General features: G+C 38.8%; 1 protein-coding gene and 1 long non-coding RNA gene across 4 annotated transcripts; both read left to right on the top strand.

Annotated features, from left to right (window-relative positions):
• Nucleotides 1-2,549: 2,549 nt before the first annotated feature.
• On the top strand, nt 2,550-134,993 carry DNAJC13 (DnaJ heat shock protein family (Hsp40) member C13). 3 transcript variants are annotated; one of them, XR_012129496.1, is made up of 57 exons: nt 2,550-2,771; nt 19,656-19,736; nt 38,100-38,175; nt 38,956-39,105; nt 39,543-39,584; nt 42,601-42,801; nt 45,238-45,444; nt 45,538-45,633; nt 46,005-46,096; nt 49,056-49,222; nt 49,331-49,410; nt 49,500-49,669; nt 50,114-50,213; nt 51,854-51,961; nt 52,643-52,798; nt 53,521-53,577; nt 55,517-55,638; nt 57,740-57,815; nt 58,079-58,174; nt 58,960-59,103; nt 65,497-65,579; nt 66,933-67,086; nt 71,640-71,743; nt 71,829-71,988; nt 73,230-73,292; nt 74,356-74,457; nt 75,960-76,064; nt 76,876-77,078; nt 78,134-78,218; nt 80,875-81,029; nt 81,544-81,589; nt 83,422-83,576; nt 84,790-84,991; nt 86,386-86,501; nt 87,317-87,395; nt 89,439-89,574; nt 98,292-98,476; nt 98,921-98,995; nt 100,254-100,373; nt 101,643-101,822; nt 105,092-105,259; nt 107,086-107,199; nt 108,506-108,622; nt 109,756-109,933; nt 111,702-111,793; nt 113,403-113,502; nt 118,182-118,256; nt 118,466-118,578; nt 120,196-120,365; nt 120,534-120,576; nt 120,968-121,141; nt 123,352-123,531; nt 123,828-123,968; nt 125,673-125,816; nt 128,162-128,261; nt 133,145-133,253; nt 134,123-134,993. XR_012129496.1 is itself a non-coding variant. In XM_073232290.1 (56 exons), exons 2-56 carry the CDS (start codon nt 19,669-19,671, stop codon nt 134,227-134,229), a joined length of 6,732 nt encoding a protein of 2,243 aa, XP_073088391.1. In that variant the 5' UTR covers nt 2,552-2,771; nt 19,656-19,668; the 3' UTR covers nt 134,230-134,993. The 3 variants fall into 3 exon arrangements, 2 of the variants coding, with proteins under 2 accessions (XP_073088391.1, XP_073088392.1); XM_073232290.1 differs by lacking the exon at nt 133,145-133,253 and having other exon boundaries at nt 2,552-2,771; XM_073232291.1 differs by lacking the exons at nt 2,550-2,771; nt 133,145-133,253 and adding an exon at nt 17,715-17,735.
• Nucleotides 134,994-147,230: 12,237 nt separating this feature from the next.
• LOC118970028 (uncharacterized) lies at nt 147,231-167,027 on the top strand. The gene is made up of 3 exons (XR_012128787.1): nt 147,231-147,340; nt 166,321-166,502; nt 166,783-167,027. It is a non-coding gene; the product is annotated as an uncharacterized lncRNA (long non-coding RNA).
• The last annotated feature ends 63,399 nt before the right edge of the window (nt 167,028-230,426 follow it).

Below are 230,426 nucleotides of genomic sequence, written 5' to 3'. Positions count from 1 at the left end.
GCCAATTGTTTCTTGTGTGCATCACTACAGTGCCCACTGCTGGCCGCCGTGCCCCTTAATATTTCCAACTACTCCTTCCATGCAGAAAGACAACCCCTCTGCCCCCTGGCAGACATACCCCTATGGGAACCAGAATACGCAGATAATCTCACCATCCACCACTGTGTAGGCCCAACTCCACCCTCCTCCAGCGCACTTCACTGCCTCTCTATCTACACCCCTACCTCCGGCTCTAAGACTTTCACACAGTCGGGACACTTCTTTTAGTGTAATGGCAGTCTTTTCAACTCACTGCCTCTAAACTCTGATACACCCTGCATTCTCGTCACCCTAATCCCACAGCTTACACTTGACAGCATGGCAGAATTCCTTGAGCTCCAACCTCTCTTGCCCTCGCACACAAAAAGGGCTGCTTTCCTTCCCATCATGGTCAGTATCTCTTTGATCACCTCAGCCACTGGGGCAGGGTTTTCGGGAGAAGCCTTGGGTCACTCTCTATGGGCAGTTAGAGATCTCAACGCCAAACTTGAGGGAGCCCTGCCATCCACTGCCGATTCCCTAGCCTCTCTGCAAAGACAGGTCACTTCGCTAGCTAAGGTCACCCTTCAAAACCGGCGGACCGTAGATCTGCTTACAGCCGAGAAGGGCGGCACCTGCGTCTTCCTCTGAGAATAGTGCTGCTATTACATCAACAAATCCGGCATTGTAGAAACTGACATTACCAAACTCACCGACCTTGCCTCCAGCCTCCACTCTGCTTCCAATTCCAACCCATTCTCTTCAATACTAACAAACCCCCTCCTCACCTGGCTCTGGCCCATTGCAGGCCCCATAATAATCATTCTTCTCGCCTGTCTCTTCTTACCCTGTATAATAAAGTTCATCAAAACCCAAGTCAGAAAAATCTCTAATCAAGCTTTCAACCAGCTTTTACTCAGGAACTACCAGCTTCTGGCCACAGAAGATCCCTCACCCTCACGTGACCTCCTCACCACACGCTGAGAAGGACCCCTCTCCGCTGGAAACTGTTCCTGGAAACAATAGCCGCAGATGCCTGGCTCCGGACACCCAAATCCTCTTGGCCAACCTATGGTTACAGGGAACCTTCATTAATTTCCAAACCTGAAGAAGTCCACATCTACTCGTCCTTACTGCGGGGAGTCCTATCAACCCTTTCCTCCCAATCCTCAAGCCCTCACTCCCTTCTCCGCCCCTGTTCAGCAGGAAGCAGCCAGAGAGAAAGCAACGTCCACAACCCCATAGAGGAGAAAGGGGGGAATGAAGGGCCCCCACCAGTAAGATGGCAAACTTCCGGCTTCTCTTCGGGGGTCCTCAGTTCCCGCCGGCACCACCTGAAGCCCAATCACCTCTCGCCCCCCTCCCAATCCCAGCACCTAGCCAACAGCCACCAGCCCCGTAGAAGTGACACCTCAATCAATTCATGCCCCTTCCTATATAACCCAGCACCTTTCCCTAATAAAGCGGAACTCTCCGGTGAATTGCTGCTATGTGTCGCTCCTTTCCTTTCAATCACCATCTCTAAAAACGAGCCAAATGCTGAAATGGACTCCAGGAAATCACAATTTCATGATTGCACTGCAGAGTATTAAACCCTTATCAGAGAAAGTATCCATGCAAGTCACCCCATCCATTTTTTGAAGTTTGCAGCAGAATCACTTCTGAGCTGTGGTCTTTAGAGTTAAGGTCTAGGAGTGGAGATGGCACTTCCTTAATTAAAGCCTTTCCCACAGGTAACAAGTATTATCCCTTTTCCCTAACTTGACTCCCCTCCTCCAGCTCCTAGGTGTGCTCAGGGAGATGGTATGGAGGACACAGGCTCTGGAGTTAAGAGTGCTTGCCTTCAAAATCCAAGTCCATTACTGTGGATAGGAGCCTTAACTTACCTGTAAAACGAGGGTAATTACAATTTCAGAGCGTTACGGATTAATATAAATAAGCCCACTGACTCATGATCAGCAGACATTACCTGGGAGCTAACAGTATTATTTTACCGGTACTCCCACCAGCAAAAGGTCGTAGGCATCTCCAAAGCTTTGGACTTGGTGACCTCCCAGACCAACCGAAATTTAAACATTTCCAGCTGTGGGTCTTGTAGTCTGAATAGCAAGTGAACCTGCTGCCCGGCAATCCAGCCACGCGGAATAGCAGGCGGAGGCTTCAGAGTGCCCGCCTAGACTGGGGAGATGCTTTATGCCACAGCCTCCTGCAGAGCCACAGGGCGGGGGGGGGGGGGGGGGGGAGCGACCTTCTCAGAAAGCGCCGAGGACCTGGCCCACCGCACGTGCTGCGTGGGCTTCGGACCCCACGGCGGGACTTCCCGCTCTGCGTATGTGTAACTGTTAGGGGGCGGGCAGGAGGGCTGGCTGAACGCGGAATTTCAGGGCGAGGGGGGACGCACAGGGCGGGAACATGCAGGAGAGAAAGGGTTGCAGAAGGCTTACGAGCTGAAATCAGCTGACCGGGTCTCGTGACAGCCTGGGCGGTGGCCACGCAGGCGCATAGGAGCGCGGTAGCTCAGAGCCTGAGCGAAGATGGCGGCCTCCAGAGTGAACCTCTGAGAGGCAGAGGGAAGAGGCGGAGGGGGCGGGGAGGCCGCCGCGGCTCCAGGAACCCGCGGCCGCGGAGGTGCAGGGGCTTCGGCTGGGGAAAGGGGAAGTGGTGAGGGGGAGGAGGCCGAGGGCGCCTCATCCCGGTCTGGACACAGCCCACGGCGGTGGGAGCTCGGGCTGGAGTCTCCACCCCGCGCGAAGGTAAACCTCTCTGGGAGCGGACCGTGGGACTCCGCCTCATCCCCCCCGTGGCCGAGAGGACGTGGGGAGCTAAGGGCAGGGAAGAAGGGGTGTGCCTTGACCACCGCAGCCTTCCGCTGCTGAGAGCAAATGAACCCTCCCCCTAGAGCTGCTACCGCCGGTCGGACCTCGCTCTCCCGGCTCCTAGTGACCTCGGCCCAGGGAGCTGGATGGTTCACCCCAACCCCTCTGCCGAGTTTTCTGGTTTTGTACCCACCAAGGTCCCCAGGCCCCGCCTGCACATCCCTACCCCCACACCTTGTTCCCCTCGGGGCTCCGCCCTCGGGATTCCCTTCCTGCCTCCTCCTCTGAGCGCTTGCTGCTGGGTTCTGGCGGCCCCCCGTTCCCTCGGGTCGGAGGCCCTTCTCACCCCCACGCCCCGCGTAGACTTTGACTTTCTTTGCTCAGCTTTGTTTCGTTTTGTTAGGAAATGCGGAGTGCTCGCGTCGTTTCTTCTCCAGTACCTCTCTTTTCCAAAATCAGGTTTCCCCCAAGGTCTTTCCTTCCGGTAAGGCAGCTTATTCACTCTGGCTTTTTCTTCACTGCTGCTAATTTTGCCTCTGAATGCAGCCTGTGGAGTGGATGTTAAAGGCAGATTTGACTTAGTACCCTTATAAAGAATGTTATCCCGTAAATCGCCTCCTTTTTGTAGGGTGTTCAGCTAATCACTCATGTCTGAGATTGTTTCCTTTATTGGGGGAAAAAAGTAAAAATATCTCCCCTTTTTGTGGCAGTGCTCTCCCAAAGTAGTTTCTCACTTCCTGTCCCCTTTCCCTTTGACCCCATCGTGACTCTCCTCGATAAAGGAGGACCTGTGCAGATGCCGATGCCTCTTCTATGATGGGCTTTATATTGTAGCATTATTTTGAGTCTCTTGGAGTGTAGTGTCTTCGGAAAATAAAATTTCAGAATATTTATTTAGGACCTGCCCCAGTGATTGTCTTTCTTACTGTCTTTTCTTTCTCACTTTATGGATCTGATCGATTTCTAGGTTTGAAACTGTGCAAAATCTGAGGAAATAACTCAGAATGGTCAAGTTTTGTAGTGTATTACCGGTACTCTGTGAGTCTATGGGAATATGAAACACGATTTGCCTTAAAGAAAAATTTTCAAAAACTGTCCGAAATTCTGTGTCCTGTAAAGACTCGATTTCATAATTCTTTGGTTTCTGGAAATTGCTTTGTTGTTTGACTTCTTTTGGCATATAACATAAAACCTTGTTAACATGTTAAATATAATATGAAACAATGTTTAAGTGGTTTTATCTCAGACTCAGCTGTGCTATTAATACCACAATGGAACATGAGCTTCTTTAGAAAATATTAGTTTTACTCCCAATTTGAAAACAGGAAGTAGAACATATTAAGGGAAGAAAAGAGGAGTCAGGGTTATTGAGATGTAGGAATGTAAAGAACCTTAAGTCCAGTTCATGGAAAATGCCCTTTTGTCTTACACTGGGATACAATGGATATTCTTTTTTCTAAAAGTTGCAGTAGTAATAGGTTAAATTGTATGAACTTTATCAGTGCAAAGATGGAATCACAACATGAGTTATTTGTAAGAATTTAGCTTTATCCACAAATAAATAGAAACTGGTTGCCTAGGAGGTCTATATCAATACTGGCTTTATTAAATTTGTGAAAAGGTTAGCAGTGGAGCCTGCTCTATTACAGTTGAAATAAAAAGCATCTGTTAACTAATTTGGCTCCTTTCCTCAGTTAGTTCTCTTTACACAGGTGACTCTGAGGTATCTATTGCACATACCTTTCCCCTGCTTCTCTGAGGTACTTAAGATGAGTAAAATAGAAGCAAGGCCAAGCAGATAAACTTGAAAAATTTGGTTGCTACTAATAGTTTTAGGCCTAGATACTGACTGTAATGTTTAGCAGTGGGTTCAAGAGTTGTTGGAAAGACATTCCTTAAATCAGTGTTTCTCAACCTTATCTGAACCACCCCCCTTTTATTTCAAATAGTTTGTAACACCTCCTTTACTATTCTGAGATCGTTTATAAATAATATAATCACCTTTTGGCTTTTATTCTGGGGTTAAAAAGGAAGTTTTCTCCCATTGTTGCAACAAAAAACAACTGGACTAACTTTATATTCATGACTTTGGAAACCTATTGAAGAGCTGAGATCACAGCAAAGCACTGGCCCAAAATTTAAGGAGAGAGAGTGAACATGAATTCACATTCACCTTCAATAGCCACAGCTTGACATTGGTAAAAAGAGTTCACCTAAAATAGCTAACAAGTTGATTAAGGCTGAGTGCACCTTCTTCCAGTCTTTATCCACAAACCTCACTGGGTACTCCCAGAAAAGATTGGAAAGAGCCCTGGAAATTTCTGTTGTGCTGACCTAGAGTGGGGGAAACCAGCAGCAAAGCTTTCAGAAGGGGCAAAAAAAAACTGCTCTGATTTTTTTCCCATGTGTCTTTTCTGTGGAACAAAAGCCTTAAACTGTGAAGAGAATGCATCTCTGCTGGCCCTATTGCTGAGCATTCATTATGCTGGGGGAAGATAAGAGAAGGGGGAAAGAATTTTGTTCTGGGGGCAGGGCACTGAGCCCAGAACTGCAGCCAGGGTAAATGAGAAGATGACACCCCTGAGATCCAGGGGCATTGTGTATGCCTAAGACTGAACCTTTATCAGAATAGCAGACTGTCCCCAACCCACTGCCACTAAGTTAAGAAGCTTTGAATAACAAGTAATTGCAGAATACTACTAGGAGAGGAACAATATTATGCTAAGAGGCCCAGCACAGCAAATGAAATAGACATTGCTTTAGTAAGCCATCCTCACCCACAGGGACAAGCTATTTAGATGTTTGAAACCTGTGGTACGCTTGAGGTTACCCATAGCAACAGCAAATCATAAACCCAGCCCAACTTCTAAACAGATTTAGATAAACATTAGCTGATGCTATTAGCTGATAAGGAATTTAAAATGAATATAATATGTTAAAGGTATGAACAGAAAAGTGGACAACGTGCAAGTTTAGATGGGTAATTTCAGCCGAGAGACAGAAACTGTAAAAGAGAGGAAAAAGGAAATGCTAGGAATTTCATCGTGTAGTAAAGAGATGCAGATTGCTTTTGGGCTTACCCGTAGATTTGACATAGCCAAGGAAAGAATCAGTGAACTTGTATATGTCAGGAGAAATTACCCAACGGAAAGGCGAAAGCCCCCAGGCATCCAAGAGCTTGGGGATGATCAAACATTGTAATATATGCATAATTGGAATTCCAGAGGAAGAGAGAATAGAGCAGAAGAAATTATGAAATATTTGAAGAAATAATTTTCCAAAAATAATGTTAGACATCAAACCACACATCCAAGAAACTTAGAGAACACCGAGCAAGATAAATACCTGCCCCCCACAAGAAACCCAAAGCATACTTAGATCATATTCAAACTGATATAACAAAGGATAAAGAAAATCTTGATGGTAGCAAAAGGAGAGAAGCATGCAGGGGAACAAAGATGAGTTACAGCAGAGAAACCATGCGAGCAAGAAGACACTTGAGTGACACCTTGAAAGTACTGAAAGAAAAAGCATAGCAAAAATATCAAAGATGAAGGCAAAATATAGACATTCTCAAACTAAAGCTAAGAGTATAATATCTCAATTTATATGATAGGTACAGTCTTAGAAAATTATGTGCATATTAAGCTGCAAAACTGATTTATATTTAATACAGAATTCTGGGACTAGTTAATTATATAGATAGGTTTTTATCTGTGTGAATGACCTTGAATATTTGAAAGTCAAGGACAGTTCTTCAATCTGTGGTACTGTGTTGTACACTGAGGGGTATCCAGCCCCATCCACTAAATCCTAGTACAGTAGTCCCCCTTATCTGTGGTTTCACTTTCTGCAGTTTCAGATTCCCATAGTCTGGAAGCAGATGATCCTCCTGACAATGTCGTTAGAAGGGCATTGGTAGCCTAAAACTATGTCACGATGCCTCCTTCATTCATCTCACTTCATCTTATCATGTAGGCATTTTAGCATCTCACATCACAAGAACAAGGGTGAGTACAGCACAGTAGATACTTTTAGAGAACACATTCACACCTTTAGTACATTGTTATTGTTAATCTGTTACTGTGCCTAATTTATAAGTTTAACTTTATCACAGATACATATTTTATGGAAAGAGCATACGGGGTTTGGTACTATCTGGTTTCAGGCATTCACTGTGGATCTTAGATCAAGTCCCTCTCGAATAAGAGGTCTCATAGTGTCTCATATGAAGCAGCATTCTACCACAATCATTACTTTAATTCAAAATTTAGTTTTCAACACATTTTTCTCCTTCACATGCTCAGTACATGCTAATCATTAACATCTCTTGTGTGACCTGCTTCTTAATTGTGGCAACTCCTTTGACTGTCATTGGTTTAGGGGATATCTTTGGGGCAGAAGTACCTTAAGCCAAGATGGTTGTGATCATCTTTGCTAGCAGTGTTACCTGGGCAAAGGTGCATTTAAGTGTGGTTCAGTCAATAAAGGTAAACATGTAATTTGCTAGTGATTCTTAATTATTTTCAGATGCTCTTAAGTTTATTCAACAGCCTGCATATTTGAGTTTTACTTGTACTTTTATGAACTCTGTATGAAGAAAATTGATCTCTAAAACAACAAAATCCAGAATCAGTGGGATTTTATAGTTTCGGCACTCTTAAATTGCCCTTAGAATTAGACCACCCTACCTCAGCACTATTCACATATTTAACACAGGCCCGTTGTTAATCTCTTTGCAGTTGACCAGTAAAATTTGATCTTTGGATGAACTGACTAAAAACAAAAACCCTAAAGCAAACTAAAACAATTATTTTAATGTTTTGATTTTGTCAAGTATAGTTAGCAGAACACAATGGAAGGATTGATAAACTTAGGAATGTAGATTTTTCTCATGTTTCATAAGTTCTATACTAATTATATTAAAATCTAAATTCTGCATGGTTTTCAGACTTGTATTCTTTAGTCAGCTAGTGCTATGGAGTTTCTCCTTCTAGTCAAAATACAGAATGTATTTTAATGTTTATCAAATCTTTGAGTAGTTAGGCCATTTCTCACTCCAAACTTATAGCTGCTGAATTTAATTTTAAAACTGGAATTTTCCTTTTTTAAGTTAATGGATAGATTTGGGAGTGTTGCATAAACTGAAGCACTCTGCAGACTTAGGAATAATAGGTATATTTTGAAAAGAGCCAAACTAGGTACCCACGTGTTGTGATTTTGTACTGGGTGAAAGGGAAATTGTAGCAACTTAAATTCCTTGTCTTTTGATGGTGTAAAGAGAACAGTGTTTGGATATTAGGATGCTTACTGTAAAACTTCGAGTTGTATTTGTTATATGCTTAGAAAATTTAGTCCCCTATTATGCATTTACTCTAGTGATAGGAAAAACAGCAAGTTAAAACATGGCAATTGAAGTCTCTTTTACCTATTAAGGTCTTACAGTGTAATAGAGCAAGATTATAAGTGCCTGTTTGTGAGCTGAGGAGGAGCTTATTGAACCTGGTACATTTTGTTCTTGCATAATAAGCCAAATTAACTTCAAAGATAAAATAGAAATCAGGCCTAAAGTGTTTCAGGAATGTGTACATACTAAAAATAATGTAAATTATCGTAGTATTGATTTCACAGAATTGCTCAAGGGAGCACATAGTTTTTTTTCCCCCAGGTGATTAAGATACTTAAGTTTGGAAAGGGAAAAGTCATAATCACGCATTTTTCTTGGAAAAAAAAGTATATTTGCAACAGATAAAGTATTGTGAGAAATAACTCAGATGAAATCAGCACATGGGATTAAACTATGAAGAGACAGATACCATTTTCAGTATGTATTTATATTGAATAGAAAAGTCCAATAAAATTACCTGCGGTGGTATGTATACCGCCTATCTCCCCCATTAAGATAACATTAAAAGTGGTGTTCAGATTTAGGGGTTGCTTTTGAATTTCTCTTGCCCTTTTATTTCATGATTTACATACCCAGTTTCTAATTAAAGGAATGGAATTTTTAAAAAGAATGGGGGGTATCTTAGATTATTTTGCAAAATAGTGGTGTAAGTTGTTGAAAGTGCATTTTGATGTAGAAGACAGTACAAAGGTTTCAATGTTAGAACTCCCGGGTCGTTATTTGGAGATAGATTATTAGCCGAAATTTGACATTACCATTGGCTATCTTCTCTAACATTTCTCTTCTAGAGTTACCCGGTTCTTCAAGTTAAGAAAGTTAAGATGGGATGTACTAAAACCTTACTTTGTGATCTGTTTTACAGCTGTTTAAAGATCCCTGTACAGTAGGTATTGTACACAGTAGACACACTGATTTGTTGTTTGAGAAGGAAATGCTTTTGCCTGTACTTGTTATTTATTAAAACATGAAACAAAATTGAAAATTAAAAATTAAAAAGAGAGTTAAAGTTCTTACCTGTTTTCCCAACATACCCAGCACATTCTAAGTCTAATTGTAGCTTTTTCATCTGGGTAAAAATTAATGTAATGTTAGCCATTTATATTTTTAACCTTATATTTGGAACTGAACTAACCCGGTGATAAAATTCACTCAGATTTTGAGTCCATTTACAAATAAAACTTGGTCTTTAAAAAGTCAGTATTAAGGGATTCTCTCTTCAGTTATTATCCAGGGATTAGCCTTTGCTTTAGCAATGGTTGTCCTTGGACCCTGCATTTTCAGTAGGCTGTAGCTGTATGAGGAAGTACCAGATTTATAGATTGGTTGTTATCATGTGCATATACACCATATATCAGGTGTGGTTTTACAATAAAGCAGAAAAACAGCTTTTCTATTGTTGGAGAGTTTGGTCATAAAATAAAGGCAAATGCAATATTCACCCAAAATGAGAGTTCTAACCTACAGCTAGGTTGAAGCAGCTTTACGTTAGATGCCCATAAATTTATCTCCAAGATTTTCACTTTAACATTTCCCATATTTGTTTTATTATATATCTAATATCTTTCTGTCCATCTTATTTTTTGATGCATTTCAAGACAAACTCGTTTTTAATTCATCACTTGAGAGCGGAGTTAATGATGAAAGTTTATTTTTTCATTTGATGATTCAAAGTAGAAAAATTAGCTTTCTAGAAATTGTCATACTTGTTTAAAATTCACTTACATTTTGTATGACTACAAAAATAGCCTTGATTAAACCAATTTCTTCATTCATTTGCTGGTATACTACAGGTGGTCCATGACTTATGGCAATGATGGTTTGACTCACAATTTTTTGACTTTACAAGGGTGTGAAACCAATATGTATTCATTGGAAACTGTACTTTGAATTTTGATGTTGTCCTGGGCTAGCAATACAGTGTGATATAACACATATTTGTGATGCTCGGAGGCTGCAGCAGTGGGCTGTGGCTCCCAGTCAGTCACATGGGTCATAAGAGTAAATGGCAGTATGCTTACAACCATTCTGTTTTTACTTTCAGTACAGTATTCAATAAATTACATGAGATATTCGACACTTTACTATAAAGTAGGATTTGTGTTTAGTGATTTTGCCCAACTGTTGGCTAATGTAAGTGTTCTGAGAATGCTCAAAGTAGGCTAGGCAAAGCTATGATTATTAGGTTAGATTATTCATTTTCGACTTAGAGTGTTTTCAACTTAAGGTGGGTTTTTCGGGACATAACCCCATCACAGATTGAAGAAGATCTGTATTTTTCTTATATTCCTTTATCCCTGGCTAAATGAGTACTCTGAGTTTTTATGTAGCACAAGCCAAGCACTTAATCTCGCTATGTGTGCACATTCTTTTGTTTATAGCCTGGCTGTAAATCTATTTGGGTGCCTGTGGTGTTGAGTCCCTTCAACCTGCTTTTTGTTCTTAGTGTCGTTTTGATGTAGGCCTCTTCTCAGTGGACTCTCAAATCCTGTGGTTTTATCTCAAGATCATACCTTCTAAAAGATTATTCTCATTTTATCCATAAATGATCTTAAATGGATTATCAATTTTACTTCCAGTAATAAATTAGAGTATGTGATTAGTGTTGTTCTGAATTAAAAGTTTAAAAGCTTGAAGGAGTGAAATCACTGAAAAAGGTGAGTCTAGCTAAATGCCTTTGTTGCCCAGAATTTGACTTTCCAACCCTTAGAACTGTTTTCTTAAGTGTACAAACTGAACAGTTGCAGAAAAGCTCTGCTGATGGTGTAAAATTAGGATATGCAGTGAAAACAAGTGGAGTCAACTTGGAAAAACTGGAGAAGCTTTCAGATGTGATTTAGTTACAAAGGGCAAGAAAATTTGGCTTTTTCTCATTAAAAAGAAAGGTAGGTTTTTGAGAATTTGAAGCGAAGCACTGTTGCAGGAATGAAGGAGATGAAATTTAAGCAGTATTTAGTTTGAACAGATGGATTTTTGCTAATTTGAATGTGTCTCAACAACTGGCAGGTCGGCAAATGCTGATGGTACAGCTATTACCAAGATTTCATCCAATCATTTATACATTTTTTTAGTTGGGCAACTTTTTATTTATAGACTATGCCTATAAATGACTGTTATTGCCATTACCTGCTTGATGCTTCAGCTGCTTGACACTAGACATTCTACAGATTTTTCATCAGTGTTAATGGGAATTATGGTTGCTTAAGAGTTTTTGCTTGTGAGCAACAATTTTAGAACTACTTTTAGAGAAACATGCACATAGGAGGCATATAATGTAGATTAAGTTGTTTTTATGGAATGAAGTTCTTTTTTCCAAAAGCTTCTCAAACTGTAGTTAATTTGTAGGCATCAAACAATTTAAAATATTAGGTTGGTTTCATGTAAAGAAACATTTCTAATAATCAAAATTCTAAATGCATAAATGGGGGATATTTAAAATGTAGTAAATAAGATGGCCTTGGAAAATAGTATTTTTAGGAATAAAGTTGAAATAAAGAGAACCTTAAGTGTTATGGTATAATTGCCTTAAGATAATTTTTAAAAACTGCATCTGTCATAATTATCTTAGCCTATGTCATACAGTTTATCCTTAAACAGGGCGGGGTTTAGGAGCACCAACTCCCTGCAATCAAAAATCTATGTGTATCTTTTCACTTCCCTGGAACTTCACTACTAATAGTCTTACCAATAACATAAGTAGTTGATTACCATGTTTTCTGTTTATATGTATTATGTACTATATTCTTGCAGTAAAGTAAGCTAGAGAATAGAATATGTTATTAAAGTTGGAAGAAAAAATACATTTACAACACTACTGTACTGAAAAAAATCTGCATATAAGTGGATCTGTGCAGTTCAAACTCATGTTGTACAAGGGGCAACTGCATTTTTTTCTTTTGAAAAAGATAGATTGGAAAGACTAAAATAACAATAAAATAATGATGCCCTTGTGTACTCCACTCAATTTAAGAAATATATATTGGAACGGTTATTTTTGAACAGTTATTTTAATTTTTACCTGTTTTGAATAGATAAAAACTATGGATACTGATTAAGTCAATGAAACACTGTACTTTTGAAGGTAGAAATTCTATTTGCTATACATTGTTGATACACATTAAAGAGCATAAGAGTTGAAATTAATAGAAGACTTAGATCAAGTAATTTAATAATAACTTTCCCAAGAAAAATGCCTTAAGAGGTGTAGGATCCTGTAAGTAATCTTGAAAGTGAAAAAGATAATAGAAATGCTGTAAACAACTATTGCATATCTGGGGTAGTACATTTAAAGTACAGTACTAATTATGATTGCAGTTAATATTTTTGAATGTTTATTCTGAGCCAAGCATCACATTGATGCCTTTATTCAAGGTATCTTGTTTAGTCCTCACCCCTCAGCTACAGGTACTGTCATGCCTGTTTTGTAGATGAACTAATGTCTTGAGCTAGTCATTAGTTAATGTTTAGTATGTGAAATGGCAGCTTTGGTGCATACTCCAAGGAGATGTTCCAAGTTGGTGTTCCCAGATTGGATCATCACTCAACCACTGCACTTGGAAGACCCCCTTGACTTGCCTTTCACTCATTTTCCAGTGGTTCTCTTGAAGTTGTTCTTTCACTTTGAATGTTACATAGTTGGTACTGAATAGTCTTGTCCTATTTTTTCTGCGTTTTTCTGATATTTGTTCATTGCCATTATCCACTACTGAGTTACCTCTGTGTCTAAAAGTATCCTCATAGTCTGAAAGAGTTAATGCTTTTCAGACCAGTTGCCTTCATTAGATGAGGTGACTGTGTCATAAAATGGTTGAGGTTTTACTGGTAATAAAAAGTAGATTTACTTGAAAATTTGGAGAGGTTAATATTACACTGTTGAGAACTAGGTCCTGGCCTCATTAATCTGGTTATTTTAAAAGTTCAATGTTAAAATAGTATTTTTCTACTGTTGAACTGTCCTTAAAGATGATCCTGAAATCACATATTGGTAGCAAATTTCTGTCATTATGTTTGTTTTGAACACTTCAAGTTTTTTTTAAAGCTTATCTATAGATGGAACTATTTTAGTTTTGTTTTTAGTTGATAAGAGTATTTCAGCCATGGAGGCTTCCTTTTTCTTTCTTTTCCCTTGTGTTGAGTATGGTAATTTGTTTTACTGTTTGAAATTGTGGGCTTCAAAGTTGTTTCTCACACGTGCATAATCGTATTTCCAGGTGAGGATAGTGATTGGAAATAGTTGTAAATGAATGTAGGAATGTGCTGTCAAATGGTAAATCTGTAATTATATGGTCAGAATGAATTTATTTTTATGTCCTAAATTTGAAGGAAGGTATTATACTTTAAGTTGAAAACATGCAGTGTGGAGTTAAGCAGATTGAGTCCTAAGCCTGGCCCAGCCACTTACCAGTTGTGTGATCTTGGAGAAGTGATTTGATTTCTCTAACTCTCATTTTTCTTTTCAATAAAATGGGAGCCATCACACTGGTACCATGTTGTTGTTATGGGGACAAACGTGACAGGTAAAAGCGAGATAAATGCCTAGCTTAATCATTAACCATGATAAGTAAAGGTAGTTGTATAATTTCAGGACATGTCATCAGTCTTTTTATATTAGGGTCACCTTGCCACCCCAGTATTAGGATAATCTTTACTGAGGGTTCAAAATGGAAAAACATCCTGATTTGCATTTTGAGGCAATGCAGAAGGTGTAATAACATTGAATTATCCCATTATTTCTTGACTATGTACCTCCTCCTTTTCTTATGTTCAAATATACCCTTGTGAAAATTATAACATGGCTGAAGGCAAGCTTCTCAGATAGAGGAATAATTTTCTTCCATTAAGAGCATTTATCAGCCTTTCCTTGGTGGTGGTTATTCAGGACTGGATACAGAATAGCAGTATCATTTTCTGCTTCCTAAAATATTAGAGACAATTATCAGGTGTGCTGAATTTGGCCATAGGAACTTATAATGTCCAGAGAATTGAAGTACTTCTTTAATTCCTTATTGTATTTTTCTGTCGCCATTGTCATTTGCGTCAGAATACAATAATTCTTTTGGCAGGCCAGGTAGTCAATAGTTTAAATATTTTATTTTTGCTTTTTAAATTTTATTTTATTGTGGTAAGAACACAACATGAGATCTAACAGATTTTTAAGTGTACAGACAGCATTGTTATGTAGTCACAGTGCTGTACAGCAGATCTCTAGAACATAATCGTCTTGCGTAACTGAAAGTTTATCCTCATTCATTAGCAACTCCCTACTTCCCCCTCACCCCAATCCCTGCAACCAGCATTCTGCCCTCTGCTTCTATGAGTTTGACATGCAATTCAAACTCATGTAAGTGGAATCATGCAGTATGTGTTCTTCTATGGCTGGGTTATTTCTGTTAGCATAATGTCCCCAAGGTTCACCATATTGTTTGCATATCACAGGATTTCCTTCTTTTGCAAGGCTAAATAATATTCCATTGTGTTTGTATGTGTCCATTTTCTTTATACATTCATCTGTTGATGGATAATTTAGTTGTTTCCACATCTTGGCTATTATGCAATGAACATGGGTATGCTGTCTCTTTGAGATCCTAATTTCTGTTCTTTTGGATAAATACCCTGAAGTTTGATTGCTAGATCATGGAATAGTTTTATTTTTAATCTTTTGAGGAACTTCCATGCTGTTTATTTTCCATAGTGTCTGTACCATTTTACATTCCCACCAACATTTTACATTCCAGTTTCTCTGCATCCTCGCCAACACTTGTCTTTTATTATTATTATTTTTTTTATAAGATCCAGCCTAATAGGTGTGAGGTGTTATCTCTGGGTTTTGAGTTGCATTCCCTGGTACTGATACTGAACATCTTTTTGTATACCTGTTGGCCATTTGTATGTCTTCTGGTAGTTTAATTTTACATTAATGTGTTACATCTTCTCTCCCTTTTTCCTTTTATCTGTCCTAACCTAAGAACTCCCTGGAGTCTGGTGCTTTCATCACCCTTAAGTTCACAGGTCTCCAGAAGGTTGTAAAAAGCTTCCTTGATGTAAACTTGTTTTAATTCCCCTCCTAAAAGATCTGTTTGAGTTACGTACATAATTCCTCAACTCTGATAACTGTGAGGTAATTCTTTAGAATTTTTTTTCTTCTTAAATTTGCTTTGTTATTGTGGGATTATCCTCCATCCCTCCCCCCAGTGAATTTACTAGGGATTGTCTTTAATCCTTCTGGGTCATTCTCTAAGTCCTTTGTGGCTGTCATTTTAAAAAAATTATTATTCTTTCACTTTAATTTTTAAGTCCTTTAATGATATCAGCCAGTCTTCATTCAAACACATTTTCTTTATTGTCAGTTGTCCTAAGATAGGACCTTGTTACAGTGTCAGTCATTCTGTTATCTTAAGTTATTGACTAGAAAGAAATTCAAACTCTGCTCTTCGATATCAGGTCGTTCACTTTTTGTATCCTCCTTTTTCTTCCCCCCACCCCATTTTATTGAGATATAATTGACATGCCATACTGTATAAATTTTCAGGTATACAGCATAATGACATAGTTTACATGTATATATATATATTTATTAAGGTATCATTGATATACACTTTTATGAAAGTTTCACATAAGCAACATTGTGGTTACAACATTCACCCATATTATCAAGTCTGCTCCCACACCCACTGCAGTCATTGTCCATCAGTGTGGTAAGATGCTATAGAATTACTAGTTTTCTCTGCTATGCTGCCTTCCCTGTGACCCCCCCTATGTCATGTGTGCTAATCATAATGCCCATTAATCCCCTTCTTCCTCCCACTCTACCCACCCTTTTCCACCCCTTCCATTTGGTAACGGCTAGTCCCTTGGAGTCTGTGAGTCTGCTGCTGTTTTGTTCCTTCAGTTTTGCTTCATTGTTATACTCCACAAATGAGGGAAATCATTTGGTATTTGTCTTTCTCCGCATGGCTTATTTCACTGAGCATAATACCCTCTAGCTCCATCAATATCATTGTAAATGGTAGGATTTGTTTTCTTCTTACGGCTAAATATGTACCACATATGTATTCATTCATCTACTATGGACACTGAGGTTGCTTCCTTATCTTGACTATTGTAGATAGTGCTGTGATAAATGTACAGGTGCATGTGTCTTTTTGAATCTGGGATCTTGTTTTCTTTGGGTAAATTTCTAGGAGTGGAATTCCTGGGTCAAATGGTATTTCTATTTTTAGTTTTTTGGGAAACCTCTATATTGCTTTCCACAATGGTTGAACTAATTTACATTCCTACCAGCAGTGTAGGAGGGTTCCCCTTTCTCTGCATCCTTGCCAGCATTTGTTGTTGCTTGTCTTTTGGGTGTTGACCATCCTAAGTGGTGGGAGGTGATACCTCATTGTGGTTTTAATTTGCATTTCCCTGATGATTAGTGATGTGGAACATCTTTTCATGTGCTTGTTGGCCATCTGAATTTCTTCTTTTGAGAAGTGTCACCTCAGATCCTCTGCCCATTTTTGATTGGATTATTTGCTTTTTGTTTGTTGAGGTGCGTGAGCTCTTTGTATATTTTGGATGTCAACCCCTTATCGGAATGTCATTTATGAATATATTCTCCCATACTGTAGGATGCCTTTTTGTTCTGCTGATGGTATCCTTTGCTGTACAGAAGCTTTTTAGTTTGATATAGTCCCACCTGTTCATTCTTGCCTTTGTTTCCCTTGCCCAGGGAGATGTGTTCATGAAAAAGTTGCTCATGTCCATATTCAAGAGAGTTTTGCCTATGTTTTCTTCTAAGAGTTTTATGGTTTCATGACTTACATTCAGGTCTTTGATCCATTTCGAGTTTACTTTTGTGTATGGGGTTAGACAATAATCCAGTTTCATTCTCTTGCATGTAGCTGTCCTGTTTTATCAACACCAGCTGTTGAAGAGGCTGTCATTTCCCCATTGTATGTCCATGACTCCTTTATTGTATATAAACTGGCCATGTATTTGTCTCCTTTTTCTTCTGTTCCAATCTTCAGTTACAGAATGTAAGAGAAAGATGTCATCTGTAAACCTGTATTTTTCACTATTTTGACATGTTCTCAAGGATCCAAAGTTTGTTTTCAGCAGTATCATTAACTGTAAATGATTCAAAAGGCAGGGATGATGTTCAGAAGGGTTTAATAAGTCTGAGTTTGCTGCCTCTGTCATCCCAGATAGGCAATCCAGAAAAAAAAAAAACTGTCAAGAAGACTATATTTAGTTATTTCCATACATAGTAATAGGAAGATGTCAGTTGACTGTCAAGAGAAATTTCCTCTCTGGTAACAATTAAGGTGTTTCTAAACTTGTTCTTGTGGCTCTTTTATTCCTCAGAGAGTGAACTGATACTTTCCCAGAAGGATTGTGTCCTAACTTGGGACTACCTGTTAGAACATCACATTTGAAGTGGTCATTGGAATTTCCCATGGGATTGCTGTATTTCATTCATTCACTCAAATAGCACCTGTTCTGTGCCAGGCACTCGGGTAGGCTTGGGGATTTGTACATAAATGAGCTTAACAGTCAAAAGTACCTCCCTGTGGATATTCTAGTAGGATTAGATGAATAATACAATAAATTGGACATTACCCTATGGAAGGTACCATGGAGGGAAAATGAGTGAGAGTCAGAGGGAGTAAAGAATGAGGAGGGTGGTTATAATTTAAAACAAGACAAATACACATATTTGTCCAAAATAGGCAAATCCATAGTGACAGAAAGTAGGTTAGTGGTTGCCAGGTGCTGGGACTAAGTGGGAATGGGGAGTGACTTCTAACACTTTCTGGGGTAATTGGTAAAAATGTTTTAAAAATAGTGGTGTTGACCATGTAAGAACTTATTCACTATGTAAGAACTTGTTCACCATGTAAAAACTTGTTCGTTATGCTTCAGAAGATTGGAGACTGTTGAGAATTAGACTTGGGGTTGATTAATGATTGTGCATTGAGTCCCCTATACAGAATTTTATTGTTGTTAACAACCATATGATCAATAAATATGAGAGATGCCCTCTCAAATAAAATAAAATAATATAAATAAAATAAATAAAATAAAATAAATAGCTGAACTTACCTTTTCAAAGCTAAGAATAAAACAGTCAATGATTACTTGAAAAAAAAAATAGTGGTGTTGGTTGTAAAAATCCCTGAACTTTACACTTTAAAAGGGTGAGTTATGGCATGTGCGTTGTAGTTCAAAAAGCTGTTATAAAAATGTTTTTGAATGATAATGGTTTTATTCTAATTTTGAAAAGGATACTTATTGATTTAAAAGAATTTAGATGTATATAAAGATGTAAAGAAAGCTTGCGTGAACCATAATTCCAACAATTCAGTTTTCATTATTGACACTTTGTTGTATATCTTACAATATTTTTTAGAGTGCATTTCTATTTATTAAGGGGAGGGAAAAATAGTTAAGTCACAAAAGAAGTAAATGAACCATATTAATTTTTAACTTAGTGTGAAGTGAATGATTTAATATTTCAAAATTTATCATCAGTCTTTTTGCCAGTTGCAATAATTTGTCCTGTAAAATTAGCTTAATTTAAATTTTTTCATGAACCTGGGTCTAGATTTTATATATTTCTGGGTTTCAGTCAATAAACTAGTCAGTGAACTGTTGGAGATAACATGGTCCCTGTCCATGTGGCTCATAAGAATGTCATACCATGTGATTTATCATACAAGTTTGACAATACTGAACTGTTTTAGTATCATTTTCTCAAAGAATATTTAATTCCATGGGAAAGGTTAATATTCTGCAAAAACAATATTAATGACAAATGAAAATCTCAATTTTGTTTAAAAAACCTTTTTTTCTAAATAGAAGAAGGGAGTCTAGAATGATTATCATTGGATGCTGGAATGAAAATTTATTTACTTTATGAATATTTCAGATTTCTTCCTTTGGACATGTATTACTTTTGTAATGAGAATATTGTGATTTTTAAGTTAAATCTTATTTACAGTAGGTTCCCTTTAAAGTGACAGCAAAAGGCTGGGATTTGGCAGCTCAACAAACCTTTTGGAATTGGTTTGACACTAGGCAAATATTTTTAGGTGCCTATTGAGTGCCAAGGCATTGTTAGGCAATATGAGATTTAAAGATTCATTTAATTTAAATGTTGACATTATTAGATTCTCTACACACATGATTTGGATAGAGGGCAATTCTTATCCTCAAGAAACCCAGTGTAGTGGAGGAGAGCAAACAATAACAATACGGTGTGCTAAAGGCTGTGAGAGGTAGAACAGATGACTTCCTGTCCTTAAAAATCCTATGGTTTTGTAGAAATTGTGCCTTAAAATCTGTATTATATGGCAGGCTCTGAAAGTATGGTATAGGAGATTCAGGAAAATCTTTAAGATAATAGTATACTAAGTTGACTCATTTTTATCTTCCAGGTGTTAGCACAAAATGAACATAATTAGGGAAAATAAGGATTTGGCATGTTTCTACACAACAAAACATTCATGGAGGGGAAAGTAAGTATTTCTATTGGTTTTATTTTTTTGTGCTTCTGTAAAATATCATTTTAACATTACTCTTTTCAGTGTCTTGAGTGTACCACACAAGTCAATGCTATTCTGCCCTTCTTTTCTGAAAATCTTATGTGTTTATTTTAAAAGCAAATGCTCCATTTAGAATAAATTATTGTTTTTTTTTTCTTTTACTATTTTTGGTTTTCTAGGTCTGTCTTGGGAAGGAGTTGGGTAAGAACTAAAAGTAACAAAGGAAAATAAACCAGTTCCATCCGCTTGGATGCTATCAATTAATGAAGAGGTTATGTAGTACTAGGAGAGTGTTAACTCTGCAACTTTATCACCCAGAGACTAGCCTAGTGTGATCAATGCATTTTCATGTTCATTTGACTATCAGAGAGCATTTGCCAACAGTGCATTTTGTAATCTTTCTTTAGGCCTGTAAAGAAATTAAAAAATTGTATTTGATCTTTTCCTTGGGAGGGGGCAATGACATTTTTTAGAGAAGCTTGCATGGTCAGACCATAAATGCTTCTGTTTACTTTTTGTAAAATGGATGGTAATTCCTACTCCTCAGATTGCTATACGCATTAAATAAAGTGATATGGAGTGTGTGAAGGTTTTAAAAGTATGCCTTAAATACATTGAGTATTTAATGAATGCACCTGTTGATGTTAGAAAAAAGTTTACTCTCTGGTTCTTTTGTGTAGTAAAAGGTAAAACGAGGGTGCCACACTTTGGCAAATAGGTGACCACATTATTCCAAATGAGGCCTCAGATAAGACATTCCATGTGCACAAACCCAGTAACTTTAGTTCTTACTCTTCATTTTTTAGGTTTTAACTGCTTAGAATGATGCAACATTTGGACTCAGTAGTGTTTCTGGTTTGTATTAGCAAACTGACTAATTTTGAAAGATTTGAGGATTTAATTTTGTTCCCTTTTAGTAACTCAGTTATATGAGCTCCTAAATTAGAGACCATAATTGTCAGTCTTGTAAACCTGTCTTGAAATTTTTTCTTCAGTTAATTTCATTGAGCAAAGTTAAAGAGAAAATTAGCATATTCAGGGTAGTATGAGTGTCTTTAGTTTTTAATCACCCTTTAACAATTCTATATTTAAAAATATAGTATATTTAAAAATTTTTAAGTTGTATGTATAAAAAATTGTATACTTATTTTTTCAAGTGGTAGATTGCTCTGATCATAATGCAGTGTCTGTTTTTAATGTAATTATAGTGTACCGATACATTAATTCTAGGGAACAAACTTACTGTAATATTTTTTGCTTTGTGAGCTTGACAATAATTGTGACCATCTGGAAATTTTTTTTAATGTTCTTAGAGTGTTATGACTAAAATTTAAGACAATCCTTTTTTCTTCTTTTTTGTAATTATTTGGAGAACTTTCTGTGCTCTCAGCACAATTCCTTCATAATTCACACCTTGAAATGTTTTTGTTTTGTTTTTATAACAGCTTTAGTAAGATATCATTTATATAACATAAAACTCACCATTTTTAAGTGGACTCTTCACTGGTTTTTAGTATACTTTTAGAGTTGTGAATTACAGCCTAACCATTTTTAGAATACTTTCATTATTCCCCAAAAAACTCCACTGACAATATTAGCAGTTACTCCCTTCCTTCCCTTTTCCTAGCATCTGGTAGCTAAAAAGCCAAAAATTTTCTTTTTGCCTCTGGTTTTGCTTATTTAAGACTTCTCATGTAAGTGGAATCATACAATATGTGGTCTTTTGTGACTCTCTTCTTTGACTTAATGTCTTAAAGGCTCATCTATGTTGTGGCATGTGTCCATACTTCATTTTTTTTTCCAGTTTTTTTCTCTCCTTTTTTAAAATTTTTTTATTAAGGTATCATTGATACACAATCTTTTGCTCAGGTTTCACATGAGCAACATTGTGGTTACTACATTCCCATCTGTTAGGAAGTCCCCACTACAAACCCCATTACAGTGACTATCCATCAGCGTCTTTAGTTTTGTGATGCTATAGAGTCACTACTTGTCTTCTCTGTGCTATACTTTCTTCCCCATGTGTGCTAATCGTAATGCCCCTTAATCCCCTTATCCCTCCCTTCCCACGCACCCTCCCCAACCCCTTGCCCTTTGGTAACCACTAGTGGATTCTTGGGTTCTGTGAGTATCCTGCTGTTTTGTTCCTTCAGTTTTTGCTTTGTTGTTATACTCCACAGAAGAGTGAAATCATTTGGTACTTGTCTTTCTCCACCTGGCTTATTTCAACTGAGAATACCCTTTAGCTCCATCCATGTTGTTGAAAATGGTAGGATTTTTCTTATGGCTGAATAATATTTGATTGTATATATGTACCACATCTTCTTTATTCATTCATCTACTGATGGACACTTAGGTTGCTTCCATGATAGTGTTGCGATAAACAGGGGTACAGATGTCTTTTTGAATTTGGTATCTTGTTTTCTTTGGGTAAATTCCTAGGAGTGGAATTCCTGGTCAAATGGTATTCCTATTTTGAGTTTTTTGAGGAACCTCCATACTGCTATCCACAATGGTTGAACTAATTTACATTCCCACCAACAGTGTAAGAGGGTTCCCCTTTCTCTGCATCCTTGTCAGCATTTGTTGTTGCTTGGCTTTTGGATGTTGACCATCCTAAGTGGTGTGAGCTGATATCTCATTGTGGTTTTAATTTGCATTTCTCTGATGATTAACAACGTGGAGCATCTTTTCATGTGCCCGTTGGCCATCTGAATTTCTTCTTAGGAGAAGTGTCACTTCAGATCCTCTGCCCATTTTTGATTGGATTATTTGCTTTTTGTTTGTTGAGGTGCGTGAGCTCTTTGTATATTTTGGATGTCAACCCCTTATCGGAAATGTCATTTATGAATATATTCTCCCATACTGTAGGATGCCTTTTTGTTCTGCTGATGGTATCCTTTGCTGTATAGAAGCTTTTTAGTTTGATATAGTCCCACCTGTTCATTCTTGCCTTTGTTTCCCTTGCCCAGGGAGATGTGTTCATGAAAAAGTTGCTCATGTCCATATTCAAGAGAGTTTTGCCTATGTTTTCTTCTAAGAGTTTTATGGTTTCATGACTTATGTTCAGATCTTTGATCCATTTCGAGTTTACTTTTGTGTAAGACAGTAATCCAGTTTCATTCTCTTGCATATAGCTGTCCAGTTTTGCCAACACCTGTTGTTGAAGAGGCTGTATCTCTGCATTGTATGTCCATGGCTCCTTTATCATATTAATTGGCCACATATGTGTGGGTTTCTATCTGGGCTCTCTATTTGATTTCATTTATCTATGGCTATGTTCTTGTGCCAGTACCAAATTATCTTGATTACTGTGGCTTTGTAGAGCTTGAAGTTGAGGAGCGTAATTCCCCCCTGCTTTTTTCTTCCTTCTCAGGATTACCTTCACTATTCAGGGTCTTCCATATGAATTTTAGAACTATTTGTTCCAGTTCATTGAAGAATGCTGTCAGTATTTTGATAGGGATTGCATTGAATCTGTAGATTGCTTTAGGCAGGATGGCCATTTTGATAATATTAATTCTTCCTACCCAAGAGCATGGGGTTAATTTCCATTAATTAGCATCCTCTTTAATTTGTCTCAAGAGTGTCTTGTAGTTTTCAGAGTACAGGTCTTTCACTTCCTTGGTAGGTTTATTCCTAGGTATTTTATTCTTTTTGATGCAATTGTGAATGGAATTGTTTTCCTGATTTCTCTTTCTGCTAGTTCATCATTAGTGTGTAAGAATGCAACAGATTTCTGTGTATTAATTTTGTATCCTTTGCTGAATTCAGATATTCTAGTAGTTTTGGAGTGGAGTCTTTAGGGTTTTTTATGTAAAATATTATGTCATATGTAAGCAGTGACAGTTTAACTTGTTCCTTGCTAATCTGGATGCCTTTTATTTCTTTGTGTTATCTGATTGCTGTGTCTAGGACCTCTGGTACTGTATACTGAATAAAAGTGGGGAGAGTGAGCATCATTGTCTTGTTCCCAGTCTTAGAGGAAAAGCTTTCAGTTTTTTGCTGCTAAGGATGATGCTGGCTGTGGGTTTGTCATATATGACCTTTATTATGTTGAGGTACTTGCCCTCTATACCCATTTTGTTGAGTTTTTATCATGAATGGATGTTGAATTTTGTCAAATGCTTTTTCAGCATCTATTAAGATGATCATGTGATTTTTGCCCTTCTTTTTATTAATGTATTGGATGATGTTGATGGATTTTCTAATATTGTACCATCCTTGCATCTCTGGAATAAATCCCACTAGATTATAATGTATGATCTTTTTGATGTATTTTTGAATTCGGTTTGCTAAAATTTTGTTGAGTATTTTTGCATCTATGTTCATCAGGGATATTGGTCTGTAGTTTTCTTTTTTTGTGGTGGTTTTACCTGGTTTTGGTATTAGAGTGATGCTGGCTTCATAGAATGAGTTTGAAAGTATTCCCTCCTACTACTTTTTGAAAACTTTAAGGAGGGTGGGTATTAGGTCTTCACTAAATGTTTGATAAAATTCAGTGGTGAATGCATCTGGTGTGGGAGTCTTGTTCTTGGGTAGTTTTTTTGATTACCAATTCAATTTCATTGCTGGTAATTGGTTCAAATTTTCTGTTTCTTCCTGGGTCAGTCTTGGAAGGTTGTATTTTTCTAGAAAATTGTCCATTTCTTCTAGACTATTGAATTTGTTAGCTTATAATTTTTCATAGTATTTTCTAATAATTTGTATTTTGGTGGTGTCCACAGGGATTTTCCTTTCTCATTTCTGATTCTGTTTATGTATGTAGACCCTCTTTTTTTCCTTGATAAGTCTGGCTAGGGGTTTACCTATTTTGTTTATTTTCTCAAAGAACCAGCTCTTGATTTTGTTAATTTTTCTATTGTTTTATTCTTTTCCATTGTATTTATTTCAGCTCTAATCTTTATTATGTCCCTCCTTCTACTGACTTTGCACCTCATTTGTTCTTCTTTTTCCACTTTCATTAATTGTGAATTTAGACTGTTCATTTGAGATTGTTCTTCCATCTTTAAGTAGGCCTGAATTGCTATATACTTTTCTCTTAGAATTGCCTTTGCTGCATCTCACAGAAGGTTGGGGTGTTGAGCTGTTGTTTTCAGTTGTCTCCATATTGCTTGATCTCTGTTTTAATTTGGTCATTGATCCATTGTTTATTTAGGAGCAGGTTGTCAAGCCTCCATGTGTTTGTGAGGCTTTTTGTTTTCTTTGTACAATTTATTTCTAGTTTCATACCTTTGTGATCTGTGAAGTTGGTTGGTACTAATTTGGTCTTTCTGAATTTGCTGAGGCTCTTTTTGTGGCCTAGTACGTGGTCTATTCTTGAAAGTGTTCCATGTGCACTTAAGAAGAATGTGCATCCTGCTGCTTTTGGGTGGAGTGTTCTGTAGATGTCTGTTAGGTCTATGTGTTCTAATGTGTTGTTCAGTGCCTCTGTGTCCTTACTTATTTTCTGTCTGGTTGATCTGTCCTTTGGAGTGAGTGGAATGTTGAAGTCTCCTAAAATGAACGCATTGCATTCTATTTCCTCCTTTAATTCTTTTAGTATTTGTTTCACATATGTAGGTGATCCTGTGTTGGATGCATAGATATTCACAATGGTTATATTCTCTTGTTGAACCGACCCCTTCATCATTTTGTAATGTCTGTCCTTTGTCTATTGTTACTTTCTTTGTTTTTAAGTCTATTTTATCTGATACAAGTATTGCAACTCCTGTTTTTTTCTCCCTATTGTTCGCATGAAATATCTTTTTCCATCTTTTAGTCTGTGTATGTCCTTGGGTTTGAAGTGAGTCTCTTGTAGGCAGCATATAGATGAGTCTTGCTTTTTTATCCATTCTGTAACTCTATATCTTTTGATTGGTGCATTCAGTCCATTTACATGTAGGGTGATTATCAATAAATACGTACTTATTGCCATTGCAGGCTTTGGATTTGTGGTTACCAAAGGTTAAAGGGCAGCTTCTTTACTGTTTAAAGTCTAACTGAACTCACTTATTATGCTATTATAAACACAATCTGAAGGTTTTTTTTTTTCCTCCCCTCTTCTTTTTCTTTCTCCTTCCCTCTTTATATGTAGGGTGTCATATTCTGTACTCTTTGTGTTTCCCTTGACTGACTGTGGTGGCTGATTAATTTTGCATTTGGTTATTAATTAATTGGTCTACTTCCTTTACTGTGGTTTTATTTTCCCTGGTAACAGCTCTTTAGTCTTGACTGCTCTCCAGTCTAGAGGAATCCCTTTAAAATACACTGTAGAGATGGTTTGTGGGAGGTAAATTCCCTCAACTTTTGCTTATCTTGAAATTATTTAATCCCTGCTTCAAATTTGTATGATAATCTTGCTGAGTATAGTATTCTTGGTTGAGGCCCTTCTGTTTCATTGCATTGAATATAACATGCCACTCCCTTCTGTCTTGTAGAGTTTCTACGGAGTAGTCTGATGATAGCCTGATGGGTTTTCCTTTGTATGTGATGTTTTTTGTCTCTCTGGCTGCTTCTAATACTTTGTCCTTGTGCTTGATCTTTGCCATTTTAATTATTATATGTCTTTGTGTTGTCTTCCTTGGGTCCCTTGTGTTGGGAGATCTGTGCACTTCCTTGGCCAGAGAGACTATTTCCTTCCCCAGGTTGGGAAAATTTTCAGCAATTATTTCCTCAAAGAGACTTTCTATCCGCTTTTCTCTCTCTTCTCCTCTGGTACCCCTATAAAGTGCTTGCATTTGTATTTGTCACATATTCTTTCATTCTTAGAGATCCTTTTTTCCTCTCTCTGCCTCATTGTATTTGTATTCCTGTTCTCTAATTTCAATTCCATTTACTGTCTTCTCTACTTCCTCTAATTTGCTTTTAAATCCCTCCATTGGTTATTTCATTTCAGCTACTGTGTTTTTTAAGGTGTCTGTCTCCCTCCTGAATTCATCTCTTAGCTCTTGAATATTTTTCTGCAGCTTCATTAGCATGCTTAAGACTTTTATTTTGAATTCTCTTTCAGGAAATTCGTTGATTTCAGTTACACCGAGCCCTCTTTCTGGTGTTTGAGGGATTTTTGATTGAACAAGGTTCTTCTGCCTTTTCATAATCCCTTTTCTCCAAGATGTTCTCTTTTCCCAGATGTAGACTGGCTGGTGCAATCTCATTTCTGGTCACTCTTTTAGAATAGTTGTGTTTGTTGTATTTTCATATTATATGTGATTTTCGGAGGAGATACCTGCCTCATTTCTCATGCCACCATCTTTTTTTCTCTCCCCATACTTCTTTTTATTGCCAAATAATATTCTATTTAGTGGATATACCACAGTTTGTTCATCCATTCATCAGCTGATAAGCATTTGTATATTTTCCAGTTTTTTATTATTAGGAGTGATGCTGTTATAAATGTTCATGTAGTAGTTTATGAGTGATCTGTATTTCCAGTTCTCTTGGGTATATACTAGGAATTGAATTGATGTCTTGTGGAGTTACATAGAGTTATATGATAACCCTATGTTTAACTTTTTGAGGAGCAGCTCTTTTGTTTTCCAAAGTGGCTATAGCATTTAATTGTCCTCCCATCAGTATATGAAGATTCCAAGTTCTTTACCAATGTTTGTTATTGTCTGTCTTTTTTATTTAACCATCCCAGTGGATATGAAGTAGTATCTCATTGTGGTTTTGATTTTTATTTCCCTAAGGTCTAAGATGATTATCTCTTTATGTGCTTATTAGCCATATGTATATTTTTCATAAAATGTGCATTCAAATCATTTAACCATTTTTTAAATTGAGTTGTAGTGTCTTTTTATTGTTGAGTTCTTAGAGTTCTTTATATATTCGGAATACAAGTCCCTTACTTACACATATGATTTGAAGATATTTTCTCTATTCTGCGTGTTGTCTTTTTAGTTTTTTGATTTTATCTTCTGAACCACAAAGTGTTTAATTTTGATGAAATCCAATTTATAATTTTTTCTTCTGTCATTTGTACTTCTGGTGTCATATCTAACAAGTCATTACTTAATCCTAGTTCTCAGAGATTTACTCCTGTGTTGTAAGAGTTTTATAGCTTGTGTTATCGGTTATTTTTTGTATATAGTGTGAAGTAGGGATCCAACTTAATTCGGTTTGTATGTGAATATCCAGTTGTCCCAGCACAGTTTGTTGGAAAGACTATTCTTTCCCCATTGATTTGTTTTGACACCCTTGTCAAAAATCAGTTGGCCATAATGTAAGGTTTATTCCTGAGCTGTGAATTCTGTTCCATTGATTTATATGCCTGTCTTTATGCCAGTACTATATTATCATGATTACTGTAGCTTTGTACTGAGTTTTGAAAGTAGGAAGTTCAAGATTGCAGCTTTGTTCCTTTTCAAAATTGGGCAATTTTGGTCTATAGCATTTCCATATGAATTTTAGAGTCAGTCAGTTTTACAAAAAAGGCAGTTGGGATTTTGATAGGGATTGCATTGAATCTGTAGATCAATTAGGGGAGTATTGCCGCCTTAAGAGTATTAATCCTTCTGATTGATGAACATGGTGTGTCTTCCCATTTATTTAGATCTTTTAAAATTTCTTTCAACAGTGTATTGTTTTCAGTGTACAGAGCTTGAAGTTTTTAACTTCTCTTTGAAAGCTCTCCTCCATTTTCCAGGTAGTGATAGTTATTTTGTTAGGTCATGTACATTATTATGTGGCACTGAAACTTTTATTATACTTAACCTACTTTATGCGGCCAGTTATAATCTAAGTTTAATCACTCATCTGTCTTAATTTAAAAAATAAATGGCCAGCATTAAAAATTTTCTGTTCTCTCAGAGTTGCTAATTGAACATGCTCTCTAGAAACATGTCTGTATACAACAAATTTTGCATGTGATTTTGGGGACTCAGGGCCTCAGTTCTAAGAGGCTGTGTATACCTACTGCGAATCCAACCCCAGCATTTTAGAAGAATATTGAGAGGTCCTAGAAAGGAATATTTTTCTTTCTTTTAATATGTGTAAATTAAAGGTAATTTCTCCAGGTATTTCCCTTGAGGATATTCATGTGGCCCATTTTGTTTTATCTTTCTAATAGTTTTCATATGTATCACTTTGCAGCTGCTATTCATGCTCTCAGGTCTCTTCACCAGCAGCATAAACTTCTTCACTGGCAAAGTAGCCTTTCTTCTATGCTAGCTATTTTCCCACTTGTAAAAGTGAATAAAATTGTATGTCTGTTCTGGAAGGAACAGGAAGGGAGACTAGATTTCAGGGGTAAAGAACACTTTTTTTTTTTGGTGAAAGAGCAGATTTCCTTTTGGCCTAAACAAACCATTTCTGATATGAAAGAAGATGCCTATTATTTCAGTTAAAGCAGTAGTATAGATTCACTAAGGAAAACACATGAGTAATCTTCAAAATATAGGTTCTTAATTTTTTTCTGGATGGGAATTACAAGTAAAATCTCTACCTGTGGATCACTTTACTATTTGCGTCCCTCAGTAGTAGCAAATGCTCTGAATCTGAGTGGCATTTTAGTATCAGAACAGAATTTTAACTTCACTACATTTGAGATATTTGGTAATCAGTCTGTGGAATTCAGTGGCAGTTGCTCACTACACTCATAGATAGTCTGTCATGACTAGGTACAGAAAATTGAGAGATAAGTTAAAGGAAAACAAAACTGGTGAATTTCAGCTATCTTCCTTATATGAAGGAATAGACTGCAAGAAAACAGATAGTCTTGTTTTAGCTGCCTGGTAATTTATAAATCTTACAACTCTGATAACTCTAGTATTCCTGGGGTTTTTTACCTTGCTTTACTGACCCTAGCTCTTTACACTGCCAGCTTCTAAACCTCAGATGAGTCCATCCTGAATTCTCTTTGTGTTTTCTTTGTATAACCTTTTGTGGTTAGTATCAGGCAATCTGGGATTTCAACATCTTTTACCTAAAGTGCAAGTAGGATCACATGTGCTTTATAGGAATTTTATATTTTACACACAATGTTGTATTAAAAGCTATTTCCAAGAGCAGAGATAGTCTTTTCAAGAAATGATGGTGGAACACCTGGACATCCACATGCAAAAAAAAAAATGAACTTAGGCACAGACTTTACAACCTAAGCAAAAATTAACTCAAAATGGATCATAGACCTAAATATGAAATGCAAAACTATACAACTAGAAGACAATAGGGGTGAAAATCCAGGTGACCTTGGGTTTGGTATGACTTTTTACATACATCATCAAAGGCATGATCCATGAAGAAATGAATTGATAAGCTGGACTTCATTAAAATTAAAAACTTAGGCTTTGTGAAAAACTTAGGCTTTGTGAAAGACAACCTGGGAGAAAATATTTGCAGAAGACATATTTGAAAAAGGACCATTATCCAAAGTATACAAAGAACCTTTAAAACTCAATTATAAGAAAACAAACAATCCAGTTAAAAAATGAGCCAATGAGTGACCTTAACAGAGAGACCCCTCACTAAAGATATACAGATGGCAAGTAAGCATATAAAAAGATACTTCACATCATACGTCATCAAGGAAATGCAAATGTAGAGCTACCACTACACACCTGTTGTATGGCCAAAATCCAGAACATGGGTAATACCAAATGCTGGTGAGAATGTGGAGCAGCAGGAATTCTCATTCATTGCTAGTGGGAATGCAAAATGATATGGTTGCTTTGAAATACAGTTTGGTGGTTTCTTATAAGATTAAACATCCTCTTACCAGAAGATCCTATAATTACTACTCCTTAGTATTTACCCAAGAGGATTAGAAACTTATGTCCACACAAAACCTGTGCGTGGATGTTTATATCAGCTTTATTTGTAATTACCCAAAGGTGGAAGTAAGTAACCAAGATATCCTTCAGTAGGTGAATGAATAATAAATTGTGCTATATCCTGAGAATAGAATATTATTCAGCATAAAAAAGAAATGAACCATCAAGCCATAGAAAGACATGGAGGAAACTTAAATGCAAATTATTAAGTGAAAGAAACCAATCTGAAAAGGCTGCATATACTGTATGATTCCAATTATATGACATTGTGGATAAAGCAAAACTTGGAAGACAGCAAAAAAGACAAATGGCTGCCAAGGTTTAGGGGAAAGGAAAGGATGAATTGGTAGAACATAGAGGATTGTTAGGGTGGTGAAACTACTCTGTATGATACTGTAATTGTGGATACCTGTCATTAAACATTGTCCAAACCCATAGTCTGTTACAGCACCAATAGTGAATCCTAATGTAAACTGTGGACTTTGGTTCATAATGATGTGTCAGTGTAGGTTCATCATTTGTAACAAACGTGCCACTCTGGTGGAGCATGTTGGTAATAGGTGAGGACATGGATGGGTGAGGACAAGGAGTATACAAGAAATTTCTGTCTTCTGTTTAATATTGCAGTTAATTTAAAGCTGCTGTAAAAAAAAAATGTCCTAAAAAAAAGTTAGCACCATCTGAGCTGGAAAAAATATGGAATTTAAATGAAATATTAAAATATTACATTTATGGGATGCCCTTTATTTCCTCTGAGGGAAGTGGGACATTTCCTTGCTGAGGTATTGGGATAAAATATTTGCAGAGAATGTCCTATATTTTCTCTCTTTTTCTTTTATGAGGAGTACAACTTTTGTGATTGAGCCTCTCAGGTGAAAATGAATTTTCAAGTTTGACCAGAGTCAGAGTATCTTGGTAATATAGCCAGATGAATGATCAGTTTGCCCATTAACTTTGTTCTGTGTTTAAATATGAATTTAGCAGTTACAGCCACTTGACCCATAATGATACTAAAAATTATTAGTTCAGTGACTACTGGAGTTTTGAGTCCCTCCCTCCATTATTCAGTCAGCAGAATAATAGCAGTAAGAAAAGCTAACATTTATTGATTGTAAACAATAAATGACAAGCATTTTACATGGGTTATTTCTTTTAATTCTTACATTATGAGGTAGGTATATATATCATCTACATCTTTCAGATGGAGAAACTGAAGCTTAAAGAGCTTAAGCAAGTTACGACATAGAAAGTGTATAGTCCAGACAGTATTTGAACCCATGCAGTGTGACTGCAAAACTGGTGGGCTTAACCATGAAGCTGAGACGCCTCCCTTAGCTGTGTTTCCTTAAAAAATAACTCTTTGAGAAACCTTTTCGTTTTGTTTTCCTTAAAAAATAACTCTTTGAGAAACCTTGTAATTCAGTTATCTTTAGTTTCATTGTTTGATGGACTAAAAATTCTAGTAAATGGATCCTCAAAGCTTTTAATAATAGAAGGAAAAACATTAGATTCTGTGAGAATCTTATAGGCTTCTAGAAATTGGTGGCTAAAGCCTATTTTAATATGGTTGAATGAACTAGGGTGCTCAACCTAGGCAAGAGAATTCAAACTGAAAGTCTGATTGGCAGAAAAATTAGGGATGTTTTGTGTGAAGCTGCAAGACAGAACTTGGAGCAGAGGGTGAAATTTGTGGGAAAGTTTATATTGGTTTAGTTCTGATGAACAGTGGTCAGTATCTGCCAGTACTGGGAAATCAATACAATTAATTTTAGGGAAGGTTAGTTAGGTCCCTTGCACCAATAGTGAATAATTAAAACTGGCCAGTCTTGCTCTGGGTACCCTAAAGGTTCAAGCAATATGTCATAGAGACTAGACTAGGTAACATTAAAGCTGTCTTCCAACTCTGATTAGATCTGTTTGGCTTATTTGAGGCCCACTGCATAGATTATCTCCTGAAAAGGATTGAGGATCGTAACTTTGAAAGTAATACACAGAGGTTTTATGACCTCAAGAAGTTTGAGAAACATTATTTTATGGTAAATACAAGCTTTTTCTGTACTTTACATGAAGAAAATAATTTGAATTTTCTCTATTTTGGGAGAACTAAATGATAGGGATTTCTCTGCAGAAGAATATGACACTGTGATGGTGACCAGTATTCTCATAGTATTTTTTTCTCTTGACACTATTGTACATGCCTAATTGATACAAGCTAGTTAAGAGGATTCAAGTCTGAAATTACCTTTCAAACAATGATAAATATCTTAACTTCTACAACTCTGACATTTATGTCAGATGCTTGAATGAGTTAACCAAATAATAAGTAAAATGTTAAGGGGGACCTGAGACTTTAAGGGACTCACTCATTGCCCTATCACTGAATCCAGCACAGTGTCACGTGATCATTTAATATTGGGCCAATCCATGGTGATACTTAATACAGTTTCTTATATAACACATTCATTTTGTTTTCCTTAAAAAAAAAAAACAAAAGTTGCCATAGGGGAAAATATTGTGTTATAAAATGTTGTTTTAAAGAGGAAAGAAAATATTCACAAGGACTATGAAAGTTAAAAATGGCATAATATTTTTACCTACAGGACAGCATTTGTTTTAATGTAAGTTAATACAAGAGTTTAGCCTGTCTATTAAAAAACCTGAACATTACCTGTCAAATCTAAAAGTTGACTGTATTCCCAGCTTTTGCTTCAGTGGTTTTTCTTTGCTTTCAAATGCTCGCTCTTATTTCTATCACCAGTATTATTAACACATTTTCCACTTGTTCTTATCACCAATTCCTAAGGGAGCAAAATGACCCATAGATAAAGCTATCTTACTTATTTGAATACCATTAGTTTCCTAAATAACATAGTTAATGGGTAACATAAATCATATTTCTTAATAAGGTATAGTATTAGAATAAATCTGTGAGTTATCAAAATTTAAGGATTGGAAGAAATGTGTAATCCCTATAGGTATTAATGATGTGTGTAACTAGTTTCTGAGTAAAAAGGAAACAAGTGCAGTAAATAAAGTCAATAATGAATACTAATTTCTCAGTGGAAAGATGTTCCTTTTATATTCCTTCATATTATGTATATGGTATCATCATTTTTCATACATTTTATTTACTTCAGTTTTTATTCCTTTTATAACTTGACTTTATGTGTATATTTGTAATTTTTTTTAGTATGGTAATTAAGAACTAGCTAAAATTTATCTCAAACCCATACAATAGCAAATTAAATTATTATAGCTTATAAATTGTAATTTCTCTTTGCAGATAGTAAATAAAATGTATTTTCTTCCATAAACTTAGGAACTTAGTCTTTTCCAGATGTTACAATGGTTATGAATAAAAAATTGGTGTGAAATTAGTTGCTGTCTGATTTACATTCTGTTTTAAATGCGAGAGTAAATGAATGGTTCATAGATTTGAATGCATGTTGTCTTATTGGATAGATTGGTCTATTTAGCTATTTGACAAACATTTATTGAGCCTCTGCATTATGCAGTTCTGGGTCCTATGCTAGAAGTTAGAGTTTCAAAGATAGTGAATGTAAGATAAATTCTAGCCGAAATAAGCAGGTGAAGAGAGGCAACAAAGGGCCAGGTAGTTTATTTGAATGCAAATGCCCGGGTGATGTTCCCTGGTCTGGCTTTCACAGGCTGGGGAAGTCACACCGGGTCAGGGAGGTGGGGGCTTATAAGGGGTTAGGAGGGGGAGGAGTGGGCAAGCTACCCTAGGGGGCATGGAGAGGTATGATTGGCTAAAGGTGACATGATAGACAACTATAAACTTTTTTCCTTCCAAGAGGGAGGAGGCTGGCATCCGGGTCTTAGTTGGCACATCAGAAGGATGGAATTCAGGAAGAGCTGTTCCCTTTCCTTATAAGGCACGGACCTTGAGGTCTGGTCTGTTCTCCTTTTATGGTATCTCTGTTCTGTTTGCATGTTCTTGTTTTTCCTTCCTCCAGCCTAACAGTAAAGACATGTGCTTCCCTGAATTTGTGGCATTTTGTCTATTCTTTATGACTTAGGACAGTAGTGACTTATTAAAAGATAAGAAAAAAACCTTTTAAGTTTCAGGTGTGTGACTAAAATACCATACATATCAGTTCATTCGGATTTTAATCTCTGTATCTGATATCCAATGGGTTTCTTAAGGTAATCTTTGAAGCTTTAGGGCTGCTTATAAAAGTGTTTTAAATAACCTCCAAGTATTTGTCCTATGCTTAAAGTCCAGCAGCCATTCTGGAGGGGAGAGGTGTGAGGAGCTCTTATGGAGAAATGGAGGGAAATGGAAGGGAATCCTAAGAATTTTCTTACAGTTTTCTTGTTAGGAAGGCTTTCGAGCTCATTATTTATCTAAAAGATAGCTCTGAGTAAACTAGTCATGACAGTACTTTAGGCCTGATGGGTACCTAACTCCAGGATAATTTGGCTGAAGGCTCCGCAATGTGCTCAGTCTAATCTGGCAGCTGCCATCCAACCACCTGTGGCTGTTTAAATTAAAAAAAAAAAATTTGTATTAGCCACATTTCAAGTGCTCAGTTGCCACATGTGGCATATGGCTACTTTATTGGACAGTGTAGAAATAGAACGTTTCTATCATCTTGGAAAGTTCTTTTGCATAGCACTGATCTAGGTAACAAAGTTACATGAGAAAGATGTTAGAGGGGTTTTAGTTGTGTGGAGATTGTATAGAATTGAAAAGGATATTTTAACTGAGATCCTCTAAGACTTTGAATGTGATATTCATTGATGTTTGGAACATATCAGGTGTTTAATTCTTATACTTTGCTCCCAAAGTAAAATAAACAAAATTTAGTTTTACTTCAAAATTACAGATGTTGGTATGTTTGACTCTTAGGATGATTCTGAATTTCATTGTGCAGTCTTCTAAGGCAAATACTGATTTAACAAGGTTACTTCTTTTTTTTTTTCCATTAATTAATTAAGCCCCTGAAGTTTTCAGACTTTTTAGCTATTTCGGTAAATAAATCCTCATCTATTTCACCAATCCCTTAGCTCTTTCCAAGCAGCAAATAATGTTTTTATGTTAGAGGGAAGTGCTCCCATTCTTTAGTTTCCTACTCCACTTTAGTGAGGTGAAATTAGAGAAAAAAATATTTGTCATATAGCAGTACTTTTTGTATGAATATATGGTCAAGATTAATAAAATCTATCATTTTTCTTTTCCTCTAAATGGACGTAACTTTGTCATTTTAATACACTGCACTGATTAGAAAAAAATGGACGATAGAAAAGTTTAAAGATCTGAATGTGAAAAAGTGAAAGATCTCTCTTGGTCTTAATGGCAATAGTTCTAGTGTGTACCTTGCGTCTGATAATGGTTGTTGGTTTAAGGTAACGTACATGTCTTTTTACAGTATTAGTAGTTTAAAGCAGAAAAACATCTCTGTAGATACAAGAGATTTGATAGTATTTAACATCCATTTTTGATAATTTAAAAATTTCTTACTAAAATGAAAATATTTCAATAAATATATTTGGTTATATTAATAGATTTTTCTATTTTGGTCATGGTGTATTACTATTTTAATATACTACTTGATTCTTACTGCTAATATTTATTTAAAAAATAAGTTGGTATTTTTTCTTTTTTGTCACCAGATTCTATTTTTTTGATGGAGTATCATTGATAGACAATCTTATATTGGTTTCAAATGTACAACACAGTGGTTCAATTTTACCCATATTATTAAATCCTCACCCTCTCTAGTGCAGTTACTATCCATCAACATAGAAAAATGTTACAGAATCATTGACTATATTCTCCATGCCATACAACAGTCCCCATGACCAACTTATATTGTGATTGCAAATCATCGTGCTCCTTTATCCCCCTCACCCTCTCCACCTGCCCACCCCAACCCCTCTACCTTGGTAACCACTAGTCACTTCTCAGTGTATTCGAGTCTACTGCTATTTTGTTCCTTCTATTTTGCTTCGTTTCTATATTCCACAAATAAGTGAAATCATATAGTATTTATCTTTCTCTGCCTGGCCTATTTCACTGAGCATAATACCCTCTAGATCCATCCATGTTGTTGCAAATGGAAAGCTTTCTTTTCTTCTTATGACTGAATAATATTCCATTGTGTATGTAACACATCTTTATCCATTCATCTACTGATGGACACTTAGGTTGCTTCCATATCTTAGCTATTGTAAATAATGCAATGATAAACATAGGGGTGCATATATCTTTTTGGATCAGGGATTTTGTTTTCTTCAGGTAAATTCCTAGAAGTGGAATTACTGAATTGAATGGTATTCCTATATTTAGTGTTTTGAGAAACCTCAATACTGCTTTCCACAGTGGTTGCACCAATTTACATTCCCCCCTACAGTGTAGGAGAGTTCCCATTTCTCCACCTCCTTGCCAACATTTGTTATTTCTTGTCTTTTGGATAGTGGCCATTTTAATTGGTGTGAGGTGATGTCTCATTGTGGTTTTAATTTGTATTTCCCTGATGATTAGTAATGTGGAGCATCTTTTCATGTGTCTGTTGGCCATTTGTATTTCTTATTTGGAAAAACGTCTGTTCAGGTCCTCCACCCATTTTTTAGTTGGATTGTATGATTTTTGGGTGTTGAGGTGTGTGAGTTCTTCATATATTTTGGATGTTAAACCTCCAGATAAACTGTTTATGAATATATTCTCCCATACTGTAGGATACCTTTTTGTTTGCTGGGTGTCCTTTGCTGTACGTAAGATTTTTAGTTTGATTTAGTCGCACTTGTTCATTTTTTATTTTGTTTCCCTTGCCTGAGGAGATGCGTTCAGGAAAAAGTTGCTCATGTTTACATTCAAGAGAGTTTTGCTTATGTTTTCTTCTAAGAGTTTTATGGTTTCGTAACTTACATTCAGGTCTTTGATCCATTTCGAGTTTACTTTTGTATATGGAGATAAGACAGTAATCCAGTATCATTCTCTTACATGTAGTTGTCTAGTTTTCACTTCTGTCATTATGAATTCTTCTCTTCTGAAGGATCACTGATACTCAAATGGTTTTTTCTCCATCAGGTATGTTACTTTAAGTGAAGATAGTGAAGTGAGAAGTGAAAATTGCTTGTTTGTGGTGTAGGCTTCCTACTTCTATAAAATTGCAACACCTATTGTAATAGGTAGTTGCTTAAACAGAATTCAAGATACTGTAATATGGCTGTGACCAGTTGCAGGCCATAGCTTTCCTTCCTTTGCATCATGGTTTTGATGAAAGGATATTTTGAAAGAATTAGGTGTGCAGTCTGTTTTTCTTTTAAATAAAATTTGTCCATTTGAAATCTTTCGGCATGGCATCCTCATGCAGCACTTTGCTAGCTTCATGTACACTATGCAAGATTACTTGCAGAGGTCACACTTCCCTACGTAAGGATCTTATTAGTTCACAGTAAAATGAGTGGTGGGTGAGTTTGAATACCAGTAACATTTTAGAACATTAAAAAAAGTTGAGAATATAAAAACTAAGTTGTATTTAGTCACCATCTATCAATTAACACTTTTCTGTTTATTGAAATGTTCATTTTTGTTGATACTATATGTATTTTTCTACAGATATAAGCGTGTCTTTTCAGTTGGAACCCATGCGATTACTACATACAATCCCAATACCTTGGAAGTAACAAATCAGGTAATCCTGTAGGAAGCTGTTAGGCATTTGTTTGAACTCCATTTGAATTTAAAAAGCCAGGATATGACCCTTGACTCCCTGGTCTGAAGTCTGTACTTTAGGTTGGAAATATCAAATGTGAAAGAGATTGGTAACTGATAAGCTTATATAATACTCAGTGCTCAGGACCAAAAATAAATAAAAGATGTGTTTGTGAGGGAGAATGTGCTTATTCTAGGCTCTAAGGGGTATAATATTTTGATATGTTACTACTGATTGTAGCCATCTCTTTTATGGTAAATTCTTTATAATATTAAAGGCTATACTGTTACTGTCATACAGGCGTAAGTACGATTATTTATAAAGGTAAGACTAACCTAATATGGATAAGTAAACATACATAAATACATTCCAGCTTATTTTAATTCTAAATTAAGCATGCTTTACAGGTTCTGTGTTTGTTTTTAACAAATTTGCAGGTAAATTTTATGAAAAAAATTAAGAAATTTTATGGATATTTCATAAAATTTTATGTTCTGGTTCTTTTCACTTCTGTTGTATTAATTGCTTTGGACTAATGTCATTAAATTTGGAATACAGATAGGATATTGTTGTCTGTGATGACTAAAAACCTTTAAAAGAATTTGTTATATAATAACTTAAGATGTAACTTCTTCTAGACCTCTGTATTACTTTGTAAGATTTTTCTCATTTAACCGGTGGTTGAAATTAAAGTACTAAAAATAGTGTTTGATTTCACTGTTAGAACATCAATTGAAAGAATTCCTTCCTTTTTGTTAGTGGCCTTATGGAGACATTTGTAGCATCAGCCCTGTTGGAAAAGGACAAGGAACAGAGTTCAACCTCACATTTCGTAAAGGCAGTGGGAAAAAGTCAGAGACCTTAAAATTTTCTACAGAGCACAGAACAGAACTTCTTACAGAAGCATTGGTAAGAGAGATTCTATATTAATAATATAAATTTCTGTTTTCTTTTCAAAATGAAACAGTTACATTAAAGTACAGATATTAATGTTCTAAGCCTCTGTTCCCACTGTATTTATTGACCTTTATCTTGACACTTAAACTCTTACTTTTCTCTAACTGAAAGGCTAGAAAATCCTGCATATTTGATAATTTCTAAAAGTCTTTTTAAGTACATATACAGAACAAAGCAGTTGTATGTTTAATCTGTCTTGTTTTTCAGTAAAGCTTCAACTTTTTTTTATTGAATATCCTTAAACTATAACCAAAATTTCAGTAACATTTTTTATTATCAAAGTTACCAAATTGGGATTTTACTTGTTTTGGATAGGATAGGAAGGACTGAAGTATGAGTCCTCCTTATCTGTCTGTTATGATAAAATGTGATTATGTTTTCTTTTTCAGAGATTTAGAACTGATTTTTCAGAAGGAAAAATCACAGGAAGGGTAAGTATTTAACATTTTAATACCTATTTTATTTGTTCAAATGTTGTACTTTATTGTAGAGACCATTCCATGATCTGTGTGTTCCTTTAATGGCAAAGCTAAAGTAAAAAAAAGAAATGTAATTCTGATGTCTCCAGATACCTTGTGATTGAGATATAAGAAACTCAGATATGAGGAATTAGGTTTATGACTATTAATGCTGATATATGGGGGAAAAATCTTAAGGTACTACTATGGAGCATTAAAAACAAAGCTATAACCATCAGGGAGTCTTTATTGTGTATTCTAAATAGCAACAGTAAGCATCACACCATGAGTAATATTGTTGGCATATATAGTAGTTATTTGGTATAGGAGATTCCTATTTTAGAATTTAAGGTTTGAGTGTGTTCAAACTGCGTTGTTACACTTGCAGTGGATCTGACTCCTAATGAAGCTTGCGTTGTGCACTGACAACTTTGGGAAAGTTGTAGTTGCCTGTTAGAATCTTTTTAGTTTCCCCAGGTCTTTTCTAGTTATGTTACAACGGGGTTTAAACTAAATCAGAGACTTATGGGGAGGAAAAATAGAGCTTTAATGCTTTCTTCACTCCCTTGATATATCTTTTCATGAGAAGGTATTGCTTTTATAAGTGGTGGTGGGTGGTTGGGAGTGGAGAGGAAGGGGAACAGAAAAATGCCCAAACTCATAGCACTGTTCAGAACTCTGTCTTCTGGCAAAAGGCAGGAACCTAATTCTAATATGCTGGCAGCACTATTCCCTTGTCTTTTTTAAGGCCTCATCCTTTTTATGGATGTCTTACTGCTTGCTTTTGCATCCTGGAAGCCTCACTGATCTCATCTCAAGCAATTGGCTGGTTGCCCAAGAGCCATTTAAAATAGTTTAATGGTACTTGGTGAGCTGCTTGTTTCTTGTTCCTGATGAGCCACAAATTTCTATAAATCATACTTTGATATACTAATTTTAATTAATCTTCTGCTAGCAGGTGAGTTTTCTTATATATCTCATCTGCTTGGAAAATAACTGCTTTCAAAAGCATGCTTACACATTTTGTTTATAAGTTTCTCTATGTGATTTGACTTCAGCAGCTTAATACTTTTCAAAACTTTATGGTGGGAACAATATCTCTAGAAGATGGCCTGAAGGACAGTCCACCTGATTTTTCATTAAGAGCAAGTAGCACCTCCTACTGTCCAAATGCTCTTTTGGCTATGCAACACTTGTATAAGTTGAATTTGGCCTTCAGGCCTTGAGTTGCCCCCAGATATACTCTAAATCAGGGCTTTTTAAGTTACTCTCTTGGCCTCCCCAATCCTGAGGTATAATGATATGTTTCCACTGGTACATGTCATTATGACAGTTGATTTTCAGCTGGGCAGAATAGAGAATATTCTGCAGAAGATCCTGCAGCATTTAAACAAGCATAGTTTGGAAAAGCACCACCAGTTTTGTGGCATCCCTTCTACTCCCACTCCTGTTGGAGAGGTGGGGTGCTGCTCCACCCTCTAGTTCAGAATCAAGGCTCTAAATATATTTTTGGCTTATTGCAGGCCCTTTTGTCTTTCTGCAGAGTTCCTTTTATGGAACTGTAATCTGCATGATGCCATTGATCAGTAATGCTGGGGGGCTTGAGGTGGTATGATCCTATGAACCTCTTTGCTGAGTTTAGTTGTGGGATGTTGATGGAGGTGTTTGTTACTTAATGCCTTACGTTCTTTTCTGAACACCTAACAAGAGAATTTATTTCTCTCTTATTTCAGTATTAAGAATAATTGTTCTTTTGAGCAACCAGTTTTTTTACCTTAAGAGTCATGCAACTGACCTTGTGTTCATCATCATCATATTGATGGGTAGAAAACTTTGTGAACTTCTTAGGCAGGCAAGGGAATATTTATTTTACATGTGATTTTGTTACCCTTATTTTGTCGTTGCCTCACTTTGCTTTAATTTTAAGTTATTTTCTTCTGTATTCTGTTTTGGTTAGCAGCCTCGGCTAAACATTTTTCTCTTTCTAAGAATAACACTAGGTAGTAGATGCATGTTGACCATTCTAATTATTTCTGATACTACATACTTTAATTTACAAAGGAATGTTATCATCTGAGTGGAATTTTACTTGCTAATGCAATCAGACTAAAGATAACTGTCCATTGGTGTTATTAGAAAAAGCCTGATGCCACACTGAGGCTTCAGCGTTAGTGTGTGTGTAGAAAGAAAATCTATATTAATAACAGGTGACTCTTGTACAATATGGTTTTGTATTGTGCAGGTCCACTTATATACAGATTATTTTCAATAAATATATTGGAAATTTTTTTGGAGATTTGTGACAATTTGCAAAAACATTTCTGTAGCTTAACTTATTGTAAGCATATAGTATATAATACATGTACAAAATATGGGTTAATTGACTGTTTATGTTATGGGTAAGGCTTCCAGTCAACATTAGACTATTTGTTAGTTGTGTTTTTAGGGAGCCAAAAGTTAAACATGAAATTTTGACTGTGATGGTGGGATTGGTGCCCGCAGCCCCCATGTTGTTCAAGGGCCAGCTGTATAATTAACTGGCTCAGGTTATTTAAATTGAATACTGTACTTCCCTGAAATGTGACTTAGCTCTTTTCTCTAATTTGGATTAAAAAAATCCATCAGCGAAAGTTGTGTAATCTTTTTTCCAATAAAACTTCCAGGTTAATATTTCTGTTTGGGATTTTTTTTTTCTTTTTAGATATTTGTATATGAGTGACTTAAAATTGTTTTTTTACAAGTGTTGTAATCCAGATCTTTGTTAATTTAAAAAGGACATATTTTCTTTAGAGCAAATATTCTTCACTAACTATACACAAACCTCCAAATAGTTAAAGTTAATGTTTTTAACAACTTGGGTATTAGCTCTAGATACTTGTGATATTGTTTAGATTTTTGGCTGGTTTAGCTGTGACTAATACATTCGATGTAACTTTATTTTTGGTAAGCTTAACTGTGAGCCTGAAAGTAATACTCTTTCTCTCTCTAGAGATATAACTGCTATAAGCATCACTGGAGTGATGCAAGAAAACCTGTCATTTTGGAAGTAACTCCTGGAGGCTTTGACCAGATCAGTCCTGCAACCAACAGAGTCCTCTGTTCTTATGACTATAGAAATATTGAAGGCTTTATAGATCTCTCTGATTATCAAGGAGGGTTTTGCATACTTTATGGAGGATTTAGTAGATTGGTAAGTAGTGTTTTTAAAAAGTCATTTAAAAAGTGACATGACATTTGAAAGAGCAGGGTTTTTAATACTTAAGTTTAAACTTACAGCTCTCTAAAATGAGAATATTATGCATTGTATGTCATAGGTTTTTTTTTTTTTTAAGGATTAGGTGAGTTAATTATGTTAAATGCTTTAACACATTCAAGATATGGTTAGTTAACAGTTGTTATTTTCATTAATATTAATGTCTTACTTGAAAGTTTCTAAGATTTCTTTGAAAAGGTAGTTTAGAATATTTTTAGTCTTCTTTCCTTTGCCCAGCTGTTTGTAATCTGAAATCTGAATATTCATTGAAACTTCAAATTAGGAATTAATTTCATGTTTATGTCTTGAAATACTGAACTCTATGTAAATTGTGGTATAGCAGAGGCCACTTAAGATGCTAAGACCCTGGTTGTTAACTGGTAATAGAAGCAGAGGTATAGATGATGGCCACCTTTTTTTTTTTTCCCCTGAAGAAACGTCCTGTCTTCTATAATCAAATCCCACATCTCAAAGAGCAGTAAAGTCTCTACATGGAAAAATTAAGTCAAATTTATGCTCAAGATTCCTTTCTGTTGGGAGTTTTAATTCATGTTACTACACTACAACATTAAGTGTTCTGTAGATAAATTATCCTTCCCTGGGTAGCAGAGCCAGAGCAAGCCTGGAAATTTCAGTTACACAAGAGACTAGAAGATCAGAAAGGAAATAAGAATGATGGGGAAGTAGCTTAACTACTTGATTTGCAAGATATATTTGCTCTTCAGAGTTACAGGTCTTTTTTCATCCTAGATTTCATTATTTACCCAAGTGATAAGTACCATCCTAGTGTTCCTGACCTAGGAACATACTCTAGACGTATTATTACCTCTGAGTCTAGACTTAGAAGATGAAAGCCCAAAGGGAAAATTAGTACTCTGTCCCACCATAAAGCAGCCTAAAGCCTACTGTGGAAGAGCTGTTCAAAGGTTTGTCTTTTCCCTGGGCAGTGGAAACTTGTAATGATCAACCCCTTGGTGGAAAACATACCTAATTACGGTATATAGCCTTGCAGACCTTAATAGGAAAGATAACTGTATCACAGTAATTCAACCAAGTCATACAATGCATTAAATATTAAGGTTGAATATTGTCTCTCCAATGGGTTTTAGCCCTGGGCTAAAGTTCATGCTTCATTTGGTGAGACTGAAAAATGACAATGGAACGTTCTTGGGGTGAAAGGGTTTATACCCAGCTTTATTCTCATGGTGGCAGGTCAGGTAGAATTCCGTTTGTCTCCGGGCAGGTCAGCATGCAGCAAGCCAATCTCTGCCTCCAGACCTCTCTGTCCCTGCAGCTGTGTTAGTCTCTGTCCTAGTTGCTGCCACCACTCCAGCCTCTGCTCTCCTGCAGCCTTATGCAGCTGTGCAGCCCAGAGCACTGGACAGAGCTATTTATATAGAGTCAGTGATAACGTATTGCCCACATGTGTGCAGTGGGTAAGCCAACCAGGGTCAGGTGAGAATCCTGGCCATAGGAACTTTAATTTTCTCTACAAATATATCAACAATATAGTTGTTTGATACAAATAATATTAATTATTTGATACTCCTCAGTTGGCAACATTTTTTATTGTTTGATGGCATCAAATACTTTTAATTATCCACTCTACCTTTTAAAAGATGGAGCTAAACTAAATCAATATACTACAAATACGGTATCATGACATTAATTCAACAAATCTTTATTTGGTACCTTTTGCATCCATAGTGACTGTGATAAGCTGCTGAGAGTAAAACCAGGTTTTAAAACATGAGCCAGAGTTTCTCAGTAGGGGTGCTACTGGTATCTCCGCAGGACATTTCTTTGTATGGGATTCTCCTGCTCTTGGCAGAACTTTTAGCATTTCTGGCCTCCAGGCACCAAATGCAGGTAGCAATACCTTACCTTTATTTTACCATTGTAAAACACTCCTGGAGCTCGGTTTGTAAGCATCCCCAAGTCATTTACTTGTAAACATTTGCACATTCTTTGAGATAATCTTGCAATAAGACCCAGTATATAAAAAGAGATTAAACCAGAGCTTACCTTGGTTGAAACTGGGAATCCTGCCCACATAGTACCCACCACTCCCACTGGACTTGGTTGGGGGTCCCCGGGCCCTGTTTTAGAAGCCCAGAGTGCTGATGAGAACCAAATCCTGAAAAGTTAGGAGATAATTTCCATTCAGTGAGTTATTTGCAAAGCTCTATATCCCAGACTTCCTGATTTTAATTTAGTAATAGTGTTTCAGCCACAACATGCTGTATATTACCTCTGACAAGATCTACCTTTCTTTCCTCTAGAATCATTACTTCAGTCTTTTTCCTATAAGTTGATTCAAAATGGTCACATTTTAGTTATTTCAACCCTATCTAAATTTCAAAATTTGTGCAGCATTTATTTGCATCAGAGCAAAGAGAAGAAATTATCAAAAGTGCAATAGATCATGCTGGCAACTACATAGGCATTTCATTGCGCATCAGAAAAGAATCTTTACAATTTGAACAATATTTGAATCTTCGCTTTGGAAAATACAGCACTGATGAATCCATCACATCTTTAGCAGAGTTTATAGTCCAAAAAATATCACCTAGACATTCGGTAAGACCCATGTGCTAAAAATAAAAATTTCTTCATCTGATTTTGATGTTTTTCTTCAGTTAACTTTTTAATATGTCTCAATTTTGTTTGAAGGAACCTGTAAAAAGAGTTCTCGCGCTTACAGAGACATGTTTAGTAGAACGTGATCCAGCAACCTATAATATTGCAACATTGAAGCCTTTAGGAGAAGTAAGTTTCAACAGTATTAGCTTAAATAAGATTTCTTCCTACAGATAAATTAGAAAAGTTTGTCTTGATATCTTTTCATGCCTAAACAATAAGAGGAAGAATCTGCATTTAATTCTTCACATTATTATATTTACTGATCTTAGAACTGTGAATATTGCAAAATTTATCTTCCAAGTATACAATAAATGGAACTTTTAATTCAATAATTGTATGAAAATTTGAATGAGACTTTTAAGCAGTTCTTATATTCTGATATTGTAGACAAGTTACAGTTTTAAATACTTTTGTAAGCTAAATGATGATATGTAGTTTTTTGAATATGTACCATAAAACTAAACCTTTTTGGTTGAACTCTTTTTCATTTTCTTTAGGTATTTGCACTGGTTTGTGACTCAGAAAATCCACAACTTTTTACCATTGAATTTATAAAAGGGCAAATACGGAAATACTCTTCAACAGAGAGGTATTTTTTTTTTTTATTCATCCTCTTATGTGTAAGGCAAAGTGTTCTGTCAAAGAAGGCCAGTGACTTATAATCTAGAATTTTAAAATAAATGTAACTTAGGAAATGAACATTATTTTGTTGCATATTTAAAATGACCTTCAGTTTTCTAATTCCTAAAGAGAATAAAAATGGTAAGTTGAATTTTAATGAAATAATAAAAATAAATTGTATTTCTGTAACTTTTTAATGTAAATTTTTAATCTGTAAATTTTAAAATAGCACCTTTCACTTTCATTGTTCAATTGTTTGGATAGTAACAGCAAGTTACTTTAATATAAATACATTTGAAGTTAGAGTTTTATAAGTTAGTAGGATCGATAGTCTGGTTAGAAATTTTCCAGTGGAATATGCCTTCATATTTTTATATTGCTGTGCCTTGGCAATTGCTATGAAAATTTGTGATATGCTATAGCCCATAAACTCCTGTAAGATAAACACATTCAAAATGTTGTTGTATTTTGAATGGTTGGAATTCCCTTTATATACTAACCCCTTGTCCTGGGTTTGGCAGTTTTTCCATTCCAGGCAGTTCTTTCATGCTGTTGTGAATAGATTGAGACTGAATCTGTTTTTAAAAGGTAGTTGAAACAGTTCTGGTACCTTTTGCCACTGTTTAAAATACCATCTTATTTTCACTTCCTGTAGTATGATCAATAACTGTTTCTTACCTTAGAAGCTTTTGATCTAAGGTCCACAAAAAGGCATCTAAGGTATATTTTCCTGTCCTGAACTGAAGGAAGAGAACTTCTGAGAAAACGGTGCAGATGTTCTTATCAGAGGGAGGATCTAAGCACTTAGAGGTTGTCATGTGCTTGATGTACATTATATTGTTTAATCCTACTGTTGGTGTGGGTAGTGAGGAAGGTGCCATTATTCCCAGTAAAGCTTATATGCAGAAAGTAAAGCAATTTCTTTGTGACTTTGGATTAAGAAAAGATTTCTTAGATACAATACCAAAAGCACAGTATATAAAACAGAAATTGATTAGATTTTGTCAGAATTTAAAACTTTGACACCATTAAGTAAAGGAAAAGACAAGTCAAAGACTGGGAGAAGATACATGGAAAACAGCTAATTAAAGAGTGTCCAGAATATATAAAGAACTCTTCTAACTCCGTACTTAAGAAACCCTAAAAATCTCGAATAAGAAATAGGCAAAAGATTTAATATACACCTCACTAGAGAAGATAAATGAGTGGTAAATAAACACCTGAGGGAAAAGAAAATTAAAACTACTACTACGTATCCACTAAAATGGGTATCATCAAAAAACTGCAGTATCATGTGTTGGCAAAAGTGTGAAGAAACTCGGAACTCTCATGTATTGTTGGTGAGAATGCTTTGAAGAACAGTTTGGCAATTTCTTAAAAGATTAAACTTATACAGCTTACCCTTGAACAACGTGGGGGTTAGTGGCACCAACCCCCTTCACAGTTGAAAATCCACCTTAACTTTTGACTCCCTCAAAACTTAACTACGGGAGGTACAAAGATTTCCCATGTTACCACTTGCCCTTACCCCCATTCATAGCTTCCCTCATTATCAACATCCCCCACCAAAGTGGTATGTTTGTTACAATTGGTGAATTTACAGGTTTGGACAAATGTAAAATGACATGTATCCATCATTAGAGTATGCATAGTAGTTTCAACGCCCTAAAAATCCTCTATGTTTCACTGATTATTCCTTCCTCCCCCCAAACCTTGGCAACCACTAGTCTTTTTACTGTCTCAAAAGTTCTGTTTCTTCCAGTGTCATAGTTGGAATCATACGGTATGTTGCCTGTTGTGATTGGCTTCTTTCATTACCTCCATGTCTTTCTATCGTTTGGCTGTATTTTGGTTTATCTGTTCACTTACTGAGGGCCTTCTTGGTTGCTTCCAAGTTTTGCAATTACGAATAAAGATGATATAAACATTGATAAGTATGTTTTTGTGTGAACATAAGTTTTCAGCTCCTTTGGGTAAATTCTAAGAAGTGTGATTGCTGGATCATATGGTAAGAGGATGTTGAATGTTTTAAGAAACTGCTAAATTGTCTTCCAAAAGTGGCTGTGTGGCATTTTGTATTCCTACAGCAGTGACTGAGAGTTCCCGTTGCTGCACATTCTCACCAGCATTTAGTGTTGTCAGTAGCACAGATTTTGGCTGTTCTACTAATAGGTGTGGTATGGTATCTCCTTGTTAGTATTTGCTTTCCCCGATGACATAGAGTGTTCAGTTATCTTTTCATAATCTTAATAGCCATCTACATATTTTCTTTGGTGAGTGTTAAGGACTTTGGATCTTTCTTAATTAAGTTGTTTTTCTTGTGTTATTTTAAGAGTTGTTTGTATAATTTGGAAAACAGTCCTTTATCATTTATGTCTTCTGTGAATGTTTTCTCCTAGCCTGTGACCTGTCTTTTCATTCTTTTGGTGAAGTTTCTTGAAAAGCAGAACTATAGAGACAGAAAGCAGTATGCTTGGAGCTGGGGATATTTTTGCAGATGGGCACAAGGAGACTTTTGTGGGTGATAGAAGGGTACCAAAACTGGAATGTGGTGATGGTTACACAACTGCATAAATTTAATAAAAATTATCAAACTACATTTTAATGGGGTGAATTGTTTGATATGTAAGTTGTACCTCAATATAATTGTTAAAAATAATTTTAAAATTAAAAAACAAAAAAAATATATAGCTACAGTGCTTAAGTAACTTGTACAAAGTACATAACTTCAAAGTGAAGAGCTAATATTGGAACTCCAGTTTCTCTCCTAAAGCCCCACTCTTCTAAAGTTCTTTTGTGTATCTCCTTAAATCTAGAATGCCCCTCCTGTCTGGAGTAGTTTACCTACTAATGGGCCTGTGCTGCATTGAGTCAGAATTATCCATAATTATCAACCCTAAAACCTTCTTATTTTTAACCTTACTTAGAGATTCCTTATTAGCAAGTTTGCTGGATGGGGTGAGAGCCTCTGGTAACAGAGATGTTTGTGTAAAAATGACACCAACTCAAAAAGGTCAGCGGTGGGGGTTACTCAGCATGCCCGTTGATGAGGAAGTAGAGAGTCTCCATCTCAGATTCTTGGCTGCGCCACCAAGTAAGTTGATTTAAATGGAATTATATTTCCATCTGTCTACTGAGTAATAATTTAATAATTAGGACTGCAAACCTCTGAATCTTTCTGACCCTTTTCTTCTCCTTACAGATGGCAACTTTGCAGATGCTGTTTTTAGGTTCAATGCGAATATTTCATACAGTGGAGTTCTGCATGCAGTAACACAGGATGTAAGTTAAGTTGTATCAGAATTGATTGGTTGTCATTTACTTAACTTTTGGCATGTAAACTTTTTTGAAATAACTCTTCCTTCACTTAGGGCCTCTTCTCAGAAAACAAAGAAAAATTGATTAACAATGCCATCACAGCACTGCTGTCCCAGGAGGGAGATGTTGCTGCTTCACATGCAGAGCTTGAGAGTCAGTTCCAGGCTGTCAGGCGGCTTGTGGCTTCCAAAGCTGGTTTTCTAGCCTTTACTCAGCTTCCAAAGTAAGTTGTCTTCTGAAACTTAACTGCTCCTAGAGAATTTGAGTAACTCAAAATAGCAAATAACGATTTAACTCTTTCTGTTTGATTAAACCTGATACCTTTCTCTGGTGATGTTTTTTATTCATGAGAAATAAAAAAGGAAGGTGAGTGGAACCAAAGGGGCATATCCGTCCCATACTTACCTGTAATAGTCCTGACTCCCGTTTTAGTGAATTTAAATAGGAAAATTAAATGCTTTTTAGCTTTACTCAATCTTGAAAACAATCTTTCCCCTTTAAACTGTTACGAAAACTGATGTGTTTCAGAGGTGGGACTCAAAATATGTACATCCAGGTAGTGATACAGTGAACACTTAAGAGGACTTACTTTGTTATATTTTCATAATAAAATAATGGAATAATTCTCTGACATTGCTGTTACATGCTTGTTCTTTCATTCCGCAAGATTTCGGGAGCGTCTAGGAGTGAAGGTAGTAAAAGCACTCAAGAGGAGCAACAATGGAGTGATCCACGCAGCTGTTGATATGCTCTGTGCCCTCATGTGTGTAAGTAGTGTTCTTAAGTTGACCAATGGTTTAAATTTCCACAACCCAGATTTTCATTGTACCAATTAAATTCAATGTTTCTGTATTTCCTAAAATTGCTCTCATAGCCATTTATTTACTCAAATAAACATTTGTTTAGCCCATCCTACAAGCCAGGCACCGTGCTATTTACTAGAATTTAAAAGATGTTAAGACAAAGTTCTTTACCTTGTTGGAATTGCTGATAGCCTAGTAAGGTAGGTGTTCGTGTACAACATAAAGTAGTAGGGACCATGGGATCCCTAAAAATCAGCATTTTGGTTTTGTGATGAGGGGAAGGAAAAAGATTCTAGGCCAGTCTTTCTGAGATTTTACTCATGATTTAACTCTGGAAGGACCAGCAGGTAAATATCCATCTATGAGAAGGCTTTCCTGGGAGAGGGAATAGCATCTATAAAGGTATGTTTGGGAAACAGCACATAATTTAATACAGCCAGATCATAAGATGTGTATATAGGGGCATGTAGGATTAGGAGTTACTAACAGAGATGTGTGCAGAGACAGCCTTTTGCCAGCAGGCAAAGCAGCTAGATTCGTATCCCTTACTAAGGAACAACTGAAAGATTTTCAACAGGGGATCAGTAACATACCAGATTTGGATTTTAGAAAGCTCATTGGTGGTATGTGGAAAATAGATTAGAGGTAAAGTTAGAGGCAGGTAGACCAAATTATGATGTAAGAAATGCTGAGGTAGGATAGATGCTAAAGAATACACATTTAAAAGCTGTTTGAGAGGTAAAGATCTAACTTGGTGACAAATTGTGTGTGGGAGAAGCAATGTTCAGTATAACTTTTAAGTTTTTGATTTACCTCAGTTTTGCATATAGTATATAGGACTTTATTCTGTATATAAAGTGCTTTGGGAAAATTTAGTGGTGTAGAATAAACCTGAGAAAACATTTGTATAAACCCTTGCATTTATTACCAACAGTGAATTTTGTTATCTTAACTACTCCAGATACTACCATAAAAAGAAGTGGGAAAACTAGAACATAAAATAAAATAACAATGATGTGAAAGAAGCACATTGAGTCCTTGTCAAATATTGGCTTTTAGATATGTATTTTACATGAATTAGTTCATTCCTATCTCATATAGTTATTGCCACTAATTTACAGCTGAGAAAACAGACTCTGAGAGTTGAAGTAACTTTGCCTAAGGTCAGAATTAGGTTTTGATCTTTATTCCTATCAGGCAGGGATCCTCTGCATTCTCACTCATCCTAACAAGTTAAAAAAGTCACCTTTAAGACAAGTATTTACTGCTAATTTTAGTACTTTTAAATGCTGAGTTTATCATTTCAAATTTAAATTATAAAATTGAGGGAGAGGGAATGGGTATTATTTACCTTTTAGGAAGGAGATCTTTGGCTTTGGAGAGAGTACCTTGTGTAGTGTGCTATTTGTAGGTCCTTGTTGGGCAGGTAATGAGGTCTCATTAATTTTGCTTGTGTGTCTTATCACAAGTTTATTTCTGCCTTGAACTTTGAAGGCTATGGTTTTTAATTCTTTCAGTGCTTAGTCAATAATGTTTATAAATGACATTTGTGTGGTGCCAGCACGTGGGACTGCTCATGAATTCTCACTGTCTTTAATCAATAGCCTATGCATGATGACTATGACTTAAGACAAGAACAGCTAAACAAAGCATCTCTTCTCTCTTCAAAGAAGTTTTTGGAAAACTTACTGGAGAAATTTAATTCCCATGTGGTAAGTTATAATTAAATTTGTCTTAATGAGAGATACCATACATTATTGAAAGGTGTTCTAGAAGTGCAGCATGGACAGTTTTGTGTTTTTTTAAGTGCAGTCCCAACTTTTGTCTGTATTAGTTTAGGTTGGTTATTAAAAATAAAATATTCTGTTTTAGCACTGTATCCATTCATCTGAGAAAGATAAATTGCAAAGCCTTTAGATTTTTACAGTGACATTCCAGATTTTTGCTTTTTTCTCTTTCTTGAAAAACATCATTATGAAATAAGCGGGTATAAAAAAAAAGCCAAATCTTTGTTTCTCAGTCACTGGTGACAGTTGTGGAGATGGGCACTCTATAATCCCTAGAAGGGACATGAACAGTTTGCCAGGGTTTTGCAAGTATTGTCAGAGATTGCTTTTTAAACAAATACACATTAACCTTAGTTGTACTTGTTTGAGGAGCCTTGGTTATTCTTTTGAAATCTGACTAAATTTTAATTATTTTCCTTTTGAGAATATAGTAAGCAGTGGATTTGCTACGTTAGTAAAATGAGGGCTGAGAGTCATCAAACTTTGAACCTTAGGTTGAGAAATTAAATGTTTACTTCTAACATATAGAATAAGAGTAAGAAACACACTTATGTTTTAAATGAAGCTCTCTGTCCTAAGTCAAGGCAATATGTTACTTTGTTTCAGGATCATGGGACTGGTGCCCTAGTTATTAGTTCACTCCTGGACTTCCTTACTTTTGCCCTCTGTGCTCCCTATAGTGAGACAACAGAAGGGCAGCAGTTTGATATGCTTTTGGAAATGGTAGCATCCAATGGAAGAACCCTCTTTAAACTATTCCAGGTGAGAGCTTGTATTTTTCTTATCAGATAGCAACTAATCTAAGAGAGCCACTTGTTGGGCTCGTTTGATTTTAAAATAATATTTACGTGCTTCTGTAGTAATGTTGATTATAAATACAGCCTAGTACATTATCATATTAGGACATTTAATTCCACACTATTCTTAATATTTCATGTAGAGAGTTTTTGTTAATGGCTTTTGACCAGTGCTTTGTCTCTGTTGCCCAGAAATAGTTAAAAACTCATTTGTTTTTGTGATAGGCCTAAGGTTCTGTTTTCTGTACAAATTCTCAAATTATAAGATGAACTTTAGTACAGCTCTTCATAAATAATTGGAGTACTTTTGTTATTCCATATAATGCTATAGTGTTTATTATATACATATGTGCTTGTATGTGATGTTTATATTTCTGTTATTTTATATTTGTTATGTCAGTTTATATTATTATAATATTATCCAGTGTTTGATATTTATTGGTTAGGTTTAATTTATTTAGATAAGTGCCAGCTGTTTTCTACTAAAGTAAACTCTGTTTTAAGTATATGTGAAGCTATATTGTAAGAATACCTAACATTTTTAACCTAATTGACCAACTTTTAGTTGTATCCTTTACTAATTTTATGGCTTATACCTTGTATAAAATTGTATATCCTTAAGAGCAATAGCTAAATATGTTGGAATAAAATTTTTTTATTCAATACCTTTTCCCCCCTATTTTAAAGCATCCTTCCATGGCAATTATAAAGGGAGCTGGATTGGTTATGAAGGCAATAATAGAGGTGAGCGAACAGTTTTGAAGTTTTAAACTTAATTGATGGTTTAATTGGCTATTGTAACTGAAACTGACAAAATTATCTTTCAGTCTTTTATGAAAAACATACACTTTTTCTGGATAAGAAAAGTAATTTTAAATCTTTATTCAGAAATTAGTTCTAAACTAGTTGCAGAAACAATGCTCTAGTAAACTTAAAGTTCTTCAGTGGGTTTAGAGCAAATAAATCTGTTCCTACATTATTTGTTTTATTTTAAAAGAATTAAATGTTGGCATTCTTTCTCTTACTCTGTTTTGGAAGGGTATGGTTGTGACAGTATTGAAATCTATAGGCACTGAGGTTGCATAGAAATCTATTAATTGGAGTTAGTTCAAAGCAAAGTGGTATCAAATAATGGTAACAAAAATCAGTTCTTGTGCTAAAGTGTGTAATTAAACTCCAGAGGATAGGACATCTAATGTTGAACATGGGGTATTGCTTCTCAAAGATAATTGCTTTATTATTAGCCTTCTGTGTTTTTTTTAGAAGATGAAATTGTGGCAATAGATTATTTTGTTATTGTAGTAATTTGGATAAAATGTAAGAGTCTTTGTCCTTTATATAAAAAAATTCAATGATGGTGGTTCATAAATACAACATGTAGCTAAATCACAGAATTAGTATATACTCTCAAGTAGCTGTTAAAAAATTATATATGGACATTAAACTGGTTGGAACACCAGAATTTATTTGCATTTTTAGTGTGTATGTACAACTGAATGCTAATTTTTTCCCTCCAGATAGTGGGTCCTGTGCTCAATTTTAGCTTCCCAAGTAAGAAACACATCTCTCACTGAAAGAACTTGTAGTAGCTGAGGAGAGTTAGGACCATGAGACCAAACAAAAGTGTATTCCTGACCCTAATCCACCAGTATATTGCCATTCATTCAGAAATAACTTAATTGAATGCCAGGTATAATCAAAATGGTTATGTGTCACATACCACATGTGTCAAGATTCATACATGGTGACTATAGCTTATGTCTGTAAGGAAGACTTTATTTATTTACACTGAAACCCTAGCAGGTATCTTAAATTATTTTTTCTGATTGTAAAAGCCATAATGATCTTTGAAGAAACACTGAGATTTACAGAAAAAAATAGAAGAACAAATAAAAATACATCATCTATATTTCATCATCCAAATAAAGGTTAACTGCTATTAGCGTTTTGGTAAATTTCCTTTCAGACTGTATACTGTTCAAAATGACATACATATATATATACTATGTATATATTTGTATACATATTACATATTCATTTGGACTGATACATGTACATACTCATACTATGTGTGTATTGGTATAGATACTACATATTCAGTTGTACTATATACTTGTACTTGGTTCACTAACATTGTGATTGTTACCACTTTCAACAGGTCTTAAATATCATACTGCTTACTTAATTCATGATTCTATGATTACCTTTGATGCATCCTATCTATCTTACCCTGTTGCCAAAGTGCTACATCACATCATTCTTTAAAAAAAATTGTATTTACCATGAAAGTGAATATATTATTAATAACAAAAGCAAGTCTAGTTTGCAGATGCCTGTTTAGTAGGAATTGCTGCTTTCTCCCAGTCACCTTTCCCTTTCACTGGCTGACATATACTCCGGGAATGAGCCTGATTTTAGTATTAAATTAAGGAAAGCATAATTCATAAGGTAAATGTATCTGGAAACATTTAAAACCTCATTTCAAAGGCACATAATATTTAAAAAATTGTACTACTTACTCTTCACCTCTGTTGTTTATTGGGTAATTGAAATTGCATTTTTAATTTTTATTATACTGTATGCTGAATATTTTATCTAGAGGTGTAAAATTAGTTGTATGATAGGATAGCCTCCTCTTGCTCTAGATTGCTGCTTTAGGGATCATCTTACCCTTTTTTCAAAGGAAGGTGACAAAGAAATTGCTACGAAAATGCAGGAGCTTGCCCTTAGTGAAGGTGCCTTACCTCGACACTTGCATACTGCGATGTTTACAATAAGCTCAGATCAAAGGATGCTTACAAATAGGTAGGTTGAATTTAATTTGCTATAAATCAACTTGCTGTTTAGAGAATGGATTCAGTATCACATAAGACAAACTGAGTAAGTGTTTGGTTGCACACGTTTCATTTTCTTTTGTTTCATCTAGTTCTCCTTTTCCTTTACTTATGGAAGGATTGTGCCCAGATGATCATTATCCCTGTTCTTGGATAACTTGGGAGGAAAAACAGCCTGGCATTGCTTCCCCCTCTCCTGCCCCCATCCTTATCTGGCCTTACACCTGTAGTCACGAGACTAGAACATGGAAGAGAGTGCCTGGAAGCTTATGAAAATAGAACCACATGCCCAGGCCTTTTCTCCTTGTATTTCCTTCTGGCCATCTTGTATGCAGATGACCCTATGTGAAAACCTCTCATAGTCAGTTTTTAAGTATCTTTGGTCACGTAGGTACTCTATTCAAAAAATAAAGGAAACCTTAATATCTAGCTAGCCTAACCTAGGCCGATCCTAAATCTCTTGTAGCTAAACAATTTCCCCTGTGGCAAGTCATCTTTTTAAATAATCATTCAAATATAAGGAAACACATAAAATCTATTTATTTACTCCAAACAATGTGAATTCCAGTCCTTTGTTTTTGAGTCTTGGTATGTGCCCCTTTTGCTATCCTTAGCATACCATATTATGACTCAGGTCTCATTAGTTAGAAAAAAACAGAACATTATAAATATTTTTAACCATGTTCTTTTTGACTTTAATAACATAACTGCTGACTTAATGTTTATGATACTGTAAATTTCCTTTATCATGTCTGGTTATTGGATATTGTAGTATGCTGCCTTGACAACATTTTTCTGATTATGCTGTTTAAGAAGCTGTCTCCATCCCTCACTTGTAAATATTAGCCACAGAAGTAGTCTTTTATGTTGTCTTGGAGGACAAAACGTTATAAAAGGAAGGTTATTTCCTTGGCATAGTGCCTTATTAGGCACGAAAGACACCATCTTTTGTTAAGATAGAGACTTATTTGATGTTCTATTCCATGTTTTATTCCACCCAGTGTTAAGTATTTGCTTGTTTTCCTCTTTGTTATTATAGGTAATCGGTTATATTCCCTACTGTGATCATCACTGTCAATTTATAATAGAAATACCACTTCATTTGCATTTCTTTATCCTTTACAAATTGCTATTATAAAATCTCTTTTATTCCTAATGAAAGTCTTTTTAGGAATCACTGATGATATCTATCAAATTCCAGTGAAAGAGACTATGTGTCATTACTTAAATATGTTAATTTCTAAGTAGATACAGGAATGAACAATTTTAGTAGTGTTCCCTTTCTTTCATGACAGAACAAAGTACAGTTTGGGGTTTTCTATTGAAATTTTTCTTCTGGGAGTATAACTTGTATAAATACATCTTATTTGGTGATTTCCTCACAGGTTTCATGCCCTAGCAAATGGCAGTTGAATCCCTGCCAAAGTGCCAGAAGGGTCATTGGTGAATAAAATAATTATCTGCTCAATAGAGCTGCTAGCATAGGAGACAGATGTGGTCATGAGGATTAAGATTAATAAATGACTAAAACACAGATTCAACATGGGTCTTAGTTTAGCTCTAAAGCTGCATGAGTAGAATAATTTGCTTTAAGGGCTTAAAGTCTGTCCAAATTCCAAAATTGAAAATACTTTCTCTCTTTGACCTTGCCAGAAACATTATATTAGAACATTGTTGTTGACTTTTGCTCATATTCAGAAATCTGAAGAATGCCAGGATGCAATGATCACTCTATCAGGACTTGTTATGCAAATTAACTGTGTCATCAAGTCTTATTTTTTAAATTTTTTTATTTTTTCCCTATCTTTCAGTGGGGTGACTTCTTCATGTTCAGGTCCATTGAAAACCAGTTTATCAGGGAGCATTTTGATTTGGAGAAAATTCTAAAATGTTAGAAATATTTGAATTGCCATTTCATACATCTTTCCACATTAAAATATTAACTTTTAAAATACCTAAAACCAATAATATTTTTACTGTAGCCATATTTTTTATATGATAAATTCTTAAAAATCCTTTCTGTTCTAGATGAGGTAAAGCAGCAAACCTTTCTCAACATCTGCTTTTTTCAGACAGCTCAGTAGACATTTAGTGGGGCTCTGGACAGCTGATAATGCAACTGCAACAAACTTGTTGAAGCGCATTTTGGTAAGTCATTTGAATAATTGGAAAGATTTAGGATATCTTGCCTAATAAAATTTCATTAAGTAAGCATTTATACTGTTAAAGTGTTTTAAAAATGTGTTTGTTTTTCAATTTAAAAGATATTCATATAAGACTTGCCATGTAATAAATACTACTCTCAATGGCTAAATTATAGTATAAATTGATTTGGATTTTGAAGGCTAAAATTTTCTTTTGTGCATTTGTTCTGAAAATGGATCTTATGTTTTTGTTTTTGTTGCTTTTAGCCGCCAGGCTTGCTGGCATACTTGGATAGCTCAGATCCAGTTCCTGAGAAAGATGCTGATCGGATGCATGTTAGAGATAATGTGAAAATAGCAATGGTCAGTATGGTTGCCCCAGTGTCTTTTCAGGAAGAAAACAGTACTCTTTTGAAACACCCTAACATTTTTTGAATAAAACTAAGAATTCACTGCATTGAATAGTAGTAGTATTTTTATGTTATTAACAGCTTTATTGAGGTAAAATTTGTATCCCATAAAATTCCCATTATAAGTGTACAATTCAACAATTTTTAGTACATTTACAGAATTGTGCAACTATTACCACAATCTCACTTATGAATAATAGTAATCTTACATTTTTTGATTCTCTACTTCAGCTTATTGACATGTAGGGAATTTTTTAATTCCAAATGTGTAATATGATATTTTATGAATAATATGTGATTGATAAATGTTGATGAAAGGAGCCAACGTTGAAAAAAACTAACTTAGGTAGGACCTTTTTCCTTACAAAAGCTACCTTAACTATTTAGGTTGGGCTATCTCTAAGAAAATTACTTATGCATCTTTTGACATTATCATAATGTCTTATCTGTGTTCATTTCCTGTCTTCACCCCATTTCTCTATCTGTACCCATCTCCCACTTGAATCTTGCTGCCCCTGAAATAAGAATCATTTTGGAACTTAAGCAGGAAAAGTTGAGATTTCATAGACAAAAAGTAGAACTTACTGTAGAAATTTTCATTTTGTTTCTTCATTGAGCCCCAACATCCAGTATTTATTTTACCATGTAAAACATATAAATTTTAATTATGTTAAAATATGTAGATTTTAAAATAAATTTGCAAACAGGACTGTAATGGATTTCAAAATTATTTTACAGGATCAGTATGGAAAATTTAATAAAGTTCCAGAGTGGCAAAGACTAGCCGGGAAAGCTGCTAAAGAAGTTGAAAAATTTGCCAAAGAAAAAGTGGATCTTGTGTTGATGCACTGGAGGGATAGAATGGGCATTGCGCAAAAAGAGGTAAAAATAAACTCTGATTCCAAACTTCTAGCACTTTGGTATGTCCTAGGTTTACTTCAATTATTGCTACTCAGAGTTGGTAGTCAGATATTTCTGACTGAACACATGAAGAAATGTCACGTAATTCTGCATCATATATTTATGTAAATTTTTAGTTCATAGTTTCATGAATCAGTGATTATTTGGTATTTAATGTGAAATTCAATGTAAAATTCCACTCTAAAATTAATTTTTCCTTCGTAACTTCCTCTTTCCATACTTTTTTATTCATATGTATCTATTTCCTTCTTCCGTCTCTGAATTTTGTTTTGTAGCTATAAAAATAAAGGTGCTCTTCTTGTACAGCTTTTTTATTCAGAGCTAACCACATGTGTTTTGGACATAAGATTCACATTTCAAAATTAAATTTACTGTGTGTACTTAATTTTTCAGTATTAGCTTCTCAAATGAAGGTGAGATCTAAGTTTTAGTCTCACTCTTTAGCATGTAGTATGTGCTACAGAATGTAATTCAGTATTACATATTCTTCTTTCTAGGGTGGTTAAAAATGGAGTGGTTAAGAATGATTTAAGGTGTCCTGTAGAAGTTGACTTGATCTCAGTCTTTGTTGACTATCCTTACATTCTTTATTCTTTCCCTTTAACCATCTCTTTATTTATGGTAGCTGTTTCCTTATTCCTTATTCAAGGAAAGTAATATAAATATCATTCCAAAACAAACAGGTTTCTTTTGAATTTCCAGAATATCTAGATGTAAGGTATCGGGTGCAACAAGACAAGTATGTGCGTCTTGTGTATCTATCTGAAATTGAGACCATAATTCAGTTCTTTAGAACTTGAGCATAATGGGTTAATGCTAAAATGTATGAGTGACATATGCAGTATAAAGAGCCAGTAGACAAGCTTTCAAATGGCTGGATAGTAAAGAGAATACTGAACTTTGAATTGGGTAACCTGCATTGGAGCCTGGTGCCATCACTTACTAATTCATATAGCAAGTTAGGGTTTTCAGGACCTTACTTTCCTTTTTTTTCCGTCTGGCCCGGGGGTTTCGTTCTTGGGTAGTTTTTTGATTACCGTTTCAATTTCTTTGCTCGTAATTGGTTTGTTTAACTTTTGTGTTTCTTCCTTGGTCAGTCTTGGAAGGTTGTATTTTTCTAGGAAGTTGTCCATTTCTTCTAGGTTTTCCAGCTTGTTGGCATATAGGTTTTCATAGTAGTCTTTAATAATTCTTTGTATTTCTGTGGAGTCTGCCATGATTTTTCCGTTCTCATTTCTGATTCTGTTGATTTGTGTTGATGCTCTTTTTCTCTTAATAAGTTTGGCTAGAGGCTTATCTATTTTGTTTATTTTCTCAAAAAACCAGCTCTTGGTTTCACTGATTTTTGCTATTGTTTTATTCTTCTCAATTTTGTTTATTTCTTCTCTGATCTTTATTATGTCCTTCCTTCTGCTGACTTTAGGCCTCATTTGTTCTTCTTTTTCCAGTTTCAGTAATTGTGATGTTAGACTATTCATTTGGGATTGTTCTTCCTTCTTCAAGTGTGCCTGGATCGCTATATACTTTCCTCTTAAGACTGCTTTCGCTGCGTCCCACAGAAGTTGGGGCTTTGTGGTGTTGTTGTCATTTGTTTCCTTGATCTCTATTTTAATTTGTTCGTTGATCCATTGATTATTTAGGACCATGTTGTTAAGCCTCCATGTGTTTGTGAGCCTTTTCGTTTTCTTTGTAGAATTTATTTCTAGTTTTATACCTTTGTGGTCTGAAAAGTTGGTTGGTAGGATCTCAATCTTTTGGAATTTACTGAGGCTCTTTTTGTGAGCTAGTATGTGGTCTATTCTGGAGAATGTTCCATGTGCACTTGAGAAGAATGTATATCCTGTTGCTTTTGTATGTAGAGTTCTATAGATGTCTATTAGGTCCATCTGTTCTACTGTATTGTTCAGTGCCTCCGTGTCCGTCCTTATTTTCTGCCCGGTGGATCTATCCTTTGGGGTGAGTGGCGTGTTGAAGTTTCCTAAAATGAATGCATTGCAGTCTATTTCCCCCTTTAGTTCTGTTAGTATTTGTTTCACATATACTGGTGCTCCTGTGTTGGGTGCATATATATTTAGAATGGTTATATCTTCTTGTTGGACTGAGCCCTTTATCATTATGTAGTGTCCTTCTTTATCTCTTGTTACTTTCTTTGCTTTGAAGTCTATTTTGTCTGATATTAGTACTGCAACCCCTACTTTCTTCTCGCTGTTGTTTGCCTGAAATATGTTTTTCCATCCCTTGACTTTTAGTCTGTACATGTCTTTGGGTTTGAGGTGAGTTTCTTGTAAGCAGCATATAGATGGGTCTTGCTTTTTTATCCATTCTATTACTCTGTTTCTTTTGATTGGTGCAATAAGTCCATTTACATTTAGGGTGACTATTGAAAGAAATGTACTTATTGCCATTGCAGGCTTTAGATTCATGGTTACCAAAGGTTCAAGGTTAGCCTCTTTAGTATCTTACTCCCTAACTTAGCTTGCTTATTGAGCTGTTATATACACTGTCTGGAGATTCTTTTCTTCTCTCCCTTCTTATTCCTCCTCCTCCATTCTTTATATTTGGTTGTTTTATTCTGAGCTCTTTCGTGTTTCCTTTAACTGCTTTTAGTAGGTAGTTGATTTTATTTTGCCTTTAGTTAGTATTTGGTTGGTCTGCTTTCTTTGCTGTGATTTTGTTTTTTCTGGTGACATCTGTTTAGTTTTAGGAGTGCTCCCATCTAGAACAGTCCCTCTAAAATACCCTGTAGAGGTGGTTTGTGGGAGGCAAATTTCCTCAACTTTTGCTTGTCTGGGAATTGTTTAATCCCTCCATCATATTTAAATGATAATCGTGCTGGATACAGTGTCCTTGGTTCAAGGCCCCTCTGTTTCATTGCATTAAATATATCATGCCATTCTCTTCTGGCCTGTAAGGTTTCTGTCAAGAAGTCTGATGATAGCCTGATGGGTTTTCCTTTATAGGTGACCTTTTTCTCTTTAGCTGCCTTTAAAACTCTTTCCTTGTCCTTGATCTTTGCCATTTTAATTATTATGTGTCTTGGTGTTGTCTTCCTTGAGTCCTTTCTGTTGGGAGTTCTGTGTATTTCCGTGGTCTGTTCGATTATTTCCTCCCCCAGTTTGGGGAAGTTTTCAGCAATTATTTCTTCAAAGATACTTTCTATCCCTTTTTCTCTCTCTTCTTCTGGTACCCCTGTAATACGGATATTGTTCCTTTTGGATTGGTCACACAGTTGTCTTAATATTGTTTCATTCCTGGAGATCCTTTTATCTCTCTCTCTCTGTCAGCTTCTATGCGGTCCTGTTCTCTGGTTTCAATTCCGTCAATGGCCTCTTGCATCTTATCCATTCTGCTCATAAATCCTTCCAGAGTTTGTTTCACTTCTGTAATCTCTTTCCGGGCATCTGTAATCTCCCTCCAGACGTCATCCCTGAGGTCTTGTATATTTCTCTGCATCTCCGTCAGCATGTTTATGATTTGTATTTTGAGTTCTTTTTCAGGAAGACTGGTTAGGTCTGTCTCCTTCTCTGTGATCTTTGTCTGCCTGTAATTTTGCCTTTTCATGGTGATACAGATAGTTAGCAGAGCTGGCACAAGTGACGGCTGGAAGAACTTTCCTTCTTGTTGGTTTGTGGCCTTCCTCTCCTGGGAGAACAGCGACCTCTAGTGGCTTTTGCTGGGCAGCTGCACGCAGACAGGGCATCTGCTTCCTGCCTGGCTGCTGTGGAGTTTATCTCCGCTGTTGCTGTGTGCGCGACTTGCCTCGGGCTGCTGCTCCAATATGGTGGAGCCGCGTTGGAGGGGGAGCGGCCGGGATGCTATTTATCTCCGTGAGGGGCCTCCGTGCTCCCTACTGCCCAGGGGGTTAGAGTGCCCAGAGTTCCCCCGATTCCCTGCTGCTGGACTAAGTGTCCCAGGATGCTTCTGTCCGGTTTTGGGGTCCCTGTCCCTTTAAGACTTCCAAAAAGCACCCCTTCGTGAGGTGCTGGGTTCTTGCAGGTGTGGATGTGGTCTGAATGTTGTCCTGTGTCCTCTGGTCTCTGGATTTGTTCTCCCAGTGAGCACTAGAATTATGTCTGCATCCATCAGCCTTTAGGTCTGTGATCCTCCTTCTCTCTACTTCTGCCCTTACTTTCCTTTTTTTCATAAAATCAAAATAACAGTATCTACCACCTCTGTCCTATAGGGTTGTTTTGATGTACAAGCATGGTAATAATAAAAGCACTATATACATGTCTGGTTATCATAATATTGCTTAAAACATTTGAATAGTTGAAAATCTACAGATATGAATGATTTTTGCAGCTATTAGAAATTATAAGCTCCTGGCTACCAGTGGTTAAACACACTTCTAAAAAACAGTTTATTTGAAGCTGTTTGATATAATTATCACACTGAAAATAAATTTTTGGCATCAGATTTCTTACATAACAGTTATCTAGCATAAGCTTAACACAAAGCTTTTAGCTAAACGTATAGGTAATATCTGTTAGAGATAGCAATTCAGAGGGAAAAGACTATTTTTAATATCAGTAATGTTGTTTTGGTCTGTTGGTTTCACTTACATGAGTATCATCTAAAATGTTAAGTTGATAATGACACCAAAGAGATATGTTGGTCAAGAAATGATTTTAGTAGCAAACTGATCATTTCTGCTGGGTTACTATTTTTAACATTAATTTCTTCAGCAAACAGTGAATGAATGATCTTTGTGACTGTGTTATTTGTAGAAAAATTAATACCAAAATATGGAATGATCCTGTGCTTTTGCTTAAGTCTGAAAACTAACTGTTGTCATAACTAATTAGTCTTAAAATGAATTGCATTTCTTATATAATCAGAATGTTTGTGAAGTCAATTCCATTTGTAGCTAATGTTCTATGTTGGATTAATAATAACTTTTGGCTAATATGTAAATTGCTTTTCTTATTTATGTTATTTTCAGTTTAGAGATTTGTCTGGCTAGTTAGGTTTTCTAGGTTAGGTCTTTAAGTTAGCTCAGTTTATGGAGATACGGAGAGTTTTGCCCTTTTTCTGTATATCATTTACATTATTCTGAACTCCTAGCTTTTTGTCCTGAGGGCAAGGGAAATTGAAGAACTTACTTCCTAACTACAGATTGTAATGAAAGGTTTGTCATTAAAAATAAAGTTTTAAATTAATTATATATTCACCTTACATTAGCTTTCATGATAATGCACAGAATTAAAATTTGTAGGAAACATTTCCTTATATAACCAATAGGTTTTATATTTCAAACAGTACTTATTTTTTAAAATTTGCAACTCATTTTACCTATAATTCTGTGTCATCTACTCTGTTTTTTTGCTCTACTTTGTATAATGTGCCACTTTAATTAGAGATTCATGTTTTAATGTATTACTACTTTCTGCTTTTTGGCTTCCATCACATTGAGGGTTAGATTTTCATGTCTGAAATATCTACAGGTTTCACCTGGAGCAGATTCTTAACCTCAGTCCCTGCTTAGACTTCAAGAAATCTTTTGAAGTCTTCCTCTCCAGTTGTAAACCTTCTGTATGTGTCATACTCTGCAATAGGGGCCATAGTTTTCTTTGAATTCTCAAATGGGTTTGTGACTGCCTAAAATTTGAGTCATAGATTTAGATAAGCAGATGGGCCTTTTTCTGTCATAAACTGAAGGTGATATATATTGGTGATATCCTTGTGCAATTTGTGTAATAGCAGATATAGGCTCACTCTCTTATTTTCATTTTCTTTAAAAATTTTTCATTTTTTTCCTTTCTATAATTAAATTCAGGACAGAAACAATTTGGTGAGTTTAAGTCCCTGCTACATGTGTGAAATGCATTAAACTGCCTGGCATGTGGAGTTGTTGTCTTTGATATTCTTTGTCTAATAAATTAAAATCTCACTTCACATGTGTCTAAATGTAGATACTTATTTCTTATCCATTAGCTATTTCAATTTATACATGTTCCTCTTAGCTTTGGAGCAGTTTAATAACCTATAATCTTTTGCATTTATTGTTTTACCATGACTTTTGTATTAATATTAACTGCATGTAAACGTTTAAAACAAGTGACTGTTTTTGACTGTTAAAATTTTATTAGTCATCACTATGAACTTAAAAAAATTTGGTGTTGAAATAGTAACTTTAGGCTACTTGGAAAATATTTCAACAACACTATAGAAATAAATATTGGCAAAGTATTTTATTGTGGTATAATCTTATATCCTGTATTTATTGATAGCTTACAAATTTTGTTTCTGCCAAAATATGATGTAGGAAATGTTTCTCATCACTTACGAAGTGATCTTATGACTGAGCTTATTTACTAGCCCCAGATTGAGCACTAAAAAGTTTTTCTTTTTCAGAATATAAATCAGAAGCCAGTAGTTCTTCGAAAGAGAAGACAAAGAATAAAAATAGAAGCAAATTGGGATCTCTTCTATTATAGGTAAACTTCAGGCCTCTTTTCCAACATAAATTAAATTTGGTATTACTATTAGAGGAATTGTGACAAGTATTTCTTATGCTACAGGAGTTTTTGTGCTGTCAAGGTCAAGAACAATAGCCGTTAAGATGGGAATGATTAGTGATGCTTTTGTAAAATTAAGGCCTTTTATAGTGTTGGTAGTCTGAGGAGCTACAGTTACTTTTAAAACTTTATTAAGGCTTTGAGATGATTACTTTAAAACATTGTATTAAGCCTTAGAGATAACTTCATTATAACTTCTTTAAGCCTTGTTGGAAATGGAGTCTCAAAAGAAATGGATGATAAAAACATAAGGAGACTCATGGGAAATGGGTGTCCAGGTTAGCCAACCTCATATACTTTTCTTGCCTTTCTAATATGATTACTCCTCCCCATCTATTAACCACCCCCAACCCCTCAAGCCCCCAGATATATACAAATATAAAGAATTTGAAACAAACATTTTGGGAAGTTTGTGGAAACTTTTTGGGATAACTCACAGTACTCAGTTTGGACATACTGATTATGCCTTGGCTAATAAATGAGAATATGTGCTTCAAAACTTCCCATAGGACTTTTAAAGCATATAGTATGTGTAAAATATGTATATAATATGTATGACCTTAAGAATATCCCTTGGTTTTCTTTCTCAGGAATCCTTTAATTATGTTGTCTCTCTTAGAACTCCCTTGAAACTATGATACCAGAATTTCTAGAAGAATTGCAGACTGGAAGTGATAGATTTGTTGTCCATCCTTTCCCCTGCAATTGAAGTTTGTGTCCAAATTTATTACAATAGTTAAATTATTCCAGGAATAAAAGGAAAATATTTTGAAAATATCAATCAGAGCTTGGCAGTTCTTCCTTGGGGGGTTTGGAACATTCTAATCTAGAATGTTGCTTATCCCACATACTTTATACAACCCAGTAATCCAGAAATTCTTATCTCTATCCTGAAATTTGATACCTGATTATAATTTTCTGACTGGAAATTATATTAGCAATAAATATTAAAATTATGATATCATTCCTTGTTTTGAAATTCACACAGAATTATTTTATGGTTTGGTTTCATTTTTTCCCCAGCATTTGATTATGAAAACTTTCAAACATACAGAAAAGGTCTAAGAATTTAACAGCTAATACCTGTATACTTACCACTTAGATTCTGTCATTGACATTTTATTATATTTATAAAGAACTTATTTACACTCAGTAAAACTTATGAATTCCATTGTTTTCTTGCTTACAACAAGGTGTAGTGAGGGGTGGTTATGTAGGTTTTTAAAAAATGTTTATTGCCTCCTACTTTTTGCTCTTCATATGTATATCTAGGTTTGGTCAGGACCATGCCAGGTCAAACCTAATTTGGAATTTCAAAACACGAGAAGAACTGAGAGATAGTCTTGAATCTGAAATGAGAGCATTTAATATTGATAGAGAGCTTGGTAGTGCTAATGTGATCTCCTGGAACCACCATGAATTTGAGGTAAAAATAGGTTTTTTTTGGAGTGTTTTCTTAAAAACATATATCTTTACCTTTCCCTCTTAATTTTATGTAGGAAATATTAGCAAACGTTAATCTTTGCTGAGACAAAAAATAATTTTAAGTAACTCATTTTTGTATCTGAAACCCATATAGGAGTATTAATAAACTTGATCCTATGTGTTCCAGATTGGTTCTTTGCTTGTTTTATCCCCTTTGGATTCTTTCTCCATTGAAACAGCCTGTTCCCCTTGTTCTTTATAGCTTATTTAATGAATATTTATATGGTAATTTGATTCTGAATGTGGCCATAGTTTGCTGTTTATTAAAATATTGATGTGAAGAACAAGGAACATATTGGTGATAATCATGTGTGTATATCACTTAAACTCTCCTAACATCTTTAAATTTGAACATGCTCATGACCCTGTAGGCTTTGATCTTTAACCTAACTGCATTTCCAAAACATGTAATGATTTGATTGTGTGCATTCTCTCCTACTTGAAAAGACTTCGGCTTTGGGAGCCTATATGCTCCTGGGTTTTCTCCTTCTTCACCGTCCACTCCTCTTCCCTCTTTTTCCCGTATTTCCCCAACTGCTAAATGTTGGTTGCTTCCAAAGCCTCTATCCTTGGACCTGTTTTCATTTTTATTCATTGCCTCAGTTATTTCATCCATTCTATGGTTTTACATGTTTTTCATTTGCTGGTGGCTTCCAGATTTTTATTTCCTGCTTAGACTTTCTTTCCTAAATTTCATACTTTTATTGTATGAAATTGGATATCTGATAAGCACCTAGAACTTAGTTATAAAACTGTGTTTTTGTTCTTCCCCCAAGCCTACTTTTCTTGCAGCCTTTCTCATTTTAGAGAATGGCTACTCCTTATTTTCTAGTCAGACCTCTTGAAATAATCTTTTTTCTTATATCCCAAATAGGACAGAATATTTGTCAGCAAACCTTATTCAGTACACCTATCCAGAACCCAGAAGCCCCTTCTCCCCAGGGGTTTGTAGCGATCTCTGTTTTCACCCTTGCCTCCTTACAACATGTTAACCATCATAGCAACAGTGTGATCTTGTAAAAATGAAACTAGCTCATGTCTTCTCCACTCAAAGCCCTCTTTGGTGTTTCTGTCACTTCCCATTTCACTAAGTAAAAGTCTGGGTCCTTAAAGTGACTCACAGTACTCTTAACTCCAAGCACTCTTTTTGTGATCTCATCTCCTACTCTTCACCCTCTCACTGTCAGTCCAGTCACGTTGACTTCCCTGAAAACATCAAATTTGTGTTCTTGATCTACTTGCTGTTCCTTTGCCTAGAATATTCTTTTTCCCTGGATAGTTTTGTAAATTTTATCTCCTTTAGGTTTTTTTCTGAATATCATCTGAATGGGCCTTCCCTGGCCACTGTGTTTAAGAATGCAGCCCTTTTTACATACACACACAGCATTCTTTTTATCCCCTTTTTCTGCTTTATTTCATTCCATAATTTATTATCCAACTATTACTTACTTTCTATCTGCTGTTCTTGTAAGGACAGCAATTTTTGTTTATTGCTATGTCCCTGATAACTAAACAGTATATGCTTAATAAATGGAAGTTGAATGAACTGACTGCTCACAATTTATAGAAAGTGAAATGGATATACATACATACACATGTATCTGATTTTATACAGTTTTGTACTTGTAGAAATCAGTTGTTTTAGGCTTTGGGAAAAAAATTTGATAATCCAGTCAGGGAGTTTTTTTACAGTTGCTTACAAACCTTGAGACAAGCTGACTGAATACAGGCTCATGGTGCTGCCCCAGCTCCTGGTCATTGGCTCCTGTGTCATGTAAACCTCCAGTTTGCAGCCTGAGTGATTGGGTGCACAGAGAATGAGTACTGTGTGAAAGTACACCACAAAATAGAGTTGATGTGTTGGAAAATGAGGGAAGGCCTGAAGTAGCTAGTGTGAATTGGGGAAACTGTATGTGATGTAGGACCATTTTTTTTTTAATTTTTTTATTTTGGTATCATTAATCTACATGGAGAACATTATGTTTACTAGGCTCCCCCCTTCACCAAGTCATACCCTTTCACAGTCACTGTCCATCAGCATAGTAAGATGCTGTAAAATCACTACTTGTCTGCTCTGTGTTGCACAGCCCTCCCTGTGCCCCCCACACACTATACATGCTACTCATAATGCCCCACCCTTGTCTTTTTCTTTTTCCCCACCCTTGTCTCTCCTTTCCCACCCATCCTCCCCAGTCCCTTTCCCTTTGGTAACTATTAGTCCATTCGTGGGTTCTGTGATTCTGCTGCTGTTTTGTTCCTTCAGTTTTCCTTTGTTCTTATACTCCACATATGAGTGAAATCTTTTGGTACTTGTCTTTCTCCGCCTTGCTTATTTCACTGAGCATAATACCCTCTAGCACCATCCATGTTGTTGTAAATAGTAGGATCTGTTTTTTTCTTATGGCTGAGTAATATTCCATTGTGTATATGTATCACATCTTTATCCATTCATCTACTGATGAACATTTAGGTTGCTTCCATATCTTAGTTATAATAAATAGTGCAGTGATAAACATAGGGGTGCATCTGCCTTTTTCAAACTGGAGTGCTGCATTCTTAGGGTAAATTCCTAGAAGTCGAATTCCTGGGTCAAATGATATTTCTATTTTTAGCATTTTGAGGAACCTCCATACTGCTTTCCACAATGGTTGAACTAATTTACATTCCCACCAACAGTGTAGGAGGGTTCCCCTTTCTCCACAACCTTGCCAGCATTTGTTGTTTGTCTTTTCGATGATGGCAATCCTTACTGGTGTGAGGTCATATATCATTGTGGTTTTAATTTGCATTTCTCTGATGACAAGCAATGTGGAGCATCTTTTCATGTGTTTGTTTGCCATCTGAATTTCTTCTTTAGAGAACTGTCTATTCAGCTTCTCTGCCCATTTTTTAATTGGATTATTTGCTTTTTGTTTGTTGAGGTGTGTGAGCTCTTTATATATTTTGGATATCAACCCTTTATCGGATCTGTCATTTATGAAGATATTCTCACATACTGTAGGATACCTTTTTGTTCTACTGATGGTGTCCTTTGCTGTACAGAAGCTTTTTAGCTTGATATAGTCCCACTTACTCATTTTTGCTTTTGTTTCCCTTGCCCAGGGAGATATGTTCCTGAAGAAGTCTCTCATGTTTATGTCCATGAGATTTTTGCCTATGTTTTTTTCTAAGAGTTTTATGGTTTCATGACTTACATTCAGGTCTTTGATCCATTTTGAATTTACTTTTGTGTATGGGGTTAGACAGTGATCCAGTTTCATTCACTTACATGTAGCTGTCCAGTTTTGCCAGCACCATCTGTTGAAGAGACTGTCGTTTCCCCATTGTATGTCTATGGCTCCTTTATCGTATATTAATTGACCATATATGTTTGGGTTAATGTCTGGAGTCTCTATTCTGTTCCACTGGTCTGTGGCTCTGTTTTTGTGCCAGTACCAAATTGTCTTGATTACTGTGGCTCTGTAGTAGAGCTTGAAGTTGGGGAGCGAGATCCCCCCTGCTTTATTCTTCCTTCTCAGGATTGCTTTGGCTATTCGGGGTCTTTGGTGTTTCCATATGAATTTTTGAACTATTTGTTCCAGTTCATTGAAGAATGCTGTTGGTAATTTGATAGGGATTGCATCGAATCTGTATATTGCTTTGGGCAGGATGGCCGTTTTGACGATATTAATTCTTCCTAGCCAGGAGCATGGGATGAGTTTCCATTTGTTAGTGTCCTCTTTAATTTCTCTTAAGAGTGTCTTACAGTTTTCAGGGTATAGGTCTTTCACTTCCTTGGTTAGGTTTATTCCTAGGTATTTTATTCTTTCTGATGCTACTGTGAATGGAATTGTTTTCCTGATTTCTCTTTCTATTAGTTCATTGTTAGTGTATAGGAAAGCCACAGATTTCTGTGTGTTAATTTTGTATCCTGCAACTTTGCTGAATTCCGATATTAGTTCTAGTAGTCTTGGAGTGGAGTCTTTAGGGTTTTTTATGTACAACATCATGTCATCTGCAAATAGTGACAGTTTGACTTCTTCTTTACCAATCTGGATTCCTTGTATTTCTTTGTTTTGTCTAATTGCTGTGGCTAGGACCTCCAGTACTATGTTGAATAACAGTGGGGAGAGTGTGTAGGACCATTTTTATTTCTTGCATGGCTGTGGCAAGCTGAGAGGGCATGAAGCAGATTATTCCTTAACAGTGTTTTGATCCTTTCTTCCCTTGAGCCTTCTTGGACACCACCACACAGTCCTATGACAGTTGTTATCAGCAAGTTTTATATTCATAAAATTCGTGTATAATTCCAACTCTTTTAACATTTAACTGAAATAATAAGTCATATTAATAAAAATGAATTACAGATATTTTAGGAAGTGATGAATTTTTTTTCTGTTAAAGGCTGTCTTGTCCAGGAAAAAATGCTCTAATAGAATTTAAGAAGTGGTTATGTGGAAATTGCTGACAATTTACTGTATGAACTAAAATAATATGCTTTGCTTATTAATAAAGGTTAGATATGAATGCCTGGCAGAGGAAATCAAGATAGGAGATTATTACCTGAGGTTACTCTTGGAGGAAGATGAGAATGAAGAAAGTGGTTCAATTAAGAGATCGTAAGCTACTCTTTATATCTTCTCATATTTGTTTTCACTGTTAGTTTCATGGCTAATTCTGTTGTGAACTTTTTTTTTAATATAGGTATGAATTTTTCAATGAGCTCTATCATCGTTTCCTGCTCACCCCAAAAGTAAACATGAAGTGTTTATGTTTACAAGCCCTTGCTATTGTTTATGGGAGATGTCATGAAGAAATAGGAGCTTTTACCGATATAAGATATGTCATTGGAATGTTAGAGAGGGTAAGGATATCATTTAAGGAATTACTATTTGATAGTATAATTGGTGTATGTGTTAAATTTTCAAAACTAAATTTAAATTCTGATTTGATTACATTGTTACTGTAACTTTCTGCATAAGTTTTTATGTAATCTACATTATACTTACTTAAGTATAAGTTAGATGAATAGGAAAATTACTGATGGGTTAGTATTTGTCCATGTCAGTTTATTTTTTTCAGTTGCTGCTTTTGAATGACTTTAGCAACCTATTTGCCAGTCTTTAAGTATGGATGTGCTGGACAGGTGTGTAAAAGAAATAGTGACTTTTAGAGTTACATGTACTTTGGGTTTTCCATTTTGGAAAAATCTTAAATGGTGGGAACATACTAAATTTCAAAGTGTAAAGACAGTGAAAGTTTTTAGAACTGTAACCATAACCAAAGAAACAGAACTTTGTATTAGCAATTTTCTTTTAATTTTAGAAAGTTTATCATTTAACTCTTGATCATTGTTTGGGGAAAGAACAAATTGATCAGTTCATCCATTGTGCAGCTCAAATTTAAGTGTTACCTACTTGTTGCAGTATATACATTTGATTCTTTCATTTGTGTTTCCATTCCTTTTTACTTTTAACAATTGAGAATAATCAGTTAGATTATTCTCTTAGAACTGTTTCACCAATTTTTAAAATAGCCATCAATCCTTGTTTTAATTGCCTTACCTATTAATCATGCTTTTAGATTAGAAAACTGATTCTGAATCAAGTCACAAAACATGCCTAGGAAATAACATAACCTGATGAAAGTCTTTATTGTTTGCTGACACCAGATACACTATTGAATTCTAATTTGTTGTTATTCCTGTGAACCTGAGTGCTAGTGGCATAACATTTGTGTTTTAGGCAGATACATTTTTCCCTATTGTTTGTGTTCATCATACGATTTATGTGAAACATTATTAATCCTTTAGAATTTTTACTTAATTCAAGAGTATCATTTCAGTTTTTGCATGTATTCTTAAAGCTGTAAAAGTAATCTATTTATGACTTTTAATATCTCCCTTTTTAAGAAATTAGACATTGTATAAAATTGTAGAGAATGTAAGACATTATGGAATTGTAATAATTGACAGTCTTCTTTGATTTTCTAAATATATAAAAATAAAAGGTGGCATTATTTCTTGTTTACTTTTGATTTGTCAAGTGATGGTAATAGCTTAATTTATGTTTCTATTCATCACTAAATTCTCTTTTATTTCTATAGTGTACAGATAAACTTGAACGAGATAGGTTGATCCTCTTCCTTAACAAGTTGATCCTTAATAAGGTACAGTATTTTTGCATAACTATGCTATTGTTTCCAAATAAGCTATATGAGTATATAACAAAAGAAAATATGACAGTTTGGGTCAATTATCCAGACATGGTTCTTTTCTTTTAGATCAGAAAGCTCTGTGCTGTTGACTCCTGGAGGGAAACTTTTGCCAAATATTGTATATTCTGTCCTAATATTACAGATACATTAAATTAATGATAATATAATTCTGAATGAAGAATAATGAGGGATGGAATCATTAGCTGATTTTTCTTCAGGGAATCTTTAGGATTAGATTTTAGATAAAATAAATGCTTGACAAAATGGAAAGTTTCTAATTTATCAATGTACATTTTGATGATAAAAAGTAATTTGAAGACATACAACAGTTACTTTTAGCTCTTCATATTTTCTTTAAGACAATAGGTTCATGCTGGTTTCTGACAAGAATTAATAACTAATATAGCATTAATTCAAAATTGGTGTTGCAATGAAGTATGAGCAGGTTTTTAAAAAAATTTTTTTAATACTACTACTTGCTGGGTTTTATTCTTTTAGTAAATGATGCAGATGTTCTAAAATGAAGTATAATTAATAAGTCCTACAAAAATCTAAATTAAAACCTCTAACTTATAAGAAACTGCCAGTTTATAGCTTAAGTTTATAAAAATAAATTGGAACATTAAAAGGTTTTTTTAATATAACACAGTGTACTTCTGATTATAAAATAATCTGTTCATTAACAAAAAGACCTTGGAAAATGCGGTATAACTATAGAATTAGAGAGTTTATTCCTGCTAGGCTTAATTTGTTTATTCACTTTCACTTTGTTTTGCTCAGAATATATTTAAGTAGAAATTCTTAATGTGTTCTCTTTGTAATATCGTTTTGGCCTTTTAACCTTTGTCTAAATTCATGTTCTTGAACACAATGTCCTGAAAATACCAAGTAATCCTAGTTGTGTGTCAATTTTTCCTAAGAGATTCCAAATATTCTCATCTTTGAGAGCCTTTAGGTAGTAGTGCCTATTGGAAACAACAATTTTAGATTATGTAAAAATGTTTTTATCTCCCAGAAAAATGTTAAGGATCTCATGGATTCAAATGGAATTAGAATCCTTGTGGACTTGCTCACCCTTGCACATCTCCATGTAAGCCGAGCTACAGTACCACTGCAAGTATGTATGCTTACTTAGATTTTACAAATTTAAAATTCTTTGATTAAAATTTTAAGATCAAAGAATCATAAAAATCTGAAAATCTGCCAATATAATGTCACTGTGAATCTATTTCTGGAATAATTATTGAAGTATTAATACCTGGGAAATTTAGTTACAAAGAAAAATTGAAATAACCGTAAGAACAGTCCAAAACCGACAGTGATAATCTAATTTTATTTTTCCAATATCTCTTTTGTCTTATAAAGTAACTACATCTCTAATATGGCTTATTTTGAGGCAATATGACCTTTAGGATTTAAACTGAATTACTCAGTTGTGTAACTAGAACTTTAGCATTGACAACCACTGAGAATATACTTTATAGGAATATATACCTTATAGAGGAATCTGGGGCTCTTATTTGAAACTAAACAGTAGGAGAACAGGGCTGTTAAGTCTCTATGGAAAAGCCTCATCTGATACCTAACTTATAGAAGGAATCTATTTTTAGTTCATTGGTGACTTTTTGTGGTGTTACATTTCGTTTTGTTTAATCTCCTTGTGCGAGTTATTGTGTCATTGGATGTTGGCTGAACTGTGAACAAACTGCTATTTGAATATTTAGAAATGGCATTTTCTATTATCAGGTATGAATAATAGTCATAATGCTTGTATAGCATTACAGCGTACCAGTTACTGTTTGGGTAAACATAATATATTATCTCTTTAAATCCCCTAATTTTACAGAGATTAATGGGCCCTCCCATTTTACAGCTGAGAAAATTGAGGAACAAAGAGCATATTGCCCAAGGTCACCTTGACAGCTAGAGTCAAACCCAGAAGTCTTTGCTCTTAATCATTCTGCTGTACCTCTCTTACATGAATCTAACTGAAAGCTTGTAGTTATGAGAGTATTTAAGAACCATGTTAATAAAATACTCTGTAAAAATTCAATCCTAGATTCTCATACATGTTGATGTATGAAATTATAAGAATTATCTGTAGTGAGGGTAGTAGATTTAAAGTAAGTGTTTAAAATCACTAAAAACTTTCCTGTCCTGTAATCATTTAACTTTTGGATCTCAGCTACTTATTCAGAGTTTTGTTGGAGCAAGTTGTTTTCCCTCAGAAGAATTTTAGTGTTTTGAATATTGGTGTTTAAGGTTAATGGTATATGCTGTTTACATATCTATTTGCACTATTTTTTGCTACTAAAATATTAGTAGTGTCTTGAGAATTTATCAGTGATCATTGGGAATGTGGGTATCTTTGAATTTCACTTAGATTGCCAAGGGATTTTAGGAATCCATTTATTTCCAATGAATATTAAAAAGGAAGTAGCTGTTTTGGACTACCAGGTTAGGCATCTATTCCATCATGCTTAAAATGAGATCACTTAAAATTTTAGGTGAGTTTCTAAAGGAATATAAACCCAAGAAAATGGTATGGTGTAACTTTTTATGGCATATACCCCCTTAGATTTCTGCCTTGAAAAACAACTAAATCTTTTTAAAACTTAGAGCAATGTAATCGAAGCTGCTCCAGACATGAAAAGAGAGAGTGAAAAGGAGTGGTACTTTGGCAATGCAGACAAAGAAAGGAGTGGCCCATATGGATTTCACGAGGTATGACTCTTGGAGGAACTTTCTGTGAAGGTCTTATCCTTATGCCCTCCTGCTTAGCACACACAGAGATGTGGAATAATTTAAAACTGTGACTTGAATTACTGTCATCACCTGCCAAGGCTCTGCCATTCCATTTTCCTATGAAGGATTAGATGGCTTGCATGTTAGGGAACCATACACATGCGTGTGCACCCACCCACACATGCACCCACACATACACACAGTCGTGTCTTCAAACCTTTTTGTTTAAAAGTTGTTACAGAGGTGGCAGTTAACATTTTAAATTAATTTTATAAAATAACAATTGCTACCTTAACAATTATGTCAAAGTAGAATGCTTCTGTGTGGGATGAACAAGTAAGTTTTAATATGCAGTCTGAAATTCATTGAAAATTCTGAAATATATGGTCCAAAGAGTTTCTGTTTTAATAGTGCTGAAATTTGATCCTGCCCTCCCATTCTCAGCCTCCCAGGCTCAGTTGGAATTTAGCCAAAAATAGTTCTATAGAAGACCAGGCCTTCTGCTTATATATCATTTGTTCATTTTACATTCTACCTACATTTATTATTATTTCTGGTGTTCCTTATGCTCTATAGGTTGGTCAACTAAATGATTATTTTCTTAATTAGTAGCCAAATTTGGGTTCCTGAAGGTCTGTCAACAAAAGCCTATCATTTTGTCAATAGTGAACTCCTCTTACGTTCATTTTATAGCTTAGTGTATTTACTGTGAAAGAGAGAAAATACTAGTTAAACTTCTCATTTTGCTTTATCTATGTGTTTTTTATAATGATGCCTTCCATTCATTTAGATGCAAGAATTGTGGACCAAAGGAATGTTAAATGCAAAAACCAGGTGCTGGGCTCAAGGCATGGATGGATGGCGACCACTCCAGGCAATACCCCAGCTTAAATGGTGTCTGTTAGCCAGTGGACAGGCTGTACTAAATGAAACTGACCTTGCTACCCTTATATTGAACATGTTGATCACAATGTGTGGATATTTCCCAAGCAGGTAAAATGTAATTGAACATTTCCATGGTTAACAGGGACTAAAACATTGTCATCTTCTCATCTGTATGGGTGCTTCCTTAGTAATGGTATGGGGACTTCTGTGGTGATTAGAGCAAAGTTGTTTCATTTGTGGCCTTGGAGAAATAATGCTTTAAACGTTGGAGCTTTTTGAAACAGACGTAAGGAAATAATTTGCAAATCATGATAAAGTAGCTAAAAAGCAGCTTTTTCTGGGAGACTTCAAACATTAAAAAATTGAGGCTTGCTAAGTACACTCTAGTAACAGTATCAGTTGGTCACAATCATGTGAATCAGATATGAACATTTTGACAAACAGACTGCAGTACCAGACAGTTGTGCCAACCCCTGATCTATCAGCTTGGCCACTCCTGGTATTGAATGTGAATCTAGGTTCACAACTTGCCTTCTTGACTAGTGAAAGTAAGAATTTGTTACCACTGACAATTGTAATTATAACCCTTGTATGGAACTTCCGATCTTTATAAAATATTTGCATATATGTAATTTTGTTGTATTACTATGCTAAAGATATTCTGTGGTGGAAATTATTGAGAAATTGTCAATTTATGTAACACTTGAGGCTTTTGTGGTTCCATTTCTGTTTAAAATTCAGATCAGACCTAAAACCATACAATTAATATTTAGAAGTAATGTAGCATTAAAATTAAGGCTCCCCTTGGAAAATACGGAGAGTAGTTACAGTGAAGTTGAAGTTACAGGACAAAGATTGATTTGCCCTCTGGGGGGAAGTATCCACTGACAGTGTGTTGGACAACACCAAGTTTAATCAATTAAACAAGAGTCTTTGGCTCTTCTAGGGTACTGTTTTTCAAGGAAATCTTATGGAAGGAAATGAAGTCAAATTAAGCAGCCAAGTAGATTTAAACCAAAATACCTAATCATGTTCCCAGCTGTATGAGAGCTTAGTCTTCATTAACAAAAAAGTAAGGTAAACATGCTTCATGCCTAGTAGAATGTCATATGCTCTGAACTTAATAAGTATATTAAATGTTGACCTTAGAAAATATTTTCTAGGGACCAAGATAATGCCATCATTCGGCCTTTACCCAGAGTGAAAAGACTGCTGTCAGACAGCGCTTGCCTTCCTCATGTTATCCAGGTGAGTTACTTTCACGTTGCCAAATTAGGAACAATATTTTAAGAATCATTTTCCCTTAATTTTATTATAAGTCCCTTAATTTTATTATAAAATATTATAATTTTATTATAATTTTATTATAAGTATATATATATATATATATATATATATATATATATATATATATACATTTCTTTTGTTGGAGTCTAAAATATTTCAACAAGCCTGAATTTTGAATTACATTTATTCACATGCTCCTAATTACTTTGATTTTCTGAATATACTGTGGAGGATTATGTATCCAAGAGCCTAAACATGGGAAGCCTCCAGACACCAGAATTATTGTCAAAAGGTTTTATTTATTGTCCATTCTTGAAATCACACCACTGTAGTAACTAAATGTAGTTGTGGTACAGATTGATGTTAGAACTGCTGGGAAGCACACCAGTAGGCCACAGGTGTGGACATAATAATCCTAAGAAATAATCCTAGTAGTCTTGCCAGCCTTGCCTCAGCATTTGACTCTTTTCAGTTACATGTTTTCCTGGATAGCAACTGATCCAAAGTATTGAATGGGAACTGCGTGGGATATACAAAAGTATCTTTTTTTCCCCTCATCATTCTGCTCCTTTAGGTACTAAACTACTAAACTTACGATTAGCATAAACCCCAAATACATCAGGTCCCATAGATTTCAGGTCAGTGTTTACCATCTGTCTATTGATTATGCTGTTGCCAAATTATTTTTCTATAGTAACCACATATGGCATGACTTTAAAATATATGCCAATTACTTGTGCCATTTGTACTTGTCTGTTGTGCATTGGTGTGAAGAGAGGAGAATTACTCAGTTTGTGTATTTATGTTCATAGATACATAAGTGCCTGTGTAAGTCACTGCTAATGAAAGACTTCTGAATATAACAATGACAGTTCCCTGTCAAGTTTTCCTTTGCTTCGTGCCAACCTCATTGTTTAAGCATATCAGCATTTAAAGTTTATATGGTTTTCTGTTGTGGACCTTTCTGTTCAGATGCTTAAATGAAAAAGCACAGCTTGTGTTTGTTGAGGGCTTTGTGGCTGCCTGTGTGAGGTGGGGTACGAGGAGAGAGGTTTGTTTTCTATTCTGGACCCTCTCTACATGTGGATAAAAGACTGCCTAGAAAATCTCTCTCTCCCAAACATTTTTCCAGGATTTAGGAAACTGAAACAAGAAATGTAAATGCAAATGCTGTTGAATTTCAGACCAGCAAAGCATGACTGAAAAGCTTTTGAGACGTGATCAGTGTAACATAAAATCTTTGTGGGAGAAATATACTTTTTTGATTTACCAAAAATTTTTAGTATTATCTTAGTGATTAAAATGCTTAAAGAGAAGAATTTTATTGATAAATCTAGGTGTTTTTAACAGTATATGCCTCCTGAATTTTTTTACTGAGTTCAAAAACTTTCTTAGGAGTTATTACTGTTTCTCCTTAATTTTACTTATTTTTCTATATCCTGGGAGACCTTAATCTTGCCAAGCACAGGTAGGCAACTGTAGAAGTTTTCAGGAACATCTTATCTACATTGGTTAGAACAGATTTCTGTACTTCATTTGACTTTTAGAGCAAACATTAGTTTTACCATTTGATAGAGCTTCAGAATTTTTAGAGAGTTCTAAGATACAGTGAGTGAATGTCCTAGGTTTTCTGGTATAGTCATAATTGCAGATATTCTGGGTTTTTGCCTGCTAATTCCCATATTTCTGCTAAAGTGATGTCAAGTCTTAAACTACAACTGCCATTAACACTAGGAAATATTTGGTGTTGCTGTATCTCAGTTTTTCCTTCATAAAATATGTCATAATACTACACACTTAATCTAAATACTTCTTTAAACAGATAAGACAACAAAACAGAGAGAAATTTAAAGTATTTACTTAAAGACATGTGGCTATTCAGTCTTACATCTATCTGAGTCTAGAACTGTGACTTCCTAATCTGAGCTAGCATTGACTGACTCTTGTTATTGTGATTACATTTTTACTGGTAGCATTTGACCCAAAACGGGCTTCTTTGGAAGTGTTTATTGAAAATTGAAATGCCACTTTTATTAAGAAAAAGATTAACTAAATTTCTTTACCAAGTGTTCGTTCATAGCATCTATAGATTTTTGTTAGCCCAGATTCATTACAGTGGTTCCTGAGTTTCCCTTTAGGGAAAAATTTTAGCTCACATCTTTTGGTACTTTCTAATAGAACTACTAACTAACTGTTACCTCTTACCTTCTGCCTGCAATTTTAGTGCTGTTTCACTGATAACTGTTGTCTGCTTTGCTGCTTTGGTTCTCATGTAGTCTTCAGGGAATGTGTCCCATCAGCTCAACCAAAACTAACCTGCACAAGAAACAATTTTACCTATGTTCATGACAAAACTTCAGGCACTTTTGAACCTTTTCTGAATAAGTTTTGATCAGTTCTCAGTATTTTACCTTTTTTGAATTAAATGTTACAAAATGAATCACTTTTCAGATCTTTTGAATTTGCTAGGCAGGATTACTGAATCAGATTTTTTATTTTGTGATTTACTCTGAATATAAGAAACTATAATCTCAGCACATGAACATGTAAGCCTAAAATAAATGGCAATATTAGTTTTTCTACAACCAAGTAACAAACATTTTATTTCTTCTTTTAGCTACTGCTTACCTTTGACCCTATTCTTGTTGAGAAGGTTGCGATTTTGTTAAACCATATCATGCAAGATAATCCACAGTTACCTCGTCTTTATCTTAGTGGAGTATTTTTCTTTATCATGATGTATACAGGTTCCAATGTGCTTCCTGTTGCTCGGTAAGAACTTTATTGGTAACCTATTTAAAATTATTGCTTGAACTGTACATGGGCAGATTTTTTTAAATTGACTTTTTGTGTGTGTCTGAGTATGTCATTGCTTTTATTAAATTTTCCATTGTAAAAACTGTTAACTATGTGTCTCAAAATTTGGAAATTAGATTAATAGGGAAAAACAGTTGCTCAGATTTACTCTACCACATCTAACTTAAGAATTTTGTCATTATCTAATATATTAATATATGTATTTAATGTAACTATATTCATATTGATCAGGCATTTTACATTTTGCTTCTTAAAATTGGGTCATTTTTCATAACCTAAGTATGACCATACTTTAAAAATCTTTCTAATTCATTTATGTTCTTGCCTTAATTAGAAATTAACCAATTTGGGAATATGGATTTACAAATTGCCTTTTATTATAAATAAAAAAATTTGACCTTTAGAAAACTTAGATTACTAAATCCCAATCAGTTCCTATATCTAAAAGGTAACTTATTTTTTTTTCTAGATTTTTGAAGTATACACATACTAAACAAGCTTTCAAATCAGAGGAGGTAAGCAGGTTAATCATCTGAGTGCATAACTTAACACTGGGTAAGCTGTCTCGGCACTAAGGTTAACTGAACTATGTATGTTTGCTAGATTATAAGCACTGAGGGTAAATACTGTTTTATCCATTTTTTAACTTTCCTTTAGGTACCTGTATATAGAAAGTCTAAGCTAATATATATTTTTTTATGAAAATAAATGTTACCCATGGAATTAATATTGAAATTGTAGATTTGAATTATAACTGATATCGTTGTTTATATAACTTGTTCCCTTTGTGTAAAATGTAGATTAGTAATTTTCATAAATGATTGATTATAAACCTAAATCTCAAACAGTTAAAATTCAGTAAGACAGTCTTCTTTTTGCTCAGATCCCAGGGTGGCAGAAGTCCTAGTTTCTTTTTTGAAGCTACTTAAATTTTCAGATACCCTCCAGTGTTCTTGCAGTTCTACTGAGGAAGAAAAGTAGGAATCCAAAAAAAAATGAGGCTTATCCAGGTAGCTTTAAAAACTTGAAACTTTATACCTGCATTGTACAGAGAGGTTTATTACCAAAATGTAATTGAAGGATGTTTCAAATTTTATTAGGGTTTTCATAGACCATTGATATTCAGATTTTATGGAGAGCAGAAAAGTAAACCCAGACCAGGCCACTGTTCAGGACACTAACCAAGGAATGTTATATACCACTTTCACAGTGGGCGCCAGACCCAACCTGCATTTTTTATGGGGCTGGCAGTAAAGCCCTGGAAAATAATCTGTCTAATATTAAAGTGATGCCATGGCAGTATAATTTCCACAGCTTTATACAAGTAGAAAGAGTATTAAAAAATTTTTTTCTAATGCTGTCATCTTAATGTAGCATTAGGCATTTCTGGCATTTCTCTTTTTCACTGTGTAGTTACACATATGTAGTCTTACTTTCAGATTTCATAATATGAGAAACTGTTCACATCATTTTACTTAATACTGAGTAATTACAGCAAAATCATGTTTGTTGATAGCAGAACTGTGGATATAGAAATTACCAAATAGAAGTATTCTATAGTATTCTAAAGAATAGGATGAGCAATTCTTAACCCAAACGTTTATGGATTTTATTAACAAAAACTCTGAAAATATTCACTGTGTCATTTGTCTTTGCACTAAGTGGGTTTGGGTTTCCCCCCACCAGATTCTAGAGAAATAAAACATTCTTAAGTAGCCTACAAGGAAATAGAAAAATCTTTATAGTCTTTAGGATTTTGTTTCCATCAAGTAAAGAAATGAGTTTAAAAATTTTGTATGATAAAGTATGTTCATTACCGATTCCATTTGGCCAGCCAGAGCCTATAAAGTGCTTAATACAGTTAATTACTTTGAATACTAATGTTCCGTCTAAATCCTAGCCATACATTTAGGAGGACAAATCTCTTTAAGATCTTGATTTTCAGGACTTGTTTAAAAAAAAAAAAAAAGCAGGTGCACGTAGGAACTGCAGCCAACACTGTAACACAGAAAAATTGCTGTAAATCTTTGCAGAATTTTCCTTGTGTTGTTCAATACTGTTGCACGTGGTCCAAGGCTGGTAGACCTAAGTAGTATTGGCAGTACCTGACAGCTGAGGAGGTTAATTCTGCTGCAGGCCTTGAAGGTTCCTCTTGCAGCTCGTGCCAAGCCAGTTTATACCACAGACCTTCCACTTCACAGTTTGCTCTATTTCATCTAAATTTCCAAAGCATAAAAGTAATTTGTTCTTAAATATTTTATTTTTTAAAATATTCTCTAACCCCAATTCATGTGTTAGAAAACTAAAAGATAAGTTTAGTGTTTCTGTGTTTTATTTTGTTTTAAAGACAAAAGGACAAGATGTTTTTCAGAGAAGTATACTTGGGCACATTCTACCAGAAGCAATGGTTTGTTACTTAGAAAATTATGAACCTGAAAAATTTTCTGAGATTTTTCTGGGAGAATTTGATACTCCAGAAGCAATCTGGAGCAGCGAAATGAGGTAAATAGCCAGTCGATTGTATTTTATACTCGGAAACTTTGCTTGTTGTCTGGTTTGACTTCTGTTAAAATAAACGGCTTTCCCTAGTTGTATAATCTAAAGTAGTCATTGGTGCCATCTCAAGTGATAGATTTTGACAAGGCTGCAAGCTGCTTGTATTCTGACATGATTTAACAAATAGAGTTTTATATAAGGGAGGGCAGGGATCCTATTACCACCGGTGCTTCTTCAATCTGTCTATAGAACTGTTAAAATTTTAGGCAATGAACTAATATGTATGTAAGGAATACATAGGGCTAAAAATCGAGACACACTTCCTAGGTATTTGGAAATGGAACTGACTCCACTAATTAAAAACTGCTCACATAGATACCCACTGTCATTGGAGAATGAGGGCTCCCTAGCCAGCACATTTTGACCTTAATCTGGAGGTTAGCTTTCCTAAAAGATACCCTTATTAGGAGGGGAGTGCCATAGGAAAAGCTTGTGAAAAACCAAGGAAAAGGAGAGGCCCACCAGCAGATGTCGGTGTCCGAACAGGCCCTGTCCAAGCAGGACACGGCACTTATAGCTGCCTTGTCAGGGCCGCTGCCCCTTTGTGGAGAGCCCCTCGGTCCTCCCAGCCGGATGGCAGTCGGCCTTCCCAGGTAGCTGCTCTCCTTTCCCGGACTTCACACTCTCAGTGCCACCTGCTGGTTGTTCTCTATGTAATATTTTTCTCTTGAGATTGGTTAATATAAGTCCTCCATTTAAAAATGTAATTTTTTATATATTTAACAAATCAAGTTTCTGCTCAGTCGAGGCCAGAGCCAGATTGTTAATTAAAATAAATGCCACGTAGTGAGCTTTTTTGGGGTAATAGCATACTTGAGTTCCCCAACTATGCGCTCATACATGTAGATTCTGTGATGTTTGACCTTTTAATGACTGTTTTTTCAGTAGGAATGACTGGGAATATCAGTCTTTCTCTACGATCACTTTATAGATAAGTATTGAATATTTTCACACAGTAAATTTAGAATGCCCTGAATCACACATTCTTACAAGCACTCATTTTAGGCCAGTAATTGAGTTACTGCAAAGAAGACCCATGTAATTGTTTTACATGATTACTTAACCATTTTTTGCATGTAATTATTTGCATGATTACTTAACCGTCTTTTTTAAACTAGAATAATCCCTTCCTAATGTTTGGAGGTTTTTATAATTGTAGGCGCCTCATGATAGAGAAGATTGCTGCTCATCTTGCTGACTTCACACCTCGTCTTCAGAGTAACACCAGAGCACTTTATCAGTATTGTCCCATCCCAGTAATCAATTATCCACAACTAGAAAATGAACTCTTTTGTAATATTTATTACCTCAAACAACTTTGTGATACACTCCGGTTTCCAGATTGGCCAATTAAAGACCCAGTAAGTTAACAGATTAATTTGTGCCTTCTTAAACCATAAAAATAGCTGCTAATCTCTTCCAGGTATTTCCTTCTTCTGTAATAAGAAGAATAATAGCTTCCTTAGGTGTATTCCCTCTTACTTAAGGACCACATAACTCTGAATACAGTTCAGTGTGTTTGGGTAAGCCCCAAATTGAGAGGTAATTTTTTGAGGGAGTTACAAAGAATTTAACAATATTTTTGTGACAAAAATGTAACAAACTTAATTTCGTGTATGTAACAGAATTATATGTTATAATAGCTTGGTGGAAGCTTGTCTTTATAGCAGATTGTTTAAGCTCACAGATATTGGAATTTGGGAATCTGGGATTGAGTCTCACTGTGGCCATTAACAGTTCTATATAACATTTGGTATATTGTTGGATTTCTCAGCCTCTGGTTATAGGAATGGTATTAATACTACTACAGTAGCAGTTATTTCATCTGGTGGGTGGGAAGATTAGGTGAGAATTCACATTAAGAAACAGCATAATTCCTGGCATGCACGGGAGCCAGTAAGTGTGATCTGCTCATTTGTACAGTAGTATCTGTTGTCTGCCTGTGCACAGTGGCACTGGGACCCCTCCACCTTGAGCCCTGGGATTGCTATTGGATGCTTGGAATAAAGCAGGCCTGCATGCCCATGTTGACCTCTTACTGTAGCAGAGATTATACCATTATCCTTACCACTTCAATATTTCAGAACAATTGCCATTTGTACCCCCTCTTCACAGTGCTGTGACCAAATGAAAGCGGGTAGTCTCTGCTGATTGTTCTGGATTCAGCATGAGATAGGGTATGGGCTTTTTACTCAGACCCATCACCTACAACTGGGAAACATGCAGTTCTCTGTCAGAATCTCACTGTTTTCATGTATTACTGAAATTTTTTGCAAGAATTAAATCTGCTAGTCTATAAAACACCTAGCTCCTTGGCACATAGGCTTGCAGACTCCCTAGTTTTTCACTACCCCTTACATTTGTTTGAATGCCAGGATGCCACTATGTTAGAGCACCTTGAGAACCATGCTACCATGTACTGCTTGCTTTCTTACAACAGTGTATCATCTGATTTCAGAGTTTTCTGTACTTTATGAACATTCCTTTAAAAATTAAGAGTAGAGACAAAATTTGGCAGAGAATAAAAATTTTCCCTAAAAAGTAGAGGTAGATAGCCCTGTAACAAATATCTAGCTGCCTAACTTCAGTATTGCTAAAAAGGTGATTTTGGTTATTTGTATTTCAGAAAGCTGTTAGTTGGATAGGCTAGAAATGTTGGTTTAAAAAAATACAGCACAAAAATTCTATAACTCAAAAATCATATTTTGAAGTAGCTTTACTTTAATAGATTTAAATTTTAATATCTGTCATTAAGGTTAAGCTTCTAAAAGATACTCTTGATGCCTGGAAGAAGGAGGTGGAAAAGAAGCCACCTACGATGTCAATAGATGATGCTTATGAAGTGCTTAATCTCCCTCAAGGACAGGGGCTGTGAGTTCTTTTCAGTATTTCAATAGTAAATGTCTGCCTTGTCTTAAAATATTAATATCAAAGACTAAATTAACATACCAACCATTTAACCATTTTTTGCCTATTATTCATTATATACACCTGTGAAAATATCCAGGTGGAACTATATCCATGTGATTTTTATTTATTGTAAATTCATTAGCAGAATTGTGTTCTCCTGTACCAGCAGTTTTCCTTGATGGCACATTCTTTCCTCTCTATTAATTGAACTAATGTGTGCAGAGTTCCTGGCACTGTATCTGACACACAGTGGTCCCCCACATACTCATCTTCCCCGTTCCTTTTGCAGTTTGTATTACGCATGAGGAAGAGGCTTGACAGCATTAAGTCTGTGATACTAAATGATAGATGTGTAGGAAAGAATGCAGATTATTTAATTAGTAAAATTTTATAGTAGATAGTTTTAAAAGATGTTGTAAGTATAGACTGAATTTGTGCCTTTTTTGTTAAGGCTGATGGTTGAAATAACTTAAGAGTTGTGCAGTTTTAAGTAACAGTTTGAAAAATTAGTTTTAAAAAATTACCTGTTTTATCAAACCCAAAATAGAGTTTTGTGATTTAAAGTGAATGATAACCTTGCATAAGGAATGTTTAGGTTTTATCTTTCATTTTTAAGGTAACATATACGAATAATCTTACTGGGTTTAATTTGATGCCTAATATATGATTGATTATATACAATGAATCTAAGGTTCTTAAAATATGATTTTAGATGATTATATAAATATTTTTTCTTGCCTTTACTGTGTATATAAAACAATTTTCCTATTTAATAGACATGATGAGAGCAAGATTAGAAAAGCTTACTTCAGACTTGCACAAAAATACCACCCTGATAAGAATCCAGAAGGGAGGGTAAGTGCTACTTTTGGAATTAAGGCTTTTAGGTTGACTTCCTTTTGTGCTATTCCTAGATCAGGCTGAGGAGATGTACTCACCCTCGGTGCCAGTGTTTACCTCATATGTGCCCTGTGTATGTTGAATTAACTTCTAGCCCACATGCCCATGTTTTCTACATGAGTTGCTCTCCCTCAGTTTACCAAAGGACTGCTCTTGTGACTAGTAACTTAGGGAATTTATTCTTTCTCCTTATCTGTGTCTGTTTGAGAATTAACTCTAATGGACAATCATGAATAATTGAAAAATGGGAATGTGGGTGAACTTAATTAATTTGTAGGTGATGCCATTGCTGTCCAAATTGCCTTGAATCATTTACTGGTTTCTGTCTGGTGACATCCAACTTTCTCTCACTCTAACTTAAAAAGTAGAAAATTTAGATCAGACTTAAAATCATCTGCTACTGCATTGCCTGATCCTGCCTCTTCTAGCTTCCTACTAAAATATCAGTGATTATTCATAAATGGAAATCACACAAGAACCACTCAAACTAGGACCAATAGTCTATTGCTAGAAACTTGGAGCAATTTCTACTTATTTCAAGGTCATTTTTAAAAATCAAAGTATCATTGATATACAGTCTTCTGAAGGTTTCACATGAACAACATTGTGGTTTCAACATTCACCGATATTATCGAGTCCTCACCCCCTATCATTGTAGTCACTGTGCATCAGTGTAGTAAGATGCTATGGAGTCATTAGTTGTCTTCTCCATGCTTTACACCTTCCGCATGACCTACCTATATTGTGATTGCTAATTACAGTGCCCCTTAATCCCTTTCTCCCTCCCTCCTTACACACCCTCACAAACCTCTCCCCTTTGGTAACTTCTGGTCCCTTCATGGAGTCTCAGTCTGCTGCTTTTTTGTTCCTTCAGTTTAGTGTTGTTGTTATACTCCGCAAGTGAGTGAAATCATTTTGTACTTGTCTTTCTCTGCCTGGTTTATTTCACTGAGCATAATACCCTCTAGCTCCATCCATGTTGCTGCAAGTGGTAGGATTTGTTTTCTTCTTATGGCTGAATAATAATTCCATTGTGTGTATATGTATCACATCTTTATCTGTCGATGGACATTTAGGTTGCTTCCATCTCATGGCTATTGTAAATAGTGCTGTGATAAACATAGGGGTGCATATGTCTTTTTGAATTGGGTATCCTATTTTCTTTGGGTAAATTCATAGGAGTGGAATTACTGGGACAAGGGTCAGTGTTTTTTATTGGAGACATTACTCCTGAGTGGGAAGACTTGGTATTGAAAAGATGTCCCTTTATATATTCAAGATATTTTTAATCAGAAGCCTGGGATATTTTTGAAAACGGTATAGCAATTGACGTTGATCTGGGAGAAAAAACAGTAAGATAGGAAAAAATTTTGAAATCAGTATTAAATTGCTAGACCTAACCTACCAGGTATTAGAGTAGTCTATAAAATTATAATAGTTAAACAATATGCTGACACAAGACTCAACATATAGATCAAGGAGCATAATACAGTGTAGTTGTTTAAAGAGCATGTATTTAGGAGTTAGACTTAGATATAAGTCTTAGCTCTGCCATTAGCTGACTTTGTGATATTAGGCAGTTTGCTTAACATCTTCTAAAAAATGAGGCTATAATGGTACACACCTTATCTGGCTGTTTTGAGGGTTAAACAAAATAGTGTATGTAAAGCATTTAGCCCAGTGCGTGCTACAGTATTAGTAGACAGTGGCTCTTATAGTTATTTTTATAATAACTCAGAAACTGTCTCTAATGTGTATTTAATATATAGTAGAGATCAGTGAAGCAGAATTTTTCAGTAAATGGTATATTGAGCTCATTTAATAACTTTTTGGGGTAAAAAGTTTCACCTTAAAACTATACCAGTTAGATTACAGTTGTAACAACAAATAAAATAATAACTAAAGGAGTTATTGGTAAAATACAAACTAGCTGTGTTCTGTTATGTTGTAATTTGAGATATTCTAAACTAAAAGTTAATTATCTTTGGTTATATATAGGATATGTTTGAAAAAGTTAATAAAGCATATGAATTTTTATGTACCAAATCAGCAAAAATAGTGGATGGGCCAGATCCAGAGAATATAATTTTAATTCTGAAAACACAGAGTATCCTCTTCAACCGTCATAAAGAAGGTAAGGCTTGTGTTATTCTCAAATTTTAATTTATCTTCCAGCTAAATCTACCATGTTACTTGTTTCTGTAGCATATGTTAATAGATTTAGAGTTATTATTGCAAAAGACTCTTGGAACCACATTTTAGATACAGCAAAAGAGATGTCCCAAATGTTTTTATACCTTCTACTTCTTCCCTATGTTTTCCAAGTATTTTGCATTTCCAACAAGACTTCATTATTCCTTCCTGAAGGACATTTCTGTTTTGTGGAGATAGTTGGTTAGTTTTTGTATTTAGCTATTTTCAGCAAACATGAGATCTAATAAAGTAGATCTGGAATTTAAAGATATTTAATGTTCATAAATCACATACAAAAGACTATGCCTGTCACAACCCCAAAAGCCTCTATAAGGTTGGAATGCTAGAGTTCTGATGTTTAAAAAGCAGTAGAAACTTTTCAAATGATCATACAGTTGACCCTTGAACAACACATGGTTGATCTGTATGGAGTCACTTAGATGTAGACTTTTTTCAATAATAAACATGTTGGAAAATGTTTTGAAGGTTTGAGCTAGTTTGAGAAAACATTTTTTCTCTAGCTTAGTATATTGTAGAATTCTGTGTGTGATACATATACCATACAAAAGATGTGTTGCCCAGCTATTATTGATGAGGCTTTGGTCAACAGTAGGCTGTCATTAATGAAGTTTTAGAGGAGTCAAAAGCTATACTTGGATTTTTAACTGCATGGGGGTCAGTGCCCTAACCCCCACTTTGTTGAAGGGTCAGCTCTACTTCTGGTCACACCTCTCTTTTCCTGTGATAGCTCTCAAAATGCTCTGTTCCTCTCGAACCGGTTTAGAAAACACGGTTACAGATGAAACAGGTGTAATTTCAGCATACAAGTTATGGGAACTTTCAGCATATTTACAGGGCTGTTTGTGGTAGCCCTAACAATAGCAACCAGAAAACATGATTATGTTGAAAACTTTTAAGGCTTTGTTGGGAGTGGGGAGTTAGGTTTCAAGATGGCAGGTGTCCATTGGCTTGGGATCTGAACTTTGTTTATAGCCAAAGTGGGAAACCATTTGCTCTGTGGATGATGCTGGGAGAGAAGGTAGAGTGGGCAGAGGGGATTTGAGATAGCAAGAGTGTTGGGTAATTGACAGCAAGTGGACCTGGAGGGGACAGAGAGCATGGGGGCTAGCAGTTCAGTCATTAGAGAGCAGCGATTAATTGACTCACTTTTACATGTGACTTGAACAGAACACCTCTGTAAAACATTTAGTTATATGGTATAATTTACCATTAATCAGAATGAGGTAAAGGAGTCTTTTTCAAGCTTTTTTTTAAGGTATCACTAATAAACAATCACATGAGCAACATTGTGGTTACTAGATTCCCCCATTATCAAGTCCCCACCATATACCCCATACAGTCACTGTCCGTCAGCATAGTAAGATGGTATAGAGTCACTACTTGTCTTCTATGTGCTATACTTCCTTCCCTGTGTCCCCTCTACATTATGTGCACTAATCATAATGCCCTACTCCTTAATCCCCTTCTCTCTCTCTTCCCACGCACCCTCCCCAGTCCCTTTCCCTTTGGTAACAGTTACTCTATTCTTGAGTTCTGTGAGTCTGCTGCTGTTTTGTTCCTTTAGGTTTTGCTTTGTTCTTATGCTCTACAGATGAGTGAAATCATATGGTACTTGTCTTTCTCTGCCTGGCTTGTATCACTGAGCATAATACCCTCTAGCTCCGTCCATGTTGGCAAATGGTAGGATTTGTTTTCTTATGGCTGAATAATATTCCATTGTGTATATGTACCACATCTTCTTTATCCATTCATCTATCGATGGACACCTAGGTTGCTTCCATTTCTTAGCTATTGTAAATAGTGCTGCGATAAACATAGGGGTGCATATGTCTTTTTGAAATTGGGCTGCTGCATTCTTAGGGTAAATTCCCAGGTGTGGAATTCCTGGGTCAAATGGTATTTCTATTTTTAGTTTTTTGAGGAACCTCCATACTGCTTTCCATAATGGTTGAACTAATTTACATTCCCATCAGCAGTGTAGGAGAGTTCCCCTTTCTCCACATCCTCACAACCATTCTTGTTGTTTGTCTTTTGGATGTTGGCCATCCTAACTGGTGTGAGGTGATATCTCATTGTGTTTTTAATTTGCATTTCTCTGATGATTAGTGATGCGAAGCATCTTTTCATGTGCCTGTTGGCCATCCGAATTTCTTCTTTGGGAAGTGTCTGGTCAGATCCTCTGCCCATTTATTAGTCAGGTTATTTTCTTTTTGGTTGTTGAGATGTGTGTGCCCTTTATATATTTTAGATGTAAACCTCTTACTGCATATGTTATTTATGAATATATTCTTCCATACTCTAGGCTGCTTTTTTTTTCTACTGATGTTGTCCTTTGTTGTACAGAAGATTTTTAGTTTGATATAGTCCCACTTGTTCATTTTTGCTTTTGTTTCCCTTGCCCAGGGAGATATGTTCGTGAAAAAGTTGCTCATGTTCATATTCAAGAGAGTTTTTCCTATGTTTTCTTGCAAGAGTTTTATGGTTTCATGACTTACATTCAGGTCTTTGATCCATTTTGAGTTTACTTTTGTGTATGGAGTTAGACAGTAATCCAGTTTCCTTCTCTTACATGCAGTTGTCCAGTTTTGCCAACTCCAGTTATTGAAGAGGCTGTCATTTCTCCATTGTATATCCATGTCTCCTTTATCATACATTAACTGACCATATATGCTTGGATTAATATCTGGGCTCTCTAGTCTGTTCCATTGGTGTATGAGTCTGGTCTTGTGCCAGTACCAAATGATCTTGATTACTGTGTCTTTCTAGTAGAACTTAAAGTGAAGAGCGTAATCCCCCCTGCTTTATTCTTCCTTCTCAGGATTGCCTTGGCTATTCAGGGTCTGTTGTGGTTCCATATGAATTTTAGAACTATTTCTTCCAGTTCATTGAGGAATGCTGTTGACATTTTGGTAGGGATTGCATTGAATCTGTAGATTGCTTTAGCTGGATGGCCATTTTAACAATATTAATTCTTCCTAGCCAAGAGCATGGGATGAATTTCCATTTATTAGTGTCCTCTTTAGTTTCTTTTAAGAGTGTCTTGTTGTTTTCAGGGTAGAGGTCTTTCACTTCCTTGGTTACGATTATTCCTGGTTATTTTGTTCTTTTTTATGGAATTGATTTCCTGATTTCTCTTTCTGGTAGTTCATCGTTGCTATGTGGGAATGCAACAGATTTCTGTGTATTAATTTTGTATCCTGCAACTTTGCTGAATTCAGATATTAGTTCTGGTAGTTTTGGAGTGAATTCTTTTGGGTTTTTTATGTACTATATCATGTCACCTGCAAACAGTGACAGTTTACCTTCTTCCTTACCAATATGGATGCCTTTTATTTCTTTGTGTTGTCTGCTGTGGCTAGGACCTCCAAAACTATGTTGAATAAAAGTGGGGAGAGTGGGCATCCCTGTCTTGTTCCTGATCTTAAAGGAAAAGCATTCATCTCTTTGCTGTTAAGTATGGTGTTGGCTGTGGGTTTTTCATATAAGGCCTTTATTATGTTGAGGTACTTTTCCTCTATACCCAATTTGTTGAGAGTTTTTATCATGAATGAGTGCTGAATTTTCTCAAATGCTTTTTTGGCACCTATGGAGATGTTCATGTGATTTTAGTCCTTCTTTTTGTTAATACAGTGGATGATGTTTATGGAGTTTTAATGTTGTACCATCCTTGCATCCCTGGGATGAATCCCACTTGATCGTGATATATGATTATCTTGATGCATTTTTTAATTCAGTTTGCTAATATTTTGTTGAGTATTTTTGCATCTATGTTCATCAGGGATATTGGTCTATAGTTTTGTTTTTTCATAGGGTCTTTTCCTGGTTTTGGTATTAGAGTGATACTCGCTTCATAGAATGAGTTTGGATGTATTCCTTCCTCTTCTATTTTTTGGAAAACTTTGAGAAGAATGGGTATAATGTCTTCTCTAAATGTCTGATAAAATTCAGTGGTGAATCTATCTGGTATTGCAGTTTTACTTTTGGTTATGTTTTTGATTACTGATTCAGTTTAATCGCTGGTAATTGGTCTGATCAGATTTCTGTTTGTTCCTGGGTCAGTCTTAGAAGGTTGTATTTTTCTAGAAAGTTGTCCATTTCTTCTAGGTTATCCAGTTTCTTAGAATATAATTTTTCATAATATTCTCTAATAATTCTTTGTATTTCTGTTGTGTCCATGGTGATTTTTCCATTTTCATTTCTTATTCTGTTTAGGTGTGTAGATTCTCTTTTTTTCTTGATAGTCTGGCTAGGTGTTTATCTGTTTTGTTTATTTTTCTCAAAGGACGAGGTTCTGGTTTCATTAATTTTTTCTGGTGTTTTATTTTTAATTTTATTTCATCTCTGATCTTTATTATGTCCCTACTTCTACTACCTTGGGCCTCATTTGTTCTTCTTTTTCCAGTTTCAATAATTGTGAATTTAGACTTGTTCATTTGGGATTGTTCTTCCTTTTTTAAATAGGCCTGGAATGGTATATAGTTTCCTCTTAGAACTGCCTTCCCTGGTCCGACAGATGTTGGGGTATTGTGCTGTTGTTTTCATTTGTCTCCATATATTGCTCGATCTCTGTTTTAATTTGGTCATTGATCCATTGTTTATTTAGGAGCATGTTGTCAAGTCTCCATATATTTCTGAGGCTTTTTGTTTTCTTTGTACAATTTATTTCTAGCTTTATACCTTTGTAATCTGAGAAGTTGGTTGGTACAATTTTAGTCTTTTTTAATTTGCTGAGGCTCTTTTGTGGCCTACTATGTGGTCTATTCTGGAAAATATTCCATGTGCAACTTGAGAAGGATGTGTATCCTGTTGCTCTTGAGTGGAGTGTTCTATAGATGTGTATTAGGTCCATTGGTTCTAATGTGTTGTTCACTGCGTCTGTGTCCTTACTTAATTTCTGTCTGGTGGATCTGTCCTTTGGAGTGAGTGGTGTGTTGAAGTCTCCAAAAATGAATGCATTGCATTCTATTTCCCCCTTCAATTCTGTTAGTATTTGTTTCACATATGTAGGTGCTTCTGTGTTGGATGCATAGATATTTATAATGGTTATATCCTGTAAGAGGGCTCAGTGAGACTCAAATGTAATGTCCTTCTTTGTCTCTTGTTGCTTTCTTTGTTTTCAATTGTATTTTGTCCGATACAAGTACTGCAACACCTGCTTTTTTCTCCCTATTGTTTGCATGAAATATCTTTTTCCATCCTTTCACTTTGTGTCTGTGTATGTCTTTGCATTTGAGGTGAGTCTCTTGTTGGCAGCATACAGATGCATCTTGCTTTTTTCATCCATTCTGTAACTCTGTGTCTTTTGATCGGTACATTTAGTCCATTTACATTTAGGGTGATTTTCAGTAGATATGTACTTATTGCCATTGCAGGCTTTGGATTCATGGTTACCAAAGGTTCAAAGGCAGCTTCTTTTCTATCTAGCATTCTACCTTAACTCACTTATTATGCATTATAAGCCCAGTCTGATTCTTTTTCTCTCCCTTCTTTTTCTTCCTCCTCCACTCTATATATTAGGTGTCATATTCTGTACTCTTTGTGTATCCCTTGACTGACTTTGTGAGTAGCTGATTTAATTTTGCATTTGGTTAATATTTAATTGGTCTACATCCTTTGCTTTGGTTTTATTTTCTCTGGTGACAGCTGTTAGTCTTAGGCACACTTCCATCTAGAGCAGTCCCTTTATATTACACTGTAGAGATGGTTTGTGGGAGGTAAATTCCCTAACGTTTCGTATCTGGGAGTTGTTTAATCCTTCCTTCAAATTTAAATGATAATCCCTGGTAGAGTATTCTTGGTTCTAGGCCCTTATGTTTCATTGCATTGCATATATCATGCCACTCCTTTCTAGCTTATAAGGTTTCTGCCAGGAAGTCTGATGATAGCCTGATGGGTTTTCCTTTGTAGGTGATCTTTTTGCTCTTTCTAACTGGTTTTAATACACTGTCCTTGTCTTTGATGTTTGCAATTTTAATTATTATTTGTCTTGGTGTTGTCTTCCTTGGGTTCCTTGTGTTGGGAGATCTGTGGACTTCCATGGCCTAAAAGACTATTTCTTTCCCCAGATTGGGGAAGCTTTCAGCAAATACTTCCTCAAAGACACTTTCTCTCTCTTCTTCTTCTGGTAACTCTATAATGTGAATATTGTTCTGGTTGGATTGGTCACACAGTTCTCTCAATATTCTTTAATTCCTAGAGATCCCTTTTTCTCTCTCTCTGCTTCGGCTTCTCTGTATTCCTGTTCTCTGATTTCTATTCCATTCACTGCCTCCTCTACCTCACCTAATCTGCTTTTAAATCCCTCCATTCTTTCATTTCAGTTATCTCCCTCCTGAATTCATTTCTTAGCTCTTGAATATTTTTCTGTATCTTCATTAGCATGCTCATGTCTTTTATTTTGAATTACTTCTCAGAAAATGGGTCATTTGAGTCTCACTGAGCCCTCTTTCTGGTGTTTGAGGGATTTTGGATTGAAGAAGGTTATTCTGCTTTCTCATAGTCCTGGAGCTATGGGAGTGGTTGCAGGAGAGTGTTGTGGTTTCAGCTAGGAGGACAAAGTCCCTTCCTGCTTGCCGGTCACCATGCCTGTCTCTGCTGTATGTGCCGGTTAACCATGCGCACAGAGTGGCCTCTGGGTTAATCCCCTAAAGTGCCATGGGTGGGATGGCCTAAGGCAATGGTGGGTGTCACAGACCAGTGGTGCAGGTTCTGTCATGAAAAGAAAACCCCTTCATGGTTCCCAGTCTCAGCGCCCATCTCCGCTGTCTATGCTGGTCAAGCTCATGGAGCAGCCTCTTATTCTGGCCTGGTTAGCGGCATGCAGGGAGAAGCCTCTGCATTAAGCTGTGTAGTTGCTGTAGGCGGGGCTGCCCTCTGGCTAGTCTGCAGCAATGGCAGGGACAGCTGATTTGCACACAGGTGCTGGCTGGGAGGAAGTTGCAGCAGACTGCTTATCGCGGTGAGGGTTCCTGGGGGCTGCATTGCTAAACAGGGGGATAGCGCACCTGAAGCTCCTGAAAGTTCCCAGCATGCTGGTCTGAGTGTTCCAGGACGATTTTGTCCACCCGTTTCTTCTCCCAAACCCTTGTTCCCCTAGCAGCCGTGTGACTGTTGAGAGGTACGTTAAAGTGCCTGCTTGTCTTTTTTCGCTGGGCAGCTGGTGGTGGGAAACCATTCGCAGTCTTGTCTCAGACTCTGCCTTTTAGCCCCTCCAGTCTCCAGAGCACCATATAATGTGGGTCCATGCCCCCAGGGTAGATTTGTAGGGCTGGGTATTTAGCGGTCCTGTGCTTCCACTCCCTCCCTGCTCTGATTCTTTTGCTCCCACCGGTGAGCTAAACTGGGGGGTGTTTGGGTCCCGCCAGGTCACGGCTTTTTACTTTACCCTTTTCCGTGAGATGTTGACTTCTCCCAGATATAGACTGGCTGGTGTACTATTACTTCTGGTCACTCCTTTAGGAACAGTTGTATTTGCTATATTTTCAAAATATATGTGGTTTTGGGAGGAGATTTCTGCCACCCTACTCATGCTCCCATCTTTTTCTCTCTCTCTCTTCAAACTTTTTTTTTTAGTGGCTGATAGCTCTGTATTAGCCACAAGGTGCCATTGTGGTTCATCTTGGTTTATTGTCAAGGTCAGAACGTTTTTCAGGCTGTCTTCCAGTTTTCCCACATGGAGTTTATGCCCATGAAGTTTTTACGTGGGGTTCCTGAGCTGATAGGACTTAAAATTAACTTACTCTTCCTTCTTACCTCATGGTAGGGATGTCCATGTGTTACATTGGTTGGACCAATTCCAAGGGGCTTTTCTTTTTCTTTAAGGCATTTTAGAAATGAGATAATTTAAGTAATATCCTCTAAGGGCAAAAAACTTTATGCTGATTTCAAGTGGTATTACAAAGGTATTTTAAGAAGTCATAGCCACTTACTTTAAAAATTCCTGTCTGGTAGGTTAGTTTAGAAAAAAACAGAAAAAGAGCAATTGGGCACCTACACATTTTTTATTTTAAATTTGCTCATCAAAATATGGAATTAGCCAAATATACTTAATACCTTAGCTATTTCTATTTTATGTTTCCAGTAACAAATTACATTCAATATTTTCAAACATTTATTTTATGATAACTGGTGAAATAGAAGAGTGCACTTGTCATCCAGAAAGTGGAATATAAAATATAAAATGTTCACTCTTGTTTAAATCAAGTGCTTCTCACAGTCTCTTTTTCTTATAAAGAGGTATGTGTATGATGAGGATTAAAACAATCCCTGGTGATCTGGCCATGTCTTCTGTGTGCAAGCAGGTGCCATGAAGATCACATGGACAACCTAGAAAGTAGATACTTGGTAGAGGATCAAAACCACCACAGACTAAGTTCAGCTAATCTGCCACAAAATATTCTTTTTCTAGTTGAAACATTTTAGAGAAATCAGCCAAATAGGTTTGTAGAAAATATCCAAAGGACTTATGCTAGGTTTAATTTCTTTTTATAAACAAAAATTAGGAGATATTTAAGATTTTAAATATTTTATCTTTTTTTTTAAGGTAATGTAATTGTGTCATAATTAACTTAAAGCCATGCCATTATCAGTTTTTGTTTTGTTTGTTGTTTTCCTAGCACTAACCTTTAATTATTTCAGATTTACAGCCTTATAAATATGCAGGATACCCCATGCTAATTAGGACTATAACAATGGAAACTTCAGATGACCTCCTTTTCTCAAAAGAATCACCACTGTTACCTGCTGCTGCAGAGCTGGCTTTCCATACAGTCAACTGTTCAGCCCTCAATGCTGAAGAACTCAGAAGGGAGAATGGAATTGAGGTAATACGGACTGACCTTTGTATTTATCTTCAAGCTTGTTTAGGCACATTGTGTGACTCTTGGCAATAGAGAATTCACCCACTATAGACAGAGTTGATATAGTTTCCTACTTTATTCCAACAAATAACATAATGTTATATTCTCTATATTCTAGTACCAGAATTAAAGGTGGAAATGGAACTTTATTTCATAATGTGAATTGGAGAGTATTGGATTCAAAATTGGTAAACTTAATACTGCCTCCAAAGTAGCTTATTGGGAATAGTTGAAAAGAAACTTCAAGGAGTCCTTTGTTTACCTGTTTCTTTAACAAATGTTAGTTGAGTAAACATGTATTATGAAGTATCTAGCATTAAAAGGTTATTAATACTTTATTCCTACCAGAAAGGCTTTTCAGACTTCAAGTCAGAATAAACAGTTCATGGCCGACTTCTTTCTCTGCAGGTTTTACAAGAGGCATTTAGTCGCTGTGTCGCTGTCTTGAGTCGTTCTAGTAAACAAAGTGACATGTCAGTACAGGTGAGGCTAAAATGTATGGTTCCAAGAAAGTTACACTAGACCAGTAGCTCATTCGTTAACAGTTCTGAGAGTCACCTGGAGGGCAGCTCTCATTGAAACATGGGTTGCAGAGCTCCACTCCCACCCACAGCCCTGCCCAGAGTGTCTGATTCAGTGGGTCTGGGGTGGGGAGCTGAGAATTTGGCTTGCTAAGAAATTCCCAGGTGATACTGATACTATTGGTCTGTGTATCACACTCCACGAACTATGCACTGAATCACTTGTGATTGGTTTAAATTTCTTTTTCTTAAAGTAGGACTAGTGTAACCTTTATATCTGTACCATCCAGTTTGAAACATTTATTTTTACCATTCTTGTTCACTTATCTTCCACCTCCTTCCCTACTTTCCTTCTCTACCTCCTTCCCCTGTCTCCAGTATTTTTTTTCAGTTTTATTGAAAAATAATTGACACAGATCACTGTATATAAGTTTAAGGCATACACTTTGATATTCTGTCTTGTATATTTGCCTCAGTAAGTTCAGCTAATAGCCATCATCTGATAGAGATAAAATAATCCATTCCTAGTATTTTTTTATTGGGTTATTTTCTACTAAGAAGAGTACTTAGTAGAAAATACTTTGATAGCAAACCCATCAGGAATTCATTGAGATCATTTATAGAATACATAAATGTTGCCCTTTTTTGGTTTATGCCAGCAAAATGTAGAAATACAGCAACTAAGTATTGGCTTCCTAGTTTCATCCTCTATTTTGAAGTTTGGTAGTATATAAACAGAATTGGAATTCTGCAGTGGTAAGGTGAACAAAAAAATACCTTAATCCAGAGGTTGGCAAACTTTTAAAATAAAGGGCCAGAGAGTAACAATCAGAGGCTTTCAGGCTACATGCAGCCTCTGTTGCGTATTTTTATTTGTGTTTTTTTTTTTTACACCTTTTTGAAAATGTAAGATCATTCTTAGCTCCCTGTCTTGCCCCACAAAAAATAGACTTCAGTCAGTTGGCCCATGTGTCATTTCACCATGGTTTGCCATCCCTGCATCTTTGGGAAATATTAACCAGATATACTAGCGAGTCGATAAATATATTCTGTTTAATTTTGGAGCATCATATTATATACTTGTGCATAATTTGGAGCATCATATTAATACTTTATATTATATATTGGTGTCATTCACAAATCTGTTCATTTGATTTCTGCAATGTTAAGGAAGGAGTTCACGTGTGACTCTTCTTTTTTGCTCTGTGTGTTGTCTGCAGGTTTGTGCACACATAAGCAAATGCTATAGTGTGGCTGCTCAGTTTGAAGAATGCCGAGAGAAGATCACAGAAATGCCTGGTATCATCAGGGATCTCTGTCGGGTGCTGTATCTTGGCAAGGTAGACTTCCATCTTTAGTGCTTTCTGGATACTGTCAGCAGTGGGTTTTTCTGTTTAAGTAGCCATTCCTCAATTTATAAACAAGTTGTTTCCCTAAAATTATTTTTAAGTAAATTATTTGAATCTCTAAGCATTTTTCATAGAAGCCTTGCTGTAAATGAAGGCTTTTGTTCCTAGGCTGGCCCACAGCAAATAAGACGTTGCTAAAAGCAAGTGAGTCTCATCTGAACATTAGAAGATAGGTGGAAAAGGAAAGAGAAGACTAAATATATCTATTGAAAGTAAAGGACCATGTAAATCCTCAAACAGAATCAAGTCACTGCCTGATGGGAAAAGCTTTGGAGATCTGAGAGTTTACTGTTTCCTCCCAGTACAGTACTGCTGAGGGAAGATGACTGTGGGTAGGTGGGGGAGATGACTGGGAAGGGGGAGAGATTTCTTGGAATAATTGGGCAGGTAGTTACATTGGAATAGAACAGAATTGGATGCTGATCCTGAATTGAGGTATCCAGAAATAAGGAATCTGATGAAAATATCTCTTCAGCTATATTTACTTAATGTTCATATAAATGTTTAATAAGAGTACAAACTCTGATATAAAGAGTAAATCCATACACCTGCCCTAAATATATCATTGGTACAATTAAGGTCATTTGTGTGTGAGTTGCTCTTAATGCCTTATCATTATTTTTTTACTTTAAAATACAAGAAGTGCTCACAGAACCCAAGAATGGACTAACAGTTACCAAAGGGAAAGGGGCTGGGGAGGATGGGTGGAAGGGAGGGACAAGGGGGAAAAAGGGGCATACGATTAAAAGACAAAATGTAGGGGCTGCCCTTGGAAGGCTGTACAACACAGAGAAGACAAGTAGTGATTCTATAGCATCTTACTACGCTGATGGACAGTGACTATAATGGGGTATGTGGGGGGTACTTGGTGATGGGGGGAATCTAGTAACCATAATGTTGCTCATGTAATTGTACATTAATGATACCAAAAAAAAAACCAACAAGAAGTGAAACAAAGAAAACTATTCCTAGGTCTTTGAATATTAGCTTCAAAAAGTAATTCTGTCTTGTCACAAGGTCACTTTTAATTTTAGGCTCCTAAGGATATTGGATTCAGATTTAGATTGGAATTGAAAATATAAGAGGAGGGAAATAAACATTTTTTAGAGTAAGATAGCTCGTTTGACATACATTCACAAGCAGTTTCTTTGAGAGCTTTTTTTAAACCCTGTAATTAATTCCATCATTCTTATTTATTAGAATATTCCACGGGTTGCTGCTCTTGGAGTAGAATGTGTCAGTTCCTTTGCTGTGGATTTCTGGCTACAGACACATCTCTTTCAGGCTGGAATTTTGTGGCATCTACTTGGCTATCTATTTAATTATGACTACACACTGGAAGAGAGTGGCATCCAGAAAAGTGAAGAAACAAATCAACAGGTAACTTTCACTCTTTAATGTTGCATTTGAACTCAAACCATAGCTTGATACTAAAGTAACGTGGAGGAAAGCTCTAGCTACCCAGAAATCCCCAAGGGATAAAATGTTTTTCAAGGTGACTAAGATTGCTCTTTAAACTCCAAGACTTTCTTTTAACTACTTAATGCTGGAAGGATTCAAGGCAGGAAGTCTGCAGTGTACTGGACGTAACTTAATCTTGTCTTGATTACTTAGTCACTGTTGTGATTGTATAATTACAGTTGTGTAACAGGGAAATACAGTGATTCCTTGGGCTGCTGAGGCCAGCTCCCCATATACTTAAGTATTTATCTAATTTTTTTTTTTTTTGGAGAGGCATCTCTCATATTTATTGATCAAATGGTTGTTAACAACAATAAAATTCAGTATAGGGGGGTCAATGCTCAATGTACAATCATTAATCCATCTCAAGTCTAATTCTCGTCAGTCTCCAATCTTCTGAAGCATAACGAACAAGTTCTTACATGGTGAACGAATTCTTACATAGTGAATAAATTCTTACATGGTGAACAGTACAAGGGCATTCATCACCGAAACTTTCAGTTTTGATCACGTATTATGACCTATAAACAATCAGGTCAAATATGAATATTCGTTTGATTTTTGTACTTGATTTATATGTTGATCCCACATTTCTCCCTTTATTATTATTATTGTTTTTATTTTTAATAAAATGCTGAAGTGGTACGTAGATGCAAGATAAAGGTAGAAAACATAGTTTAGTGCTGTAAGAGGGCAAATGTAGATGATCAGATGATCAGGTGTGTGCCTATGGACTAAGTATTAATCCAGGCTAGACAAGGGCAGCAAAACATCCACGGATGCAGAAGATTTCTCTCAAAGCAGGGGGGGTAAGGTTCTGAGCCTCACCTCTGTTGATCCCCAAATTCTCACCTGATGGCCCCCCTGCGACTGTGCCTGTCTTAGGTTGTTCCTCCCTTGAGGAATCTTACCCGTCTCTGGCTAACCAGTCATCTTCTCGGGCCATACAGGGAAATGTAAAGTTGGTAAGTTAGAGAGAAGCCATAATGTTTGAAAAGGTTAGCTTTTTACTTCTTTGCAGATTTATGCCCTGTGGCTTCTATGCCCAGCACTTGTCTCGAGGTATCTTTACCACCTGGAGGAATTATGATACTCGGTAAATTCGATATGAGGCACGAATTCTATTTAAGGGTTGTAATTAGGAAGAAAGAAGAAAAGCTACAGATGTAGCATATGGAAGGAAACATGGGAGGATTGATTATTTCTTTGACATATCTTCTTGTAGAGTACCTTAAGTATGTATAGGTTTTAAACTACTAACTAATTTGCACACACATATTAACATAATAGGAATATGGTGACATAAACAAAGCAAATCTATAATTACCATCCATCTCCAGTGAAGCCAAGAAAACCATTTAGGCACCCTAGGCATTTGTGAAAATTTATGATATGATGGATATTGTCCAACTGTACTTGAACTGTCTGAGAGAAATCAGACAAATTAAAGCAGCCCATTTCTGGGATCTGTTCACCTCCCATATGTTCTTTTAACCATAGATTGTCTATAGTCATAAGATTTTGGAGTGCTACACCTTGCACCCCTCCCAACTCCTGGTTGAGTTCCAACAGTACAGATCTGGTCAAATTCGTTGTCTCACTGTACGCACATGCCAGCCTAGTCATCTCCCTCCTCATTCCAATGGCAAGTCCAGGAGACGGTGGGCTGGATGCAGCCACAACCGCAGCATCGTCCTTATCTCTGTGGAGGCTTTTTGATGATCATCCCCCAGCACAAGTCCTCCAGAGTGCTGATGCCGGAAGCTCCTCCTCATATCGTATCTTAGTTCATTTTCTGGGTATCCAAGCTAGGCCTTGATCTTCTGCATAGAAACAAACAGACCCTTTGCCCACACTTTGACATGCCCTCTATACCACTGTGCAGAACTCATTGGAGGTCAGCACACAGTAACTGCTTTTTTTTTTTTTTTTTTTTTTAATTAAGAGAAAGGAATATTATCAGAAAAGAGTACCTCCATAGCTGATCATCTGACACCCTTTAAGTGATCAACATTAAGGATATTTAAAGCGTGCGTTGATCTTTGATTTACCAATAGTTTTATCCTATCAAGGAGTAATCCCAATCCCCCTTTTCTTTCTTTCTTTCTTTCTTTCTTTCTTTTTTTTTTTTTTGATTTTTAATCTATACATACATGCAGAATAGTATGTTACTATGCTCTCCCCTATATCAGGTCCCCCCTAACAACCACATTATGGTTACTGTCCATCAGCTTAGCAAAATGTTGTAGAGTCACTACTTGTCCTCTCTGTGTTGTGCAGCCCACCCTCCCCTTTCTCCCTGCCCCCCATGCATGCTAATCTTAATACCCCCCTTCTCTCCCCCCCCACCCCCCACCCCCCCGCTTATCCCTCCCTGCCCACCCATCCTCCCCAGTTCCTTTCCCTTTGGTAACTGTTAGTCCATTCTTGGATTCTGTGATTCTGTTGCTGTTTTGTTCCTTCAGTTTTTCTTTGTTCTTATACTCCACAGATGAGTGAAATCATTTGGTATTTCTCTTTCTCCGCTTGGCTTATTTCACTGAGCATAATACTCTCCAGCTCCATCCATGTTGCTGCAAATGGTTAGATTTTTCCACTTCTTATGGCTGAGTAGTATTCCATTGTGTATATGTACCACATTTTCTTTATCCATTCATCTACCGATGGACATTTAGGTTGCTTCCAATTCTTGGCTATTGTAAATAGTGCTGCGATAAACATAGGGGTGCATCTGTCTTTCTCAAACTTGATTGCTGCGGTCTAGGGTAAATTCCTAGGAGTGGAATTCCTGGGTCAAATGGTAGGTTATTTATCTAATTTTTATAGGCATTTTTTCTGTCTCTCCTTTCCTACTCAGTGTCATTCAGTACTTGTATTGTTAGTGTGTGCCTCTAGCAGGCAAGTCTGCCTACCTGTGCCCTGCTTCTCACTGTACCCCCAGATGTGCTTCTTCCAGTCTCCTCTAAGATACTCTATAGGCTATAGATGAGTACATAGATTCTGATGGGCTTTTGTATAAGTAAAAAAAAAGCTCTACTAAATAAATTCTGTGACATCAGTATTGGGGATGTGTGTGCCCTTTTGCTATCTGCTCTTTAAGTATGTTCTATACAGTTGTGATTCCATAAAATTACTTTGTTACCTATGTACAATAATAGACCCACTTCAGTGTTAATTTCTTATAACAGGAAGTAGCCAACAGCCTTGCCAAACTGAGTGTCCATGCTCTAAGCCGCCTCGGAGGGTATCTACCTGAAGAACAAGCCACCCCAGAAAACCCAACCATAAGGAAAAGTTTAGCTGGCATGCTGACACCCTATGTTGCTAGAAAACTCGCTGTGGTTAGTGCTACTGAGGTATGTGCTTCAGGGATGTGTGGCCTGGGTTTTGGTGAATTTGGTAAGATCCTTTAAATAGTAGAGGAACACAATAATGTAATTTGCTTTAGGAGATCTAAAAATTGAAAATTTTCACGTCTCAACTAAGAAATTCAGTTTATTGTGGATTATGCTGACATCACCACCTTAACAAATCCAGTCTCTCTGTGAGGGTAGATGTTTCCCAGCTATGGAGCTCACCATAATTCTTCAACCTTGAGTCACAAAGGGACAGGGAAGAGAATTAACTTGGAATGGTGTTTCATAATGGGCAGAGGACTGGGAGTCTGGCAATCCAGACTATTTTTAGCTATTTCTTATGAACTATGACTTACTTAGAGTCAGGGTTGAAATCCTAAAAATACATACATAAACACACATAATACATTCATGACAAAAACAAGTATGACCTTGGCAGATCTCCCAACGTCTTTGGCCTCTTTTGTGAGGATTATTGAGAAACAATCTAAGAATGTGTCATTAGAGAATTCAATTACAGAAATCCATTAAATAGAATACTGTGAAGTCCTAAGTTGTAAAGGTGTATTTAAAGAAATTAAAAGAGACTGAACGCATTTAAGTGAAAAAACTAAATCATACCATTTTTGGTATTAAAAAAAATGAATGGATGGGTAGATCTGTACTAATATGTGAACTGTAATTATATCTGAATGGCAGAATTCTAGGCTATTTTTATTTTCTCTAGTGACCATTTAATACTTCTCTAAGGAAAAAAATCCTGAGGCTTCCAAATGTAAAATATTTTTAGAATTTATAATTAGCTTATTTGTTTTTTAGTTCAGTCTTATGGAGTCTGGTTGTTTTTTAGTGCAGGCCATTGCTTTTCAATGCCCCAAGAACTTTAGATGCCCCTCTGTTCTTTTTCTGGACTTTGTGTTTACTGATGTAATGTGTTTTGCTGAACATAAAACACTCTTTCCAGAAGTACTAGCAAGTTGTTATAGCCAAAGTATGAAAAAAAAAGTAGCATTTCAAAATCTTGGGCTGTAGTACATCTGGATTTAATGCTTATTTTAAACTGCCAGTTCTCAATGTTTTACAATTTTCTTAACAATATAGTTTTGCAGTCATTTTATTTTAACTAGTAGTTAACATTTTGAAAACAAGGGTTGGGGTGCTTTGTGTAAAATTGAAGTAATAACCCAATGCTTTCCTTCTGGCATAGAGCTCTGTAAATGTAAAATGTAAAAATGTGTATTAAAATGTATATATACTTTTGAGGAGAGCTAAATAAATGAAAAGTGCACTGGGTGGCTAAGCAGCGATAAGCTATGTCTGCAGAATTACTTAACTCAGCCTCGAATCAGGGTTTGGCCAAGAAAAGTTGAAGTGACTCGGCTTGTAAATTCTATTTCCCTTCCTAGCAATATGCTTCATGACAACTGAGATTTTGTTTTCAGATACATGTATGTAAAGGTAGTATGGTATGATTCTTTTTAAGCTCACCTTTACTGTTTATTAAGTGCTTTACCACAAAATATCTTCTGTAATTGTTCTGGTGGCAGAGCAAATGTTAAACTGTGAAGTCAAACTGACTCAAACTGGACTCACACTTTCACCACATAAGGGCTGTGTGACCTCGGGCAAATAATTTGAGTGCTTTCAGTTTGGATTTTTCTCAGCTGCAAAATGAATAATATCAATAATCTTGTTAGAATTATTGAGATCCATTATACATAAGGCACCTGTTATAGTGCTTGACGTATAGTAGACAAGTATAGCAAATGATAATTTCAATTTCTGTTTTTTTCTAAATGTTACAAAATATTAATGTCTTCTTTTAGATATTGAAGATGCTTAACAGCAACACAGAGAGCCCATATTTGATATGGAACAATTCTACAAGAGCAGAACTACTTGAATTTCTTGAATGCCAACAAGAAAGCATGATTAAAAAAGTATGTCACAGTTTGATACATTTTTGTGTAGCTTTAATGAAATACTCTCTGAAAATATAACTTAGTATTGACAAAACAGAAACCCACCTTTTCCATTTGGTATTAATTAAGCCTATAGATTTTTCCACCTAGTACTTGGCCCACTTAAGAACAATGTTTTTACTATATCAATGCATTAGGATTTATTGTTGGCGCCACCCGTCATGTAGCTATCTCCTCTTTCAATGAGTTTTTGTACTGAAAAGCCCTCTTTTAATTGTTCTCTTCAGCCTCTTTTCCCCAGTAAATTGCTTTCTGGTATCAAAATTGAGTAATTTCTCCTATCCTGCCACCTTGTTGTGGAAAAGCTGTGAAGCCATGAGAAAAACCAAAGACAGTAGGATGGGAGATGAGGAGAAGGCTTGGATATTCCGTATACTGGTTGAGTCTTGATGGTTTAGAAAACACTTACGTTTGTGGGTTTGAAATTTGTTTAAGAGTAACCACTACTGTTATGTCCTAAATTTTTCAAAATTTGCTTTTGAACTCATTTCATGATAATCACTCAGAACTCCCTACAGATAGAAGTGTTGAGAATTGCAGAGCTATGGAGAACAGGCTTCACCGTTCTATGTATCTTCTGTTCTTTTGCCAGAAGAGACAACATCTTCTCTTTGTTTAGCACTTCACAATTTATTATATACTTTGACTTTTTTATTTCAGTCCAACCTAAATTCTGTGTGGTTTAAATGTAAATCTTCATTGGGACTGTTTTCTCCCATTCCTCTTTTCTTTTTTCTCTAAATGGAAAATCTTCTTGATTTTTCAGCCTATATGGTATTATCCTGCCTTTTTTAAAATTCAGAGACCTTGTTTTCCAGCATTTATTTCAGTGCATTACATCATAAAGCCCATTCTAAGTGTATTAATTTCTTAGCTCTATCACCCCTATATCTGACAAGGCCAAGTTGTTGCTGAGTGGAGTGAGAAGAGTCAAGTGTTATATTTGCTTTATAAATACTAGCTCCTAAGACACTTCATCGGCTCTCAAAATTTTAAAATGAGTTACAACATTAATCATTGGATTGAAAATAACATAACTCTATGCCTGATCCAGAGTCCATATTACCAGTTATAAACATTAAAATTTCATTGAGTGCTGTGTTGTTTATTCCAACATCTTTTTCCTCTCTGCAAAATGAATGGATCTTTCAAATTATTTATCTATTATGTTATTAAACTGAATATAGGTAGATATAAGATTTAAAAACTATTAAGACACTTATTCTGATTTACATCTAACAGTCTTATTTTCTTTTTTAAAAAGACGGATTGTGACAAAACTTTCGGATCAGAATTTGTCTATAGTGATCATGCCAAAGAACTTATTGTAGGGGAGATTTTTGTCAGGGTGTATAATGAAGTCCCTACCTTCCAACTAGAGGTAAGCCCTGTACTTTGAGTTTAGTCTGATACCTTTGCTCATTTGTTACTGAAAGCTACTAGTTTATTTACACTGAATGCACTGAAATGATAGCTGTTCTTGCCAAATGCTATTTTATACTAACTTGGTATGTGAAGGGGTGAAAATTGATGACTTACATTCTCTTCATTTTCAGGAATTTAATTTTGTGGATTCATAAATAATGTTTTCCCTGCCCAGCTATTCCTTATATTTTATGCATAATGCTACCCCATGTGTATATGCCTTCAGCTTACTGGTCTCTCATGGGAGTGCAAGGCCACTTACATACTCCATTATGTAGACTGTCAGACCACCAGGCAGTTTTTCTCCGGCCGGTTATTAAAAGAAAGTAAAAAAATACAGGTGGACAGCATTGAGATTTTTTAGAATGTGACTGGGGTCCTCTTGTGTGATGATCCCTAATCACTTTCAGAAGTAAATGAGGAGCTGCTTTTTCTGTTTAGTGTTTGGGAATGGTGTAGGAATTTTTTGTTGGAATTTTTTTTGAAAGGGTGCCAGGAGGATTTGGTAGTTGCTTGGTTTGTAAAGAGGAAGACGTAAGGCTTTATTTTAGAGTTTACTCTTGGAAAAAAGGAATTTACTAAACCGTAATGTATATTATTTATCACAGAGTAATGTATATAAATAGCTAAGCTTATTTAAATATATTATGTTATATATATAATATATATAAGTAGTTAAGCAGAATAAGTTCAGTGATTTGTGAAGTCTTAGAAAACTGTCTTTAGAATTTATTTTCTAAATATAATAAAATTTTAAGTATACAAATATAACCAAATTGTAGAAATTGCATATCACACCACCAGCTGCTTTGATTGGTAAAGGAAAAAGATACTCTAACCTCAGAATTGTCACACTGAAGTACTGATGGGAGGATATCATCTCTAATGTATTAGGACAAAAAATGTTGAGAAACATTTTCTAATGCAGTCAGGTTTTATTTCCTTCCTCCTTACCCCTTGTTAATCCATAGGTGTATTCTTATGTATGTATAATTTATTCACTTTCATAGCTTAAACTGTCTGTTTTTGTTGTTGCTCTAGAGTCTTTGTTATACAGGTTATGTCTGAATGTTTCTCCATTTGACTTAGGCCCCAAAGGCATTTGGTGCAAGTCTCCTGGATTATATAGGCTCCCAGGCCCAGTACCTGCACACATTCATGGCGATCACAAATGCTGCAAAAGTGGAGTCAGAGCAACATGGAGACCGCTTGCCAAGAGTGGAAATGGCTTTGGAGGCTCTGAGAAATGTTATTAAATATAATCCAGGTATGTGACAATACCCTTGATCAATAAGATTCTCAAAATAAAAAGGATCGTAAATTCCAGTTCTCAATTTTATCAGAGAAAATTATACTTGGTTTTTGACCCCGTAATATTCTTACCTATAAACATAGGTAGGCTTGGAAGAAAGTTCAAGTCAGTCATATCTCTAAGAGAAAATGAATGTCAGTAAGTTGAAAAGGCAGAATAACTTGGTAGTGTATAAAATTTCATATTGATTGCAGAAGTTGATATACCATATGTAAGTGCTTAAGTCAGGTTTCTTTTTTAGGTGATCTATGATCTAATTTTTGCCCCTTTTGGGCCCTAATGCAATGCCTTGTACATATGGGCACTCATAATTTTGCAAAGCTGCCTGAAGGTTTTGGTGTATAATAAATGAAATAATGAGAAGGTGAGGGTTCTCATTCTTAAGATAACATTCCCCAAAACATTATCACTCTTGACTGAGTCTAGGGAGATGGATGAATGAAAATCTGAAAACTGTTTCCAAGTCTAACTTTGATAACAAATATAGAATATAAGACCTAAAACAATACAAATTCGATTTAAGTTACTTAAAGACACCAGATCTTTTTTATAAATGTTTACCATTAACTGTCTGGTACTTCTTTTGCTCTTTTCAGTACATATATTACAGTACTATTGAAATTCTGACTTTCTGGTTTGCCACCAAGTTACTCAAATAAAATAAGAGTAATTAAATGTTAGGAAAATTAATCATTCCCAAAATATACATTGAGGTGTTATTAAAGACAGTTTTATAAAATCTGAAGAAAACTTCATTTCTCATTTCTTGGAGTTAACATAGTAAAACATTACTAGTGGTGTATTAGGTACAAAGAAATTGCAGCAAAGCAGGCTTTTGATTGGAATTTTAAAAAATTGGGTAAGTGTTTGCACATAAATTTTGAAGGAATCTGTAAAGTTCATGGATAAGATCACATGCTCTCTTGTAATTTAGAGGTATGGTTTCTGTCATTGATGTATTGATAATTGTTGTCTGTTAGAGAAGTGGTTTGAAAATTAATTTAAAAGCAACCTATTTATAGAATATATTCAGACTCTTGAAGTTGAGGTCTTATGAATTACGAGTCCTCAAAAGATTACAAAGTACATATCATATGTTTTATGACAATAGAGCAAAAGGAAAAATACACTGAACAAGACCTGAATATTTAATGTTTTTGTTTTAAAAACAAAATGGTAGTAAATATATGAGATTGGGATTTGAGGTTGGTAGGAATAGAAATACCATTCAATTTAACGTATTTTCACAAGGAGCCCTTTGCATATGCATATTGGTTGGTTGTAATTTAGTCTTCAAGTGACAGAGTTCTAACTCAGTCTTAAGTAAAAACCAAATGATATCACACTCCCAAAATATAAGTAGGCTGAGGTAGGGGGGTAGCCCTAAGGTCTAGAGGTAAATAGTAAAATAACCACCTTACACCCTTGATTTTTGAGTTGTATTTGGATTTCATATGTGATAAGTTTCTTGTTTTTAGCCTGATGGCTAGAGGTAGGAATGGAAATGAAATCACAACAAACCTAACAGACCCTATCTTACTTTTGCTTCCTAAGATTTATTGCTGCTTAGAGATACTCCAGTCACTTTGTGTTACAGATGTTCAGAAAAGGTTGTCAAAGCCTTAACATTGATAGTAAATGACAGTATATATTGGTTTTCCGAAAATTTATAATTTAGAACATCCTTGAAAATAAAAATTAACTATTTCTCCTTACTCCCTAGGCTCTGAAAGTGAATGCATTGGGCATTTTAAGTTAATATTTTCTCTCCTCCGAGTTCATGGAGCTGGTCAAGTGCAGCAACTGGCTTTAGAGGTAAAATTTTGTATTATAGCTTAATAAGCATAAGTTCTTTTAATTGGAAAGTGTGCTGTATTCCTCACCATTACTGTATATGGTTTAAGCCTTGACTAATTACATCTGCAGTTGAATGGAAGTTTGCACGTAGTACGCTGTTTGTATTTTTTCACCTATTAAGTGAATATGTGTTTAAAATTCAAATTACTATACTCTTTTCAAAGAGCAGATGTTGCATGGTGGTGTTTAGCATGGTTCCCTCTATGGCATTGTCATGCATCAGAACTTAGGATGCATGTGGTGTGGGTTAAGGAATGGGCGTTACTGGGGAAGATCAGATATTACAGCTCAGTAAGAAGAGGAAGAAGGATTTCTCAATGTCCCAACAGAGAGACATGTTAAGACCAAGCACTCTGCTGGCTGCACAGTGGGTTTGTGCTCCAGAGGATGGACTCAACCCACTCCCCTTCAGTTGAGTTCCCTTCTCAGGGGTCTAGTACTTAAGTAGTCTTTTCAGTGATGGTTGGAGACAGACAGCTGGGGTGTTACGCTGTCTGCAGGAGCTGTGTAGGAAAGGCAGCTACCCAGGACCTGAGCGCCTTAGGGGTGCAAGAGAAGTTGGAGGCCCCTTCCTGAGGAGAATGAAAACACTGGTCCCATGGAAAGCTGTTCGGGTGCAGCCTTTTCCTCTGGAAGATCACTGGTCACAGGGGACTTGTCCAGACAACCCAGAATGAGCTCCCAGGATCATTTTTCAGATGATCCCACTCATCATAACACACACAATTTACTGTAAAGAGCACAAAGTTCATCCCTGCAATAACAGGTTTATGATGGTTTATGAGTGATTTGTATAATGTGTTCTTAGATTGCATGTTGACTTAAAAGAGATTTTAAATAATAAAAGTTAAATTGGTCAAAAAGCTTAGTAAGCATAGCTTCTTTTGATTGAGAAGTATGCTACTCTACTTAATCCTCCAAGTACCTTGTAACTCAAAATAAATACTAAATTTAGGATGCATTGCTTTGGGATACAAATTACGTGGTTCAAGTTAAGTGACATCAATCTTCAGATGTATGCTATAAAAGTTAGAATTTGGAAGTCATCCTCTTTGAAAGAAAAATACCTTTTTCTTCATAGTGGAAAAATAGACTTCAGTATGTTATACAGGACATGGAAGACATTCACTTTCTTCTTCTCAAAGTAAAGTGGAAGTCTGAGTAGCGAGTATCATTATCTTCATAGCTCCCCTCCCCTCTCCAAATTCTGTGGTTCACAGTACTACGGTGTGCTCCCCACACACTGGAGTAGGATTGAAGACTTCTTATAAGCCTCAAGATTGTGAATGGGTGCTAAAATATTTGTTAGATCACTACATTTAGTTCTTCTAAATTAATAGGAAACTATATAATACATGAGCATTAACACTTATTATTTCTCAAAAGGTCAAAGTAATAAAGCTAGCCTTTTAAAATTAAACTCACCTTTAAAAATTAAATATTTTTTTTTCCAAACATTTTTCTCACTTTTGTGAAGCCTTACATTTATTTATGTCTAATTTGACTTAATTTGATTTAGGCCTAAAATTATTTTCAGACTTTTAATACCCTATTGATTAATTTTCAGGTTGTGAATATAGTGACTTCTAACCAAGATTGTGTCCACAATATTGCTGAATCGATGGTTTTGTCTAATTTATTGGCTCTTCTGCATTCGTTGCCATCAAGTATGTATATTCATGAAATCAAGTATGCATATGATTTTTGGGCAGCACAGCCTGGCTGACCCATAGAGGGGAGCAGTTTGCATAGATGATACAATACCTCTGACATAAAGTTATTCATATTTAGTTCTGGAATAGTTTGAGTGGTATTCTTACTATTAGTCTTCATAATCATATTTTACACAACTTAATAAAACTTTTATATTTCCATGTCAAAAGTGGAAAGTTGGAGGTGAGAGAGATCCAAAGCAAAGGCAAATAACCTAGGGTTTTCAGTTTGCTGAGTATAATCTATTTGTGAGTAATTGAGAATTGACTAATATTCCATGGTTTATAAGAAAAACATAATTGGTCTTGGAAAAAAATGCTTAAGATAAAAATTAGCTTAGAGTTCAGTCGTCCATTATTTATCCTTTATTGATTCAATGCTGATAGAATGAGAGAGTATTACCATCAATATGAAATTAATTAAAAAGTATATGCCAGCAAGATTTCTTGAATCCAGCCTGTGCTGATATAGGCTCCTTATAACCTGTATAGTTGTCTAACAGTAATAGTGTGTAGTTGTGCTAGAATCAACCTTGAGATTTCAAAGGCAGTTATAACTCCCAACTTCACTGCTAACCATAAGAATACATTGCTCAATTGGTTTTGCCAACCCCTTGGAAGATATGTTAATCTTGGCTTCACACCTGTTCACCTCCTTGAGAGCAGGAATTTGTTTCATTCATTTATGCCCTAGTGCCTTGCACGTGTTAGGTGTTTCTTTTATGTTCAGTCAATTGAGTGAAGTTGAATATCCATCGAATAATTTTGTTTTCTTTAATGAGTGACATATTTGAAATGGCTCTCTAAAATGACCACTTTGGAAAGTTGTTGCAGATTATCTTTATCATACCTACCACCTTAATTGGTTTTTCTTTTTTCCTATTGTTTTATTCTTCTCTGTTTATTTCTGCTCTGATCTTTATTATGTCCCTTCTACTAACTTCGGGTTTCATTTGTTCTTCTTTTTCTAGTTTCTTAAGTTGTGAGATTAGACTATTTATTTGGGATTGTTATTGTTTCTTGAGGTTGGGCTGTATTGCTTTTACTTCCTTCTTGCATCCCCAAAATTTGAACTGTTGTATTTTCATTTTCATTTCTGTCCATGCATTGCTTCATTTCTACTTTGATTTGTTCATTGATCCATTGATTATGTAGAAGCCTGTTGTTTAGCCTCCATGTGTTTATGGGTTTTTTTGTTTTCCTTGTGTAATTTATTTCTAGTTTCATACCACTGTGGTCTAAGAAGCTGCTTGATGGAATTTCAGTCTTTTTCAACTTATTGAGGCTCTTTTTGTTGCCTAGTGTGTTGTATCATCTATTCTGAAGAACGATCCATGTACACTTGAGAAAAATATGTATCCTGCTGCTTTTGGGTGGAATGTTCTTTAGATTCCAGTTAAGTCCATCTGATCTCATGTGCTGTTCAGTGCCTCTGTGTCCTTATTTATTTTCTGTGGATAATCTGTCCATTCATGTAAGTGCTGTATTAAAGTCACATAATGTGATTGAGTTGCAGTCTTTTTCTCCTTTTAGATCTGTTAGCATTTGTTTTACATATTTAAGTGCTCCTATGTTGAATGCATAGATATTTGTAATTGTTACATCCTCTTGTTGGACTGACCCTTTTATCATTATGTAATGCCCTTCTTCATCTCTTTACTTCCTTTGTTTTGAAATCCTTTTCATCTGTTATAAATATTGCTACTCCTGCTTTTTTCTCCCTATTATTTGCATGGAATATCTTTTTCTATCACTTCACTTTTAGTCTGTTTATGTATGTCTTTGGGTCTGAAATGAGCCTCTTGTAGGCAGCATACAGATGGGTTTTATTTCTTTATCCATTCTGCCACTCTGTGTCTTTTGATTGGTGCATTCAGGTCATTTCCATTAAGGTAGTTACTAATAGGTTTGTACTTACTGACTTTTACTAATTGTTTCCTGGGTGTTTTTGTCGTTCTCTGTTCCTTTATTCCTTGTTTATACTCATTTTTTTGTTATTTGAAAGTTTTCTTTGCTGTTGTGATTGGATTTCCTTTTAGAAGTTTTTTGTGTATCTATTATAGGCTTTAGGTTTGTGGTTACCATGAGGTTCATTGATAGTTGCCTAAATATATAATGGTCTAATTTGATAGTTGCTCTGTTTTAAATGCAATCTAAAATTATTCCTTTTTTATTCTTCTTCCTCCTCCATTCTTTCTGTATTAAATGTCATAATCTGCCTTTTTTCTATATCCCTTGACTGGTTTTGTGTATAGTTGGTCTTATTCCTTTTGTAATTTCAAACTAGCTTGGTAAGTAACTTGTCTACTGCTATTACTGTGGGTTTACTTTCACTGGAGAAAACTATTGAGGCTCAAGAACATTTGTATCTATAGAAGTCCCTTTAACAAATCTTGTAATGCAGTTTTAGTGGTTGTAAATTCCTTCAGCTTTTGTTTATCTGGGAAATTTTTAATCTCTCCTTCAAATTGGAATGATAATCTTTCTGGGTAAGGGATTCTTGGTTGAAGGTCCTTTTCTTTCATTACATTAAATATTTCATGAGACTCCCTTCTGGCCTGTAAAGTTTCTGCTGAGAAGTGAACTGATAGCCAGAAAGGATTTCCCTTATAAAAAGTTTCTTGCCTCTCTCTAGATGCTTTCAATACCTCCTTTTTGTACTTAATATTTATCATTTTAATTATTATGTGCCTTGCTATTGTCTTCCTGGGATTTCTTTTGTTAGGGACTCTCTAAATTTCCAGGACCTGTGTGTCTATTTCCTTCTTCAGACTGGGGACATTTTCAGCAATTATTTCAGCAAAATTTATTTCTCTCTGTCTCTGTCTCTGTCTTCTCCTTCTGGTACCCCTATTATATGGATATTGTTCCATTTGGAATTGTCATACAGCTCTCTTAGCATCCTCTCATTTCTAGAGATTCTTTTTTCTCTCTATTCCTCAGCTTTGTTCTGTACCTATTCTCTAATTTCCATCTCACTGTCTTCTCTAGTTGCAACAGTCTATTACTCATTCCCTCTGTTGTATTTTTCATTTCAGATACTGTATTTTCAGCAATGAGTGGATCTTTTTCAGCTCTTTCACTTTGTTGAAGTCCTCTCTGAGATCATCAGTACTTTTCTGCAGATCAGTGAGCATATTTCTGACTGTTACTTTGAAATTATTGTCCAGAAATTGGAGATCTCCATTTCATTTAGCCGTCTTTCTGGTGTCTTATCCTGTAGTTTTGTTTGGAACATATTCTTCTTCTTCCTCATTTTGTCAGGGTTTCTGTGTTTCTTCCATTGTATTAGATCCACTATGCCTCCTGTCTAGAGAGTAATGGCTTTATGAGGGTGGTGTCCTGTGGTGACCAAAAGCTCAAGACTCTTTACTCACCAGTGCCTGGTTCTCCTTTGTGGTGGAGCTCCACTTGCTGTTGGTGGACTGTGGGTGGGGCTGCCTTTCTGCTTGTCTGCCAACAGTGGCTGTTCTCTGTCAGCAGAGGCCCTTTATGAGCACTGTAGCAGGCTCTTCTGATGGGAGTGTTGTGGTCGGGGCTGCCTTTCTGCCTGTCTGCTGACTATGGCTTATCTCGGTCCACCGTGGGTGGCAGCTTGTACTGGGATTGTTGTCTTTTTATTGGTTTCCAAGAGCTTTGCAAGGCTTCAAACAGTGAGAAATTAAACCGACTGATGTTTATAGTAGTTGTAGTTTGAAAGTGTAATTTTATACTTATATCTGATTTATATAGTCCAGTCTATTTTAATCTTACAGTCAAAAATAGCTGGCATCTAGATATCTCAGACTAGTGCTTTTGTTTATATTTTAGATTAAATTATCTATCTTCCACTGTTTGCTACAGGACATTAAATATATACAATTTTTAACCTTCCTCTGACCCCTCCAAAGACTTGTTTTCTTTTGAAACTATGTTTAGAGCAGTGGTGGGTTTTTAAGTGAAGTATAGTTGCTTCTCTTAGGAATATCCTATTGAATGTTTGTTCTCATGTGTGTTAACTTAGTCAAGCGCAGCTACCAACCTTTGCTGGTAGTTGATTTAGTTTCAGCCTAATGCTTGGCAGCCTCCACCTCTTTGTCAACTCTTTCTACTTTGGTCCACTGTCTGTCATTGTCATTTAACTGTAGAAGAGTAAAACCCAGTAGCCCAGGATACTTTGTGACAAGGGATGAGAGGTGCATAGATCATGTCAAAAGTATGCTGTTATGTCTTAGATTGGAACAGTGTCTTGCAACTGCTACTTCACTCATTTCTCTAAGATAGCACCAGGCAAAAATCTTAGGCCTAATCAGATTGTCTGCAAGGTGTCAGGAGGTGAGAAGATAATGTTTGTGCAGTGAACAATAAGGCAAAAGACAGTATGGTGTACTAGTTACCAGTGTAGACACTGGATTAGACCTCTGTACAAAACCTAGCTGTACCACTCACAAGCTGTGAAACTGAACTGGTCATATCGAGCCTCAACTTCCTCATTCATAGCAAGGCCTTAATAATACCTACCTTGCTGGTTATTTGAAAATTTAAGTATGATACTCTGTGTAAAACACATAGCTCAGTGCTGGGCACAGAGTTGATACCCAGAAAATGTTAGCTAATGTGATGGTATATTTCTTGAAATGTTTTTTACTCTGCAGGCCGTCAGCTTGTTCTGGAAACTCTTTATGCTTTGACATCAAGTACAAAAATAATCAAAGAAGCAATGGCAAAAGGTAGTGTATAGAATGCTTTCTCATCCAGTCATGCTTAGTGATAATCTTGTTTTGAGCTTCTTTGTACTGTCTGATAAACTAGAAGAATGTTTTCGGATTGCTTACAGTCTTTAGAAAAAACAGACTGCACTGAGTTGAAATAAATTTGAAAATGAATGTTCCTGATCTGAGCAGTCAATATAAACACTAATTCTTTTTTTCTTTCATAGGAGCTTTGATTTATTTATTAGATATGTTCTGCAATTCGACACATCCACAGGTTCGAGCCCAAACAGCAGAACTTTTTGCTAAAATGACAGCAGATAAACTAATAGGTCCAAAGGTGAGCACAAAATAGGTTTTTAGAAAGAAGCTAATTAATAAAGCTGCCACTTTGGTACTGTTTTCATAAAGTTTACCAAAGTTTGAGATGAGGAGGATAAAGAAATGATTTGATGTTGAAGTTGGAAAATTGACATACTTGAAATTGTTCCTATATATTACTAGTTAGAGAAAAATTATATTTGGGGAAGCCTGGAAGAGTCCTAAGAGAATGTTTTATTATGGTGATAAACTGCTCCTCTCCCTTGAGGAAAGAACCAACGTGTATAAACAGGTTATGCCAGAAGATAGGTCAGATTAGACTTGCAAACTGTGAGGATCAGCCTATGGAAGTAGCTGCTGAAGGAGGTGACGATTCCCTGTCCCTATGCATTTCATGTGTTTGCCCTTGAGAAATAAGGCCGTGCAGGCAGGTGTGACAGCACCTTGGCCTCCTCAGTCTGTGGGTGGATCTTTCATTCAGATTCTAGTGATAATCAGATTATCTCTGGAATCATGGTCTAGTTGGGTGTCAGAAGGTGAGAAGAACCTTTCAAACAGTACTTCTAAGTGGAATTCTCCCCTGACACAGGTGTAGTCAAAGCCTCCATTTCCTGCTAAGTCAGTTTCACAGGTAGTGTTCACTGAAACATTGTGCCAGACCACTAAGCAGCACCTCAGAGACATGTGGGGGCACCGTGAAATACAGGCCTCTGAGCCCCCACTTCTAGAGTCTGATTTTACATCAGTAAGAGAAGCTGGATTCTGTTGTATTTTTCTTGCTTGATCTCTATCTATGTATTTAAAATGTCAGAGGACCTTAAACAGTTTTACTTTGGGAAAAAAGTTAACAGTCTGTTGTTAGCAGCGTTGATGAGATGAGGGAGGAATTGCATCTGGGTGCCTACAGAAAAAGTCCATAAAAGTATGAATATTGTATATTTAATATTAAGTTTTCTTAAAGGTAGATTTGGGTGGCACATAATTTTAATTAATTTCCAATATTACATCTTTTAAGTCAAGTTTCAGATGTTTGAAATAAATATGTGCTGGAATTGACTTTGAACTCTTTATTAGTTTTTGACCTTTGAGATGCATGAGGGTCAAATTTAATCAAGTTAATAAATTTAATTTACCTATTTTTTCTGTGTAGGAAAAGTAGAAGTATCAGCTCCTTAATTGAATGATGTGTAGCAAGAGATTCTAGAACTAGGATCAGTAGACTTTTTTTTCCCTTTCTGGTAACAGCTTTATTGAGGCATAATTGACATACCATGCAATTCATATATACAAAGCATACAAGTCAATAGTTTTATCATATTCACAGATCAGATAAGCACAATCAATTTTAGAACATTTTCATCAACCGCTTGAAAGAAAACATTCCCTTTAGTGGTCACTTTCCCGTCCCCCTCCTCCCAGCACCTGGGCACCATTAACTTACTTTCTGTTTCTATAGTTACTTTTGCATAAACCAAGGTTTATCTCTTCTAGTATTCTAGAGCTCTTAAATAGTAGTTAGAGCCCACTGATGCCATAACACAAATTATAGCAATATTCTTTCATAGAGAAATGCAGCAGACCAAATATTGAGATGTTTCCAAAAGGTCTTTTCTCTTTCTCAAACCTCCTCATGTAGGTTAGAATTATATTAATAAAATTTCTACCAAGCGTTTTCATGGATGCCATGAGAGACAACCCTGAAGCTGCTGTACATATTTTTGAAGGAACTCATGAAAATCCTGAGTTAATTTGGAATGATGGTTCCAGAGATAAAGTGTCTACAACAGTCAGAGAAATGATGCTACAGTAAGTAAAAACGCACGCAGTAAATGGCCTTTAGGTCACATCACCATGAAGGGCAAAGGTTTCCCATTTTGCCTCTCAGCTTTCTAAGATTTATTCTAAAGGTTAATAATGAAAGTGTGTTTTGTGACTGAAGTTTGATATTCCCCCCTTCCCCTTTTTTTCCCCAAGGCACTTTAAAAATCAGCGAGACAACCCTGATGTAAACTGGAAGGTAACATATACTTTTATTCAGAGGAAGGAATTTTACCTTTCACTGTAGGTTTTGTTGATTTGTTGCCCTTTTTTTAAAAATTCTTGCTGGGTCCGTTTATTGCCAACCTATTAGATACCATGTCATTAAGATGCTTAGGTATTCCCCTGGAAAATGGGTTTTAAACATGAAACTAAGTATTCTCACTTTTGAAATAATTAATCAAAGCCTCTTGAATGCACCTTTTCTGAACTTTATTAGAAGAAATAAAACTCATAGTAACTACGATTATACGAATGACTGTTGAAGGACTAGTTAATTTCATAAGCATTTCTGTGATAGGGTTTGCATTTCTTCATGTACAACTAATGATTACTAAGTGACTTGACTATGATTCTTTCTCTATGTCAAGTTACCTGAAGATTTTGCTGTGGTGTTTGGAGAAGCAGAAGGTGAACTTGCTGTTGGAGGAGTTTTCTTGAGAATCTTTATTGCACAACCAACTTGGGTCCTAAGGAAGCCCAGAGAATTTCTTACTGCACTGTTAGAAAAATTAACTGGGCTGCTGGAGAAGAACAATCCTCATGTAAGCTTCAGCCATCAGCAAACATTTCAAATGGTTTGCTAAATGTAGTGATAGTGTTTCTGTTAAAATACCATCATTATTGCCTGTGCATTAAGAATTGGCTACCTCTTTGAGTGACAGCCACATTTAAATTCAGATATGCCCATTTGCCCGTTTTTTTTTTGCTATGTTCAAAAGTGAAAACTATAGTAAAATGGTTGTGTATGAACCAAATTTCAAGGTAATACTGAGAGGATGTGATTTCTAATGATTATAGAAGCCCTAAAAGAAGGTTTCTGCCACTCCATTTCCAATGATTGTATAATTGTAAGGGAAAATCTAAGTGTTCGGTGTGTCCCTGGAAGTGTGTCCTGCTAGAGCTTGTTCTTTACTCAGCTTTCCTTACATGGCAGGGATGACTCTAGTTTAAAAAATTGACAGGGAAGTAGCAAAGACATGGGTGAGTCCTGTACCCATGCTTGACGCCAAAGAAAAGCAGGAAAGCAGGAGTGAGAAGTTAGACTTGATCCTGGTTTGGTGAGTCAGAAACCTTGACAGTATATAAGGTTTTCTTATTTGAACCTTTAGATTGAAAATAATTGAAGTACGTGATTGTTGCTGAATTAACCAGGCTGGCTATAGTGTGAGGTGATGAAGAGCCCAGGGGTGTGGTTAGGTAGTCGTGGACCCTGACCAGCTCCACCACTAAGAGCACTGTGACTTGGGGCACTACCTCATGACTCTCTCAGTTGCCTCATTTATAGAATGGTCACAGCACCTGCCCTGAAGGCTGAGGTTAACATGAGTTTTGATATATGTGGAGTACTTTGCATAATGTCTGACACCTGTTGAGTACTTCAGACTTTATTAATTACTATTATTAGCTTAGCAAAATTTCTAGAAAATTTTAGTATGCCAGATATTTACTATGTCTTTTTGCACAGTCATGGCTTCTCTTTACCAAGATTTTTACTGCTTACATAGTTTGCTTACAAAATGAAATCCTCAAAAAGCATAAACTTAGAAAGGGGAGGACACATAATATTTTCCTCCTGTGTCACCTTTGTTTATGGGCAAATCCCAATTTCCATGTGCATTTAAGATGTATCGTGTTAGGGATACACAGTTGACCCTTGAAGAATGTGGGGACTAGGGGCACTGACCCCTAAGTGGTGCTAAATCCACATATAACTTTTGATTCCCCAAAACATGAGTACTAATAAATAACCTACTATATGTAAAATGGGTCAGTTAACTTCAGATGCACTGAAGAGTAGAAAAGTAGAAAAGCAATGGGAGGGCTGTAGGGTTCAGCAGAGAAAAGAGCCGGCGAAGGGTGAATGAGCTGCTCTGCTGGTCCCTGCCAGCATTGGCCCCGGACTGCAGGGGGATCAGACCTGGCCTGAAGGGCTGTACTCCAGAGGGGCACAGCTTTTCCACCTCCTTTCTCTGTGTGCCCCAACCCAGGCCTCAGCATCTGCTCCTCTTAAGATGTGGCATTTGTCACCCATCCAGCTGGCAGTTGGTCAGCTCAGCTGGTCAGAGTGTGGGGCTGATGACACTGGGGTCGGGGGTTCAGGGGTTGTATGCACCGTTCCTTAAAAAATGTTTCATTTTCCATTTCTGTCCACCGCATCACCCATGGAATCCACTGCCCTTATATCCAATTACAGGAACTGTGTATTCATGGGAAAAATTCTGCCTATAAGTGGACCTGGGCAGTTCAAACCTCTGTTGTTAAAGAATCAACTGTGCATATCTGCATATAATGGTACAAGTTACAGGTCTTTGTAATCTATTATCAATAGAAAATGAAATATGACAGCCAGACATGTTAGATAGTGGGCTTTTTTATTGGAACTGGGAAAAGCATTTAATCAGTTACGAATTCTCCTGAATTATTGATGGTCTCTGCTACTGACATTTCTAAAACATTATCTAAAAATTTCTAGTTATATCTTCTGGGAGATGATCTCTTAAATCTACAATAGAAATGAGATGTGGCTTAGCCTAGTGAAAGGCTGCCTAGTTTAAGATAATCACATTCTTAAAGGCCTTTGAATTCATGCTTTTTATCAAGACAGGGAAGTTTATTGTTCTCTTAGGATTTGTGAATCAGTTGTCAGGTATTAGCCCTTAAAACTTGTGGACCTCTGGTTTTGAACACCAAATAATTGCCAAGGATATTTAGGGCTTTGTCAGTATTTTATAGTTTGTTTTATACCCTCCAGGGAGAAACTCTGGAAACTTTGACAATGGCAACAGTATGTCTCTTCAGTGCACAACCTCAGCTGGCTGATCAGGTCCCACCATTAGGCCATCTTCCCAAAGTGATCCAGGCGATGAACCACAGGAACAATGCCATTCCTAAGAGTGCCATTCGTGTTATCCACGCTCTGTCTGAAAATGAGGTATTGATGAATCCATTTGGTAGCTTATAGCTCTAGAATTTATCCTCCCTTTTTCTGACTAATGTACATTGCAGTATAAATCCTCTTTCCTCCCAGTACCTTCCTGCATATAAACTGATGGTATTAACAATTCTTAAGCCAGTTTAAATGATAAAATTAATAGGAGACTGAATTTGACTCAGCTTCATTATTAAACTTGAACTGAATGTAGGTTTTTCACATACTTTATTACTGTACTTACTGTGCTACATAAAATATTACTACTCTACAAGTAACCTTCTCTTTTTGGACACTAGCTGTGTGTTCGAGCCATGGCATCTTTAGAGACTATTGGCCCACTGATGAATGGAATGAAAAAGCGACCTGATATTGTTGGTCTAGCCTGTGAAGCAATTAATCGAATGTTTCAGAAGGAGCAGAGTGAATTAGTAGCACAAGTAAGTGACCTTCTAGATTCTGCACTGTTTTAGGAAAGCAAACATGCCAGAAAAACAGATTTTCACTTACTTATCACTGACTAGGTACCCTGACGTAGGTGTGGTAGAGAAGTATCTTATTTTGTGCATGCACTATTTTATATTTTATACATACATGCAAGCACAAGTGTATACACACACACACACACACACACAAAGGTGGACCAGCCTGCCAGAAATTTGACCAAGTTCAAGTTACTTTTGTGGTGCTTATATTTTAAATTTTGGTTATCTACTAAGCATTTATCCTTAGGGTTTGTAAAATTTTCTTTATCCTCTTTGGAAAGATTCATTCTGTTTATTCATTCTTTTGTTTCTCAAGTCATGTTTTAAGAAACATGCCAAGATTATTCTGTCTTTTTCAAAGAGACTACCAGCCTAATGAAATAGGACTTGGTGGGTACTCATGTTGAATAGACACTGAAGGAACAAAACCATACAGTAAGTTGTTTTTTTTTTTGGTATCATTAATCTACAATTACATGAGGAACATTATGTTTACTAGGCTCCCCCTATCACCAAGTCCCCCCCAACATACCCCATTACATTCACTGTCCATCACTGTAGTAAGATGCTATACAGTCACTACTTGTCTTTCTGTGTTGCACATCCCTCCCCGTGCCTCCCCCCACATACAGTAAATTTTAAAACTGTTTCAGAAGTGATCTTTGTAAAATACAACTCTCACTGTAACTGTGTCACTCTTCATAAAAGCCTTCAGTGGTTTCCCGTTACCTGGTAGATGACAAAGTAACACATGGTATCCTCAGCCTTAATATAAGGCCCTGCCTCTTTATACCTGGCCCTCCCTCTCATATCTCCTCCCCCCCACTCACCACCCATCCCTCATTTATGCAGGTTAGAATTACTGAGTACATCTCAAGTAGATCATTGGTGCTTTGAGGTTCAAAATTTTAATAGGCTTGGGCAGGAGCGTCGTATTTGGAAGGAACATGAGCCACTACTACCACTTGATGGCCCTGTGACCACAGGCCTGTTACATAACCGTGCTCAGATTCCTCATCTGTAAAATAAGTGATGACTACCCCCAGGGTTGTTACTAGAACAGTATCTATAAAAAGAGGTACATCACTAAATGTTAAGTTACTTCCATTTATTCCCTTTGAGTTTCAGAGTGGGTAGTAAAAAACTGTGATATCAGGGTATTAATTTAGCTTTTATTAGGCTGATAGGAGATGAATGGTGAATGCAAATGCTGATATTTTAAGAAAATATGAAAAAAATATTAAGGCATCTCAGATATTGTTCCTGTTAGCAAGGTGTTATTAAAGGAAGCAGCCCCGTAGAGTGGCTAAAACTCAGTCTCTGCCCTTTGCCCGGTCGCACACTCCATCACTGCCCATGACTGCCCTCATGCTTCACTCTCCATGCATCAATTTTTTTTTCCTCCAGTAATATTAATAGCACCCACAGCATTGGGCATTTGGAGGATTAAATAAAATAATCGATGTTTAGCATTTAGAACACTTGATGGCATGGAATAAAATCTCATTATCATTATACTAAAAAAAAACTGTATCTGGCATTAAAATAAAGCAGGTTTTCCTCTTCCAAGTTTGGTCCTGGGGGTGAATTTATTTCTTCAGTGGATGGTTTACACTTTTTTCCCCAGCATATTTGTGTATGCTTAACATTTTCTTCTAGGCCCTGAAAGCAGATTTGGTCCCATACCTCTTAAAATTACTTGAAGGCATTGGCCTTGAAAATCTGGACAGCCCATCAGCCACTAAGGCTCAGATAGTTAAAGCACTCAAGGTGATGACTCGCAGCCTGCAGCATGGAGAACAGGTGAGTCTGTGCAGATGTACCTTTGATCTGCTGATTACAACAAGGTGTTCTCCAAGCCAGGGGTCTTGGTCATGGGTGATACCACACCTCTGCTCAGGTTCCACCTACAGGTATGGTACTGTTGGCTCTGCTGGAGCAGATCCAAAGACCACAGATGGACTTGTACAGCTGCCTTGTAACAGTGAAAAAACGCAAACCATGTACTCAGAGAGTCACTCAGGAGGATTCTTTCTCTGGATGGTGATAGCATGTTGTACATTTCAGGAAAAATAATTCTTCAGCATAGAAGAATATTGAGCATTTAGTGCTGGTTAAAATTAACTTCTAGTTCTAGAGTTATTGTTGGATAAAATAACCACATGCATTAACCATCCCGTAATGTCATTTTAGAACATCATTTTAGTTTCCTCTCCTTTCTATATAAGCAGTTACAAAGGATTAGTGTCCTTTTTGTTGTAACTTAGGTATGTATGAATGTGTCTGAGCTGCATGCACGTGCTGACGTCCAGCTGGCTCAGTGATTTAATTTTCCTCTTTGGTTTCATGATTGTGGCTTCTGAGGAATTCCTCTTCAGTGTTACTGTATAGTCCTGTCTACTAATGCTGTCTTTTTAAATTGAGGTGAAATTTTCACCACATAAAATTACCAATTTTAAAGTGGCCTCTTAATTGATATTTAGTACATTAACAATGTTGTAGAACCACCACCATATCTAGTTCCAAAACATTTTCATTGCCCCAAAGGGAAACTGTGCCCAGGAAGCAATTACTATATACCGTTTCTTCCTCCCTGCAGCCTCTGGTAGCCACTGCTTCATTTGCTATGAATTAATCTATTTTGGATATTTCCTATCAGTGGAATCAAGCAACATGTGATCTTTTGTTTCTGGCTTCTGTCACTTGGCAAATTTTTGAGGTTCATCTCTTCTGTTATAACATAAATCAATGCTTCATTCCTTTTTAAGGCTGAATAATATTCCACTGTAGGTATGTGCAACAATTTGTTAATCCATTCACTTGTTAACGGATAACAGTTTGGATTGTTACTGTCTAAGAATGTTTTTTTATAGGTTTAAATTGACTTAAAGGTTTAATGATTTCATTGTGTTTGTGTGTTTCAACTAAAACATTTTCTTACTCCATTGTTCATTCTATCCATACCATCATTGGAGCAGTTTAAAATGACATTACAGAAGAGCCGCAGCGTGTATTGCTGCAGTCGTTACCTATATGTTTAATGAAGTATTTTGGCAGGTGGGCGGGGTGTTTGCCTGTGGGTGTACTGCACGCCAAACAGGGATGCTCCTGTGTACCGCATGCAGGCACTTGTCCGTGTCTGCACCTCGACCTGCCTTGGGATTCCTGTTGATGAAATTAGCAAACAAACTTGACACCTACCTTCCACTCCCAAGGGGGAGGGAAGAGGTAATGGTAGTTTCCAAAATAGGAACTCTTCTACCATCTTCACAACCAGTCACGTCACTAGTGCTTCTTCCCAAGGTTGGGTCAGGGAGTCTCTTGGATTCACATGGCCCCCGTGTATTTCTCTACTTTAATGCTTACCACTAAGTGATCTGGCCCTCTCTGTCTCCCCTACTAGGTTGATTGTAAGTACTTCAGAGACAGAGACTCTCTTTCTCATCTTTGTGTCCACTGTTCTTGCCACATAGGTGCTCAATAAATATGTATATGCAGAAGATATGCTCTAAGTTGGAATTTCTTAAACTTTTTTTTCCTGTCTCACACAGAAATGTCTTTCAAACTTAGTCCAGTACACATTTATACTAGTTGTTGTTTATACTTGTATGAATATGTAATCACAGAAAAATAGTCACACATTTTATATGGGATACTCTGATGCTTTCTCTATTTTATTCACCTGTTTTATTTTCTAAAGCATACTGATGTCAACCCTCTTAATCGATTTTATAAACTTTTGACAAGTTACAACCCATCATTTGAAAGACTGCTTTAAGTATTAGCTTGAGTTGGCAGCATCTTCTCTCCCAGTCCCTTCCTTGGGATACCTTATGAGCCTGCACCACACTGTCAGCCAGTTGTTACCATCACAGGGAAGTCTTCCCGCCCAAATTATATACAAGTCAGTAAACTGTAGGTTTAAATAATAGAGTCCAACTTTAGAGGGAAGAGTGACTTATGTACTTGGGTCTGGTTTGATGAGATGTGCCTGGTATAGTTTGATGAATTCTAGGTCTTGCTCCAACTTTAAATCTTTCCTAGGCTGGCTGTCTTCCTTTGTCTTGGAACTTTGCTTTTCTCTTCAGTTCTGTCTTCCAACATGCAGTCCTTAATTTATGTTCAAAGAATTTACTTTACTTCCCTAGGTGAATGAAATCCTGTCTCGTTCTTCAGTCTGGAGTGCCTTCAAAGATCAGAAACATGATTTGTTTATTTCTGAGTCACAAACAGCAGGATACCTCACAGGTAAACCACACTTAATTGGTCACCCAGAGACATATGGCAAAAGCCACCTGAGCCTTCCTTTTGCCCTGACTAGACTGAAAAGAGCATTCAGGGTGTCTCCTTAGGCTACTAGCTTGTTCTGGAGGTGCTGCGGACACGCAGTGGGCCTCTGGGTTCAGCCCTGGACAGCGTGTGAGGTGCTGTTGTGCTGAGTGAGACGTGGACTCTGCTTGGTCTGGATCCACTTAATTAATGGTGCCATAGGTTATATTTGGAGCATGACGGTATTGAAATGTTTATCTTGAAACAGATGAAAAGAGTGGAAAGATGTCTACTCAGAAATAAGTATCAGAAACATTTTGTCAAAATAATGGCTTGAAGCTCCCAAATATGTATACTTATATGTGAAATGTTTTCTTCTGGATCTCCAGTGATTAACCTACAGTTTTACTAAATATTTAAGGTTTGCTTCCTCTCGTGGGAGGAAATGTGGGGCTACCTGAAAGGAAAGGATGTTTTATTGCTTAGGGATCAAAAGATAATACACTTTTGAAGTTCAGGACATTTATCCATTTGACACACTAACTGCGTAGTAATTTTAGAATACTCGTTTTCATACTGGCTTCTGTTTAAAAAGAAGTCACATTATCTTATTACTATATGCTGAAAATGAAATATGGTCTCTGGAATAAATGTTTTCAGTTTGAAATGACCCTTAAGAATATGAGGTGGTTCTTGCTGTCTTCCTGTAATGGTAGTATATTAAAAAGTCAGCCCTGTATCCTCGTCTAACCAGAGATGATGCAGGTAAATTGAGAGAAAAAAATTAGTACCCAGTGTTTTTCATACTAGTGTGATTGTGGTGATAATCCTGATTGCTCATATGAAAGTTTATAAGTCATGAAGACTAAATTTTGAATATTCAAAAATAGAGACTTCAGAGAAAGTTTTGGTTGGCTTTAATTTTAGACTCTGCTTAGACTTTTTTCCTTCTCTGTGACCACTTTAACATAAATCCACTAAAGTTTATAAGCAGAGCCCTAAAGTTTGTAAACACCTGGTGCTCTGACTGCTGGTGCTGTGTGCACATTAGGTACAGAGCGTCACAGGTCTCCCTTCTGACTTTGCTGTCTCCTGGCCTGTGATTTCCATGGAGAGAAATACCTAGAATATTGTTTTAGTCTGTTCCCAGTCTTTCTTTCAAATTTGAGGTAATGCTGTAGCTGCTAAGTAAGAGTATGTTCTTGTAGGCACACTAAAAACTTCACTTACTAGACTTTTTCCAAAAGTTTATATAACCACATTTTTGTGGCATTACATTCATTACTTTGTGTATGAGGATATTATGACCAGATAGTCTGCCTTATTTACTCTCAGACCAGCTGAGAGAAACTGCTTATTTAAAATTTGGCTCTGAAGAATAGTAAGATGTGTATTATAAGCTTCCCTATGGGAAGGCTCTTCTAACTCTTTTTCTTCTTCATTGTACGTGGCACTCATTGACTTGATCGGCAGAACACAAGACTTGAGCGGCTTTTTGCCGTACTAACAGGCTGTGGGCAGGAAGGTCTGTGGTTAGAATACAGAAGAGATCGGGATTTATCTTCAAAGACCTGGATTTCCTTTATAAATCTTGTGGTCCTCACCCATATCCAGATTCCCCAGTAACTCTAGAAAAATGGACAGGAAGTAAAATGTTTCCTGTTTCTGCCTTTCCTTTTACTTGGATCCCTGCGGTGGCTTCTGAGTGGTGTGTGAGAATAGCTGTGATGAGCTATAGTGGCTGGAAGAAGGTTGGAGGAGAGAAAAGCTGGAGTCTGCAGATTTCTTCACGTCCTTTGGGTGGCTGAAGAGGCAGCAGGTTCTCTACAAAGCTGCTGGAGGGGATAGTCGTATAGTTACCAACCTGGAAGTGGCCATTCCGAAGGCACCAGCTGACACATCCACATGAGGCAGTCCGGACCGGCTCTGAGCTGTGTTGTCCCTGGAAGTGTCCAGTTGTTAGCACATTGTTAATCTGGATTGTTCTTTTGTTGAGATATTAGTTGTTTGAGAAGATTTTCCCATCAGCTCTAGTTGGTTCTGTTTGGAAGGACTAGCTCCATTTAAAGGATTAAAGTGCTAAAATTGGATTGATCTGTACTCATTGCTTGAGTTACCGATTACTATCTTTTCTTGCATTTGAGCTTTTCCATTGATGTGTGTCATGTGTTTGATAAAAGGGTTGAGTACTTCTAATAATGGTAAAATCCCATTATGGGAACTTCATGGAATAGATTATTATATAATCTTATGTTAAATTGGAATTTTAATTAATTAGGATTTATCCTATACTACCCTCAATCTTGAGAACATTCAGATTGTACCCATCTCCTCTCTAAGCAACTGCAAATGAAGTGAGGTACTGTGCAATTACAAATCACTAGCCTTTTCTTCTAAGTGATAGTTGTGGATGAGTTTAGCAAGTACAGTTGACCCATGAACAGAGAGGGGGTTAGGGGCGCCAACCCAGCTGTGCAGTCAAAATTTTGTATATTAACTTTTGACTCCAACAAAACTTAATTACTAATATACTGCTGTTGACTGGAAGCTTTGCCAGTAACATACATACAGTCCAGTAACCCATATTTTGTATATTATATGTATTACTATATTCTTAAAGTAAGCTAGAGAAAAGAAAATGCTTTTCCAAATTGTCGCAAATCTCAAAAAAATTTCCAACGTTTTATTGAAAAAAAAATCCACATGTAAGCGTTCCCTTGCAGTTCAAACCCAAGTTGTTCAAGGGTCAGCTGTTAGTGGATTTTGTTTAGAAGATGGGGAGAGAGAAAGGAGTGTTACTATTTCAAAGTAAGAATGACCAAAAATACATTTATGGTTTTCTTCTCCTCGGCTGCTAAGAAGATGTCATTCAGTCATATGTTCAGAATTGGAGGTCAAAATTAAACTGTCCTAGGCAGGCTTATTTAGTGCTGGTAAATTGAGATGAGACTGCCTAGTTCCGTAGGCTCTCTAGCCTGGCATATTGTTTTATGATACACACTTAGTGAAAGTGCCTCAGTGGATTTTACCTGTGATGTAGATAAGCTGCAGTTGCTCATTGACCAGGGTCACTAATGGTTACTCAGCCATTCATTAGGTTCAAGAAGAGATTGGTGCTGACAAGCTTTACTTCAGCTAGAGAATCAGTAGAGAAAGAAGGAACAGCTGGGAAAGGAAGAGAAGCAGGCCACAGTGAGCATGGTTTTAGGGGCTGGAGTTGGAGATGAAGGACTTTGAAATATATAATTCATCTAATTAGAAACATGGGGAATAGTTAGCTTGGCTCCCTAAGGTCATTAAATGGAGGGAGAGGGTGCAGTTCTTGGGCCTCTTCTCCAGCTTACCCATTAGTTTTTTACAGAGTTGGCTTTTATTACCGTTTGTTACTTTTATACCCACCCCCCACCCCCGCAAGACTGCACTGTGAGCACTGTTAGGGAGGGTTCCCTCAGGCCAGTGTCAGTTTCCGGGAGGACACTGATGGCTAAGGCGGGGCTTCTTTTTCTTATTCTCCTGGCTGAAAGTCTCCTGTTTGTTTTTACCGAAGCCCATGTCCTTCCACTACTTCACTGCAGACAACTCCATTTTGTGGGATTCTTTGTTAATTTCCCATCTGGTTCCTTGTAAGTTGGACAGTATCGTGCAGTTTACCACATGCCCCATTTCTGGCAGCCCCTGCTCTTGCCCCCCACCTTTCTCTGGCAAACACAAATGCTCTGTCCCATCCTCAGGAGCAGACTGTACCTCTGGCCCCTAGAACCAGACATGTCCTCAGGAGAGGCCAGGCGTGTGAGGGAGAGAGTATCTCAGATCTCACTAAAGAAATATTCAGGAATCAATTTGTCTTTCTTAAAGAGGCAAATGGTGGGGCTGGAATTCAGTCTCTTACAGATAATCCTGGGCCCATCATTTCACAATTTAATTTTAGCCCAGAGGTTCCCAAACTTCCTCCATTCACAGTGCCCTTAATATCCTAGTGATTTTTTTTCCGCCATCTACCGCTAGGCCAATAGAAATACCTAATAGTTAAGTTTATTAAGTAATTATGTCCAGATGACTTAAAAGTAGTTGTTGTATAGTGCCTAACAGATGTTGCTGCTTCTCTCAAGTTTAAAATTTTTACAGTGCCCCTGTGAATTTGTCCCGGAGTGCCTCAGCTCACAGGTGGTGAACCATAGCCTTAAGTCTGTTTTCTATGTGTAACATTCATGATTTGGTCTCGTACTATTTGTTTGATGTGAGTCAGGTGGAGCCCACCATCAGAAGTGCACAGGAACTTTACCAGTTGGAGAGTTTGGGGTTTCTTCTGAAGGGTTACATCTTGATGAGGCCTACTTGGTATCTGTCTAGTGACCCTGCTGCTGAGGTTCACAGAGTGATAGGTTGGTGGGAGGTGATGTACCAGTGGGGCACTGTAGCTCGAGCCGCCACTTAGAGGGGGTGTGTGTTGATCTCCTGGTCTTTTTCCTGAGCAGTCTGTGGAAGACCTGGAGCCCTGACTGGCAGAAGGCAGGAGGTGATAAATGCAGGCCCACAGGGCCCTAAAAAGGGAAAGTGCTTTTTCAAAGTTTGCCAAGTTCAAGGTTCTAAGGGCCTGGATGCTCTGGTTGGCACGTTACAACTCATGCAGACAACTGAGTTGTCTCTGTGTAACTACACAAGGTGCAGAATGTCTGCCCCATGGTATAAGCCATTTCACATCCTTGATATCAGTACTGGTAAGGTGAAAAACAAGAGGAATCTGAATTGTGCCCCTTTTGTCCTACATAAGTCCCTTTATGCCTCAGCCTTCACCAAACTGCTTTGCTGTCTGCATTTCCTCACAACTTCCCTTGCTGCTTACATTTCTTTTTTCCCCTCAGGTGTCTCTCCTTCCCTTCTAACTGGCAGCAGTCCCCTTCACCTCAGGAGCGGGCTTTAGATCCGCTCTGCCAGGCAGCCTGCTAACTTCTGTGTAGCTCTCTGAAGCAGGTAGAGAACCGCTTTGCTAAATGCATGCTGCTTCCACTGCCTTTTTAGTCTTTAACCCTTCAATGTTCTAAAGCTGTTTGCCTTGTTTCCTGCGATTTCAGCTCAAAGTATTGCTCAGTGTGCAGTACGATGCCACAGTGTCTCTTGCAAGGTCTCTGCAGGTTTGTACAGTGTTTCTGAGATGTAATTGTCTCTGCAATGTTTAAGTAAACTAGAGGGCTAAAGCTGTTATGTGCTTATAAGACACACCTTGACATATGCTAGCATTTGTAGCACTTTCGTGCAGCAGAGGCCGACTCAGGGAAGACATACTGACACCTTTTCCCATAGCATTCTTATTCTGCCCTAGGACAGATGTCCAGGCCTTCCTTTTCTTTCTCAGAGACCTTGTTCATTTGGTGTTACTTGTCGTAATAGCATTTCTTTGCACCAAATGAAAATAACGTTAACTAGAATGTTGATAGCAATGTTTTTGTTGGGAATTTCATCAAGTAGGACTCATGGATAGGCTAACGAAGTGCAGAGTTTATATCCTTTTTTGCTCCTTTTTTTTCTTTTTTTTTGTTTGCATTTGACATACCTATCCTTCAGTGCCCAGGATTTTTTGAAGAAAATTTTCTCTATTTCCACACTGGTGTTACGGTCCAGCATAAATTTTGAAATGATTTTTAACCTTGTCATCTAGTAAAGGCAAAGCATAAAATGGGTGCTCTCTAGTTGTTTTTTAATATTTAGTGCTGCATTTAGATAATTCTAATAGATTATCAGTTACTTGTGATGGGGTACTTGACCAGGTTCTCATATTTTTGTGAAGGTCAATGTTTTCACATGACTCTGCTCTCTGGAAGGTGTGTTTTCCTTTCTTGCAGGACCTGGAGTTGCTGGCTACCTTACCGCAGGGACATCCTCATCAGTCATGTCTAACCTGCCACCTCCTGTAGACCACGAGGCAGGTGACCTTGGCTATCAGACTTGAGACATTTGTGAGGGACAATACATGCTGAAAGGCCAGTGCCCAGTCCACATTCCTCCAGCTGATACGTTGAAGCAAACTCTTACTGCCTTTCTCTGGTTTCATGACAGTGTTAATCCTTTTTCTATAAATATATTTTTATTTAGGAAAACAGTCATTGATTCTAATTATATCACATTATAAGAAAGCACTCTCTGGATCAACCTAAGTGGGTACACAAGAATTTTTTTTCTTGATGTATGTGAGCACATTTTGTTCCTTTGTATCTGTTTACAAGACTGTGAATCAAAAAGACAAAACTCTCTTCCTAGTTTTTATAATGTTTTTTTTGGAATATCATGACTGTGGAGTTGAACTACGGTCTACAGAATTTGGGCTCAGTCACTTGTCCCTGGAAAAGGGTATTTTTCCTCTCCTGCATCAAGTCTACGTGTCTGTCGTCCTCCCACCATCGAACACTGTTAGGTTTTGCCCCTGCACCTGCTCACTGATGTCGTCTCTTCAGTCATAAACCTTCTCAGAGCTCACAGTACATGTTGGTATTGTGTAACTGGCTTTACCAAACTGAATGAAAAAGGAGCTTGTGCAAAAAAAATTTAAAAATCTAAAAACGGATATCAAGATGTTATGTAAAGATAAGTGTAATTGTGAAATGTTCTATACATTATGAAATATATAAAGCTTTCTATATTGAATGTACATTATATAGATCATATGTGTACATAAAATTTTAAAAATAAAGGGAATTGACTGCTTTGTTAATGAGATATATTTGTTTTAATTGAATTTTTCCCTTTGAAGACCTTATAAATCTTTATTTCTAAGTAGATTTAGTAATGATAGTAAACACAGATTTTACCTCACCTTCACAACTGCCACAATCCTCAGGCAGTCAGCTACACTGATTTATCCAATCATCCCAACTCCCTCTGTTATTTCATTCACATCTAAATTTCCAGAAATGATAGCATATCATTTATTTTCCTTACAATATTCAGGAACTGGTCAGGCTGCTAACACTTTAATGTTTGTGACACATTAATTCTAGTATTTTTAAGAGGAGAGAGATTAACAGGAAGATACTTCACATAAGACAGATCTCAGCACATGGGTCTTCTGTGATCACAAGCTACAAGAAAATATAAACATGTGAAATATGTACAAATACTTCTTAAGAAATAAGGAAATACCCAAACCTCAGGTTGCCTGTGAAAGCAAGAACCAAGTTTATTCAACAGTTGATGTTTAAGAAGACCTGAAAGGGAGACTCTTACCTGTCATAAATTGCTAATTCAAAAAATTCCTATCAGATTTATCATCTGTCAAAGACTGTGGAGTAATACACCCATGTAAGTATTTTAATATATAGTAAGATTTTTAGTTTCTTGATGTTGCTTTGTCATAAAAATATGTTCACTGAAAGAGATTATAATAGCTGTTTTGGGAATAGGTATTTTAGAGGAGCATAAATAATATATTTCCTTTAAATACTAAGAACATAAATATTGTGAATATTTAGAATATTTAAAGTCCCATTTAAATTAATCTATAATCATTAATGTTTGAATACCAACAATAGCTCATCTTTATTGAACATTTACTGTATGCCAAGTATTGTATAAAGTGTTATACGTGCATTTCATCCTCAGAGCAAACCTATGGGCTTGATACTGATAAAATTCCCATCTTCCAGGTGAAGAACATGGGGCTCAGAGAGGCAAAGCACTTAATGGAAACTCACACTACTAGTAATTAACAGTAGGAAATTAGAACTACTTTTACTTATCACCAAAGTCTGTCTTCTGAGCTACTCTCCTAAAACAGCAGCAATCTCAAGCAGGTATATGTGACTAGGAAAACTGAGTTTTTTGTTTTTAAACATTTCTATTGTAAACTGTTTTAAAACAGATAAAAAATACCTCATAGGCTACATGAGTTTAATGAGTCCTACAAGGCAGATCACCCTTGAAACTACCGTCCAAGTCAGGAACTGGCAGCCTCTCCAGAAGCTCCTGCACGTGCCCCATCACAGCCCCTCCTCCCCTCTGAAAGTGACCACGTGTATGATGCTTCCTTGTGTTCCTTCATAGTTTGTCACTCAGGTGTACAGCCCTAGACACTAAGGTTTGGTATTGTTATTTTTCTTTTTTTAAGTCAGCCTTTGAGTCTCTTTTAATCTTCTGGCTCAACTCCATCCCTTTCTATTCCCTACAACTTGTCAAAGACCCTGAGGCCACTTGACTGCTGTTCCCACACTCTGGAAGTTGCTGGTTGCACACTCCTGGTACACTTCAGCTGTTTCTCTGTTCTCTAGTTCCAGAGGCTTGATCAAACTCAGGCCCCTTCCCTTTGGCAACACTGGAGAGACGCTGGGTTCTTTGGTCAGGAAACACATCTCATCTGTTGTCAGGTGGTATTAGCAGTGGGGGCTCAGTGTGTCTAGATTCATTCATACACATGAGTTACGACATGCTGCTCTTCTGATAATCTTTAACTTAGAACTGGAATGCTTCCGGAAAGAAACATTTCCAGCAACAAATACGGGTAATGAGCAGGTGGGACTACATCAAACTAAAAAGCTGCACAGCAAAGGACATCATCCACAAAATAAAAAGGCAACTTACTGACTGGGAGAAAATATTTGCAAATCGTACATCTAAAAAGGGGTTAATATCCAAAATATTTAACTCAGAACAGCTCAATAGCAAAAACAGTCTGATTAAATAATGGGCAGAAGATCTAAATATACAGTTTTCCAAAGAAGTTAAGCAAATAGCTAATAGGCACGTGAAATGTTCCACACCACTAATTATCAGGGAAATGCAAATCAAAACCAAAAACTGAGCTATCGCCTCACACCTGTTAGAATGGCTATTATAAAAACAAGAAATACCAAGTGTTGGCAAGAATGTGGAGAAAATGGAACCCTGATGCAGTGTTGGTGGGAACCGGTGCAGCCACTGTGGGAGACAGTGTGGAGGGCCCTCAGAGACCCAGAACTGCCGTATGATCCAGCATCTTACGGTATTCCACTTTGGGGTATTTTTCTGAAGAAAATGAGGACAGTAATTCAGAAAGATACATGCTCTCCCATGTTCATTGCAGCATTATTTACAAGATACAGAAACAACATAAATGCCCATTATTGGATGAGTGGATAAGATGCGGCATATATATATATATATATATACATAATGGGATATTAGCCATAAAAAAGAATGAGATCTTGCCATTTGTAGCAACGTAATCTTGAGGGCATTATGCTAAGCGAAGTTAAGTCAGAGGAAGACAAAAATTATGGTTCTAGTTTTATGTGGAATCTAGAAACAGACAAAAAAAGAACAGATTGGTAGTCATCAGAGGGGAAGAGGGTTGGGGAGTGGGTGAGATGAGTGAAGGGGCTCAGCTGCATGGTGATGGGTGACAGACTTGCCGTAATTACTTTGTAGTGTATACACACATCAAGTCATGTTGTGCATTTGAAACTAATAGGTTATATGCCAGTTTTATCTGTTAAGAAAAGCAAAAGTACGTTTCCCTTCTTCTGCTATTTGTTACCCGGTGGCATGTTTCATATGGATAAGGCAGAGTAAAGACTCAAGTCCCTTACCGGCTTTCAAGATAATGAAGTTTGCTCCTTGTCACCCTCTGAAGGGGACCAGTTTGCTTATTTTTTTATTTAACTGGAACCATTATTGTATTTTTTAGTATCAGATTTAATCATACTTGATGTATTTCAATATTTCAGTCCTTTGCAATTATCTTTATTGAAGTTGAAAATGTTCTGTCTTTGGTCAGTGGTGCCTGCTTCAGTCTGGTTCCGGAGTCCTTTTATTTATTTTTTAAAACAATATTTTAGTGTGGTAAAATACACATAACATAAAACTTACTGTCTTAATCATTTTTAAACATACACTCTGGTGGCACAAAGTACATTCATAATGTTGTACAGCCCCATCACCACCATTCATCTCCAGAACTCTCTTCATCTTCTGAAACCAAAACTCTACCCATTAAGGTAACTCCCCAGTCCCCTTCCCCTTAGTGCCTGGCAACCAACATTCTCTTCTCTTTCTCTATGCTTTTGACCACTCTAGTATCTCATGTAAGTGGAGTCATACAGTATTTATGTGTGTGACCAGCTCATTTCTATCAGCATAATGTCCTCAAGGTTCATCCATGTTGTAGCGTGGATCAGAACATCTTTCCTTTTGGAGGCTGAATCATACTCCACTTTATTTTATTTTATTATTTTTTTTTGAGAGGGCATCTCTCATATTTATTGATCAAATGGTTATTAACAACAATAAAATTCTGTATAGGGGACTCAATGCACAATCATTAATCAACCCCAAGCCTAATTCTCAACAGTCTCCAATCTTCTGAAGCGTAACGAACAAGTTCTTACATAGTGAATAAGTTCTTACATGGTGAACAGTGTAAGGGCAGTCAAATCACAGAAACTTCAGTTTTGATCATGCATCATGAACTACATACTCCACTTTATGTAGAGTTTTTGTTCATTCATCCTGTGATGGATATTTAGATTGTTACCATGTGTTACCTACTGTGAATAATGATGCTGCTATGAACAACGACCCAATTCAAAAGTGGGCAAGGACTTGAACAGACATTTCTCCAAAGAAGATACACAAATGGCCAGTAAGATGTACTCAACTGCTAATCATTAGGAAAGAGGAAATGAAAACTACCTCACACCTATTAGGCTGGCTACTATGAAGAAATAAATGTGGAGAAATCAGAACCCTTGTGAACTGCTGGGAATGTAAAACGGTACAGCCGCTATAGAAAACGTGATGATGGTTCCTCAAAAAAATTTTAAAAATAGAACTATCATGGAATCTGGCAATTCCACTTCTGGGTATATACTCAAAACATTGGAAGAGTTTCAAAGAGATTTCATAACTGAATTTTAATCTTCTGGAGTGGAGGCTTATTTGAGACATAGGTAGAACAACTTGCCTCAGTCCTGAGATAGAAAAGTGAGCACAAGCAAGTAACAGGAAAGTAAATGCAGGTTCCCAGGAGGGATGGGGCCATCTGTTGGTGTCTAAGGGTCCCGTGAGGGAGCCCAGCCTGAGCCCCACGGAGGGGGCTGGGCAGCAGCCTGTGTACCAGGCCAAAGGCGCTGGCGTCCAAGCCTAGCTGTGCTCCAGCCGTGAGTTCTGTTGTAAGTAGCGATGGGGTGTGACCACATTGTTGCTGGGGAGGGGGGTCAGAAGTGGCAAAACTCACAAGACAGTGGTAACACCGGTGGCCCATCTAAGGAGCAGCCGGGGATGGACCCTGGAAAAGGGCAAGATGCTGCTCTTGGACCTCACCTGTAAGCCAGTGTGTTAGCACTAGGTGGTCAGTTCAAGAACCCCTTCCAGCCCAGAAATTCTGTTACCTCTTTCCTGATGCTTAAATTATATGATGAAGTGTCTCTAAATATCTGAGCTTTATTAGGACTTTGGGAAGAGCAGTTTGAAAAAACAATGCAGATAAAGTCAAGGTCTGTTATGGCAACTTACTGATTTAGGAGTTTAATCTCATTTCCCCTCTGTACAATTGTGGCCACAGGGAGTGTGAGCAAGGAATGCAAAGACTTCTCTGAGCTTATTTCCTTGTATAAAATGAGGTTGATAATTCTTAACCCGCCCTTCACAGGGCTGTTGTGAGGATTAAATATGACTGTGAAAGGACTTGGGGAGTTGTGAGGCATAGCAATAGTGATGATAATGGTAACCTGTCAAAATGAGCAATTATCAACAGCAGTTTTTCTCATTATGTTTTTACTTGAGATCAGGAATAGGAAAAACTCCAAGGACATTTAGGTCTACATACAGTGATTTGAAATTTTTATTGCTTTTTAAAAGTAGTCATGTTACTATGTCATCCCTAACTAAAATAATTATCTTGGCTCCAAATCAGAGATGCCATAGTCTTTGGTCAGCAAGACCATCTGTTTCCTATGCACTAAAACATCTCCCTTGAGCTGCTGTGTGTTTGTCAGCAGATGAGGTACAAGAGGCAAGACCCAGGGAGAATTACACTGGCTGCCAGATTGTGAAAGATGCCTGAAAACTGAATTGAATCAAGAGTTCCACCCCAAAACTAAAACACAGGTGGTTTCTTTACACAGTCAAAACAGCCTCACAGTAAAACGAAATGTAGATTTTAGAGTTTGCGATTAGTTGATGAAAAAAAGCTAGAGAATAGACTGTTCCTGGGAACCGGTTTCTAGCAGGGCTGTGTGGACAGCAACCAGCCTCCAGCTTCCATCCCACGTGAAAGACCAGGCCTGAAGCTGGCTTGTGGAGGCCTGGTGGGCAGGTGCGTGAGGGCCCGCGAGCCATATTTAAAGAATGTATGCAAGTTTGAGTATCCAAGTTCTATCAGAATCACTGCTGGATGCCCAAGGGCCTAAGTGTTGATTCTAAATAGTCCTTCTCATTCACGCTGTCCCAAAGTGATGGTGCGGACTTCCATAATGTGATGGATGGAGTTGAATTCTGTCTCACTCACGGTGATGTGCCGCCCAGTCTATTGAAATGAGAACAAGAAAAGTTGTCCTGGAGCCAGAGTGGGCTCTGGAGTTGGGGCCTCCAGGCTGCAGCTCCAGCCTTCACTGTGGGACCTCTCATTTTTCAGTGGGGGTCATTAACGCCTCCTGCACAGTGGTGGTCTTTAGATCAGAGATAATGGATGTAAACCTAATACGTGCCAGTCTCCTAGATGGCAATGTGGTGTCAGGAGAGAACACCAGCTTGGCGGCCAGAATCTGCCCTACTTAGGTTTCTGATCTTGGGCATAGAATTTGTCTCCAAAATGCGTGGGTTGGTCTGGTCAGAAATATTTCAATATTAAGAATCTGTCTCCAAAATGCCTGGGTTGGTCTGGTCAGAAATATTTCAATATTAAGAATCTGATGAAAGATAACATAGGCACTCTATGTAAAAATGGACAAAAGCACATATTTAAAAAATAATAGAGAACTCAGACCCACTCTAACCCCAGCTAAATACCCTAGAGCTAGATCACTTGAATTATGCTACCGTTTCCCACAAAAAGCTGGCTTTTTATGAAACGACTCTTTTCTCCACTGTAGTGGAGACATCCAGGAAACTCTCCTCTTCACCATTGCTTTCCTATGGCTAGTTCTTACTACATATGCTGTTTAACATCGTATTCAGCATTTAGAGCAAGGAAATTCACATCGGGGTTGTTGACCTTCCACTAATTTCCAAATTTGGGGAGTAAAAGGTGGGGCTGTGTTACTCTGGGCTCCATGCTCCATAAATGCAGGAAGTAAGGTGGCCAGGTTCAAAAGTCTGTTTTCCCATCAAGTTTACAAAAAGCACAAGAAGATGTACATTTCCACCATTTTTACAAGCCCCAATTTAAGGAAATAATTAAGAAGAGAAAGGCCCAAGGACTGTTAATGGAAAGTCTGTTATGTATACAAATAAAAATTAATGTTTATGCTTAAAATCGGGAAGGTAGATGGTTTATATAACAATATTATGTGGTTACTGTGTATAAAGAATTTTCCGTTATTCTCCAGTGGCAGTATATATGAAATCTAGGATCTGTGAGGAACATGTGCCCCTGCCAAGTGGCAATGTCTGAGCAGGAAAGGACGAACCCCATGCCCTCAATTTCTCTATTTCAGGAAAAAGTTTATGATGATGTGGCCTGAGTCATTGAAGGAATGAGTCATTTATCTTCAAAAAGCAAGGTCATGTGGAAGTAATTCTACAAATATTTAGTTGTGCATAAGTTCAGTAAAATTTGCCTCAAACAAGAAGTTCAGCTTAAACCTCACTCTCACACTTTGATATTTTACAGACTCAAAACAGTCCTTTGTATAGTTTATCTGGTTTCTCAGCATTCCAGGCCAGGAAATGGAACATATTTCCTGGCTTTCAATGTAAGAGTTGATCAGGAACTATCTCATCAGCCCTAAAACGATCAAAATGAGTTAAGTATTTGTGCATCTCTTGAGTTTAAAGCAGAAACGTTTATCAGTTGCTACGGAGCTAGACCATACCACACCCTTCGTGTGACCAGGACTTTCCTAAAGCAGTTTAGCATGATGGAAACCCTTTGAAGTCAGACCTTAGACTGAATACTGACAAGTGTGTACCTCCAGGCAGGAGAGAGAAGTATGCAAGGCCAAAAGAGGATGGAGAAAAAAGGCACTTTGGGGAAAACAGATACGGAAGGAAGAAAGTATTGGAAAAGAAAGCTGTCATTAGTACCCTCAGAGGTAAACATTGCATTAACACACTGCATCAACATGATGCCACTTAAAAAAAAATTTTTTTCAGAGAACTAAAAATCAGGTCTTAAAATTTAAAATAACATAGCAGAAGCAAAAAACACTGGAAGACCCTGAGAGATAAAGTTGATGAAGTTTCTTTAAGAAGTGGAGTAAAACACATGGTGAAAGAAGACAAAAGTTAACTGAGAGGCCCATTATCCAAAAAACTTAGATTCAGACAGAGAATCTAGTTTTGAAAGGAGATGTTATGAACTGAATGTTGTGTCCCACCCCAAATTCATGGTGAAATCCTAGCCTCCAGATTAATGGTTATTAAAAGGCCTTTGGAAGTGATCAGGTCCTGAGGCCTTCATGAATGGGATTAGTGCCCTTATAAAAGGGACCCCAGAGAGTGTTCCCGACCTCTTCCTGCCATGTGAGATCACAGCAGCATGTGGAAGTCAGAAGCAGGGCTCTCAGTAGACACCCAATCTGCCGGTGCTTTGATTTTGGACCTCCAGCTTCCAGAACAGTGAAAACTATTCGTTGTTTAAGCTACCCAGTTCATGGTATTTTATTAAAGCAGCCTGAGCAGACCAAGATGGGTAGAGGACAAAATAAACATTGAGAAACTTTCCCAGAAAGGAAGAGTATGCCCTGAGGATGAAAATAACCCTTTACAAATGCACAGCATTGTGACATTTTACAATATGGAAACAAGAAGTTCCTGTAAGCTTCCAGGGTGTGGCAGGAGCAGAGGAGAGCATTTCTTAGAAAGGAATAAGAATCAGAATAAGACTAGATTTCTCAGTAACACTGAGAGAAGGACAAGGGGTGATGTCTTCAAAAGTTTTAAGGGAAAATAATTTCCCAGCACAGGATTTTAGGTCTAGCCAAACTACTAGTTAAGTGAAGGGACAAAATTAAGTTATTTTCAAATGCACAAAGTCTCTCTTACCTCCTCTGAATGTTTTTAAGAAGCTTCTGAAAAATGCTCCCCACCAAACCAGGGTAACCAAGAAAGAAAGGTGGGATTCTCCAAATGATGGTGAAAAAAGATCCTAAATTAGAACAACAGCTTGCACCTGACTTGGAGCATGAATAGACCACACTGGAGCCAGTCAGAGACTATGGGAATTGACAGACAACCTGTGCATTTGAACATACTGAGAGAAAAGAGATTGACATACATGAGGGAAGAGTTGAGAAGAGCCAGATGACAAAATAATCATTGTACTTAAGACCTGAAAGGTAAGGTTCTCACAGGTGCTTATATAATTGTTAAGAAGAAAAAATAGACATGAGCGGGTTGGAGAGAGAATAAAGCCAGTAAAGACCACTAAAAGGGACTCACTCCCAGAGTTAATCAGAAAAGACAGAGTTAATTAGTTAATTAGTTAATGAGTTAATTGAAGTTCCAAAGGCCACAAGCAACTTGGAATGTCAGGGTATTCCCCAGATAAAGAAAAGTATCTGAGACAGCCCATGTCTTCATTGTACCAATTAGATCATGCCCCACTGTAAAGTCTACTTAGCCTGCAAAAAGGCCCAGCTTATTCTTTAACTTAACCTATATGCTGTTTTTTCCTTTTCTTCCAGCCCCTTAATCAAGTAACTTTGTCACCAAGGCAGAAGGCACACCTTGGAAGTGTAAATGAACCTGTGCAGATAAAGAATGCTGGGATCCGGACCATCACAGTCACCTGAGTGACCCTGTTCTCAAGGCAGAACTTCAAGGGAATTATGAATCACCTGTACACATCCTGCCTTATGCTGACCCTTACCCACAAAGCTCTGTAAAACCCCAGACCATAAATCCTTAAGCACGCCTCCTCTATGAAGTTGTCTGCACTACCCTTTCTTTGGGTGTGTCACTCTCTCTGTTCTACTCCAGATAAGTAAGGAGGGGCTACTGAGAGCTCTGATTTGGGCTTGCAAGTTCCTGTCGCCTGAATGACTCCAGTGCAACTGCATCTGTATGATCACGCTCTTCAGTAGCCTGCCTGAAAGTCTCCTTTGCCTTTGGGAAGTTCTCAGAACATAATCTCACCCCATCCAGTGCTCTGCAGCTCCCCACAATCCTAGGGTGGTAGGGGCTTAGTTCCCATGCTGTGCAGATCCAAGCAGACACTGGACACCAGGTGACCCTGGCTTTAGGAGTTGGCAAGGGATCTGCCCTATGCCGAGCAGGAGTTCAATGAGCTTCCCTTTGCTCCCTGTCTTTTTCCTTTGTCTCTGCTTTAATTCAGGGAAACCTGCCTTTGTCTACCTTCACTCTGTCCCACTTCTCCCTTGGAGTGTATTCACATAAACTCTGCTTCACTACTGTGTCTCTGCCCTTCAATTCTTTTTTGCAGCAGGGACAAGAACTGAGAAAAATCAACCCCCAACATAATTATAATGCCAATGTGATTATAGTGGGAGAATGGAAAAACAGGATGTGTGCAACAGAGTATATGTAAGTGTGGTGCAGGGAGAAGATTAAATACAACAGAGTCTTCTACATTAGGGCATTAATAAATAGTGGTTAAAACTAAAAAACTAAAAATAAAAGAATAGCAATGTAAAAGACTATCTATGAAGAGCAGTATGATATCAAGATCAAATTTCCCATGCGATCTTATGGATATATTGTGCTTAAGTGACAGGATGTAGGCAACTAACTCAAACCACAGAGAGAGAAAAGCAAGTGTGAATCTAGGTAAAAGTGGGTGATCATTATACTCTAACTTTCTGAAGATTTCAATTTTTCAAAATAAAAGCTGGGAGATGAGTGGTAGTATAATTGCATTATGTAGAAGTAGATAGCTATGCTTACCAATTAGCTTAGAAATTTTTAAGTCATTGCTCATGCAAATGGGAAAGTAGCATGTTGGAAGGGTGGGGAGGAGGGAACAATGATGTTTTCATAATTAGCTTTGAATGGAGATTTGACTGTTGAACTTTGACATGTGTATCTTTAAAAATAAAAACTAAATTTTGAAAATCAGTACATGTTAGGTGGAAATGGGAAATCAGTAAAACCAAAACTTTAAAAAAATCAACCTTTGTACATACAAACAGTGTGTGGGGAATGTAACAGAAAAATTATTACCCACAACAAAAAAGGAACAAAATATTTAGGAATGCCTTAGCATGAAATGTGCAAGAGTTATATGAAGACTAGTCCTTTACTGAGGGGCATAAAGGAATTCTTAAATAGAAGGACACATCTTATTCCTGGGTAGAATGACTTAAAATTGTAGAAGTGTCAGTTGTCCCTAAAGTAAACTCAATGCAATCTCAATAAAAATCCCAACAAAATGATTTTATGGCTCATTTGTGAGAGTACTATAAAAATACACGAAATAAAATTGCTTAATAAATTATAAAGTATATTAAAAAGATAAAGAAATTAAAACAGTGTGGAATAGGCACCGTTAACAAAAGGTCAACAGAACCAGTTTAAAAAGTCAGCCCCAATATGTAATAAATAGCATGTGATGAAGATGTCCCTTTATCACATATTCAACCATGTGTATATGTTTGGATGAGAGAGGAGAAATGGACTCATCAAGCAATTGGCTAGCCATTACATAAATTCCCCACCCTCTAAAAAAAGGATCTATTTAATGGACCCCTACCTCATTTTCTTGCATGCATATATTTTCAAGCTACATTAAAGGTTTAATGTGAAAAATAGAATTATAAAATCCATTAAAAAACCATGTCTGAACCTTGAAATCTCTCCAGTTGCCATGCCAGAGCCATGAGTATCATCCTTGACTTTAGCATCTCCCTCACCACTCCACGTTTTACTAATTGTGTTCTGTTTCTTCTACATCTTGAATATCTCTTGAACCTCTCTCCAGTCTGTCTCCACCATCGCGTAGGCCTCTAACATGTCTTCCTTGGGTTGGTGCAGTAAGATCCCAATGTACCCGACTTTTAACATATACTGAATCCAATCCATTCTTCATGGAGTTATGTTTCTAAAACCCAGGCATGATCTTTTCAGTCCCATGTTCCATGCCCTTGCATGACTCCGCAGCACTCCAGTTCCTTGTCTGGGACTGTGAGGCACTTCATGATGTGGCTCTTTCTCTTGCATCATCCTTCCTGCTATCTCTGTATCATTCCCAAAATAGTGAACTTCTTTTTCTAGAATTTGCCAGCCTTTTCCCCACAGACCTTCACAACACACCATTCTACCCAGTGTTGTTCTCTGCTCTTGCACCGCTCATTCTTCAGGTCTGGGAGCCTTCCCGGTCTCCCTGATACCATGAACTTCTCTAATGAAAGCATTTGGTTTTAATGACCATCCCCCCACAGGAAATAATTTTTGTGAGTGCAGAGGTCATGCCTGTCTTGTTCATCTTTAGATCCCCCAGAACTTAGCATTGTACTTAGGACATAATAGGCACTCAGTAAGTATTTGGAGAATGAATTAAACTGTACTTGTATAAATCAGTTTCACATGACTAAAAAAAAAAAGCCCAAATTCACATGGTACAAAGTTGGTGGTAACAACTGTCTTTACCAGCTGATATTAATAAAGCCATGGGCTGTGTCTGACTTAGTGCTATGTGGACTTGTTTCTAAAATTACGAATTTCTGCTCCAGGCCAGTCTCCTATGATTTCTAGATAGTTGAGTTTCATCAGTGCCAACTTCTCAGAATCTGACCCACTGGTCTGGGGCTGGGGCTAGATTTCTCAAATGAGGGAAAATCCCACCTATTATCTTGCTTCCTGTTTCTAGGTCCTGTTGAAGTTGCTTCAGACTCATCTTGCACCCTGTCCTCAAGTTTGTTCGGAGGAAATGGAATCTTGAAAAATAAGTTCTGAAGATATTTTCCTTTGTGTTCTGTGTAAGTACCAGTTTATACTCTCAAGGTTGTGTGGCTGAAGAAAATCTGGCTGTCTATACAAGCGGGCGGGGTTTTAGGTCAAGTGAGTTGTCAGCTGGATGAGGGCGAGGACGAGCGGGCTGTTCGCCGCCTGCCCTGGGCACTCAGGACCTGGTGGGGGGGCCCGGGCGGCAGGTCTCCCCCATCTCAGCTCTACAAGGAGGCTGGGGGTCTTTCAGTTCCTTTGGTCTAGTGTTGTGTTGCTTCAACTAAAAATAAATTAAAAATCCTTTTGGTTTAATACACTTTAAAGAGCCACGAGGTAGCAAAGCTAACACTGAATAGGAAGGAAATATTTGAAGCCCCTCAGCATCTGTGCTCCACTTCTGGCAAAACGAAGCTTCTGGAAGGGCCTGCTTCCGCTGCTTTTCCTTCCTTCTGGGTGGTTTTTGCCCCAAAGCTTGCCAGCAGAAGAAAGGTTAATAAGGCCATCCCTCCAGCCTTATTCACGGCTTAGTCCCTCAGTAATAGGAAGTTCACTTAGCATCTTGGAGACAGGGCAGTTGCTATGGGCTAAACCGAATGAAACTTGGGTAAGCCATTTGGGGATCACTTTTCCCCTGAAACAAAAACCTCATCATAAGCAATTTTGCAGCAGCTGGGTTGGGATGGAATAATTGATCACAGTCTTGAATTTTATAAAAATATTGTCTCAATTTCAGAGACAAGATAATTATTAATTCCCACCAAGTCGGCACAATTTCGGCTCATAAATCAACTTGTAACCTCAAAAGACTGAGCTCACACTCTTCTGTCCTCTGATTTGAGCCGACTTTTTCTGCCTGTTTCCATTTGGAAACATAACCAACCTGAACAAATACACTTTTCCTTCAAATGATATTTAGAAATGGCTGTATACTACAGGATCCTTGGTAAACTTGAAATGCTTAACAATTCTTTATGCTGAATTTGTTATTTTTTCTTACATATAGGAGATGCACAGGAGTTCACTTTTTTTCCTTCACCAACCAGAACCATAAAATTACACCCTTCCCTTAGTTTCAGATAGTACACTGCTACCTATTTTCTGCTCAGCAGTGACATGGGTTTTCTTGCTCAGCATCCTTTTTTCATTTCCAAAAATGCCCTAAGCCCTTCCCTCAACTGAGTGTGATTTTGGTGGGAGATATCCTAGTGACCTCTCAGTCTGTGGAAGCTAAAGGGACAGAGCTGTGTTGTCTAACACAGTAGCCACTGGCCACATGTGTTTACTGAGCACTTGAAACGTAACTGAGGAAATGAAATTTTTTATTTAATTTAATTAACTTATTTAAGTACTTTTAATGGAGGTAAAATTGACTCATAATGTTATATTAGTTTCAGGTGTTCAACATAGTGACTCGATGTTGTGAAATGGTCACCACAATAAGTGTAGTTACCATCTGTCACAGATACCATATCATTGACTACCCCATGCTGTATGTTACATCCCCAGAATTTACTTATTTATAACTGGGAGTTTGTACTTCTCAATCCCCTTCACCCATTCTGTCCCCACCCACAAACCCCTCCTTTCTCGCAACCACCAGATATAGGTGTTCTCTATATCTTTATGTCTGGGTTTTGTTGCATTTGGCTTTTAGATTCCAAATATAAGTAAAATCATGTGGTATTTCTCTTTCTCTGACTTATTTCATGTAGCTGAATACCCTCAAAGTTCATCCATATTGTCACAAATGTCAAGGTTTCTTCATTTTTATGGCTAATATTGTGTGTATGTGTGTACACACACACACACACACACCATATCTTCTTTATCCATTCATCCATCAATGGACTTTCTGGTTGTTTCCTTATCTTGGCTATTATGAATAATGCTACAGTGAACATAGGGTTATATATATATATATATATATATATATATATATATATATATATATACTCAAATTAGTACTCTTGTTTTCTTTAGTTAGATGCCCAGCAGTGAAACTGGATCTATATTTATATATATTTATATATAAGCAGTGAACATAGGGATATATATATATATTCAAATTAGTACTTTTGTTTTCTTTAGGTAGATGCCCATTAGTAAATGCTGGATCATATGATAGCTCTATTTTTTATTTTTATGAGGAACCTCCATACTGTTTTCCATAGTTGCTGCACCAATTGACATTCCCACCAGCAGTGTAAAAGGGTTCCCTTTATTCCACATCTTTGCCAACACTTATTATTTCTTGTCGTTTTGATGATCGTCATTCTGACAGGTGTAAGGTGATATCTCATTTGGTTTTAATTTGCATTTCCCTGATGATTATTGATGGGGAGCATCTGTTCTTGTGATTGTTGGCTATCAGTATACCTTTAGAAAAATGTGTATTCAGGTCTTCAGTCCCTTTTTAAATTGGATTATTTGTTTTTTTTATTATTGAGTTCTATGAGTTCTTACATATTTTGGATATTAATGCCTTATCAGATATATGCTTTGCAAATAACTTCTCCCATTCAGAGGGCTGCCTTTTCATTTTATTGATGATTTCATTTGTTGTGCAAAAATTTAGTTTGCTGTAGTCCCATTTGTTTATTTTTTCTTTCGTTGCCCTTGCCTTTGGAATCAGAAAAAAAAATCAGAGATCAATGTCAGGGAGCTTACTGCCCATGTTTTCTTCTCAGAGTTCTGTGGTTTCAGTCATTACATCCAAGTGTTTAATCCATTTTGAGTCTATCGTTGTATATGGTCTAAGAAAGTGGTCCAGTTTCACGCTTTGGCATGTGGCTGTCCAGCTTTCCCAACATCATATATTGAAGAGACTGTCCTTTCCCTATTGTATATTCTTGGCTCCTTTGTCATAAATTAATTGACCATATGTATGTGAGTTTGTTCCTGGGCTCTCTGTTTTGTTCTAGTGATCTGTGTGTTTTTATGCCAATGCCATAGTTTTGACTACTCTAGCTTTATAGTAGAGCTGGAAACCAAGCAGTGAGCTACCTCCAGGAGTGTGGTTCTTTCTCAAAATTGCTTGGCTATTTGGGATCTTTTGTGGTTCCCCACAAATTTTAGGATTATTCTATTTCTGTGAAAATTGCCATTGGTATTTTTATAGGAACTGCACTGAATTTGTGGATGGCTTTGGATAGTAGGGACATTGTAACAATATTAATTCTTCTCCATGAGCGTGGTATCTATTTCCATTTATTTGTAACTGTTCAATTTCCTTCATCAATGCCTTATAGTTTTCAGTGTATAGTGTATATATACCTATATATAAATATATTTATCTATGTATATCAAGAACCAGCTCTTAGTTTCATTCATCTTTTCTATTATCTTTTTTAGTCTCTATTTCATATATTTCCATTCTTATCTATATTACTTCCTTTCTTCTACTATCTTTGGGCTTCATTTGCTCTTCTTTTTCTCGTTCCTTTAGGTCTAAAGTTAAATTGAGATTTCTCATTTCCTGAAGTAGGCCTGACTGTGATAAAATTCCCTCTTAGAACTGCTTTTCTTAATCCCATAGATTTTGATATGTCATATTTCTGTTTTTATTTACCTCTAGGTATTTTTTTATTTCTCCTTTGCTTGCTTTTATGATCTAGTTTATTTGGTAACATGTTTAGTTTGTCATGTATTTGTAGCTTTTTTTTCTTCTTCTAATTGATTTCTAGTTTAATACCATTGTCACTGGAAAAAATGCTTGATATGATTTCAGTATTCTTGTATTTATTGAGACTTGTTCTGTGGTTTAATGTGACCTGGAGAATGTTCCATGTGCATTTGGGAAGAATTTGTGTCCCTTTGCTTTTGGATGGAATGTTCCATGTATATCTATTAAGTCTGTCATGTCTAATGTGTTGTTTAAGGCCAATGTTTCCTTATTAATTTTTTGTCTGGATGATCTATATATTGAGGTAAGTGGGGTGTTTAAATCTTCTACTATTATTATATTACTGTCAATTTCTCCCTATAGGTCTGCTAATATTTGCTTTATGTATTTTGGTGCTCCTATGTTGGATGCATATAAATTTGTAAATGTTGTATCTTCTTGCTGATTGACCTTTTAATCACTACGTAGTGCCCCTTTTGTCTTTCATTACAGTCTTTGTTTCAAAGTCTTTTTGTCTGATATAAGCATAACTACAGCTTTCTTTTATTTTCTATTTACATGAAACATCTTTTTCCATACCTTCACTTTCAGTTTGTGTGTTTCCCTACTTCTGAAGCGAGTCTCATGTAGGCAGTGTATAGATGCGTCTTGTTTTTTAAGTCCATTCAGACATTTTCTTTGGATGGTAGAATTCAGTCCATTTACATTTGAAGCAATTATTAAGTATGTACTCATTGCCATCGTGTTAATTTTTTTTTTTTTTTGTATTTTCTCTCTGTTCCTTCTTCTCTTTCTGTTTCCCTTGTGGTTTGATGACTTTCTTTAGTGTTATGCTTAGATTCCTGTAACTCCAGGGGGAAATCTTTCTCCCAGTCCAGGGCAAATTACTTTTGAAACTGAAATCAGTCAAAGGGAGAGATAAAGTAGAAGAAACCCATTTATTGCTTAAAGCAATCATCCATTTCTGCTTGCCCATGTCTCTCACCACCAGGCTGCAAAAAGGGACCCCACCAAACCTCTCCGGTGGGTCCCCTGGCTGGCCCCTGTAATTAGTTATTGATACATAGATGGACTACTTCTCTCCACCCCTTGGAAAAACCTATTGATATGGAGATGCACTAAGGCCAGGTGAGAGATTCTGGAAATACTGCAATTTTACCCACAGCCCACCCCTCCAGAAATTTCACCTCACAATCTACTCACTCCTCATCTTCCATAATAGCCCCTGTGCAAGAAAACTGGAGCACTGCAACCGGGCTAATGACATGCAATAGCAACAGCAATAAAATCATGACAATCCTCAAGCCGGAGGATTCAGCTAGGTTCAAAGTCTTATGCTGATTCACACATTCCACAGACACCAGTAGCAGAGCAGGTAGGGAGTTCAGAGCAATCATCGTCACACGGCAGCTGCAGCAGGGGGTGGGTCCAGGCCACAGGAACTGCAGAGAAAATAACCTTAAGGATGATAAGATACATGTTTTAATGACACCAGCATAGGCAAATCTTGTCCATCAGGTAGGATGCATGCAAGAGAGTGGTCCTGTGATAGGAAAGAAATGGGATCTTGTCCTGTTTCTAGTATACCAGACTTTCACCCCCATCCCTGTGGGAATTACTGATGGGTCAATATATAGGGCTACAGGAGGTACATTCACTGGCCATAAAGATAAAACAAACTTCCCTGTAAGGTGCTCTTACCTCCTGGATGTTTTGGGTACACTACCATTATCTTTGGGCCACTCTGCTGTTAGTCCAGGAATACACATAAGGCCAGCTTCCAGGCCTTTTCCCAAGGTGCCAGAAGGGCCAGCCATCGCTGGTCCATGTGTCAAAACGTCCAGGCCACATCCACTCAACAGAGTCTCCAGGGTTTAATGCACTTGGGGCTGGCAGCAGGATGTTGCTCTGCTAGCCATATCCTGACTATAACCCGTCTTTGGTTGGCACATACAGTTGTATAGGAGAGGCAGCAATGTGTGTTAGCATATCCACAGGGCTCAAGGCTCCTTTGGGGGGCTTCTCATTCAAACACCGCAGCACTGTCCATAAGTGAACTTACGAGCCCCATAGATTATTGGTGTCCAACTTCAGACCAGCACACACCATGTCAGTAGCCACAGGGTCAAGCCCCAATAGATGGCCCAGCTGTCAGTGCAGATAACTATAGAGGAAGACACCTGGGTGATCACGAGCCATACTGCCTGCAACTCAGCCCATTGACTGCACTTTCCCTCTCTGTCCTCCATCTATATTATCTCAGTCTTAGGATGAAAAGACACAGCCCTCCACTTCTGGGGCTGCCCACAACTGAAGCCATCTGTATGCCTAGAATCTTCAGGTATATGGGCTTTTCCCTCCTGATAAGGACTGTTGGCTACCAATTGCTCAAAAGCAAGTTCTTCCTGCTTTCCACTGGTATACATCACTGGCCCCAATAAGCATTGGCATTCTCCACCTAAGGGTCTAGTAGTAGACAGGGCACTATGCTGCTGTAAATATGCACCCCATTTGACCAATGTAGGCATCTGTGCCACTCCACTCTGTGGGCTTTGGGTCCAGTCTCGCAGCCATCCTGTGATGGGATAGGTGGTTATTACCTTGGTTGGAGCTGTTCCAGTGATGGGCTCTGTAGCCAAGGCGTGGTACACAGCAGCCAGTTGCTTCTCCATGAAGGTGTACTGGACGTCTGCTCCTTTCCATAGTTGTGATCAGAATCCAGTGGGTTGGCGTGTCCGTTCAAGCTGCTGCCAAAGACCCTATCCGTAACCATCTTCGGTTTCATGAACTTCTAGCTCACAGGGCCTTGATGAGTCCATTACACTAAAGGCCTGTACAGCCTTGACTGCCCACTTGGCAGCAGTAAAAGCAGCTGCACAGGTTTCATCCCAGTCCCACGTGATGCCCTTTCATATCAACTGGTATAAGGGCTTCAGAATTTGTGCCAAGTGCAGGATAAACACTCTCCAGTAGCCCAAAAGACCCAAACTCTTGTAATACTGCCACAGTGATAGGGGTAGCGATAGCTTGGACCTTGTCTATGACTGCTTCTGCAATAACTTTAGCTCTACCCAACCAGACAACCTGAAAGAACTTTACAGACAAACCAGGCCTTTCTCCCATATATCTTGCAGCAGTCTAGGAACTTCCCCTTCTAAATCTGCAAGAGAATCAGATGTGAGCATGATATCATCATGTGTGTTGTGATACAGCTGCACTGTTTGTGGTTTCCTCTATGTAGCCACGTCCTGGGCTACAAGTAAGTGACACATGGTGGGAATGTGGAGGTACCCCTGCGGAAGGACAATGAATATCCACTGCCAGCCTTCCCAAACTGCTCCTGACTTTCCTGTACTATGTCAATAGAGAAGAAAGCATTAGCATGGTACACAACATAATGATACGTCCCTAGTTCATGACTGAGGGTGTCCATAAGGGCTGCTATAGAGGGGACAGCAGCATGCAAAGGAGATATGACTTGATTCAATTCCCTGTAATCCATGGTCATACATCAGGAGTCTTCTGGCATTTTCACTGGCCACATTGGGGAATTAAAAGAACTTAGTGGGCTTTATGATGGCCACCCCCTCCAACTCCTATAGAGTCTCTCCAATTTCCTTGTGTCCCCCCAGGCAATTTATACTACTTACTATTTGTCACCCACCAAGGTACAGGCACAGCTACAGGTGGGTGCTTAGCATGTCCCCTCAGAACTGCCTTTACCACATGTACCCTCAGTCTGAACTCACCTGCAGTGGTCTGCAACCACAGGCCCTGCAAGATATCTACACCCAAAATATATTCAGGGATGAGGGAAATGTTCACAGTATAGTCCTCTAGGGGTAAATGCCCTATTCCCAATGGGATTTGAGCTTTCTTCACTCTAACTGCCTTACCCCCATAGCCATCTATCACTTCAGGGGTCCTAGGAAAATGCTCAGGGTTGCCACGAATCAGAGAACACTCAGCTCCTGTGTCCACCAGTGCCAGGACATGTTGTATATTCACAGGGGATCAATGAATTGCTAATTCTACATGTGGCCTCTGGTCCCAACCACATCCCCCAATGTGGGGCCTTGACCCCCCCTCAGTCAAACTGCAATGCCTAATCGTCCTCCTGTGGAGGTGAGGGCTCAGACAGAGCCTGAGTACTGTCCCCCAGGAAGTCTTGCAGGGACACAGGTCAGACATGAGGCTCTATCTCCAGCTTCCATGTCCTGAACCTCAGCAGCTGCTGTGGCTTTAATTGGTGCCACAGTTCTAACAAGATCCTATTGGGCTGCCCATCAAGTTTTTCTTTCACTACCCCAGCCTTTATCAAATCAACCCACATCTGAGTCCTCAACTCCTTCATGGGGCCCTTTGTACCTCTCCCTTCAGTGGCAGCCTCAACTTCCTTCCACAGGGTTGCTCTATGTGGGGGGCAAGAATAGTCACTAGGGACCCAAAGAGAGATGGGGGAGCTGTATGGAGCACCAGATTTCTCTTTCCTATGGTGAGCAACTCCTCATGGGGGCCCGTTATAGATGATGTTTTTCATGCCCTGCTCCTGTAATACCTCCTGGAGCTCTGCATGTTTTCCAGCTCACTAACTGGGAAATATGGTAAATCACTCTGATTAGCCAAACTGCCCTGATGGTGGCTGTCCACCAATCCAGAAGCTCCTAATTCCCTGAAGTGTGACAGGCACTTTGCAACCACTGCTGGTGGGATGGGTGAGTTGTCAGGAGAGACAGTCTACCCATTTCAGAACCTGACACGACAATGCTTTCCACCCCGTATTCCAAAGATGCAAAAGCCATGTAGGCACAGGTTCCGACGGCTTCTGCTGAAACCAGATACTCACGTCCACCAGCTCGTCCTGGGTATAGGGGCGGAACATGGAGTGCTCCACAACCTGTGGAGGGGACAGCTCCTCCCCTTGAGGAGCCCACTGTTGTTGCATTTTTACTTTCTTAATTATAACCAGGCAGGCCTTTAATGTGGGTGAGGCTAGTGCCTTGAGCCGTTCTGCCCTCAGCTGTATCCCCTCATCTTCCCCTAACATCTCTACCATCTCTGGCCCTGAAGGCACTGGTCTTTCCTACCCCCACCGCCCCGCAACAGCCTCCTGCAACGCGGATTCCCCTGCTGCCTCCTCCCTCGCTGCTAAAGTCTTCCAAGAGCACGACCTGTCTTCTCAATAACTGTCTCTCTTTCTTAAGGGCATCCCATAGGTCATCACCCAGCTCTTCCAGGTGACATCAAAATGTGTCTCTCTCCTGCTGAAGTGTGTCTCTCTCCTCAATAACCCCTTCTACTGTCTCAACAAACAAACATCCCACAATCCTGGCTGCTACATGGCCACTCAGGGCCTCTAAGCAGTCTTCTGTCTCATGGAGGGCTAATTTCACAGCTTCCGGTATCTCCATCCTTCCCCAATTCTGGGGAAGGTCCCACCCCTCTAGGAGGTACTTTACCCTAGACCAATTTCCCATGAAGGGTTCCCCAAAAGGGAGGCCCACGGATAGGTGGTTCCTGGGTGAAGCCACACCCTCCACTGCTGCAGCCACTGGGGCCTCCCCACCATCCACAGGGGCAGCCCCCCCCAGACATCACACCCATGAAGACAGATTTTGGGTTCAGAGGTCCTGCCAACTACCTCCAGGTGTAACTCTGGAAGAAAATTTATCCCAGCCCAGGGCAAATTACGTTTGAAACTAAAATCAGTCAAAGGGAGAAATAAAACGGGAGGAACCCATTTGTTGCCAACAAGCAGTCATCCACCTCTGCTCACCCATGTCTCTCACCACCCGGCTGCAAAAAGGGACCCCACCAAACCTCTCTGATCCAGATATACCCTTGCCGCCCTACCCTTGTAAGCACATATTGATATGGAGATGGACTACTTCTCTCCACCCCTTGGAAACACCTACTGATATGGAGATGCACTAAGGCCAGGCGAGAGTTTCCAGAAATATTGCAATTTTACCCACAATTCCTTTCTCATTTTCTTTTGTGTACTACTGTGAGTTTTGCTTTGTGATTACTGAGAGGTTCACCTATAACATCCTATGTATTTAACAATCTAATTTTAAGTTGATAGCAACTTAAATTTTAACACATTTCAAAACTCTGCATTTTTATTCCCTCACACCGTATTTTATATTTTTGGTGTCTCTCTTTCCATCTTTTTATTTAATTTTCCCTTAACTTACTGTAGTTTTAATTTTACTACTTTTGTCTTTAACCTTAGTAGCAGCTTTACAAGTGACTAATCCACTACCTTTACCATATATTTACCTTTTCCAGAGAAAATTTTACATTGATATGTTTTCTTGTTATTAATTAGTGCCTTTTCTTTTCAGCTTAAAGAAATCCCTTAATTATTTCTTGTAAAGCCAGTTTAGTGGTGATGAACTCCTTTAGGTTTTCCTTATCTGAAAGCTGTTTATCTCTTTCAAATCTGAATAATAACCTTGCCAGGTAGAATATTCTTGATTTGACTTTTTTGCTTTTGGCACTTTGATTATGTCTTGCCACGTCCTTTTGGCTTGCAAAGTTTCTACTGAAAAACCTGCTTATAGCCTTTTGGGGCTTCCCTGGTGCATAGCAATTTGTTTTTCTCTTGTTGCTTTTAAGATTCATTATCTTTACCTATTGACATTTTGACTGTGATGTGTGTAGGTGTGGCTGTGTTTGAGTTCATCTTATTTGGAACTCTGTGATTCCCGGAGCTGGATGTCTGTTCCTGCCCTAGACTGGGGAAGTTTTCAGCCATTATTTCTTCAAATAAGTTTTCTGGCCCTTTCCCTCCTCCTTTTGGGACCCCCTATAATGCTACTGTTATTCTGCTTAATGTTGTTCTAAAGGTCTCTTAAATTTTATTAATTAAAAAAATTATTGTTGCTTCCCTTCATGAATTCCACTGCTTTTTCTTCCAGCTCACTGACCTGTATGTCTACTTCATCCAGTCTACTGTTGATCCTCCCTAGTGAATTTTTCAGGGGAGCTATTGTTTTCTTCACTGTATGACTTGTTTTATACTTTATGTTTTCTTGCTCCTTGTTGAAGTTTCCATTGTGTTCACCCATTCTTTTCCTGAGTTTAGTGAGCACCTTTATGACCATTACTTTTAATTCTTTATCATGTAGATTATATCCATTTCACTGGTGTCTTTTTCTGACTATAAGTCTGGGGAAAGAAAATCCTGAGGCAAAATACCTCTGAAAACCGAAATCAGTGAAAGGGAGAAACAAAGTTTAAAATCCATTTATTGCTTACAAACTGCAGTCTGGGACTGCTTCTCTCTTTCCTGCTCCAGCAGAAGCAAAACAGGCCGTCCCCCTCACCTCTCAGGTACAGATAAGCCCTCCTTGCTCAGGTAATTACCCATTGATATGGAGATGAACGTCTCTCCACTCCTGAAGAATGGTGCAAATGCACTAAAGCCATACTTCTTTCCACCTCTGAATGCCTATGGATATGCAGATGTACTAAAGACAGGCAAGATATTCTGGAAATGTTACAATTTTACTCACAGGCTACCCCTCCAGGAATCTCGCCTTACAATTTACTTGTTCCCCATCTTCTGACCAAATTCATGACATACAATAGCAACAGCAATAAAATCATGATGATCCTCAAGCTAAAGGATTCAGCCTATGCAGATTAAGCAAATGTACTTTACAGCACAATCTCTAACTATGCACAAAATGTGTTTCTACACTTGTTTACTCATTCCTAATAACCATGCTAGATTACTCACAAAACTCTTACCAAACATTAGACAAAGTCAGGCCTCTCTTGAAGCATTTTTTTCTTGACAACAGGAACACAATCATGATAATTCTCAAGCCAGAAGATTCAGCTAGGTTCAAAGTCCCATGTAGATTAAGTCCAAAGCTTGTCCATTCCAACCATCACCTGGCAGCTGCAGCCAGGGCACATCCAGGACACAAGGACTGTAGAAGCAAATAACTGTGATTTTGGGGGTTCACTTTGCTGTTACTCCAGGAATACACAGGAGGCCAGCTTCCAGGCCTTTTCCCCAAGGTGCCAGAAGGGCCAGCCATTGCTGGTCCATGTGTAGACATGTCCAGGGCCACACCCATTTTATTCCTAATTGCTGCACCCATCCTTGCAACACATGTCCAATAAAGTAGGTGTCTTGATAGCTCTCAATCACTGGTGATCAGCCATAGGCTGCAGAGAGACAGTCTAGGCCCATCTTGGTGGTTTGCTGATCTGCACAACCTGCAGGGCACTCCTTCCAGGCTCAGCTGACTTCTTCAAAGATCAATGGCAAGCCCCACTGACGGGCTATAGCCCACATTGTCTTTTGCGCCACGTGCAACAAACGCTGTTGTAGCCATTGGGCCACATCAGAGGCAGGCTTTCCTTCTAGCCAGCGCACCTGGACCAATACGTCTGCTTCATCATTGCCTGGGGATGCCAAAAGGCAAATGGCCAGTCACATGATATACGGTAGGTGTCTGTGCCACACCACTCCATGGCCTTTGGGTCCAGTCTCTCACCCACCCCGCAATGGGATAGGTGGTTATTACCTTGATTGGAGCAATGGTCTCTGTAGCCAGCAAGGCATGGTGCACAGCAGCCAGTTGCTTCTCTATCAAGATGTACCAGACCTCTGCTCCTTTCCATAGTTGTAACCTAGCTCCGGCTGGCAGCAGCAGCGGTAGCGGTAGCAGCAGTAGCCTTAGGCTTGGGCCACGGGCCGGGGTTGGTGAGGCCAGCAGCGGTGGTGGTGCCTCCATGATCACACGAGTGTAGACACGTGTCCCTTGGCACGAGCGCCACTTCTCGCCATCATTTCAAGGGGCAGCCCTAGCAAAGATCACACCCATTATGACAGATTTTGGGTTGAGAGGAATCCTGTTGATTCCTCTCGCAATATCCTGATCCTAACGCCAGATCTAAGTCCGGGGAAAGGAAATCCTGGGGCAAAATACCTCTAAAAACTGAAATCAGTCAAAGGGAGAAATAAAGTTTGAAATCTGTTTATTGCTTACAAACTGCAGTCTGGGACTGCTTCTCTCTTTCCTGCTCCAGCAGAAGCAAAACCGGCCGTCCCCCTCACCTCTCAGGTACAGATAAGCCCTGCTTGCCCAGGTAATTACCCATTGATATGGAGATGAACGTCTCTCCACCCCTGAAGAATGATGCAAATGCACTAAAGCCATACTTCTTTCCACCTCTGAATGCCTATTGATATGCAGATGTACTAAAGCCAGGTGAGATATTCTGGAAATATTACAGTTTTACCCACACTGAGATTTTGTCTTTTTTGGAACACATTTCTCTGTCTCCTCGTTTTGCTTGACTATGTGTGTTTCTGTGTATTAGTCAAAACAACTGCGTCTCTCAGTCTTGGAGGAGTGGCCTTGTGCAGGTGATGAATCTTATTATTCAGCCTTATCCTAGCTCTTGGTTGTCTTGAACTTTTGAGGATGTCTAAGCTGCCTGATTTATTCTTGATATGCCTCTGTTGAGAGTGTGCCAAGTTAAGGGTATGCCAAGACCTGTCAGTGGTCCAAGGGGAACAATCTCATTTAGCACCTAGTTCCAGGCTGGTTGGAAGCCAGATCCTCAGGCATCAGCTTTTCACATGTGTAACTATATGTAGTCCCTGCTGGCCTCTAGATCAAGAGATCTGGAGGTGTCCCTTGAGTGACAGTTGCAAAAATCGGGGCTCCAGAAGAGTATATAAGCTACTTTCTGAGAAGTCTCCTTGAGCTGTAGCAAGGCCAAGGGGATGAGCAAGGGATTCCTAAGAGCACCTCCTTATCCTGTAGAGGTGTCGGAGGCCTGAAGCCTGTACCTCCGGTGGAAGCTCCCAGCTCCAGAAATAGGCCTTTTTCACAGGAAGAGAGGGGGTATGTTTCAGTCTGCTGTCTCTGCAGTGCCCTGGACCTGATAGCCTGACAAGAACTGTCTTTCTGATTACTACAGTCTTGTGGAGCTCTGGAATGCCAGCCCTCTTGTCTACCAAGGTCAGGTGATCAAGGGGTATCCCATGTATGGGCTGCATGTGCCCACTGGCTTTAGTGGCATGTGGCAGGTGGGGCATGCTTACTGGCTTCAGAAGACCACAGGAAAATGTATTGCCTTCCTGTGCCTATGGGCTTCAGCATGCTATGTGAAAGTGCCTGTGTGTGAGTGCTGTCCTGAGGACCAGCTCCAGGCTGGGAGCAGGAGAATGCCATGATTACTCATGCTTGTCAGCCCCAGCCAGGGTGCAGGGTGGGAGAGTGTTGCAATCATCTGTACTCACAGACTTCAGCTAGGGAGTAAGAAAACTCCAGGAGTTTTCACTTGCCCGCCTCATCCAGGGAGTGCTTAATACCCACGCTATCTGGCCTTAGCAAGTGCCATGACAGGTTACCCCTACCTGTCCCAGCAAGACAGTGGAAAGGTGCTGTGTCCGAGCTTGTGCCTGTCTGTGCTAGCAGGCTATGTGGAGCATGCAACAGTGGCATTTGCAGCACTTGCATCTCCAAGGAGGAGCTCAATTGTCCCCCACCCTTCCAGCCAATGCCCCCCGATCAGCAAATTAATCCCCCTCTCATATAGTCTAGGTGCTTTTCAAACTGCTGTTTTGTTCACTGGGTCTCAGGGCAAGAAAGACTGTATATGAGCCCTCCAACAGGAAAATCTCAGTTTCCTGTAGCACTTTGGAATTCCTGGACATCAGCCCCATTGGGTTTGCAAGCCAGATAATGTGGAGGCTTATCTTTCCCAGATCCCAGGGGTTGGGGTGCCTGATGCGGGGCACTAACCCCTCACTCCTCCAGGAGAAGCACTCTCTGGTGAGAACCCTCCCTATTATGTCTCACTGCCCCAGAGGTGGGGTTTTTGCAAGATTGTATATCTGCCTCTCTACCCTTCTCAGTGTGGTCCTCTTATCCTTTGCTGTGGAGAGCAGTTCCATCTAGTTTTCAGCTCTTTTTCAGAAGGAAATAATCCATTTGCAGCTGTAAAATTGGTGAGTCTATGAGAGGAGGCGACTTCAGAATATTCCTATGCTGCCATGTCGGACCTCCCCTCTAACTTATTTACGTTTAAAAACTGATGCTCAGTTCAGTTTTTGAAAACTTGTAATTATGTTTGGAACAACTGAGTATATGAATCTAATTTTTCAGGTATAAATTTTATGCAATTTACATACAGTTAGCTTTTTGCAGTTTAAGTATTTTCATTAAAAAATTAGGTTCCAAATTTGTTTTGTAAATGTAAAATATACTCTGGATTTTGAGGGGGGAGTATATCAGGTTAAACAAAATATGATGTCAAAAAAACTTCCACATGTGTCTTTTTACCTTTTTTAATGTGGCACTAGAAAATTTAAAATCGCACATGTGCTTGCATTGTATTTCTTTTCCTCTTCCTGTTCCAGGCCTGACCAGGACAGACCTGTCACCTGGGCTTGGCCAATCCAGTGCTCCCCAGAGCCTGAGGAAGCAAGGCGGGGACAGAGAGCTCCCGGGTGGGAGTGGGGTGGGCCGCTGCAGGGGTTGCTCTTCCCACCAGTGCCCTGGTGAGATTCTCCCGGCTTCCCTAGTCTTCCACCTACATGCCCACGTCTCAGATTCCCTTCTGCTCACATTAGCCAGTCTCTTACTAGCGTTTGCAGCCAAACACTCTTTAACAGACATGAGCAGGACTTGTCAGGAAGCCAGTCTCTACCCTTGACGCAAGTTTCACCAGAATTCCCAGGGTATCGTGTTACCCCTGAAGTCCCAACCCCTGGGGCCAGGGCAGCTGAGTCTGCATCAAGTTCCTCTGGGGATCCTGATCCTCAGTGGGGTTGACAAGCACTGCTTTAGGACTTCTTCTAAGCATCCACACAGCCCGGGGTGAACGTGAGCCTGTGCTACCACACCTTTGCTATGGAGGTTAAGCAAACTTTCTGGGACCCCTACCCCTCTGCAGCCGGAGGAATCCCATTCACGTATTCAACAAATATTTACTGAGGACCCATTATGCACACTCCAGATGTTGTCCTGGATCCTAGGGGTAAAGCAGTGAACAAAACAGACAAGACCCTCTCTGCTAAAACCTACTTTCTAGTGGGGGAAAAGGGAATAATAAACCAAATAAAAAAGAAAGGTATATAATATGTTAGATGGTGAAAGTTCTAAGAAAACTGAACCAGGGATTAAGGAATTTGCGTGTGTGTGTGTGTGTGTGTGTGTGTGTGTGTGTGTGTTGGGAGGGCATAAAAACATAGGTGAGATGATCACAGAAGGAACACCTGGAAATTTACATTTGCAGGAAAGGAGCAAGCCTTGAGAATAAGGGACTGGGGGAGCTTCCCAGGCGAACAGAAAACAGGTGCAAAGACCCTGAAGTAGGACCTTGGTCGTGAAGTTGCTACGAAGTTCCTTAATTGGGCCACCCCCAACTTATGAGGCTAGTGGCTGCTCAGGGCTTCTGGGTGCTGGAAGCTGTCCCTGAGCAGCACTGGGCAGGGCCAGGGTCCCTGAAGGGGGACGGGAAGGGGGTGGAGTCAGAGCTCTATGCATGGATGTGGTGAGACCTGTCCTAAAGATGTCCTCTCCCTTCTATAAGTTGGCATGCCATTTTGAAACTGAAATTCAATCATCAATTAAAGGAATCTCAGATGGATTTGGGGATGGAGTAAGAAGCTTCTAGGCCTCAGACCACCTGAGGCCGGAGGGCTGCCCTGCTACACCCAAAATACTCTGTGCAAAGAGGAAATGTTAGCCTCTCCCCGGAGGCTATGTGCATTTTTCAACCAGCTGACCAGGAGCTGATGCCACCTTTGATTCCCTGGCCAGGAACACTCACCTGATTTCCAGGGCACCTGTACTCCTGGTCTGCACATGGGGATGTGGACTTGAGGCTTGGGTCAGTCAGTCTATGTCCAAGTGGACAGAGTTTATGTGCCAAAGGACAGATAATCTGTTAGCGGTGGGGTTTGATTTTTTTACATATGTGCAAGTAATCAAAAGTGAAACTAGAGTAGCCTTATTTCCGAGGAGTAGGTGGAAGGCTTTCCTTCCAACACAGTAAGGGAAGTTGAATGGATAGTCCCAGCCCACTGGCTTAAGTGAGAAAATCCAGGAAGGCTCACTGCACATTCTTTTTTTCTTTTAATTATTTGTATTTTGGTATCATTAATATACAATTACATGAGCAACATTGTGGTTACTAGATTCCCCCCATTATCAAGTCCCCCCACATACCCCATTGCAGTCACTGTCCATGAGCATAGTAAGATGCTATAGAATCACTACTTGTCTTCTCTGTCCCTGCACATTATCTCGTGAGAGGACCTATGTTAACAGGAAACAGTAAGTACTGTTTTTAATTTTAAAAATCTGGGGTGTTGGAGAAATAGCCAAAGGCCAATGTGGCTGGTGTGGAATGAGTAAGGAGAAAGAACGGTAGAAACCGAAGTCAGAGAGGTAAGGGCCGTGGCGGCAGAAGGCGTCCATCACCTGCACCTGACCCCCACCAGCCGGCCCAGTGAGTGAAGGAGGGCTGGCACGTGCCTTTTGTTGACCCTGTCCACGTGCCCATCCTCCATTTGGCTGGTACTTACTTAGGGTGTCTTGAGAGCGAGGCAGCTGTCCCCAATAATCACCTTTTGTCTGTTCACATATTTTTTGGTGAAGACAAGACAAAGGCCTTTGTTTCAGAGAGTTGACTGGAATGTGCATTGATTTTCTTCATGATAAACACATAACTAACACAGTGAGAAAAAGATAACTGAAAAAGAGAGAAATAAAAACACTGTGGCAGGATCATAAACCTTGAATGCTTTTGTCTGCTCCGAATTAAATGAGGATATTTCCCAGGATCCTGTTAATTTGGAAAACTGGAAAATTCTAACAGTCACTAAAAGTGTGCTTTTTCCTTAGGTATCCCAACTTCCCTCTGTAGCTAGAGCTGATCACAGCACTCTGATTAGATAGGATTAGACATCAGGAAAAATGAAAAGTATGTGTGTACTCCCCTGGATTATTAAATATTTGTTAAAATCTATTTCATCAACTGATTTGCCCAAACTGCTATGACCCCTACTGCTGGGGCACCCCAAGGCCTTTCTCAGTTCATTTTTCTCCAGCCACCTGTAACCCCCTCTGGGTTTATTGTCCAACCTGTGTTCATGGGTGGGGCTCAGGCTTCTGCTCTGTTATTTGCAGACCTGTAAGTAAATGCTTTGCCTTCTCACCGACTGCAAATCAGGAATCAGAGAGCATCTGTGCTCATGCATGCATTCATTCATTTTTATTTTTTAGTGCCTACTGGAGATCAGGTATGGTTCTAGGGATTAAAGAGACCCCCTAGTACACCAAAAAAGTGAAGTGAGTGACTATAGGAGGGAAAAAGTGGGGCTTACGCTCTTGTGAGAAGACAGACCACAAGTAAGTAGGTATCAAATATGAAATATGTCAGGAAAGTTGTGAGGAAAGTATGGCAGATCAAGAGGTGGAGAATGACAAAGGGTGTGGTGCTAGTTTAGAACAAGTGGTCAAGAAAGGACCCTTTGATAAGGTGACTCATAAGCAGGCGTCTAGTGGATATCTCAGGTTAGATCTTCTCAGGCAGAAACAGGACCCCAGAGTCAGATCCTGGCTGTGGCTGTCTGTTGGGACATCAGACAGGAGACCCTGGTGGAGGGAGGGATTCAGGGGCATGGGCTCAGAGCGGCTGGAGGGGACAAGCACAGGCAGGGCCTGGCCAGCCGAGCAAGGACTTTGGATGGTATTAGAAGTGCGGTGGAAAGCCACTGCAACATTTTAAGACAGTCATGCTGGCTGCTGTGTGGAGAGACTATAAGTCTAGTTAGGAGCCTGCCACAGCGGTGTAGGCAAAGGAAATGGAGAAACAGGTGCGACGGGCAAATGCTGGCCCTAAGCGCTCACGGGAGGCCCACTGATTGGTCTGCTCCCCCTTTACTCCGCTCCTTGTGGAGGCACATCAGGTGGCAGTGAAGGAAACGCCTGGCCAAGGCTTCCTGGCTTGATTGAAATAGGGAGTTTGTTCACAGCAGACATTTTCTTCAATAAGTTTCACTTTATCCTTTATTTAAGACCTCTACTAATTCAAGTCCTTTCAGAAGCCTGGGGAAGAAATGTCTTCCTTCTGGGCATCCCAGAAACTGCTGTAGTTTAAGAATGAGAAAAGTGTCTTTCTACAAGCTTATCTATTAAAATACTTAAATGCTGCTGTTGGGCTTTGCAGCTTTACCCATACTTTCATTCTCTTGGGCAGAACGTGAGCTTGCCTATGGCAGGTAAGTAGACCACAGTTGTGGGGAGAGCTGGGGTGCCATGGACCTGGGGAAGCCTCTGTAGTCAACCACCAGTCAGGAAATGAGCTCCTCCATGATCAGCCGAACTTTCTGTTGTGTTCTCAAAGGTTAAAACGTCAACTACCAGACGCTGCCATGCCTCCCACGACGGCTTTCGTGTGTGCCTCCCACTGGAATTTCAGCGTCTGGCCGTCACAAGACCCTCCTTCCTGCTGCTGACCACTGGCTAATCTTGGAGAGGTTTTGATGGGTAGAGCGCTGACAGTTGAGCTCTTCTTCCTGCCACAAGGTTATTATAAAGGGCAACTTCTTATTTCAAAATCATGTGGTCCCAAATGTATGGTGAACCTGGCTTGCCAGCGCAGGGGCTCCACCGCATGTGTGACTCCTGGTGACAGCTTGTGGAGACCCCAGAAGTGGCTCTGCAGCTCCTGTGCTGCAGCCATTCCGTAGGTTCACTGTGACTGAGGCAAAGGGTCCTCTGATGTTCTTAGGTCATTCCTCAGAGACTGGAATAGTCCCGTTCAAAACAACACTTACTATTATTCTTTAACATTTTACCTGTACAGAGGGGAGAAGTGCACGTGAATTGCATGGAGAGACATGCCCTAAGCATGGCTGCATGTATGAGGGACATAGATATAAAGAGACTAACTGAAACTCGTCAGCCACCAATTTGGCCGGTTTCCTCAAAGACCCAGGAAAAAATTATCACAATATTGTAAGTACCAGACATAATCTTTAATTCTGTTGAGAAACAATCTGATTTCTTCCAAGTCACAACTTTTATTTATGTTTATATTTATTTATTATGATTTGGTGATTAATTTTAATATTTTTATTGGAATATAGTTGATATGCAATATTATATTGGTTTCAGATGTATAACACGGTGACTCAATAATCACGCACATTACTAAATGCTCACCACAGTAAGTGCAGTTACCGCCACTACCATACCAAGGTATTACAGTATTATTCTCTGTGTTGTGCTTCCATTCCTATGACTTATTTTATAAATTGAAGTATGTACTACTTTCTCCCCTTCACTTATTTTACCCACCCCCCCTGCCCTCCTGTGGTAACTAACAGTCTGTTGTCAGTATTTGTGTGTCTGTTTCTTTTTGTCTTGTTTTTTCGCCTCTGCATACAAGTGAAATCATATGGTATTTGTCTTTATCTGCCAAGTCACAACTTTTAAAACCAGTAATAAGATTAATAGCTTGGGTTATAAGAGTTTATCCACTTGAGACAAGGATACCTTATGAAGTACTTTATCGTGGTTCACAAATACCCAAGTGCTTCCATATGGTTTCTGTGATTGTCCCAATAGATTTTGTGTACCTTAGTAGATAAGAGTCCTTTAGGTTTAAAAGTTAATCCCAATATACAGAAAGCAAAATGAGGTGCAGAGTTTAATGCTCAAAGGCAACTGTTTAAGACACCCCTTGATGCACAGGACTCAGGACCCAGGGCTTTGTCACGTGCCTGCTCCCCACCCCCACTCCAGGAAGACACTGAAATTATGGGTGAAATAATTTCTGGACATCAACAAATGTATGTGATGTATATGCTCTCTAAAGTTCTTAGAAATAAAAGTACTTTCATTTGAAATTTAAAAATTCACCAGTTACCTTTTCAGCGTGAATGCCATTGAAATAGTTAATGAAAAATGGGGAATTAATTTTATTTTATCCACTATATTTAAATTTTATCAACATGTAATTAACATTTAAAAAGTATTATGAGATATTTTACTTTTTTCCATACTAAATCTTGAAAATTTGGTGTGTATTTTACACTTACTCTGTTTTAGCTTGGATGCTAAATTTTGATTCAAAATATAATTGATTCTTAAATGAACATGGGTTTCAACTATGTGGGTCCACCTATACATGAATTTTTTTCAATAGATATATTGGAAATTTTTTTGGAGATTTGTGACAGTTTGGAACATTTTCCTTTCTGTAGCTTGGTTCATTGTAAAACTATAGTGTGAGATTAATGAGCTTAATATATAAATCAAGTAATATAGAAATCAAACGTATGAAGATTTGTGACTTAATTGTCTTTCCTACGACCTCTGATGTTTGGTCAAGGACAGAGTGATTAAAGCCATAAAAAGTTCCTACAGCTCCTGACTGCCCTCACATGGTTTCGGTGTCCTTGAGGAGTGTCCCACCCTTGGGCTGGACTCAAAGATAGATGATGATCATGTGCTGAACCCCCTACTCAGAATTCTTCACTTATTCATTTACTCAATAAATATGAGGAGTGCCTTGGCATTACTCTTGAGCTGTTATGCCTTGAGTCCCCTGGCTGGTCTGTTCAGGTCTTCTATATCTCATCGCATCACCTCCTTAATCTGGGGGTCGGAGACAAAGAAGCCGACACTGTAGCATATAATATATATAACATACAACATTTGTGTTAATCAACTGTTTATGCTATCAGTAAGGCTTCCTTCCTGTCAGTGGTAGGCTATTAGTAGTTAAGGTTTTGAGGCATCAAAAGTTATACAGAGATTTTCGGCTGCATGTTGGGGAGTTGGCCCTCCTAACTCCCATGCTGTTCTAGAGTCAACTGGGGTTGCCCTGTATTTACAGTTCATAAAACTTAAATATGAAAAAGTCAAATCACATACTCAAGTTATGCTAAGCATACTTAAAAAAGTTTTCCAGTAACTGAGTTAAGAATTGATATTTAAATTTAAATTTTTAAAAATAAAGAAAACTCAGTTCCTTAGCTGCACTAGCCACAATTCAAGTGCTCAAGAGTTGCATGTGGCCAGTGGCTGCTATACGGGACAGCATTGACTCAAAGAGAAACAAGGCTGTTTCTTGGGGTGCTGCTACTGAGACAGGGACCGTGGGCTTAGACAGAGTAGGGTGAGGGCCTCCGGGAAAAAAACAAAGCAAGATATCCATTGTGGGATTTGCTTTAGCCTGCTGGGGGGCCCAGCTTGTTTTTCTGACTTTACCCAGGTGCTGCTTTTCTTCCTCCAGCCTAAACAAATAATTTGCAACCTGGGCAATATAGCAAGCAAGCCCACAACAACCTAGTGAAAACAGGAAGGATTTCATCTTGAAAATGAGATTGCACTTTAAAATGCAATTTGTTAAAAATTTTCTTAACATACTATTTAACAAACAGACAATAACTCAGCCCACCTTGGGAGCAAAGCAGGCCGCCTTGAGTGATATGCTCACAGACCAGGAAGCTGCTATCCTGGGTGGAAATCAGAGCAGTAAAATTCTTGTAAATATCCAGGAAGACTAATAAGAAATGTAATGTCTCTTCAAAGATAAACATTTTGGGACCACTTAGCAGGTGTACATCACTAGCCCTTTGTCTCTCAACTGCCTATAAAACCCCTAGGCAACACACCACCTGGGACTCTCTTGTCCCCTCCTGGCCTGAGCCGGGAGCTCTGTCCTTTTGCTCTATCTCTAAATAAAAGCCTCTGCCTTGCTCTCCTACCTTGAGCGTTTGTGAAGTTCATTCTTTGACCCCATGAACAAGACCCCGGCATCACTACTAACAGGATGGCATTCAAGCAGACTATCCTTAATATTCTCTCAAAACTGAATAACTTGCTTGTCGTTTAAACTATCTACTATTCTCATCAACATATTGTAAATAATCCAAAATTTTCTTAATTGTGTTTTCACATTATAGGTCATGCTTTCTAGTAAACTTTAAACTACATTCAGATTTCATGTGTAAGTGCTTCCTGTTGAATTAGGAAGAGGCTTATACTGATACGAATTCTGAAATGACCACATAAGTCATGCATCTTTCTCCAGCGAAGCCATTACTACAAAGTTAAGCCAACCCCTCAAACCAGTGTTAAAAAGGACATCCCACTATATTTCTTACAAAGTAATGATTACCTATTCCTTGCATATTTATTCAAATTAACAATTCCTGAGAACAAAAAGTGAAAATATCTTTATGCCCCTGGTTTAGCTCTCCAATTTACATTAACTCTTCAGAAGTTGAGAGTTTAAAAAATAAATGCAAAACACTCAGGTATTAGACTGAATGACAATAGCTCTAGAAGTTCTTACTTATCTTAAACCTGTGTGACCCTTGAAATTATAAAACCTACTGATCAAAATAGATGCTCAAATCTTTACCAAGAGAGTAATTCTGCTCTCATACGGCCAAAAACAGAACTGATATTCATATTTCTGGAACCCATGACGTCTGTCCAAAGCCGAGATGGTGTGGCCTCCCTACTCAAGCCCCCAGCTTGGTCCTGAAGCTCCATTCTCCATCACTGAGAGGTAGACTTCATCAGGCCCATCTGCCAACCTTCAATTATACTTTGTTAGTATCTTTATTTTCTTCTTAAACAATTAGTGTCAAATTAGGCCTAATTAGAGTTCAAATTAGGCCTACCTGGACAAACAAAAGGGCAGGGATGTGGGAGTTACCACGGAGAGACTTGATACTTTAACGTCTGTCTCTATGATTCGAAGCCAGGACTATTAATTTTTGAAATCTTGCCAAGGTATTGATAAGAAAAGGCACAGTGAAAGTCAAGGAAAGGACACCCAAGGGCTTGTGAGATGCCACTTAAAGTTCCCACCTAGGGAAGCAGAATCTGAAAGGGCACAGTGCAGTGGGCTTAATCTCAGTCTTGCTTTGCTGTAGGCTACTAGAAGTTGCTAGAACTAAGAGGTCTTTTAGGTAAGCTACAAGCAGTGGAGTATAAATATGTAATACTTACATACTAGAACTATGCAGTACCACATATTTAATTCTTTCTTAAAGCTAAAAATTGATGGGGGCAAATCGGTGGGGCACCAGACTCTTAATTCCAGAGTGGCAGAGAAGGTGGTCCCATGCCTGTGTGGGGATGGACAGCAGAGAGGGTTCCTTCTTGACTCCAGCAACCAGAATGTGGGCAGGAGGTGGCCACCGGCATACACTACTGCCAACGGCCAGGCCTCCCTCCAGAGGTGGTGAGCCGTCCTTGGGACATACCGCAGCCTGGCTCTGGGCTCCCTTTTTGGCTGTCTCTGCTCCCGTCCTCTCCTTTCTGTTTCAGGGTGAACCCCCACGCTGTTTCTCCATAGCCCAGGAGCCCCAGTGTGTCCCCAGTGTAAAAGTTAACGTAATTGAGTGAAACGATAATGGTGTTCATAAAAGCAACTATATATTGGTACAGAGCTCTATATTGAAGTACCTATATTACTTTATTTAACCCTCAATTATACTTTAAGTTAGTATCTTTATTTTCTTCTTAAACAGTTAGTGTCATGGCAGCTACAGCTCTTTAACTCCAAGCCTATTAAATGTAGAAGGTTATTAAATGGCATCTACTCACATGTTAGCCAGAGGGAATCCTGGGAAACGCCTGCCCCTCTACACACTTGGGTGGCCTGATCAGTGACTGTGCTGACAGCAGGACGGGCAGTCACTTTAATTACTGCAATCCATATAAACAAGATATAAAAAGAATTTTCCTGTCTTAGACAATAAACATTGTGGCAGAATTTAATATAATTTGTATTTTCTTTGTGAAATGAAACAAGGGAAGTTTCCCACGTGCATTCTCTACTGAAACAGGATCTTTGATGAAAGCCAGCAGATCCGCTGCGAGGCTAATAGCCATATTTCAGTCAGTACAGCCCTTCTGGAAAGAGAGAGCTCTTCCAAATCACATTGTATTCATTTATTTATAACTTGCCGCGTTTCCAAAAGGATCTCAGGCAGCTGATGAATCACACCGATCACTTCAGAGAACATAAAACTGATTAGACTTCACTAATCAGTTTTCTTAGGGAAATTTTATTAGCTTTTAATAAACAGTCATATTCTTATTCCACATAAGGCAGAAACATAAGAAGGCCAGGACAGAGAGGCCCTGTATGAACTGTTAGCAGTATGTATGTATGTGGCAGTATAGCACTGCATATTTTGTCATCGTGATCACTCTTTACTAGAACCCTAGACTCAGGCAGAAGGGCTGGTTTGCCCAAGGTCACAAGGCTAGCAGAAAGCGACATACTGGGTACAATCCCAAATCTGTATAAAATCTAGGATTTTCCTCCTCCCTGTGCTGCATCTAAAAAATGCTGAAGATATTCCACATCCTGAAAACCATTCCCTAAAGCTAACAATGAAAGGAGAGCTAGCTGGGACATAACATTTATAACCTTTAAACCAACATCACATGAAAGCTTCCAATATTCTGAGTGCCGTTAAGGCACCATGAAACTTGACATGCCCAGTGGGTGGGAGAAACTGGAGGCGGTTTGGCAGACGGTGGTCCAAGCGGCCCCACCTCTTTCTAGGACCCAGAGTGTCCAGGCTGTGGGCAGCTTTCAGGGTCAACAGGTGGATCTCCTCAAAGGCAAAGCGGCTTTCAGCAATCCAGGGAGCCATGACCTCCTGCAGGGGAGCAAAGGGCAGCGAGAAGGAGGTGGAGATGAGCTGGTGACTGATGTTTGCATGTAACACAGCCTTTGTGCTTCAGTGAAAATACTCTTGAGGTCAAGGACTGTTCCCAAGCCTTATTCTTACATATTTTAGATGTAAGAGATATCAGTTGATATACACCAGCCACCACAAACCTATGTACTGCTGCAGTTAACATTGGCAGATTTGGGGAAGAAATTTTTTATGCTTAGTTCTTTATTTTGGTATCTTAGTGTCTGAAGTCAAGATGGCTGAACCTAGCACTGCCTTACTGCCAAAAGTCCCCTCACCAGCCCTGCTACACGTTGATGGCACAGTCTCACTGAGACCCAGATAAATGCGTGGTGGTGGACCTGCTTATAGACAATCTTGATAATCTCCAGGACAATTTCAATGTGGGGGTGATCTAGTAATCTTATCTTGTGTTGTTATTTATTTAGTAAAAATGATCACTTTCTTTGGTGAACAGTTCATGAACTTTAAAACATGTATAGATTGGTGTAACCACAATCAAAATACCCATCTCCTACCCCCATCCCCTCTGACAACCACCAGTTTGCTCTTTGTATTTATGTTTGTTTCTGTTTGTTCATTTGTTTTGCTTTTCAATTCCACATATAAGTGAAATTATATGGTACTTGTCTTTCTCTGACTTACTTCACTTTGTAGGTGTTTATTTTTTGTAGTACTCTCATAACACTTTGTATTTCTTTGGTGTAGGTGTAACTTTTCTTCCATTTCTTATTTTATTTGAGTCCTCTTTTTCTTGATGACTTCGTTTCTTTTTTTCTTTTTTCTTTTTTTTGGTTTAAAACAAAGGCTTTTATTTAAATTTAGCATCAGGTTTAGCTATGGACTCAAAGAATCTTAGAACCATTAAGGAGCCTTAGAGCATGTCTCTGCCTTTTCTCTCCACCCCAAAACACACACATCAGTCCTATTCTTCAGAAGCATCAGACAGAGATCCACTTGACAGTCCCTCTTTCAGTGTGTGTGGAATTTACAATAAGCCCTCTCAGCATTCATTCACACATGTACTGAATTTTGTACAGGGTCAGATCACAACGCAGAGCAGAGCCCTCGCTGTGCTGCTGGCACCACCGTGTGCTTAGAAAGAGCCACTCCTGCTAAGAAGCACTCACAAAAAGGGGCCCCTCTGTTTGCATGCAGCCCTCCTGATACACAACCCGGTGGAGATAAGGTGCCCCTTGCTGGGCGCAAAAGCCTGGCACCACGGTGCAGAGAAGCAGAGCTTGGCTGGATTTCAGCCCCTCCTGGCCAGGCCGTGTGCAGGGTTCTATGTGATTCTCCGCATATGGTGGTTCTGTTCCAAGGCCCTTAGCTTAGCCCTGAGTAGATGCAGTACCAACCTCTGTAGCAACCCATGTAAGGCGTGTCTTTTAATGACAGTACATACAACCCATCGCATCTAAAAACGGCTTCTTCATAGACAGTGTTCACACTTTTCCGCACCAGGGTGCTTGTTCTCCAGCGCCCGCTCTCCCCTGGAAGGTGCTTCTCAGCGGGGCACACGCTCCACAAAGCCTTCCAACCCAGAAGGCTCGGCTCTGCTGCTGTCACCTTTATAACTCTCTAGACCCCCACTCGATGCTTGTCCTGTTAACTTTTTCTTCCAAAGTCTACTTCTCTAGCTACTAGACTAAGCTCCTTAAAAGCCGGACACTTCTGTTTTCCTCCCACAGCCCTCAGCTCAGCATTGTACTCATCGTGGTCATTTATGCATCAACTGATGCGGGACGAAGTCTGTATTGTTTCCAGGAGGAAGTGAAATTCACTTACGGGCCTATTCAGTTTCAGAGTTTTATTTATTTAGAGACTCTACAGAAACTCAAGCAAGTTAATTCCTAACACAGGAGAGATTACGCCCAGCAAGACTTTCACCTCCAAGGCCTTGTCAGCAGTTTATTGAAACTATGCAGAATGTGTTTGTGGGAATGGTGTGGGAGCAGAAAAGTTGGTTTATTTTTTTCAAAGAACCAGCTCTCAGTTTTATTTGATGTTATTTCTTTTTCTTTTTCTTTTTTTTAGTTATAATTTATTTCTTTTCTGATGTTTATTATTTCCTTCCTTTCACTAACCTTGGGGTTCATTTATTCTTCTTTTTCCAGTTCCTTTAGGTGTTAAGGTTTGATTGTTTGAAAATTTTGTTTCTTGAAGTAGGTCTGTATTGCTATAAACTTCTCTTTTGAACTGATTTTACCGCGTCCCAAAGATTTTGGAATATTGTGTCTCCATTTTCATTTCTCTCAAGATATATTTTGATTTCCTCTTTGATTTCTTCATTGACCCATTGGTTGGTTGTTTACTAGCATGTTTTTTACTCTCCATGTGTTTTTTTTTTTCCCAGTTTTTTTTTTGTAATTACTTCTAGTTTGACACTGTTGTGGTTGGAAAGGATGCTTGACATGATTTCAGTCCTCTTGAATTTATTGAGACTAGTTTTTTGGCCTAACATGTGATCTATCCTGGAGAACATTCTATGTGTCCTTGAAAAGAATTGTATTCTGCTGTTTTTCTGTATGTGTTTGTTAAGAATAGAATGTTCTGTATATGTTTGCTAAGTCCATCTGGTCTAATACATCATTCAAAGCCACTGTTTCCTTGTTGATTTTCTGGCTGGATGATTTAACCATTGATATAAATGGGTTATTAAAGTCCCCTACTATTATTGTATTACTATCAATTGCTCTCTTTATGTATGTTAATATTTGCTTTCTATGTTTAGGAGCTTCTCTCTTGGATGCATAGGTATTTACAGTTGTTATGTCCTTTTGTTGGATAGATCTCTTTACATAATGCCCTTCTTTGTCTCTTGTTACAGTCTATTTTGTCTCATATGAATATAGCTATCCAGCTTTCTTATGGTTTCCATTTGCGTGGAATGTCTTTTTCTATCCCTTCACTTTCAGTATGTATGTGTCTTTTGGTTTGAAGTGAGTCTCTTGTAGGCAGCATAAAGATAAGTTTGTTTTTTACCCATTTAGTCACCCTATGTCTTTTGATTGGAGCATTTAGTCCATTTACATTTAAGTTACCGATAGTTAATGTACTTACTGCCATTGTTTTCTTGTTTTTGTACTTCTTTTTCTTTCTTCTTCTCTTGTTCTCTTCCCTTGTGATTTGATGACTTTTAAATTTTTTATGCTTGGATTTCTTTCTCTTTCTCTTTTGTGTTTCTATTACAGGTTTTTGGTTTGCAGTTATCTTAAGTTTCATATATAACACCCTGTGTATATACCAGTTTTTTAAGTTGAATGTGTGCCAATTTGAACACCTTCTAAAAGCGTTACATTTTTACTCCTTCCTCTACAGTTTATTTGATGGAGTATTTTACACCTATTTATTTTTTGTGTCCCTTACCTAATTTTTGTAGATGTAATTGATTTTACTACTTTTGTCTTTTAACCTTCATACCAGCTTTATAAGTGGTTGATCTACTACTACCTTTATTATATGTGTAATTCTACCCATGAAATTTTTTTCTTCCATAATTTTCTTATGTCTAGTTATGGTTTTTTCTTATTTGTTTAAGGAAGTCCCTTTAACATTTTTTGTAAGGCTGGTTTAGTGGTGGTGAATTCCTTTAACTTATGTTTATCTGAGAAGCTCTTTATATTTCCTTCAATTCTGAATGATAACCCTGCTGGGTAGAATATTCTTGGTCGTAGGTTTTTTTTTCTCCTTTTAGCACTTTGAATATACCCCGTCACTCCCTTCTGGACTGTAAAGGTTCTACTGAAAAATAAGCTGATACCCTTATGAGATCTCCTTTGTATATAACTGTTTACTTTTCTCTTGCTACTTTTAGGATTCTCCCTTTACCTTTAATTTTTGCCATTTTAATTACTGTCTTGGTGTGCATCTCTTTGTGTTCATCTTGTTTGGGGCTCTCAGTGGTTCCTGGACCTGGATACGTGTTTCCCTCCCCAGATTAGGGAATTTTCCAGCTATTATATCTTCAAATTTGTTTTCCATCACTTTCTCTCTCTCCTCTCTGAGATTCCTATAATGTGAATATTAATATGTTTGATGCTGTCCCAGAAGTCCCTTTACCTCTCATTTCTTTTTCTTTCTGCTGTCCGGCTTGAGTGCTTTCCATTACTGTCTTCTAAATTGCTGATCCATTCTGCCTCCTCTAATCTGCTGTTGATTCCCTCTAGTGCATTTTTCATTTCATTTATTGTATACCTCAATCCTGCTTGGTTCTTTCTGATATCTTCTCTTTTTGTTGAAGTCCTTCCTGAGTTCACCCACTCTTTTTCAAAGTCCAGTGAGCATCTTTATAACCACTACTTTGTACTCTCTATCAGATTGCTTAACTCCATTTAATTTAGTTTTCCTGAAGTTTTGTCTTGTTATTTCTTTTAGATCTTATTCATTTATCTCCTTTGTTTGACTTTCTGTGTTTGTTTCTATGAATTTAGCAAAAGTGCAATCTCTCCCAGTCTTGAAGGTAGTTAAGTAGCCATATTTAGAAGTCATCCTGTGTGGCCCAGTGGCACAATCCCCCCTCATTACCAGAACCAGGTGCTCCAAGGTGGGCTGTGTGTACCCTCATGTTGTGACTGGGCCATAACTGCTGCAGGCACACTGATAGACTGCTGCTGACTGGCTATGATGACTGTGGGTACACTGATGGGCAGGGCTTGCCCCCAGCATGGCTGGCTGATAGGCCCAACCGGAGCTGCTTTGCATGTGCTGGTGAGTTAGCTCCCAGTGTGGATGGCTGTGAGGCCTGGCTACAACTGTTGTGGGTATTTGTAGGGGTTGCTTTGGAGGGGCACCTGCTGGCATACCTGTTGTTTGGGGAAGGTTAGGCAAGTGGGTCTGTAGGGAGATGCCATTATGGGTTAAGAGGTGCTAGTAAGGTAGATGGAGAATGTCAGAACTGGAACCTGCTAGTGTTAGGACAGCTAGGCTGAAAGAAGGCAAAAAAAAAAAAAAGTGGCACTTTAATTCCTGGAGAAAGTTCCTACAGATACCTGTCTCTCTGGCACATGCCCTAAAGCTACTCAGTAAATTTTCACATATAACCCAGATGCTTTTCAAACTGCTGCTTCTGTGCTGGGTCTGAGTGAGTGACTCTGTGTGCACACAGTGTGTCCTTTAGGAGCAGTCTCAGTTTCTGATAGCCCTCCCGCTCTCCTGGGATTAGCCCTGTTGATATTCAAAGCCAGGGGCTAGTCTTCCTGCTGCAGATCCCCAGGGTAGGAGTGCCTGATGTGGGGCTTGAACCTCTTGCTCCTCAGGGAGGAACTCCATGCCTGCTGTGGCTCACCACACCAGGGATCTGGTTCCTGACTGCATCTCTGCCCCTTCTACCCTTCTTGATGTGACTCTTTCTTTATATCTTTAGCTGTGGAAGAGCTATTCTGGTAGTCTTTAGGTCATTCTTGGAGCTGCACTATGTGTAGTTGTGGCCTTAGTGTGTCCTTGGGAGGAGGTGAGCTCAGGATCCTCCTACTGCACCATCTTCCCCTGTTTCCCCTGCCTACCAGTTTTTGTATGACATACCTTTTTATTTTGTAAAGCAGATACAAGGAGTAGAATTACTAAGTCATATGGTAAATGCTTATAAGAAGCTGTCAGTTTTCCAGAGCCACTGCACATTCCCAGCAGCTATGTTATGAGTTTCAGTTGCTCTCCAAACCATTAGCACTTGATGTTTTATTTTTTTTTTTAAGTAGCCATTTTAAATTGAAGAGATATCTCATGGTAAGTAGCTATTTCCCTAATAGCTGATGTTGTTGATCACCTCTTAATATGATTATTTGCCATTTATATATTCTCTTTGGTGACATATCTATTTAAAAATTGGTTTGTTGGGGGGGAAAAAGAAAGGGGTCATTAAGATTAGCATGTATAATGTGGGGGGAGGCATGGGGAGGGCTGTGCAACACAGGGAAGACAAGTAGTGATCTACAGCATCTTACTATGCTGATGGACAGTGACTGTAATGGGATTTTTGTGGGGGGGACCTGGTGAAGGGGGGAGTCTAGTAAATATGATGTTCATCATGTAATTATAATTTAATGATACAAAAAAAATTGGGTTGTTTTCTTACTATTGGGTTTAAATAATTCTTTATTAAATAAACCAATAATTTACCAGATAGGCAATTTGCAAATATTCCCAGTTAGGAATCTATCAAGTAAAACATTCTTAGCTTTTTTTATTCTCTTAACAGTGACTTTTACAGAGCAGACATGATTAATGAGATCCAATTTGTCAATTTTTTCTTTTATAGATAGTGATTTTTGGCTCATGTCTAGGATATTTTGCTTCTATGTTTTTCTTCTATGTTTTCTTCTAAAAGTCTTAGTTTTATCTTTTATATTTAGACCTCTGATCCATTTGGAGTTAAATTTTGTGTGAGGTGGGAGGTTTAGGTCAAAGTTCATTCTTTTGCCTGCACCTATCTAATTGTCCTGGTACCTTTTCTGTATTGACTAACCTTTCTCCATTGAACTGTCTTTGCACCTATGTGATCTATTGACCCAGGATTCTATGAGTGTATATCTGGACTCTGTTCTATTCCAAAGACCTATTTGTTTTTCCCTTTGCTAATACCATACTCTCTTGATTGTCCAGTGTCCTGGCTCTCCTGGTTTATGGTAAGTCTTCAGATCAGGTTGTGTGATTCCTCCAACTTTGTTCTTCTTTTTCAAGTTCTTTGGTTATTTTAGTTCCTTTGCACTTCCATATAAATTTTAGAATCAACTTGCCCATATCTACAAAAATGTCCTGCTGGGATTTCTATTGGAATTAAATTAAATCTACCAATCAATTTGCGGCCAGTTTTTTGCTGTCTTTACTTTTTAGTCTTCCAGTCCATGAACACAATATTTCTCTATATTCAGATTTCCTTTGATATATCACTTCTGTAATTTTTAGCAGGTGGATGCTGTATGTGTTAGATCTGTACCTATTTCCTTTTTTTAGCCTATTGTAAATAGTATTAACAGTACAATAGTATGTGTTGACCATATATTCTGCGGCTTTGATAAACTCTTACTGGTTCTAGGAGGGTTGTTTTGTTTGGTAGATTCCTAAGGATTTTCTAACAATCATGTATGTGAATATAGACAGTTTTATTTCTCTTCTCCCTAACTCTATGCACTTTTTCTTGTCTTGCTGTATTGCCTAGGACTTCCTCCATGATGATTAATGGGAGTGGTGAGAGTAAATATCCTTGTTTTGTTCCCAGTCTTGGCGGAAGACCACTTAGTCTTTTATCATTAAGTATGATGTTAGCTGTAGAATTTTTTAGATGTTCTGCATCAGGTTGAATAAATCTTTTTCAGTTCCTAGTTTGCTGAGTGTTTTTATCATGAAGGGATGCTTAATTTTGTTATGTGCTTTTCTGCATTAATTGATATGATGACAAGGTCTTTCTTTTTTAGGCTGTTATATGGTAGATTACAATGATTAATTTTCTTGATATTGATATTTGAATATGAGTCAGCCTTGCATTCCTGGGATAGACTCTATTTTGTTGTGGTACACTGATTTTTTAAAACATATTCCTCGGTTTTATTTCCTAATAGCTTTCTCCATCTATATTAATCTGTAGTTTGTTCATGTCCAGTTTTAGATTAGGGTAATTCTTTCCTCAAAAAATGAGTTAGAAAGTGCTTCCTTGTCTTTTATTTTCTGGAAGGGATTGATAAAATTGTTGTCATTTCTTCTTTAACTTTTTAGTTGAATTTACCATTGATACCCTCAGGACTTGAAGATTTCTTTTCGTATTTCAGGAGCATTTACTCTATGAATGAAACTTGTTTTACAGTTGCAGAACCATTCAGATTATCTATTTCACCATGACTGAGTTTTGGTAGTTTTCAGCTTTTGTGGAATTGGTCCATTTCATCTAAGTTGTTAAATTTATGTGCTATCCACACATGCTGAATGTGTGGGTCCCAAGGCCTAAAACCACTTCAGCCTCAGCTCCAGGCCCCCTTCTCCAATCAGCTTTTCCTAAAGAGGTCTGCATTGTGCTTTATAGATTAAGAAAATTCCAGTGACTTCTATTTCTAGGAAGGTGGAATAATTGTATTTTTCCCTATTCCTCTTGCTCAGTACAACTAAAAGCCTGGATATTACCTATACTATATAGAAAGATCTTAAAGGTGAGAAAAGAAAGACTGGCTAAGCACTTTAAGACCAGCAGAACAAGATGATGGCAAGTTCCCTGGGTTTTCTTTTGCCTTATCTATCCCAAACTTGGAGCTGAAAAAGCCAGCACCTGGAAATGCCAATGAGTACAGACACACATAAAAAAAATCCCCAACAAAGTACTAATCTCCTTAGCTGAAGGAACTTAGAGAATAACCACTTTACCCAAGCCAAGCACCACGGGAGAGACTCTGGTCCCACCCCTACTTGTGCCAGCATAGACATGCACCCTCTTCAGTGCTACAATGAGGTAGCTCAACACCCCTGCCTGGGTGATGTCAGAAAATGCCAACTAAGGACCTAGGCCAGTAACAAGGTCCCTCCCCCCCTGGGGTTTCAGAGGAAACACATGGGGAGCCTGGACTTCCATCCCACCTGACACTAAGAATGCACCCTCTCCTCAGTTATCAATGGCAGCTGAGTGCGAATTTGGACTCTGTCTCTGCCTGTCAGTGGTGCAACCCCTTCCTCTAACAGAGTGATATCAGAGAAAGCCAGCTAAAATAGGTTTAAATAAGACCCAGAATCTTATAACATAATGTGAAAATGCCCAGGTTTTAATAAAAAATCATCTGTCATACCAAAAACCAGGAAGATCTCAAAACAAATGAAAAAAAGTCAACAGATGCCAACACTGAGATGACATATACATTAGAATTTCTGACAGAGATTTAAAGCAACTATGATAAAAATGCTTCAGTGAGCAAATATGAGCATAATTGGAACACAAATAAGGAAACAAAAAGCCTTAGTAAAAAAATAGAGATATAAGAAGAACCAGTTGGATATGTTATAGCTGAAAATGTAATACTTGTTTAAACAGCAGTCTCAGTGGATAGGTTCAAAAGCAAAACAGAGGACACAGAGGAATGAAATCAGTGAACTGGAAGACAGGACAAGAAAAATTGCTCAATCTGAACCACAGAGAGAAAACAGACTGAAAAATATTTAAGAATGATAGTATTTTAGTGACATGTAGACAAAAAAAAATCTAAAAGACATGTCACCAGAGACCATGAAGAAGAAAAAGAGGGCAAGGCAAGGGCAAGAGTAAAAAAATACTTGAAGAAATAATGGCTGAAAAAAATTTTAATTTGGCAAGAGACATAATCCACAGACTCAAGAGGTTGAATGAATACCAAGTAGAATAAATCCAAGAAATGCATGCCAAAACATATTATAATTAAACTTCTGAAAGCTAAAGGAGTCCTGAAAGCAGTCAGAAGAATGACACCTTATCGAACAGGAGAAATATGGATGTAATGCCAAAAAGAAGTGGCATGATATTTTTCAAGTGTTAAAAGAATTGTTCAACACAGAATCTTATATTCAATGAACATATCCTTCAAGAATGAAGGAGAAATCAACATTTTCAGATAAAGGAAAATGAAAAATTGTCACCTTTAGATCCTAAAAGAATAGATAAATTAAGTTCTCTAAACAGAACAGATAAAAGAGGAATCTTGGGGGCCTCTCTTGTCCCTTCCTGGCCTGAGCCAGGAGCTCTGTACTCTTGCTTTATCTCTAAATAAAAGCCTCTGCCTTGTTCTCCTAAAAAAAAAAAAAAAAAAAAAGAGGAATCTTGGAAAATCAGATAGGGAGAAAGAACATGGTAAGAAAAAACATGGCTAAATACAATTGGTTTTTCTTCTCTTGAATTTTCTGAATTATGTTTGATGGTTGAAGCAAAAATTACTACACTATATGATGTTATAAATATATGTAGAAATATTGAAGACACATAAATAGGGGAGGTTGGGTGAGGTAAAGTTTTTATACTGTGTACAAACTGGTGACACCAGTAGATTCTGGTAAGATACCTACATATATACAAATACATATAGGAATATATATCTATATATATAATAGCACAAGCACTAAAAGACACTCAGAAATAGTATAGAGAACTCAAAATGGAATTTTAAAAATGTCAAATTAATGCAGGAATACAACAAAAAGAAAAAGAGAAAATAAGAGAGGAGGGTTAAAAAGAGGGTGGAGTAGGGAGACAATGTGGGAACCTCCTCCTACGCACACATACCAAGGAAGCAACTACAGCAAGTATAACCAAACCTGAAGAACAGCCCACCTACACCTGGTGAAGAAGAGAAGAGCACATAAGAAAGGGTAAAGTGGCAGAGCCATGGTCAAACAGGACCCAAGCTCTTCCCTCATCCCAGCCCACAGGTGGGAGAAAGATAAATGGAGCTGGAGGGGACAGTGCTCAGGATCTCTGCACACTTGGCCCTGGAGATCTGCTTTGGGAACACAAGTCCACATTGCCCTGGGTTCTGGTGATTAATGGAGCTGGACACCAGGGACAGTCGGGACACTCTGGGATGCTGAGATTCCAGCTGCTTGTGGAAGACAGGTCCCCTGAGACCCAAAGCAGAGGTGGCAGTTTGAAAGACTTGCCAGCAGTGGAAGGGGTGCCAAAGGGGTGAAGGTTGGGTGGAGCTCTTGCTGCAGGAGAAAGGGTAGGTGGACAATACCTCCCCAACCCTCCCTTGGTGCAACAGATTGGGCACCCTTGAGAACCCCGATGCTCTATCCCTCTCACTGGTGGCTCAGCCCCAAGGTGCTTCCTTGTGCACTGTTGGTACACCAGCCCACTCAGCCCAGCAGCAACAGACTTTGCTGCCTGGTGGATGGAAAGAGGATCTTTTAGCTCTCTCAGCCTTTTCTCAGCCAAATTAGAGACACCTATGAGCACATCTGAGCCAGCTCTGAGCACTTCTTTCAGTGGGTGGCCAAGCATGGTCCTGTGCCTTGCTGCCACAAAGGGGAACCCATGTGACTAGCTGCAGCAGCCACATGCAACCTGCAGCCACCACCCTGACCAGTTAATAAAGATCACAACAGAAATAAATAAATAGAGAATAATACAATATAAAAAAATTAGTGAAACCAAGAGCTGCTTCTTTGTGAAAATAAAGAAAATAAACAAACCCCTAGCCAGACTTAGCAAGAAAAAGAGCATAAACAAATAAAATCAGAAATCAAGAAGGAATAATCATAACAAATGCCACAGAAATACAAAGAACTATTAGAGAACACTACGAAAAATTATATGTCAACAAGTTGGACAACCTAGAAGAAATGGACAACTTTCCAGAAAAATACAACCTTCCCAGATTGATTCAGGAAGAAACAGAAAACCTGAACAGACCAATTACCAGCAATGAAACTGAACTGGTAATCAAAAAATTCTCAACAAATAAAAAGCACAGGACCAATGGCTTCACTGAATTCTACCATTTAAAGAAGAGCTAATACCCATCTTTCTTAAAGTATTCCAAAAAGTAGGAGTGAATTCTTCCAAACTCATTCTATGAGGCCACAACTCCTCTAAGACCAAGAACAGACAAAAATACTACAGAAAAAAAAGAATTATAAAAATTTTATAAATTATAAAATTATATAAAGACCAATATACCTGATGAACATAGATGCAAAAAGTGCCAGCAAACTATTACCAAGCCAAATTTAAAAAGACATCAAAAGGATCATCCATCATGACCAAGTGGGATTTATTGGATGGTACTATATTCATAAATCAATCAATGTCACATACCACATTGACAAAAAGAAGTATAAAAACCATGATCATGTCAATAGATGTTGACAAAACATTTAGCAAAATTCAACATCAATTCATGATTAAAAAAAACTCAACAAGATGGATACTGAGCATATGTACCTCAACATAATAAAGGTCCTATGTGATAAACCCACAGCTAACATCATACTTAATGGCAAAAAGCTGAAAGCTTTTCCTGTAAGGTCAGGAACAAAACAAGGATGTCCAATGTCACCACTTTTATTCAACATAGGACTGGAGATCTTAGCCACAGCAACCAGACAACACAGAGAGATAAAAGGCATTCAAACTGGTAAGGAAGAAGTTGTGTTCCTATATGCTAACAGTGAACCAGCAGAAAGAGAAGTCAGGAAAACAATTCCATTTGCAATTGCATCAAAAAGAATAAAATACCTAGGAAGAAACCTAACCAAGGAAGTGAAAGACTTGTATTCTGAAAATTATAAAACACTCCTGACAGAAATTAAAGAAGACACAAATAAATGGAAATCTATCTGTGCTCATGGATAGGAAAATTAATATTGTCAAAATGGCCATCCCGTCCAAAGCAATTTACAGATTCAGTGCAATCCCTATCAAAATACCAACAGCATTTTTCAATGAGCTAGAACAAATAGTTCTAAAATTCATATGAAACCACAAAAGACCCCAAATAGCCAAAGCAATCTTGAGAAAGAAGAACAAAGCGGGGCAGATTATGCTCCCTGACTTCAAGCTCTATTACAAAGCCACAGTAATTAAAACATTATGGTACTGGCATAAGAACAGACGATAGATCAGTGGAACAGAATAGAGAGCCCAGATATAAACCCACACATATATGGTCAATTAATATATGATAAAGGAACCATGAATATTCAATGGGGAAAACAGCCTCTTCAATAACTGATATTAGGAAAACTGGACAGCTACATGCAAGAGGATAAAACTGGATTGCTGTCCAATTCCATACACAAAAGCATACTTGAAATGAATCAAAGACCTGAATGTAAGACATGAAACCATAAAACTCTTAGAAGAAACATGGCCCTAATTCTCTTGAACATATGCATGAGCAATTTTTTTCTGGACACAACTTCTAGTAAGCAATGGAAACATAATAAAAAATGAAGAAATGGACTACATCAAACTAAAAAGCTTCTGTACTGCAAAGGACACCATCAGGAGAACAAAAAGTCAATGTACAGTATGGGAGAATATAGATTTATCTGAAAAGGGGTTAACATCCAAAATATATAAAGAACTTACATGCTTCAACACCCAAAAAACAAATAACCTGATTAAAAAATAGGTGGAGAATCTAAGCAGACATTTCTCCAAAGAAGAAATACAAATGGCCAATAGAGATATGGAGAGATGTTCAACATCTTAATCATTAGCGAAATGCAAATCAAAACCACAGTGAGATATCACCTTATACCAATTAGAATGGCCTCCACCTAAAAGGCAAGAAATAACAAGTGTTGGTGAGAATGTGGAGAAAAGGGAATCCTCCTACACTGTTGGCGGGAATGTATACAGGTATAACCACTGTGGAAAGAAGTATGGAGGTTCCTCAAAAAACTAAAAATAGAAATACCATTTGACCCAGTAATTTCACTTCTAGGAATTTACCCAAAGAAAACAAAATCCCTGATTTGAAAAGATATACACACTCCTGGGTTTATCACTGCATTATTTACAATAGCCAAGATATGGAAGCAACCAAAGGGTCCTTTGATAGACAAATGGATAAAGATGTAGTACATATATATAATGGAATATTATTCAGTCATAAAAAGAAAAATCCTGCCATTTGCAACAAGATACATGGGTATTATGCTCAGTGAAATAAGCCAGGTGGAGAAAGACAAATACCATATTATTTCACTTATATATGGAATATGAAATCAAAGCAAAACAGAATGAACAAAACAGCAGTAAACTCATAGACACTGAGAACTGATAGTGGTTACCAGTGGGGAGGGGTTGGCGTGTGTGGGTGGGGAGTGTGAGGGGGATTAAGAGGCACAAAACTTCTCCATCATAATGCAAGTTGGTCATGGGGACAGTAGTACAGCATGGGGAATATAGTCAATAACATCTTCCTATGTTGACATATAGTAACCACACTAGTTGGGGTGGGGATTGAATAATATGGATAACTGCTGAACCACTGTGTTGTATATTTGAAATCAATCTAAGATTGTATAGCAATGATAATTCAATAAAAAAATAAATAGAAAATAAAACATTAAATGGCAGACTTAAGCCATAACATCAATTATTACAAACACACACTGATAGAGTGGATTAACAAACATAACCCAAATAAATGCCATCTGGAAGCAATTCACTTCAAATATTATGATATAGGCAGGTTTAAAACAACAAAAAATATATCATGCAAACATTAAATAAAAGCAGGAACACAGCTATTTTAATAAAGCAGACTTCAGAGCAAAGAAAATTACTAGAGACAGAGAGTGTCATTATATAACGATAAAAGGGTAAATCCATCAAGGAGACATAGGAATTCTAAACGTGTAGGCATCAAAGAACAGAGCTGCTGAATATGTAAAACAGAAACTGATAGAACTGAAAGGAGCAGTAAATAAATTCGCAGTTCTAGTAAGAGACTTTAAGACCCCTCTTTCAACTATTAACATAACAAATAGACATTCAGCAAGGCTATAGAGGAACTCAACACTACTATCAATCAACGGGTCTAAGTCATTTATAAGACATTCCACCCAACACCAGCAGAACACATATCTTTTCAAATGTCCAGAAAACTTATAGAAAGATAAACATTATCTTAGGCCATAAAACAAATCTCAACAAATTTGAAAGAACTGAAATAACACAGTTCTGTGACCACAATGGGACGAAACTAGAAATTAAGAACAGAAAAATAACAGGAAAATCTCTAAACACTTTGAAACTAACACAATTCTAAATAATCCATGGGTCAAAGAGGAATCTCAAGGGAAATTTTTTAAGTTGCTGAATTGACTTAACGTGAAAATAGAATATTCAAAATCTGTGGGACACAGGTAAAGCATAACTGAGAGGAAAATCTACAGCGCTTAATGCGTACATTAGAAAAGAGGAAAAGTCCCGAATCAGTAATCCATGCTACCCCTCAAGAACCTAGAAAAAAGCAAAATACATCCAAAGAAAGCAAAAGGAAGGATATAATAAAGAGCAGAATTCAAGAAAATTGAAAAAAAATAGAGAAAAGCAATGAAACAAAGATCTTGTCAATGTCAAGTCCTATCAATTAATTTATATTATATTCTTTGAAAAGATCAATAAAAGTGACAGTCCTCTAGTAAGACTGACAAAGGAAAAAGAAGACACAATTACCAATGACAGGAGTGAAAGAGATGATATCACTAAAGTCTCTGCAGCCATAAAAGGATAATAGGAAAACACTATGACCAACTCTAAGTACATAAAACTGACAGCTGAGACAAAACAAACCACTTCCTCAAAATACACAAACTACCACAATTCATCAAATATAAAATAGATCATTTGAATTTCCCTATAAGTATTTAGGAAATTGGATTTTAAATTTAAAACCTTCCCTTTACCCCAAATTTCCAAGCCCAAATAGTATCAGCGGAGAACTCTATCAAATGTTTAAAGAAAATGTAACACCTATATAGACAATGTCTTCTTAGAAGTGAAAGAGATGGGAACACTTCCCAAATCATTTTGTAAAGATGGTACTTTTCTGATACCAAAACCAGATAAAGACAATATGTTAAAAAAAAAAAGGGAACTACTAACCAATATCCCTCATGAATACACATGCAAAAATCTTCAATAAGATATGAAATATTAGCAGGTAGAATTAAGCAATATGTAAAAAGAATTACGTACCATTACAAAGTGGGGTTTATTCCAACGATGCAAACGTGGCTTAGTATTTGAAAATCAATGTTCTACATGATATTAACAGGCCAGAGTAGAAAAGCACATGGTCATATTAAATCAATGCAGAAAAATCATCTGACAAAATTCAACATTCATTCATGATAAAAAAGTTTCAGAGAGCTAGTTATAGAGGGGAACTCAACTTGAGAAGGAATATCTACAAAAAGGCTACAGCTAACATTATATAACATTATACTTAATTGGGAAGAACAAGGGAAGGATGTCTCCTCGCACCACTTGTACTCAAAATAGTGCTAAAAGTTCTAGCCAGTGCAATGAGGTAAGGAAACGAAAATGTATACATATCTATCTTAAAGGAAGAAATAAAACTATCCCGCATTTGCAGATGGCATAATTGTTTATGCAAAACACCAAAATCCCTTGAAACTTTGAGTTCAGCGAGGTCATATAGGATACAGGATTAAACATATAAAAATCGATTATATTTCTATATACTAGGAATGAACACAGGACACTGAAATTAAAAGCACAATGTCATTTATAATCACTAAAAAAACAAAATACTTATATGTATATATGATCAAGTATAGGACTTGAATCATGAAAGCTACACAGATGATAAATGAGATCAAAGAAAAGCTAAATAAATGGAGATACTTATCACATACATGGATTAGAAAACAAAACATAGTAAAGAAGTCAATTCTCCCTATACTGATACATAGGCTTAACATAATTCCTATCAAAACCCTCGCAAGATGTTCTTTGCAGATATAGACAAGATAATTTTAAAATTTATAAGGAAAGGTAAAGTAACTAGAATAGCTGAAATAATTTTGAAAGGGAATAAAGTGAGATGAATCAGTCATCCTGATTTCAAGACTAATTATATAATGATAGTAATCAAGACAGTGTAGTTTTGGCAGAGGGACAGATATAGATGACTGGGACAGAACGGAGAACCCAGAAATAGATACACAAAAATATGCTGGACTGATTTTGGAGAAAGGCATGAAAACAATTCAATTAAGGTGGGATAGCTGGAGCACTTGGACATCCACAGGCAAAGAAAGTAACTTGATCTAATTCTTACACCTTATGCAAAAATAGACTGCAAACTCAAAGTCAACATAGATTGCAGACTCAAATGTAAAACATAAAACTTTTACCAAAATTTATAGGAAAAGGTCTTCAGGATCTAGGGCTAGACAAAGTGTTCTTGGACTTGACACTGAAAACATAAGAGGAAAACTAACAAATTACAGCTCATCAGAAAGAAACACTTTTGTTTTGTAAAAGACCCTTTTAAGAAGATGAAATGATAAGCTACAGAGTGGGAGAAAATATTTGCAAGTCACATATCTGGTAAAGGAGATTATCTAGAATACATGAAGAACTCTCAAAAGTCAACAGTAAAAAAACCAAAACAATCCAAGTAGAACATGGGCATATGACATGAATCAGAGATGGCAAATAAGCACATGAAAAGATGTTTTACATGATTAGCCATTAGGAAAATATAAATTAAGGCCACAGTGAGATAGCACTATAAACCTATCAGGCAGCTAAAGTAAAACAATAACGACAACATCATATACTGGTAGAGATGTGAAGAAACTAGATCATTCATACATAGCTGGTGAAAATGAAAAACAGTATAGCCATTCTGGAAGAGTTTGGTGGTTTTTCAAAATACAAAACATGTAACTACCATATGGCCCAGCAGCTGTATTCTTAGGCATTTATCCCAGAGAAGTAATGACTTACATAAAAATGTTTACATAAAAATCTATACATGAATGTTTATAGAAGCTTTATTTGTAACTGCCCCAAATTAGAAACAACCCACATATCTCTCAAAAGGTTAATAAACTGTTCGTGGTAATACATACCAAAGGAACCAATTATTGATACACATCATCTGGTTGAATCTCCAAGGATTTATGCTGAGTGAAAAAAAACAACCCCAAAAGTTTATATACTGTATGGTTCCATTCTTGAAATGATCAAATTATATAAACAAATAATAGCAGATTAAAGATCTCCAGGGGTTCATGAGGAGGTGGGGATGAGGGTGAAGTGGGTGTGGCTATAAAAGGACAACATAAGGGACCCTTGTGGTGATGGAAATGTTCTGTACTTTGGCTGCATCAATGACAATATCCCGTTCTGATATTGTAGTATAGTTTGGCAACATGTCACCATTGGGGGAAACTGGGTAAAGGGTATGAGGGATCTCTCTGTATTATTTCTTACATCTTCAATGATCTCAAAATAAAAATTTTTATTAAAAAATTGATACTTTCTTCTCATTGGCTTAGTAAATAGTCTCTGAGTTTTCTCCACTGGTCAAAACTTAACAAAGAAACAGGTAGGTAAGTGGAAGAATATGGGGACCAAATCTAACCATAAATTCCACAAGCAAGCAAACATTCAGAATTCAGCATTGGAACTCAGCACTGAGACATGACAAATGCTGTGATTGGCTGCAGTAGGTGTTTTTTGTGCCCAGTTCTAACAACAGAACTGGTGTTTACAATAGAGACTAATATTTGTTAGTAAGTTTAGCCACTAGACCATTACATTCGACTTAGGCCACATGAATCCTCCACATTAAGCTATTGTTATGCTGGGTCTGTTTGGTCTAGTTCATTTCAGCAGTGGATATCTGACCAGTTTCCCTACCACGGTGATGTTTACCTTGATAGCTACTAAACACCTGTGGCTATTGAGCCTTTGAAATATGCCCAACCTGAATTGAGATATATGTGTGAAATATACACCCAATTTAGGAGAATCAGTGTTCAAAAAAAAAAGAACATAACATAACATCAATATCTTTGTATTGATTTTATGTTGAAACAATAGCATTTTAGATAGATTGGTTAAATAAAATACAGTATTAAAATCAGTTTCATCTATTGCTTCTCACTTAAAAAATACATAGCTACTGGAAAATCTTAAATTACATTTGTGGTTCACAATATGTTTCTACTGGATGGCTCTGCCCCAGAGGTTGGAACAAGGCTCTGAATTAACTTCAAACCAGCTACAAGCAGTGAGTACCTATTTGATGACTAAAACTGGGTGATTATAACCTCATGAAAAGACCTAAAATGCACTTACTTCTTAGCTTTAGAATAAAGGAAAGTGTTCTCAGCTGGATCTCTACAAACCCTACATTTGCTGAAAAGCATTAAGTCAGTAGAAACTAAGAGCTCTAAGGAGTTGCCAGATTTATTTACTAAGAATTTTGGTACATTACTTTTGCTTAGGTCCTGAGATAATTCGGAGGGCAGCTGGAAGGAGTCTCCAAATTCAGGGAAATGGAATGTTACTTTCACAAATCGGGAAAAAAAAGCTGACCCAGATTTTTGTTTATGACATGCTCACACATATCTTTTGCTTCTGCCAAATCATTTTTTTGTGTGTGCTAAATGCTGGAAGTTTCCTATTTTTCAAAAGCCCAAGCCCAGGATTGTCCTGCTTGATATATTAAAGTAGGAGGGAAATTTCCCTCTAGTACAGTGTTAAAACATCTCATGAAACTCGAGCGAGAGCTTTTGTGTGTTCAGGATGCCTGTCCATCAACCTTTCTGTTTTCCCTTCACACTGCTCCGGAGTTTGGACGGTAGTCTTGAAAACAGAAGTGTAAGAAGTGAAGCTCTTGGGAGCCATGAGCAGCTTTTTAGCTGCTACCGCAGCAGCAGCATGGTGCTGTAACCATGGCCCCAAAGGTTCATACCTTCTTACCTCCTAGCACAGTGCCTGTCCAACAGCTGAAACCCTGCCCTCATTGTACACTGGAAGAGTTCTCTGCAAATTATTCCTTGATGAGTGCCGTAACGCAGGCTGTATTTTTCCATAAAAACAATGTTAAAATTAAGTCAATGATATGCTTAGTAATATTTCATGAAAAGCAAACAGAGCCTATAGGAATTTAAAGTAAATATACCACAAAATTTTAAAAGATGGTAACAAATGTGCTTTATAAGGGGGCTGATGTATAACAGTATACTGTCCAGCAAACCCAAATAGAATTTTATCACCACAAGTTTGACCTAACACTCATATGTTAGCAATTGTGAGTTTTAAACATTTAATAATAGCTTTTCTTAACTTCTTAAAAGTTAGAAGAGCTTTTGGGGAATGATTTGGATATTCCACTTAAGTTTTCCAAGGAAGTCTGAAATTATAGCTCCTTTTTTTCTCTTGATATTCTGTAATTTTTGTTATATTGTCCACATGTAACTAAACTGTTCGCTGTGCTCTGTAAACAGACTCAGTAGTACATAACTGATAGATGAGAATTCAAAACATCATAAACACCCCACCAAATGATGGTCCCAGTTCCATGTGCGCTCCTGCAGCCCCGAGGAACCCACCTCCTCCCGAAGCAGCCCTGCCATCGCTGCTCTAGCTCCTTTCACTGCATTTTAGGCTATTTTCCTGTCTCTCCACTTATCTGTCCTAATTCCTTCCAGAAAGCCAAGAACACGGGCAATCCTTCTTTGTGACAGCTCTCCTGTGTCCATGGAGAGAGCTCGTACCAGGCTCTCGAGAGACTGAGTTTGGGAGAAGGGAAGGAATTGTCCACACTCTGCCGAGGTGTTGAGGCACTTTAGGAGTTATTAACTCTTTCACAAAGATAAATATCGCTCATCAGAATGTTTAAATATAGAAATAAATATACTTTAGAAAAGAATAACCTCGTCTATGTGAAGGAAATCTCCCTCTGACCTGGTGATGTTTTGGGCATGCTTAGTGCTGTGCGTTGGGCTATAATGAATTCAAATAAGTCCTCGTCCTTACATGTGAACATAGTTTCTCCTTAAAGGCCATCCTGTGTAATGCCCTTTCCCACATGATCCGCAAGCACGTTCCGCCAAACCTGCTGTTCTCACACAGTGGTGGATTCTGCCAGGTTCAAGGCGGCATTGGGCAATTCCAGATCCCCCATCTTCACCTGTGAGGAGGAAAAGGAGAACAAAAAAATAGCCACAGGTCATTCATTTTGTTATTTGCACAAATCCTGAGAAAATTTTACACACATTTTTATTGAGCTGCCCTCAGTAAAAATGGCATTCTGGTAGGGAAAAGAGTCAGTTCTATAATAACTTGATTATACATTTATGGAACTTTCAATTTCTGTGTTTTTTAAACCACTATTATTAAGCATTTTGGTCAAATTTAAGAACTGTCTCTTGAGTATCTACTGTGCATAGAATCTGCTGTATTAAAGCTGCAATGGTTACAAAGGTAGATAGCACACAGTCCCTACGCTAGGAATTTATCATCTAGAAGCGGGGCAAGGATGCTTGGGGTAAAAACTAAGGAGAAGGACAGAGAAAGGCAAGGGAGGGGGAGACTGTAACCTTAAGGCCTGGCAGGCATCAGGGGCTTGTTCGTGGATGGGGTGAGAAGCACAAAACCTTCCTGAAGGAGGTGTCGTTTCAGATGTTCTCTAATGGTCGGGTAGGATTCCAATAAGCAGGAGGATGGAGTCATTCCAGGCATGCGGTGTCCAAAAGTTATTTATGCTTCTGACACGTAAGACTTGACTAGAGCAAGTACTCGGGATTCTTAAACCAAGTAAAGGCCTGAAGATCATGTTTTAGGAAAATGTGTTTCTCCGAATTGTATAATTTTTGTATTTAGTTATGTTTTCAATTGATGTAATATGCAAAATCACATCAAACATTCAAATACAACATTATTCCATGTACGAATATCTGCAAAATGGAAAAATATTCCCTTATAAATGGAGTAAGAGGGGAAAGTATCTAAATTGAGGTAGACTTCATGTCTTTTCCAGATGTAGACCTGAAAATATTTTAATACACAATACTGGAGAATCATTTTTTCAAACTTATCTCACCTAGTATTAAATTGGCGGCAGGAACTCACACTTGATTAAAATGGATCTCAAAATGTCCTCAATGGGGATTATCTGTAAAATAGAAAATAGAATTTTACGAAGCAAAGTGAGTTGACCAAAAAGTAATCACATGTAATTAATCTGCTCAAGTATAATAACACAAAGAAAGCAGGATTTAAAAGACTCACGCGTCACAGACATTCCTAGGTAGGCCTGAGTCCTTGACCTCCCGGCACTCTACAGCCCAGGAAACTCAACGACTTCAAGTTAGATGAGATCTTAGGTCCAGAGGTTTTCTGACTTGTTCTCTGAAGCTGCAGAGCTATGAAAAGGGAGACAGCACCACAGCTATGGTCAGACTAGTTTATGATTGTGCGATTCTTGCTTCTTATTTGAAATTTTTATATATGGACTTCCAAAGAAACTTTTGATTGGAAAAAAATGTTCCAATAGTTCAAAAACTGAAAGTGAGTGATGCAGTTGATGTTTCTTATTTTATCACTGTGGCAATCATTGCCCAAGATGTGAAGAGTCTGCATGAAGGAACAGAGCAGGCTGACCATTGGGGGTACCCGGGGACTGGGCCTTCGGGCATGTCTGCTCTCCATCTAGGTCTGTTCACCATGTGTTTGCAGCTTGAAAATTCTGGCGTTTGACTGGGCCTGGGAACACACTCACATTTTTGTCTTTATATTACCCTTCCTTCCAACCAAGTTCTGAAGATGATCTCACGCTAACTCCACACCCTTTTCCTGTCAGAACAGCTTTAATAATCAACCTTCTCCATGCTGTTTCTTTTGGCCTTGGGCACAGGGAGCTGGAGAGGTGCTGCTGAATCTGTTGTACTGAAAATTAAAACAAAGACTCAGTAATGGAGGTGATTTACTACCAACCTATATTGTAAGCCCATTTTGGGGTCTTTAGGCTGTTGCTCTGCAAACCAACGACTTCCCATGCACAGTTTGCTCAGTGAGTTTGCTCATTCCCACCTTGCCAACTTGCTTAACCCATAGCGCATCCTACAGAAGGTGACGAGGTCAAATGTTCCACAAAACTGCAAGGCTTCTGTCTGCTACTTTCTCATTGGCCGTATTCAACAATAAGGAGAAGGCAAGGGTCACCACAGAACCTGACATTCAATAACCTTTTTCAAGCACTTATCACCTGCTGACCTGCTACATGATTTACTTATTTACATGTTTGTAGTTATTGCCTGTCTCTTCCCATAAGAATGTAAGCCCCATGAGGGCAGAGGTCTGAGTCCATTGTGCTTCTAATACCATCTAAGTACATAGAACAATGCCCACCACTCAAATGCTTGCTGAGTGAATGACCTCAACAGCCAGGAAACAAAGGACATGAGCCTGGGGTGGGCGGCAGGAAACAGAAGTATCCTGACTTCCTAGAAATTCCACCCAAGCCGAAAGAGAAAAGTTTTACATTCAAATCAGTTTAAACTCATTGCTTATTAACAGCTCTTGAAGGTTGATGGATTAAGACACTAAGCTTGAAGACAAAAATGAGTTTTATTGTGGGTGACCTAGATTGAATTTTCCTATGTCTAACTCATAATCCATTCTTCTGGATGACAAAGAGAAATGGGCAGAGTTGCTGTTTCTTTCCCAATAGTCAACAAAGTGAGGTAGAATGCTGTACCACTTCTCTTTTTATTTGCTCTAGTCTGTACCCCACTGGCATTTATATTAAGACAATCGTCAAGAACAAAGCATCTCTAAGAACGCATCTCATACATTAAAATGCTCTCTATTCCCTTTAGTATTACTGCATATTCTAGTCTTCTTGCTCGTGCATGGTCGTGTTGACTACTTACCCAGGTAGCCAAAACTTGACAAAGGCCTTATTACCCCTACTCCAGTTGTATTGATAGGAACAAGAATCATGCTGTGTTGTTTGTATCTGGTCGAAAGAAAAACATGTTAGGAAAAGTCTGCTAAGTGGAAAAATAAAACAGATGTTAGGTGGAGCTGCGGTTGTCTTTTTCTTGTTAGGGAAGCAGTGATGTCTAGAATGGGAACTGTGTGAAAGACATACATCAAGCACAGTTGGACACAGGCTGTGACTGGAACAATAGCAATGATTTGAAAATAAGTGAGACTTATTTGAGGCTTCTCACTGCTTAACAGTGGTAATTGGGAACTGATACCCAATAGTAAACATTTCAAGTCTATTTATTGCCTTTGATCTAAATATCTAATCCTTTAATTACTTACAAGCAGTTCTGAAAAATTTTACATGTCTTATAATCTGATTTAAACATCTTGAGGATTCAGCAACACTTTTCAGTACAGGAAATTCCATAGTTAAGAATGTTCAGCAATGTTCCCTGAAATGTTTCCTAAGTCTATCTTTTAGCCAAATAATTGTGAAATACAAATATGTAACATTAATCTCATAATATATTTTGTTATTACTATTTGTGAGCCCAAATGATGCATTTTAGTAAATTAACTGAATAGAGAAAAATGCTGACTCTGTTCCTACATATATTTTTCAATCACAGTTATTTTATTGCCTGTTTGCTGAGCTATTTTTAGTTCTTCCCGTAACAATTGCAATCTTGCACCTTGGATTCCCAGCTCCTAAAGCTCGGGGAAAAATGGGCAGAATACATCACAAAAGGAAATTTTTAGTCTGACATTTCACCCTAAAAGTTCTACCCTTCCAAGTTTATCTCTGGCAAAAAGTAGATAGGAAGAAAACCCTTGATTCATTAAAAAAGATAATGCTTATGTACAGAACTATATATCACCCACGAAAAATGACTAGGCAAGGTCTAGAACAGATCCCACCAATGAGAGCTGCCGCACAGAAATAATGAGGAGCTGAAGCAGCCGTGAAACAGCTGCCACTCTTGAGACAAAATGACGCCCTCCCATCTGTGCCATTTCATATTTTGGCATGTTAGGTTGTGAAATTCTTCTAGTGTATTTCCTCCTGTTTGGAGCTCATATTTTCTGATACATGGGTAAGAAAGTATTAACACTCATATGATATTTATTCACCAACTAGTGGCTTAGAAAGATCTAATTTCCCCAGCTATGGAGTTGGGTGGTGTGTGACTGTTTGAAAACTATATTGTGTAAACAATTTAGAATTTGCTAGAGCTTAGAATGGAAACTGAATCGGCAGCTTTTCTAAAACCAACTTGGAAAGGTTCAAGATGGCAGAAATATGTGTTTGGTCTCCCATTGCTTACCATACCAGAAAAGGAAGCAGAGAAGGTGAGGTATAGGACTGAGGGTGTTGGTAGTCACCAACAGATGAAAGATTTCAATAAGTATCTGGGAAACAGAGGTGAGTTGACCAATGGAATGGGCAGAGAAGCTGAAGTCTAGAAAATGATGTAAGGAACAGCAAAGGAAGCAGTTCTGGCTCCAGAGTCAGCAGGTCTGACTGAAACGCAAGGCTACACAAGGTGAATTCATCCAGGATTTGTAAGTGGGCAAATGATGGTGCTCTCATAGGCAGGTGTTGGGCACAGCCTGGAGGAGAGTAGACAGTGTGTTACAGGAAAACTGAACCAAGTCATTCTGAGACTTGCAGGGCTGGCCTGAAAGCTAGCTTCCTATCAGCTGACTCTAAGGTGGGTCCCAGCCCTGCTCCCTAAAAAGTTTCCTTACAGAATTCCTACCCAGGAGAGAAAGATGGCTGGAAAAGAGCTCTGTTCTGTGTTAATAACTAGCTACACTTCAAGTAGCTACCCTTCCTTTTCTGTTAAGTATGAATAGAAAAACGAAGATCTGTAGTATGTGAAGAGAGCCTGCAGTATTAAAGAGAATTACTGATGGAAATAAACAAACTGTAAAACTGACAAAAGAAGAAAAATATAAAATGAGAAACAAAGAGAACCTATAAAAACAACAAAACTGAGCTAGATCAAACAACAAAAACTCTAGTTAATGTGATTGGAGAGATTCAAATGTACTGCAATCATAAACCCAGCAAAGCATGCTATAAAACAGGAACAACCAGAGAACAAGGAAATAAAAACTCTTAGAGATTAACATATGATTACTAAAACAAAGCTTAATAAAAGCACTAAAAATCAAATCAAGCAAATTTCCCATAAGCAGAGGAAACAGACTGAAAACAGAAGAGCAGAGATAAGAGACACTGAGAGCAAAAACATGAACTCTAACGTCAGAGTAAAAGAGATCCAACAAAGACAAGGCAGTTCAAATGAGAGAAAAATTAAGGGAAGAGTTTATCAAAGAAACTTGTAGGAAAATGTTTTCTAAACTGGAAAAAAAGAATATTTAGATTAGAAGAGCCACTGATTGGCAAGAAGAATCTATCCCCAGATATGGTCTTGTGACATTTTGAAGCACCAACAATAAAGGGAAATCCTAAAGAGATTCAAAGAGGAAAAAGTAAGCCACCTATCAAGGAATGAGGATTAGATGTGGGTCAGGCTTCTTACCAACAAGGGATGCTAGATGAAAATGAAGAGTTCAACTTAAGAATTCTATATCCACCCACAGTATCAATTTCTGTTAAGTTAAAAGAAATAGATATTCAAACATGCAAGTAAGTGTTAGGGTCCAGGACTCCGGGGTTTCCCAGAGAACAAGCCACACGGACACGGAGATGAAAATCCAAGCAAAGTCTTTATTCAGCCAGCAAGCTGGGGTCGACAGCACCTCCCCTGACATGCAGGCCAAGTCCGAGCTGCCGACCCCCAAGCAACTTTAGGTATGGTTTATATGGGATTTCTACTGTTATTGCACCAGAAGCCCGCACATTACCCCAACCAATGAATTTGAAACACAGTCTATACTTCGGCCAATAAAATTGGAACAGGGACACACCAGGTGCCTGACCTTTGCACAAGCATTCCTATGTGACTTATCACGAGTTTCGACCCCAGGGGGGGTTGTTTACTTTTAGTTATCTAACTTAGGGCAGGGTCCAGGAATGTTAGCCTCACGTAGTTTCTACAAAAACTGGGTGGCTCTGCCCTGTTCCCTGCATTCCTCTACGTTCCCCCCTTTTCTTAATTAGACTGAGGAATCTTCTACAGCGGCATCCAGGGCCTGATATCTCTGTTGAAGGACCAGAAGTTGGACGGTGTTAACCCTTTCTCGCACAAACCTAAGCAGCCTATTTACTATGCATGGACCAATCGTAAGCAATAACAGCAGGATGACCAGTGGCCCTGTAACAGCCGAGAGAAGGGTAGCAAACCAAGGTTTGTATTTGAACCAAGAGTCAAACTAGCTTTCACTACTGTGATATTCTTTAAGCCTCTTCTCTAAATCTTTCTTTAGTTTGGCCAGGGAATCTCTGACTGCACTTGTTTTGTCTACATAGAAGCAACACTCTTTCTTTAAGACCGCGCACAGTCCACTTTCTCTTAAGAACAGGAGGTCCAGGCCCCTTCTGTTTTGTAGGACCACCTCAGCTAAGGAGGTAAGAGATTGTTCCAAGTCTGATATTGTCTGTCGAAGTTGTTCTAGGTCCCTGTCGACAGCCCGCCTCAGAGCTGTGAGCCCCTGTTCTCGAGTTACAAGGGCTGCGACCCCTGTGCCAGCCCCTGCCATCCCTAGGGCAAAAAGGGCCCCAGCGGTCAAGGCGGTAATAACTTCCCTTTTTTCCCTGTGGGGGTTTGGCCATTCTACCCAATAAGAAAGGAGGGTCTCATGAGAACCATATACTAGGCGTGGTAGAATGGCCACAAGTACACAAAACTCACTGTTAGCATTAAACACAGAGGTGGATATGGCCTGGGTGAGGCCTGTCTTTGAACAGAGCCACTAACCCGAGGAGGGTATAATCCACTTGTCCTGCTTCCATGTATTGTACATGTAGGACGAGCATAACTGGCTCCGGACTACCGGGACTGAGCTTACACACGTTCCCGCGACTGAGACCTGAGCGATTGTAAGTCCCCTCGGCCCCCTGTCCCAATAAGTGGGATAGGAGTCGTTAATGGTGTAGGAGCCATTTATCTCGATTGCCTCATAGAAGGGGGGTGAACCTGGATAGCATAACCAACAGGGATCAGTGAGGGAGGGAGTGGTGTGGTTCAGAGTCTCTGCGAATGCCTGCACCATTTCCCATAAGGGGTTACCTAACCCGGAGAGACCCGAACCCGGTTTTCTTGTGGACCCTGGAATCAGCTTCACTGATGTAGCTTCTTTGAGAGTCCATACGAAGGCACTTATCAGCAGGATCCTTTTCATCTTCAGCTTAGGTGTAGTTTCAGGGGATTCGCAGGATGCTGATGCACTTTCCACTCTTCCTCGTGATCACCCGGGTTCTTATGAGGCAGGATTTTCTGAACGTGGGTGTGATACACCCAAGGAGCGATACTGTCAACCTTGAGAGCAGTGGGGGTGGTAAACAATACAACGTAAGGTCCCTTCCACCTGGGTCTAAGAGTCCTTACTTGGTGTCTTTTGACCTATACTGTATCTCCTGGGACTATGCCATGTTCCGGGCTCGGACTTTTCTTGCTCTCGTAATATGCTCTGATCAGGGGCCAGATTTCTTGCTGCACTTTGGCAAGAGCCTGCAACACATTCAGATAGGGGCCAGGTCCTCTGCACCGGGGAGCTGCACTCACCGAATTATGGGTGGAGGAGCCTCGTACATTATCTCAAATGGAGTTAAACCATGTACATAGGGGGAGTTCTGAGCGCGGAAGATGGCTAAGGGAAGGAGGGTCACCTAGTCCCCGCCAGTCTCTATTACTAATTTAGAAAGGGTCTCCTTTAGGGTCCGATTCATTCTTTCTACCTGCCCAGAGCTTTGTGGGTTATAAGCACAGTGTAACTTCTAATCTATTCCCAAAGCTCGGGCTAATCCTTGCAGGATTTTGCTAACGAAAGCTGGGCCGTTATCGGAACCTATAGCTTCAGGGACCCCATGCCTGGGGATGATTTCCTCAATTAATTTTTTGGTTCTACCTGGCTAGTCTCATTGTTGGTTGGAAAGGCCTCCACCCACTCAGAGAAGGTATCTACCATAACTAGTAAATACTTATATCCATACTTTCCTGGTTTTACTTTGGTGAAGTCTATTTCTCAGTTCTTCCCTGGAGCCCTCCCCCTTTCCCGGGTACCTGCCAGGTACAGCCCTCTTGGGGCTGGTCTTAGCATTGCACAGCTACCGCATTCTTTTGTGATCTGACGAGCTGCCTCATTCTGGTGGGGAAACACCAACTGCGCAGACTGAAAAAGGCTGAGCAGCTTTTTCCAGCCTAGATGGGTGGACTTATGCAGATTAGCAAGCATGTATTGTCCTAATGCTTCTGGCAGGATCAACTTACCCTCTTGGTCTCTACTCCAATTTCCCTCTCCAGACACTCCTCTCGATACTTGTGTCTTAATCTACTCAAGATCCTGGGGGGAATACTCAGGTTTGGGTGGCAAGGCGGGCAGTTCAGGTATGGGAATTTCGAGGGCTGCAAGTACAAGGGAGCCCGAGAGGGCTGCCCTCTTAGCTTCCGCATCAGCATGGTTGTTGCCGATGGCCTCAGGTATCTTCCTGGATTGGTGGCCCGGTACATGTATAACTGCTACCGCTTTGGGTTTTTCGACGGCGGCTAGTAGTCTTTGGACTTCTTGCAGATTCCTCAGTCCCTTCCCTTCCACAGAACGGAATATTCTTTCTCGGTAGATGGCAGCGTGGGCATGGACAGTGCCAAAGGCATACCTGCTATATGTGTAGATGTTGGCCCGCTTGCCTTCTGCTCTTTCCAGGGCTTCCGCGAAAGCAATAAGTTCCGCCTTCTGTGCTGAGGTGCCAGGGGGCAGAGCTGCGCTCTAGACAACTTCCCCTTCGTGGGTTACTACTGCTGCCCCTGCTCTTCTGACCCCCTCCTGTACAAAGCTGCTCTTATCTGTATACCAGTTTAGCTCACAGTTTGGTAACGGTGTGTCTTTCAGGTCTGCTCGCACCTGGATAATTTTGGAAAGGATGTCTCTACAGTCATGGATGGGGGTCGACAGATCTGGGTCCGGCAGAAGGGTGGCAGGATTTAGGGTCACTGGGTCAGAGAAAGCGATTTGTGGAGAATCTAGTAGGAGCCCTTGGTAGTGGGTGAGTCTTGTATTCGTCATTCGTCATCTATTTTCTTGGAGGATGCTTGAGGATCCCCTCCACAGTATGTGGGGCTGTTACCCTCAAGTTCTGGCTAAAAGTCAGCTTGTCTGCCTCTTTTACTAGTAGAGCAAGGGCTGCTAGGATACGCAGACAAGGTGGCCATCCAGAGGCCACTGGGTCTAGTCGCTTGGACAAATAGGCCACAGGTCTCTTCCGCGGGCCCAGCTGCTGAGCCAGGACTCTTTTTGCCACTCTCTTCTTTTCATCTACAAATAGGATGAAGGGTTTTTCTGGGTCTGGCAAAGATAGGGCAGGGGCCTGGAGGAGAGCTTCTTTTAATCTGTCAAAAGCCTCCTGTTGCTCCTGATTCCATTGCCAGCCTGGCCCTTCTTTGGTTGCCTCATATAGCGGTCGGGCTATTTCTGCATACCCTGGAATTTAGAGCCTGCAGAACCCGGCTGAGCCAAGAAATTCCCTCACTCCCCAGGGTGAGGAAGGAAGGGGATAGTCAGGATAGTCTGTTTCATGGCCTGTGTTAGCCATCTTGCTCCGTTAGATATTTTGTACCCCAGGTAGATCACTGACCTCTGACAGATGTGGGCTTTCTTGGCACTGGCTCGATATCTCAGTTCACCTAGTTCAGCCAGCAAGTTCCCTGTGGCTTCTTCGCACTCCTCACGTGTTTCTGTGGCCAGCAACAGGTCATCTACATACTGCAGCAGTGTCACGCGGGGGTGGCTCCTGTGGAAGGGCTCCAGGTTCTGGCTTAGGGCTTCATTAAATAAAGTGGGAGAGTTCTTGAAGCCTTGTGGCAGTCTAGTCCAGGTAAGCTGCCCTTTTCTTCCTCCCCCTGGCTCCTGCCACTCAAAGGCAAACATAGGCTGACTAACTTCAGAGAGTGGGATACTGAAGAAGGCATCTTTCAAGTCCAGTGTAGTGTATCACACATGTAAGGGTGGCAGGTGACTGAGTAGGGTGTAAGGGTTGGGTACTGTGGGGTGAATGTCTTCTATCCTTTTATTAACCTTTCGCTAGTCCTGCACTGGTCTATAATCTCTACTGCCAGGCTTCTTTACTGGGAACAGGGGCATATTCCAGGCAGATTGGCAGGGTTTAAGGATTCCTGCCTCCAACAGTCTGTGAATATGGGGTGCTATCCCTTTCCTAGCCTCTTCCGGTATTGGGTACTGCCAGACCTGGATGGGTAGGGCCACGGCTTTGAGTTGAACAACGACCGGGGGCAGATGTTTGGCGAGACTAATTCCTCCGGTTTCGGCCCATGTGGAAGGGAACTTCTGCAACCAAGAGTCCATTTTTCCCTGGCCCCCCTTTTCTTGATCCACCTGAAACAGATCCAAACCAAACAGACAGTGTTCATTGGCCAGGGACAGAGTTAACACATGCACCGGTTGTAGGGGTTGCCCCCCTTTGTCCATGATCTTTATCTCTTCGGGTTCAAAATGGATGCGCACCCCGACTTTGGTTAATAAGTCTCTGCCCAGCAGCAGTGCGGGGCTTTCGGGTACGACCAGGAATGAGTGAGAGACCTGATGCCTTCCTAGGTCCACTTTTCTGCTAGTGGTCCAGGCACATTTCTTGGACCCTGTCGCTCCCTGGACTATACTTGTGCATCTTGGATTTAGGGGACCGTGGGCTCGGTTGAGAACTGAATACTGTGCCCCAGTATCTACCATGAACCCAATGGGAGTCCCCTCCACGCACAGGGTTACCCAGGACTCGGGGAGGGGTGCTGAGCCCCGTCCCCGTCAATCCTCCTCTCCTAGGTGCAGGGTCTTAACGGGGTTCCCTTTTCTTTGTTCTTTCTTTTTGGGGCACTCCATCTTCCAATGTCTATATCTCTTACACAGGGTGCATTGATCTCGTCCTAGTCGGGATTGGCGGGGTCCTGTTCCTCGAGGTGGCCTAGGGCCCTCCTTCACCCCGGCCAGGAATATTTTGGCCATCTCTTCCCTCTGCTTCTTGTTCTCTCTTTTCTGGAATTCTCTGTCTTCTTTCCTATTTTTCTCCTGCATTACCCATTTCTCTTTCCTCAGCCTTTCCTCTCTATCTTCCGGAGTTTCTCTAGCATTGAAGACCTTCTCCGCCTGTTGCAGCAGTTCCCTAATAGAGATCTCCCCCAGGTCCTCTCACTTGTGGAGTTTTCTCCGGATATTGGGGGCTGCCTGGTTGATGAATGAGAGGACTACAGCTGATCTATGTTCCTCTGCTTCTGGGTTTATGGGGGTATACTGCCTGTAAGCATCAAACAGCCTTTCCAGATACGCGGCTGGGCTTTCTATTTCCCCCTGAACAATAGTTTTTACCTTAGCCAGATTAGTGGGCCATCTGGCGGCCGCCCAGAGACCGGTCATCAGAGTCTGGTGGTAGACCCAGAGACGCTCCCTACCTTCTACAGTCCCAAAGTCCCAATTCGGGCGTGTAAGTGGAAATGCCTCGTCGATGATGGGCTGGAGGGTAGTGGGTCTTCCATTCTCTCCAAGGACATTTCTCCTGGCCTCATTGAGGATACGCTCTCGCTCTTCTGTTGTGAAGAGAGTGCGGAGCAATTGCTGGCAGTCGTCCCATGTGGGATGATGGGTAAACATAATGGACTCCACCAGACCTATAAGACACTTGGGGTCCTCTGAGAAGGGAGGGTTCTGAGTCCTCCAATTATAGAGGTCACTAGATGAAAAGGGCTAGTATTGATATTGTTGAGCGATGCCTGTACCGATGGCGCGCACAGGCAGAACCGGCACTGCTCCTTCTGAGGTGGAGGAGGGAGCCTCCCCTTCTTGTTCCCTGGCCCCCCGAGGCCTTAACTGCATTCCTCCCGCTCTACCTGGTGCCCAGTGTGGGGCCAGGGCGGGGGAGTGTGGGGAAGCTCTTTCCGGCCTCCTGCCTCCCTCTGCTGAAGGGTCTGGGAAAGCTGTGGCCGCCTGGTTCCCACTGGGTTCCCCAGCCTCGTTTTCTATCCTCCTGTCAGCTTCACCCCTTTCCTCTGCATACAGGGGTGGCCGCTCAATCGGCAGAAGGGGGTAAAGAGGAGAACTGTCAGGGAGGACAGGCGGCGCACTCAGGTTTTTGGCCCTGCGATTAGGGGACTTTAAATCTTCCTGGGTAACTAGGATGGAGGCTCTTGGTGGGTCGGTGTGAGGTTTCTCCACCAAAAAGGGCCTCAGCCAGGAAGGGGGATTCTTAGCCAAATTTTCCCAAACAAGGATATAGGGAAGTTGGTCAGGGTGGCCCTCAGGGTTTGGCCGGGAGATAACGGCTTTGACCTTGTCAATAAGGTCCATGGAAAGAGACCCCTGGGTTGGCCAGCCTACTCCAAAGGAAGGCCACTCGGTCGAACAAAAAGCATCAAGCCTACCTTTCTCGATGCTAAAACCTATATTCAGGGCCTGTTTCCTAACCTTTGGAAAACGGGAAAGGATCAGACCTTTAGGAGAAGCCTGAGTCTGGCCCATAGTGAAAAATACGAGGAGGACAAGGGTAAAAGGTAGAGATGCTACTCTAACAAGATGACTGGTGTATGTGCTTGTGAACGGGTGCCTGTTGTTGCACAGTTTTTTCTTCTGCGGGGGACGCGAATTTATCTGGGATTCGTGGCTGTGATCCCCTTATCCTGTCACAGGAGTCTCCTAGCGGTGGGCGCCCTAATGGCTCTTAATTGCCTGACCTGTGCCCGTGGGGAATGATTTAGTGGCAGAGAGGAGGAATGGAAAAAACAGAGGAACTTTAGAGCAGGGAGACTTAAAAGCACAGAAAGAAATACAAACCGAAACCAAAACACAATAAAACAATCAATGATAACACTAAGCACACACACCACATCTGATCACACTCATTCGGACCAGTCTTTCTTTCGCTCTGGTGCACACCACACTCACCACTTTCAGGATCCTTAAAAACTCTCGTAATTCTCTTGAAAGGCGTCCCTCAGACTGCCACAGGGTGACGAGCTCGACTCCTTCCTCCTCAGGTGCCAGGTTCCTGCCGATCGGACTTGCTTTCCTAAGGCCGAGTCACTCGGGCCCTAGGGCCAGGATTGGTTACCTGGGCTTCACCCCGGGTCGCTAACCTGGGGGCCAGGACTATCAACTCTGACTTCCTCACTCGGGGTCACTAACCTGAGACCATACACGGGATGGTGACTCCCACTTTATAATGGATTTATGCAGACACGAGGGAGCAACCCTCGAATTACACTGCCCCGTCCGGACAATTAGACCTTGCCTCTAGCTGTCCTCTGTTCTCAGGGAAGCCGCGCGGATCCCAGACAAGCCCCCAAATGTTAAGGGTCCAGGACTCCGGGGTTTCCCAGAGAACAAGCCACACGGACACGGAGATGAAAATCCAAGCAAAGTCTTTATTCAGCCAGCAAGCTGGGGTCGACAGCACCTCCCCTGACACGCAGGCCGAGTCTGAGCTGCCGACCCCCAAGCAACTTTAGGTATGGTTTATATGGGATTTCTACAGTTATTGCACCAGAGCCCGCACATTACCCCCAACCAATGAATTTGAAACACATTCTATACTTCGGCCAATAAAATTGGAACAGGGACACACCAGGTGCCTGACCTTTGCACAAGCATTCCTATGTGACTTATCACGAGTTTCGACCCCAGGGGGGTCATTTACTTCTAGTTATCTAACTTAGGGCAGGGTCCAGGAATGTTAGCCTCACATAGTTTCTACGAAAACTGGGTGGCTCTGCCCTGTTCCCTGCATTCCTCTACACAAGATCTTAATTTTATTTACCTATGATACATTTTTTCTCAAAAAGTGAAGAATGTACTCAAGCAAAATAAGTAAAATAAGAAAAAGGAAGTCATAGGATCCAAAAGATAGTGGATCTCAGAAAAGTAATTTTTGGAAATCCCAGGATAATTGTACTGAAGTATACCTAGAAGGTAATCAATTGGAATAGGAAGACTACAGACTCTAAGAGAGAGCTCTCCAGAAAAGGAAGAACTCAGTAGAATTGCAGTACAATTTAAAGATGTGTGTGTATATGCATAAGGGAGAGGAGATACAATAATAAAAGCAAATAGTGCAATGAAAGAAATAACAGTAACTAAAAAAATAATTTATAACTCCAAGAACATAATTTTTTGATGTACAAGTGAACCATGGTTCAAATATCAAACCAATTACCATATGGCATGAATTTAAGTAAAACATAGAGTGTAAGAAAAGTTATTCCAATCGACCCTAATGCTTGATGCACTCTTCTTGGAATGGCCAAGGTAATATTATACTGCATCAATTAGAAGACACAAAATCTAACACATTACTTAGACTGCATTGAACAATATTTAGATAGTTCTATATGGTAAGTACTGTGTGTTGGCTTTCATAGTTTAGAGTCATCCTGTGGTCAACTATGATTGTGGTTGAGAGACAGAACATAAATGTTAGTAATCGTCACAATGTAAAAGTAGAAGCTGCGGCTGATGCAAGACACAGTAGGGACGAGAGGGATAAAAGAGAAAGGGCTGAGAGCACTCGTATCCTTATTTTATAAAGTGGAGTTTGAGGAGCTTCTGTCAAATGAGCTGCACAGGAGCGATTTAGAGATCAGTTAAAGTTTAAAAAGCAATCAAAAATTTAAAATAAACATCTACATTAGGAAAGGGCTGAGAGCTAATAATACAAATGAGTGACATGTCATTATTCAAGTGGGGAGTCAAGGGAGAGTGTCCAAAGTGAATAAACTGGAAGAGAAAAAAGCATTCTACCTAAATTACAGCAGAAACAAGCGAACCCAAAACAGAAACTGATGTAAGAGTTTTCTCTAGGGTTTGATAATATGATGTGGAAGGACAGGAAAACAGTATGCTCTTAGATATTTTCTGATTTGTTATCATTTCTAATTGAATAATAATACCACAACTACTATTTCTAAAAACACTTCTGAAACCTAGCCTACCATTTTATGACAAATCTGTAAATCCCAATTAAGGAAAGAGAATGGGAGACTTGCTGAGTAAGCTGCAATATGTTTTCTCTCCTTCCTACTCTCCTTTCAATCTGAATACCTCATCTGCTGGTTGTGGAGGAGCCATTTCCCGCCCAGGGCGGGGCACTGCCCCACTTCTATATGATAATACGTAACTCCAGAAATCCTACGTGTGCATTCTGCCTTACACAACTTAGAAAATAGATTTCATCTGGCAGAGGGAGGGGAGGGGAGGAAAGCAGTGTGCTTAAAATGGGTGATTGTTTATCCCCAGGCCGGTAGCGGAATTAGTAAACACCTGAATCTGATTTACAGCTTGAATCACAAGAGTGCTTTCTCCATGGCTAAAGCTACCAGAATTGTCAGAATATGCAATCATATATACATAGGAGTGATTTTATTTATGACTGGCAAGGAAGGGAGAAGTCTTTTAACTCAGTGGAACTGGAAATTAAATGAAAAGTAACAATATTAATTGGCCATTAGATGCCACACTGTAATCAGATAACCAATATGTTAGGCAAAACTGTCTCTCCTATTTTTCCCCATATATATGATTTATTGTCTATATTATGTATGAGATAAAAAACAAGATCAGCGGGAGCCAAGATGGCGGCGTGAGTAGAGCAGTGGAAATCTCCTCCCAAAAACACATAGAGCTATGAAAATATAACAAAGAAAAATCTTCCTAAAATAGAGACCACAGGACACAGGACAACATCCAGACCACATCCACACCTGCAAGAACCCAGCGCCTTGTGAAGGGGGTAAGATACAAGCCCCAGCCCGGCTGGACCCGAGCGCCCCTCCCCCCGGCTCCCGGCGGGTGGAGAGAAACCGGAGCAGTTTTTTTTTTTGGCGAGCGCTTTTTGGAAGCCTTAGAGGGACGGGCCCCCGTTGCTGGGGAGGCAGGGTGGCGGGACCGGTGAGGAGGTGCCTGGGAACAGCTCCGGAGGACAAAGAATATCCCGCGTTTCTCCCTGCAAGACCTGGGGGCGGGTGCCTGAGACCGGTGCCTGAGGACGGAGGAGGTCGCGCGTTTTTCCCCTTTTTTTTTTTCTCTTTTTGGCAAGCGCTTTTTGGAAGCCTTGAAGGGACGGGGACCCCAGTGCTAGGGAGGCACGGTGGCGGGTCTGGTGAGCGGGTGGCTGGGACCGGCGCCTGAGGACAAAGAATATCCCCCGTTTTTCCCTGCGGGACCGGTGGGCGGGTGCCTGAGACCGGCACTTGAGGACAGAGGAAATCGCGCGTTTTTCCCCTTTTTTTTTTCTCTTTTCTGCGAGTGCTTTTTGGAAGCCTAAAAGGGACAGGGACCCCGGTGCTAGGGAGGCAGGGCGGCGGGACTGGTGAGCGGGTGCCTGGAACCGGCACCTGAGGACAAAGAATATCCCGCATTTTTCCCTGTGGGACCGGTGGGTGGGTGCCTGAGACCAGCACCTGAGGACGGAAGAAATCGCGCGTTTTTCCCCTTTTTTTTCTCTCTTTTTGCCAAGTGCTTTTTGGAAGCCTTGAAGGGACAGGGACCCCGGTGCTAGGGAGGCAGGGCGGCAGGACTGGTGAGCGGGTGCGTGGGACGAGTGCCTGAGGACAAAGAATATTGAGCGTTCCTTCCCTGCGGGACCGGTGGGTGGGTGCTTTTTGGAAGCCTTGAAAGGACAGGGACCCTGGTGCTAGGGAGACAGGGCAGCAGGACCAGTGCGCGGGTGCCTGGGACCGGCACCTGAGGAAAAAAAAAAAAATCGCGTGTTTTTTCTTTTTTTTTTCCTTTCTGTTCCCTCTCTCATTGTTGCTGTTGTTGTTTTGGTTTGGAGAGTGCTTTTTGGAAATCTTAAAGGGGCAGGACAGGTCACTTAGACCAGAAGCAGGGAATCTGGGGATCTCTGGGCACTCTAACCCCCTGGGCAGCAGGGAGCACAGAGGCCCCTTACGGAGATAAATAGTCTCCTGGCTGCTCCCCCTCTAACGGGGCTCCACCATTTTGGAGGAACAGCCCCAGCCAGGCCAAGCCCACAGCAACAGTGGAGATAAACCCCAAAGCAACTGGGCAGGAAGCAGAAGCCCTGTCTGCGCACAGCTGCCCAGCACAAGCCACTAGAGGTCGCTATTCTCCCAGGAAAAGGCTACAAACCAACAAGAAGGGAAGCTCTTCCAGCGGTCACTTGTACCAGCTCTGCAGACTATCTCTATCACCATGAAAAGGCAAAACTACAGGCAGACAAAGATCACAGAGACAACACCTGAGAAGGAGACAGACCTAACTAGTCCTCCTGAAAAAGAATTCAAAATAAAAATCATGAACATGCTGACAGAGATGCAGAAAAAAATGCAAGAGCAATGGGATGAGATGCAGAGAAAAATGCAAGAGCAGTGGGATGAGATGCAGAGAAAAATGCAAGAGCAGTGGGATGAAGTCCGGAAGGAGATCACAGATGTCAGGAAAGAGATCACAGAAGTGAAACAATCCCTGGAAGGATTTATAAGCAGAATGGATAAGATGCAAGAGGCCATTGAAGGAATAGAAGCCAGAGAACAGGAACGTATAGAAGCTGACATAGAGAGAGATAAAAGGATCTCCAGGAATGAAACAACACTAAGAGAAATATGTGACCAATACAAAAGGAAAAACATTCGTATTATAGGGATACCAGAAGAGGAAGAAAGAGGAAAAGGGATAGAAAGGGTCTTTGAAGAAATAATTGCTGAAAACTTCCCCAAACTGGGGGAGGAAATAATCGAACAGACCATGGAATTATACAGAACCCCCAACAGAAAGGATCCAAGGAGGACAACACCAAGACACATAATAATTAAAATGGCAAGGATCAAGGACAAGGAAAGAGTTTTAAAGGCAGCTAGAGAGAAAAAGGTCACCTATAAAGGAAAACCAATCAGGCTAACATCAGACTTCTCAACAGAAACCCTACAGGCCAGAAGAGAATGGCATGATATACTTAATGCAATGAAACAGAAGGGCCTTGAACCAAGGATACTGTATCCAGCACGACTATCATTTAAATATGATGGTGGGATCAAACAATTCCCAGACAAGCAAAAGCTGAGGGAATTTGCTTCCCACAAACCACCTCTACAGGGCATCCTACAGGGACTGCTCTAGATGGGAGCACCCCTAAAAAGAGCACAGAACAAAACACACAACATATGAAGAAGGGAGGAGGAGGAATAAGAAGGGAGAGAAGAAAAGACTCTCCAGACAGTGTATATAACAGCTCAATAAGCGAGCTAAGTTAGGCAGTAAGATACTAAAGAAGCTAACCTTGAACCTTTGGTAACCACGAATCTAAAGCCTGCAATGGCAATAAGTACATATCTTTCAATAGTCACCCTAAATGTAAATGGACTTAATGCACCAATCAAAAGACATAGAGTAATAGAATGGATAAAAAAGCAAGACCCATCTATATGCTGCTTACAAGAAACTCACCTTAAACCCAAAGATAAGCATAGACTAAAAGTCAAGGGATGGAAAAACATATTTCAGGCAAACAACAGTGAGAAGAAAGCAGGGGTTGCAGTACTAATATCAGACAAAATAGACTTCAAAACAAAGAAAGTAACAAGAGATAAAGAAGGCCACTACATAATGATAAAGGGCTTAGTCCAACAAGAGGATATAACCATTCTAAATATATATGCACCCAATACAGGAGCACCAGCATATGTGAAGCAAATACTAACAGAACTAAAGAGGGAAATAGACTGCAATGCATTCATTGTAGGAGACTTCAACACACCACTCACCCCAAAGGATAGATCCACCGGGCAGAAAATAAGTAAAGACACACAGGCACTGAACAACACACTAGAACAGATGGACCTAATAGACATCTATAGAACTTTACATCCAAAAGCAACAGGATATACATTCTTCTCAAGTGCACATGGAACATTCTCTAGAATAGACCACATACTAGCTCACAAAAAGAGCCTCAGTAAATTCCACAATATTGAAATTCTACCAACCAATTTTTCAGACCACAAAGGTATGAAAGTAGAAATAAATTCTACAAAGAAAACAAAAAGGCTCACAAACACATGGAGGCTTAACAACATGCTACTAAATAATCAATGGATCAATGAACAAATCAAAATAGAGATCAAGGAATATATAGAAACAAATGACAACAACAACACTAAGCCCCAACTTCTGTGGGATGCAGCGAAAGCAGTCTTAAGAGGAAAGTATATAGCAATCCAGGCACACTTGAAGAAGGAAGAACAATCCCAAATGAATAGTCTAACATCACAATTATTAAAACTGGAAAAAGAAGAACAAATGAGGCCTAAAGTCAGCAGAAGGAGGGACATAATAAAGATCAGAGAAGAAATAAACAAAATTGAGAAGAATAAAACAATAGCAAAAATCAACGAAACCAAGAGCTGGTTCTTTGAGAAAATAAACAAAATAGATAAGCCTCTAGCCCAACTTATTAAGAGAAAAAGAGAGTCAACACAAATCAACATAATCAGAAATGAGAATGGAAAAATCACGACAGACTCCACAGAAATACAAAGAATTATTAAAGACTACTATGAAAACCTATATGCCAACAAGCTGGAAAACCTAGAAGAAATGGACAACTTCCTAGAAAAATACAACCTCCCAAGACTGACCAAGGAAGAAACACAAAAGTTAAACAAACCAATTACAAGCAAAGAAATTGAAACAGTAATCAAAAAACTACCCAAGAACAAAACCCCGGGGCCGGACGGATTTACCTCGGAATTTTATCAGACACACAGAGAAGACATAATACCCATTCTCCTTAAAGTGTTCCACAAAATAGAAGAAGAGGGAATACTCCCAAACTCATTCTATGAAGCCAACATCACCCTAATACCAAAACCAGGCAAAGACCCCACCAAAAAAGAAAATTACAGACCAATATCCCTGATGAACGTAGATGCAAAAATACTCAATAAAATATTAGCAAACAGAATTCAACAGTATATCAAAAGGATCATACACCATGACCAAGTGGGGTTCATCCCAGGGATGCAAGGATGGTACAACATTCGAAAATCCATCAACATCATCCACCACATCAACAAAAAGAAAGACAAAAACCACATGATCATCTCCATAGATGCTGAAAAAGCATTTGACAAAATTCAACATCCATTCATGATAAAAACTCTCAGCAAAATGGGAATAGAGGGCAAGTACCTCAACATAATAAAGGCCATATATGATAAACCCACAGCCAGCATTATACTGAACAGCGAGAAGCTGAAAGCATTTCCACTGAGATCGGGAACCAGACAGGGATGCCCACTCTCCCCACTGTTATTTAACATAGTACTGGAGGTCCTAGCCACGGCAATCAGACAAAACAAAGAAATACAAGGAATCCAGATTGGTAAAGAAGAAGTTAAACTGTCACTATTTGCAGATGATATGATACTGTACATAAAAAACCCTAAAGACTCCACTCCAAAACTACTAGAACTGATATCGGAATACAGCAAAGTTGCAGGATACAAAATCAACACACAGAAATCTGTAGCTTTCCTATACACTAACAACGAATCAATAGAAAGAGAAATCAGGAAAACAATTCCATTCACCATTGCATCAAAAAGAATAAAATACCTAGGAATAAACCTAACCAAGGAAGTGAAAGACTTATACTCTGAAAACTACAAGTCACTCTTAAGAGAAATTAAAGGGGACACTAATAAATGGAAACTCATCCCATGCTCATGGCTAGGAAGAATTAATATCGTCAAAATGGCCATCCTGCCGAAAGCAATATACAAATTTGATGCAATCCCTCTCAAATTACCAGCAACATTCTTCAATGAATTGGAACAAATAATTCAAAAATTCATATGGAAACACCAAAGACCCCGAATAGCCAAAGCAATCCTGAAAAAGAAGAATAAAGTAGGGGGGATCTCACTCCCCAACTTCAAGCTCTACTACAAAGCCATAGTAATCAAGACAATTTGGTACTGGCACAAGAACAGAGCCACAGACCAGTGGAACAGATTAGAGACCCCAGAAATTAACCCAAACATATATGGTCAATTAATATTTGATAAAGGAGCCATGGACATACAATGGCAAAATGACAGTCTCTTCAACAGATGGTGCTGGCAAAACTGGACAGCTACATGTAGGAGAATGAAACTGGACCATTGTCTAACCCCATATACAAAGGTAAACTCAAAATGGATCAAAGACCTGAATGTAAGTCACGAAACCATTAAACTCTTGGAAAAAAACATAGGCAAAAACCTCTTAGACATAAACATGAGTGATCTCTTCTTGAACATATCTCCCCGGGCAAGGAAAACAACAGCAAAAATGAGCAAGTGGGACTACATTAAGCTGAAAAGCTTCTGTACAGCGAAAGACACCATCAATAGAACAAAAAGGAACCCTACAGTATGGGAGAATATATTTGAAAATGACAGATCTGATAAAGGCTTGACGTCCAGAATATATAAAGAGCTCACACGCCTCAACAAACAAAAAACAAATAACCCAATTAAAAAATGGGCAGAGGAACTGAACAGACAGTTCTCCAAAAAAGAAATACAGATGGCCAAGAGACACATGAAAAGATGCTCCACATCGCTAATTATCAGAGAAATGCAAATTAAAACTACAATGAGGTATCACCTCACACCAGTAAGGATAGCTGCCATCCAAAAGACAAACAACAACAAATGTTGGCGAGGCTGTGGAGAAAGGGGAACCCTCCTACACTGCTGGTGGGAATGTAAATTAGTTCAACCATTGTGGAAAGCAGTATGGAGGTGCATCAAAATGCTCAAAACAGACCTACCATTTGACCCAGGAATTCCACTCCTAGGAATTTACCCTAAGAACGCAGCAATCAAGTTTGAGAAAGACAGATGCACTCCTATGTTTATCGCAGCACTATTTACAATAGCCAAGAATTGGAAGCAACCTAAATGTCCATCTGTAGATGAATGGATAAAGAAGATGTGGTACATATACACAATGGAATACTACTCAGCCATAAGAAGTGGAAAAATCCAACCATTTGCAGCAACATGGATGGAGCTGGAGAGTATTATGCTCAGTGAAATAAGCCAAGCGGAGAAAGAGAAATACCAAATGATTTCACTCATCTGAGGAGTATAGGAACAAAGGAAAAACTGAAGGAACAAAACAGCAGCAGAATTACAGAACCCAAAAATGGACTAACAGGTACCAAAGGGAAAGGAACTGGGGAGGATGGGTGGGCAGGGAGGGATAAGGGGGGGGAAGAAGAAGGGGGGTATTAAGATTAGCATGCATGGGGGGGAGGGAGAAAGGGGAGGGTGGGCTGCACAACACAGAGAGGACAAGTAGTGACTCTACAACATTTTGCTAAGCTGATGGACAGTAACCGTAATGTGGTTGTTAGGGGGGACCTGATATAGGGGAGAGCATAGTAAACATAGTATTCTTCAGGTAAGTGTAGATTAAAAATTTAAAAAAAAAAAAAAGAAAGAAAGAAAGAAAAGGGGGATTACTCCTTAACAGGATAAAACTATTGGTAAATCAAAGATCAACGCATGCTTTAAATATCCTTAATGTTGATCACTTAAAGGGTGTCAGATGATCAGCTATGGAGGTACTCTTTTCTGATAATATTCCTTTCTCTTAATTAAAAAAAAAAAAAAAAAGCAGTTACTGTGTGCTGACCTCCAATGAGTTCTGCACAGTGGTATAGAGGGCATGTCAAAGTGTGGGCAAAGGGTCTGTTTGTTTCTACGCAGAAGATCAAGGCCTAGCTTGGATACCCAGAAAATGAACTAAGATACGATATGAGGAGGAGCTTCCGGCATCAGCACTCTCTGGAGGACTCGTGCCGGGGGATGATCATCAAAAAGCCTCCACAGGGATCCGGACGATGCTGCGGTTGTGGCTGCATCCAGCCCACCATCTCCTGGACTTGCCATGAGAAGGAGGAGGGAGATGTCTAGGCTGGCATGTGCATACAGTGAGACAACGAATTTGACTGGATCTGTACTGTTGGAACTCAACCAGGAGTTGGGAGGGGTGCAAGTTGTAGCACCCCAAAATCTCATGACTAAAGACTATCTATGGTTAAAAGAACATATGGGATGTGAACAGATCCCAGAAATGGGCTGCTTTAATTTGTCTGATGGTTCAAGTACAGTTGGAAAATATCCATCATATCATAGATAAATTTTCACAAATGCCTAGGGTGCCTAAATGGTTTTCTTGGCTTCACTGGAGATGGCTGGTGATTATAGATTTGCTTTGTTTATGTCACCGTATTCCTATTATGTTAATATGTGTGTGCAAATTAGTTAGTAGTTTAAAACCTATACATACTTAAGGTACTATACAAGAAGATATGTCAAAGAAATAATCAATCCTCCCAAGTTTCCTTCATATGCTACATCTATAGCTTTTCTTCTTCCTTCCTAATTACAAACTTTAAATAGAATTCGTGCCTCATATCGAATTTACCGAGTATCATAATTCCTCCAGGTGGTAAAGATACCTCGAGACAAGTGCTGGGCATAGAAGCCACAGGGCATAAATCTGCAAAGAAGTAAAAAGCTAACCTTTGCAAACAATATGGCTTCTCTCTCACTTACCAACTTTACATTTCCCTGTATGGCCCCGGAAGATGACTGGTTAGCCAGAGACGGGTAAGATTCCTCAAGGGAGGAACAACCTAAGACAGGCACAGTCGCAGGGGGGCCATCAGGTGAGAATTTGGGGATCAACAGAGGTGAGGCTCAGAACCTCACCCCCCCTGCTTTGAGAGAAATCTTCTGCATCCGTGGATGTCTTGCTGCCCTTGTCTAGCCTGGATTAATACTTAGTCCATAGGCACACACCTGATCATCTGATCATCTACATTTGCCTTCTTACAGCACTAAACTATGTTTTCTACCTTTATCTTGCATCTACCTACCACTTCAGCATTTTATTAAAAATAATAATAATAATAATAATAGGAGAAATGTGGGATCAACATATAAATCAAGTACAAAAATCAAATGAATATTCATATTTGACCTGATGGTTTATAGGTCATATTGCATGATCAAAACCGAAAGTTTCTGTGATGACTGCCCTTGTACTGTTCACCATGTAAGAATTTATTCACTCTGTAAGAATTCGTTCACCATGTAAGAACTTGTTCGTTATGCTTCAGAAGATTGGAGACTGACGAGAATTAGGCTTGAGATGGATTAATGATTGTACATTGAGCATTGACCCCCCTATACTGAATTTTATTGTTGTTAACAACCATTTGATCAATAAATATGAGAGATGCCCTCTCAAAAAAAAAAAAAAAAAAAAAAAAAAAAACAAAACAATTTTCTCCACCCTTCTGGGCTTTTGCAACATAATCTTATTATGAAACCCAATTATCTGAAATAAAATGTTATGATATTGAAAAGGAATGAATATGAAATTCATTGAATGAAAAACACAAGCATTTTCATAAATACTACAGAAATGTAATGTTCTTCAAGTAGAACAATTCACAATGCCTTGAAAAGTCTACAGTATAGTATTAACATTAGACAAAAAAGGCCCTTAATTCAGGTTAAACATATTGTTATATCAACCAATAATAAATGGCAGTTTTAGAATTTCTAGAATTTGTGTATGTATATAGATGTATATACTCATACACAAACACATATATAAACTTTAGAGTAGTTTTAGGTTCACAGAAAAATTGAGGGGAAGGTACAGAGAATTCCTGTAAACTCCCTGCCCCCAACACGCACAACCTTCCTCACTATCAACATTCCCCACCCGAATGGTATGTTTTTTACAACTGATGAACCCACATTGAAAGATCATAATCACACAAAGTTCATAGTTTATGTTATGGTCACTCCTGATGTACACGCTATGGGTTTGGACAAATGTAAAATGACATGTATTCATATTATGGTATTATACAGAGGATTTTCACTTCCCTGAAAATCCTCTGTATTCTACCTATTCATCCCTCCCCACCCCCCAACCCTTGGTAAGCACTGATCTTACTGTCTCCAAAGTTTTGCCTTTTTTAGAATGTCATATTGTTATCATACTTTTTCACTTAATGATACGCATTTAAGGTTCCCCCTGTCTTTTCATGGCTTGGTAGCTCTTTTCTTATTAACTCTGAATAATATTCCATTACTTGGATGTTCTTTTAAATGGCAATCTCTCCCTCTGCTCTTCTTCTGGAATTCCAATTACACATTTTGTACCTTTTGATATTGATATCCCATATCTTCTTTAGACACGATTAATTTCTTTCCATCTTCTCTTCAAATTGGAAATTACTGCTGGCTTAACTTCAAGTTCATTAGCTCTTTACCATCTCCATTATATTATTAAGCCCATTCAGTGAATTTTTTTTCAGATATTTTACTTTTCAGTTCTAATATTTCCAATTGGTTCTTTTTTATATTGTATATTTCTCTTCAGATATTTTCTTTTTAATTTTCTTACTGTCCTTAAGCACATTTATAACGGCTGCCTTAAGTCTTTGATAATTTGAACATATGAGTCATTAGGCAGTTGGCCTTTCCCCTTGAAAATGAGTCTATTTCCCTAGTTCTTCATTTGGTGAGTAATTTTAGATTGCATTCTGTACATTATAATTCTTTTGTTTTGAAGACTCTGTATTCTGTGATATCCCTTCAAAGAGCATTGATGTTTTTGTTTTATCAGGCAATTAACCTAGGTAACTGCAAGAGTCTGTTTCAGTTTAGGTGGGTGGAAGATCAACTTTAGTGGAGTTCTCTTTAGTTAGCTGCAAGGTGTTTTGAGTTTGCCCTGTGATGGCTTTGATTCAGGAGTCAGCCAGAGATGTGGGCAGAGTTTCCACATGAAACCTGGAGTGAAGGGTCCCCACCAGTAAGATGGCAAACTTCCAGCTTCTTTTCGGGGTCCTCGGTTCCCGCTGGTGCCACCTGAAACCCAATCACCTCTCGCCCCCCTCCCAATCCCAGCACCTAGCCAACAGCCACCACCCCCGTAGAAGTAACACCACAATCACCCTATGCCCCTTCCTATATAACCCAGCACCTTTCCCTAATAAAGCGGAACTCTCCGGTGAATTGCTGCTGTGTGTCGCTCCTTTCCTTTCATTGGTGCCAAAACCCGGGAGACGGGACACCCCAACTGGGCCCCGTCTTCCCCCCGACACCAGCAGCAGCTTGCCCTCGTCCTCTTTTTCCGGTGCTGGCTCATCACACTCACCACTCCTCTCTGGCCTTTAGGTAAGTTTTCCCCCCGGGGTGGGCCACTCTTCCCCCAGCTATCGCAGTGCCATTGACCGTGATCGTCCAGCAAGGCCCTGACACTCGGGGACGAGGAGGGAACGCTCCCCGCCTCAGGCCTTCACGGCTGCGGCGGACCCTCAGGCCCCTCCTCCAAAAGCCATAAACGCATTCACCATCCCTTCCATCAGTGCTGAAACTTTTTAAGCAAAATTTTCCCGGGGTGGGCCACTCTTCCCCGAGCTATCGCAGTACCATTGACCATGATTGTCCTGCAAGGCCCTGACGCTCGGGGACGAGGAGGGAATGCTTCCCGCCTCAGGCCTTCACGGCTGCGGTGGACCCTCAGGCCCCTCCTCCGACAACCATAAATCCCCGCCTCAGGCCTTCACGGCTGCAGTGGACTCTCAGGCCCCCCCCTCCAACAGCCATAAACAAGGTGACTCCTTTGCGGATGAGAACGCTCCCTTCGCCCCCCCTCCTTCTGTTCCGTCTGCCGAAATCTGTTCTGTCTGCCGAAAACGCCTAGCGCTAGGTACCTCGTGACTCCAGCACTCTGCCTTCTTAGGGAAGTCTGGGTGATGACCCACACTTCCTAAGAAATTCCGACTCGTATATGAGTTTCCGCAGACCACCAAGGATCATCAGGGACGCCCTTTGTCTCCTTGTGGTCTGCTTCCAGTCCGAGGATCTCCGTTCGTCTTTCCCTGTCTGTCTCCTTCTCTGTCCTTTAGCCATGGGAGCCTCCTCATCCCTCCCTGAAAGTTCACCTCTTGAATGCCTGCTCAAGCATCTGGCTACCCTCTCCCTGACGCCTGATATAAAACCAAAACTTCTCCGTAAATATTGCTCCCAAGATTGGCCGACATACCCCCTAGACAATAACAACCAATGGCCTGCAGGGGGAACTCTTGATCCTAACATCACTCGCAATCTCTTTAACTACTGCCAGCGCCTGAAAAAATGGAAGGAGATTCCCTATATCGAAGCTTTTCGCCTCCTAGCTCAAAATCCCAGCCTCTGCGCCACCTGCTCCCTGCCCCAAGTTCTCCTAGCCTGCAAGCCATCTCCCTCCCCTTCACACACTCCCAGTCCCTCTTCAATTACCTTTGACCCAGCCGACAAGCCTCCGCCATACAGACTTCCCCCATTGGCCCCTTCCCTTCCTACAACCCCTCCACCCTCCGCCGCCGCTGCCGCCTCTTTCCCCGCGCAGAAGCGTCCAGTCCTCTCCCTTCCCCTTCTTCTCCTACAATAGCCCCTCCCCCTTCCTCTACCGCCTCTGCTGCTGCCTCCACCCCCGCAGAAGCCTCCCATTCTCTCCCTTCCCCCTACTCCACCATCTCCTCCTGCACCTCACCCCCTCCTCCTCCATCCCCCTCACCTCCCCCACTCCCGCAGATCAAGCCTGAGCCTTTCAGCCCCCCTCTAACTAAGTTCCAGGAGCCTCGTCTGTCTTTGCCACCTCAGATTCGGTCCCGAGGGCCTCCCAAAATTATTGCGGCTTTGCCCCCATCACCTGTTTCCCCCACACAGACTGAACCAGAACCCTTCAGTCCCCCTCAGACTCGGTCCCGAGGGCCTCCCAAAATTATCGCCCCCCTCTGGGAAGTAGCAGGATCTGAAGGCATTGTGCGTGTTCACGTCCCTTTCTCCTTAGGAGATTTAGCCCAACTAGAGAAACGCCTAGGTTCCTTTTCCACTGATCCCACGACATACATCAGGGAGTTTCAATGGACCCTCCAGTCTTACAGCCTCACGCATCATGACATTTTCATGCTCCTGGCCAATACTCTCCTCCCTGAAGAGCGTAGACGAGCTTGGGACTTCGCCGAAACGCATGCTACCGAAACCCACAGCACTGACCCCACCTGTCCCCCTGGCCCCACTGCTGTCCCCGAACAAGACCCACACTGGGATTATAACACCGCCGTGGGTCTCCACTCTCAAGATATTTTTGCCTCCTGCTTAATAGCAGGTCTAAAAAAGGCAGCTTGTAAAGTAGTCAATTTTCAAAAGCTCCAAGACATAATTCAAAAGAGAGACGAAACCCCCTCCGAGTTCTTAGACAGACTCACTCAAGCCCTATTACAGTATACCAGCCTGGACCCAGAAACACCTGAAGGAAGACAGGTCCTTATGACATACTTCCTAGCTCAAAGCTACACCGACATTAAAGCTAAACTCAAAAAGTTAGAACAGGGCCCCGCTACCCCACAGAGTGAGATCCTAACAGTGGCTTTAAAGTCTTCCATAACTGGGAGGAGGAGAAAGAATGCCGTAAACAAAAAGCTGATCAGGCCAATTTCCAGATGTTGGCCCAGCTGATAAAACCACAACCTGGGCACCCCTCTACAGACAAGCCCCCCCCAGGAGCTTGTTTCAGGTGCAGAAAAGAGGGACATTGGTCAAGGGCATGCCCCTTCCCCAGATCTCCTACCACCCCATGCCCCAGATGCCACAAAAAGGGCCAATGGGGGTCTGATTGCCCAACCACCCGAAGGGGAGGCTGGATGAACAACCCCCATCCTAAGCCCGCCGTAGTGGGGCTGGCAGAAGAAGATTGACGGGGCCCGGGGGCTTCTCGCCCGACCATTTCCATCACCAAACAGGAGCCCAGGGTTACTTTAACAGTAGACGGTCGCCCCATCTCCTTCCTCCTAGATACAGGAGCCACCTTCTCAGTCTTGCGAGAATACCAGGGCCCTACCATGCCAGCCATTACTCCTATAGTCGGGGTAGGAGGTAAACAGATTTTCCCATTAAACCCCGCCTTTTATGCACAATCCTAGACAATCCCATACCTTTCTCCCACTCCTTCCTAGTTATGCCCCAGTGTCCCATCCCTTTACTAGGACGAGATATCCTTTCCCTCCTCCACGTTTCCATAACTATATCCACTCCCACAGCCCCCAGTACTCCCTTTCTGATGGCCCTCATAGCCAACAACCCCCCTCTACCCAATGAAAGCTCCGGTTCCGCCCTCATATACCCTGTAAATCCCAAAGTTTGGGACATTACAAGCCCCTCCGTGGCCCTATGTCCCCCTGCCTCTATCAAATTATGTGACCCCTCTCAGTATATCTGTCAGGCCCAATACCCCCTAACCACTTCAGCCCTCATAGGCCTCCAACCCATCATTCAAGATCTCTTAAACAAAAACTACCTGAGACCCACTCACTCCCCATTTAATACCCCCATATTAGCTGTTAAAAAAACCAATGGATCTTTCCGCCCTGTCCAAGACCTTCGCCTCATCAACATGGCCATTGTCCCTATCCATCCCTTAGTTCCAAATCCATACACCCTTTTATCGCAGATCCCTGCCTCCGCATCCCACTTCTCAGTCCTAGATCTCAAGGACGCATTTTTTTCTATCCCTCTAGACCCCTCCTCCCAAGATTTTTTTGACTTCACCTGGACGGACCCATACACCAGACATTCTGTACAACTTACTTGGACCCAATACCCCCTAACCACTTCAGCCCTCATAGGCCTCCAACCCATCATTCAAGATCTCTTAAACAAAAACTACCTCAGACCCACTCACTCCCCATTTAATACCCCCATATTAGCTGTTAAAAAAACCAACGGATCTTTCCGCCCTGTCCAAGACCTTTGCCTCATCAACATGGCCGTTGTCCCTATCCATCCCTTAGTTCCAAATCCATACACCCTTTTATCGCAGATCCCTGCCTCCGCATCCCACTTCTCAGTCCTAGATCTCAAGGACGCATTTTTTTCTATCCCTCTAGACCCCTCCTCCCAAGATTTTTTTGCCTTCACCTGGACGGACCCATACACCAGACATTCTGTACAACTTACTTGGACAGTTTTGCCACAAGGCTTCCAAGATAGTCCCCATATTTTTGGACAAGTCCTAGCTCAAGACCTCAAACAGTTTCATCATGATCACCCCGAGTCCACTTTATTACAATATGTAGATGATCTTCTACTCTGCAGTCCCTCGTGGGTACAGTCTCAACTTGACACTGCGTCTCTACTTAACCTTCTAGCTTCCAGAGGTTACCAGGTATCCCCCGTCAAAGCTCAAATCTCTTCCCCTTCTGTCACTTACCTTGGATTCCTTCTGTCTCAACAAAGAAAGTCCATTACCTTAGACAGAAAATGACTCCTCTCTGACCTGCCCGTTTCCAAAACCAAGACAGAAATCCTTTCCTTTCTAGGCCTGGCTGGGTATTTTAAAGCATGGATCCCTAACTTCTCCCTGTTGGCAAGACCTCTATACGACCTCAGCAAGGGCCCCCCTGAAGAACCATTATCATCTTCACCCTGACACTCCTTCATTAAGCTCCGTCAAGCCCTTGTGGAAGCTCCAGCTCTCCATCTCCCTGATATGTCAAAACCCTTCTCATTATACATTCATGAGAGGTCCAGTCAAGCTCTAGGAGTCCTAGGCCAATATTATGGCCCATCCTTTGCCCCAGTAGCTTATCTCTCTAAGCAATTAGACCCCACAGTTCGGGGATGGGCCCCCTGCCTACGGGCATTAGCTGCTGGACAGCTCTTGCAGAAAGAAGCTCATAAACTAACATTCGGAGCGCCCCTTACCATTCTGTCCCCAGATCAACTAAAAGATCTCTTAACCTACAAAAGTTTACAGACTCTCCCTCCCTCCAGACTCCTGACCTTACTATCCTCTTTCCTCCAAAATCCAGACATTTCTTTCCTCCCCTGCCAGCCCCTGAATCCGGCCACTCTTCTTCCTCTACCCTACTCTCCTCATACTCCCTCGCCTGATTGCCTGGAAGCCCTTCACAACTTCCTTCCGTGCCACTCCACGATCTCCGAAGGAGCCCTCTCACACTCCGGCCTTATCTGGTTTACTGATGGGTCCTCCTTTAAACATGAGGGCACCCACTACTCAGGATACGCAGTAGTGTCCCTCGAAGATGTCATTGAGGCACGAGCCCTACCCCCTGGTACAACCAATCAGCAGGCCGAACTCATTGCAGCCACCAGAGCTTGCACTCTGGCCCGGGACACGTCTCTCACATTGTACACTGACTCCAAGTATGTATTCCACATTCTCTTGTCTCACGCGGCAGTATGGAAAGAACGAGGCCTCCTCACCACAAAAGGGAATTCCATAACTAATTCAGCCTTAATTACTAAACTTCTAGAGGCTTCACAACTCCCACACCGACTAGGCATAGTCCACTGCAAATCACATAAAAAAGATGACTCCCCCATTGCAAGAGGTAACAACAAAGCCGACAGAGTAGCCCGGTCAGTTGCCCTATCAGAAAACACACCAGACAACAATCCGTTTGCCCTTGCGATTTTAGCCTTATCACAAGACACCCTCTGCTCCCAGGACAAAGAGTCTCTCTTCGGCCTCTTACATGATCTGTTCCATCCCAGGCCCCAATCCTTGATCCATTTTTTACAATCTTTTTTTCCTCTCTCTCCTGAAGACAAAACCCTACTTAAGCAAATCACCTGCAAGTGCACCATCTGCCAACGCACTAACCCTAATACCCCCCTCAAAGCCTGACCCTTCCCGGCTCATCAAGCAAGGGGTAATGTCCCCGCTGCAGATTGGCAAATAGACTTCACTAACATGCCCCCTGTATGACGCACCAGATACCTACTCGTGTTAGTAGATACATTTTCAGGATGGGTCGAAGCTTTCCCCACCACTAACAAATGAGCGTCCGCGGTTGCCTCTATCCTCCTCACCCAGATCTTTCCTAGGTTCAGGATGCCCACTTCCCTCCAATCAGATAACGGCCCTGAGTTCACTGCCCAAATTATCCAGAACCTCTCCAAGTCGCTCTCGCTCCCCTGGCATTTACATTGTCCTTATCGACCACAAGCTTCAGGAAAAGTAGAAAGAGCCAATAAGACTCTAAAAGACATCCTGACCAAACTATCTCTAGAACTACACCTTGACTGGGTTCGTTTACTTCCCTTGGCTCTACTCCGCATTCGAGCCCTCCCAAAGAAACCTTCCTTCTTGTCGCCCTTTGATGTCATGTACGGCCGCCCGATTCTACCCCCAGGGCTCCCTTCCCACAAAGGACCAATTCCTCCCAATATAGCCCTTCCACTACTCTCTCTCCTCTGCACTGAATTGTGGAAATATCAGGATTGGCTCCTTCCTGATCCATCCGCCTCCCAAAATCCTCCTGTCTTACAGCCCGGCCAACTAGTGTTTTATAAGCCACCAGAGGATCAGCCCTCTCTCACCCTGAAATGGGAAGGTCCACACCCAGTTATTCTCTGCACCCCCTTGGCCGCCAAGCTCTCACTGCCTGATAACTCTGTCACCCCTTGGATTCATATCTCCAGGTTGAAACCAAATACCCAAGACCCACCTTCTCTGGACACCCAAGACCCATCAGTCACAATCCAGAGTCCTTCAGATACAGCCCAAGACACTGTCTACTCTAACACGCCTCATCCCTCTGATCCCTTGAAGCTCTGCATCTCCCATGCACCCCCTTTGCCATCCATACCCGAATCATGACTTTTTCCTCCTTTACTGCTCTCTCGCTTTTTTCCCTCATTCTTATTGTCTTCCCCGCCGCCCCACCCTCCTTTGTATGGCGATTCAAAGTCAGGCAGACTTACACACAGCATCAAACAAAAGTTACTGCCCTCATTGCCACATCAGACTGCCCTCTGAAAGGCTGCTCTGAGCCTTTGTACCTCCACTTTCCTCCCTCCACCGAAGTATTCATTTACAGCTACCTTTATTCTCCCTACCTCTGCTTCCTCTATGACCAAAGACAAGCCTATTGCAGGCGATGGCAAGACACCTACGGGGGATGTCCCTACTGGTCTTGCGCCATTCACTACATGGGTGACTTCCAGTACCCACAGTATTACTCCTCCAAGTGTTTCATGAAATATCCCAACGGCTCATTCTCCTTATCAATCCCAGATCCCTGGGACTCTCAATGGGCTGCTGGAGTAACAGCCTCAGTTTACTACAGGGGGTCCTCGACCCCCCACGGTACCCTTCGTATCTCTCAAGAGTATGTTCCCTCTCGCTCCCAGATCTCTCAAGTTGCATCAGATATCAGACATTCCGAGAAAGTCATTATCCAAACTCTTGATGGCACCTCCTCATCTTCTTATTCCTCCTACTCTTGGTTACAGCTCATTCAAGACACCACCATCTTTCTCAACCACACCCTCAACACCGCCAATTGTTTCTTGTGCACATCACTACAGCGCCCACTGCTGGCCGCCGTGCCCCTCAATATTTCCAACTACTCTTTCCATGCAGAAGGACAACCCCTCCGCCCCCTGGCAGACATACCCCTATGGGAACCAGAATACGCAGATAATCTCACCATCCACCACTGTGTAGGCCCAACTCCACCCTCCTCCAGTGCACTTCACTGCCTCTCTATCTACACCCCTACCTCCGGCTCTAAGACTTTTACACAACCGGGACGCTTCTTTGGTGTAATGGCAGTCTTTTCAACTCACTGCCTCTCAACTCCGAAACACCCTGCATTCTCGTTACCCTAATCCCACAGCTTACACTTTACAGCATGGCAGAATTCCTTGAGCTCCAACCTCCCTTGCCCTTGTGCACAAAAAGGGCTGCTTTCCTTCCCATCATGGTCGGTATCTCTTTGATCACCTCAGCCATTAGGGCAAGGTTTTCGGGAGGAGCCTTGGGTCGCTCTCTATGGGCAGTTAGAGATCTCGACGCCAAACTTGAGGGAGCCCTGACATCCACTGCCGATTCCCTAGCCTCTCTCCAAAGACAGGTCACTTCACTAGCTAAAGTCACCCTTCAAAACCGGCGGGCCCTAGATCTGCTTACAGCTGAGAAGGGCGGCACCTGCGTCTTCCTCCGGGAAGAGTGCTGCTATTACATCAACAAATCCAGCATTGTAGAAACTGACATCACTAAACTCACCGACCTTGCCTCCAGTCTCCACTCTGCTTCCCATTCCAACCCATTCTCTTCAATACTAACAACCCCCCTCCTTACCTGAGTCTGGCCCATTGCAGGCCCCATAATAGTCATTCTTCTCATCTGTCTCTTCTTACCCTGTATAATAAAGTTCATCAAATCCCAAGTCGGAAAAATCTCTAATCAAGCTTTCAACCAGCTTTTACTCAGGAACTACCAGCTTCTGGCCACAGAAGATCCCTGACCCTCACATCACCTCCTCACCACACGCTGAGATGGACCCCTCTCTCCACTGGAAACTGTTCCTGGAAACAATGGCCGCAGACGCCTGGCTCCTGACACCCATATCCTCTTGGCACCATTGGAATCAACAGGTCCTCGACCTATGGTTACAGGGAACCTTCATTGATTTCCAGCCTGAAGAAGTCCACATCTACTCATCCTTACTGTGGGGAGTCCTATCAACCCTTTCCTCCCAATCCTCAAACCCTCACTCCCTTCTACGCCCCTGTTCAGCAAGAAGCAGTCAGAGAGAAAGCAACGTCCACAAACCCATAGAGGAGAAAGGGGGGAATGAAGGGTCCCCACCAGTAAGATGGCAAACTTCTGGCTTCTTTTTGGGGTCCTCGGTTCCCGCCGGCGCCACCTGAAGCCCAATCACCTCTTGCCCCCCTCCCAATCCCAGCACCTAGCCAACAGCCACCAGCCCTGTAGAAGTAACACCACAATCACCCTATGCCCCTTCCTATATAACCCAGCACCTTTCCCTAATAAAGCGGAACTCTCCGGTGAATTGCTGCTGTGTGTCGCTCCTTTCCTTTCATGGAGCACCCCTTTTCTAGCTTTCTCTTTTCCAGCACCCCCACCCCCACCGACTCCCTCACTTTCTAGCAGTGATGGCTGCCCTGGACACTGTCTCTCTGGTTCCTCAGGATACAAAAACCTGACTTTTCTAGAGCAACCTCAGCTTTCTCTCACCACACTGTACTCAGGCCAAAACCTAAAAATTAAAAACTCACCTTGTTCCTACCTTATTTTCCAAATTTTGACTCTGCTACAAAATCTGCCTGGCTTTGTTCATTCCCCAGCATCTTCATGTAATTCTTTCTTTGTAGGTCTTTGCTGTTATCTGTGAGGGGTTTTACATTATGTAAAATGTAAAACCATTTGAGTCATCCTAATGGTAAACTCTGGGACACCGGAAGTGGGACTCCGCTAGAGTTCTGTCCTTTTAACTTTGCCCAAACCAGGTCTTTACTAACTTGTGTGACAGTTTCTTATATATTCATGTACCTATAAATTGTGACAGCTGAAGTTATAGAAATGCAATAATCACACCCAAAATATGTTCATATAAGCAGCATTAGAATCTGAAAAGCTCTAGAATTTGAAAACCAAGAGCTTAAAATTATAATCCTCTCAATGAATTCAGAGAAGATTTAGAATTACATTTATAAAGTAAAACATAGGTAGGATTAAAATGTAGTTGTTTTAAAACTAATGCTTGCAATTTGGGTTCCTTCAAATTTAATGAGAGCTACTTTTCAATAATTTCTGATAGGATTCTCTTTAGAAGAAGGATGTTTCAACTGCTGTCAAATTTGAGTGAGAAAAGATCCTCCTATTAACATAGTTCAAAATGAAGTTTTAAAGATCTCAGATGTTAGTCCCCTTGACTGTCCTCATTTATTGAAACATGTCTGAATTTCCAAATTTTATGAGTGATAATAGATAAAAATTGAATTCCACTAATCTCAAGATCAACCCAAAGAACATTAGGATGACTCAAATGGCAAATGTTAATACATTTCATTGTGGCATCTTTACTGCAGTTTCTCATATGAAAAAGCTGGGCTGGGAAAATCTTTTTTACCCTTCATTGGCCCTGGCTGTGCAATAATATGCAATCATGCTTTGATTCTTAGTTAGAAATTACAGAGAAAGAATTTTTTCCAGAGAGGCTCACTTTTATTTTCCAACTGGGTATTTTCTGCTTGGGGCTTTTTAAGTTTTAGCTGTAGGAAGCCTTGAGGCCCACAGGCTGAAGCATCAGACAATTTGCATTATATAACATGTATTATCTTCTTGGTGGGCATACATCTGAACATCAGACTAGGACAGAGTAGCATGATTTGGGGGTTTCATTAGAGATCTTTTCTTTTTCTACTTTTTATCCCAGTAATCAAGAAAGTTTTGGGTAAATCTTTTAAGGTTTCTTGGATCTTGTGACAATTAGTATAAGGGAAGCTTCACTGACATGGCATTGGGTGGCCAACAGGGGGAGCTCTCGGTCCCCACTACTACTTGTTAATTGCAGACCAAACCAGAAGACACAGAATTTGCAAGACGATTCCCAACAGCCCAATGAGAAGCCACTACTAGATTTGCAACTCCCAGTTTCATCCAATGGACTTATTGTTTAGAAGAGCACCACCCCACCCGCAAAGTCTGATCTTTCCTCTATAGAGGTCCTCTCTTTCTTTCTCTGGACTTGCTTGTGGTTTTGCTATAGCTTGCATGGTCTGAATTGCAATTGCAATTCTCTGCTATTTTTGAATAAACCCATTTTTGCCAGTAAATAACTGACAGTTTAATTTTTAAGGCTAACAGTTTTAATCCTAGAAAACCAGAATCTGAATCCTTGAAAAGTAAGATCTCTGTGATGCCCTTTAGCCCTAGTGGAATGCCCTCTTTTTCTAATACTCAGAATATGGGTATTTCTCTAATGTTTCCCAGTAGTGCCCCTGCCTTTCTCTTTGTATCATGGAACATTGTTGCCACAGCTTTGTGTAAGTACCTGGTAGATTACAGATCAGGTACATTTTGAAGAAACTCAAGAAACAAGGCAGACAGTTCTTTGATTCTGCCTTCCCGGTGTAATATGGAAAACCATTCAGATTCAAAAACAAATTTCTAAATTGGCTCTCCTTTTGGGATTATTAAGTAGAGGAAGTAAGGGTGAATGCATAGGTTGTAAATTCTGAAATATTTTGATTTAACCTTGATGTTTCAGAAAATGGGAAAAAACTCTCACAAATATAT

Source organism: Manis javanica, chromosome 3 (genome assembly GCF_040802235.1).
Source record: "Manis javanica isolate MJ-LG chromosome 3, MJ_LKY, whole genome shotgun sequence".
Taxonomy (NCBI): domain Eukaryota; kingdom Metazoa; phylum Chordata; class Mammalia; order Pholidota; family Manidae; genus Manis; species Manis javanica.
The sequence above is the reverse complement of the archived record's forward strand: the minus strand, read 5'-3'. Positions and strand labels throughout refer to the sequence as shown.

Bases quoted from the DNA above. Each gene is read 5' to 3' on its own strand.
- DNAJC13 (XM_073232290.1), top strand. From the start codon at position 19,669: ATGAACATAATTAGGGAAAATAAGGATTTGGCATGTTTCTACACAACA. The intron at 87,396-89,438 runs GTAAGTGCTACT...GGTTATATATAG, and splicing joins ATAAGAATCCAGAAGGGAGG to GATATGTTTGAAAAAGTTAA. The intron at 125,817-128,161 runs GTGAGTCTGTGC...TTACTTCCCTAG, and splicing joins GCCTGCAGCATGGAGAACAG to GTGAATGAAATCCTGTCTCG.